The following is a 281693-nucleotide window of genomic DNA, read 5'->3' on the forward strand; positions in this document are numbered from 1 at the left end:
AATGTGCCTGCACATATGGGTGGTGCGTAGGTGTTAATTCCCTCTGCAGTGGCCACCAAAGCCAACTGGTCAAACCACCCCAGAATCTCTGGTTAGTCTGTCAGAGTCTCACCAGTGGTGTCCAGGTGGGTATGGTGGGGGTGAGGGCCCTGATTCACGAAGTCGGGAGGGGTCACTTTGTGAGGGACTTTGAAGGTCTCTTGGGAAAGGTTCACTCTGGAGGTAGCAGGGAGCCTAAAGGCATGTGAACAGGGCCACCATCTGTGTCGCGCATAGAACAGTGCTGAGGTTGGATAGGGATTTTAGAATCAGCTGATGCATAATAGTCTTCTAGAACTTTTATAGCTTTTAAAAGAGGCTTGGCGTGGCATTTGCTCCCTTCCCTACAGTTTGATAAGCACCGCATGCTGATGTGAATGGAGCTCTAGCCAGGTGACCACCCCTTGGCTTAGCCAGGTGCTACTGCTGACCTATGGGGTCTTATGCAAATCACTCCCCTGCTCTGACCCGTCTCCTCATCTGGAGAAAAATCACTCAGAGATAATCAGTCTGCCTCCAGCATGGCAGCGACTTTGGCTATTCCATCCTGGATGGGAAAGCCCTTTGTGAACTATGTGCGAAGGAGCATTAAAATCATAACTGCAAAAAAAAAATCATAACTGCATTACAACGAAAAGTAACAGGTCTCACCACTCTGCAGCCCTAATGACGGCAGTAAACCAGCAGCTGGTGATGCTGACAGCACAGGGCCTGCTAGTCCAAGGTGACTTGGCTCAAAGTGAGGGGAGCCATCCACTCCGGGTGGGACATGTAAGAAGTGCACACTTGGACTCTGGGAGGGACCCCTGGCCCTGCCTCCATCCCCAACACAGAGCTTCCCAAGACCCACTTCAGACGACTCGGCCAAATGTCCTCGGGGGGGCAAAATTGCCCTTGACTGGGAACCACTGCTTGAGATAAAAGTCTGAATTTATAGGAAATAAGGGTGGAGGGAGCTCATTGAATGCCACCAGCAGGCTGTAACCAGCCAAGTCCATTGTGCGGAAAATTCTACAGGACAAGCGATCCGGTGTCACCCACAAATACACAGCACAGGAAAAACGAAGGCAAGATCTATCTAGATTAGAAGAGAGTGTATGAGATCTTCCGAGCAGTTTGTGGCCTTTGGATCCTGATTTCAACACGATAAAAAGATATTTTTATTATTTTTTAATTTTGAAATTATTTATTTGTTTAAAAGATTTTATTTATTTATTCATGAGAGACACAGAGAGAAAGAGGCAGAAACTCAGGCAGAGGGAGAAGCAGACTCCATGCAGGGAGCCCGATGTGGTACTCGATCCTGGGACTCCAGGATCACGCCCTGGGCTGAAGGCAGATGCTCAACTGCTGAGTCACCCAGGAAATCCTATTTTAAAAATTTTTTTTTAATATTTCATTTATTCATGAGAGACAGAGAGTTGGGGGCCTGATGTGGGACTCGATCCCAGGGCCCCGGGATCATGACCTGATCCAAAGGCAGACAGTCAACCACTGAGCCACCCACGCGCCTTAAAAAGACCTTTTTAAAGATCATTAGAAATACTGAGGAATTCTTGTTAAATTGGTCAGGTATGCAGGCAGTATTGTACCTACACTTCAGGAAGGACTGACCGTGTCTGTGATGGGGGTGACACCGATGAGACCATCATGGTCCCCAAAGTGCTCTTTACCTCTTCACCGGCTTCAACCTTTGTCTGCTGGTAATCGAGACACATAAACGTGACAGGAAAAAGCTCAGGCGCTGGAGATGTGCACGAACTAGCTGTGATCTGAGCTATACTGGAAAGGGCTCAGGGGAAACCGGACACAGCAGCATGAGGCGGGGGCCGTGGGCCTAGGGGCTTCACTGTAACCTGCACCCTGCTTTGTACAGATTGGACTTTTTCCATCATTAAAATTGCTCGAAAGATGAAAACAAGTCTGTCAGAAGCAGGAAAAGTGGGGTTTTCGCTCAGCAGTGGAGCCCAAGGGGGGGTCAGAAGGGACCAATGTGGCCTCCTCCCCCCCACCCCTGCCCTAAGGTGAGCCCCCCTTCAGGTGAGGCCCCCCAGTCCGGCCCTCCTCTGGGAGCCACTGCGCTCCTCCTAGACGCAGATCCTGAGGGACAGGGAGCACCGCCGCCCCGCCCCGCCCGGTGGAGTCTGCAGTGGGGAGGGTGCTCCCGCAGCGCTCTCAAACAAAGGTCCCACTGCTTCGGGTGGGCCAAGCATAAAATGGGCATCCAGACCCTCCACGGGTTGCCCAAAGCCTTGCTGAGCTTCCCGCCAGGGCCAGGTTGATGTGGTGGAAACAGAGGGGCCTCCCAGCAGGCGTGCTATATGCACCGCCCCCATCGTCACTCAGGTGTAGTGAGCCGCACACCTGGGATGGGGCCCCCAGTCTCCTGGCTCTGAGCCTGGGCCTCTTTCCTCACCCTACTGGTCTCCCTGCCTAAGCCCCAGGGGCACTAGAGGGGCCCTCTTGGGCTTCTTCTATGTAGAAGAACATAGAAGAAGCTTATGTTCAGTTCAGACATCTGCTTGGAGCCCTGGTGGGGAGCTGAGGCAGGCTGGGTGGACTCTGTGTCCCTCAGAATACAGACTTGAGTCCATGTGCCCTGGAAGCACTCACTCACCTCATCTGAGTGCTGCTGCCTGTGTTCCCTCCTATACACCTCCCTGATCCCCCTCCAGCCCTCCTCTCTCCAGGGGCCCCATCTGCCCAAGTCCTCCCAGGAGCCCAAGGATGTAGCAACCCAGGGTCATCTCCGTTTTACAGGTGAACAAACCAAGGCTCAGAGAGGGGTGAGTGTTGTGTGGGTGTGCCCCCGACCCAGGGGCAGGAGGTGAGTTCACTCGATAATATGGTGGCCCAGAGCAGTGCTCTGGAGCTAGAGGGCCTAGGTTCAAATCCTGCCTGTGTACTTAGCTGCTGTGGGGCCTTGGGCTCGAAGGTCCCCCGGCCTGAGCCTCAGTTTCCTCTCTGTGACAAAGGCAGGTGCCAGGATGAAGGGAGTGGACATATTCCTGGTGCCGGGCTCAGTATGGCTTTGCCGTTTGCCCTCCTGGCTGTGGGACCTGGGGGACTGTACAGAGACCCTACAAGGCAAGAGTGTATCTGAGAGGGTGGCCTGGAGATGAGCACAGGTGTAAGCGGGGTGGGATGGTGTGGGCAGTACCTGGGGTAATGTCAGGAGCCACTCACTGGATGACCAGGAATTGGAGCAAGAAGGGAGTCGGGGGGGTTCTGGGTACAGGGCAGAGCAGGTGCAAAGGCTCATTTGTGAGGACAACCCCAGGTAGTTGTGTGAACCCGGAGAGCCCTCAGGCCCAATGACAGAGGCACATGTGTGGCCAGGAGGGGTGCCCCTCGGAGGATCATAGTGTGTGAGGAGGAGCTGCTCCTGCACTCTCCTCTTGCAGCATCCACATGGGACCTGACCCCGCAGCTTCCAAACCGGGCTGTGCTTTCTGATGGTGACAGCAGCAGGCAACTGGGTGATGTCTTTAAAAAAACAAGGCTATTTGGCTCAGTGGTTGAGCATCTGCCTCTGGTCAAGGCGTGATCTCCGGGGTCCTGGGATTGAGTCCCACATTGGGATCTCTGCAGGGAGTCTGCTTCTTCCTCTTCCTGTGTCTCTGCCTCTCTCTCTCTCTGTGTCTCTTATGAATAAATAAATAAAATCTTGGGATCCTTGGGTGGAGCAGCGGTTTGGCACCTGCTTTTGGCCCAGGGCGCGATCCTGGAGACCCGGGATCGAATCCCAGGTCGGGCTCCTGGTGCATGGAGCCTGCTTCTCCCTCTGCCTATATCTCTGCCTCTCTCTCTCTCTCTCTCTCTCTCTCTCTGTGTGACTATCATAAATAAATAAAAATTTAAAATAAATAAATAAATAAAATCTTTAAACAAAGCAAAAACACAAGACTACTTGGAAAATCCCACTGTGCTGTGCAGGAGTGTGGAGACTCACCCTGGCCACTGTTCCCTTCATACCTAGAAACTTCAAGACGTCTGGCCCTGGACACCTCGAAAGATTCACTAACCAGGAGCCCACAGGGGGTCTCCTGGGTCTCCCCCCTCGCCCCAGCAAGGCCATGCATTCCCTAATTTGCAGGGTCTCTTGGTTTCATTATAAGCTCACTTTTTCCCATAATTTCCATGAGATGCTCTGGGAATGAGTGACCTTTGATTTGGGGCCAGGTCCACCTGGGTTCACTGTTCCCAGTAAAACGGGGCAACAGTTCGGCATCATAGGGGTCACTAGGGTGGCTAGAGACGCTGTCACAGAGGGTGGGTCACACAGACCACAGTCACGTTGCTGTGTTGGGCTGTCTGGCTGTGCATGGTCTCCCTAACCTCTTGCAGCATGAGCGCTGAACAGGTCTTGCTTTGCTTATCTTGAGGCTTTGAGAAGAAGGGCCCTGGACACAGAGCCCTCATCTGATGGTTTACTGTGCTTCTCAAAGTCTGCTGGTTATCCAGCAGTGAGTATCTTAGTACATCATCATTAGATAGATAGATAGATAGATAGATAGATAGATAGATAGATAGATAGATAGATTTTATTTATTTATTCATGAGAGACACAGAGAAGGCAGAGGGAGAAGTAGGCCCCCTGCAGGGAACCTGACATGGGACTCGATCCCAGGACCCTGGGATCATGCCCTGAGCCAAAGGCAGATGCTCAACCACTGAGCCACCTAAACATCCCAGCATGTTGTCATTATAAACAGAGCATATACTTGTGGGGAAATCTAAAAGTTTCTAAATATATAGGGACAGAAGACAATCAGGTGTGTTCCAATATTCATATCAGTGTTTCTTTCTCTTCATGCCTGTAGATGATACATATTCCATATTCTTTCATTATACTTTATTTAAAATTCAGTATTACCCTAATAACTTAAGCATTTCTCCTGTGCTGTAATAAATTCTTTAAACATTTCTTAATGGCTGCATATAAGTCTCTCCATTTAATCTTCCCTCATGATCGGGCATTCATGTTATGTCCATTTCACTATTGCAAATAACACCAGTGAACATCTTTCTTAGAATAGTTTTTGCCTGAATTTTGGGGTAAGAATAGCTCCTTTCAAGTGTACCAATAGACCGGAGACATTCTGTGTGTTACACTTGTTTTCTTTCGCTTCCTCCTTGGCTGGAGCCATGCCTTCTCTTGTTCATGAAAGTGTTGCTACTAAAAGTTCTGCCTCCCTGCATTCACGGAGTTTAATTGACTGCAGGTAGGAAGCTTGTGAGTGCACCTGTTAAAACTGCCAAATACCAGTTGATGGCTCTGGTGGTGGGGATCTGAGTGCTGCTTCTTGCCCCCAAGTGCAGGGGCTTGTTGGTGGCTTCCCTGGTCCATTCTGACACCTTTCCATCTTTGTTTCCCTGGCTGTCTTCTCTGGGCCTGAGGGTGTGGGAAGGCTGACCTCCAGTGCTCCTGGGCATTCCCTGCCTTTTTTTTTTTTTTTTTTTTTGATATTTTATTTATTTATTCATGACAGACACAGTGAGAGAGAGAGAGAAAGAGAGAGAGAGAGAGAGAGAGAGAGAGGGGCAGAGACACAGGCAGAGGGAGAAGCAGGCTCCATGCAGGGAGCCTGATGTGGGACTCGATCCCGGGTCTCCAGGATCAGACCCTGGGCTGAAGGTGGTGCTAAACCGCCGAGCCACCCGGGCTGCCCTCTGCCTCTGTTTCTATTTATTTTAAATTTCTTATTATATGGCTCAGTTTCCAGAAGCATCAAAAGAACTGCAAATTCCAGGCATTGTTTTCCAAGAAGTGAATGCCCCACTTCTGCGGTGAAGGAGTTAACACTCCAAGGAGTAAAGGCAGAAAGGGTAAGCTTTCTGGTGGATTTCTGAAAACGCTTGGGCTGAGGAGAAACTCGTTTTTGGAATAAATGGAGGCTGTGCGATCTGCCTTTGACCTGTGGGGATGGTCTGGCCCTGGTGGCTCTGAACAGAGGCTGACGACAGGGAGGCAGGGAGGGAGGAGGGTGAGCGGGCAAGGCCTTCTGGACAGCGGAGAACAAGCAGCGAACCGTGGACTGAACAGCCTCCCTGCGCAGCGCTTGTCTCCTTACCTGCAAAATGCGAATCACTGTGCCAGCCTGGCAGGTTATGGGGCTCGACTGTGGTAATGGCATGCAACAGCCAGGACAGCACAGGGCACCTGGGATGGCTACAGGTACAGGTGCAGCTGTGAGCAGCATTTATGCATCCATTCAACAAATATTTATGGAGCTCACATTCAGGGGGCTGGGGAAGTCAGGAGCAAAACGTGTGTTTGGGAGACTTGATCCCTGTATCTCCTGAAAGAGATGCAAAGGGGTTTTACAGGACAAGAGGCCTCCGACCTCATCCTGTGCCCACCTCCTACCCCACCTACACTTTGGGCCCCAATTTTCGCCTCTGAAGGATGGGCTTGGGGACCTGTAGGGGTCCTGACACTGTGCTTGTGACCCTTCTGGGGTCTGCATCTGGTCAGTTCATTGTTTTCCTTGCAAGATGTGGCTGAATTTGTGAAGTGACATGTCCATCTGCCCCTCGGGACTGGGGACCTGTGAGGGCAGGAACTCTGGGCTGTCAATCACTCCTGTGTGGCCAGGGCCCAGCAGAGGGTGGTTTCCATGGATATCAGGCACCTGCTCCTGCTTTTGAGCCCAGGGAGGCTCAGAGGTCAGATGTGAGTCCCTCCGTGGGCTGTCTGGGAGGCTCATGTGCCCCCTCACCTTGGCCGGTTGACAACACACTTTGTGCACATTGTATGACAGGGGAGGTGCCAAGAGCTCCCCAAACGTGCCACAAACTTACAAAGCCAGGCAATTTTTTACATTTACCTGTCACTGCCACTTACTTTGTCTCTAATCCTCACACATCTTGGGTGGCGAAGGTGCCGTAAGCCTTGTAGATGGTGAAAGGCTTCTGGACACAGCCAAGGACCGGTCAGTCAGTGCTGGGCCTGGCACTGAGCAGAGGACCCTGACAGCCGGTGCTTGTCTACATCAAGCAACAGCTTGGCAGCCCTCAAAGGAGCAATGCTGCTGAGAATCCTTCTGTGGATCTCGGGGTTCAGTCTGCACGACTTTGCGAAGGCAGTCAGCAGTGAGGCAGCAGAGGGGGACACGGCACTGACCACCCTGCCACAGTTGTCTCTGTGTCACAGATGGGTGCTGGGAGGCGCCGAGGGTCTCACAGGTGACACAAGTGCAGATGCCCACACAGCTTATCTTGTTCCTTGTATTTTTAATTGTTTGGCACACTGAGGGTGTAAGTGTCTGATGGACCCCAGGGAGGGACTCTGTGCTGGGGCAGGGAGCAGGGCGCGGGCGGCAGGATGGGGAGAGGGTGAGGAAGAGGCAGACAGAGGGCGCCAAATGTAAATCTGTGGGCCATAATTTTTTTTTTTTTGGTTCTGGATTCAGAACAATGGTTCCCAGTCATTGTGGGGCTTTAAAACCCTAGGACTCAGAATGAGGGCAAGAAGGGATTTGGGGGAGGTGCAAGGAACACTGTAAACGCAGAGTTATTAATCCTATTTATTACACTGCTAATTAAGTCAGGCCTGAAGCAAGTCTGTACTTTCTTGTTAGTGTTTTCTAAAAATAAATGGAAATGGTGTTGGGGTTTGAAGGAGACCCAACATTTTTGCTGAAAACCACCCAGGAAAGTCAGCATTTGTAAAGCTTCTGTTACGCACCAGGCACCGTAAAGGGTGTTAATATATTCTCTTAAGAGACTGCCATTTAACAATTTCTCACCCCTCCTGCCATCATAACCAATAGTAGGCTCTAAGAGTTTTTACCCCTAGGACTAGCTCGCAGGCAGGAGAAACAAGGTTTATGGCCATGGCTGGAACAAATGCATCTTCCAGCACATGCTTCTAGATGCCTTCTGCAAAGGAGAGGCCATCCTCCGGCCCCTGACCGCTCTCCCAGTTCAAATCCTCCTTCCGATCCAGCTGATCCAGCTCTCTGCCAGTGACAGCCCTCAGGCTCCGGGGTCCCAGCCACTGAGGCTCGTCCTCTGCTCTTGCCGGCCCCGGAAGAGAACGCAACAATAAGTGCCGACCAGGTGCCAGGCCCAGACGATAAACCCGCCCTGGCGCCGGCAGCCTAGACCCTCGGGGGCTCCGCGCGGCGCTGGGAGGCGGTCGGGGAGGGCGGCTGGCTTCCGACCCTCGGCTCCGGTCCCGCCCTGGGGCCCGGGGCGTGACCTCATCGCCCACGCTGCACGGCTTTATCACAGACCCGGCCTCTGCTTCTGCACTACTGACCCCAGAGAGCGCACAGAAGCGTGAGGCCAGGGGTCCCCACACTGCACCCCACTGTCTCCGGAAGCCGTGATTTAACGCGCACCGGAGTCGGATTCCCCAAATCCTTCGGCAGCACCAAAGTGCAGCCAGGTGTGGGAACTCCGGCGCGAGGCACCATACAACAGCTGCTCCCGGGAGAACCGGCAGAAAGGCCCGCTTCACAGGCCGAGAGACTAAGGCCGGGCCGGGCGGCCGCCGAAGCCACGTCCCCCGGGCCGCACGTCCCGGGCCGGCCGGCCGCTCCGCACAGCTGCCCGGGGCCAGGGGCGCCCATCGATGCGCTCCGCCGCTCGGCTCCCCAGGCCTGGTCCCTGCCCGCTCGCGCCCCTTCCCCCTCCCGGCCGCTTCCCACTTCCAAGATGGCCGCGGGTGGAGCCGACCAGGTACGGAGGCCCCTGGCAGGTGTCCCCGGGGCCGGGCGGACCCGGAGTTGCCCTCCGGCCTCCCCTCGCGGCTCCACTGGGCCCTCGGGAGAGGAGAGGGGCGGCGACGGCGCTCCGGAACCCGCGGGCGGCGGGCGAGCGGCTGAGGAGTGGCAGGCAGCAGGGAGAACGTCGAGCGCGAGCAGCGGTGGCGGCGGCGCGGCGGGGGGCGGCGGCCGGGCGGAAGAGCGGCGGCCGCCGGCAGGGGGCGGGGCGGGGGCGGGGCGGCGGCCGGGCGGAAGAGCGGCGGCCGCCGGCAGGGGGCGGGGCGAGCCGAGGGCGAGGGGCGAGGGGCGGGGCGCGGGGCGCGGGGCGCGGAGCGGGGCGAGGGCGCGGGGCGGGGCGGGGGCGCGGGGCGGGGCGGGGGCGCGGGGCGGGGCGCGGGGCGGGGCGGGGCGGGGGGCGCGGGGCGGGGCGGGGCGGGGGCGCGGGGCGGGGCGAGGGCGCGCGCCGCTGTTGGCCGCGGGCGGCTCGCGCGCACCTGCCCGCCCGGCCCACCGCCTGCGGCGCGCCCCGCGTCCTCGTCGCGCAAGTTGCGGGTCCCGGGGTCTGGGCTGCGCGCCCGCCGGCCCCGGGGATGGCGTCGGAGCCGCGCTGACTCCGGTACTGGGGGCGTCTGGCGGGGGCCGGGAGGGAGGGAAGCAGGGGGGCCGGTGCCACCTGCTGCTGCGTCGGCGGGAGTGGGAGCGGGAGGCGGGCCGGGCCGGGCCGGGCCGGGCCGGGGCGCGCGGGCTCGGGGCCCGGCTGGGCGACCCTTCGCCGCGCGACCGCCGCTTCCCCGCCCCGCACCGGGGGAGCGCGTGGGGCCCGGTGACCTCGCGGGGCCCGGGGGCGCGTGGCTTGCCGGCCCTCGGAGAGGCGCGCGCGCTGACACGCTCCTTTTCCGGAACTTGACGGAAAGTTTTGTGCTGCGATGCACCGGGCTCCCGGCGGGAGAGGGGCTGGCCCGGCGCGCGCCGCCGCCCCGCCGGCCCCTCTACCCTCGAGGTCTCTGACCCCATCCTTGGGGGCCTAGAGCCCCCCCTCCCGGGAGACCCCTCCACTTTGGGACCCCTACCCCCGGGATCCTCTCCACCCCGCGATCCTGCCCAGCATCCCGGGGGGCCCCGACCCCCGGCCCCTCCCACCTCGGGAACCCTCCAGACCAGGGACCCCTGCGCTTGGGGGCAGCCGGCGTCTGGGGCCCTCGACTCCCCTCCCTCTCGGAGCGCCCGACCTCGGTTCTTGGAACCGCTGCCAGACCACAGAACCCCCAGGTTCTCAGACTCCCTGTCCCGGGGCCAGGGACTCCGCTGGCCTCAGAGACCCCCTCGCCCGGGCCGCAGATCCTCTCTGTGCAGGAGAGGCTGGAGAGACGGGGCCTGGGGATCCTTCCCGCAGGGCGGGGAACGGGGCGCTGAGCGGGTGTGTCGGGAGCTGGTGTGTCGGGGGTGCGCCACAGGCCGCCCTCCCTGGGCCCCGAGCTGCCAGGAGGAAGCTGCGGGGGTGAGGCCATGATGTGGAAGCCTCAGGAAGCAGGAGGCCTGGCCCCGCGGGCTCCGGACCCCGCTGGGGCAGTGGGCATTTAGGGGCTGGAGTCCTACCCGGCCAAAAATACCCCACTTTTTTTGCCTTGAAATTGTACAGCACCATTTCTCGGTAATGGAATTGAAAGCTTTGCTTTGGAAAGTTCTATGGCAGGAGGCTCCTGGGCATGACGTATTTTATGTACTGAGGCTAGTTGAGGAGGGTTGCATCTTTAGGACCCTGTCAGCAAGAAGGATATTAGCACCTTGCTGTTGTCTTGACTTCCTTTATTTTTTATTTTTTAAAAAAATTTATTTATTTGAGAGGGAGAGAGAGCACCAGAACATGAGCAGGGGAAGGGGTGGAGGGAAAGAGAATCTCAAGCAGGTTCCCTACTGAGCGTGGAGCCTCATGGGGCTTAATATAAGGACCGGGAGATTCTGACCTGAGCCAAAACTAAGAGTCAGGTGCTCAAACAGCTGAGCCACCCAGATCCCCTCCCTCTACAGGTGGGTTGCATCTGCACACCACTAGGTGCTTTGCCTGGACTTGGCTAGTCCTACAGCAGTCCTGGAACACTGCCTCTTGCCCAGTTTATGTGGCCAGTACCAGCCCCTGCCTCAGGTTTGGGTATGACTTCTTCCCACTTCTTAACCCCCTGCTGTGCCTGGTTTGCCCCTCACCCGCCCGCCCCCCCAGGCTGTCTTTGTTGTATATATTTGATCCCTGTAGACTGTGGGCTCCACCTGATGCCTAGCCCTAATGAGAACTTGTCTCATTAGCGTTACTGAGTGAATGAAACATTGGGAAACACTAAAGGAGGTAAAGTGACTGGTCCAGGGTTACCCGACTGGCGAGAGGCATGGGTGAGATTCAGACTGCACCAGGTCACTGGGTGAGGTTCAGCTCACCTTACTGCCCTCCGTGGTCCCAGCAGGTTCCTGCCCAGCGCTTTGCTTCATGCTGAGCTGGGCTGGCTTCCTGCTTGTGAAACAGTTTCCATAATGCGCCCCCAGCCCATCCTCTCACACCAGCATTGGCACTGCCTTGCCTGGCCTCTGGATCCAGCCATTCCTCTCCATCCCTCCATCAATCCCTCCCACCAGCTGCCCTACTCCCCTCTGTCCAGTGGGCGAAGTTCTTTCATGCCTACACATCCTCTCACCAGTGCTCTGCTGAAGTCCTCTCTGACAGAGAGGACCTGCCTATCAGAGTGGCTGGTTTTGGAATCTGTCTGCCCTGTCGGTCAAAGCTTCTGACCATCATGTCCTCAGCCTTAACACAGGAGATGCCTGCCCAGTATATTGTGGGTGCTCATGGCGCTTGGGACCTTGCAGAAGATTTGCCATCAAAATAGGCATTAAAAAAAATAGGCATTTATACATAATATGTAAAAGAAGATTTTAGGCAAATGGAGTGCATATTATCTGTTAATGTTTGTTTTAGGGTGGTTATGAAATCTCTAGGACCTGAATTGCTAAGAATTTCTAGACTGCCAAGCTGCCAGAACCTCAGGTAGATCAGCTGGGCTAATCACCTCATTTTACAGATGGGAAATTGAGGCCCCGAGCTTAGTGCCACAGAGCCTGTGTGAGGAGAGATGTTAGTGACAGGAAGAAACCATACAGTGAGGCTGGCAGACACGAAGTGGCTGAGTCTGGCTTTGTTTATGCAAATGAGTTGCTAAAATAGTGGGCCTGAGCTGGCTGGCCCTATCTAGGGCCCAGGAAGAAGTAACACCAGCCAACATCTTCCGAGGCTTAACTCATGCCAGGCATGATTCTAAAGACTTTATTTGCCTGAGGAGATAGGGTCTCCATTTTACTCCAGGGATATTTGGGCATATGAGTTAAACTAGTCCAAGGTCACACAACTTGTAAGTGGAGGAACTAGGATTTGAACCCAGTCTACCTCCAGAACCTCCATTATTTTTCCCCCCTTGTGTATCTCATTTTTAAAAACCTTTTCCCTGAACTCTAACTTACAGAGAAGTGTAAAAATTGTTAGACATTTAGCTTATTGATGATCATTTAGCTTATTGATGATTGATCACAAGTTAGACTCTATTCTTAAGCATTCCAGCAAGCTGATGCGGGCTTTGATGGTGTGAACTCAGTTCCTTGCTGTGTGACCTTAGGTGACTTACTTGGCCTCAGTTTCTTCAGTGAGCTTGTGATGAGTAGAGCTTGTGATAGCACGTAGCAGGTTTGGTGCATGGTGAATGTTTGACAAATGGTTTTCTCTTATTAATAATTAAGACTATAAGTTGTGCTGGTTTTGTTACATGGTCTGAGTACCTTCTTCATCTGTCAGTTGCCTGTCAGTTACTTTTTAGATACTTATGATGAATCACTTTGGTAGGTCACTATATGCAGCTGAAACATTATGGGTTTGTGCCCTCTCTTTCCTTCCCACCCCTGGGGCATTGAAAGTCCTTAATTTAAAATGTCCCAGCTGTGCCTTTTTTTTTTTTTTTTTTTAAACATAACCGCTCATGGGTGTGAAGGTCACATTTCCTCCTTAAGATTGTGAAGGAGCGGGGATCCCTGGGTGGCTCAGTGGGGGATCACTGGGTGGCTCAGCGGTTTGGCACCTGCCTTTGGCCTGGGGAGTGATCCTGGAGTCCCGGAATCGAGTCCTGCATCGGGCTTCCTGAATGGAGCCTGCTTCTCCCTCTGCCTATGTCTCTGCCTCTCTCTCTCTCTCTCATGAATAAATAAAATCTTTAAAAAAAATCAAATTACCTTTATGGTTGGCCTTTCCATTCTGCATAATGCAAATTGACCCATTCTTCTAAGCTTCTTGCTCATGCCGCAGTGGGAAGAGCAAGGACTTCTGAGTCCTCTCCAGGTTGGCCCTAGCGCAGCTGCTTCATTGCACACACCTTTTGGGCCTCGTTTCCTTGTCTGTGAGGTGGTAATGACGGTACCTTGAGCTCTGGGGGTTGTGAAGATTACAAAGATGATGCGTGTGAACTTTGAACACCATGCCCAACATATAATGCACACTCGGTGAGCAGAGGCAGCTGCCCACATTAATTGCTAATGCCGAGGTACCTGAGTTCCAGAACATCCTATGCCTTTCTTTTCAGGGTCCTTTTTGTCTAAGCCACCACATTAAACAGAGAAAGAGACTCAGAGTGGTTGGTGCTTGTGGGGGCCCTGTGTGGAGCAGGCTAATTCACTTGGGAGGTGCCACATAGATCAGGGTGTGTTCCTTGGTGGTAGAACCTCATATAGCTTGTTTTTTCTGACTGGTTCTGTCCTCACGGGTCAAGGTCAAGGCCTGGGAGGCCACCAGAATTCTCCCCAGGAAGCATGAGGGACCCCAAGGGCCCTTATGCAGAGTGACATGGGTGTTGGAGAGAGAACAGGTGGGGCCTTGCCCGTACAATTTGGGCAGGTCACTGCATCTGGCTCAGCCTGGGTTTGGTCCCATCTGGAAATGGCCGAAGACAGTCTGCTTTTTCACAGGAGGAAGGAGGATTTAGGGAGGTTCTGGATGTCTGCGTTGGGGCTACAAAGGAGCAGAGCTGACTGAGGGGCCTTGGGGTCAGGTAAAAGTGGAGCCCTTGGGTAAGCCATGGGCCTCAGTTTCCTTCTCTGTGCAATGGGGATAATACCTAGCACATAGGGCTGTGATGTCTATGAAGCAGAATGGCATGTCGGGAGCTTAGAACAGTGTTTGGTACTCATTAAATCGTAATTTTATGTTGATGCTCTGATGTTGTTAGGTGTTGCAGCCCTGGTCTGCCCTCTTGAAAATTTGGCTCTGTGACAGATGTGTTCTGAGGCCGTGGATGACAGAAAGGAGCAGTGTCTGTCTTCTTTTTTCTTTTATCTTTAATTAATTAATTAATTAATTTATTCATGAGAGACAAGAAGACAGAGACATACATGCAGTGAGAAGCGGGCTCCCTGTAGGGAGCCTGATGTGAGACTCGATTCCAGGATCCTGGGATCACAACCTGAGCCAAAGGCAGATGTTCAACTGCTGAGCCACCAAGGCATCCCAGGCATCCCCAGTGTCTGTCTTCTTTTAAGTTTAAGGGTCTAGTGGGGATGCCTGGGTGGCTCAGTCATTGAAGCATCCAACTCTTGGTTTTGGCTCAGGTCATGGTCTCAGGCCTGTGGAATCAAGCCTCACATTGGGTTCTAGGCTCAGTGGGGAGTCTGCATGAGATTCTCTCCCTGCATTTGCATGCACTTTCTGTCTCTCTCTCTCTAAAATAAATAAGTAAATCTATAAAAATAAAGATTAAGGGTATGGAAATCAGTGGGTGGAGCTGATGGCACGCTTGTCAGCAAAGGCAAGTGCACCCTCTGTGGAGGATCGGGAGAGCTTCGGTGTCCCTGGTGCTAACTGGGGTGTGACGAAGCAGCCCTCTGCAGCATCGAGAGGGGAGCCCACACAGGGAGGGCTATAGGGAACAGATGCCTGTGGACAGGAAGCAGCCACAGGAAGACGAGTGCCCACGGCTGTCTGCATGGATGGGCAGCATTATTGCTCCTTGAAGCCACCAATGAGTGAAGGTTTTCCTGCTGGGGACATAACTAAATCATTTGGGTTCGGCCTCATGAACTGTTTGTTTATGAAGACTTGATCAAGATCTCATCCCACTGCTTTTTAAAGAGAAGAAAATTAAGCTGTTGTTCAAGATGGAATTGTTTTCCATTGGCTCATTCAGAGTCGCTGGCAGAGCTGCTGTCGGCTTTGTGATTTATCTTGAAGTCCTAGCCCTGGTGGGGTGAGGGGTGTTCCAGTCTCTTGGGGCACTTACCCCCTTTATTTGCTGCAGAATGAGGTTTTGTGACTGGCAAGTAAAATGCAGATTGTCTTGCTGCCTGTAGTGAAAACAGCTTCCCTCATATCTGTACCTGATGTCTCCTATGTCTTTCCTTGTCTGGGAGGTGGTTGCTGGTCATCCTTACACTTGGATCGTGTGCCTTGAGTGGCTGGCTGCCTGGGCCTGGAGGTACTGGAGGGCCTGTGGGGGCTGCTGTGGCCACTGCTATGGGTGGTTGGCCTCAGCTTCGGGAGGCAAGTGTAGAGGGAGGAAGTCTCTTTTACTTTCCTGGACTGTTATGCATGGACCGTTCCCCACCGAGTACTGCAGTGGCCAACACGCCACAGGCTGGTCATCCTGGACTTGCTGCCAGGAACCTAATGGGAGGGAGTTTCTTCTTCTCATTACCCCCACTGCTCACCTTGTTCCTGAAGCATAATCCACCTGTAGCTAATGTGTCTTGAACGGACTGTCCCCGAAACCTGCCCTCTTAGAACATGGTTGTTAGTAATAATTAACTCAGCAAACCGATTTTTAAATCCTTAATCCACGCCAGGCATTTGGCCAGGCAGTGGTGTCTGGAACCTGTTAGCCTGGTGCCTGCCCGAAGCTTTGAAACCAGCAGAGAGACAGGGGAGCAGCTGCACAGTCATTTTAGGGGTGTGGCCAAAGGGAGCCCACGAGGAGGAGGACCCACACCTTCCTGGGAGCGTAGGGGAAGGCTTCTCAGAGGAGGTGGCCTCCGGGGTGTGCCCATGCTGCCAGACACCCAGGGGCGCTGATGTCCCAGCCTGGGGAGAGCACCCAGGCCGTGGGGTTTTGAGAGAGGCGAGGGTGGCAGCATGAGGCTGCTGAGGCTGGCGAGGCTGGGTCCGGGAGGGCCCTGTGCCAGCTTAGGGAATTTAGGCTGATCCTGTCTTTAGAAAACGTGTGACTTGGAAGCAGGCCATCTGCAGCTGGCCTCCTGGCAAGTTTCCAGAGTCCACCCTGCTGCCTCTCTGAGAAGCGAGTGCTTTGTGTGTTCAGCCTCCCCCTTCGGGGCACTGTCGAGGGCAGGTGCTCGGGAGTGTGGGTTCTGCTTTCATAGGACTGGTGGCCCCAGATGGAAGGGTTTGAGGACAGGTGGCTATGGGCCTTGCAGGCTTTGCTTTGAGAGTATGTTGCAAGCAGAAGTATGTTTTTGCTTTTAGTTTTTTTTCCCCTGAAGGCTCACACCTTGTTTGTGAGGCTTAAGGAACTTCCGTTGACTTAGAATGAGCAGAGACCTCAGAGGTCATTCATTTTCTCCCTAGAAGAGGCCCTTGTCCTGTTGTCCCGGCCCCCAGCACAGAGGAGAGAGGAATGGAGAAGAGGCCACCGCCCAGTGGCTTTCACCACCCGGTGGCGTTGGACTTTGTCAGACCTGCTTCACCGTCCTTGTGCTCTCATTGTGACGATGCTGAGAAAGGGTCCTTGGGTTCCCTCAACACTCATGTTTTGTGTTCCTGTGTCTTCTAGTATTGGAACTTCAGTTTATTATTTTTTTATTTACTTTTATTTATTTATTTTTTTAAAGAACTTCAGTTTAAATGCATTGTTTGCAGGTGCATCAGCTCTTTGTGTGGCTGAAGTAAAGGAAATTCACATTTATTGGGCACATACTATGGTCCGATGTGGGGTGTGCCAAGCCTTCTCATTTCATGTATCCTCAGACCAGCTGTGAGTTTTGTGGTGTTGCCCACTTGACTGCTGGCCAGGAGGGAAGTTGAGGCTCAGGAAGGTTAGACTTCTCCCCATGGTAAGTGGCAGAGCCAGAATGTCAGCTGGGCAGGTCACTTGGCTTTCAGCTCTGTTTGCTGTGAGGATTTCCTTTTGTGTTTCTGGCTTTTTGCCAGTTTGACCTGTCAGCCTATTGATGGTATTTTGATAATTTTTTTTTTAAGATTTTATTTATCCATTTGACAGAGCACAAGCAGGGGGAGCGGGAGAGGGAGAAGCAGGCTGTGTTGAGCAAGGAGCCCGATGTGGGGCTCCATCCCAGGACCCTGGGATCATGACCTGAGCCGAAGACAGATGCTTATTTGACTGAACCACCCAGGTGGCCCCGCCTCCCCCTTTTTAGAGTGTTTTGAGAATTCCAATAACTCTTGATATTGCAAAAGATTAGCTCTTCACTATGTGCTAGAAATGTTTCTTACTGTATTTTCCTTTCAATTAAAAAAAATGTAGAACTTTCAAGTGTGTGTACAGTTGAATCTCCCTGTGTCTTCCTGTTGTGAATCCTGTTTTTGCACAGTATGGTTGAGTTCAGGGACTTCCTAGGGCAGGGTCTTGGAAATAGTTGGCCATAGCTTTGCCTGGGGGAGCTTATGGCTAAGGACTCAGGATAGGGGCTCCAGCCCAGGAAATTGAGCACAGTGTGAACTGTGACACTGAAAACGTGTTCATGGGTGCTGAGGTGATGGCCAGACTCTTTCGGGGAAGTTTTTGCTCAGTAGGTTAGAAAAGTATTTGATGGAATACATTTATAATTTAGTTTTTGTATTAAATCATAATTTAAAAAAATACTAATTTTGTGTTTCATTTTGATGTACAATGTGGTTCTGCCCTCTAAGAAAAATTGATAATCAGTTAGTACATCATCATGATTAAATAATCCTTCCTTACTCTCTGGGTCATATTTCACGTTTTTATATATAGTTCTATTTCTGAATTCTACATTTTGATTTATTCATATTTTTATTTCTGCTCTACTGTTGCACTGTCTGGTTCGTTTCTTTGGTTTTTCCCTCCCCTGTTCTGCTTTTAATTAATTTGCTTTTGCTGTGTTGACGTATAGAAGGGCCAGGCTTCCTGAAGGGGAGCAGGAAGGCTCAGGGACACCCAAAAGGGAGTGGCTTTCATTGTTCCCACTGTGCTTCAAAACCTTCACCCACCATCTCTTTGATGATGGCAGCTACCAATAGACCACCTGCTGCGGGGGGGCCTGTGCCTTGGGGATGCTTTTCTCATGGTACGTGACTTAATTCACCTCAGCCAGTCAGCACAGTTGTGATTAGAGCCCAGGAAAAGGCCCATTAGCACCCAAGAAAGTGGAGCACCTGGGTGGCTCCGTGGGTTCAGCGTCCTACTCTTGATCTCGGCTCAGGTCTTGATCTCAGGGTCGTGAGATCAATCCCTACATTGGAGTCCATGCTGAGCGTGGAGCTTACTTAAAAAACAACCCAAGAAAGTACTGTTCTTTCTGTTGTTCTAAACCACAGATCAGAGTTCAGTAACCACACCGGGTTTCTTTAATTTTGACATTTTAAAGGATAAGGAGAGATGGTAGTGTAACCTATGTGAGGGTTCTCAGTCTGCTAGGGGTTGTGTTGCCCAGGCTTGTGCGCCTTCTATCCCATCCTTCGCACCCCAGTTTTTTTTTTTTTAAGATTTTATTCATTTATTTATGAGAGAGACACAGAGAGAGAGGCAGAGACACAGGCAGAGGGAGAAGCAGGCTCCATGCAGGGAGCCCGGTGTGGGACTCCATCCTGGGACTCCAGGATCACGCCCTGGGCTGAAGGCAGGTGCTAAACCGCTGAGCCACCCAGGGACCCCCACACCCAGTCATAGGCCAGAGAACCACTGGCAGATGTGTGTCACTGACAGCTTTGACTTTTGTCACTCAAGTCTTTATTGTAGGTTTATGGTTTTATTTTTCCTTGATTATCTGTTGTCCTCGAGCCAGCCTTCTACCTGGGTTTTTATAACTGTACATTAAGCTATTCATCCAGTAGGTATGGCCTGTTTTGGGCTCTGCCCCATAGATCCCAGCCCTGCTGCTAAATAATAATATGATTTGGGCCCATTTCTTAACCTCTCTGAGGCTTGGTTTCCTCCATGGTGATGGGGATGATATACCCTACCTTGTGGACGTGAGTCAGGTGATGAAAACACTGTGAGGGGCCATGGCTGACTTGGATGCAGTTGGGGTCATCTCATGGCACATGGCCTACACAGTCCTATTGTTCCCTGTTGTGGTGATGACATCTTGATTTTTCTGTCTTGGAACAAGTAGAACTTGATTTACGTATGGGTTATGAATTCATGTACTTTTTTTTTTTTTGAATTCATGTACTTTTGACAGAGGTACTCCGTCATTTATTTTGGGCATGGAGCCCAACTTGGGGCTCAAACTCACAACTATGAGATCAAGACGTGAGCTGAGATCTGAGATCTAGAATTGGCTGCTCCAACTGAGCCACCCAGGCGCCCCTTCTGTTTATCATTTTTCAAAAAACATGAAAAACAACCCTTTCTTGCCTGGCCCAGTCCTCACACCCCCTGTGCTGGCCTAGGAGTCAGATATGTGATTGGTGGGATGCTGGTGATAATGAGCAAGGGGACTGTTTAAGTATTTTTACCCTAGCTATAGCCTTCGTTTGGGTTATTGTCCTATTATTTTATATTATGGTAATATATGCTAAAATGCTAGGTTTTGGTCCTGAATTAAAACTTGGATATGTAGGACTTTTTTCAAGGATTCCTCCCTAAGAAGAGCTGTGTCAAATATCAGAATATTAGACCTGTGTCTTAGGCTTTTATAGATATTGTCTTAATTTCCATTTTTGTGTTTTTGCTTCCTAGTTCTTCCTTGGACCAAGATGACTGATGGAAACCTCTCCGCCTCTACAAATGGCGTAGCCTTGATGGGCATTCTGGATGGTCGGCCAGGAGACCACATTCAGAACCTGCAACACTTGAATCTCAAGGCACCCAGATCCCTCTCATTGCCAGAGTCTGGGCCCAAGTTGAAACTTGGTCCTTTGGAAGATCGGCACAGCCTTAAGTCTGTGGACTCGGGCATTCCTACCCTAGAGATCAGTAACCCAGAACCCGTTCCCTGCAGTGTGGTCCACGTGAAGAGGAAGCCATCGGAGTCGGAGATCGTCCCTGAGCGGGCTTGCCAGAGCGCATGCCCGCTACCATCCTACACACCACCGGCTCCCAGCAGCACCGAGTGGGAGCAGAGTGTGCGGAAGTCATCCACGTTCCCCAGGACAGGCTATGACTCGGTGAAGCTCTATAGCCCCACCTCGAAAGCCCTGAACCGCAGCGACGATGTCTCCGTCTGCAGTGTGTCTAGTCTTGGCACAGAGCTGTCAACCACGCTGTCTGTCAGCAATGAGGACATTTTGGACCTGGTGGTCACAAGCAGCTCCAGTGCCATCGTGACCCTGGAGAGTGATGATGACCCTCAGTTTACTGATGTCACCTTGAGCTCCAGCAAGGAAACCCGGGAGCTGTGCCAGCAGGACTGTGCTGATGGAACTGAGGATGGGAGTAAACTGAAAATTTTGGGGCCACTTAGTAGCTTCTTTACCAGGTAACACTGTCTTTGTCTCTACAAGAGCTAGGTTCTCCAGACCAGCTGCCTGTGCCCATCCAAAATGTGTGTGTGTCCTGGCTTGCTGAGCAGGCCCTGAGTCATCCAAGCTATTGGGTCTTCTTCCCATAGCCCAGAGTCCTGTGCGGTTGTGTGTAGGACTAGTCTGTCAGAGGTTCTGCTGTTTGAGCCCTTGCTGCCAGCTGTCCTCTCTGTGTCCTTCCCTGGCTGACTCTCACACTTTGTTGTCACTCCCAGGCCTCTGACCTGCTATGGCTGAGGGTGACCCACAGGTGGCCCGTGTTAACAGATCAGCAGCCTTACTTTGTCACCCTTGTCCTCTGAAGGGCCCTTTATGATAATCACTTGAGTTTCTTGGGCCAAGTGGAGGTTTAGTAACCCATGTTTCCACCTCTGGCCCCCACTGGCATAACCCAGGGCTAGTGTTTCCAGGCAGCCTTGGTCTCTGTGCCTCCACAGGGCTGGTGTCCCTGTTCTGGACCTGGTGCTGCTTCTGTCACTGCATGGCATCCTCTGCTTTCCCACCTGTGTTGGGACCAGGCCACTAAGGTGCCAGAGCAGGGCCTGTGGGGTCCCTGTGTCTCACCTCAAGTCCTTGGGGACAGCTCCCCTGGAACCTGCCTCTTAACTTGGGCTCCCATGTTTTTGTTCAGCATCTGTGTGTGTGTTCCCTGGTCTGCTCTTGGCAGGTAATATGGGAATATTAAGAGCAGAGAAGTGGTTATAGGTAATCACTCGGGGTGGGGCCAGGGGTTGGCGGTGGTGGCCAGGGACACATCAGTCAGTCATATAAGCCACTATGGCCCTGAAGCTGGGCAGTGCTGTGAGGAAGGGCACAGGGGCTGTGAGAGGATGGGTGGGAGAGTGGCAACCTGTTCCTAGCTACTCATTGGGGGGCCCATTTCTGTAGTTCACTCCAGCTGCCCCTTGCATGTGTGTGCTATAGCAAAGCCCATGTAGGTCTGCATGTTCCTTTTTTAAAAAGCATTTATTTATTTGAGAGCACATGAGTGAAGAGAGGGGCAGAGGGACAAGGAGAATCTCAAGCAGACTCCCTATTGAGCATGGATCCTGACCCGGGGCTTGAACCCACGACCCTGAGGTGAAATAAAGAGTCAGATGCTTAACTGACTGAGTGACCCAGGTGCCCCTGGGTGTCCCTTTGAAGTGGTGTGCTCTGCTGGCTGGGGTTGGCTGGAGACTTCTGTCACTGTGGGCATGAATGTGAACTCAACACTGCCCCAGCTGCTTCATCATTTGAATGTGGAGATCATGTTGAGTAAACCTAAGACCAGTCTTGAGGGAGAAGATCCCCAGTGCAGGCTCTGGTTTGGGGGGCACCTCTTCTCTCATGTGTGGACAGGCAAGCATCCAGCCACCACCCTAGTCCCAGAACTCCATCACCCAGGACCACTTCAGTGGGAGGAGCCCAGGAACTTTGGGGAGAGAGTCACTGTCCTGAGGCCAAGCCCTCAAATAGGCTGCTGTGGTTCCGATTTGTGTGGCTGAGCTGTTCTCTTGACTCAGATCAGTGTCTGCAGGTTTTCAGAACTACGTGGGGGTTCTTGGCAAATTTGGAAATGTGATTCAAAATGAGGGTGGCTGGGAAGCATCCTGGAGGTGAGGGCTGAGATTCATCTTGAACAGAGCTGCATCTGCATCCTAGCTGTGTGACCTTGAATACATTACTTCACTCTCTGAGTGAGTTCTCTCTAAAATCGCATGAGTAAGTGCCCAGCACAAGGTGCTTGTTATGTTATTGATAAAGGTCCTCTTATGAGCCCTACTTCATGTGGTGGTCACGGGGATGCAGTGGCTCACATGTGTGAAATGGGATCGACCCACCCAGAGTCAGCTCTCTGGGATCCGTCACTTGTGATCACCACGGCTGTGCTTTTCTTTGTCAGCTGCGCCTTTCTTTGTTGGCTGCCTTGTCTCACTGTGTTAGAGCTTTGATAGGAAACACCGTCAGTTACCGTGGATTGTTGCTAAAGCTACTGTTTTTTTCAGATTGAAGTGTTGCTGACATGCAGTATCATGCTAGTTTCAGGTCTTGCACAGAGTGACTGAACATTTACGTCTATGACTCAGTGATCCCAGAGATGAATCCAGTGCCGTCTGTCCCGTACAGAGGTGTTTCTGTCATTGACTACATTACATCCCTGTGTTGTCCACTGTATCCTTTGGTATTATTTATTTTTGTATCTGGAAGTTTGTGCCTTTTAATCCGCTTTGTTTGTTTTGTACCTCCTCCTCCTCTTCCTCACCAGATTGCTTTTTGTATCTGAGTCTGTTTCTGTGTTGTTTGGTTTTTTAGGGTCTGCATATAACTGAAATTATGTAGTACGGGAAAGCTGCTATTTCTTGAAAATCTTTCATAGCTTTGTGCTGCAGAAATGTCTCTTCTCTGTTTTATTCTTTGGTTCTTGTCTCCTTACCCCTTTTATAAAACATTTTTCAAACATGTATTTATTTATTTAAATAATCTCCATACCCAACTTGGGGCTCGAACTCCCGACCTCAAGATCAACAGCTGCATACCCCACCAACTGAGCCAGCCAGACACCCCCTCCCTTGCCCTTTTGATGGCTGTAACATTGTTGTGAACAACTATTAAGTATTTTGGGGAAGCAGGTGCAATATTAATGACAAATGCATCAAAATATATGATCTTATGGGCTGAACCTAGTGAGTTTTTCATCCTAGAGTCTTAAAGTGTGAAAGTTTCAATGTGAGAGGAGAGTTTTAATCTAGAATTCCTTTGAGGAGGAAAAGGGGTCTGTGCCAGAAATGTTTGGAACCCACTAAACATTTTACAGGAGAATTACAGAGGGGGCCTGGTATGTAGTAAGGATTGAGTTTTGTTGAGGGCAGGGTTGGGGCTAGAGCTGGGCCTTTGGGGTTTCCAGCCAGGGCTTCTGAGTCTTTCTGTTTCTCCATTTTATCTCCTGCACCCAGGTGACATTCTTTACCCTAGTGCCCATCTGTTCTCATTGTCCTCACAGAGCCAATTTCTAGGAAATTGTAGGAGGAAGTGTGGGTGGGACTGTGGAAAGCTCATCTCGGAGAACAGGGCTCAGAGGAAGGGGTCATGGAACTTGTGGCCTGAGGGGGCAGACTGGTTGGTGGCCATGACTGCTTGATGAAGGTGGCCTGGGTAAGACAGGCCCAGAGAAGTGACAGGGTGGCAGGCTGGGCCTGACCACTGCCTTGAGAAAGCTGCAGACTCAGCATTCTCTGTCCCTTTTCTCTCTTCATCCTGCAGGCTGTTGGAAGCCCCTGTGCTGCAGCTCCCACCTTGAGCTGAGACATAGTCCTGGTGGGGGAGATGGAGCAGACACGGGGGGTGGGGGTGGTGTGAGGGCTGTCCTAGAGGTGTGAGCATGTGAGGGTGCCAATGTTGAGTGCTGCTTCAGGAGTCATACTGGCTAGATTCAGTGTGAGCTCTCCCACTTACAAGCTGTGTAACCTCGGGCAAGTTAGTTCATTCTTCTCTGAGCCTTAAATGGAGCATAAGACTGCCTAAGGTTAGAGATCAAGTAGATAAAGAAAGCATCTAGCACATTGCCTGGTAAGTAGTAGCAATCTATGATTCTAATGTCAATGTCATTTCTGAGAAACACATTTTTGTGAAATTTTCTCTAGTTCTTCTAATATGGTACTGACTTTAATCAAAAGTTGTTGAAAAAGTTAAGTCAGGATTTCTGCACTGTTGATGTTTTGGGATGGATGAATCTTTGTCGTGGGGGCCGTCCTGTGCATTGAAGGCTGTCTAGCCGCCTCCCTGGCCTGTAGCCACTAGATGCCAGGACCACTTCCCAGTTATGCAGCAAGGCATCACCTTATGTCCTGGGAAGGGAGGGGTTGGAAGAGTGGACAAAATCACCCAGCCTTTGAGAACCATCCTGCTGGTAGGTTGTAAATGTTGGTGTTTGTTTCCTTGAAGAAAATTTACTAATGTAATTTGAGTAGGATCCTCTTCTTGTTTGGAGGGAGCGACTGTGTTTAAGGGATTCTATGCCTCCTGTGTAGTTTTATTTTATTATTTTATTTACTATTATTTTTAAAGATTAATTTATTTGTTTATTCATGAGACACAGAGAGGCAGAGGGAGAAGCAGACTCCCTGCAGGGAGCCTGATGTGGGACTTGATCTCAGGACCCTGGAATCACAACCTGAGCCAAAGGCAGACACTCAACTACTGAGCCACCCAGGTGCCCCTACTATTACTATTTTAATGATTTTATTTATTTATTAAAGGGAGAGAGCAGGAGCAGGGGGAGGGGCAGAGGGAGAAGGAGGAGCAGACTCCCCATCAGGGAACCCGATGCAGGGCTCCATCCCAGGACCCTGGGATCATGACCTGAGCGGAAGACGGGTGTTTCACCGACTGAGCCACCCAGGTGCCTCTCCCATGTAGTTTTAACAGTATTTGTGTAGATACCTGGACAGCAAAGACAAGGGGGATGCAGTAATACACATGTTTCTCATAGGATATAGATTGTTTCTGTGAAGGTGAGGATTTAAGGCCGCTAATCTGCACTGGCCTGGAAGGTAATAATCAGCTTTGACCACTTACCGCTGCTTTGGCGGCCCTTTATGCAGCTCTCAGCAGAGATGGTCTGGGTGTCCTTGCTGAGCAGCGATGCTTGCACTGCAGTGGAAGAATGAGAAGCGGCTTGTGGAGGGAAGCTGAGGGAAAGGGAGCAGCTTGCCGGAGGCTAGGAGGTGTGGTGCTCCTGTGTTCAAAGAGCTGTGATGATGCACTTTTCTGGTGTGCTTCCCCACCTGGTGGAGAGCCCCTTGGGTCACAGTCTGCATCTGGCTTACCCCAGCAGAGGTGACCTACATGTAACACAGGCGAGGAGTGTGCTGGGGGACCTGGAACTGCTCAGACCCAGGTTCAAACCATTTTTTACCTGTGTGACCTCAAGAACTCCCCCAACTTTTGTGATCCCCCGTGTACTGGGTGGTGGGGGCTCATTGTGCCTCTTGTAAAGAGTGGATAGAGTCTTTTTTTTTTTTTAAGATTTTATTTATTTATTCATGAGAGACACAGGCAGAGGGAGAAGTAGGCTCCATGCAGGGAGCCTGATGTGGGACTCGATCCTGGTACTCCAGGATCATGCCCTGGGCCAAAGGCAGGTGCTCAATCGCTGAGCCACCCAGGGATCCCCTGATAGAGTCTTAAATGAGACAGTATGTAGAAGAAGCTCTGGGCAGAGCATAACTCCTGTGTGCAGCTTAGGTTTCTGGCCCTGCTCTCTGCTTCTGTTGGGGATTCATATATGATCCCACTGTTTTTAGGGGTCTGCAATAAAGATGTGAAACCACTGGTTTAAGAATAGTAAACCTTTATGGTGTTTTGACTTGGTGTTAATGTGTTTGATTAAAATTTTAGCCCCTGTACCGTTCTAGGTTTTGGGGATTTGATAACTTGGAAAGTGACATGAACAGTGCTGAGGAAGAAATGTGTTCCTTGCTTGCCTTTTTTTTTTAAGAAACTATTTTTTTTCTTTTTTTTTGAGAGAGAGAGAGAGAGAAAGGTAGAGGTGGGACTCAGGCAGAGGGCAGTGAGAGAGAGAGAATCTTAGGCTCCAGACCCAACTCAGAGCCCAACACGGGTTTCCTTCCATCTTACAACCCTAAGATCATGACCTGAGCCGAAACCAAGAGTCAGACACGACCAGCTGAGCCCCCCAGGCATCCCCTCCTTGCTTTCTTTTTAGAGAGGTGAGTTTGTTTACTAACAGGGCAGATATACGTCAGGGACATTCTCTAGCTGGTGCCCCTGGCACAGGGAGTCACAGGCAGTGTCCCATGCTTGCCAGGTATCACTCTTAGCCCGTGGACATGGTTTCCTTGCTTGATCTTCAGTGACCTGACCATAGGAGAGAGTATGGTGTGGTAGGTAGATTCTGTGGGCTTGTTTCTCCTCCACGCCACCAGCCAAAGGGCACTTTCCTTCCCATGGTAGCTGGAGAATTAAAATTGTGTGTTTTCAGAGTCTCTTGGAGGTGGGGTTCTGGGTAGGAATTGGCTGCCATCAAATTCTCCCTTGATAAGAGGCTTGAGGCAGAACTAGAAGGAGACCGTGACGCTTCCCCCTTTATACTGATTTCTCCTGTCCAGCAATGGTGTGGCTCAGCCCCATGTTTATTCCCTGACTGTTGAGGGGCACCCACAGTGGAGGAGGAGGCCGTGGCAGTGGCTTCCCAATCCTGCCATGTTCTGGAATTCCCTAGTTCTAGTGGCAGCTCTGATGCAGCAGCTGCCTGGGTGTGTCAATGCTGTCTTGTGTGGGGAGCTGTGCTTGGGGCCCAGTTGAGAGCCAATGACTTCAACCCTTATAAAGATTTTGAAATCCTCTAAGTCCTTGAGTTATATCCTTTCTGCTTAAACATTTTTGAGTGGTTTCTGTAACCTGCACTGAAAGCTGATGGATTTGGGTAAGTTCTGTAATTTTTACTCATAGGTTTAGAGACTGAGGCAGGGGGCGAGAAGTAGCCTGTGGGGGATACAGCCATGGCACAGGGTGTAAGTCTGTGAACTTAGCTTTCTCATCTGGAAAATAGAAATAAGTTCACTGTCAAAGGGAGGAAGTGTATGTGGATGTGAAGCACCAAGCATGTAGGAGGCATACCAGTGTCTGTGTTATTTCTTTTTGCCTGACTCTGGTTTTCCATATGTGTGTATGCACATGAATACCCATGCACACATGTGTACGCACACTACCATACCCAGGAAGAGCCCTGGTTGGTGTTCACTGGATCTGGCTATTTGCTGGTATGTGGTCTTGGGTCAGCTTAGTGTCCTTGCTTGCAGAATGTGCTGAGGGCACCTTCCTTTCAGAGCTGTGAAAAGGAAAAGGAGCGGTGTGATCCAGGTGCTGAGCTACGAGTGCCAGGCAACGAGGGAAGGAGGAGATAGGAGGCCTCTGTGGAAGGCCCTGTGTGGTGTGATGACGGTCTGAAGAGAGACATGAACACAGCAGCAAGTCCCTGGGGAAGTCCAGAAAGAAATTCAGGGGCTGAGAGGACAATGGGCCTTTGTAAATGTCTTCCGTGTGCACAAGGTGGAGATAGTGACCTTAGGCAGAAGGATCAACATGTGTAAAGTCATAGGAGCAGGAAAAAGCTCAGCATTTCTGGGAAAGCGCCATGGCCTGAGGTCCTCAGGATGGAGAACAGGGGTAGGAGAGGTGACCAGACAGGTATGGAGAGTCCAGATTGGGCAGGGCTTGTAAGACCACGTTTAGACCTCCAAACTCAAAGCACGTAAGAGCCAGACAGTAACATAAAGTTCTGCACAGGTGTTCCCTGGGGAGGGGGGCTCTGTCATGCTCCTGGGGTGGCCAGTAGCTGCCTCATGGCTCCTGGGCACCATCTCCCCACTGGACATAGACTCATGTGCTCAACTCCAAAGTCCCCACTCCTTTTACAAAAGACACTACACTACCTCTTTTTAAACATTTATTCTTATTTTCAAATAATCTGTACTCCCAGTGTGGGCTCAGATTCACCTCCCTGAGATCAAGAGTTGCATGGTCTACCTATTGAGCCAACCAGGTTCCCCCTATGCTGCCTCTTGTGACATGTGTGCCGTCATCACATGTTGGTTGCAGGGGTACCTGGGACTGGGAGAGCAAGAGGAGCTGAGCTGCAGCCAGGTTCAGTGCAGGCTATGCGGGTGTGTCACTAGAAAGAGCAGGCAGGTTCACTGCACAGGGACAGGCAGCAGAGACCTATGCTGGGAGGTCAGCTCTGTGAGTCCCCTCAGGGCATGGAAGTTCCTTCATGGGAAAAGGGCATGGTGTATGAGCAGGATGAGGATGCTTTCCCTCTCACTGTGTGGGATTCCCGGAGTGAGCCTGGGTAAGGCCTTCCTGGGCTGGCTTTTGGGGAGGGCAGAGCAGAATCAGGGGCAGGCCTGGGTGGCCATGAGTGTGAGAGAAGCAGAGAAGATTTAATAAGGATACTAGGAGGGTGGTTGCTGTTATACTAACCACACATCCATGAGGTGTCTTGATTATTCAGAGTGTTGTCCTTTGTGTTTTGAATGTTTTTGTCGGCACTCGCATAGCCTGGGTCCTCTGGCCCTGTTTGGATCAGTGTACTCCCAGGGTTTCAGCTCCTCTTGGAGTGGAACTCCACTTGAAGTGGGACTTCATGCACCAGGTAGACTTGTAGCAACTCAATGCCTTGATTATGGAATGCGTGCCTTTCTTTTCCAACCACTGACAACCACCAAGCTGCTACCAACCATTGTCTCGGCACCTGGGAGGTCATGGGTGCTCTGGCTCCAGGTGAACCTCATTTTGATGTAGTTCTTCCAGTTTGGGGAGGGTGCAGTGAATGGTGTTGCCCTGCAGATGTACCGAGCAGGAGCCACAGGCGGCCAGCTGTCCACATGGGACACCTGCTGCTGCAGAAACTGTTGGGAGAGCCAGTCTGGCAGCAGGATGGCTGTGCTTAGAACCGCCAAGTTCAGGGGTATGCTGCACTGCCTGCCTGTGTTTTGCTGTGCTTCGCTTGTTTCCTTTTGGCAGCAAATCACAAACACAGGTTCTCAAGTGCCTGCAGTGTGCCAGGCATTGTGCTGGGCCCTTAAATATGTTTCTCATCATGCATTTTTTCAAGAAGTATTTCCTGAGCATCTGCCATTTGCCAAAGCATGGTTCTAGGTGTTTAGGATTTGTCTGTGGACAAGACAAAGGCCCTTGTCCTTGAGGACCATCTAGTCTAGTGGGAGGAGGCGGCTAATACCCATAGTAAGTAAATGGAGAACAGATGTTGGCAGATCAGCACCATGGGGAAAATGAGGCAGAGAGGCAGGAGGAGAGATTGGCTAGGCTGGGCTATACAACAGGCTGGTCAGCGGGGCCCCCAAAGCGGGGCCTGCCAGGTGCTGGAGCAAGAGAGACTGAAGCAGAGATGAAGGGCTGGGGAAGTTGACCCAGCAGACCCCTGGCAGAGACAGGCAGGGAAGGGCCCAGGTAGGCCTGCTGAGTAGAGGGCAGTGCAGAGGCCATGTGCCAGACCAAGTGAGCCATGTGCCGGGGGAGTGGAGATGAGGACACAGGAGCAGGTCCTGTGCTGGCCTGTGGGCCATGGTAGGGCTGCCTTTGGCTCACAGTGGGGAGAGCAGCTGCAGACCTGACCACAGGAGTCATACTAGTCATCTATGAGTTTATGTAGACAGTTTATGTAGTTTATGTAGATATGTATATCTATGTACGTGGTGCATGACAAGTAACCAAATAGTGGATTAAAACAACATCAGAGGCTTGTGGTCACACTGCTGGGTTCTCTCTTGAGCTCTTGCAAGGACGGAACCAAGGCACTGGCCAGCTAACGGGGTCTAGAGGCTTGAGTAAGGAGCTGTCAGCTTCCAGCTCAGTCGATTGATTGTTGGCAGAGGTTTGAGGACTGAGCCCTTGGTTCCTTGATGCCCGTCAGGTGGGGGCTGCTTGTAGCTCCTTCCTGTAGTGCCCCCTCAGTCTCCAGAGCCAGCAGTGGAGAGTTCCCCTTGTGTAGAGTCCTTCTCACACTTTGAGCCTCTTTTGCCAGGGAGGGCTCCAGTTGGCTTTTAAGGGCTCACTGATTAGGTAAGGCCAACCAAGAATAATCTCCCTTTCCTGAAGTGATCTGTGCCACACGACATAACCTGACATGGGAGCAACTGTCTCAATGTAGTCATAGTTTATACCCAAATTCAAGGGAGGCTGGAGAAGTAGGGGGCCAGGTTGGTATACTGGAAGCTGGAGAGGGGATGAGGTGGGGAATAGCATGGGGTTTGAGAAAGAGCAAGAGGAGGGAAGCTGCTAACAGCAAAGACAGATGTGGTGACAGCTGGAGGAAGAAGTGGCATGAGATTTTTTTTTTTTTGAAGACTGGAGAAATAGGTGTTTTGTTCACCTGGAAAATAATAGAAGCAAACATAACTAGAGAGAGGAGGACTTACGGAGCGTGTCCTTCAGTGGCATCTGAAGGCATGAGATCTGGTGCTCACGTGGACAAACTGGCTTTAGCTGTGTGGAATCCTCCAGACTAAGAAGCGGTAAAGCAGAGGATGTGGGTGCAGAGGCTGGAGGACAGATGTGGCCATGAGGTCTGTGGGAGTCCTCACTTTCTTTTATTTAGTGCAGGTGGACTGCTTTGTTATTTTTTAGTGCCATGTCATTATTTTTCTGTGTGTGCGAATATAGATTTTTAGTTTCAACATATTTCCCTTTTTAATAGACTTTTTAAGAGCAATTTTATATCACAGAGAAATTAAGCAGAAAGTGTAGGGTTGACGGCATGTGGCTGGCTAAGTTTGTAGGGCATGCAACTTCATCTCAGGGCCTCAGGGCCGTTAGTTCAAGCCCCATGCTGGGTGTGGAGCCTAAGTTGAAAAAAAAAAAAAAAGAGAGAGAAAGTGCAGAGTTCCCATAGAATCCCCAGCTGCCAGTAGAGGTACAGCCTCTCCCATATCAACATCCTTCCCAGAGACGTACCTCTTACAGTCACTGGACCTGCCCTGACACGTCATCATCACCCAGAGTCCACACTTCACATCTGGGTCACTCTCGGTGTTGTGTATTCCGTGCATAATGACACGGATCCATCGTTACAGTATCAAACAGAGGAGCCTCACTGCCCTGGACAGCCTCCCTGCTCTACTTGTTCCTCCCTCCCTCCCCACACACCCCTGGCAACCACTGATTTTCCTGCCTCCATAGTTTTGTCTTCTCCAGAATGTCATGTAGCTGGAATCCTAACAGCGCAGCCTTTTAGATTGGCTTCTTTCACTTAGTAATGTTCATTTAAGGTTTTTCCCTGTCTTTTCATGCCTTGATGTAGCTCATTTCTTCTTAGCACCAAATAATACTTCATTGTCTGGAACAGACCACTTATTTTTCCATTCATTTACTGAAGGACATCCTGGTTGCTTCCAAGATTTAGCAATTAGGAATAAAGTGGCTGTAAATACTCATGTGCAGGTTTTTGTGTCGACAAGTTTTCAACTCCTTTGGGTAAACACCAAGGAGCCTGATTGCTGGATCAAATCTAAGAGTGTGTTTAATTTCATAAGAAACTGCCAAACTGCTTGTAGAGCAGCCATCCTATTTTGCATTCCCACCCACAGTGAGTGAGAGTTCCTGCTGCTCCAGGAAGTGCGTTTTCTTGTGAAGTAGGGAGCAGGGTCCTCTGCTGACGGTGAGGCTGGGGATGGGCCCATGGGGTACAGGAGGGGAGGTGTGATGAAGGAAGAGATGTGAAAGTGGCTGTAGGGGGAATAGGATGGGGAAGTGTGATTGCAGGAGTGGAGGGGGGGCAGGATCTGGCTCTGTGGTTAGACAGCAGGCAGTGTGCCTGTTCGGGGTACCTGTGCTGGGCACAGGCATGTGGGGGGGGCATGGTGGTAATTGTGTTGAGTAGGGTGAAATGAGGGGAGGCAGTGTGAGGGAGTGTGTCAGAGTGTTACCTGGCCTGGGGGATGTCAGGGTGAGTGGCAGCAGAAGGAGGATGGACCAGTGGGGACCTTGGTGGGTGGAGGAATTGGAAGAACAAGTTGGGAAGATCCAGGCCTGAGGGTAGTAGGATGCCTTCATTGTGTGGATAAATGGGCTTAGGTCACACAGCTAGTTGGCAGTGGAGCTTGGAGGGTCAGCTGCCACCTTGGCCCCTGCCCTGGTCTGACAGCAAAGTTCTACCCTGGGCAGTCATGTGCTGTTCCCGCTGCATCTGGTGAATCCTCCAGGGAGGGTTGAAGAAAGGAGGCCTAAGCGCCTTCATTCTCCCCCTTTCTGGTGCTGGAGCAGGGGGAAGCACTGTTGTTAATGACGGGTGCTTCTTCCCATTTAGAACGGCACAGTGTCCTGAGGGAGAGTTTGGCATGGGGTGCCCTGCTGTGGGCACTGTGCCTTGGAGTGGACACAACCTCATGTGATCCTCTGGAGAGGCCCGGGCCAGGATGGCAAGAGGGGAAGGAAATGCCAACAGGAAATGTCCAGGAGGAACATGGACCATCATCATGTTGGGTGTGGGCCACCACTTCCTCTTCTTCAGCCCTTGGCCTTCTCCAGGGGCCTCTGTCCTCACTCCAGCTGGCCGCTCGGGTCGATGTTCCTTTGACATTCCCCACCTGGCACCAGCCCCGACAGCATCCCTGCCTCAGGCTTTGCCTGTAGACTAGTGAGGGGGCAGCTTTCCCATGCAGGACCACCTTCTCCATGCTCCTCTTAGGATCTGCATCCTTGTGTCATTTCTGCAGTTGCTTAACCATGGTCAGGTTCCCTCCAGCCTCTATGTGAGGACCAGCCTCACGTGCCTTCTGTGTGCCCCAATGTGCCCTGTTCACATCGGGAGGGGGTGAGGTGTGTCACAGAAACTGCACAGGTGCTGTGGCTTTGGCTGCTGTCCTTCTGTTGGGCCCGACCTCTGCTGCATTCACGCTTCCGGAGTGTCTGTTGGGGCCGGAGCCACTTGAGGTCAGCATGGAGTGCAGTGCAGGTGAAGACCCGGATGTTCAGGGAGGTCACAGCAGCTGCCATTTCCTGGCCCCGTGTGGGAAGGGCTGTGGAGGCCGCAGTGGAGCCTCATAGATGTCAGCAGGGGTGGGTGTTGCCCTTACTCTGCCACTTACTCCCCCTGCACTGGCAGCAAGTTGCTGTATCCCATGTGTCAAATGGGGACTCGGGCAGGTGGTCTTCTCCAGCCCCCGAATCTGCCCCCCAAGCTTGGGCCCCCCTCAAGGGCTGCATCTTACTCATCCTGTGCTGGCACCTAGTTGGAACTCAGTAAATATTTGTCAGATAGTTGAATTGAGATGCCCTATCTGTCCTCAGGGAACACCTCCCCGGTACCCAGTGCTGACAATGCAGCCACCAACAGCCCTGTCCCCCCAAATAAAAGGAACAGGTGCCACTTGTAGTTCACAGTGGGCACATGGTTGCAAGAGATGCTGCATGTATCAGGCTTTAGGTGGTAGGGAGAAATAATCGCAGGGTGTCAGAAGAGGAGTGAGGGATGGTAGGCCACGGGGGTCCCAGCCTCCTTGAGAAGCAGAAACCAGTGGGCTCGTGCCCCTGGCCCCTTGGTACCTTCTGTGCGCTTGGGCATCACCTGTTCCTTCATCTGGGGTCTTAGATTGGGGCATGATTGCTGCCTGTGCTGTCCAATGTGTTAGCTGCTAGCCATGCACGGCAATTTAGACTGGATTAAAGTTGGAAATCTCACTCCTCAGCCGCAGAAGCCACATTCTTGTGCCCAGGGGCCACCTCATTGAAGAGCTCAGATTTGTGCTTTTGCAACCTTGTGGGAAGTTCTGTTTGGTAGTAGTGGCCAGTCAGGGTGGCAATCTGCGATTTAATTTTTAGCCTTTGTTCTTGTGGGGATGTATTAAAGCAGCACACGGTGGTTGTGAAAGAAGCGAATCCGATATGAAGTACGTGAAGCCGAGGGAAGCCTGCAGAAAGAACCATCCGCTGGGACCCCTGGGAGAGGGCAGGAGGCTGAGGCAAGGTGGCATGTGAGTAAGGCAGGCCCAGTGGGGAGGGCCGACAGCTGCCTTGCAGGGTGTTGAGAATCCCACTCGAGGTCCTGTCTCACACTGCCTCTGAGCTCTAGGGCACATTTCAGTATCTGGGGAACTGCACACAGTGGAGGTGGAGGGGCTTGCACCCCTGAGGCGTCCTGTGGTGCCTCTAGCCTGGAGACCAAGGACTCGGAGGGCGTTCAGAGAGGGCAGTGATCTGTCTTGCCCTTCTGGCAGGTGGCTGGGCATGTGGCTCTATTTTCCTTGGTTTCTTAGCTCTGAAATGGCGATAACAAGGCAGAGCGTGCAGAGTGCTTGGCATGGTGATTGATGTGCTGCGACCTCACTAGAATTTATCAAGGATCTCTTTCCTGCTTTTTGCTTGAATGAGCAAAGGAGTTAGTGAATGCTAGTAATGCTCCTGTCCAGGAGCTGAGCAGCAGAAAAGGGAAAACCGATAAACTAAGGATTTAATCAGTCCTGAAGAGGGAACGAGATTGACTGACTTCCTTTTTGTGATTGATGACTCAAGTGAGAACTGGCTACCAGCTCGGCTTTCCTGTTCTGTACTGGATGTGAACCTAGGGGAACACGAAAATGTTCTGTGTCCCAGTTGGGTCTGATGACCTGTTGTCCTTCCCTTGGGTGGGTTAGAAGACTTCTCTCTGTTTGAGGAAAGAAACCTTTAAAGCTCAGCCACTTCTTGTTGGGTGCAGACATTGAAATTCCCATCTGTCTCAGATGGGGAGGGCAGACATCTTCACTGTGGGGTGTTAGGGGCGGTTTCTGTCAGAAGTGGCGTGACCTGGGACACCTGGGTGGCTCAGTGGTTGAGCATCTGCCTTCAGCCCAGGATGGATCCCGGGGTCCTGGGATCAAGTCCTGCATCGGGCTCCCTGCAGGGAGCCTGCTTCTCCCTCTGCCTGTGTCTCTGCCTCTCTCTCTGTGTCTCTTGTGAATAAATAAATAAAATCTTTTTTTTTTTTTTTAAAGGAGTGGCATGCACTGAACTGAGAAAACTTTTTCGGCCTGCACATCTGCTTATATCCTGTTGGAGAGCCAGATGGTGTTCCTGATAAACCTTGCAGGCTGCACTGGTTTCTCTGTAGCATTTCTGCCCTGATTTCTGGCAGGTGCTGGTGCTCATAGAAATTTCACGCCTGTGGGGCACAGCCAGTTAAGTGGGTGAGTCAGGTTGTGATCTCAGGGCTATGAGTTTGAGCCCCATGTCAGGCTCTATGCTTTGCTCTGAGTCTGCTTAAGTTTCTGTCTGCCTCCTCCCCTCTCCTACTGCACTCACTCTCCTTTTCTCTCTCTATCTAAAATAAATACGTCCTTAAATTTTTTTTTTTCCACACCTGTAAGCAAGGTAGTTTAGTTTTGGGGAGTGGGAGAAAGAAGAATGTATGTGTTTTGTGCAGGATTTCCGAGTTTATGCAGCACCCTCTGTGCTCTGGCATTATGGGGAAATCATATGCTGTGTCTTTATGGGAACTCCCAGATGTCTATGTTTAGGTGAGGTTCTTTTTGTCCTCGGTGAGGTTTTTTATGGTCAGGCTGACCCTGGGAGGGGTGATTCAGTAGGAAATCCCAGACACTTTGTGGGAGCACAACAGAACCCACAGGCAGCCCTGTTCCTGCAGAGCGGTTCTCCAGCCACCAGCTACTTCTGCTTACAAATTAATCTTTTGCCCAATTGGGCAAAAGTAAAATCTGTTCTACTTAAAAAATGTTCACAGAATAACAACAATGAAAGCTGTCTTGTTCTGTTTTTTACCTATTGGTGCCTGTTGTAAAGTGTTTGTATATTTATTTTGCTGGTGGGACACTAAATATTTGGCATAGGGAACATTAAATTCTCTTCTGCACTCTGTATTTTTCGTGTGCATACAGATCTTACTAGATTGCCACATCAAATCAGCTAGTTCCTGTTGATGGTAAGTGAGCAGAGTTTGTAACTGAGAGTTGTTTTGATTTCAGTTTTGCTGATTCTTTGTTGTGAGTAGTTGTGGTTTATCGCAGGATTCCTGTAAGGTTCTGTAAATGGAAGAGTCATGAGTCATCCAGATTTGCCTAAGAGGCGTTTGGGGCCTGCAATGGTCTGGTTTTCCTGTTAATTCCTCTTTGCTTCTAGCCAGAGGCTTTTCAAATCCAGGCTCTGTGCACACAGTGTTCGAGGAGTAGCACATGTCTGCAGGAGTTCGAAAATGATGGTTTGGGGATGCCTGGGTGACTCAGTGGTAGAGCGTCTGCCTTTGGCTCAGGACATGATCCTGGAGTTCCGGGGTCAACTCCCACATTGGGCTCCTGCATGGAGCCTGCTTCTCCCTCTGCCTGTGTCGCTGCCTCTCTCTGTGTCTCTCAAGAATAAATAATCCGAACCCTCGTTGTTTTTTTGTTTTTTTTTTTTTAAGATTTTTTTTTAAAAGATTTTATTTATTCATGATAGTCACACAGAGAGAGACAGAGAGGCAGAGACACAGGCAGAGGGAGAAGCAGGCTCCATGCACTGGGAGCCCGACATGGGATTCGATCCTGGGTCTCCAGGATCGCGCCCTGGGCCAAAGGCAGGTGCCAAACCGCTGCGCCACCCAGGGATCCCTTTTTTTAAGATTTTATTTAAGTCCTAACCTCCTTTAGGTTTCAGCTTTGGGTATGAGACCCATTTCCCTCCAGGAGGGGAGATACCGGAGAGTACTGCAGACATGGAGGGGGAGCCTGGCCTAGGGAGGGAGAAGCGACCAAAAGGCCAGGCAGACAAGGACATTGGCTATTGGGTGAGCCTTTGTCCTAGCGCCCGAGGAGTCCTTATCCCAGAATGAATGGGTTTTAGTCCTTTTAGAAGTTCCTTTGAAAATGGGTATTTTTAAAGCAGAAGAAATTGAGTAGTGGTCAGAGTTGGTGGAGAAAACATGTGGATGTGTATTTACTTGTGCAGTTGTCACTCCTATATAATAAACTAAAAATCTGTGTGGTGGCACAGGCATGATGGAAGTTCATCTGTGGCTCGTGCCCTCCCAGGGTCTTGCCATCTTGGGGCTCTGGTGGTTGTTCCCTAAGGTCTGTGGGTGCCTCTGCATCAAGCCCGGAAGGGGAGAGCTCAGGAAGGGGCCAGGTGGGGGATTTTTCTGAGCCAGGTACATGTGGCGCCGCTGGCAGTGTTTTGGGTGGAACTTGGTCACATGGCCAAGCCCACCTATCAGGGAGGTTGGGAAATGGGGCCAGTGCCCAGCACATGAGGAAGTGGGTTTGGTGAATAGCTGGGAGCATGGGCCATTTTTCAGGATCATTTTTCTTTACCACCTCCCCCTCCGCCTTCATGAGAATTAAATGCCTGGAGTTGATGAGTTGAATGCATTGTTATTCTCTTGCCTAAATGGTAGTTCCCACCCCATGCAGGAGAAACACCAAACTACTTGTTGCGGCATAAGGAGCATTCTGGGTGCACCCTTGCCTACCTCTTAGACCTCCAGCTTCCATTTCGTGCTGTAGCCATACTTAGAATTCTCTGAACCAGCTGTGTCTTGTCTCTGCACCTTGGCCCATTCTCCTCCTTCTGCCTGGCAAACTTCTGTTTGTCCTTTAGGGTTCCACTTATGTGACACCTCCTCTAGGAAGCCTTCTCCAATCACTGCAACCCCTTCCAGGGCCTTCATTTGGATCCCACAGTCCTTGGACTTCTGAGACAGCGTTGACAGCCTTGCCACTGCCTCGACTGTGAGCTTCTTGAAGGCAAGGGCCACATATTATTCCTTGTTTTCCTAGCTGGTACAGACACTTAGTATAAGTACAGTAAATAATCTGAAGTGAATGATAGTAGACTATAAATTTTAAAAAGTAAAAAATCTGATATACTTTTATTTTATTTAAAAAAATTTTAAAAGATTTTATTTATTCATGAAAGACAGAGAGAGAGAGAGAGAGAGAGAGAGAGTGAGGCAGAGACACAGGCAGAGGGAGAAGCAGGCTCCATGCAGGGAGCCCGACGTGGGACTTGATCCTGGGTCTTCAGGATCATGCCCTGGGCTGAAGGCGGTCCTAAACCCCTGAGCCACCGGGGCTGCCTTCTGATATACTTTTAAATCTAAAAATTTATTTTTTTTTTCAGTTTTATTATTGTCATAGATACAGGGAAAAGACTCTCCCCAACAGTTTAGTCTCCCATGTCAGGTCACACAGTTGTGTAGGTTTTGGATTATGTGTGCAGCATCCATACCTTTGGTGTCCACAAAGCTGGAATGTTCTGAGAGATTTTTGGTGTTTTTTGTTTTTTGGGTTTCTTTTTTTTTTTTTTTTTTTTTTTTTTTTTTAAGGATGATAAACTTTTTTTTTTAAACACATGTTTTCTTAAAGTTGCCCTTTGTTTAAAAATATACAGGAAAATTTTGGGTTTTTTATGTTCATCCTTCTATTTTTGCCCTTTCTACTTTATACCTACTACCAATTTTTCCTTCCTACCTTATTTCCTTAAAGACTTCTTATGAATTTTTTTTTTTTTTTAAGATTTGGTTTATTTATTCATGAGAGACACAGAGAGAGAGAGAGAGGCGGAGACACAAGCAGAGGGAGAAGCAGGCTCCATGCAGGGAGCCTGACATGGGACTTGATCCTGGGTCTCCAGGATCAGGCCCCGGGCTGAAGGCGGCACTAAACTGCTGAGCCACCTGGGCTGCCCCTCTTATGAATTTTAAACCTAAAAATGTATGCTGTTCTACAGTTTTGTATCCTCATTTTTACTTCTAGAAGACATTTCCCTGCATAATTAGAAAGTGTTCACATGTTTATTAACGTCCTTGTGGTATTTCATGCAGTGAATCATTTACTGATCCAACAATAAGGAAATGGATTTTGCACTTGACAGGATGAGCACTGGGTGTTATTCTGTATGTTGGCAAATTGAACACCAATAAAAAATAAATTTATTATTAAAAAAAAGAAAAAAAACGGAAATCGATTTTGTTCCTGCTTTTGGATGATAAAATGACTGATGTGCATGTCAGCTTGTGTTATCTGCTATTCCTATGATTTCCTAGGACAGATTCCCATAAGTGCTTCTTGTTTCTGTGACCGCTGTCCTGACTCCTGGGTCAGTTCTGACCTGCTATCCACTATCATGGATGTGAACACCCTGGTGCTCTCTGACCATGGTGTGACTTTACTGGCAGTGAAAAGCCAGCCTCTCTTTTATGAATGAAGATAGTCTCGATGAGGACTGATGGGCTGTTAGAATTTGTCATAGCTCTGGCCACAGGTTACTATGAATTGATGTTGGGAGGATTTGTCCTCCTGGGTACCGCGGTCTACAGAATGCAGAGATGCTTGTGGTTTTCTGTTCTCCTCCTGCTGGTCCCCTTGCTTGGACTCATGAAACTCACCCTGAGCCCAGCACTGCTGGCTCACACTTTCCTGCTTTTGCCTAAGATACCCGCCTCCCCTCTGCTGCATGTCACCTTGGTCCATTTCTGCACATCTTTGAGGCCCCGTCTCACTAACTCTTCTTCTCTGAAGCCTTCTTGGCATCCCCAGGACCAATGGGACCTTATCAGCCTGGAACATTAGCAGATGTGGCTTGGTTTTGTCCACTTGTGCAGTGTGGACTCCTGTTCCTAGAATTGCATATAAGAGTGGCTTTTTTTAATCTGCAGGGGTACAGCCTGCTTTGTGCCTTGCTCTAGGCCTGGCATTTTCCATATTTGAGAAGATAGGGATCGGCTGGCTGGCTGGCTTCCGGGAGCATGGCCTAGATTTGCTGCAGTGGAGGGAGAGGGCACATTCAGGTGAGCTCTGAAAGCCACCTGGGTTAGGAAAATTTCCCTACTTCCTGGATCAGTAGAAAGAAGAGCCTGGAATATCCTAGAAGAGCTCACTTTATAAGGCAGGTGTTTACAGTGTGGTTTTGCTTTTGTGACTTAACAATTGTTGAGGTAGTTTAAGACAAAATCTGAAAGATAGTAATTCACTTTTTTCAGAAGCTGCTGGAAAGAGGCTAATCTCAAATTCATATAGATTAAAGTATCAACTAAAGAAACAAGGAAGGGAAACATTTATTAGTTAAAGAGCAAAGTTCTCAGCACTTTTGCTGCACAAGAGAATTGTCCGGAAAACCAAGAAAAGAAATTAGTGTCCAGGCCCCACCTTCAGAGATAAGTTTTCATTTATTTGGGGTGAGACTTGGGCATTAGGAATTTTTAAAAGCTCCCTGGGTAGTTCGAGCATGCAGCCAGGATTGAGAACCACCAGTGAAAGGTATGCGTTTGAGGCCAAATCTGAGCCCTTCGGTTTATTGTGTGACCTTAGGCAAGGTGATAGCTCTGAACCTGGCCATCTTTAAGACAAGGAAAATCACACCTGAGCCTTGGGAGGTTGAGGGCCTGTGTCTGGTCATTAGTGATCACATTCAGTGTACTCTTGGCATCGTGCCCAGGACGTAGTGTGCTCCACATATATTTGTTGAATGAAAAAAAATAATGCGTATGCCTAGGATTAGGATTGAATGAGGTTGAACGAGGTGAGAACCTTGGCCCTGTGTGGTAAATAAATCACCCTGGGTTTGCTTAAAAAGCGTACTTTATGGTCCCATACCTGGTAACTGGAGGGTAGGGACTCCGTTCAGCAGGTGGGAAGACTGAGAGTGGTTCATTTCTTACTCAAAGTCAGACAGCTTTCCAGGAAGCTGGCATTTGAGCCCAGGTCTGCCTGACACTGAGTCTCATACATGCTCTCTGTGCCTTTGGTTGAATCTTATTTCTTAAGGTCCCTAAAATGGAAAGGATGGACTTGGGGCACCTGGGTGGCTCAGTGCTTGAGCGTCTGCCTTCGGCTCAGGTAGTGATCCCAGGGTCCTAGGATCGAGTCCCACATCGGGCTCCCCGCAGGGAGCCTGCTTCTCCCTCTGCCTATGTCTCTGCACCTCTCTCTGTGTCTCTCATGAGTAAGTAATATCTTTTAAAAAAGGGGGAAAGGATGGAGCCATTCACCCCATCTTTCAACTATCGCTATTCGTTAGGCAGCTCTTGCTCTGTGACACTTACAGGCAGCTCTTCTTTCCTTCTTTTCCCCACTTTTCAGTTGGATATTAAAAATCAATTGGTATTTTTCCCCTTAAGAAAATAGCATGGTGTGTGACATTGTACAGGCGTTTTCTCCCTGCCTTTTCTGGCCTGAGCTGATGTTAGAGAAAGAGTCCTGTGGAACTTCTGCCTCTGCGCTTAGCTGTTAAAGAGCGTTTGAAGGAGGCCTCAAGGAGCTTGTGGTGACACAGGAGAGCATTGGGTCTTGTTTTGGACTCAGTGACTTAGCAGTGAGAGGCACAAGGCTGGGGTGCCAGCCAGGGTTAGTTAATGAGTTACCTGTGGTGCCTCCTAGCCAGCAGATTTTCTGCCAGGCCCTGGGAATACAAGGGCCAAATAGGCTGTGCCTTGGCCTCCAGCACAGCCAGAAATGACCACTAAGATAGGATTCCCCAGCCCGCTGCTCAAGATGAGTGTGAGAGTGCTCTTGAGAGGTGTGATGGGGAGGAGGTGCATCAGCCAGAGAGGCTCTGGAAGACAGGGGTGGGAGTTGAGCTGGCGGTGACTGGAGGGGGGTGCAGGGTGACATGTACAAAGGAAGCACACTCACGCATCGGCCCTGTGGAGAGTATTACCTACACCCCTAGAAGTCTCCGTCCTATGCCTTCCCTGTCAGAATCTCACTCCCCAAGGGCATCTGCTGTTCCGACTTCTGTCACCATAGATTAGTGTGTGTTTGTTTTAACTTTAGATAACTGGAGTCATACAGCATATACTTTTGTGTCTGGCTTGCTTTGCCATTCATGTGTCATTCACCTGGCTTGTTGCTCTGCAGCAGCAGTATTCACTTACTTCATTATTTATAGTTTCAGATGTATAGATACACCACTGCATGTTCTCTACAGGTGGACATTGGGTTTGTTTAGAGTTTGAAAAATGGGGAGAACGCTTATCACAATACTCTGCATGTGTGTTGTGGTATATGGATCCCTGGGTGGGGGGATTGCTTAGTCTGCTTCAGTAGATGCTGCTGAGTGGTTTCCAATGTGTTTGTACTACAGGGTGATTGTTCATATTTCTAGCAACACGCAGGGATTCTGGGTGCTATATATCCTCTCCAAAATTTGGATTGTTTAGCCTTTTGTTTGCTTTTGCCATTCTGGTGATAGATAGGGTAAAGGTTACCTGATTTTCATTTTCATTTCCTTGATGACTGATGATTTGGTGCACCTCTTCAAATCTTATTGACCATTTGGAATCTTTGGCGAAGTATCTACAGTTGTCTCACTGACTTGTAGGCATACTTTATATATGCAAGAGAAGAGTCCTTTGTGAGATGGACGTATTGCGAATATATTTAACACTATGGCTTACTTTTTCATTGTCTTAATGTTTTTTGCTTTCTTAACAAAAGTTCTTTTTTAAAAAAAAAAAAAAGATTTTATTTATTTGTTCATGAGAGACACAGAGAGAGAGAGGCAGAGACACAAGGCAGAGGCAGAAGCAGGCTCCATGCAGGGAGCCCGATGCGAGACTCGATCCTGGGTCTCCAGGATCACACCTGGGGCTGAAGGCGGCGCTAAACCACTGAGCCACCCGGGCTGCCCTCAAAAGTTCTTAATTGTAATAAATTCTGGTTTTTAGGATCTTTTCTTTTTTATGATTAGTGCCTTTTGTATCCTGTTTAAGAAATTCTTTGTTCCCTTCCAGAAGTTTTGTTTTGCCACTGGATCCATGATCTATTGGAATTAATTTTGTGTATAGTATGAGGTAGTGCTTAATGTTTATTTACTGTAAAGATCATCCTGCTCACTGAACCTTTGAAATGAATCAGGTGACTATATATGTTCCGTTTTTCACTATTAATAGCTTATAATAGGTCTTGATATCTCATAGAGTAAGTCCTTCTACTTCTTTGTTCTTCTTTATTTTGACTCTTCTAGGTATTTTTCATTTCTGTATAAATTTTACAATCAACTTGGCAATTACTACAAAAAAATCTGTAGTTTTGTTTGTAATTACATTGAATTCATTGATTTTTTTTTTTTACTATATGAAGACTTCAGATCTTTGAATGTGGCATTTTCTTCTGTTTATTTAGGTTTTCTTTAATTTCTCCACAATATTTTATAGTTTTTTTTTATGTGAAGGTCTTTGTGTTTCTTTCATTACATTTATTCCAAGGTAATTGTTAATTTCTGATGGTTTTACAGATTCCATTTTATAAATGTTTGCTAGAAATTCAGTTAATTTTGTATATAGAACTTGAATCCTGTGGTCTTGCTAAATTCAATTATTCTAATAGTTTATCTTTGAATTCTTCTGGATTTTCTTTGTAGAAGATATGCTGTCATGTGGATGAGGTTTACCTCTTCCAGTTCTTATACTTTTCATTTTGTTTTCTTGCCTTATTGCATGGCCAGGAACTCCCAGGCAATGGTGAGTTGAAGTTGTGTTGGCAGAAATCCTTGTCTTGGTCTTGGGTCTCTTGGAAAGCTGTTACCATTTCCCCAATGAGTGTGCTGTTTGTTGTAGGGTCCCTCTTAGGAGACACCTTACTTATTATTAGATACTTTTTATCAGATTAAGAAAGTTCCTTTTGGTTCCTGGTTTTATGATTTTAAAAAATCATGAGTGTTGCATTTTATCAAATGCTTTTTTTTCTGTATCTGTTGATGATTATATGTCCTTTATTTTGTGTGGTAAATAACACTGTATTTTTCAGGACATCTAGGTGGCTCAGCAGTTGAGTGTCTGCCTTCGGGTCAGGGTGTGATCCCGGGGTCCTGGGATCAAGTATCGCGTTGGGCTCCTCGCAGGAGCCTGCTTCTCCCTCTGCCTATGTCATTGCCTCTCTCTCTGTCTCTCATGAATGGAAAAAAAAATCTTAAAAAAAAAAAAACAAAAACCCAAAACACTGTATTTTTCTAATGTTAAGTAAGCTAACTTTGTATTCTTAGAAAAAAATCCCAACTCATTTGTGATACATCATCCTTTTACACTTATTGTTGATTTGGTTTGCTAATCTTTTATGAGTTTTCTTTTCTTTTTTTTTTAAATGATTTTATTTATTTATTCATGAGAGACACACACACACACAGAGACAGAGAGAGAGACAGAGACATAGGCAGAGAGAGAGAAGCAGGGAGCCCGATGTGGGACCAGATCCCAGGACTCCAGATTCCATTTTATAAATGTTTGCTAGAAATTCAGTTAATTTCTACAGGGCAGGATTCAAGAATTTGTGTTTCTTGCCCCTTCCCAGGTGAGGCGGCCTCTAGCCCAGGTACCCTGCTTTGGGATCTGTGGTGCCAGAATATATTCATTAGTCAGCACCTGTCCAGCATCAGCTGTGCTGGGGCTGGGACTCTGACCCTGGGCCAAAGACAGGTGCTCAACCGCTGATCCACTCGGGTGTATTTTCTGTCTGTATTCATAAGTGTGTGACCTGTAACTTTCCTTTCCTCTAATGTCCTCCTCAGGATTATGCTGGGTTTCTAAAACAGGTTGCATGTTCTGCTTTCTATTTCTCCAAGTTTCTTTTTTTCTTTCTTTTTTTTTTTTTTTTTAAGATTTTATTTATTTATTCATGAGAGACACAGAGAGAGATTGAGGCAGAGACACAGGCAGAGGGAGAAGCAGGCTCCATGCAGGGAGCCCGATGTGGGACCCGATCCTGTGACTCCAGGATCACACCCTGGGCTGAAGGCAGGTGCTAAACTGCTGAGCCACCCAGGGATCCCTATTTCTCCAAGTTTCTATAAGATTTTTCTCTAGTGGTTGAATGAACCTACCAGTATGTTACAACTTACAGAAATCTATGCCAAAGGACTCAATTTTATTGTATATGAAATCTATGTATATATGTAGGCTCCCTGCCCAGCATGGAGCCCAATGTGGGGCTTGAAATCATGATCCTCAGATTAAGATCTGAGTTGAGCTAAGTCAGACGCTTAACCAACTGAGCCACTCTGGCGTCCCTATTGTATATGAACTTTTAAAAAAAAGTAATAAAAAGGCTTCACAAGGGAATTTTTAAAATACAGACAGACACACAATCTCACGTGATCCTCATAGGGGCCTCAGAAAGTCCTAGTTGAGTACATTTTTTTCTTGGCAAATAATGCCTGTAAATGTTTTTATTGAATGACTTAATAGATTTCCTTGCGGAGTCGAGGGGAAGAATAAGAGGCTTGTTCTCTGAAAGAGTCTGTGTTTTTCTTCCTTAAATATTTGGAAGAATTCACTAGTAAGGCCATTTGTACCTGTGTGTTCTTTGTGGGTTTTTAAAATATAGATCTTTTTGGATTTTTTTTTTTTGCTGAGGTATAATGGCTAAAACTTGAATGCTGTAAGTTGAAGAAGAATTTGGAGGGATGCAACATGAGGCTGCAGGTTGCCAGCATGGGAGAGCACTATGTGTCCCGAGAGAGGTGGAGGGGGAACAAGGTGTGGGAGGGCTTGCCTGCCCTGCAGCCACTGGATGAACCATCAGTAACTCTAGCCCTACCCAGAGCTGCAGGTGTGCTACAGCAGGAAATGGGGCCCTGACTTCTCCGGTAGGAGGAAGTGACAAGAAGTTTTAAGCAAGATAGCAGGAATTTTGAGGGCATAGATGTAGCCAGCACAGCCCTTCTCAAACTTGAGTGAGCATCAGAGCCCCTGGAGGACTCATTCAGTGCTTGCTGGCCTTGCCCCCTGGGTTGCTTCACTTGGCCTGGGCAGGATTCAAGAATTTGTGTTTTTTGCCCCTTCCCAGGTGAGGCGGCCTCTAGCCCAGGTACCTGCTTTGGGATCCGTGGTGCCAGAGTATATTCATTAGTCAGCACCTGTCCAGCATCAGTTGTGCTGGGGCCAGGATTCTGTTGACCAGTCCCAGAGCCCAGCTGACTAGGTGCCTGGTATTGTTCCCGTGCTGTGTTGTCACTTAGATATCATGATCTTCTTTTTTCTTTTGAATTGCAAAAGTAATACATGCTCTTTTTTTAAAGCAATACAGAAATTTGTAAAGCTGAAGTAGAATTTCTCTCTTCGGCCCTCACCAGCTCCTCTTGCCAGAGATGGCCACCTGTTGACTTTCTGTGGTCAGATGTGTCCTGTGCAGTTGTGAACACATACCCAGAGCTGATTGTTAGAGGACCCAGGCTGGGGTGTGTGGACGATTGTTTTGCCATGGGCCAGTTGTTGACACATGATTGAAAGATGCCGTAGTGACGCCCTAAGGGAGAGCCGACCTATAGGAACTTCTTGTGGGTTTACATTAGGTCATTTTTGTTGACCTTGAAGTTGTTAGTTAGATCTTGCCCTTTTTTCTATTTAACGGTATTTGAAGTCATGAAGGTGAGAGAATCCTCCAGTGATGGTTCTTTTTTTTTTTTTTTTAAGATTTATTTATTTTTATGCATGATAGACATAGAGAGAGAGAGGCAGAGACACATGCAGAGGGAGAAGCAGGCTCCATGCCCGGAGCCCGACGCAGGACTCAATCCCGGGACCCCAGGATCGCGCTCTGGGCCAAAGGCAGGCGCCAAACTGCTGAGCCACCCAGGGATCCCCTCCAGTGATGGTTGTAATGCAAGTTTTTGCCAGGGATTTATGTGACAGTGTCTGGACTCATAAATACTTGATTGCTTCTTCCCAAAGTGCCATGTCTGACATGTAGGAGACATTGCTCCAAATGGGATTTTGCTTCATTCTTCCGTCAGAAGTGCCTGTGGGTTTCGTGGCTAGTTAGCCCACCCAGACTGGCAAGGAGTGGCTCTGGGTCTGTGCGGAGATGCGGGGGAAGGGCCGTGCTGGGAACCCGGAACCGGGTCACACAGGCTGTGCTTCCCTGGCTGCCTGCCCTCCTCCCTCTGTGTGACTAGTTAGGAGTCAGAACCCTCCCTGCCCCGCCCCTTGCCTTTCCAGCTGGGCCGCCCCTCCTGCGTGCCCTAACCTTCGGGACTCTGTGGAGCAGGGCCTGTAGGGTGCCTGTGGTGCCTCCCCGGGCCTGTGGCTCCAGTGCCAAGAATGTGGCACAGGGAGAGCCCGTACTTCTGGGGCTGGCCTTTCAGAGCTGTGTGGCTACAGGAGACACCATGGCTGTCTCCCCTGCGCTCCTGTTAATGGACAGGTTTGTCAAATGATGGGCAGGTTTGTGGTTGCAGCCTTGCCTTTCTTGGTTTTGTAATTGGAGACCTCACTGGAGCTTGGTTTTTGCTATGTGTGTATGTTTTAGTATGGTTCAGCAATCTTCTGCCTCCTTGGGGTAGTGTTTTTTTGGATATTCCTCAGTTTACACTGGGAGGGTCCCGTGTCTCCAGCGAGGGTCTGCATGTGCCAGGAGCTCTTGGGGCCTGTGCTTTTATACATTTGGTATCTGATGCTCACTGTGCTCCCTTGTGTTGACTGTTTCCTCTATTTTTAGGGATCAGCTTTTTAGCATCAGTTGCTATTGGGTAATATCTGAAGGAAGGGAGACACCAAGTATTTCTAGCTCTTGGATACTTGTATTTTTAAGATTTTATTTATTAGAGAGTACCAGGGGCGGAGGGGCAGAGGCAGAGGGAGAAGCAGACCCCCTGCTAGCAAGGAGTCCGACCCCATCCCAGGACCCTGAGATCATGACCTGAGCCTAAGGCTGAGGCACCCAGACGTCCCTCTTGGGTACTTTTAATCGTGTGTAGAAGTAGGAATTTTGAGCCTGCTGTTTGCTCACAGTAATAACATCTCAGTGTGTGTCTTACTTGCTTCATGTTCCCTGTAGGAGAGGGGGTTTTGTCATGCAGGAGGCCGGCTTTGTAGAATGCGGTTTTGTGTTTTGTGTTTCTGTGACAGCTGAGTGGGCTAGCCTTTTCCTCTGGGGTTTTCAGAGCAGAGTCAGAAGCCTGGTGTCAATGTGTATGGCAGTGGAGTGTGCCACTTTCTGAGGGGTGGAGATCTGAAAAGAAATACCTAAGAAAATAGCCTTTAGAGAAATCATTCAAGATTTTTGCTTTCTCTTCCCCAGAGGAGTGCCAGGATTTAATGTCCCTTCAGGAGCAAAGGAGCAAATTCCTTAACCTCACCAAGACTCAGTTTCCCATCTGTGCAGTGTCGACTCTAACACCCTTTTGGTAGGGTTCAGGCCTGGGTGGTGCTTTTGTGTGATGACACAGCAGCAAGAACTCCTGTGCTAAGTTTCATCTCTTACATAGAACACATGGGAAGTGCCTGATGCAGTACAAGGCAGCTGGCAGGTGCTCTGTGAAAGGTGGCTTTGGCTCAGAGAACAGTGGAAAAGATGCCCATCTGTTCCACTCGGAACTGAATGCTACATGTTTTAGTGTATTTCTGATGACTTCGGAATGACTTTGGAATGTCTCGTTTGTTAATTAGACAAAGGAGGGTTAGAGCGAGAATCCCCAGGAAACTATTACTAAATTACAAGTAAGGGTTCCAATGTATGGTGTTGAAGGAGGAGGACTTTGGGGGTTTATATTCCAAGATTCCAAGAAGTTTTGAGAAATCCCCGATGAATGTCTGTGGCTTGTGGAACCTGCTCTACCGGGTCAGGGAGGATTGCGTCCTTCCACTCCAGCTGCCCTCTGCCTTCTGGGACGGTGCTCTCAGCTGCCAGGTAGCAGCAGCCCTGGGTCCTTGGGCCCAGGTCTTGGTTCTTTTTTGCTTACCTCTGTATCTCTGGGTGGGACACCCCAACCTCTCTGAATCCTGGCTTCCTCTTTTTTAAATGTACAGGAATAATTCTCATGTGATCTTTCTGAAAATTCCTCCAAAAAGCATGCATTAAATAAATGTGTTTTCCTTTAAATGCCAAGAACTGTTCTAAATGCTAGAGGCCCTGCAGTAAATAGAAGACAGGATTCACATACACATTACATTCTGGTGATGAAAGCACATAAAGTAACAAGTTGAAAATTCTTTTTTTTTTCTTTTAAGATTTATTTATTTATTCATGAGAGACGGACAGAGAGAAGCAGAGACACAGGCAGAGGGAGAAACAGGCTCCACACAGGGAGCTCGACGTGGGACTCGATCCCAGGTCTCCAGGACCAGGCCCTGGGCTGAATCAGGCGGCACTAAACCTCTGAGCCACCCGGGCTGCCCCAAGTTGATAATTCTTAATTTGAGATACATTGAAGTGCTAGCTCTATGTAGGGTGCTTGCTCTAAGTGCTACCCTCAGCACATACTTCAGGTGCTTTGAAATATCCTAGCATAGGGACCCAGATCCAGTACCTAATCTTTTGTTGTCAGCTAGAATTTTAGATTGCTCTTGGAATCACCTTATTTTGACTTTAGTAACGTCTGAGAGTTAAGTTAGTGGTGACGGGATGAAAGTAACAATCTCAGACCCACACCATTTTAAGAAGAAAGGGGGTCCATCCTTGGACTATACTGTCTCTTGTCAAAAAACGGAGAGCTGGAACTTTGGGTAGAAGTCCTTCCTGGAGTGTCATTGTGTGGAAGCACATGGTTTTAGTTTCAAAAGCCAAAACATCAATGTTGGAATTGTGCCTAACTTTGTTTTCATAATTAAACATCATTTTCATTTTTGAGGATTCCCCAAAGTGAATAAGCTTTAAGGCCCCCTAAAACGACTAGATCTGGCCCTGCAGACACTTGGGGGGCCTGCTGCAATGGCAGGTATACTGGAGTGTGAACAGTGGAGGGACCAGGTGGAGCATGGCCCCTGCACACACACCTGCCCTGATGGTTTCGGTGCTCTTTCATTGAATCTTCACAGTGGTTGCAGGTAGATTTGTCATCTCCGTTTACAGATGGAGAACATGAGGCTTCGGGCAGCTGCTGCTTCCATGATGGATAGAGGATAGGATGGGAAGCCCTAATTAGAACTGTAGTTCAGAATGGTTTGGGAGCCTCTCAGTGGGAAGGCTGCCGTTCTGCCTCTGCCTGTGGTTGCTGGAGCAAGGGTAGCTATGGTGATGTGATGGGACAGCAGGTCAGCCTGGGGCCACTTGATCATCACTGTCTTTTTACCATTCTTTCACATTCCTTCCCCCGTTCCCCAACCTTGTCCTTGCGGCTTTGCTTGCTTGTAGGCTTGGGAGTGGACAGGGACATGTTTGCACTGCCTTGTTAAACCACAGTGCTGGCTCTGTGCTCCTCTGGAGTGTGGGGCCCGCCATCCTCATTTGTATGGGAGGAGGTAGACCTGTGCTGGGGAGGCCTGGAAGGCCCAGGTTTGAGTCCCTGGTGGATGATCTTGGGAACTTGCCCAACTTGAAGGTCATTTATCTTGGGACACTGTCCCCAGTCTCACATGGCCACTGCTTCCAGCTCAGTGCCTGGGGCTCTGAAGCACAGTGTGGGCAGGCACTAACCCCAACAGAGCTGTTGTATAAGTCGTGTGGGCCGAGCAACCGGTTGCCTTCACAGGTGTGGCTCTCCATAGGTTTTCACTTCTCTCTCCCAAAAGGTTTAATTTTTTAATACCAGTAGAGCATCACTGAACATTTTCATTTTCTCTTCAGCTTTTTGCTTGTTAAGACATTTTCTACCCAACACAACAGGGGCTCCTGGAACTTGTCACCTGGTGTTGTTAGAGACTTTTAGAAAAACCAGGCGCTGTTTTGATGGTTTGATGAAGACTTACTGATTTGAAAGATGGGGGTAGGGGTGATGCTGAAGCACTTTATTTATTTAAGATTTGTTTGAGAGAGAGCAGGAGGAGGAACAGAGGCAGAGGGAAAGAGAATCTGAAACAGACACCACTCTGAGCATGGAGTCTGATGTGGGGCTTGATCTCATGACCCTGAGATCATGACCTGAGCTGAAGCCAAGAGTCAGATGCTCAACTGACTGCGCCACCTGGTACCTCAATTTATTTATATTTTTAAGGTAATCTCTATGCCCAATATGAGGCTTGCACTCACAACCCTAAGATCAAGTCGCACACCGCTGACTGAGCTGGTCAGGTATCCCTCACTTCATTTCTTATTGGCAGAAATTCCTAATTCAGCAATGGCTTTTATATTAAGTTTTTTCAATAGGTCATACATTTGCATGGTACAGAATCCAAAAAGTACAATGGAATATATGGTGAAAATTTTCCTTTGTGCCCTGTGCCACCCAGTAAACATTGCAGAAGCAGGAAATAACGTTTCTGTCTTCTCCCAGCAGTAGGTTGTGCCTGTACAGGCAGGCAGATGCTTGTCTTGCATGACATGCTCTACCTGGTATACACCTTGCTTTTCTCCTTTGATAACAGGTAGCTCCATAGTCTTTCAAAAAAGTGCCCCGACCCTTCTTAATGCTGCATATGGATGTGTCATGAACCCTTGGGTTTTTTTCAATCTTTTTGTGACTTTTTTTAAAAAAAATTATTTATTCATGAGAGACACAGAGAGAGAGGCAGAGACACAGGCAGAGGGAGAAGCAGGCTCCATGCAGGGAGCCCGATGCAGGACCCGATCTCAGGACTCCAGGATCATGCTCTGAGCCAAAGGCAGACGCTCAACTGCTGAGCCACCTAGGTTCCCCTTTTTGTGGCATTTTAAACAATTTGTTTTAGAGACACCTGGGTGGCTCAGTCGGTTAAGCGTCTGCCTTTGGCTCAGGTCACGGCAGGCTCCCTGCTTCTCCCTCTGCTGCTCCCCTGCTCTCTCTCGCTCTCTCTCTCTTTTTCTTTCTCTCTCGTACGCTCTCTCTCAAATAAATAAAATATTTTTAAAAAGCCCAAACCATTTTGTTCTAGTGGGCATATTTCAGCAAGGTGACTGGCATATTTTTCCTGTGTTCGGCAGCACATGTGGCTGGTGGCCCTGTCCTGGGCGGTGCAGGCCTGACCTTTTGTCAGGAGGCAAGGGGTGTTGAGGTTCCCTCACTCAGCCCTGCTTTGCCCCTTGTCCTTCCTGCCTCTAGGGGTGAACTGGACAAGCCTGTGTCTCACAGTGTGGAAGAGGTGGAAGCAAGGGAGCTGTGGCCAGGGTCTGTGCAAAAACCCTGCTCGACTGTTCTTGGTGAGGACCAGGTGCTGATAGGCCATTTTGTCCCATTAAACGCATGTAGTTGAATGCATCCATGCCTGATCTTACTGTGATTCTGATGATGCACTTTACCTGTGGCATGGTGCCCCACAGCTCACAAGAGAGCTGCTGGGCAGAAATGAACACACCATTATTTTTAGCATTACTTTGTCGTTTTTTCCCATAGCTCTTCCTCTGAGTTGTTACCTATTGAAAAGAATTATTTTGCAAGCCAGGGGTAAGGACCCCAGTGAAACCCTGACTCCTTTTTCCTGCCCAAGGGTCTTTGCCTCCCTCAGGCTCTGAGGATTATTCTTTATCCTTGACATTGGGTGTGGCTTAGTCATCAACCACCCCAAAGTGTGTTTCCCAAGGCCTCTTGAGCATTGATGTAAAATGCATCCGGATAGGCCTTATCATCAGATCCCTGGTGGGACCAGTGCCTACTGGGTCACCTTCCTTCAGCCCACCATTCCCATAAACCTGGCCTCTATCCCCAGGTCCCTCTGATGCCTTCAGGGTGCAGAGTGCTGGCTCAGCTGAAGGGGATTAGGTGGAGGATCAGGTGGTCAGTCCCCTAGTGGAGAAGCCCCCGCGTGGTGATGGGACAACAGTAACTGTTCCCGTGAACCGAGTGTGTGCATGAGGCAGCGGCCCAGGCCTGTGAGGTCCTTAGCCTTGTTTGACCCTTGAAACACATCTGTGAGGTCAGCACTCATGTCTCCTCTTTCAGGAGCCCATTGAGGGTAGGGGGATCAGCACTGGTGCCATAAACAGGTGGAAGCCGTGGAGGGGATTTGGGGGACAGGGCTGGTGCGATCCATCTGTGCTTTCAGAAGATGGTCCTGCCCCCTATATGGAGGAAAGATTTCTGGAGCATTGTGGCAGATGGAGTGGGAGTTCTTCAGGGGCCCAGGGCTTGATGGATCATGGTCCTATGCCTGAGAGACACCTGAAGAAAGGGAGGGATAAGCATATGTGGGGTGTGACCAGCTGTCTGCAGACCCAGAAAGACACAGGGAGGAGGGCTGGGCAGTGGGGCCAGACCCTTGCCAAATCAGGTGAGAGCTTTGGCGCTAACCTGAGGAGAGACGGTTTCTGAGCAAATAAGACTCCTTGTTTTGTTAAGTATAGTTGAGGCCCTGGATGAATGCACCTGGTGGGTTGTTGTGAGAGCTTCCTACCTGTGGGGTACTCCTGGGGCGAGGCTCATGAAGGATTGTAATGGGCTCAGGGCTGCTGGGCTCTCCCTGTGCCATCCATGCACTGGCCTCGGAAGTGGGGTTGGGGCACGGGATGGGCAGAGGCAGTTGCTTGACTCTACCTGGCCTCCTGGGCCCTGCAGCCAGCTTCATGTCAATCTTCCAGTGATCCACCAACCTGGAAGGGAAGCCAGAGGCTGGAGACTTTCTGTCCATTCAGGACTACTCTGCCTCTCATCCACAACAAATAGTACCACCATGGATACCTTTCACAAGCCTTTCCAAAGTCATGGCCTGTCCTGTGTCACGATCTTTAATGAGTGCTGTGCTTTTATGAGTGCTTTAATGTGTGCACTGTATCTGTACGGACTCACAAGTACTCAGCAGGGATGGAAATGCAAGGCTTCTGTTTCTCCTGCTGCTTCTCCCCCTGGCTGTTTCTGGGACTAGCACTGAGTTCCACTCTGTCTCCCGGCTCACAGATCACCCAGTCTCTTCTGTGCGCCTCTCTGTTCCATTCCTGACCCCTCTAGGCCCCCCACCCCGACACTCGTGGCTCTCCAGAACAGGGTAGGAGTTAAACAGGAGGTGTGCTCCTCACCCTGGGCCCCACCCCTTCCAGATGCAGCTGGGGTCCTCACCTCTTGTCCCGTAAGCCCAGTTGCCTTCCCCATAAGCAATGCATCTTTAGCCAACGTAGACTGTCAGTGAACTGAATTCTGGGTGCCCAAGCCCTTAGTACCCTTCTGGGCACATCTGGCTTTAGCTAGGGTTGAGCTGCATGACTTCCACCAATGGCTAAGTTGTAGATGTTAAGCAGGTTGGGCCTGGGCACAGCTCTAAGTTTACTTCTCACAAAGGTGCTTGTGAGGTGCTTGAATCGCCTTGGGTTCTGAAATGGATTCTCTTATAATCACAACAGAAGAGAAAGGAAAAATACAGTGAAACTGTTTCCCTTTTTGAAAGTTTTTATAACTTTATTTCGATAGGATTTCAAATGCATTGAAAAGTTGCAAGAAAAACACAAGGAACTTCTGTGTATTTTTTACCCAGTTTATGTCTCACTTTATGTGTTTTATCTGTTCTGTGACTGTGGTATGTATACCATGGAAGCAAATAAATATTTAAATATTTCTTTGAAGCATTAGAAGAGCCAGTGGGAAATATCAGTATATTTTTCCTAAGAACAAAGGCATTCCCTTACATAGTCACTGTTCAGTTACCAAGATCAGGATATTTAACATTAATCTCGTGTTCTTTCCAAGTCCATGGTCTGTGTTCACATTTCATCAGTTTTTCAGGAATCTTCTGTGACAGTCCATCTACCTGTAGCTGCCATGGATGTACTGTGCCAACTCTGAGGAAATAAGACTGACTGCCTGTTTTGAGCAGGGATAGAGAATCTCAACTCTGAGCACTTGCCTAAGGAGGTTTACCTTTGTAATAAGGAATTTGTGGGAGGTGCTTTCAAACTATGTGCAAATTCTCTTCCTCATCCAGCTGTCAGCTACTTGGTTGAGTGTCCACTGGTCTTTTCCTACCTCCATTTGTCTTTCAGGGCTTGTTAGGCTGCATTCTAAAGCTTTCCCTCTTCTGTTTATTTGTGTCTGCTCGTATCTGTATGGGCTCTTGGATTTTTGTTTCATTCAATGGATTATAATCCCTTGCCCTCCTTATTTCTTTTGATGGTTAGATTGTTCTAGATTTAGCCAGTGGGAGTCCTTGTTTCGAGCTGGCTACTGTTTCCTTTAAGCATGTCCTCATATTTTTTTGAGCACTTTCTTACTTTCTAGCAGAGGAGATGCTGTGGGTTCATTTTATACTTTCCAATGAGCCCTGGAAACCATTTGTTTTTAATGCAAGCACCAACACTTACATTCCAAAGTGTAGTTTATTTTGTTCTACCATTTGGCATTTATTTGTGTTATTTGGGACCTTTGTTTACGTGTTATTGGGAAGGAAGACCTCGTGACTTATGACTTATCTCCTGAGTAGCTTTCATTTCATGGTACGCGGAGACTCTTTATAAATAGCTTATGTAGATTTTTACTGTATAGATAACTTAAACTGAACTAGAGGTTATTAAAATAACTTTTTAAGATTTTATTTATTTATTTATTTAGAGAACAGCAGTGAGGGGAGAGAGGGAGAGAGAATCTCAAGCAGCCTCTGTGCTGAGTGTAGAGCCTAATATGGGGCTCAGGGCCAACGACCCTGAAATCATGACCTGAGCTGAAATCAAGAGTTGGATGCTCAAGGGACTGACCGCCCCCAGGCACCCCAGCAACTCTTATTTTTTAAACACTGATTGTGTATCTGTAATTTTAATTCCTACAAAGACCCTTATTAAACATAAACTAAGGCTCAGAAAAGTAAATGTACTGGTCAAAGTTACACAGCTAGTGAGTGGTTGGGTCAGAGTTTCAATTCAGTTCGGTCTGTCTTTAAAGCTCACTTTTCCTGAAATACTTTGTTGTAATATAAAGTATTTCCTTACTCTGAATTGTAGACTTTGTAGATGTTACAGCTGAACAACAAAAATTTTATTTGTGGTTTAGGGGCTTATCCTCTGTGTCTTTTTTTTTTTTTTTTTTTAATCCTCTGTGTCTTATATGAAAATCAGGTCTGAAGAATTAAAGCTTGTGGTTCATCACATTGTCCTCTCAGAGGAAAGTCCACTTGTTTTCATTAGAGAGTGACTCGGCAGTCCTGGTGCTTCTACGAATACCCAGAAGTTCCCTAACCCTCTTATTTTCTTCCTATAGGAATTTGCTTGCTAGAAAACAGAATGCAAGACTTGACAAACAAAATGACTTGGGATGGAAGTTATTTGGAAAAGTACCACTTCGAGAGAATGCTCAGAAAGATTCAAAGAAAATACAAAAGGTATACGAGATACAAAAACACAGAAATACGCTGTGCAGCATATATATGTGAACCTTGCAAAAATGACCTTTGTGGAGGCTTTGAGATTGGAAAACTGTGTTGATCTGCATGCCAAGTTCTTAAAATTTAAGCCTTCCTTGAGAAAATTGATGACTTTAACCTTTTCCGTTTCTTTTAGCTCACTGCATATGTACAGGAGAGAGCTGGCTTCAGATCTTTGTAACTTCACTTAATCAGTTTTTCCAATAATAGTTGCAAATGTGTTTATTGTCACATTTTTATTAATTGTGTTCCTTATTAAAGCACTCTCCCTCTCTGATACCATGGGTTTCCTGGAGCTTAATCCTTCCAGTGCTGATTTGGCCAGGAATGCAAGGGCCATTGTTCACCTTGGCTGTAGTATGTCTCCCTTCCCCTTGCGGTCTCAGAAGCTTCCCACTTGTCCATCGGGGGCAGGGCATGAGGTTCAGAGGTCAGGCAGCTCTGATGGTATCATCACCACTGGGTTGTCTCGCTCCCCATGCATGGAGTGATGCCAATAGCTGGAGGCATGTGCTCAGTTTTTCATAGAAGGCTCATGCATAGACTTAGTGAGGCCAGGGGCATCTGTGGCCTCGGAAGCCCAGTTCCCACCTGCATTCTCCCCTGGGCTCTGAGCCCCAGCCATCCTCACAGATTGCTCTTGACCCAGTGCCATGACAATGCCCTTCAGCAGGCTGATTCCTTCAGCCTCTGTTTTGTATTCATTGACAGTTGTTCAGTGAATACTTTTGAAGACCTACTAAGTGCCAGGCCTCCCGTGTGGTGCTGGGCTTAGAGAACCGACCACAGTACCTTGCTCCAGAGGGCCCCCCTGGTAAGGAGAGGATTCTAAGGCAGGTAGGGAAAGGAGCCCTACAGGTGTGTGTGGTTGGGGGCAGGGCCTGCTGGGCCAGGCTGCACGCAAGGTTGAGTTCACAGGTGTGGCAAAGATAATAACCACAGGGGATCATGAACTCAGTGATTACTCTGTGCCAGTTTCAAGTGAGTCAGCACTTGGGTTTCTAGTGCATTTAAAACTTGTAACAGCCTTCTAAAGAGGGTACTATTTTATCAAAGATGACACAGGCTGAGTGACTTGTGCACAGCTGGAACCTACCCCAGGGCCCTCACTGCTCCTCTGTCCCTGTGCAAGGAAGGGGCAGGAGAAAGTGATAGCCACCTGTGCTGAGGGGGCAGTGTGCAGCATGAGCCCAGGGAGCAGTGGGAGGGGCCATTCATGGGGCCTGGGTGATGTGCTGGGCCTGGAACCTGTCTCTGACCTGAAGGATTGGGGGAACTCCTGGAGAGTTTTACTTATGTAAGGATTGAGCAGTCCCCTTGGCAAGAATGTGACTGTTGGACTAGTCCAGAGGAGTAAAGTGGGGTCTGGCCAGGTGATACAGTTGCTGTGGGTTGCAGGGGATAGCCCCTTTGAGTTCTAGACATGTTGGATATGTGGGTGCAGTGTGTGTGGTGAGGCGGTGAGCACATGCTAGGGGTCTGGCTTGAACAGCATGGTGGATCTGTCCCATTTCATGTTTTTCTGCCTTGGCAAACTAATGGTGTTCTGAATGTTGTCCAACATTCCCCATAGCTGTTGTCTGGGCCCAGGAGACTCAAAAAGTACATTAGTGTTGGAATTTGTTTTTATAGATTGTTATATTTGAACCACTTATTGTGTAGGCTACTATTGCAGTAGCATACAAATAAAAGGTGATGAGTTTGTATACAAAGCTCAGCTATAAATTTCTTAAAAACTAAAGAGCCAAGCTGTTAAAGAATTTTTAAAGAAATCCACACTTTGAAAAAAGTAATCATTATACTAGATTTTCACATGACTCTTAATATCACTTGCATCGTGCTTGAATTTCTTTATTATCTTTGTCATACCTTTTTATTTTATAAAGGTGAACATGGATCATGTTCTTGAACCTAAAGGATTTTTGTGAACTGAAATGACTAGGTCCACTAATTATGTGGTAACACAATATTGCAGAGAAGAGGACCATCTGGCTTCAACCATCAATAATAAAGGATGTAATTGTACCTGCATGAGTCATATGATCTTGCCTGTGTCCTATTTGCTCATGCTTTGTGTCTCTGGCCCTCTGATCTCTCCCTGGTCTGCCAAGGCCCCTGAGGGATCCAGGGCCAGGGACCTGCCTCTGTGAGGCAGCTCCTGAGCATTAGGCTGGAGCTGGCTGCTGCCACAGATGTCAGCTCACACCCTTGAGAGAACTCAGAGCCATGGCTGACTGCCAGGGCCTGTGATCCCAAATGGTGATAACTTCAGTTAGAGCTGAAGCATAAGTAAGGGTTTAAGAAACTCTAGTTCCTTTTCCCGTTCCTTTGGAATGTTTTATTGCTTGAGAGAAGCAGCATCACATAGTGATTTAAGAGCATGGACTTTGGAGTCACACTGGCAGTTTGTATCCCAGCTCTGCCATGGCTCCTCTGTGTGGCCAAGTCACACAATCTTCTGAGCCTCATTTCCTTCCTCCCTAGAATCTGGAGAATAGCAGTGCCAGCCTTGGGGCAGAGGGCAGGGGTGGGCGGTGAGGGTTACATGTATGAACATATATCATGTGCTCAGAACAGTCCTGAATGTTGTAAATGCTGGAAAGCATTTGCTGTAATTATTGTGACAAGTCCACCTTGAACCACAGGAAGTGGAAAACAGTGTGAGAGAATGAGCCTGAGGCCTCCACAGATCCCTTCACCTGCATGTTCAACAAACACTGCACCTTGCTGTGGCCAGGTCTTGTGGTTGAATCGGCTTGCCTCAAGGAGCCCGTGGTGGAGCCGAGGGGACAGTTGTGCAAACCAGCCAAGATTGTTGGCCTTGCAGACTTGCACTGACTTTCCAGCTTCATTTCTCCTTATTTGTATGATTTTGGGCCAGTTTACTCCTTGGCAAAATGGGCATTAGGAGTCCTACTGTCTGAATTGTTATACGTTAAGAGATAATGTATGTGAAATATTTTCCTCCGATGTTTAACACAGCCTGTGGTCCAGAGTTAGTACTCAAGGAAGGAGCTATTATGACAATTAAGAAATCTGTCCAGCAAGTGGCAGATGCTACCTCCAGTTTGCCCAGGGGACTCCGGTGCACATCTGACTTCCTTGTCACTCGGCCAGTCTCTCCACTTGAGCCTTATATATACGTGGTTGCCATTTTTAGGAAATGTTGTGATGTTACTTTCAGTTATATTTTCAAATTTCATAGAAGTTTTGAAAAGTAAGTGATTTTCTCTCAGCTTACATTATTTCAGAGAGATTTTCTAAGTAGGGGGAAACAAAAATGACCAAGGATAGTTATGAGAATCACACTAAAGCAGTGGTCCTGGGAGTATGGTCCCTGGACTGATATCATTACCATGTGGGAGTTTGTTAGAGACACAGGTTCTTAGGCCTCACCCCAGACCTACTAAAGAAGCTGCACAGCTGGAGGCACAGCAGGCCGTGTTCTCGCAAATGCTCCAGGTATGGGTAATGTGCGCTCATGTTTCAGAAACGCTGCTACTGGAGAAGGGAATCTTGGATATTGGGGAGGAAATAGCCATCTTTGTCCAGAGTGGGTTAAATAAAAGGTCTGAAATACACCAGATACACATTGTAGTCATTGCTGGTGAACTGGAGAGGCCCTGGGAGTCAAGACTGGGAGAAGGTATTTGAAGACTGCTGCTTTCAGGTCTCCTATCATCCGGTTTGTATTGGTCCATCTGGGCAGTGTGCCTTTGCCTTGTGAATAAAGAGGACCCTTCCTTCTTGGATTCCACAGTCCTTTGTTCCACAAACTTGAGCCACTGTTGGGGTCCATCCTGGGATTACAATGAAGGGCAAGACTTACATGCCCTTCATTGGAACTTAACGGTAGATCAGGGAAAGACAGATTTAAGCAAAATAACTCTATAGCTAATTGCAGCTATGATAAGCCTTGTGAAGAAGAGTGGCATGCAGCCATCCTAGAGTTTCTGCACCACTGGGTTTTCAAGTGACAGCTGCTTCCTAGGTCTGAGTGTCATTCATCAGCCTTTGTCTTCTCAACCTCTCTTCTGCTCCTGGGGAGCCTTTCTGACCTTGACTTCCAGGTCACCACACACTCCCCTGCTGGGTGCCCTTTAGATTTTAGAGTGCCTCCCAGGTGCTTCTCTGTCTCAGGTCACCCTCTAGGAGACCTCAGCTAGACTGGAGGCTTTAAATACTGCACCCCCACATTTGTTCCCGGTGGGGGGCCCCACTGGATGTCTGACAGTGCTTCCTGTCTCACTCATGTTTTTTTCTGTTACGTTGGGCTGGTTCCCTTTGCACCTTTCCCCATTTTGGAAAGTGATAGACTTAGCCTTCTGTTTCAGGTCTCAAACTTGAGAGTTGTTCTTGACTTTTGTCTTCTCACATCCTCCTTCCAGTCTGACTGGCATTTTGTTTATGTTTGAGTTCTGTTGATGACTTTGAAGTGCAGCCAGGTTTGAGAAGCAGTGACTTGCTAGGGAATTTTGATGCTCCAGTGAAGTTGTGTGGGTGAAATCTTATTAAAAGATCTCACTACCATAGCCTGGCATGAGGTAGTTGTGGCTTACTGTCCCTAAATCGCTCGAATTATTGGAAATGGGGAGTGCACTTTATTGTAAAGATAAATTAGCAATACCTATTATCCTGGTTATATTAATTTGTAGAAGATGTAGAGGATGTTAGGAAATGAAGAAAAAGAAAATACGTGGTGTCTTATTGCCCCGAATAAATACTGTTTGCATTTTGGTATTTTTCCTTTCAATGATTTTCCCATGTACAATCTTATTATTTTTTGAAGAAAAGACCACTTAAAAGGTAAAAAAAATGGGTCTTTGTAATTTGTTTTTTTTTTTTTTTTTAATATTTTACTTACTTCTTTATGATAGAGAGAGAGAGAGAGAGGCAGAGACACAGGCAGAGGGAGAAGCAGGCTCCATGCACTGGGAGCCCGACGTGGGACTCAATCCCGGGTCTCCAGGATCGCGCCCCGGCCAAAGGCAGGCGCCAAACCGCTGCGCCACCCAGGGATCCCGGGTCTTTTTAATTTGAATAGATGTTGGAGGAGCTCAGGGCTGCACACATTTGGGGATGCTTTAGAGCAGAGTTTTTGAATCTTTTAGACATAACACTAGTACATAGACTCAAGGCATTCAGGAAGTGTCCTGTTTGGGCTCCAGGGTAGCTACTGATGGGCAAGGATCACCATAGGGAGTACAGGCTTGCAGGCATCAGTGTCTTAGATAAAACATGTTATGTGAGTAAAGGAATGTACATGTATTTGGGTTTCTTTTTTTTTTTTTTTTTAAGATTTTATTTATTTATTTATTCATGAGAGACACAGAGAGAGAGAGACATACAGGCAGAGGGAGAAGCAGACTCCATGCAGGGGGCCTGATGCGGGACTCGATGCCGGGTCTCCAGGATCACACCCTGGGCTGAAGGCGGCACTAAACTGCTGAGCCACCTGGGCTGCCCTGTATTTGGGTTTCTGTAACCTGGAATATCTTGGATGGCTTTCTGGAATTTCTAGTCAGAGAGCATCTCAGAAGAAGGCATATCCAGAACAGCTTAAAGTGATATTTATTCTCTTCACCTCTGGGTTCTGAGAAGTCTGGCTAGTCAGAAGAGTATAAATCATCATAAACTGCAGAAAAAACAAGCCCAGATGGTCAGTGCAGGTGACTGACTGGTGATGGGCCTGCAGGTAATCTAAAACCTGCAGGTAGGAATGAGAAAACTTTCTTCCTTTTCATCATCCCTTATACCTTTGGAAAATAGATTTGAACCGGTTTATAAACAGAACAAGTCCCAGTTCTGGGCCAGGAGTAGCATACTCTAACATGTCTCTCCCGATGAATACAGCTGTAAAACTGGAACCCAACACATAGAGTAGTGTTTTGAGCCTTCTGAAAAGCAAACAATAGCGGGTGGATTGGGGAAGAAACTGCAGTTCAACGTACTGCTGGACTGATTGACTTTACCATTTTTCTCCTCATATTCTCCAGCCCAAACTCGATGTAGCCTAAAACCTAGAGATGGGTATCAGTGTGGACTGAGCTCTAGGAAAGGTTTTCTAGTTCTGGATCAGGAGTGGGTGCTCTCACCCTCAGAGAGGATGCCAAAAGCCTACTTTTCATATTTTTCTTTTCTCTGTTTTCTCATGCCCCAGTCCTCATGCAGTCTCCTGGCAGCAGAAACAGGCCAGCAGGAGAAACTCTTCAGGAAGGGGAACTGATTAGAGGAGGTTTATTTCCAGGAAAGTGGGGCAGATCCCTGATGCCCTGTTCTCTCTCCTCCTGCCACTTGGCCTAAGGTTGTGGAAGGTGTGTGTCTGGGTAGAGGACCAGAAAAGGGGTGGCCCAGGGAAGCTGCAAGTTCTGGAGAATGTGGAGAGGACGAGCTCAGGAAAGTGACCTTTAAGGTTATTATGAACTCCCGGGCTGACTCCCAAGTTGTGGGTACACGGATGTGACCCTAACTAGCAACTGTAGACTTGAGAACTGAAATTCAGGAATAGACCAGCACCCGGATCCAACGTTGGCCCTGGGCGGTGCACATGGGGGGTATAGTCAATAGGTGCTGTGAAGGCTTTGAAATGTCAATTGGCTTTCGAGCCATAACCCACAGAAGGCTAGTTGGAACATGGGGCTGAAATCTAGCCAGGTCAATTGCCTATTAAAACAAAAATATCCTTCTCCAAAAGGTTTGAGCAAGACCCAGAGTCTTATAACACAATGGTCAAGATAGACTATAATGCCACTCAAACATACTAGGAAAATCGTAACTTCCATAGGAAACGACAATTAGCAGACACTGGTACCAAGATAACACAAATGTTAGAATTATCTAGCTAAGACTCTAAACCAGCCATTATAAAAATGCTCCAGTAAATAAGGGGTAGGGGGGAGTTCTTAACATAGGAAGGTAGAAAGTCTCAGCAAAGAATTAGAAAACTATAAGGAGGAACTACATGGATTTTTTTTTTTTTTTTTAAAGAGAGAGTGGGATAAGAGGGGCAGAGGGAGAGAGAGGATCTCAAGCAGGCTCCATGCCCAGCACAGGGCCTGATGCAGGGCTCTATCCCAGGACCCTGAGATCATGACCGAGCTGAAGTAGAGTCAGACAAATGACTGAGTCACTCAGGAGCCCCTACGAAGAACTTTTTAATGAAAAATAACAACAATAAAAAGCTAACTGGATAGGCTCAGGAGCAGAATGAAGATTATAGTGAAAAGAGTATATGAACATTGAGATAGATCCATAGAGGGACGCCTGGGTGGCTCGGTGGTTTAGCACCTGCCTTTGGCCCAGGGCGTGATCCTGGAGTCCTGGGATTGAGTCCCACATCGAGCTCTTTGCATGGAGCCTGCTCCTTCCTCTGCCTGTGTCTCTGCCTCTCTCTCTCTCTGACTCTCATGAATAAATAAATAAAATCTTTAAAAAAAAAAAAAAAGGAAAAGAGAAATCCATAGAAATGATTCCATCTGAAAATACAGAGCAAAAAGATTGGAGGAAAAAATTGGACAGAGCCTTAGGGGTGGGTGAGACAGTATTAACAGGTCTAACATTTGTGTTGTTGGGGTTTCAGAAGGAGAGGAGACGTGGTGCAGAAAAAAACATACTGGGCTAAATAGTGGCTGGATATGTCTTAAATCTGACAAAAGATATAAACCTACAGATTTGGAGAGGGGAGCTTAGTGAACTCCGCAGAAGGAATCCACAGATTCCTCCACATGAGGAATCCACAGAAGCCTATGCCCAGACACATCATAATCAAATTGCTGGAGAAATAAATACAAAAAATATCTTATAAGCAGGCAGAGGAAATGCATTAGTGGGGAGCAACAATTTGAGGGACTAATTTTTCATATCAGAATCCCATGTTTAAAATTCTGGAAGAAAAGAGTCACAAATACTGTGCAGGGGTGAATGTGCAATAAAGTGCTTTCAGATGAAGGAAAAGTGCGAAAATTTGTGGCTAGCAGATCTAAGTAAGTGAGTTGCTAAAGGAAGTTTTTCAGATGGAAGGATCGTTATACCCAAGGGAGACTTGGAATATTCAGAAGGAAAAACAGCAGAACAATGAGGGTCTAGGTAGATAAAGAAACTGCCCTTCTCCTAGTGAGCTCTTTACCACAGATTCCACTGAAAGCAAACACTAAAACATCGTCTGGGTTGTCAGGGTCTGTAGATGTCACATAAAGAGATGTGATGGTAAGATTGTAAAAAAATTAAATAGACATTATAATCCCTAGATCAACCTCCAAAGTATGTGAAGAAAGAATAAAAAACAAAACAATTCAAATGAAATTCGAAAAAGAGTTAAAAAATGAAATCAAGGCAGGAAAGAGGAAATAGGGGAAGGAAAACCATAAAACAGAGAAGATGGTAAACTGAAACATATCAATAATTATATTAATAGAAATGGTCTGAACACACGAATTCTGTCTGAATGCCTAAACCTGACAGATTGTCAGAACGGGTGAAAAAAATTAAGAAAACCCATATATGTGTTGTCTAAAAGAAACCCACTTTAAATGTCAAATATATAGGTTAAAATGAAAGGATGGGAAAAACTATACCATGGAAGCACTAATCAGAATGAGGATGGAGTATAGTAGCATAAAGAAAAGTAGACTTCAGGGGTACCTCAGGGGTTGGAGCTGGTTAAGCATCTGCCTTCAGCTCAGGTCATGATCTCAGGGTCCTGGGATCAAGTCCTGGATTGGGCTCCCTGCTCAGCAAAGAGCCTCCTTCTCCCTCTGCCTCTCCCTGCCACTCCTCCTGCTTGTATTCTTTCCCTCTTTCTGTCAAATAAAATCTTAAGGAAAAAAAAAAAAAGAAAAGAAAAAGTAGACTTTAGAGCAAGAGAAGTTCCCAAGGATGAGCCAAGACATTACCCAATGAAGACAGAATGACTTTGAATGCATGTATACCCATAACAGCTACAGAATGCATGAAGCTAAAGATGGCCGGTGTGAAACAAGTGCCCAAATCTACAGTTACTACGGAGTGTTGACTTTCTAGACAGTGATCCATAGACTGTGCCAGGACACAGAAGGACTGACCCATCAGTCAGCTAGACTGATGTTTGGAGAACCCTCCGGCCTCCCACAAGAGCACAGCACACGTTCTTGACAAGCATGCACACAACTTTCACCAAGATAGATCATTACCTGTGTTAGAAACTACAAAGTTGGAAGGATTAAAATTATACAAAATAGGTTCTCTAACCACAGTGGAATTAGATCATAAAACTGTGACACAAAGAAAGCAAGAATCTACCCCAAAAACTTGGAAATTAAATAAGCAACATACTTCTAAATAAATCATGGGACAATGAGGAGGTCACAGAGAAAGAAAATCTTTTGAACTGAATTAAAATAGAACATAATAAAATTCATGGAATAAAATGCTTAGAAGGAAATTTATAGCATTAAAGTGCTAATGTTGGAAAAGAACAAAGTTCTACAGTCAATAATCTGATTTTCTACTTTAAAAACCATAAAAGGAGCAAATAAACCCAAAGCAAGCAAAAGGAGGGAAATAATAAACATAAGAGCAGAGATCAATGAAACTGAAAGTGGAAAAATAATAGTGAAACCAAAAACTGGGTCTTTGAAATGATGAACAAAATTGATCAAACTCTATCTAGCAAAACTGATGAAAAGAGAAGTGAACCGAATTATCAGTAAGACAAGTGAAAAAGGCAATAGCACCACAGACCCTGCAGAAATTAAAACAATAATAAGAATGTCATGGATAACTCCACATTCATAAATTTGATAATTTAGATGAAATGGTCCATTTCTTTGAAAATCACAAGTCACCAAAACTCACCCAAGATGAATAGATGACCTGAATCATCCTCTAATTCTTAAAGAAATGGGAATTGTAGTGAAAAACCTTCCAAAAAAAGAAATCTCTAAGCCCAAGGAGTGTCACTGGTGAGTTCTACCAGTATTTAAAGAAAAATAGCACCAATTTTAGAGGAGGCACTATCTCCCGACACATTTTATGAGGCCTGTATCATCCTGATATCAAAGCTAGACAAGGGCAGTACAAAAAAAGCAGACTGCAGACCACTATCCCTAATGAAGACACACATAATCCTCAACGCAGTGTTAACAAGTTGAATCCATTAATACTTAAAAAGAAAAAAAAGGCAATACACCACAACTAAGTGGTGTTTTTGCCAGGAATGCAAGACTGATTTAGCATTTGAAAATCAGTTGGTGTAATCCATCATACTGACAACCTTGGATGAGTCTCAGGGGTATTATCTGAGTGTAGGAATCTATTCTCAAAAAGTTGACATGCTATACGATTCCATGTGTGTGACACACTTGAAAAGACAGTTGGTGCCAGGCTTGGTGTAGGGTGTGAGTGGCAGGGAGGTAGTTTTGGGGATGCTAGAATTGCTCTGCATCTTTGTGATGGTGGTGGCTGGAAGAAAGTTCTAGAACTATGTGCATCAAAAAAGCTAACTGTTTTAATTAGTTAATTAATTTTTAAGATTTATTTATTCATGAGAGACAGAGAGGCAGAGACACAGGCAGAGGGAGAAGCAGACTCCACGCAGGGAGCCCGATGTGGGACTTGATCCCGGGACTCCAGGATCACGCCCTGGGCCAAAGGCCGCTCTAAACCTCTGAGCCATCCGGGCTGCCCTAACTTTTAATTTAAAAAATAAGGAACAGTGGCTGAATCAATCAGGGCACCTTTGATCCACGTTTTCATTTCTAGGGATTCATCCTAGAGATGAATCAGTATGTAATTAAAATGATGGTTGCATAAGGGTATTTTTTTTTTTTTTTTTTTTTTATTGGTGTTCAATTTACTAACATACAGAATAACACCCAGTGCCCGTCACCCATTCACTCCCACCCCCCGCCCTCCTCCCCTTCTACCACCCCTAGTTCGTTTCCCAGAGGCATAAGGGTATTGATTGCAGCACAAGAGGTTGGAAGTAAGCCAAATGTCCGGCAGTAGGGAATTGGTTAAATCCTGAAGTGAGGTAAAGTGCAGATCTTAAAAAGCAAAGCAAATAACCATTATTATAGTGTGTTCTATATGAATAAAGATAAATACATATCTTTGTAGATGCAGAAACTCTATCTGGAAGGGATACTTAGGCTGATCATGATAGACTTGCTTAGGAGAGGGCAACGAACTAGGTTTGAACTAGATCGGGAGGAGGGTGACTTACTTTCTTTGTATGCTCTTTTGTACCTTGTGAATTTTGTTCTGTGTGCAGATCTACTCTAAAAAATATTTTTTTAAAATGTGTGCAGGGGGCACCTGACTGGCTCAGTTGGTAGAGCATGCAACTCTTGATCTTAAGGTTGTACCTTCAAACTCCATATCGGGTGTAGAGATTATGTAAAAAAATTAAAAATCTTTTAAAAGAAGAAACCGTTCAAAATATTAAAAATGTGTGCAGAATGATAGAGAATAAATTTGAGGAATTTTGGGGACAGTATGGCAAGATGAAGCCAAGGGTGAGTACGTGTCCCAAAATAGAACCCATGAGGTCTCCTGTAACTTCAGAGGCACACTACAGGTTTGACATTGAGCTTCCCAGTGGCCAGAGCAAAGGGGGATACATTCAACAGCTGTGGCATTCGAGTGTCGGAAGCTGAACTGTTCTGCAAGTTTGGGCTTGTGAAGGTGCTAGGTGGCATGTTGTATGCCACAGGGACATTTTGGTGGAGGGTAAGTCTCTTAGGAGATGATCTCGCAGACATTCAGTCCCCCTTCATTTGTGTTTTAGAGAAGCAGCAGGTTAATTATTTATCAAACTTGTATGCCTTTCTGGATGAGAGGGGAAAGTGGAAGTGATGGGAAGGTTCTGTAAGGGAAATGGCATGGTCATTTAATTGGACTTTTGTGTTTATTCTTCAGATATATTGTCTACCACTATTGTGGTAATGGTTAATTTATTCTGAGAAGTACAGCTCTTTTTACTTCAAGTGCCTTTCACCAATATAAACTGAAATGCCAGCACATAGTGCCTCTTACGGTTTGCTTACTTTTCCTAATGTGGAAGTGATAAATTCTCCGTCTGTCTACCCATGTGGCTCCAAGGAAGAGAGAGGGATTCGGGAAAAGGAACCCACGCGTTAGTTCTCCCACAGATCTTCATGGGGACCTCTGAGAGGCAGGGGTCAGAGGTCTGGGGTTTGGAAAGGCAGTGGGACCACAGAGAGAACTCTGACTGGGATGTGGGGGTCCTGAGTCTGGTCTCGGCTCTGTCATCCACAGTCAGGTGTGTGGCCCTGGGCCATTGACTTCTCCTCAATCTTTGGTTTCCTCCTTTGCAAAGGTCATGTACACCTTGCCTGTGCTTGTGAGGGTCAAGTAGGATGAAGTGTGGGGCACTCCTCAGACAGTGGCTGGCGTCCAGTGGGAGCTCAATAACGGTCAGTGGCTTCTCTTCTTCTGGTCTTCCCTCATGGTTACTATACCTTTGCTCTTGTGGGTGAATTAAAAAAAAAAAAAAAAAGAAAGAAAAAAGAAAAGCTTTGCTGCTGGAATGTTTGGTGTGGTTTGAAAATTGCATTTGGCAAAATCAGCCTTGGATTCCATCTGAAATGGCTTAAAAGATTTTTTTTCCAAATTATAAAAATAATTTATGAAAAACCCAAATGATCGATGGTAGAGTAAAACAGGAATGCCGTCTTCACCCCAAGACTTCTAGCCTCTCTTGGTGGGAGTCTCTGACAGGTAGTGCCCACCCTCCCAGACTACATACATACAAGTTTCACCTACATAAATACAGTTATTACAGAATCAGAGGCCATGTGAGTCGGTACGCACATACCAGGTACTCAGAAAATTGGAACAAGTAACCAACTCGAAGGTGCGGTAAGCTATTAGCTGGAGAGCACTGCCCATTTCCTGAAGCCAATTTCCCACTGACCTTGGGCTCTGGCAATAGTGTCTGTAGTCTGGTGCCTGTCATGTAACTGGAACCAGAAAGATGCCTTTCATGGTACCAGCTGAATGGAGGGTAGCTTCCTAGAAAGACCCAGATGGATGGATGGCCCTTGGGAGCTTTCAAATACTTCTGCCCTTCTTCAGGTAGTTTAATGTGTTGATATGAAAACAGTGATGACCAAAGAACGATGCTCTTTCATTGATCTAATTCCCAGTGGAATACTGAGTTTTTTGTTTTTGTTTTTGTTTATTTTTTTCAAGTATTTTGTAATCTCTCAAACTCTGTTGGAGCAGCAGGAGAGATACTTCCTCTAGCCTTTTGCAGAGGCTGATGGGCCCAGGTCTGAATGACTTGTTTTATTTTTATTTTTTTTTAAGATTTCGTTTATTTATTTGAGAGTGAGAGAGAGAGCATACAAGCAGGGCAAGGGGCAGAGGGAATGTGAGAACCAGATTCCCCACCAAACAGGGAGCCTGATGCTGGATTTGATCCCAGGACCCTGGAATCATGACCTGAGCCAAAGGCAGACACTTAACCAACTGACCCACCTTAGATGTCCTGACTTGTTTTAGGTGTCCAGTGTAGAATACAGAGCCCAGTGCACTGTGCTTCTTCATAGATGGCTGTGTAGGACTCAGAGACCTCAGATTGTGGAGGGGGCGAGGCAGTTTCCACATTCCTTGTGTGCGGCTTGTCTAGCTTGAACTCCGAGTGTTACTTTTTAAAAAACATCGGGATCCCTGGGTGGCGCAGCGGTTTGGCGCCTGCCTTTGGCCCAGGGTGTGATCCTGGAGACCCGGGATCGAATCCCACGTCGGGCTCCCGGTGCATGGAGCCTGCTTCTCCCTCTGCCTGTGTCTCTGCCTCCCTCTCTCTCTCTCTGTGTGACTATCATAAAAAAAATAAAATAAAATAAAAAACATCTTTGTCAGTGTGGAAGCACTTTGGATGGGGCCTTGGCATTGGCGCTAAAAACTACCCATGATGTTCCCGGAGGTCATAGGCAAGTGCTGCATTTGTTCCTTGGTCTTACACCTGTGTCCCATCGCTAATGTGGCCTAAGGCCCGTGAAAGGAGCACTGTTGTAGGAAATTGAAACCTTAGTTCAGAGGCAGCACATCAGAGAAGTTGGCAGTAAGAGGCTCTGGAGTCCAATGACCTGGGTTCAGATCCTGCCTTGCCATCTGCTGCCTACCCAAAGAGGCCACTCAGAGCTTCAGGGGCTGTGTCTGGTGACAAGGAGGCCGGGGAATGGATGATGCTGGCACTGCCTGAGTTAGTGTCATGGGGCTGCTATAACAAAGTGTCAGAGACTTGGCTTGAAACTGCACACATTTATTATCCTATAGCTTTGGAGGTAAGAAGTCTGAAATGCATCTTCCAGGCTAAAATCAAGGTGTTGGCAAGGCTAGTCTTTCTAGAAGCTCTAGGGGAGAGTCTCTTCTTTCCTTTCCAGCTTCTGGAGGCTGCTGGCATTCCTTGGCCTGTGGCTGCCTCACCAACGTCTGTCACTATGGACATGTGGTGTTCCCTTCCGTAGTCCCATCTCCCTCTGCATCCACACTTCAGGACGCATGTGGTCATTTTGATAATCCAGGATAATCTCCCCATCACCTTAATCACATCTGCAAGTCCCTTCTGTCATAGAAGGTAACATTCACAGGTCCTGGGGATTCTGACACGGCTTTATGTGGGAGCCATCACTCAGCCTAGCCCGGTCCCTACCTCTTGGCATCGTTAAGGCTAAATGGGACTCACAGGGTCTTAGCTTAGTGCTCCCTCTAAGATGGTGTTCTGAGCTGAGACATCTTCCCTGCCCTCCCTGCCTGAATGACCACCCACCACACCTGTATTGGTTCTTACTGTCACACTACTCTGGTATTTCCTGTCTTAAGTTCTTGCTCAGTTGTTTGTCACTGCCTGCCTCTCAATCCCTGCTAGACTACAGATTTACGAGAACAAGGTTTGGGGCTTGTTTGCTCGATGATTGCTTTATCTGTGGGGCCTGGAACAGTGCCAAGTTTTAGTGGGTGGTTAATACATGTTTGTTAAGTGGATGAATGAGTGTCAGAATTCAAAACATACTACTTTGTAGATGTTTTTCTTCCTGTTTTTATGAGAACATAGGCATTTTCCCATGTCCTTAAATATTCTTTCATGATCTCATTTTTTACTCACTAAGTCATGGTCTTCTGTATAGCATGATTTACTTAACCAGTCCCCAGGACTGGGAAGTTCTTTCTTCAGTGACCTTTTGATCCCCATGAGATCCAGTGATCTTGAGCAGGGTTGGGTTTGTCAGCATCTGCTAGAATGCTGCATTGAACAAATGAATTAGTCTTACCTCCTTGACCTCAGAGGATAAAGACAATGTTATAGATTAATCAAATAAGCAAATGCCCTGTGCTGGTAGAGATACAAGAAGCCTGGGAATGAACTCTGGTTAACTCCAAAAACTTCAGGAGGAAGGGCTCTTTACTGGTGGATGAGGTGGATATGAGCCACCTAAAGCCACACTGAGATGGAGAAAAGGCTCTGTTAACTTCTGATTTTTGCTTTAAGTTTCAAAATTTAGTAAAAGTCAACCTGTTATCACATGGTATAATATATAGTTAAAACTTTGTGAGTGGTCCTCAATTCTAAAATAATGCAAATGAAACCCGTTAAAGTCACTTGCAGGCTACAATCTGCCAGAAGAGATAAGCAGCGGGTTTTGGTAAGCATATTTTAATGCGTATTTAACACATGCTTAACGCATATCTCTCTGGTATTTAAATTTGGTGAGACTGTGGGCTGAGGTTGGCTGATTTCTAACTTGTGTGTGGCCTTAGGTGTTGTAGGAGGTGTGGAGAGCTGAGAACCCACTCATCTGTGAGAACAGAGCTATACAGGGTTAGCCCTCTATGGCTCCAGGAACTGCTTCCAGAAAGCCAGAGGTAACCCCACCGGCCGATCAACTGCCTCTGGGGGCTCTGGAAACCTGGGGGATTTCTTAAGCTCTCCTGTAGTAGAGCAGTTATCAGCTTGCTGGTTGTGAGTGATGCCAGGGCAGGGACTTTGTTCATCTTTATTCCCAGGGCCAAACACCAGAAGTGCTTGGGTGGGTGGATGGATAGGAGGGAAGAAAGGAGGTGGCATGTATTTCATTGGCCTTTGGTGGTGAAGAGACTACCGGAGTCCCCTCTCTGAGAGGTTTCATTGTCCCTTGAGGAAAATGCATCTTAATCATATAATCATGTAATTACAAATGTGATTAGTTCTGGAAGCAAATGGACACTGACACTGGGAGAGAATGACAGGGCCTTGTTCTGGCTCCAGTGGGCAGGGCAGGGGGGGCTTCTGAGCCGGTGGCCATTTATGACAAGATCTGAAGGACAGTCACCAGCCATCACATAGGCTCTTTTGCTTGTGAAGAAAAACTCTAAACCTACAGAAGCATTCCAGGAGGAATTCAGTAAACACTGTATCTGCTCCACTTAGATTGAACAATAGTTGACATTTAACATACTCATTTTAACATGCGTCTTTCTAATTTTATAAAATGGAATCATATGAAAGTAAGTTGCAGGTGTCATGACATCCCTAAATACGTCAGCATACGAGTCTTCAGGGTAGGCATCCTCCAATGTCAACATGTGTTGTTATCGCTCGTAGGAGAATGGTCAGTAATTCCATTTGACTGTGACCATGTCCATGACCGGACCACATGCTGCTTTTCCCCAGTTGCACCAAACTGTTGTTTATGAACCAGAAAGCAATCAGGCTTGTGCATTGCCCTTGGTTATCTGTCCCTTTATTCTCTTGGTATAAAACAATTATTCTGCCATTTTTTTCATGACATTTATCTTTTTCTTCCCTCCCTTCGTCCTTTTCTCCCCTTCTCTTCTCCTCTCCTCTCCTTTTTTCTTCTCTTTCTTTCTTTGACCATGGGTTAAAGATTCATTTAACACGTTGAGAAGATGAATGAGATGGTAAAATTGATTTTTTAAATAAAGATTTTATCTATTTATTCATGAGAGACACAGAAAGAGAGAGAAAGAGAGGCAGAGACACAGGCAGAGGGAGAAGCAGGCTCCATGCAGGGAGCCTGATGTGGGACTGGATCCGGGGACTCCAGGATCACACCCTGGGCCTAAGGTAGATGCTAAACCGCTAAGCCACCCAGGGATCCCTGGTAAAATTGATTCTAAGGACATTTGAAGAGTTAGGTACTTACTGGCATAAAAACAAGAAAAGAACCAGAGTAAGATTGTTAGGTTAGTTTTAAACCAACAGACTGGTGGGGGCAAGGAAATAGAACCTTTGGAGTTGTTTTTTCTATTGGACATAAATCTCCAAGTTAGTGTATCACTTCACATTTTCTAGGCTCTAATGAAGTTATAAATAGCTTGGGCACATTCTCCTGGAGGACTGAATAAACTTCTGGTGGTTGTGTAAAAAGTACCCAGGTACGAATTGAAAGGACACCTCACCCCCCAATGCTTTTATCTTACAAAATGTTTTTAAAAGATTTTATTCATGAGAGACACAGAGAGAGGTAGAAACATAGACAGAGGGAGAAGCAGGCTCCCTGCAAGGAGCCTGATGTGGGACTCGACTCTAGAACCCCAGGATCACGACCTGAGCCAAAGGTGAAGGCTCAACTACTGAGCCACTCAGGTGCCCCGTCTTCCAAATTTTGAGTTATTTCTCTTAAGGCTTTTCCTAATCTATCCAGAATCTCTCCCCTTTTATCCTTCTGTTATTTTTTTTTAAAAGATTTTATTTATTTATTTGTTTGAGAGAGAATGAGCATGTGAGAGAGAGAGAGAGAGAGAGAGAGAGAGAGCGCGCTGGGGGGAGCATGAGCAGGGGGAGGGGCAGAGGGAGTGGCAGACTCCCCGCTGAGCAGGGATTCCAGTAGAGGACTCCATCCCAGGACCCTGAGATCCTGACCTGAGCTGAAGGCAGCTGCTTAACTCACTGAGCCACCTAGGTGCCTGCTTCGATTACTTTCTGAAAACAGCTTTATTGAAGTGCAATTACCATAAAATTCCTCATTGTACATGTTCAGTGATTTTTAGGAAATTTATGCAGTTGTGCAGCTATCAGTGAATGCACTGCAGTATTAGGATGTTTTCCTCATTCCAGAAAGTTCCTTCATGGCTGCTGGCAGTGGGTCTCCACTCACTCCTCAAGCTCCAGGCAAACACTAATTTGCTTTCTCTCCAGAGATTTGCCTTTTCAAGAAACTTCATAGAAATGGAATCTTTAAGATTATCTTTGATGCGGCATCTTTCACTTTGGGTCATGTTTTGGGGTTCACCTGCATAGTAGCCTGTGTCCATGGTGCCTTCTGGTCCATTGGGTGTCCTCAGCTAATGCGTGCTCACATTATGAATATTTGCAATTAGTCTCTTTGTGGATGGATGCTTTCTTTTTCTTAGGCAGGTTCCCAGGAGTGTGGTGGGTGCACACAGAATTGTGAGGAACTGCCAGATTCTCTTCCAAAATGGCTATACCTGCCAGTGACCTATGGCAGTTCCCATTTCTGCGCGTACTTCCCAATACTCCTTCTCCATCTTTTTGAGTATAGTCTGGTAGATAGCATAGGCTTCTTCCAAGTGAAGTTTCTGGTGGCAATTTGGGAATGCTTTTCTCTGGAAAACCAGCTGGAGAAAGCCTGGTCCTCCTAGACCAGGGACGTGTGAATTTACATTCCAGGGGTCTTGAGTTCTCTCAGAGTTTTTCGGCCCTTGGACGGTGGACCCATGGGCGGCCCCGTAATAATTTTGGTGCTGAGCAGATTTTTAAAGATTTTTATAAATCGCGATATAATTTACACACAATGGGAAATGCACTCTCATATCTTGAGATGCACTCTCAGATCTTGGAGATGTCAGTGGTGTCACCCTGCACAGGTTCTAATGCCCCTTCCAGCCACCCGCCAGGAATAAATAGTCCTTGGGTCTTCATCAGGATGGGTTTTGTGTGCACCCTGACGTTTGGATTGAACGAGTCTCCTTGCAGAAAACAGATGAGCAACAATATAGAGAATAAGAATTGTTCATAGCCCAGTACCCAGAGCTTAGCGGTGTGAACATTTTATGTAGCTCCTTTTGGTAATAGGTTTATTTAAGGAATCGTGATGGAGCAGAGCTCTGCCGTGTGTTTGATGTTCCGCTGCGTCCTCAGGAGAGCACGCATTTCCCAGCGCGATGCTGCCTGCCGCGCCGAGGACACTGCGGAACGTCCCGGGGGTCCCTCGGGGCGGGGCTCCCCGGCGGCGGCGGCGGGCGTGCACCCGAGGGTGGGCCGTGCAGTGCAGCCCTGCAGTGCAGCCGCCGCGGCGAGGGAGCCGGGCCCGCCCCGCCCCGCCCCGCGCCCCGCCCCCCCCGCCCCCCGCGGGCCAGGCCTGACGCGCCGACACGGAGCGCGCGATCGGCGGCGAGGCATCTGCGCGCCACTGAGCGGCCTGCCGCCCCCGCCCCCGCCCGCGCCCCCGCCCGCGCCCGCGCCGCCGAGCCGCCGCCCGAGGCCCCCGGAGCTGCCCGCCGAGCCCGCCCGGGCATGGAGCCGCCGGCCGCGCGCCCCTGAGCCCCGCGGCGTTCATGGTGAGTGCGGCCAGCCCGCCCGCCGGCGGCGCCCGCGTGGGTGTGCCTTGCACACGGCTGCTTGCACGCGGCCACCGTGCTGCCTGCGCGCCTCCCTGCAGCCTTTGTGTGTGCCGCGGGGTCCCCCGCCCCGGGGTCGGCGGTAGCGGGGCGCCCGGGGGGCGAGGGGGCGAGGGGGCGGAGGGGGGAGCCGCACGGCCCGGTCCTGCTCGGTGTCCCGCTGCGGGCACTGCAGCCTGGTCTCGGATTCGGGCCCGGCCCGGCCCCCCTCCCACAGGCCAGGGTGGCCTTGCCCAGGGTCCTGGGGGAAGCCTTTGTGCTGGGGGCGGGCGGGGGCGGGGGAGGCCTGCGCCCTGCACCCTGCACCCTGCACCCTGTCAGCGGCCAGGCTTGCTGAAACCCACGGGTCGGTTTGGATGCATTGCATTCACCAGACCACATGATAACTTTTGTGTTCTACGTGCCTTGTAAGGAACCCAGCAATTACAAGAGGTTCCCGACAGTTGCTTTCCCAGACGCCCTTTCCGGTAAGGTGGAGCATGCTGTCTGAGAAGGTGCTGCAGGGTGAGCACACCCAGAGGTTCGCAGGGGCCTCCCTCCTGTGAGGTCAGGCCGCGGTGGTCACCCGGATGGTCTCCTGGAAGGCTGAGCACTGCTGAGACCTGTGCCCCCCTCCCCCCAGAACTACTTGTGACTGTGTGTGAAGCCAGCTGTGGCCCCCCAGGCACTTCACTGTCAGTTTTCCCCAGGGCCCTGCTGAGTACCCGTCCTAGTGGGAAATACGGAGAAGGGTGACTGTTGGGTAACACGACAATGGAAATAATTCCCAGCTGCTTTCTGGGCACCTGCGGTGGCTGTCTCACAGGAAGGGCGAAGGAACATGCTCAAGGTCATGCTGCTGGTGGTGGTAGTTGAGGAGGTGATGGTTGAGACCCTGGCCTGCTGCCATCCTGGCGCTTCCCCAGTGCTGCCTGGGTCCTGCGCCTGTGTAGGTGTGGCTGCTGGAGGGCCGTGGACGATGGGTCATGTGGGTCATGTGAGTACCCGGTGTGATGACCCCCCACGCTTTGTTGCCCTTGTACTTTAGCACTGTCTGTCTTACTGGAAAAGGCTAGTATTGCAACTGTATACAGTTAACTCAAGAACCAAAGCACGGGTTTGGACTGATGGCCCATTCTCTTTCCAGCTAGCGAAGATTTCCAGGCAGCCAGGGCTTCCATCGCTGGCTGCACTCATCCATCTAGTGCTGCAGGTGGCGTGGACGACCCCTCCTGCTGTCCTACCAGGAATATTTTCTTTTCATCCATTCAGAAGCTTTATTATTTTCTTGTTCTCTTAAAACAAATTGTCGAGGTCATCTTTTGTTTTTCCATTTTAATGGTGAGTTACACACTTCCTCAGGAGTCTGTCACCCTTGTCCTCACCCTCAGCACTGTTCACATCACACACAGGATGTGGATCCTGCCATGGGATGCATCTAGCAGGCTCAGCACGCCTCACACAGTCTACTTGCCAGCTCTGGACTGAGTCCAGCTCTTCTCTCTTGGGGCTTGTCCCACCAGCTCTAGGTAGCTTGTCGAGACCATAAAATCTAAAGCCAAGCACTTCTGACTCAGTGTCACTCCCCACGTAACATGCTCGTCCTAACCCACAAATCAGCCTGTTCACATGTGTCTCTTGGCGACTGCTTGTGCTCTCAGGGTGCCTCTCCCGTGTGGCTTTCAGCCCAGATCTTCCCTGTCCTGTGTCCACTCAAATGGCACCCTTTATGAGATGCTTTCCTTGATTCCCCCTGGCTTTGGGCATCCTGTCCTTGGGGCTTGCTGTCTTGTGGCATTTACAATTATCTGGTTTCATAGGCTCTGCAGCATCTTACTGTCCCTCCCAGAGCTCTTCAGGGCTGAGGTCTGAGTGTCCTCAAGGACCAGGCCACATGTGGTCCTTTCACTTACGAGGTCCCTTTTCCCTTTTTTCTCGTGCCTGTTAAATCTGTTTGGTTCATGGCTCCTGCATGGAGCTGGGGCCCTGCTCATCTGTCCTGGCTTTTTTCCTGCCCCTTTGCTAGGTCATCAAACCACACCCACAGCTCAGCCCCTGGTAAAGTGCAGCACATTTTGTTCGCTTCTCTCTCTGGTCTCGTCTTTCCAGCTGGATACATGGCAAACTACTCAGGGCAAGGACTGTGACCTGCTGTGCTCACACATTAGTGGTTTGTAAGCTTTTTTGACAACCCACTCATGCCTGAGACATTTGAGACTCCAGACTCAGGATAACTAGGTATAGAACTGAGACAGATCGTCCTTACTATGTGGGTTCTGCATTTTTTAATTGTTTGATTTTATTTTTTATTTTTATTTACTTATTTTTTTAAAGATTTTATTTATTCATGAGAGACACAGAGCAGCAGAGACATAGGCTGAGGGAGAAGCAGCCTCTCTGTGCGGAGCCTGATGTGGGACTCGATCCCAGGATTCCAGGATCACGACCTGAGCCAAAGGCAGACGCTCAATCACTGAGCCACCCAGGCACCCTCTTGGTTGATTTTAAAGAAAACATCATGACCACTTAAGCTGATTTATCACTGGAACTTTGAAGAACCCTCTTCTCAATTCCTTCTGGGGCTGGGCAGGGCGTTAGACTCTGTAACAGCCATTCGAAGGGTGGATTTATACTGAGCAGCCTGCAGGCTCATCAAAACTTGATCCCATAAAGGTCCCAAGAAGAGAAGAAACTTTGTATTGGTAAATTGGTTGGAGGCTGGGCCTGGCCAACAGTAGGGGTTCACGCTTTAGTGGCAGCCACGGAACATGTGTCCCTTCACCGCTCCAAGGAGCCTTCACCATTGATGCCTTTTCAGAGATGAGGAAGCAAAAGTGAGGAGCAAGAGGACTTGGCCTCAGGTTGAAGCCAGGCTCAGAACTCTCTTTTTGCTTCTAATGTCACCCCTAATGCTGATAATTCATAGCCAAAAGTTGTTGTTTCTCCAGGGATGTTTTACTTGCTGCCCTCTCCTCTCACCTCCCCAAGCACCAAAAGGATCCTTAGAGTGAATAGTGTCGTCGTCGTCATCTACTACTACTACTACTACTACCACCACTCCTTCTCCTTCTCCTTCTTCTCCTTCTCCCTCTCCCTCTCCCTCTTTTCGTTTAAACAAAGATTTTATTGCTTGAGTGCATAGACAAATTTATGCAACCAGGGCAGAGGCTGTGGGTGACTCAAATTTCCAACTTGGGGGAGGGAATTCGCTTGGTCTTAGGAATATTGAGCCAACCAGTAAATATGTCCCTGGGTCAGACTGAGTCAGAATTTTAGCATCCTGTCCTTTCTGTTCCTCTCAAGATGGTTTCAAACAGCAACAGCTTTCTTAAGTAAATGGTAGAGCTCCTCAGGAAGATCAGGGTGAGTCCTTTGGGCTTCAGAGTTTTCCAGGTTTGATTTGCCTGGCACAGAAGGCACTTGGCCAAGGCCCTGTGGACCTCTCAGAATCACACTGGTTCCTGAGGGAGTCAGGCTGTTCTCGAACAATGTGTCTATCTGCTCGTTCTTGCCCTTGGATGTCAGCCTCAACTGGGTGGGGAGGCTGGGTGGCAGGATGGGGCTGACTGGGACAGGCCCTTCTCAGGCACTGGCCACACAGCCTGTGGCAGTGGTGGTGGTAGTGGCGGTCCGGCAGCAGAAGAGAGCAGTCTGTATGTTAGTGTGTTGCGTTGGGAAAATGAACTAACTGTTGACACCTCCTCTTTGTGAACCTCTGGAAGAACTAGATGTGGAGCAAGACCTGTAACCGTTTCCAACGCCATTTATACCTGAAATACTGTGTAGAGTCTGGAAAGGCTTGGCCTGTGATTTCAAGTATGGGTAGGGCAGGCTGCCTCTTTTTTTTTCTTTCTTTCTTTTTAAAACCATGCAGTGCTCTACGTGCTTAAGACAAAAAGTATTTGCCCTGCATCTGCCCTTAGTTCAGTATTGCATGTTTCTATCATGGTTGAAAGCTGTCTTTAGACAAACTGTGAATGATTGAAATACTTCTGCATCACGTCTGTGAGTGGCTCACATGAATTCTAGGGAGTGCTGGCAAGTGTGGCTGCAGAGCTGGCTTCTTGGCTTCTTGGCTTCTTGGCTTCTGATCCCAGCTCCTCCGTTCCCCCGTGGGGCCAGTCATTGACATCTCTGGGCCTGCACCCTCCCCTCTGTGACATGGGGACAGAGGGTTGGCTGGAAGGTGAAGTTATGCTGACTTGCGTACATAAAAGTGTTTGGCTCCATAGAGCTGACTACTAACTGAAGAGGGCTGATACTTTTTTGGTTATGAATCAGTGCATTTGGTTAATTTTACTCCTTCTTGGGTTATCCCTGGGTGGCTCAGTGGTTTGGCGCCTGCCTTCGGCCCAGGGTGTGATCCTGGAGTCCCGGGATCGAGTCCCACATCAGGCTCCCTGTGTGGAGTTTGCTCTTCCCTCTTCCCTCTGCCTGTGTCTCTGCCTCTCTCTCTCTCTCTCTCATTCTCTCTCTCTCTCTCTCTCTCTCTGTCTCTCATGAATAAATAAAATCTTGTAAAAATTTTTTTTACTCCTTTTTGTATCTGGGCTGTTTGCAGACTTTGCAGGGCTCCTTGATTGGCCCTAGAGCTCTTTTTTTTCTTACTTTCATTCTTTTTTTTTTTTCCCCTTTATACACTCCTTTCAGGTCTAGGGGTAATGGTATTCAGCAACCAGGGCTATGCTTTATCAAGAACTTCCTGTGCACCAAGCCTCTCCCTTTTCCTTAGATAGTCCTCTCTGGTTGGTATGGCTTCCCTTCCCTTTCTGCACACGTGGACATGAGGCTCAGGGATTCTAAGTAAGTGCTTTGCTGGAGGTCACAGCTGGTTCTTGGTGGATCTGAATTTACTCCACGCCCATCTAGAGGCCACATTTAACCCATGTAGGGCTTTTCCCTCTAAAACTGCATACCTGTTAGAGTGTATTCACAAAGAGATTGGGCTGGTGTGGAGTGACAAGGTGGCCTCTGTATTTGGGCGGATGTCACTTTACCCTGTGCCTCAGTTACCGTGTCTACAGAATGGGGTGAGACTTGCTATAGAGATTGTTATAGAGATAGAGTGAGACAGGATGTATAAAGCACATGAAAGCAAATGGAAATGGGTGTCCACATTCTGGGACGTTGAACTTGGGAATTGTCATCTTTGGCCTTGGCATATAGTTCACTAGACCATGGTCAGCAGATAAGTAGACCTTACGGGTCATTCCTTACTCATTCTTGTTAAAATGCAACATGCCTCAGCATCTTTCTCAGCCCACAGCTTTTGGTAGATTGTCTATTAAATTGGAGACTTTGACATCCAGGTGCTAGATTTGAAGCTTCTAGTGGCTTGATGCCATGGTAAATCACAGCTGAGTGCCTGGAACAGTGTATGTTTAGATGGTGAATCAGTCAAAAAGTGAGTCTGTTTTCTCAGTTTTAGGTAGGTAAAAGTCATTTTAGTATTTTAGTGGAGCCATTTTAAGTCAAGGCAAATAGCGATGGGATCTAATCTGGCACATCCAGATGCATGGAAACTACCCCACCCACCACCTTCTTGATGAACCCCAGTTCACAGCCTGTGTATTTTGAGGAAATAAATGTGCCTTTCTATTTTTTAGAAGCCTCTATAGGCTCTCTGGATGAGAGAATAATTGCTTGCCAAATAAACCAGTAACACCCCCCATTGGCAGCTAGTGTCAATTTAATTCATTTAGCAATTAATTGCTTTCCACTCATGATATTGCTTCTGTTATTTGGAATGGTTATTTAAACCTTGGGTTAACTATTCCTTTGTCATGTCTTGCCAATTAGATGGTCTTCCCTTAAGGGAGTCCAGAAAGCCTCTTCTATAATGGGCAATAAGAAAATACTGGTTCTCTGTTTTTGGCAGAGAGGTAAGGGTGCACATGCACGTTCACACACACACACACACACACACACACACACACACAACACAGGCTGTTTCAGAAGCTAGACTCTTTGGTGCCAACTTGCTGGACTCTCTTGAACTCTTCTGCTTGTGTGTTTGGAATGTGGGTCACCAGGTGTGACTGAGCTTTTGTGGCTACAGCCCAGGGGACAAATGAGTTACCCAATGATAGTGAGGCTGCTCAAGGCACAAATATTTATGTAACAACTTGCAGTGATGGCTTCATACAAAGATGTTAAAGAATTTTTTTTATGTTTCTGCTTTTAAGAAAATGAAACCACATTTGCAACAATGTGGATGGACCTGGAGTGTGTTAGCTAAGTGAAATAAATCAGGCTGAGAAAGACAAAGACCATCTGATTAAACTCTTAATGTGGAATGTGAGAAATAAAACAAGTGAATAAACAGAATCAGACCTGTGAATACAGAGAACACACTGATGGTTGCCAGGGGTTGGGGTGGGGGGCGGATGGATTAAATGGGTGAAGGGGAGGGGGAGACATCAGGCTTCCTGTTATGGGATAAGGAAGTCACGAGGGTAAAAGGCAGAGCACAGGGAGCACAATCAAGGATACTATAATAGTTTATGTGGTGGCAGGTGGCAGCTGCACTTGGGGTGAGCACAGCCTATAGAGAAGCTGAATCCTATGTTGTACACCTGAAACCAAGGTAACATTGTGTCAAGTATACTTCAACAAAAAAGAGATATATGCATATATAAAGAAACAGTTTTAATTATCTCCTGTAAAAATTTTTAACCTTTTCCTCCTTCTGAAACCATTTGAAGGGCTAACAAAAATACGTTAAGATACCATGAGATGAAAGGAAATGGGCTTGAAATTTTAGTTGGGAGTGGGCATATGAGATGAAGCCAGTGGGTTGGATGAATGCTAGAGTTGGCTATTGCTCTGGCTCTGAGCTTCCCAGTGTCCCCTGCAATAATGGGTAGAAGTTGACATTGTCCAGAAGCCAGAAAGTATACCTCTTACCCAGGAGAAGCACAGGAAGCACAGGGTGCTGGGATGCTGGTCCTCAGTGACCTCCCCACCCCCAGCAGTGGGGAAGGCCGTAGTCCTCACGCAGAGCTATACTACCCCTTTAGTTGGCAGTGCTTCCTTCTGAAAAGGAAATATATTCCATGCACAATTCTCAAAAATGACTTAAAAGACTTAATTACGAAACAGCTTTTTTGTACTCAGAAGGACTTTGTAATATCAGAATTGGTCAGGCCCAGAGTTATCCCTTGTTTCTTTGTCCCAGGAATATGAAGACAAGGCTGGACGACCTAGCAAGCCACCCTCTCCAAAGCAGAATGTGAGGAAGAATCTTGATTTTGAGCCGCTATCTACCACCGCACTCATCCTGGAAGACAGACCAGCGTGAGTCTTAAAGAGAGTCTTTCGAATTTTTGCTCTAGTAGATAAGTACAATTTGCTAATTGCCTTTATGTTAGAAAAGAGCTAGAGTCACCAGAGGGAGGAAGAGTAAGCCCTAGTACATACTTAAAATGCTTAGTTCCTCTTTGTTCCTGATATTAACATGTGTTCTATAATAATAAAGAACTGATTTGCAAAACTGTCCTGTAACGCAGAAGTTTTGACCAAGGTTTTCCATTCAGGTGGTTTTTCATTTTAGTTTAGCATTTAAAAATACTTAGGTAGCCACCATAAACTATGGGCTGGCTTGTAACTGCAAGAAACCTGGGGAAGTGTCCTGCAAAGCAGGTGTTGCCGGAGCATCTCAGCATCATAGGACAATTCCTGGACTGGTCTGTCAGTTGTTTGGGGATCAGTGGCACATAGGCTGAGTGATCGTACCAGGCCCACTTCTCTCTGTGCCTCTAGTTCCCATCCGTGGACAAGGTGGATTCTGATGACTGGCTTATAGATCATGTTTGGAGGCATCAGTGAGGTAAAGGGACAACTCCACTGTACCAGCCACAGCTGGTCTCTTTTTAAAATAGAACATTGTGTTTGGGTAGAAAGATCGCACAGCTCTTTGAAAAGACAGAGAAAGAGAGATTGTAAAACAGTGGTCCCTTAGGTCCTTGCCCACCCTGAAATGTAAAACTGACGAAATCTAAAGAAGAAATGGGTTTTCCTTTGTTTTTTAAAGATTTTATTTATTTATTGAATGAGGGAGAGAGAGAGAGAATCCCAAGCAGACCTGTGCCAATCATGGAGCATGATGTGAGGCTTAATCTTAGGATCCCAAGATCACAACCCTGAACCAAAATCAAGAGTTGCCTGTGAAGCGCTGGGAAGTGGTCCTGATGGGCTCTTTCTGAGCCACCCAGAAATGGTTCTTCTGATATTAACTCTTTTCCTTAGAAATTGTGGACATGTGATAGATGAGGAGAGAGTCCCTACAGGGCAGGATTAGAAAGATGAGTAGGGACTCAGAAAGAGCCCATCAGGACCACTTCCTAGCGCTGTCAGAAACATGGCCTGTGGAAGAAGGTGCCACAGCCTCTGGCAGAAAGGCAGGGAGTCAGGGCGGGTAGTCGGGCAGTCAGGCAGTCGTTCAGAATATGCAAGAATGCAGGCTGCTCTGTGTGAGGAGCACAGTAGTGGGACCTTGCTGCCACCCAGTTGACAAGAGTCAGCAGATTCACCAGCACATTTCTGAGAGAGCCTATACATTTTAATTTTTTAAATTTATTTATTTATTCATGAGAGACAGAGAGAGGCACAGACATAGGCAAAGGGAGAAGCCGGATCCTCAAGGGGAGCCTGATGTGGGACTCGATCCCAGGACCCCAGGACTACTCCCTGAGCCAAAGGCAGATGCTCAACCAGTGAGCCACCCGGGCGTCCCTACATTTTAGTTTTTTACACAGGATTCGAAGTTTTTACACCCATTTAGATTCTCAGAACTGTGATGCACATTGGAATGTAAAAGAAATAGATGAGGGCAGCCCAAGTGGCTCAGCGGTTTAGCGCCGCCTTCAGCCTGGGGTGTGATCCTGGAGACCCGGGATCGAGTCCCACGTTGGGCTCCCTGCATGGAGCCTGCTTCTCTCTCTGCCTCTCTCTCTCTCTCTCTGCCTCTCTCTCTCTCTCTCTGTGTGTCTCTCATGAATAAATAAAATCTTAAAAAAAAAAAAAAAAAAAGAAATAGATGACCCAATAGCTCCTATGAAGCTCGCACCCTTGAGAAACTGGTCCGGGAGCGCATTTGGCTGTATGTGCCACACTTGCCGTTATGGTCCCTCCTTCACAGGAACTGTGACAAGTGTCAGTGTGTTGCAGTCAGCTCATAGTTGCTCTGGAGACTGGGGCAAAAAATATCAGAAGAATAAGCATTTAGGGGAACTATGGGCAGTTGTTCCTTTCTTTCTACTAATCTTTTTTTTTTTTTTATAATAATGAGCTTGTTTTACTTCCGTAAGTAAATATTTTTAGCTTATGAAATTGCTGTGTCTCGGTTATCTTAACAGATACAGTTTTTTGGATCTTGAATTTTTCTTTTAGTGAATAATTCTTCAAGTTTTGTTTTTCAAACACCTTTATTTGATATTTATAATGGTGAAAATCCTTTATTTTCTATTAAGAAATCTCCCAGCGAAGCCTGCTGAAGAAGCCCAGAAACACAGGCAGCAGTATGAAGAGATGGTGGTTCAGGCCAAAAAACGAGGTAATGGAATTTGCACATGTTGATTATGTAAGACTACACAGGGTTTCATATCTTTCTGGAGATATTCTTTTTACCTTCTGGAGCCTTAGATCCTGAACTTTGGTGAATGCCTTAATATTTTGAAATTTACAATTTTCCATCAAAAGTGTGTGTTTCTCCTGTCCATTTCTGGTAGCTTTCTTCAAGGCAGTAACACTTTGATTTTACAGAAGAAAAGAGACCCTGTTAAAAAAAAGAAAAAAGAAAAAAGAGACCCCCGTAGGACAGAAGTGCTGGGCCGGAGAAAGCTTTGGCTTGTGGTGATGAGCAAACTTCCTCCCTCTCTGGGCTCCACTTTCCTGATTTACAAGAAGATGTGATTAGATTTGATAAAAATCCCATGCAGGACTTGAAAACCCTAAGATGGCAGCATGCTTATAATGCATACGTAACAAACACAAGGTGGCCTATCCGCACAGCAAACATTAATTCAGCCATAAACAGGAAAGATATTTGGATACCTGGCACAGTGTGGACAAACCTTGAGGGCATTTGCTTAGTGAAATAAACTCACTAAAGGACACATACTGTACGATTTTATGTACAGGAAGCTTCAGAACAGTTGATTCTGGATGGAAAGTAGAGTGGTGGCTGCCAGGGATTGCGGGAGGGAAGGACAGAAGGGGGAGTTAGTGTGGAGCTTCAGTCTGAAAAGGTGAGAAAGTTTTGGAGGTGGATGGTGCTCACAGCTGCATAACCATGTGAACGTACTTAATGCCTCCAATTATACACCTAAAATGGTGAAAATGCTACATTTTGTGTTGGGTGTTTTACCACAGTAAAAAAACAAAACAAAACAAAAAACAAAAAACAAAACAAAAACCCCAAAACCAAACCACATATGTTTAGGTTAAGATGCATGGTATTTCTCAGAGTTGCTCCCTACACACTATGAGTTGTGCTTAGGCTGCTAGAGGCGAGGCTAGAGGTTCTGTTGGAAAGGGGATCAGCAAAAAAAAAAAAAAAAAAGAAAGGGGATCAGCAGGGGGCCTGGGGGGTGTCTCGTTCTCTGGCAGTGTTCTGGTTTTTGATTGGAGGGAGACTTTCATGGGTTTCTGTCTTGTGAGAGTTGAACTGTGTTCTTACTAGTGTCTTCTCCTGTGTGTGCGTTCTGCTTTGAAAGCTTACCAAGGGGTGGGTAAGGCCTGAACATTCTCAACTTGATGAGGCCTGAAACGGGTCTTGGGAGGGAAGCTTCATGGCCCTGCTTTGGGGCTGTTTTGTTGGTGGTTTCACCTGCTTGACTGAGCAAAGTCCCCTGGCAGGAGAGTGGTGGGTGCCAGTTAACAGGTGCTGTCTCCTTTGCTCGCCCCGTGGTTTGCAGAACTGAAGGAGGCCCAGCGGAGAAGAAGGCAACTGGAGGAGCGGTGCCGCCTGGAGGAGAGTATTGGCAACGCTGTCCTCACCTGGAACAACGAGATTTTGCCTAACTGGGAAACAATGTAAGCTGTGCTGGCGAGCACTGCTAGGTGCCTCCTCTAGACCCTGTCGCCAGCGGCAGAGTAACTGTAGCTTCTATCACAGCCTTTGGTGATTTTACCTCCTACTTTTATGTGGCGTGGTGTCTCCCTCCCTACCTTGGCTCAGCCTTGCTGTTCCTTGCCTAGGACCGTGACAGCCCCCATCTGACCCCTAGATTATCTTCTGCTCAGTAGCCCAAGGGATCTTGTGAAGCCCAGGTCTGTGTCCCTCCCAGTGTAGAATGTCCATGACTTCCTACTACTCTGTATGCAGTGTGAATTCCTTTGCTTAGCTGATGGGATCTTTTGTGAGATAACCTGCCCATTCCTCTCTCAGCTCACCTTCCAGCTCTCCTTCCTTGATGAGCCCTCTTCTTAGGGAGTCACAGGACCTTTGCATGTTCCATCCCCTCTCCTTAGAGTGCTCTTGTCCTGTAATGCCTCATCTAGCTAACTTTTCATTCTTTAAAGCTCAGACTTCCTTGGGGAAGACTTTCCTGTCCAGGTGACTGTAGAAGACCCCTGAGTACACTGCATCCATCTGCTCAAGCATCTGTTGTCCTCTGAGGATGAGGACCAGGTCTTTGATGACAGCCCCCAGTGGCCAGTATCCAGCATAGTCTGGCAGCTGCTGTCATCTTAACACCCAAGGGATAGCTATAGATCTTTTCTTCCTGCACATTCAGAATGGGCTTGTGGATGGGAGTCCCAGGGCCATGTGTAGAAGCCAGTGGCTCCTTTTGGGCCTCAGCCTGTTAGCAGGCACTGCTGGGGAACTTGGATGCGAGTTTCCCTTCAGCTTTTGTCCCTTCCACTTGAACCGTATGTCAGGATATTGGGGACTTGCTTCTGGCACTTGCCTGGGTGTTACTCTCATTATGGGGGTCAGACAGCTCTCTTGAGGATCTCTACCAGGAAAACAAGCTATTCCCAAAACCTGCTTTTCTAGGCAGTGTCTTTAGTAGGCTGGACACAGTCAGGAAATACTTTTTCTCAAATGAGACTCAGTAACAAAGTTGAGGTGCTCAGAACCTGTGGGCCATCTCCCTATGTGGCTGCAGAACTACCCACCCACCCCCCGCCCCCAGTCCATCCTATCCTGACCGACGGTCGAAGTGATGTAGATATATGCACTTACACAGCAGCTGTTGTTTAGTGCACCTGCTGGGTGCCAGGCGCTGTGCTTGGTGTCTTTGTGCTCTGTTCCACTTGATCTTCAAAACAGCCCTTCAGGGGGGGCTTTTGGCATCTTGAGGTCAGAGAGGATGTTAATGGGTCAGAGGAGAAGTAATTTGCTCTGGTAAGGGTGGACTCAGGATGCAGACCTGGTTTCTGTAGCACTAGCCTGTGCTCTTTCTCTTGTGCTGTGTTGAGAAGCACCAGGGGGAGCCATGGCACCTTTACCTCTGTCTGTGTGTTGGCTGTGTATGTCCATGGTAGCAGCAGACCTCAACAACTTTGTGCAGTTCAGAATGTTTTAAGTTAGCAGAGTCTCCTCTGCCATCGGAGTTTGGCAGCTCACTACCTGCATGACTGGCCTGTGTGCATGGTGATGCAGCCGCTACTGGGCTCTGCGGGCTCACCTCCACCGTGGCTCTGCAACAGTGCCCCCCTGGCACTCCCACACCATGCCCAGCTGTTTGCCGTTCCTGTAGCAGGCCAGGCTGTTTCTTCTGCTCAGAAAGCCCTTCCCATCCTTTACCTGCTTAAACTGCTGATGGTCATTCAGAACTCAGCTCCAGAACAGTGTCCCGGCCTGTTTGGGCTGTGGCACCCTCCCTGCTCATGCAGGGTCCTTGGCATACCTGTCACAGCCATTGCCCCATGGAAGCTAGTCGTTAATCTCTCAGCCTCCGAAACACTGAACTGCAGTTCGCTGAGGGTGGGGGCTATACATGTGACTGTATGTCTCTTACTCTTTTGGTCTGGGTTAGGCATACAGGCGATGTATCTTGATTGAGAACAAACTCATAAATTCCTGTTGGCGTTTTTGTCCAGGTGGTGCTCTAGAAAAGTTCGAGATTTATGGTGGCAGGGAATCCCTCCCAGTGTGAGAGGCAAAGTCTGGAGCTTAGCCATTGGCAACGAATTAAACATCACCCATGGTGAGTAACTTGCATGACCCTAGGCTTGGAAAATCATACCCTCTCCCCCTGCTACCTTCCACCCCTATCCCTGTGGCTTCTCCTGCCCCCTTTGCCCCGTTAGGAAGAAGGGCAGCCATTGCCATGAAGCCATGTCTCTTAAGAGGCCTAGCAACTGTGTCCTCCAGGAAGGAGAGACAGTGGGGAGGCTGGGGTCGCTCATAGATGCTTCAGTTACATTGTGGTTCAGAAGAAACACCTGCCTTCTTCCTGCTACCTGTCCTCTTCCCTGAATAGGCAGGGTGGCACATATAGATTCCAAAGCATCAGTGGGCTGGGTCATGTCAGGATCTCTTCTCTGAGTACTGTGGAAAGCAAGCCTTGACGGGGACATGACAGTGGAAGGGAGGTGGGTGTTTCTTTCTCTGGAAGTGTCCTATTTGGGGTACTGTTGGCTTTTTTTGCAGCATTTAACTCCAGGTGGCTTATATATAAGCACCTTAGAGGGATGGCTGCATGTCAGGCCTGAGGTCCCTGAGTTCCGGTAGCTTATGTCCAGAGGGGAGGATGAGATGTGCACTCAGCTTTCCTTGGGCCATTTGTCCTGCTGGATGCCCCATGCAGTGTTTATGCTCCAGCAGCTGCACACATGGGCTCGCTTCCCACTCCGTGCCTGGCTTCCTGCAAGGCTGCGCCCCCGGAGATGGGTGCCAGGAGCTCAGACATGTACCGTCAGGTGCTTCATAAATGGTGGCTGCTGCTTCTCCCTTTGCTCCCTGGCGGCAGGCTCAACTGCCAAGATACAAGCCTCTTCCTCGTTTTTGTTAGTGCTCAGCAAGTGCTTGTCACCCCATGGAAGGCACTCGAGTGGAAAACAGGTGGATTTATATCTTCTCTGTGTAGCTAAGGTCGTATCATTTATTACTGTGATTTTTTTCTATTTTACAAGACTTTGATCGTACCCCATGATGGTGGCTTGTCCAGGCAGCGTTCTCAGTCTTGAGTAATGTCGGCCACTTGTGTGGATGGTTACTGGTTGCTGCTTCTCATGACCTCCTCCAAGCTCCATTTCCAGCTAATTTTGACTTCTTTGTGTGAGAAGATGATATGTAATGTTTAACTTGTAGGAATCATCTGTAGATTTTGGGAGTCATCTGTAGATTGCTGAGTACTTATTTCAGTCCTTGTTCTTGAAAATTCTCTAAACTCTGTCACCAGCTGAACATAGTGCAGAATGCTGTGTATTTCTCATGATTTTATGTCAATTAGAATCTTCTGTGAACCATATCAGAGTAGATTGGGCTAAACAGCTAATCAATCAATTATAGATCTGGAAAGTTTGTCTAAATGCCGTTACTAGTTCATTTTATTTAAGTTGCATCTTTCTTGTATGATTAGCTGTCCGGTGTCTATTGTCCCTCCCCAGAGCTGGTGCTTAGGAAGCTGAGGTCCCACCTATCCTGCTCTGTCATTTGTGCCTGGCACAGCTCTCTGCACGTGGCAGGCTCTCAGGAAATATTTGTGGAATGAACACATGCTACCTTCTTGGGTTCTCTTTAATCTCAGTTTTACTGAGTATTTAAGGCAGTCTAAGAATACAGATAATCGTGAATTCCATTTGTTGAGGCAGGGTGTCACATTTGTGTTTTTAACACATCTTCTCTAACATTGACAGCCATCTTGAAAAGCTTAGGGACTGTGCCCCACACTGTAGTGTGTGGAATCAGGATTTTTTTCTACCCCTGGCTAAGTCAGAAGCTAGTGTTCCAATTTGGGAAGCCCTGGAGATTTGCTCTTAAAGCTGTGGCTGTGTGGGGCACCTGCATGCCTCAGTTGGTAAAGTGTCTGCGTTTGGCTCAGGTCGTGATCTCAGGGTCCTGGGATGGAGCCCCACATGGCTGAGTGGGGAGTCTGCTCCTCCCTCTGCCGCTCCCCTTGCTTATGCTCTCTCATGTATTCTCTCTCTCTCTTTCTCTGAAATAAATAAATAAAATCTTTAAAAAAAAAAGGTTGTGAAATGGAAACTTCTAGGAAGTCAGTATACTACTACTACTACTAAACCTTCACTCTTCGGCAAGTCCTTGTGCGTTAAAGTCAGGTCTGGGCGGAAGGTATGTTTGCTCTCCCCCTCATCCCTGTAAACACAGCAATAAAGCCACAGAAATACTTTTAAAATGCTGACGCTTTGACCCATTCTGCCCTGCGGCAGCCAACATCTGTGCTTGAACTGTGACATACCTCTTTGGGAAGTGGTTCTTGGCCACTGCAGTTACTTCCTTCCATCTTCTGTTAACGTGATGAAAGCCAAGCCAACCTCCAGGAGTGTGAGAGCAGGTGAAGGTTCCCCAGACCCTCTCGTTTAGTGATGATAATATGAGTTCTATTTCTTTTTTTTCTTTTTTCTTTTTTTTTTTAAATAATAATTTTTTTTTTTATTGGTGTTCAATTTGCCAACATACAGAATAACACCCAGTGCTCATCCTGTCAAGTGCCCACCTCAGTGCCCGTCACCCAGTCACCCCCACCCCCTGCCCTCCTCCCCTTCCACCACCCCTAGTTCGTTTCCCAGAGTTAGAAGTCTTCCATGTTTTGTCTCCCTTTCTGATATTTCCCACTTATTTTTTCTCCTTTCCCCTTTATTCCCTTTCACTATTATTTATATTCCCCAAATGAATGAGACCATATAATGTTTGTCCTTCTCCGATTGACTTATTTCACTCAGCATAATACCCTCCAGTTCCATCCACGTTGAAGCAAATGGTGGGTATTTGCCGTTTCTAATGGCTGAGTAATATTCCATTGTATACATAAACCGCATCTTCTTTATCCATTCATCTTTCGATGGACCCTGAGGCTCCTTCCACAGTTTGGCTATTGTGGACATTGCTGCTAGAAACATCGGGGTGCAGGTGTCCCGGCGTTTCACTGCATCTGTATCTTTGGGGTAAATCCCCAGCAGTGCAATTGCTGGGTCGTAGGGCAGGTCTATTTTTAACTCTTTGAGGAACCTCCACACAGTTTTCCAGAGTGGCTGCACCAGTTCCCATTCCCACCAACAGTGCAAGAGGGTTCCCTTTTCTCCGCATCCTCTCCAACATGTGTGGTTTCCTGCCTTGTTAATTTTCCCCATTCTCACTGGTGTGAGATGGTATCATTGTGGTTTTGATTTGTATTTCCCTGATGGCAAGTGATGCAGAGCATTTTCTCATGTGCTTGTTGGCCATGTCTGTGTCTTCCTATGAGTTATATTTCATAGTCGTACCCTCTTTTGCCCTGGCGACTAGCGTGTTGTGAGTCAGATCTTTAACAAGGCCGGAAAAAGGTCATCAATCAAGATTTTACTTGTTGGATCACAATACTGTTACTACAACTGGGCTTTTATTTTAATAAGACAGGATGCGTGGTCAGGAAGGCAGAGGTGCTCTGCTTTTTTTTCCAAAAGTAATGACAGAAATTCTCTGGGTGGCTATAATTAAACTCTCGGCAATCCATTGGTGTTCATTAGCAATATGGACATGGACGAGGGGCCCGGGACTGAGAGGTCTCTGAGAGTACAGTCCTCTCTGCTTCCTTCGAGAATGGGGTGTGGATATACCTACGGAGGGCTGTCTGTAAGAGCAAGATCTGTGAGCTGGAGACACCATTTCACTGGTCCTAAGCTGCTCAAGGAGAAGACTTACTGAAGGAGGAGGTTGTAAGTTTGGAGGAGATCTGGAGCCTTATGGGGACTCATCCTGGTGATTTGCTGCCAGCAAGACCCTAATGTTTTGAAGCCTCTGCCCATTGTGCTTGACCCCTACCCACTTCAGGTAGCAAGATTAGGAAGGCTGGGCCACGGGGTAGCAGTTTCATCTTGTCTTTATCTGAAACAAGATGAGTTCCTGCTGGTCTCGGCTTTCCTCCATCAGTCAGATATTCATTCATTATATGATCTGTATAAGTCCCAGCACCATCTTCTCTGGACACAGATGTGAGTCCTTTTATGGTCTCACCCCTGAGGAGCTCACAGTCTAGTAGAGGCGATAAACTCCAAAACAAGTCAGAACAGAAGCGTTGTATGGGCAGGTTGTGAAATTTAAGTAAATATACAGCATTGGGATAATATCTTGTGAATTATTTCTTAGTCTGTGGTGATGTCTTTAGGCAGCAGTTATACCTTTAGGCCGCGTTGGGGGGAATTGTTTATGTGGCCTAATAAGTGTTCAGCTAAGGTTGAACTGTAAGTATTTGAATGAGGTGGTAGTGTGCTCTCTGGTTCTTTTGAGGAAACATACTCCCATGTGCACATGATACTTACCCTGAAGCTTTTCTTCCAGAACTCTTTGACATCTGTCTTGCCCGAGCCAAGGAGAGGTGGCGGTCCTTTAGCGCTGGAGGCTCTGAAGCAGAGAATGAAGGTATACATGATACTAACCCCATCTACTAAACCCCATCAGCTACTGTGGTCAGTCATGTGTGTTGTTATTTATTACATAACAAAGTTTCCTTAGCTGAAATAGTGGTTGGTGGAATTTTATTAAAAAGTTCCATGGGAAAAGGGATTTTTTAGAGTGAACAAGTTGAAGAAAAAGCTTACGAGAAAGATCAGTTTGTTTTTTTTGTTTTTTTTTTTTTTGTTTTTGAGAAAGATCAGTTTGAGACGTGTTTGTGTGCAGCCATCTAGGAGAGCCAGTGGTAACCAGTGTGGTTTTACTATTCACACGATTTTAGCAGCCTGGCCCCTAGGACTGGTCAAGTGTTGGCTCACACAGGAGCATGTGAACGACTCCAGAGAGACAGGAACACTGCACAGTTGCTAGATGCTGCTTTTAGAACTCCCCGTGATGCTCAGGAGTGATCACTTCTGGTTAAGTAGCATCTTTTTTACTGATCTTTTTTTTAATACTGCCTATGTAATACTGGAATTCAAAAAAATACAGCACCAGTTATTTGTAAATATTTATCAGAAATAGCATGCAGGAGTGTTCCCCTGCAGTACCTGCCATACCTCTCAGTCCACACGGGTGATGCTTTAGAGCAGATGGAGACGTGTTTTGTGTATATTTCCCTATTTGTCCTTAACTTCCGCTGACTGTTGTTGGTACCAGGTTTGATTTCAGACTCTGGGAAATCCCTAATGATGATCTAGCATCCGCTGGTGCTCTGAGATTTTGCTCTTCAGTAAGGAACCCCACAAACTGCTGGAAGCCCATGGTGGACCATGTTGACTCCTGCTATGGGCAGGCCTCTGTCCTTGTGCCGAACCGTTTCCTGTGTTCGTTCCTGTAACACTTCTGAGCCTTGTAATCATTGCATGTGCTTGCCCCTGAGAGGTGTCAATGTTCTTCATGTTTTGATAGATGCTGGGTTTTCAGCAGCAGACAGAGAAGCCAGCTTGGAGCTTATTAAACTGGACATTTCTAGAACGTTTCCTAATCTCTGCATTTTCCAGCAAGTAGGTGGTGCTGATTTGTTGCTTTAAGTATGTTTTGTCTAAACATCATAGATGCCGAACCGCACTTACTTGTAATCAAGTTTGAAAAGTACTAGGGGTTTGGGGGATGGGGGTGGAGTTGGGGGAGAGCAGTCTCATGTCATCATATTTAGACTTTTACAGAGGAGGGTAACTAGTCCTTCCCAACAAACGTTTAGTATGGCCATGATTCTGCTTTTTAAAGGCAGTCTGGGCTCCTTGTACAGTGTACATACCTGAGCTGGGGTAGGTCTGGTCCAAGAAGGGCCCTGTGTGCTACTCCATCTGACAGAGCTTCCCTGGACACTACTTCGTTTTCAGGGCTGCCCACAGTAGCACTCCCTCAGAAGATGATCCCATGCCCTGGGGCCTGGGGTGCGGGCAGGAGTGCGAGGCAGTCCTTGGAAGTTATGGTTGTAGTAAGGGTGGGCTTTTGAGCAGATGACCCCAGGAAGTGGCACCTCTGGGTGCAGAAACCAGCCGTGGGAGACAAGATAGAGAACTCTCTTTTGGAGGGCAGTAAAGAGAAACGTGAGCTCTCTCATGGACCTCTGAGTCAGCACAGGTAGGGCTCAGGGCTGCCGGCAGTGGATTCTGGAGTCATTGGAACAGAGGCATTGTGAAGACCTCTTCTGACAGCAGACATTTCCCTGGGGGTCTCATTTGACCCCTCCTGTGTTCATTCATTCGGTTTTTTTTGCCAGTTCTGCTTCTGAAATATCCTTGACTCTGTCCTTGCTCCGTTCCTACTGCCCTTACTTGGCTCCTATTGCTGTCTTTTGTGGATAGCTGTGCCAGCCTCCGCACCCAGCCCCAGCCACCTGCATGTGCTCGCCTCAGCACCTGCTGAGCAACCTTGGAATCCCCGAACTGACTGTCAGGCCCATGTTTCTGATATCACGCCACACACACCCTGCATACCCAGTGAAGGATAGTGAATGAACCAGAACACAGTTCACTACCCACCTGGACTGAGCTAGGCATGCAGATGTAGATGTTAGACACACGTGGGCTCTACAGAAACATGGGTGTGCCTCAGCACAGAAGACCTAAGGTCGCTCTGCTGGGAGTCTGGCATGAGGATGGGGGGTGTTGGGAATGGGGTTGCTGAGGAAGGGGCCCTCGGGCTGTGCTTGGACTAGGTTTGAATGACAGTCTGGCCAGATGATGGGAAAGACATCCCAGGCAGAAGGTGGATTAGAACCAAAGCATCAAATAGTGGCTGCTGCAGGGGATCCCCGCTTCCCTCTGAAGGAATGAGCAGAGAGCATGCAGTTCAGTGCTGTGGCCCCCACTTACTGACTCCTGGCCATTGTAGCTGCACCAGGAGCTCACTGTGGGACAGCCATGCTCTGGAGGAAGGGGGCTGCCAGGGCAGTGCTTCCAGACACACGTGCAGTGTAGCCAAGAAGGGCAGTCGGGGAACTGGGGTGGGGCCCAAGAGGTTGAGTGTCTTTCCAACGTTGAGGACCAGTCCCCAGACCGGGGACCCAGAGTAATCTGTGCAGTATCTCTTGGGGACTCAGCCTCATTGACTTTGAGATTCACTGGGCAATTATCTTGGTGCAGGGAGGTATGTTCAGAAGATGAGGAGGAACTTTAGGGGTGTCTTTGACGTGAGGTTGGGGTCAGATGGCAGAGAAGTTAGCTTTTCTCTTTCCTTCTGGGTTCCTTTGGGTGTGTCCCTCAGCCTGCTGTCCTCTTGGCTCTGGGTGGTCCTAAAACCAAAGGACAGTGGAGGGAAGAGTGTGGGAGGGATGTCCAAAGCAAGGACATCTGAAATAAGGGGCTGCCATCTGCCGGCACCATCTTTTCTTTGGAGAGAGAACATAGAAGGGTGGAGAATCTTAAGTTAAAAGCTTATACCTTTAAGTAAAGTTCAGTGTAGCGCTCTTGTTTTTCTCACTTAATGATGGTCAGCAGTAGTGTTCAGGTGGGCATTTGGCGCTGCCAGAGAGCTCCCTCCCCGCCCCCCCTTCTCCTACCTTCTTGGCACTGGATGCCATCTTTTTTACCTTACTATTGGGGGTCTCCTCCCTCTGTCCTTCTGATTGAGAATTGTCATTTCTTCTACTTGACTTCTTGTATATACCAGAACGTGATGGCAGGGGCCATGGCGTTCTTGGTTAAGCCACATGCGGTCACCTGCAGAGTGACTCCTCACACATTTTATTCCTAAAGTTGACTGTAGCCTCGGGGTAGGTAGGGCAGGGAGTGGGGGATTCAGACCCAGTGGTCCCTTCATAGTGTCTTCAGACACTGACTTGGGCAGGGAGCACCATGTGCTTTCTCCTGTGTGCACTTAGGAAACCCAAAATCCTAGCAAAGCCTCAGGGATGAGAGAACCGGGAGAGTGTTTAGACTAAAAGGGTCACCAGCAGGACTTAATACTTCGAGGGTATTTCTCAAACCTGCCAGGCAGAAAAATATAGAAGAAACAAAGATGATAATGGGGGGTTGGGGGGAGACCAGCAGGTCCCCTGCTCCGAAGAACCCTGAGGGAGCTGGCTTGCCTGTTGAACTTCGAAGGGGAAGCACGGTTACGCAACAGGAGCCAGGCTAAGTCTGTTTTCCTAGCGAGGTGTTCAGGCCTGACCCAGCAGCTTTTCTCCAAGCAGCCTTGTAGGTTGAGCTGTAGCCTCTCTCGCTCGTTAACTTGTTGAACTCTGCAGCACGCGCAGAGCTGTGAGCATAACGCTTGGCACCCAGCTCGTCCTCTGTGAGCAGCTGGTGTGACCAGCAGCACAGTGTCAAATGTTCTGAGTACTAACCAGACTTACGCACGTGTTTTGGTGTGTTGATCCTTTTAGGGTGGTCCATATCATGACATGTTGCACAGTATTTTGGGCGCTTATACTTGTTACCGACCGGATGTGGGTTATGTAAGTGAACCTTTTCAATATTTTATAATGTTACCATTTAAAAAGAGTCAGAATATGGCCCAGCACAACTTAGCTGCCAATGTCAGGCTGAGTGCCTTCATTTTTTTGTTGTTGTTGAGAGGGATGGAGAGTTTAGTGGTAAAGGAGTTGCCTCCATTTTCTTGTAAAGGATTGAGCCAATTCGGCCGCTCTGTGACATTAATCACATTGTAATTGGCTTTATAATTTCTTGCATGTGATTTTTTTTTATAATTTAATCAGAAAAGCCTTTAAGCAGTAACCATTGACTGTGCTGCTGCTGTTTCTTTGGCTTAGCAGATGTGTGTGTGCATGATTTTAGATTTAATGCATCAGGTAAGAGTCGCATTTCCATGGCAGCGGGGCACTGTCTGTGCTGGAGGGCAGGCTCTCAAATGCCAAATGCGTTTATGGGTTTCCATGTGGATGGCGGCAGGGCAGAGGGAGTGCAGGCACTGTGGCCCATGTGGCAGAGCAGTCTGAGGGAGGATAGGCCAGAGCTGCTGAGGTCTCAGGTCAGTGATGGGCAGGTGGCGGTGGGGGTGGGGGTTGGCTACATGGGCCCTCCTAGCATGAGGGTGTTCTGGTTCCACTTTTATTAGTCACGTAAAAGAGCTGTTTTGGCAGCAGTGGCTACTGTGAGTTTAATACCCTCTTCTCTCCTTCTTTAGGTCCAGGGCATGTCCTTTATAGCGGCAGTGTTGATCTTGAACCTAGATACTGCAGATGCCTTCATTGCTTTTTCTAATCTTTTGAATAAACCCTGTCAAATGGCATTTTTCCGAGTGGACCATGGCCTTGTGAGTATCCCTGGTATATTTGTCTCCACACAGCCTGAGTGGCTAATTATTCTGTCTTTTCAGAGGGAGAAGGAATATGTTTTCCAAACACACAGTTAATAGCCATTTCTTAATACCTTCTTCCTTCAGAAGTATTTCTGAAAACACGTCCTTTAAATGAGGGAGGAGGGGCATCTCCTGCCCGAATATGCACACGTTGTGTCAAGGCAGAGGCTCAGGAGTGCTTTGCACAGAACAGTGTGTAATACACCTCTGTTGCCACTCACTGTCACATGGGGGCTCTGCTTCACGTAGTACGCTCCTACGGGGAAAGAGATGTGGTTAGGACCAGCTCCTTTTTCTGACAAAGATAGTGTGTTCAGTTTAGTGCTGTAGACACAGAACAGGAAGGAGCTGACAGGAGTTGCCCTGGGAGGCCCCTGACTTGTTCTTGGAGGTGGGTCTTCTTTGTGGCACAGATGAAGAACCAAGGCTCAGAAATGACATGACCCATAAGGTACATCACTGGTGAGTAGAAGAGCTGGGAGCCCAACCCATTCTGCTTCCTAAGCCTGTCAGCTTTCTCCAGCCCAGGAGGGTCGCCCATTCTACAGGCTCATTGGCTGGATTTGCTGATGATTTGCTGATAATTGTCACCAGTATTTCAAGACAATCTCAGGAGTATTTCTTCCTTAATATTCTAAGGACTCTTGAGTATTTCTTGGTCAGGCAGTACATACATTTTTTAAAAAGTAGCATTTCAACAGTGCTGTGAAAATGGTGGCTGTTAGGGAAATATAAATTAGCAGAGGCCTTTTGGAAGACAGTTTGGTTTTAAGTATCAGTGGTAAATGGCACGGGTATTCAATTCTGCTTGTGCGAATCAGTTCTAAGAAAGTCACAAGTATGGACAAAGCATAATGCACAAAGATGGTTGTTACATAATTATAACTGTTATAATTTAAAATTATCTTTCATGGTGAAAATGAAAACATTTTAAAATGGGGGTTTAGAGGGAGGCAGATGGTTCTTTAAAATCTGGCAGTAGAAACAACAGGTGTTGGTGAGGATGTAGGAAGAAAGGGAACCCTTTTACACTACTGGTGGGAATGCAAGCTGTGCAGCCACTCTGGAAAACAGTATGGAGTTTCCTCAAGGTACTAAAAGTAGAACTACCATATGATCCAGTAATCACACCACTGGATATTTACCCAAAGAATGGGAAAGTACTAATTCAAAAGGCATATGCGCCTGATATTTATAGCATTATTATCAATAATTGCTAAAAGATGGAAGCAGCCCAAGGGTCCATCAGCTGATGAATGGATGAAGAAAATGTGTGTATATCCAACGGAATATTACTCAGCCATAAAAAAGAATGAAATATTGCCATTTGCCACGACATGGATGGAGTTAGAGGGTATTAGGCTAAGTGAAATAAGTCAGTCAGAGAAAGACAAATATCATATGATTTCTCTCATGTGGAATTTAAGAAACAAATGAAGGGAGGAGACAAAATACAGACTCTTAACTGGAGAACAAGCTGGTCGTTACTCTGGGGAGATGGGTGGGGGAATAGGGAAATTGGTGATGGGGGTTAAGGAGAGCACTTAGTACCGAGCAATGTGTGGAACTGTTGGATCATTCACTGTATTGTACTTTTGAAAATAAGATATTGCTGTATGTTAAGGTACTAGAATTAAAAAATAATGAAATCTGGTGCCACATCCAGTGAGGTACTGATATTTGTAAAGCATTATATTGTGGGAAAATATGTACAATGAAAAAGCTAATTTTTTTCCAAAAGTATCTGAACTAGAACAGGTGCTACCATTTTTAACAATAAAAGGAAACGAACAATGTTAATAGTATTTGTGGATGGTTGTCTTTGCTTCTGTAATTCTGAAGTTTTTTTTTCACAGGGAATATTTACAGATTTTCAGTCAGGAAAATGCTTATTTTATATAATAAAATGATTTTTATGTTAACATCTCCTAATTGTAAAGATAAGACCCCACCTTTCTCTTTCAAAACATATGATAAAAACCATGCTTATGAATTTTCACATGTATTTTTAAGGAAAGATCAGAGTCATAGTAGCATTGAGTGGGACCTTCTTTACAGCAAGGTCTCCCGACAGTAGCACTATGGAGGGCTGTCCTAGGCCCCGGAGGAGGCTCGCAGCATCCTTGGCCTCTATCCACTGGCTGCCGAGTGGAGCCTTGCATATCCATCAAAAATGTCCTCATTGTCAGATGTCCCCCTGGGAGGCAAAGTCCTCCCCGCACCCCTGCTGGGACCCACTGGTTTATAGTCCATCCCTTCACTGAGTCCAAGAGTCGCCATTTGCCCACATGCATCCAGGTGGTAAATGGGCTGGCGCTCCAGTGTGTGTCATTCCTAATCCCATTGTAGCTGTTCTTTCTCTTTCAGCAGCACTCCCCTGCTCAGTGTGTTTTATTTTCCTACAAACCCTCTAGGAGTTGAAAAGCTTGTGGCGGTAAAATACAGGCTCTGAATGCTTTTCCTTAATGCTTTCTCCCTTACCTGAATTAAAAGAGCTGCGTTTTGAGGCCAGAGTAGCTTAGCCTATGCCATACGTGCCAGTATGATACTCCCTCTGGATATGCCATGGTTGTGTGCCAGGGATGCCTGCTTTCTCGGGTTATGTAGGCAGTTGGTCATTCTTAGAGAAGAGCAGGCCCACCAAGACCCAGCCTTTGCTGTGGGACAGGCATTGTTCAAATCCCAGCCTTGCTGCACACCAGTGGCAAGTTACTAACTGCTCTGGACCTCACTTGTCTTATGTGTAAGTTGAGGAAACACTGCGATGTAGCTAGTGACATTGTTGTGAAGAGTAGGAAAGGGGCTTAGGTAGAAACTGCCTGAGCCCAGTGAGGAGTTCTAATCAAGACATGTTAGCAGCTGCAGGAGACAATTGTTCTGTTCCAAAAGTGTCTATATGTGGCCTTTATTCTGTAAAATGGAAACCTGTGATCATTGGTTTATTGGTATGTCTCACATTATCTCCCCAGATGTTGACATATTTTGCTGCATTTGAGGTATTCTTTGAAGAAAATTTGCCGAAATTATTTGCTCATTTCAAGAAAAACAACCTAACTCCAGACATCTACCTAATTGATTGGTAAGATCGAATTTTCTATGTGTTTTCTCATCTCCCTGTTTTTCATGTCCTCACTGCCAGCTTTCTGGGCTCAGCTTAACTCCCTCCCACATCCTGTTTTAGAGTCTTCCCCACTGCCCTGCATTTGCAGTGCCCTCAGCTCTTCAAGCTCCTGCACAGTTAGTCATCTGGGCCCTATTAGGCCTGTTTTATTATCATCTGTGACTGTCCCTAGCCTTCTTACTCCCTCAAGGAGAGAAACAGTGTCCTGGACCTATTTGTTTTCTGAGTGCCATTAATCCCTTAATTGAGATGCCACTACATACCGGGTCTGTGCTGGGCCCTCTGCTAGGATCTAGTGATGAGTGGGAAGCAGGACATGGTGCTTGCCTGTCAGGAGCTCTGTCTGCAGGGAAGACGGACAGAGCCCTGGACCCCAGCTAAGGGGTTAGAGTACACAGAGGTGACCCAGGAATTTGAGCCGAGGCATGATGTGAACATATGGTGGTCCAGAGTTAGCATGGCTGTAGCAGTCAGTTTGGTGATGCTGGAGCCTAATGTAAAGGGTGAGAAAGGCGGGTGGGAGGCCAGGGGGCCAAATCGTATGTGACTTAGGTCCCATGCCAGGGAGCTTGGGCAAGATTGCAGGGGCCGAAGGAATGGTTGCAGGCTTTTGCTCAGGGTGAGGATGGAGGCAGGTTGTATCTAGAAGTGAGCTTTAGGTTACTTGGGAGCCAGGGGAGCCTAGAGACCGGGACAAGTGAAGGCCAGAAGAGCAGGGCTTGAACTGAGGCTTAGGAGCAGGTGGATGGTGGGGAGCAGAGAGGGGAGCTGTGGGACCTGGAGAGACTTTGCAGTCGTGTGAGGGAAGGCCGAGAATCATCTGCGCTCGAGTGTCCGGCTGGTAAGGGGCTTGCAGGTTTGGCAGCATTGTTCATGGATCTGATTTGGGACACAGTGATTTTGAGGTACCTGCTGGACATCTAAGTAGACTAACAGGTAGGAGGCTTTAGAGAGTTCTGGGCAGAACAGTAGGCCAGGCACATCTTCATGCTGAGGAAGGGGTGGGCTGTCACTGCAGAGAATACTGGTGTTTAGGGGCAGACTTGTGGAGGGATAGTGGGAGGACATGGTTCTGGAACCCTTAGGCCTGGTCTAGCCTCTCCTCCTACTTGCCTCGTGGCCTTAGTGGTGGGCTTTAATCCTTTCTGAGCACGTTTGCTCCCCTGTCCCCTGCAGTGATTATGATTAACCTTGTAGGGCTTTATAAGGTGACACCCCCAGTCCTTGTCGCCTGGCTTATGGAGGGGCTCTGCAGGAAAAAAGATGCCACTTGGCTAAAAGGCCCATTTGGGCTTCAACACTTCTGTGTACAGTGAATCTAAAACTGCTAGGAACACATTTGGAGGTTCTTTGATCTTTGATCATCTGAAACGAGGCCCAGTCCCTAAATAAAGCAGACTTGACTGCAACCTTAGGAATGAACCTTCAGGATTCTTGTCATTTGTTGCTTTTCTCCTAAACCTTGAGACTGTTATAGGTCTACTGAAGACCTCCCGGGAGTGAGGGTTTGGAGCTTGGAGCTGCAGCCACAGGAATTGATGCCACTCAGGAGTAGTGAACGGCAGGCCGTGAGGTGGCCACTGCCAAAGATGCTGGGCTGAGCTGTCTTCAGTGCCCCGTGGAGGTGTTTGGGGCCTGTCCCAGAGGGCACTCCAGGCAGTGGCGAGGAAGCCAGGGACAGAACAGGGCGTGCTCAGGACCTGCCCTGGAAGCTGACGTTGCAGAGACACTCGTTGCTGGTTTTGTCTTCACAGTGTCTGCAGCAGGTGTAAATACCTCTTAGCACAGAGGAGGCTGCTGATTCAGTGGGACCCTGCCCAGTCACACCCGGAGTGAGCAGGCCAGGTTGGTCAGATGCCAGAGCCTTTGCTTTTTCACTCTGTTCCACCACCTTCCCCAGAGCCTCATCCTCACCTTTAGCAGGGATCTGCGTTGGAATTGCTTGCGCCGGGTGGACCTGCACAGTGCATGGGTTCCTTAAGACAAGGTAGGGCTTAGGCTTCCATTTACCAACTGCCTGAGGACGAAGCCTCTCGTTCCTACCCAGTGTCAGAGGGTTGAGCCTCTTGCACCCACCCTGTGTGCCTTGGCTGGCTGAGTGTCCTGAGTGAGCTGTGAGGGCACGAAGATGACAAAATCTCCTTTCCTGCCTCCTTTCCACCCACCAGAGGCCAGCTGGGAATCACTCCAGCTTCATTCGCAGGACAGTTTCTCTGCCCCATGGATTATTGCTTTATAGCTTTATTGGCCATTACCCAGCACAGCTGGAGAGTTACTCCTCCAGAATGCTCTGGTCTCTCCCCACCACTGCTGTGCCTTCTGCTTACCTCTATCACAACACTGACCTCTGAGGGCAGCTTCTGTTTCTTGCCCTTCTGGTCATGGGCTGAACTTTTGTCAGTGTCCTCTGGGTCACCTGTCTCTGGCCCCGTGTGCAGCTCCAAGTCCTAGATCAGGGAATGCATCTGTTCCCAAGGGGCGCCTTCCTGGGTTTAAATTACACAGAATCCAGCCAAAGGTGTGCTCAGGTGCTGGGGAACATTGGCGCAGAGATCTCCCGGCTGAGAATGAATTTTCCTGCCAGTGCTGCCTTTCTGGAAAAAGGGGTCTTCCCCTTGCTGTAGAAGGGCAGAATTATCTGGTGGTGCAAACGGGTTTTGGAGTAAATGATCTTGTATTAGTAAAAGAATCCAGCAGTACCTTCCATGTCATTATTAGTGTCGGGGGAGGGGGGGTCATAGGAGATCCCAGCATTAACACTGAATCTCTGCATTGAAGGAAGGGTTCAGGGTGAGGTATGGTTAGCAGATTGCAGTTTCTGTGGCATCTTGTACTCATTTCATTTGTAGGTTTTGAGTTTGAGGTGACAGGTCCACCCATGAGCTCCTCAAGAGCAGGGGCCTGAGTCTGGTGCACACCAGGGCCTTGGTGTATGTGTGCGTGGAAGGACGAGGCGGACTGTGAGCCCGTGGTGGAAAGCCTCTTGCAAGAAGGGCCTGCGTTGTGGTGCGGGAGCTCCTGTGCTGGGCCTGCTGGGGGTGGGGTGGGGGTGCCCACCAGAGGGTGCTCTGGGGGCACAGAGGTGGATCTCACTGCTTCTAGGGTGGGGATGGGGGCTGGACTTAATAACTGAGTTGAGACTGAGTCTTTAATGAATGTAGTTCCTATTTGGAATTTAAAGGTCTTCATCCTCAGAAACTCTAATCATCTTACTTGGCGGTGTCTAGTGTAACTGCTTGTCTCTGTTAGGAACACAGGAGCACACAGGCAGGGAAGGGGCTCAGGAGCACTTCCTAGACCAACTCTGGGGGCAGAGGCTTATAACCTGGGAAACGGTGGGCACGGCTGGGAATCTGCGTCAATCTGTGGCTTCTCCACAGGGAAGGCTGCTGGATGGTGCCTCCATCTCAGGCTCAAATCCACTTCCCACAGCCTCCCTTTATTTGCAGTTTCCTCGTCTGTAAAGTGGAGATGATTAGATGCCCTCGTGGAGATGCTGTGAGGAGAAATTGGATAAGCCTAGTAGATTGTATAAAAATAGCGCTCAGCATGGATGCCGGTGCCCCCATCAGCTGTTACCTGCTCAGGGAGTAGATCAGGGGAGGGCTGGTTTCTGAGAATGAGCCTTGGCCTCCGTGAAGGCTTTGGGAGTAGTGGAGCCCCCTGCTCCCCCTCCTGAACCCCCTCACACTTTCGTGCAGGCTCAAACAAGCAGTTAGAACAGACATCCAGATAAAGATGTTTTCTGGAAGTTGGGAGGGCTTGGCAGGAAGAATCCAACCTGTGCTCCCACACACGTCATGGGGGAAACAGATGCACGCAAGCCATGTTTGGTATCTTTTGTAAGCCCGTAGCCACTTCTTTCATTCCTCAACGTAGAAATACATTATTTTGCATTAGTTGAATTTGTACCTGAAGTTACCATTTTTGTTGTAAAGTGCAAAAACGCACAGTGGTCCAGGGAAGAAGCAGCCTTGAATTCTCTCTTGCTTCCAGGAGGAGAACCCGCAGACTCCTGGGCAGGCCCCTGGGCCCTGCTCTCCCGCACTCATGAGTCTGACAGGAGGAAGCCAAGTGCACCGGCTGCAGTGAGGGCACTCAAAGGGCTGGAAATGGGAAGGGCTAGGGGCCCCTGTGCAGAGGGCAGCCCTCTTGTTCCTGCTGCCCTGGTGGGAGCCATCCCCATCCCAGTCCCAGGGCTGCTTCGGGACCAGGGCAGAGCCTGGTGGCAGGGTTGCTGAGGGCCCTCTTCAGCTGTGTGCGTGGTGCCTGCATAAACAACTGGAGGAGAGCAGAGGATGAGCGGTCCAGTGTCCTCTTCACAGTGGAGGTTAATCTAAGGGGGTTTAAAATGCAGGCAAGTATCTGAAAGTGTGGGCTCAGAAGTGGTCTCCAGTGAAGGGGGAGGTGAGGAGCGGCAGGAGGCCCTTCTCTGTGTGAGCAGTGCTGCTGGGAGGAGGGTTGGAGGAGGGGGAGGTGCCAGAGATGTCTGTCTCAGAGCAGGAGGGGACAGAGTGGTGTGACCCTTGGCTCCCGAGGGGGCAAGGGGTGAGCCCTGGTTGCTGAAAGCCTGCAGAATCTACGGGCTCAGAGGGAGCAGTGAGGAGGCAGATGGCAGGGTCCGGGTGGCAATCACAGGGCTAGGTGTGGAGGAGCTGCCTGGTGCCAGGACTGTGCTATCTTAGGGACACTGTGGGCCCGCCAGTGACTGCTGGGAAAGATGAAGGCACAGTGCCAGCACCGAGTGGGAAGCCCACTGAGCCCAAGGTCCAGGAAATGGCCTTCCAGGAGTGGGAGGGCCTTTAAAAAAATGTTCTATTTTCTTTACTTACTTGTTTTTTAATTTATTTATTTGACAGAGAGCACATGCACATGTGAGCTGGGGGAGGGGCAGAGGGACAAGCAGGCTCCTCGCTGAGTAGGGAACCCTGTGTAGGGCTGGTTCCCAGGACCCTGAGATCATGCCCTGAGCTGAGGTCAAACGCTTAACCTATGGAGCCACCCAGGTGCCCCCCAAAATGTTTTCTTTAAAAGGCATATTTTAGGGGTGGCTGGGTGGCTCCATAGGTTAAACATCTGCCTTCTGCTCAGGCCAGGATCCCGGGGTCCTGGGATCTAGCCTTATATCTGGCTCCCCGCTCAGAGGGGTGCCTGCTTCTCCCTCTCCCTTTGCCCCCCACCCCACTATGTGAATATACTCTCTTTCTCTCTCTCTTTCTCTCTCAGATAGGTAAATTAAATCTTAAAAAGTAAATAAATAAAAGGCACATTTTATTTAAGAGGTAACATTCGAGGCCTTACAATTCCACGTTGGTCCATGAAACGGTAGATAATAGAAGTGTGGTCAAGCTTACTTTGTAATGAAGTACATACCGGTGATCCGTTCAGCGATTGCCATTCTTCCCTCTCTGATCTTGGGGTACTGCCTCTGGTACCATCGACACAGACTGTTACCAGCCCAGAGCCCTCCCCGATCTCCAGGTCATAAACAGATGATGGGTTCATGTAGCCACTTGGATGTCTGACTTTTAGACACCATGATGACTCTTGCATTTCCCCTGAGATTAGTCCACCTTGGAGTCCAGCGTCCCTCTGCTCTGGCCACGTCTGGGGTGGCTGTCCTATGAAGTGGATGGGACCTTACAGCAGTCTATGAGGCCCATGCGTGCTGGGCCTGGTCTCCACAGGCATCCTCGTGTATTCTGTCCTCCGCTCTTTTTGCCTTTAGCCCAGTGGGTTCATGTTCTTTCTTGGCTGTGCCAGGTTTACTGCTGCCTCGGGGTTTGGGAGCTCCCTGCTTCCTGTGGCTGGACGCTGTCTCGACCTCTGCCCTTGGCTTGCAGCCTCTTTTTCAGGGCCTTATGGAAATGTCACTTCACAGTGACACAGTCTTCCTAGACCATCCTCTTTCGAAGAGTGTGTGTGTGTGCGTGTGTGCACACTTGCATGCACATCCAGGCTGGCAGCCCTGCCTCTCCCTGCTTGTGCCTGTCACCATCTGACCTATCGTGCACTTTATCCCCTCTGCTCTGGAGGGCAGGAGCTTGGTCCATTTCGTTGGATGCCACGTACGCTTGTCCCCTCAGAACAGTGATGAGCATGTGGCAGTAGGCTTCAGAAGGTATTTTGATGGGTGCATTGGCTGGCTGCTTGGCATCAGAAGGGCTCAGGTCTGGGCACTTGCCTCATGGAGAAACAGTAGGTGCCTCGGATGGATGTGAGGATGGAGCAGGGGTGCGTGGTAGGCATTGACTGGTGTTTTTAACTTTACAGAGTTCAGGACGTCTGAAGTAATTTGTGGAGATGCATACGTGAAACTGAACCCGAGAGTTTCACATCACCGCCATTTCTCTTGTTGTTTCTCTCTTCTTTGCTCTATAGCTTTGTCTGTTTTCTGATTGTTTTTTACGTGAGACTCTGCTTTTAAGAGGTTAAGGGTTTGCTTTCCATGGATGAGCTGGCAGGTGGGAGACAGCATCATGGGCTGGTTAGTTCTTTTTCATGTTTTATATATTGTCAGTAATGTATGGGTGGCAGCACCGGGGACTCCGTTCCCTCAGGTAAGGTGAGCGAAGAGAACTCGCCTCCCAAAGTGGTCCTAGCTATTGAATTAGGTGTGCTCCTGGTGTGCCCCATGTGGTACGCAGCACATAGTGGGGCCTCAGTTTAAGGTCAGCTGTTGTTTTTATGACGTAGGGGTTTTGGCATTTGTCTCGCTACTTCATCACCTGAGTTGAATGAAATCTAAACTGGTTTGCCTTCCTTAAGTGTCTTACTGGAGTTTGATAGCCTTGCATGTCTTGGGGTCTTAACTAGCATGCTGTGTTGAACATGTGCTTTTGACCGTGTTAAATGTCCCTCTGGGTCCTGGCGGAAAGGCCGCAATGGAGAATCCCCACTTCTAGTGAGCACTGCCGCTAGTGAGGACATGGTGAGATCCACTAACATCTAGGACACCTAGAGCCAAGTGGCAGCGTGTCCACCCATCTACTTCCTCGGCAGAGATACCAGGTATTGTGCTGGATGCTGTGGTGGAGGGAGTTGGCCAGGGTCCCTGCTCTGGAGCATCTCCATGGGGAGGACCAGAGCAAACACACGTTATGATCAGCACCAGGGGCAGAGGGAGCATCTGGCGGGTCCGGGGGTCAGCAGACACCCTGAGGACGGCACCCAGGCTGTGCTTCACAGTCGAGGAAGGAGCATGGGTTCACAGAGAATTAGTTTGGCCTTTGTCCCAGCCTGGCTTTGCCTCACTTTGTGACACAGGCACATTCCAGATTAGAAATGCTTAAACCTGGAGATGCCTGGGTGGCTCAGCAGTTAGGCATCTGCCTTTGGCTCAGAATGTGATCCTGGAGTCCCTGGATCAAGTCCCACATCGGGCTCCCTGCATGGAGCCTGCTTCTCCCTCTCCCTGTGTCTCTGCCTCTTTTTCTCTGTGTCTCTCATGAATAAATAAATAAAATTAAAAAAAATGCTTAAACCTGCTGATACACTCGATCACCCAGGATTGTGTTTGGTAGTTTGGATGCTGATTATCACATTTTAAGATAGTGCATATCCGCATTTCATTTTTTCATCTGATTGTTTGCATTGTTAAATAGAAGATCAGTTTCTTGTAATCTACATTCACATTTATTTGGACAGTTTTGCTTTGTTCCTTTGCAGACCCGTTGTGGGAGAAAAGTATGCTGTACTCTTTAGAAGTGAGGTGTACCTACGTACACTGAGTACATTCCGTTGACTGTTTTTATTCCTCTCAGACTCTAAGGTCTGTCCGCCTTATTTTAATTTAATTTAATTTAATTTAATTTAATTTAATTTAATTTAATTTTTTTATTTATTTAATTTTATTTTTTATTTTATTTATTTATTTATTGTTTTCTTTTATTTTTTATTATTTATTTTATTTATTTATTTTATTTATTTATTTATTTATTTATTTATTTTATTATTTTTTTTGTCTGCCTTATTAACCTTGTGTCCCACACCTACTACAGCGTAAGCACATGGTAGAGTCTCGGTAAATATTTGTTGCATATGGATGTAAACAGAATCAGCAATTCAGAAATTGCACAGTGTTTGGGATTCTGCGTGAAAGCTGAGAATGTCTTTTTATAAAATTGGCCTTCCGAACGAATGCAGGCCTCCTGCCTGCCCACCTCACCCCACCCCCCAACCTGTGTGTCTTAAGTATGAAAGTAACTAAGAGCATTTTTCTGGATTACACCTGAATTCAGAGCTCTTTGTGCCATCCCAGACCTGAAAAACTCAAACTTTTTTTCCAGGATTTTTACCTTGTATAGTAAGTCTTTGCCCCTTGATCTGGCCTGTCGCATATGGGATGTGTTCTGTCGTGATGGGGAAGGGTTTCTGTTCCGGACGGCCCTGGGCATCCTGAAGCTGTTTGAGGACATCCTGACCAAGATGGACTTCATTCACATAGCCCAGTTCCTGACAAGGCTCCCAGAGGACCTGCCTGCAGAGGAGGTGTTTGCTTCCATAGCAACCATTCAGATGCAGAGTCGAAACCGGAAGTGGGCTCAGGTAAATGGATCTTTTGTTCCCTCTTTCCCTGTAGAGTGGCCTGGCTCTGTAGCATGACGGAGAATTAGTTCTCCAAGTGCCTTTTGAGAAAAGAGCCCTCTCTAAATAAAATCCTTCTTGGACTGGGAGCCAGGAGCCTGGGTTTGAGGCTTGGCTCCGGCACGCAGTCTTGGGCAGTCCTTCCTTCTCTGAGTGTCCCTTAGATGGAGGGAGGGTAACAGAAGCCTCCCCACCCATCCTGCAGTGGCATTGGGAGGTCAGGGTTTCTCACTTGCCATCCCTGTGCTATCCACAGGTCAGAAGGCGTTTTGTAGACCAAGCACCCCTCCCTGCCCCCTGCTTGCCCTGGGGCAGGGTGGCGAGATTGTCCCCCATCACTGATAAAGAAGACCCACGGAGGGAGGTCGCTGGAGGGCTGGAGGAAGGCTTCCCTGGGGGGAAATGTTGGGCTGGCCCTCTGCTGGCTAAAGTCAGGGGAGCTGCAGCCCAGCTGATGGTGTGGGAGCAAGTCTAGCCTGGGCCTGCTTCTTCTAGATTCTTTTCATCTCCTCTGGATGTCCTGCCTAGGCTTTGTCTCCTGTGGGATTGGCCAGTGTTTCTGGTTCCAAGTCTTTGTGGTACAAAAAAAAAAAAAAACAAAACAAAACAAAAATCAAGGCTTGCTTTGTGACCCCGTTTAGGCTCAGAGCTTGTCTGGCATCAGGTCGTGGTTGGAGACCATGGAGGCTTGTACTCTCCTGTGTATGCTAAACAGCTTATCCCTTGCTGACCTTTTTTTATTAGTGGGAGAGTTTAAATCATACTAATATAGAGTAAAACAGATAACAGACCCCATGCCCTTGTCAAATATGCAGGTGGTTTCAAACTTCTGTCTCAAGTGTCAGTGGCTTTATAGTTTGTTTGAATCAAGATCCAAATAAGGTTCACACTGTCGTTAATGGAAAGATCCTTTTAGTCTCTTTTAAATATATAGATCACTTGATCTCTCCTTGTATCGCTTGTTCTCTATTTATTGAAGACCCAGTTCTTTGTCCTACAGCGTCTCCTGAGTCTGGATCTTGTGGTTGTATCCTGGTGGTGGTGTTAATGTGGTCTCCAAAACTTTGTTTCCCGTAAGGTGACTGTTAGATATGAGAACTTCATAGGCCATTAGGCTGTATGTCTCTAGCAGCCTCTCCATTTTTATAACAGTAGCAGCTTTATTGAGATGTAATTTACATAGCATGTCCAGTTCAGTGCATTCATGAACCAGAGAGTCCTCACTCACCTGGGCCCTTTTATCCTGGCCCTGGGGCTGGCCCTTCCTGTCCTGTTCCATGGTGCTCTCTCTGGCTGGCTGACTCCCTCCCTGTTTGGGTCTTTGGGGAAGAAGCACGGCTGCTGACCTTGGGTAATACTAGGATAGGGAGAGGAGGCACTGTTTTGTGCTTGGGCGATAGGATTTGCATTTCTGAAATATTAAAAATACATTCTGTTGATAAAAGGGAATGACATCCCAACACATACTACAACACAGATGACCCTTGGGAACACCCTGTGAAGTAACAAAGCCAGACACTAAAGACCATGTGCTCTGTGATTCCATCTGTAGGCAAGTCCAGAACAGGGTCATCTTTTGAGACAGGAGGTCAGCAAATGGTTGTCAGGCGGTGGGCGAGATGGGGCCAGCAGGGAGGGTGGAGCTCTACAGGTTACAGGGTTCTTCTCGAAGCGTGAAGGTGCTCTGAAACAGACCATGGTAATTTAGCTCACATCGATGCATACACTAAAATCCACTGAACTGTACACTCTAAATGGACAAATTATATGGTAAGGAGTTCTATCTTAATAAAACTTAAAAAATTCAGTCAGTTCATATGTGAATAGGAATGGCTATATAACTATTAGAGATCTGGCAAGAGGGAGAAAGAGCCTTTCTGTGGTTGAGAAACCAATGGACAATACAAGATGAAAATCTGGGACCCATTGTCCAGAATTACTAAGAGTTTCAAGAAGGTGACTGCCTGGGGTGGCATGCCTCTGAAGTTTGCCTGTGCGTGAGGGCATGCTGTGGGCTCCATGATTCACTTGCTTAGGGGGGATTTTCTGAAGTTGCTGCAGGGCCACGGCCTTTCCTGACAGCCTTTGTTCCACATGTAGCTTGGTTACCACCATGATTTCATGTGTGGTCTCCTGTCCGCTGACCTGCCTCTCCTTGTCCCTGGTCTTCCCACCCCACATGTCCCCCACACAGGCACTCAGAGAGGGCAGGGGTAAACCCAGGCCTGTTGTTTCCCTTGTGTTTTAGGAACAAGATAAAAGGTTTGGTTAAAACCAGCTCAGAGGGACGCCTGGGTTGCTCAGCGGTTAAGCATGTGTCTTTGACACAGGGCTTGATCCTAGAGTTCCAGGATCGAGTCCCATGATTGAGTCCCACATCGGGCTTCCTGCATGGAGGCTGCTTCTCCCTCTGCCTAGGTTTCTGCCTCTCTCTATCTTTCATGAATAAATAAATAAAATATTTAATAATTAATTAATTAATTAATTTAAAAAACCAGCTCAGCGGTTATTGGATCGAAGGGCATTTTCTGATCACAGGATCATGATGGGAGTCAGCCTGAGGGTGGGGGTGGAGGTGGGGGCGAGGGTGGGCTTCAAGGAGTTTATACGGTGCTAGGCTCCATGAGACTTGTGGTCTGTACACATTCCCCTTAAATGCTCCGCTTTAGGTCAGAGCTAAAGCTTTACAAGGTAAGTAAGTGTGTATGTTTGCCTAGCAGTCCCGTTGACTTAGGGGTAGAGAGGGGACTTCCCTTCTGTGCGATTTATCTGAAACCTACATAAAGTGTTTTCTCTTCACCCTTTGTAATTTGTAATTCAGTTAAAGTGACATAGTGGTAACCTGGTAGGTTACTGCTTGGTTTTGTGTTCTAACCAGCCTAGGTCTGAATGCATCCAGGCTGTTAGAGCAGCCACTCCTGTAAATGTCCGTGGCTTAGGTGCCTAACTGTGAGGTGTTAACCATCCTCAGCTTGTGTGCGCTGACAGGTGCTGTGCATGAGGTCCCTGGAGAGGTGCCCCTCTTGTGTGTTCAGTAAACAGAGCCCGTGTTAGCACCATTCCTGTTCTTAAGTGGTCAGAGGAGGATGTGTCTTGAAAGTAAAACTGTTAGCCAGGAGCTGGGAAAGCAGAGTTGGGAACTCAGTCACTCTTGGAAGGCCCAGGAGGGCTCGAGAAGAGCCCACGTTTGTTAGTCTTAAAAGTACACATGGTTGGCTGGTGAAGAGGAGAGGCAGGCAGGGGAGCAGCTGTGTGGAAAGGCCCAGGGGCACTTGTCAGCGTCTGTCTGGGAGTGGGTAGCCTGGCTTGGGTGGTGGTGAGCACAGGGGCTGGAGCCAGATTGTGGAAGGAGAGCCTTGCAGCCGTGTGCTGATGTCTCTGCAGCAGCCAGTGGGACATGGTTGTGGGACATTGGGCCACAGATGGCACGGTTGGATTTCCACGTTAAGAGGAGGGCTCTGGCTGTGGGTGTGGGAGGTGGAACGGGGGAACAGCAGAAGTGTGGGGTGGGGGGGCAGAGACCAGCCAGGAGGCTGCGCATCCTGTCACCACGCCTGGCAAGGCCTGTGTTCAGTGTGTTTGCAGATCACCCACGGACGTCTCCTCTATGATCCCCAGGTATTGACCGCACTGCAGAAAGACAGTCGGGACACGGAGAAAGGAAGCCCGTCTCTCCGACACTGAGACGGCCGGCAGACTCGCACTCGGCCCCAAAGCAAGCAGATCTCCGGGTGGCACCTGCGTCGTTTCAGGCAGGCACACGGACCGTGGAGAGGAATGGGCTCTTTTCATGTTTGATCCGGACACTGGAGTTGGCCTTAAAACAAACAACTTTAAAGAATTAAACCAAGGCTTAGCCTTAAGAAGCTCAGTGGAACAATGAGCTGGTGTTGACCACGGCCAACACTGCGTAGTCTGCATGGTGTAAAACGAAGGCCGTGGCTAATCCTCCTCCCCCCTTCACAAAAGTTAATTAAATTGTCATGCTTTTATGTCAACTGATGAAAAGTACATTACAGTCTTCCTTAGCCAGGGTGCGTGAGAAATGCTACCTAGGAGGCCTTGGAGGCGTACTGGCCCATTGACATACTTGAGTGAGGAAGGAGTGCTTGATTTAGTTACCGAGAGAATCTTCCCGGGGCCGGAGGTCCCGTGTTTAAAGCCCACCTACCAAAGATAGCATGAACGGGAGATGGGCTCCCACCGGGCGGTCACTCAGAGTGCTCGGGGCTCCTTGGGATTCCACGCGACCTTCAGTGGGCCTTTCTCATGGTCTCCTTGACAGAATCACAGCACGAGGGCTGTGAATGGCCATGTAGGTTCCGGGGGACCCCTGCTCTGCCCCCTGAGATTGCTCCCTCTGTCTCCTGAACAGGAAAAGCTGCTTGCACCCGAGGCCCGAGACAGGAGACGGGTTCAGACCCCTGCACGTCCTGTCTGCCGAGGCCGGGGCGGCGGGGACAGCCTGCGCCCTTGCTCTCACCGAATGCTGCTCTCCCCTCTGTCACCCGAATGGCAGGACCAGTCCTGAGAACCAGTGCTTCCCTCCTCACGCATCCGGTTTACAGGCAGACTGTCGTGAGGGCTGAGGAGCGGGCCGCACAGTCCAGCGCACAGACGGCCTTGTCGGCCCCCACTGTTTGTCCTGTCGGCCTCTCCCTGTTTTAGCTGGTTTTCCCCCAGGTTCAACAACCTTCTTGTTCAAACTTTTCCTTGACTAACTTTAACAATTGTGTTGTAAGTGCTTTGGTCATGTGGATTTGGAGACATGAATAGGTTTCACAGCTGAGAGCCCCCAGGACAGGCGACTCTGGAAACCTGCTTGCACGCGCCGCTCTGTCCGTGTGTGGGTCTCCGTGAGTGCTTGGGAGACCCCTTGGCTGCACCCTCCCCGGGGGTGGGGGGTCCCCCGGACACTCACTCTGGGTGCTGACGTGTGGATTGCCCGCAGGGTGGGGCCGGGGCCTGTCTGTGGGCTTGCTCTTCTAGGTTTTCTCTGTCCACCACGGCCGTGCATCCTGTTTTCTGGAGTGGCCTTTTGTGTGTCGTCACCCCGCCCCTGCCCCCACCCGGTCTTCTCCACTGAGTTTTCCAGGGAGGTTGCAGAGCATCTCAGATCCACGTTCTGCCTCAGCCCGTAAGCGCCGACCCTCCTGGCTTCTCGGAGGAGGCATCCCGTCTTCACCGAGGGCTGGTGCATCCAGGCGCTGCCATGCAGCCACCACATGCCGAATGTCACCCCGCCGAGCCCGGGCATGGCCCTTCCTCCCACGCGTGCCGAGCGTCCTTCCGGACGTAGGCTTTCTGTTCTGAAAGGTGTATATATTTTCTTACTGTACATACAGATGTTCTTAAGTCGGGACAGGAAGCAACGCCGCCAGGGCCACGTTCGTGGCACGTCACGCACGTTCAAAACCCAGCCCTTAACACTTCTGTCGGACAGTTTGACATAAGTCTCTGGGGATTTACGTCACCACGTATGCATTAAAGTTTTAAACAGGATTCCGTGCCAATCTGGAACACTTACCAAATCTCTGGTTCACAAGAGGTTCGCGTGACCTGATGTTCAGGGAACGCATGGGGTCCTGCCGGTTTGCTGTGTCCGCCTCAGCGGTCGGGCGTTGGGGTCGTGTGGCCCCTTTCCGTGGGGGGGCTACCAAGGGCACAGGGTAGTGCTGCTCTGTTACGACCTCTGTTGGGCTCGACCTCTTTTGGGCTCGTGCTATCATTTAGGAAAATGGGGGAGCAAACCGAAAGCCCGTGCCCCCTGAAGTCTGCACTTTCCGCCCCCTGTCCCACGCCACCGACTGTCAGACTCCGGGACTTCGGGGTCGGGACCTTGTGCATCGGCACTTTAGTCGAAGGCGTGTCCCCACCAGCCCCTGAAAGCCCATCTAGAAACAATGTTCACTTTCAAAGGTACTTTTTAACTGCTCAGTTTTTGACTATTTTGAATAGTTTGCTGATAGAAACTTCCTGGTAATACTTGCTACATATCATGTTTTAATTGCTTGTACAGTTAACCTTTAATTTTATTTAGTAAAGTCTATCCGATTAGGACTTTTTGAATTGTAAATACGTGATTTTATTAAATAAAAGTCATGTAAAATTGTTACCTATGTTCACTGCAGTTTGGTTTGAAATTGACGTTCTCACCTTCTGAGTATGGCAAATGTGACTTTGAGTGTCGCGTTATTTTAAAACCCACTGGTTTTGCCCAGTTAAATAAAAAAGGTGGTTATGTTAATTTGGTGGAGGGATTTGGGAGTTGAGCGTGCCCCTTGCAAGCTGAAGGGACCTCCCACTTGGGGACCCTGTGTCTGCTAGGCTGGCCGCCACCCATCCCGCTGCCCAGCCCCCCGAGCCACTGGGCTGTTCACTCTCCTGGGAACCTGCTCCAGGCCTGGGCAGCCCCCCAGCACCCGTGATGACCGTGGGCTCCTGGGCCGTGTGCCCCCCACCCCAGCTCTGCTGCCCCACAATGGTGGCTGTGAGCGCAGAGTGGTTCGAGGGGTCACGTGTCTCACCGGTGCCTGTTGTGCCAGCTGTTGGGGCTGAGTGCTGGAGGCCCAGGAAGAAGCCTGCTGAGTCCCAGCCCGAAGGTTCCACGTGGAGCCCTGAGGGCTGCTGCCACCTCTTCTGTCCCCTGGTCCCCCTGGGGAGTCCCTGTTCCTCCACTGTGCGCCCAAGCGTTGCTGCCCCTCCTGCATCAGGAGGCCTAGGCCCATGCTGGGGAACTCAGTACCCTCCGCTCCGTGACGGGTCTCCCGGCCTACCCTCCCCAGAGACCACACAGCTCCGGTCAGGGTGTTGGCACCCAGGTCTTGGGCCCCTGGCACAGGGCTCCCATCTTTCTCACAAGGGGATCCCCTGGCAGCCCTGGTCTACTGCGAGAGGCTGTGGCCCATGAGGGTGGCCGTGCTGGACAGCAGCCGTGTCCTGGGACTTGGCTGCCCCACCCGCACCAGGCCTGGCTCAGATGTGCGACTGGCCTCATTTCTCTCCACAGCAGCTCCGACACTGTCCCTGTTCAGAGGTGTGACGCGGACAGCTGATCTGCTAGGGTTCCGGCCGCCACAGAGCCGCAGGGCTGGGGTTCAGACTCAGGCCTGCTGGCTCCTGAGCCCTTCCCGACCTCTCCCCAGGGAGCGGGTTTACTCTGGGGCCTTTAGAAGCCTTCCTCCTCTCTCCCTGGCCTCAACTCCCAAGGGTGGTGTTTGGGGCGAGGCCTGGATTCATTCACCTGAACCCCTTCTGAGTGCAGGGCGCCAGCCTGCTGAGAAGGCCGCAGCCACGCATGACTGCAGCGCGGGGAGGGCCTTGGGGATGCACCTGCTGTGGGAGTAGAGGTTGTGGACTGTCTTCCCAAGAGAAACCAGGGGGGCCGGCAGTTAAGAGACCACCACCTGAAGTGTGGAGCCTGCCACAAAGGCCCAGGGAGGGAACAGGGTTCTGCCCCAGTCCAGGGCAGGGACCAAGCTGGACCTTGAGATGAGCCAGTGGTCGGCAGAGGGAAGCCTCAGAGCCAAGGCGGGACCCAGGCAGGAGCTCGCTGCCACTGAAAGTCCCCAGGTGCTTCCAAGAGACCTGCAGCCCCTCCGTGAGCACCACCTCACCTGCAGCCAGCTTGCTCTAGAAGGTTGCTGCTCCCCTGGGCCCGGCCACACCAGGCCCCTTCTCCCAGAATGCCTGAGCCCGTGGAGGGAGGGGCAGTGGCCAACTGCCCCCCTGGCCTGACCCGAGTCTCTCCATTCCTCTTAGACACCATTCCTGCGGCTTCTTGGCACCACTCTGGAGCTCCTGGTAGAAGCTGCTCCAGTCAAAAACGACTGTTGCAGGTCTCATTCAGTTTGAGGTCAGAACAGGAATATTAAAATTCTCTAACCCTCTTGTTTCTTTTCTGTAACCAGAGGTAAAAAGGGTACCAGCACCCATCCACTGGCTGGTGAGGATTAGAGTAAGGTGTTGAATTAGGGACGCCTGGGTGGCCCAGTGATTGAGCATCTGCCTTTGACTCAGGACATGGTCCTGAGGTCCTGGGATCGAGTCCCACATCGGGCTCCCTGCATGGAGACTGCTCCTCTCTCTGCCTGTGTCTCTGCCTCTCTGTGTCTCTTATGAATAAAAATATTTTTAAAAAAATGAATTGTGTCGTTAAGAGAAACCCATCACCATAGGTGGCTAGAATCATGCTTTTGACAGGTCAACTTTTGGTATCTGAACTCTTGAACTTAGGAATTTTAAAAATTGTTATTTTCCCCCTAATTATTAAAAATGCACGATCATTGTATTTAATTTGGAAATACAGAGAATGAAAATGGTAATTTCACCACCTGGGGAAGAGCTACTTTTTTTCACATACTGATTCTTATAAATTTTTACCCATTTTTTACAAGGGACATGTTGAGGTTTGGAAAGGTGAAGTGTTTGGCCCAGGTCACAATCGGAGGAGATGAGAAGCCAGGTCAGCCTGATTCCAAAGGCCTTATTTGCAAGTGCTACCCTGTCTTCTTCCTGGAGGCACCTCTGTACTCATCGTTGGCATCCTTTGGGTGAAATATTAGAAGCCTGCATCAGTTAAAGAGTTGGGGGAGGGGGATGCCTGGGTGCCTTAGTGGTTGAGCGTCTGCTTTTGGTTCAGGGCGTGATCCCGGGGTCTGGGATCCACATAGGGCTCCCTGCAAGGAGCCTGCTTCTCTGCCTGTGTCTCTGCCTCTCTTTGCGTATCTCTCATGAATAAATAAAATCTTTAAAAAAAAATAAAATAGAAGTTCCAAAATGAGGTGTGTTAACTCTGCTGTGATTTTATCAGACAGGCATCCCCAATCAGTGGCAAAAATCTAAATTATGGCTTCAGACCAACTTATAGAAAAAGCAGGTTTCTCCACTTAGGTAATTTTAAAATCTCAAACGTGGTAAGTCACCAGAAACAACTTTCACCTACCAATGAAAGCGGTTTCCTTTTCAGATGCCTTCGCAAATTGTACATAGGTTGTGATTCCCTTCCTGCCCTTGCTGTGACAGCTGCCCGTGACACCGAGGGGAACACTTCCAACTCAGACCAATTTTAAAAAGAAGTCATGAGGGCAGCCTGGGTGGCTCAGTGGATTAGCGCTGCCTTCAGCCCAGGTCATGATCCTGGAGACCTGGGATCGAGTCCCACATCGGGCTCCCTGCATGGAGCCTTCTTCTCCCTCTGCCTGTGTCTCTGCCTCTGTGTCTCTCATGAATAAAATCTTAAAAAAAAAAAAAAAAAAAAACACAGTCGTTTCACGTAACGCCTCAGATTTTATTGTGCCTCTATTTTGCAGGCCCTCTCTATTGGCAAGGAGATGACAAAAATCTTTAGCCTTTGATTTCAGAGATTTCTAGTCCAGCTGCCCCATCTTATCTTTCTAGAGGGAGGGAGGCTACCTGCTAGAATGGACTGTTTCCTCATTGGTTCTACTTCTGGAGAGCTCCTCTTTCTACCTGTGATTATTTTGTCTCATATAGGACTTAGCAGCAGCTGCCTACCCTAGGCATTCAAACAACACTTAGGGCTAGAAAATGAGAATGCCATGACGTTGGCGTGTTCATAAGCCAACAAACTATTGAGCATTGATTATGATTACGTGCTAGGCATCGTGCTGGCTCCGAGGGAGAATGGAAGTCCTTACTTCCCGGGCCTCTGTCTCACTGGGGCCCAGTGGGTGAAGCACACAGTCACAAAGCAGTGGGTCGGAGACTGGGATGGGGCACGCCAGTAAGACTTGGGGCAGCAGGGGTGGTGTCTGTGGCATCCTTCCTCAGAGGCGAGGTAAAGAAACACTTCATGAATGGGTTGCTATTTCGTGATCAGGAGCTTTCCTGTAATTTAATTAGAGGGAGCCTCATTATGAAGTAATCGACAGAAGATTATTTATCTTCTAATTAATTGTAACATCTCTAGCATGAGATAATGTGGTAATTTGAGAGAACACTGGTAATGTTGCAGCTGAAAGCAATGCCAGCTTCATCTGTCGCTGTATCTTGTGCTCTCAAGAGGCCTGTCTGTTCCGGGTTCGAGGTTGGTGAGGGAGTGCTTGGTTCAGGCTGGGTAATGGCCAGTGGGGCAAGGTCAGCTGAAAATACCTGCTCTCCCCCTAGTGAACCAAAGGGACAGATGGTCTTGCAATGACAGCTGCTTGCTTGGGGAAGGCCTCAAACACATTGTCAGGTTCACTTTGAAGCCTTCCCGGCCACAAGAACCCCCTGGGCCTGTGCAGCTTTTGGCAGGAGGCATAATAGAGCTGTATTTGGGGGTGGTTTCCTACTTTCCTTTGGACTTGATGAACAGGGTGGAGGGAAGATGACAATTGTAGAGGAGAAAGATGATGGGAGCGGGAAGTAGATGCGTTTTACACCCCTCATTGTTACGTCTGTGTGGTTGGTAAGTGTGATCCTATAAATGAGTGTAGTGTATCCAAGCTATGAAAGTCAGAAAAGGAATTTAGTCGTTTATTGGCTTCAAAGGGAACACACATTTTATGAAACAATCGCATCACTAAAAGAGAAAGTAATTGTGTCATTCTCCCGAGGAACTGACCCATCTGCCTAGAGGGGGCTTCCTACCATTCTTTACAGGTGTTCAGCACCAAAAACTAGATCACCCTTCTTAGGACCTACTTAAGCTTAGGGATGGGAGAATGCTTCTGAACCCAAATCTGCACGTCCTAAAGTTCAATTTAAAATGAAAAAGAGGGATCCCTGGGTGGCGCAGTGGTTTGGCGCCTGCCTTTGGCCCAGGGCGTGATCCTGGAGACCCGGGATTGAATCCCATGTCGGGCTCCCGGTGCATGGAGCCTGCTTCTCCCTCTGCCTGTGTCTCTGCCTCTCTCTCTCTCTGTGTGACTATCATAAATAAATAAAAATTAAAAAAAAAAAAACAATAAAACTTCCTTTAAAAAAAAATAAAAAATAAAATGAAAAAGAAATGAAAACAGGCCCCTAGCTCCAAGAGCATCAAGGAAAACTGGAAATGTAATCACTGATTCTGGATTAAAGAGGTAGACCTATCAGGTATTTCCTACACTGACACAAGGAATAACAGACATTTTAATATTTGATACAGAGTAAAATCATGTGCGGAGTGCGGTCCTGTTGCCAAGGTCCAAAAAAATCTTGCCCGGAACAAAAGGCTTACAGTCAACAGTCACTACTCTGCATATTTTGCACCTGACCAAACACTATACAATTATCATTTTGTCTTCATTGGAAAACAAAATGTCATGTTTTTGTATAGATAAATGCGTCTCTTTAGAAGATCCAAGAAAACGTTTCATTAGAATCGCAGATGGTCGTCGAGCCAGAAACAAACGTTTACGGTCAAGCCGACCGAGCCTCCTCTCCTGGAAAAGGAAAGATGAACCTCAGCTCCTTTTCCTAGTTATCATTTCTCCTGTCTGCCTCATCCTGTTCATTACCTCAAAGCTGGTGCTGCTTACATACGTTAGATTCATCTGAGGAAATTAGCGAGCTTTGAGTTGAGGATGCGACTCAGGACTACATTAATGAATTCAAAGGGGCTTTAATAATTCACTTAATGCACAGGAACTTTCTTGGTCCCCTGCCCATTTGTAGAACCCTCTGACATATGGAAGAGGAACAATTTTCCTCAGGATCAGGTCCTTGAGATTATGGAATTGCTCAGATACAAAAAGGCTTCTGATAGCTTTTTATGAGCAGCCAGGTCCATGAAGTCATCCCTGTTGTTTCTCTGGACCTATTTTACATTTTACTCAACCCCACGTAAAACCGATTACTAACCCAGTTTTGTTCGGGACTCAGTTAGAGGTTGAAAATGATGAGATTAATGCAAAATATAGCTCCAGTCCCAGGATCACAGGCCTTTTAAAGAAGGGCCATACATGGAGAATAAAAGTTAACTCAGGATAAAAGTTGCTGAGATCAAAGATGTTCTGGGGACTCTCCCATCGTCAGTGTTAAGATGGGAGAAAGGCTTTGGCTTCCCTGATCTTCTGCTTCACGCCCCTGCAGGACATAGTAAGCCCTGCGTGACGGCGTTTCAGGGACTCTAAACGCTGCTTGAGCAGTTCCGTCTTGTCCACCTTCTCTTCCATGTCCCGAAGGAGCAGCTCCTTGCCCAGAAGCCCACATTTCTGGTTCAGCTTGGTGTTGTCAACCCGCAGGCAGTCCCGGGCTTGCTTGGTCCTGGTCAGGATGTCCCTCCTCAGGGCCACCCGGGCCTCAATTTCCAAAAGCTGTGTCTTCTTGCATGCGTTTTCTACATCCACAAAATGTAACTTCTCCTTCACGTGGGTTATTATTTGCACATTGTTGGTCACCTTGTTGTGCAGTTTTAAAAGTTCCTCATTTCGCTCCTCGACTTTTTCATTGAAGGTCTGGTTCTCAATCTTAAGCTGCTCAAAATCAATGAGGAGCAGACCCTCCGTCAAGTCCTCCTGGGCCCTCATCCGGGTTTCAAAATGCATCAGGCTCTGCTTCAGCTGCACGTTCTCTAGTCGCACAGCACTCATCTCCTTCTCCTTCTTATCCTCCAGCGCCTGGATCTGCTCCACCTCCCGCAGAGCCGCCTGGCGACCGCCACGCATCCGACAGCTGCCCATGGCCTGCATCACCACCTGCTTCTTGAGCGCCTGGAAGCCTCGCCACTCCTTCTCCACCCTGGAGAGCTCCTCCCTGCACTGCTCCTTCAGCTGGCTCAGCTCCTGGTGATACCAGTCCAGGTCGTCTGTGCCCTGCTTCTTCAGCTCCTCCAGCATGGCCAGATGGTGGAGGTAGGCTTGCTCTTTCTCTGGGGCCTCTGGCTCCGGGCCCTTGTCGGGCACCTCGGCTGCTTCCAGACCCTTCTTCTTGCGCAGCGCCTCAGAGATCTTGTGCTGCAGGTACAGGTTGTAGCGCTGGTAGCTGCTGCGCTCCATCAGCAGCGTCTGGTACTGCTCCAGGAGCTCAGCGCGCAGCTGCTCTTCCTGCAGCCTCTGCATGTCCTCGGTCCACCCATCATCCTCGTCCACAGCCTCACCGCTCTGCTTTTCCTTGTCTTTCTCCGGGCTTCCTCGCTCGCCCCTCTCCTCGATTTCCTGGCTCTCCTCCCCCTCCTCCTCCCCGTCTCGCTCAGCCTCTTCCCGGCCGGCGGTGGACAGCGGCGGAGACACGGCCCAGGTGGCTTCCTTCCTCCTCCCCTCCACCGCCGGTGCTGCCGCCTCCTCCCCCTCCTCCACGTCCTCCCCCGCCTCCCCCTCCCCCTCCGCCTCCTCCTCCCCCTCCGCCGTGTCCTCCGCCTCCGCCGCCCGCTCCTCGGGCTCCGCGGGCCCGCCTTCGGGCCCCGGCTGGGCTGTGTCCTCAGGCCCGGTGTCGGCCGGCTCCCCGGGCTCCCCCGGCTCCGGTTCGGCCTCAGCCTCGGCCGGCTCCCCCGACTCCCCGGGCCCCGCCTCGCCCGCAGCCTCGGTGGCAGCCGGCGGCTCCCGGGGCTCGGCGGGCTCGGCGGGCTCGGCGGACTCGTGCTCGGCGGCGCCTCCTTCGGAAACCTCTACGGTCCCCGGCTCCGGCTCCGGCTGCGGCCCCGGCTCCGGCTGCGGCTGTGGCTCCGGCTGCGGCCCCGGCTCCGGCCGCGGCTCCGGCTCCGGCTCCGGCTGCGGCCGCGGCCCCGGCGGTTCGGCCGGGGAATGGGGGCCAGAGATGGCCTTGGTCCCGGACGGCCCCGAGGACAGGCTCCCCACATCTCCGCCTTCGCCCCTGGGGTCCCGGGGCTGCTCGCGGCCGCCGTCCATCTCCCAGCCCCTCGGCCGGCCCGGCGGATCCCCGACGCCAGCTGTTGGGTTTCCAGGGGCAACCAGGGGCGCGCGCGGTGGGCCCGCCGATTGGCCAAAGGGCAGGCCGACGCCCGGCCCCTTCGCCCCGCCTCCGGAGGGAGCGGGCCAATGGGAGACCGCGAGCGGGCGGCGGGAGGCGTTGATTGGAGGAGGGCGCGGGCTCGCGCCGCGCGGCCTTCCCGCCCATTTCCCAGCGCCCCGCCTGGGGCCGGGAGGCCGAGAGGCGCGGGGAGGGGCGGGCGGCCGGCGGCGAGGGGCGCGCAGGCGCAGGCGGCGGGCCGGGTCCCCGCGAGGTGGCGCGCGCGGGGCGCCTGCGCGGTGCGGCGGCGGCGGCGGCGGCGGCGGCGGCGGCGGCGGCCGGGCGCGAGGGCGCCTGCGTGCTGAGGCGGGACGCGGCCCGGCGGGCCGGCTCCGGCGGCGCCTGGGCGGGGCGGCGCGGTGGCGGCGGGCGCGGGTGGCGGTTGCTCGAGCGCGGCGGCGGGCGCGGGCGGCGGCGCGCTGACGGCGGCGGGCGCGGGCGCGGGCGCGGGCGCGGGCGGCGGGCGGGGGAAGATGGCGGAGCTCGGTAAGAAGTACTGCGTGTACTGCCTGGCCGAGGTGAGCCCGCTGCGCTTCCGCTGCACCGAGTGCCAGGACATCGAGCTGTGCCCCGAGTGCTTCTCGGCCGGCGCCGAGATCGGCCACCACCGGCGCTACCACGGCTACCAGCTGGTGGACGGCGGGCGCTTCACGCTGTGGGGGCCCGAGGCCGAGGGCGGCTGGACCAGCCGCGAGGAGCAGCTGCTGCTGGATGCCATCGAGCAGTTCGGCTTCGGAAACTGGGTGAGCGGCGACGGCACCTGCTCGCGCCGGGCTCGGCCGGGGGCGGGGGCTCGGCGGGCGGGAGGCGCGCCGGGGCCGGGGTGGCGCCCGCGGGAGGGCCGGTCCTGCCCGGAGCTGCCGGGTCCCGCCCGGAGGGGGCCCTGCGCGCCCTCGCGCCCCGGCTGCCCCTGCCCGGCTGTCAGGGCGGGTGCCCGGCGCCGCAGGTCCCCGGTTGTGCCGGGCTCCCCGCCGGGCCGGGCCGTCCCGGAGGAGCGCTCGGAAGCCCTGAACAAAGGAGCACGGAGCTCGGGCGTTGGTCCCGGGCTTCGCCCCCGCCGCGGGGGCTGTGCGGAGGCCGGGCCGGGCGTGGAGGGCGAGGGGGCTCCTGTAGGCCAGCGGGGCAGCGAGCTGGGCCCCGCGGGAGACGCGGAGGCAGCCCCCCCGCCCACGGGACAGGAGGCTGCGGGCCTCGCGGCCAAGAGGGTGTCCACCTGCAGGCACCCGCGGAAGCAGGGAGGGGACACAGGACCCCGGACCCTTCCTCCCGAGGTCCTCCTGCTTCCCTGAATCAGGACTCACTTGGTTTGGCTGCCGTGTCTCCAGCAGCCCGCCCCTCCTCCTGGGCTCCCTGTGGAAGACTTTCCACACTTCTTCCCTCATGCCCAAGCCTGGCCTGCTTTCCTTTCCATAAAGTGAGCCAGCCTTCGGGGGCAAACCCCCCCCTTCTGCGGCCCAGGAATCCTTGCTCTTCTCTCAACTCTGCAGAGATGCACTGCTCCGCGGATCCGCACCTGAGCGCCCACATGGTGACCGCCATCCTCTGAAATCCTCTTTTTGTCTAGAAGTGCCTTGGTGCACCTCGGGCCTCAGCTCTGTGCTCATTGTACAAGGGCTCTGTGGAAAGAAGGGCAAGGGGCTCGTCTCGTCTTCAAGGGGCTTACAGTGTCAGAACCGTTTGAGTTCCAGCCTTCCACAGAGAGCTGCTGGCGGACCTCCTCGCTGCTGAGCCCAGACCCAAATCTCCCACCACCTCACGCAGTTACGCAGACTGCAGACTCACGGCCATCCCTCCTCAGGTCCTCCTTCCAGGCTGCTGCGCCTTCGCCAGCGTATGTCCAGAATCTAACCAGAGCTCACGACCTTAGTCCAGGCTGGTGTTTATCTCTTGACCACTTCTGGGGCCTCCCAACTGGTCTTCCTGCTTCATCCCAGTGCCCTCCAGCCCATTCCGAAAGCCATAATCAGAGTGATCTTTGAAGACATGTCGCATCACATCAGCCTTCAGTGGCTTCCAGGCCTCCTTAGGTTAAATTTCAGGGCCCACGATGATCTCAGCTGTTACTCCCTTGATCATTTTTTATTTCGTCTGCTTAGAGTGCCCTTCTTCCAGATCGTGGCTCGTGACAGGCCTTTCTGCTTCTGTCTCAGTGCCTCCAAGAGGCTTCCTCTCTCCACTCCATTCTCACAGCCCTTATCTCTACAGCCCTTGCTAAAAATAGCTGAGGTGGCCTGAGAGCTTCGCTGAGTGCCAGGCACTGTGCTGGGCAGCACGTGTCTTGTGACCTCTTCCCGGCGGCCCCGTGCAGCAGGCTTTGAACCGAATAGTTTGACGTCAGAGTCTGCTCCCTGCAGCTCGTCTACCCTGCCTTCTCTGCGACTCTGTGGGCACACAAGGGAGGACCAAGCCTCTTCAAGTGTGTTGGAGGAAGCGTGGGGCAGGAAGGGGGGCATTCTCTAAAGCAGTGGTTTCGGAACTGGCCTGTCCATAGGAATCACCTGGGGAGCCTGTTAAAATGCAGATTCCTACTCCAAGCTAGCAGCAATCTCAGCCATTGCAGGAGACAGAGCTGGAGGAGAGGGACTTGGGCCTGGGTGCTGAGGGTCCTCTCTGCTGAACCCACAGTGGGTGCTGGAGAACCCATGGTGGGTGCTGGGGGAGGCCGGAGATTCTGCATGCTAACCGCGCCTGGAGCGCTGCCAGGCTGCGGGCTCTAGAATCTAGCTGTGCTCTCTTGGGCCACCTGCTTTCGCCGCTAGACTCCATTGTGCTTCACCCGAGGCGCTCCGCAGCTCTGAGATGTGCAGTGCCCTTCCAAGCAGATTCCCAGATGTGTGCCCCTAAGGGGTATGCCCCATGGACACCCTGTGTAGCCTGTGCCAGTCCTGAGTGACAAGTTAAAATACTTGTCTAGGATGCCCTGGCTTTACCATGAGAAAAGGTATCAGTTGCAGGCCTGATTCCCAAGTCTGGGCCTTAACCTCTTGGTGTAAGACCATTAACTACAGTGGGGCAGAGGCTGGGAGCTTACTGGTGCAGCTAAAGGTATGGCTAGCCTGGAAGGACTCCTCAGGGGAGCAGAGTGTTGACCTGGTTCAGTGGGTGGTCCACGTATGGGATGAGAAGCGGGGAGGTGACCCGGGGGCGGGGTGCAGTGTGGAGAGAGAGCACACAGGTCAGTGGCAGTGATGTAGAGGAAGGTGAGCCCGTCCGCTCTCATTTTTCAGTTGGCACATGTGACCTGCCCCCTTCGGGTGGCACTGCTTTGTGTGGGATTCATGGGGGTGGGGCGGTTTCAGCAGGCCTGGGGGAGAGGCTGCAGCTGAAGGCTGGGGCCATTTGCTCACATTCTTCCTGGGGCTGAAGTATGGGGTCCTCCAGGTGTGGGTGTGGCTGAGGGATGCTCGCTGTGAGCCCAGAAAGCTCTGACACCAAGCCCATGCCTTTGAGGGTGGGTATGGAGATGCCTGTGAATAGGACAGTGGGAAAGGGTTGGCAGGTGGACAATGAGCCAGTCACATAACCGGGGGTATTGAGAGCCTCGACGCAGCCGGTTTTGTGGTGGGTGCTACTTACGTTCAGAGTTAGAAGTTCCAGATCTCGCTGGAGAGTGCTGTGGTTGCTGAAGGAACGTGGCAGAGCCAGAAGTTGATGCAGGTCCTCTGACTCCATGCCCATAACCATCTTTTTCACTGGTTCACTGAGTGTGGGCAGACTCCCCTGAGGTGTCTCAGATTCCTGGGGGCCTCCTGGATCTCCTGAACTGGCATCTGTGTGCGTGAGGTCTGGAAACGTTTATAGAACGACACCCCCCGCCCCCACCCCACGCAGTTCCGATGGGGCCCTTGGAGCCCTGTTGGGGAAGCATGGAGACCTTCACTTCTCCCCGAGGCAGGAGGCCCTTCCGAGTATTGGTGGGAATGGCCCATCACAGGCCCATCCTGCCAGCCTCCCGACCCAGGGTTCTTAGTTGCTGTTAAGGAGGGGGGGGGGCGGTAAAGGAGGAGCCTGAGTGGAGAAAGTAGCTAGAAGCGATAGGGTTATGCAGGGCAGTGGTTTTCAAACTGCAGCATGCTTCACAACACCCTGGAGGGCTTGTGGAAACACAGGTCGTGCCCAGCCCCCCTCCCAGCTCTGCGTTGGTAGATCTGGTCTGTCTGGGGTCCACATGAGAATTTGCCTTTCTAACAACTTCTTCCGGTCATGCTGGTCCAGGGACCCTACTTTCAGGCCATCGATGTGGAATAAGGCATGCCACTTTTTTGTTGTAAAATATACATAACATTATTTTACCCATTTGTCTTAAGTGAGCTCTATGCCCATCGTGGGGCTCGAACTCACAACCCTGAGATCAAGAGCCTCAGGCTCTACCAACTGAGCCAGCCAGATGCTCCTTGTTTTAACCATTTTTAAGTGTCTGGTTCAGTGACATTAAGTACATTCACACTCTTGGGGCCCCATCACCACCATCTGTCTCCAGAACTTTCTCATCATCACAGACAGACCTGTTCCTGTTCTGCAACTCCTCCCGCTCCCCCCCCCCCCCCGACCATCCTTGGGGGCACCTACCACCCTGCCTTGGGTCTGTTTGAATTGACTGCTCTGGAGACCTCACATAGAGGAATTCTAGAATATTTGTCCTTTTGTGATTAGTTTGTTTTGCTCAGCCTAACACCCTCAAGGTTCACCCATGCAGTGGGTGTCACAGTGTCCTGGTTGTCAATGGTTGAACAACACTGCACTGTTTTTCCATCCATCTGGCTGCCGTGCATGTGGCTGCTCCGGCCTCTGACTGTGGGCGTCTGCTGGGCAAGCATAGGTGCGCACAGGTCTGCTGGAGCCCGTGATTGCCATTCCTGTGGCTCAGTATCTGGATGTGGCCTGGCAGGGCCACCTGTTTACCATCTTGAGGCCCCATTCTGCTCTTAGGCATGTCGTGAGGCTCTCTCTTGGGTTTATCTGACCAGAAAGGCTTCTGTCTCTTGGAGGGCCAGTCACAGTTGTGGGAGCTGGTGTATTCTCAGAGGTTAGAGAGGAGGTCAGGGAACCTGGCAGTGAGGCCTGCGGGACTCTCCAGGTAAACAGATCCAGTGAACAGGAGCCGTGGCCAAGGTAAGGAGGGTCCTTGGAATGGCTGGTGACCTGTAAGGACAGAGGACAGCCACTGTTCAGAGGACAAGCCACTCTTCGTCATCATCTGATGTGGGGCGTGGCACCGACCACCCGTGTGTGTGTGTGTGTGTGTGTGTGTGTTCGTTCGTTCACACCCCCCCCCCCCCCCAGTGAGGCAGGTGGCTGTCCTCTTCCCTCTGAGGATGACCAGACTGCATCTAGAGCAACATAGGGGTCAGCCAGGAGAGGAGGGCAAGGTTGGTGACTGGTCAGGTGACACTGGGCCCCGCGGGTGCTTGTCCCCCAGCCCAGGAGGAACAGGCGGGTGCCCCGCTGAGCTCCCTGCACAGACACTGCCCAGGAGGGAGGCCACAGGGCTCTGGGCTGCTGCTGGATCTCCTGCTGCCACGGAGGCCGGCCCCTCCTCTTCCCTCTGGGCCTGAGCAGTCCCTCCTTGTCCCCTCCTTGTCCTTTAGGACAGAGCACCTCCCCCTGCTTCTCGTTCTTCCCGGTGCAGGCCTTGCTCCCTCCTGCTGCCTTGGGCTGCCACCTTGCCCAAGCTGCCCCCAGCTGTCCCTAAAGTCCCTGCTCACAGGCCCACTCTGTCTACAGACACTTCCCCCCCGCCTCCACCCCAGAAGCCGCAGGTTGGGGTGCTGGGCCTTTTGGAAGCTTATGTCCCTTTGGAGCTTCTCGCTTTGAAGAAGAAGGAAGCCCCAACTCCAAGTGCAGCTCCCAAGCAGTGGGGAGGAGAGGTGGCCCAAGAGGGGGCCACAGTGGCCCTCGATGCTCCTACATGGCAAGGGCACTCTGAGAAGCTAAAGGTAGCTGGCATTTTGGTGAAGGAGGCGGTTTGTACGTGAAGACTGAATGTCACTCTGTGCCTGGGAGGAGGCAGCTAGTGCAGGGCCCCTGCCCTGTGCCCCAGACGACAGAGGTGGAGTGGCTGAGCAAGAAACATGGCATGGTGGTTCTGGGAGTGTGCCAGCCGGGTGTCTGGCCTTGCTCTGCCTTTTTAAAGGATCAGGAGGCATTTGATCACTGAGGTCTCCCTGTGGTGTGCACTGTGTCACCACCGTGTGAGAGACCCCGCGGCGACAGGGCCAAGTGCTCTGGAGCGGGACTTCTATGGAAACCCTGGGGGCAGTGTCACCTGAGGTGGCTGTTCAGCTGAGCAGTGGGGCGGGGGCCACTGATCCGGCCCATGGGGCTGCTGGGGGCCTGAGCTAGATGCTGCATGCAGCAGCACACACCTGCTCACTGTGACAGGTTTTATTTCCTCCTTATGAGGCCGTGTAATGGGAGAGATCGCAGGCCAGAGTGCTGGAGCCAGAACCTGCACCCAGCCCAGGGCAGGGGGGTTAGCAAGGCTCCCAGAGGGGATGACTCGGGTGTAGGGGAGGCCTGCATCCAGCCCTGGGGTAGAGGGGTCTAGCACAGGCTCTCAGAGGGGATGACCCGGGCGTGGGGGGGCCTGCACCCAGCCTTGGGGTAGGGGCTGCTACACAGGCTCCTGGAGGGGAAGACTTGGGCATGGGAGGTCTGCTCATGGCTTCCCAGTAGCAGCGTTAGAATGTGTGCATCACTTCTTCTACTGTAACCATCACTGGGCGGGTAGCAGTGGTGCTTCTGTGATTCAGATGAGGAGACGGAGGTATAGAGGTTAAGTCAGTTGTCAGGGGTCCTCAGCCGCTAGAAGCAGAGCTAGGACTGGAACCCAAGCCTGCGCACACAGAGAAAGGGTGCTTCCAGCAGGGGTTCCAGAGTGTGTGGGGTCTGGCTCAGGCCCTCAGAAAGCACACCACGCAGACCTACCTCACAGGGCAGGGCGGCCTGCACCCTCAGACTTCAGGGACTTCGTCCTGCTGAACAAACATTTCTGGGGCTAACATAGAGTTACGGACTCAAAGTCTGCCAAGTAAAGCTGTTAAAAGATTGAAAAGATGCAGTTAATAATCTGTCACCATTTCACAGGAAGAAAGATGATCTTAGTACTGCCCACATAGGAGCGATGCATCTGGGAATGAAGGACTGTCCTTTGAATGGAAAAGTTTAGCTCTAAGGGAAACCCTGGTGGCGTCCCTGGGTTTTTAAAATCTCCCCTTGACCGTGGGCTTGCCCAGTGTGAGAGGTGGTGGGTGCACTGATGGGAGCCTCTAAAGGTTGGTCATCAAGGAGTGACTCTGTGGGGTTTGCACTCGTGGGGAGGGTGTGCAGGCACAGCAGCAGCAGACATCTGGGCGCAAAGCGGGAGGCGGCGGCGGGTGTGTGCAGGCCGCGGCACCCGGGCAGGGAGCATAGCAGCTCCGGTGCGGCCCACACGTTTCCTGGACTGTCCTTCCTGTCTCTGCTCAGGTGCTGGCGGCCAGCTCCCGTGAGCCATGAAAAGGCCGGAAGGAGACCAGACCGGCCAGAGAAGCCAGGGGAGTCCTGACTTGCCGGGATGCTCACTTCCTGTCGTGGGGAGCCAGCATCCTGGTGGGGGTCGGGTGACCTCAGGGAGTAGTCGATGGCCCGTTCAGTATCCTACAGTGTATTTGCCTTCATTTCCCAAAGGGCTCTAGGGAAGCAGCATACTTCTCTTTATCTTTCTACAAGGGTGTTTGTTTTGTTTTGTTTTGTTTTGTAATTTTATGCTTTTGTGAGCACAAAGGAACAGAACCTGTGATTCGGTTTCTGTGGACTGTGGGCTACTTAGCCGTGTGCTGCTGTGTGTTGGGGAAAGCCAGCTGTAGGATACAGTTGTGTTCCTTGTTTAATTTTAGTTGTACTTGACTCAAACTTGTCTCACTAAATCTGTTATCCCCAAGCCCACTTTGGTGCTCCTGCCTGCCCATCTGTCTGCTTATCCATCTGCCTGCCTGTCATCCCCACCATCTGTCTGTCCATCCGTCTGTCATCTAGAGTAAGTGGAAACTGTGACCTTGAGCACGTGATGGGGAGGCCTGCCCTCCCAGTGCTCTGCTGCTGTCATATGTGACACGAGTACAGTGATGGGACCTTCGTGCCCCTCGCAGGAGGTGGGCAGATCTCGTGTGACTACTGCCACATGAGGATGGGAGAAGACACAGAGTGTGGTGGGCAGCCTGCAGGCCTGGGGTTGGGTGCTGTAGCTCCTGCTATTTATAATCATCTTTGAGAGTATGTGTCTCACTGTAATTTAGCTCCATCAAACCTGTCGGTCCTCTGGATTCTTGTTGGAACCAGAGCTGTGTATTGCTCTCATTTAGACTGTTCCATGGTGATCTTACTCTGTTTCAAAGTGATTGAAAAATTAGGGTTTTGTGTGTTTTGCTGGGCCTTTCTCAGTGGTCATGAAACTGACATGGTGGCTCCTGGGGGCGAGTCGCCTCAGCGGCAGTTCATGGCCAGTGTCCGTGCTGGCCTCGGCCTTTCAGCTGTTGTTGGGCAGCAAGTAAGCTTGACTGATGATGGCGATTCCTAGGCTCCTGGTGACGAGGCGCTAGCCACTTTGATCTGTGGCTTCATACATACTTATAACCAGGGCCCATCCGAGAGCCAGAGTCCTCCTGTTTATGCAGAGAGGGTCTGGGCCACCGAAGTGCCGGTGTACTCGTGCAGCTAGCTGGCCTGCCCACTGGCCGGGTGTGGGGCCCAGGCTGCGGGCGTGAAGTGGGAGAGATGCCTTGTGTTCCCAGCTGCTGTTGCCAGTCACCCTGCGTCCCTGTGGCCCTAGAAGGTGAATGTTCGCAGAACAAGACATGGCTGTGGTACCTGCCTGTGGCCGTAGTAGAGCAACCCGTCCCACCATGGCCAGGGGAGCTTTTCCACACAGCAGGAGAGTCATCACTTGAGTACTCTGTTTTCGTTTCTAATATTTAGATGTAAATCTCAGACTTCTAAACAGATAAGTATAAGGAAGAATTTAACTTTACTTTTTTAGGGGCACCTAGGTGGCTCAGTCGGTCAAGTGTCCAGCCCTTGATTTTGGGTCAGGTGGTGATCTTAGGGTTGTGAGGTTGAGCCCTGAGTTAGGCTCTGTGCTCATTGTGGAGTCGGCTTGAGATTCTCTCTCTCCTTCTGCCCCTCCTCTACCTTACTTTTTCTCTTTCTCTACAAAAATAAAAATTTAACTTTATTTTTAAAACAATTTCTTTTTTATTATTTTTTAGAACAATTTTTATTTTAGATTTACTCAAAATGAAAAAGTGGTATGCAGAGTTCCTGTATATATTCATCCTATAAGCCTCCTGAAATATTAGCATCTTGCACAGGTACTGTGTGGTTCCAGAGAGTAGGATGCTGACGCTGACTCAGAGCCATTCACTTCTGCACAGACTGGCCTGGGGTCCCACCCAGGAGCCCGCAGTGATGTCGCTGACTTGTCTCCTCCAGTCCCAGTGGTTGTCTCTTGTGACTGTGACACGTTTGAGGAGTGCTGGCTGGTATTTTGTAGAATGTTCCGTAATTCAGGTTTGGCTACTGTGTGCTGGTGCTGAGGTGCCTGGTTCTGGGCCTGCAGCCGTGAGTAGAGTGGGACAGGGTCACTCTTCAAACACTCCTCCCATTGGGGGATTTCTCCTTACAGTTTAGAATTGGACACAATATAAAGATGAAAACAGGCCATAAGCAGGTGCTTAAGCACAGTGGAGTGGCTCCTTCCCAGCTCAGCCCTGCTGTGCTAGGTGGCCTCTATAGTGTCTGGTGGCACAAGCACATAGCATCTTGTCTTCCAGACCTTTTGCACAACAGCAGTGATGAGTACACCCTCTTTTGTGGTGTGTTTCCAGCTGCCTTGCGTGTGAGAGGGACCAGTTGCTGGGGAAGGGCAGTGTGTCCCGTGTGTCCTGTGTGTCCCTACTTGGCTCACTGTTCTGAGGCTGCCTTGCGGTTTCCATTCTCTGCTCTTGTTCCCACAGTGTCAAAGTTGATGGGAAGAACCTCCGACAAATTACATACTTTGGTTTGGTCAGTTATGATTTAACTTTACTAGTAAGAATCCTTCTGTTTTTCAGGATTTAAGTTTTATCTGAAATGTGCTCTGAGCATCCAGTGATTTTTGACAGGCAGATGGCTGAGATTCAGGGTGAGCATTTTGTTGGGAGGGCAGCTGGTGGTTCTATATCCTCATTGGGCAGCCCGCTCTACAGGTCTTCTCATGGGGCCAGGGGTGGGGGCAAGGCCTGGGGCCCAACCGCCTACCCAGGCAAGCCTGGACTTGCAGCCTAGGCACCCCCACCCCAGCCTCTGGTGAAGGGGCACCCCAGGTATCGCACCCAGGAGGCTCCCTGGACACTTGATTCTGAATCTGTAGTGGCTGCAGGCTTGTACAGAAGCTACAGTGAGGAGTGGAGAAGTCCGTTGGCAAGGCTAGGCCATACCTCTGACTGCACAGTCAGGCACTGGAAGCTCAGACCAAGCACTTGGGCATTTCCACTCTCTGGACACCATCATGAGAAAGTCCTTTCCTCCTGAAAGAGCAGGTGTCAGGGATGGTATTTTTCCAGCAGAGCTCATCAGGGTGGAAGGATGCCCACCAGCCTTCTGGCCACTCTAAGTGGGACCTGAGCTGGGTCCCTCACTTGTGCAGAGTCCACTCCAGTGCACCAAGCCTCTACACCTTCTCAGTTGATGGTGCTTGGAGCAAGGGTAGGGCTGACTCCTGCCTCCTTTACTGGTACTAACTGGAGGCCCACAGATGGGAAGTGACCAGCTTGGGTCACACAGTGGCAGTGGATGCTGGGGACAGTTGTGACTTGGTTTTTTTTTTTGGTGATTTTTTTGTTTTTTGTAGGGTGGGGGGAGGCAAGTGTTCCCTGGGAAAATATAATGAACAGATTTGATGCAAGTAGTAATGTTTTAAAGAAGTTAACCTCGTACACAGTTCTTCCCCATAAGACCAGAATCTGGTGTGTACTCACCTTCCTTTTCTCCGATTCTCAGAAAGGGTTGTCCCCCCACTAGGTCCCAACACTGCCTGGGCCCCTGCCCTGGAGCCCTACCCTCAGCACTCCGCATCTGGGGGAAGAGTGCCAGGCACTCCGTGTGCCTGAGGCCAGACCCAGGAACGCTTCCCTCCCATAGCACCCAGTGAGTCATCTGTTGTCAGCCCGAGTTGATTGGCCGGTTTCTTGGAGTCCAGTTTAGCCTTTAGGGGTGCAGAGACCAACCTGATCTTGTGGGGGGTGAGAGTGTTGTGGCGCAGAGTGGCTCGTGTGGGGCCCCAGTGGCGGCCAGAGCCACAGAGCAGAGTGCAGGGTGAGCAGGGCTGGGGGCAGGGGGCTGAGTGGCTGCTGGTGAATGAGTGCGCATTTTGGGCAGCTACTTTGTGAAGTGGCTTTAGCGGTTGACTAAGGAAGAGGCCTCTTGGCAGAAGGAAAAGATTGGGGGAGTTGTATAATTTCCTCTCGTTAATAACCCTGGTGTTCATGGGTCACCTTCTGTAGGAGTGAGCAGCACTCGCAGTGTGTGGCAGGTTTCAGCTAGGGAACTATGGAGGCTGTCGTCAGTGACGGTCCCCACCCCTGCAAAAGGCATTTACCTGGTCCTCTGCTGCACCACCAGCCAGGAAAGGGACAGGCTGCCACCCCCTGCTCCCCTGGGGCCGTGTCCATTTTGGTTCCTAGAGGCAGGCAGCACTGCAGAACAGGTCTGTCCTGTGTTGGGAGCCACGGGTGGGGAGCCCTGGTGGCACCAAGAGAAGGCGGGGCACCTTGGGAGCTTGGGGGTCCCCCCCCCCTCCAGTGCAGGGTGGGGCCGCGGCCAATATATGTGAGCTCTGCTAGTCCTTTGTAAGAAGGACCCAGGAGAGATGTGGGTTCCAGAGTCAGTGCCCCTCCCGATCAGGCGGGGAGCCTCCCGGGCGGGATCTTCCCAGAGCACTAGCCCACCCCCGTGGCTCCTTCTAGGGTCTACAACCCTGTGGTGTGTCTGGCTCCAAAGAATGCGCCATCAAATACCCTTTGGGAGGGAGGATGACACGGACTGGAAGGGGTCCAGGACGGACCCTGGCGTTACCCTGACACTCGGAATAACCTGTAACCCCTGTCCTTATAGGAAGACATGGCTGCTCATGTGGGAGCTTCCCGCACGCCGCAGGAGGTGATGGAGCATTACGTAAGCATGTACATCCACGGAAACCTGGGGAGAGCCTGCATCCCTGACACCATTCCCAACCGGGTGACCGACCACACGTGCCCTGGCGGAGGCCCCCTGTCCCCCAGCCTCACCACCCCCTTGCCTCCCCTAGACATCTCGGTGGCCGAGCAGCAGCAGCTGGGCTACATGCCCCTGCGTGACGACTACGAGATCGAGTACGACCAGGACGCTGAGACGCTCATCAGCGGGCTCTCAGTCAACTACGACGATGAGGATGTGGAGATCGAGCTGAAGCGCGCGCACGTGGACATGTACGTGCGCAAACTCAGGGAGAGGCAGCGGCGCAAGAACATCGCCCGTGACTACAACCTGGTGCCCGCCTTCCTGGGCAAGGACAAGAAGGACAAGGAGCGGCCGGCCAAGCGCAAGGTCACCAAGGAGGAGAAGGAGCTGCGGCTGAAGCTGCGGCCGCTATACCAATTCATGTCGTGCAAGGAGTTCGATGACCTGTTTGAGGGCATGCACAAGGAGAAGATGCTGCGGGCCAAGATCCGAGAGCTGCAGCGCTACCGGCGCAACGGCATCACCAAGCTGGAGGAGTCCGCTGAGTATGAGGCGGCCCGGCACAAGCGCGAGAAGAGGAAGGAGAACAAGAGCGCCGCCGGTGCCAAGAGGGGCAAGGAGGATGGCAAGGACGGTGAGTTTGCAGCCATCGAGAACCTGCCAGGCTTTGAGCTCCTGTCGGACCGCGAGAAGGTGCTCTGCAGCTCCTTGAACCTGAGCCCCGCGCGCTATGTCACCGTCAAGACCATCATTATCAAGGACCACCTCCAGAAGCGACAGGGGATCCCCTCCAAGAGCCGCCTCCCAAGCTATTTGGACAAAGTCCTAAAGAAAAGGATTTTAAACTTCCTCACAGAGAGTGGGTGGATATCCAGGGATGCGTCCTGAAAGTGTGGGTTTGTGGGCAGCCACCAGGCGCTCTGAGCCCAAGGGACCCGGGCGAGGGAGGGAACATGCTTCCCCCCACTGTTGCTCCTTTTTTAAACAAAGCGAGTTCCTTTCTTTTAGGCTATAAATTCTTTTCCTGGTTCTCTGAAAGAAGCAATAGTAACGATTTTATGTCGGATCATGGGGGAAGCCGACATATGTATGTTTTAACTTAGTCCAAAAGTCATACCTTAAGATGACGATTTGCCTTTACATGTTCAGTTTGGGGACTATTATGAGATTGGGTCATTTCGTGTCTTCCCTTTGGTACGCAACTCTTGGGCTGCGGGTAAAAGGGGCAGCTTTCCGCCGGCCCCGGTAGCCAGCTTGACCCTGTGACATGATCTTTGGCTGGCTGCCGGGGGCACCCCTGGGCCCCTCCCCCCCCCCCCCCCCCGGACACCCCAGCACAGCCCCAGCACGCCGCACTTTAGGTGGGGGCCAGGGTGGGGCAGGTGGGAGGTGAGGCTGGAGAACCACAGGATGCACAGGATGTTTCCTTGGGAGCCTTAGAGGAAGAGTCAGGTTGAAGTGTCCACGTGAGCTTCCCCCTGACTCTTGGCATTGAGAAGCTGGAGCTTGTCCTTTGGAGCCCCAAACTGCCCCTTGCCTCCTTTGCAGGGGGTAGAGCCTGCAGGCTCACCTCAGGCAAGCACCCAGCCTCTGGGCAGGCTCCCTAGTATGTGGAAGGGGCTCCAGAACTCTGAGCCAGCTTTCCAGGGGGCTGCTGCTTGCTGCTCCTAATACTTACAGGACTAAGTACCCCACTTACTTGGGAGAACTCATTTTAGAAAGTGGAATGCTGAGTTCTGGAGTCCACTTCCTCCAGGATTTTCACTGTGGTTGCAATAACCTTTTTCACCGAAGCTCTAGCCTTCTCCCTGCAAGCCTGGCTGAGCGTTGTATTTCAGGGGGTGTGCAGTGCTCTCTGCAGCCCAGCCAGGCTGGACTGGGCTACCCCACAGCAGGCTCTGGCCAAGCAGGAAGGGAGCCTTCAGGGTGAGGCACTGTGTGTGGCTTCTCCGGTCTCGGTGTTGGATCCCTCAGCTTCCACTCCGCTTCCGCCCAGCCCTACTGTTTCTGCAGGGGCCCTCTTCTGTCGGGGGACACGGTACCTTCCTTCTAGAACTTGAGTCAGTTCTTTGCCTTCCTGCTGCTCAGGGTTGGTTCTCATGGTGAAGATCCCACTTTAGTTGGGGTGACTACAGACCCCCAGCACTCCCATTCTTCGGGGAGCTCATCCTGCAGCTCCTGCCCCATAGCGACCAAGAGACTGTTTACCTCCCAGAATGTTTGGGCTTGAAATTAAAGTGAAGTTATTTGAAAGACAAAAAGACCCTCATCATTTCCAAGGACTTAATTAAGGTGCCTTTTCCTTTCTTTTTACATCCTCCTGTCCCCCAGGGTAAATTTTTCAGCATTAAATAAAACATTTCAAATACCTTGTCTGTGGCTTTAGTTGTAAAGTATACTGCATGCTGGCAGGAAGTGTTCCTGGTTAGCTCAGCCCAGGAGTTTGACAGAAGAAACAGCGAGCAGAGGTAGGACTCCTGAGGCCCCTCCATGTGTCCCCCTGCAGGGTAGCTGCTGTCCCCAGAGTGCCGGTTGGGTCTGCCACTGAGTGGTGATGGCGACGGGACTTCGTTTTTACAGGGTCTTAGCCAGTGGTTCTCACTTGGGCTTCCTAGACCAGCAGCGTCTCTGCCCTGGGAACCCGCTCGCAAACCTTAGTGGGGGGCCTTTGAGCCGCTGGGATGCTGGCTGGTTGAGCAGCGCTAGCTGTAGCTCCTCCGGGGCTTGTCACTCACCTATTTCCTCCATCAGGTTCCTGGTTTGGTGAGGTTCTCAATTTGGTATTTTATTATGAAATGGTTGCCCAACTTAAGCTTGAGAAGCACAAGGTCCCTGTAAACGAGTGGCCCAGGCTGACACAGGCTGTCCAATGGGAAATTCTGTGCTTAAACAGGTTTTCAGTATGTTATCTTTTTGGGGGTATGAAGAATTTCTTTAGGTTTGACAGTCTTAAAATTCCATGAATGTTTAACTTAAAGTATTAGCAAGCTGTCACATGGAAAAGGTCACTTTGTCATTGGCTATCTCTTACCCCCTTCCCTCCAGCTCTGTGGGCCACATCAGGCCTTCTCATGGCCCTTAAACCTCCATATTTAAAATGTGTCCCCTTAATTCCCAGAAATTAGGGTTTTTCAAAATTTAAACTGTCTTGGAGTCCAAAAACCTAGATAATTCAGCCACTCAAAAGAATGCTCTCTGGATGGCCCACATTCCAAGGATATGTAAAAACGCTAACTACGATTTTTATCATTCTTTACACATTCAACAAGTTGGGAACAAAGCAGTGTCATTGCTGCATGTTGGCGTGAGCCAGCTTGCAGGGTTAGGACGGGGACAGCATGTGACAGATTTTAGCTCAGCACTTCTGTGTCAAACCAGTTTTTCCTCCAAAGTAGGAGTTAAATTTGCCATTAGGCAGAAATCCCTTCACACCTGCCCTCCTTCCCTGCAAGCAGCAGTTCAGCTGGGAAAGGGCAAGTCTTGCACAGATCCCGGTGGTGAAGGCCCAGTTGTCTGCACCAGATGTTGACGTCTGGGCTGAGGCCCGGCAAACCCTAGGCCCTGGACGGGAATGCGGTCACCAGGTCTGACCCCCCCAGTGGAGGCAAAGCACATCCCCATCTGCCTCTGCAGCCTCCCAGTGATGGTGGTTCCAGCTGGACAAGGGAAGGGCTGCACACACTCAGAGAAATTCACTTGAAAATTACTTTATATAGTTTCAGTTTCAAGGAGTTGCAGGAAGGTGAAAGGAGAGCCTCACAGCTACACAGATGAAAAGTGGAGCTCTGACCCCAGTTGGGTTTTCTCAGTGCACCACACTGCCTGCAGTTCTGGGGCAAGTTTTTGACCAAGAACTTGAGATTGCTTAAAGGAAAAGAAAAGAATATTTTGAAACGGTATAAATTAAAATTTTAATTTTAGGAATACTATCTATATCTGAAAATTACGAGTAAACTGCCCCACCTTCTTTATGCAGTGAATGAATTTAATAGCATTAACCTTCAATTGCAGAAGTACCTATTAGCAGAGACTAGAAGGTGGTATTTTCTCTGCTTTATGACAGATTGCTCATTTGACTCTGTGTGAATGAGGAATGGCAGGGCCTACGGTGCGGTGTAGACCCATGGGTAATCTTGCCCAGCTTCTGAGTGTGGGCAGGCCCTTGCCTGGTCGCCAACCCGAGGCGCTGTGGGACATCTGCCCCCAGCAGAGGCCAGGTCCTGGGCCAGCCTGTGGCAGGAGGGAAGCTAACATCTGAGCGCGCATCTAGTGTCAAGCACTTCGCTTCAAGATGTGAGTGTAGAATGGAAAAGCTAAGTCACGCTTAGTGGAGGTGGGTCTCCTCCACCCAAGGACACAAAATAGCTTCTAGAAAGTAGGAAAATAAACATAGTAGGGCTTTAATCCTCTTAAATAAAATTTAAAAATTAAACATTAACATTTAAAGTATACCAAGCGAGCAGTCCTCGGATTTTGAGAAAGTCCATCTTATAAGGGAAAATACCTTCAGGTCTCCAGTAAGTAGCTAATAGAGATCTGAAAATTTCTACAAATGGATGAACAACAGGGCAAAAAAGATTTTCTCAAATTCAGTAACCAGCAAAATAAGGCGGTTGAGACCTGTTGAGATGCATGTGCTCACTCCCGGTCTCCTGGGGGAGCTGGGGCTTGGGCATTTCAGCAGCTGGAACAGTAATGAACTATAACTGAACTAACACGTGTTCTTCAGCAGGGGCATCAAGAAGCTTTTCTGGGCGGGAAGGAACGTGCTTAGGGTCTCACCTTCCCTTCAATGAACGAAGGTATGGGCTGAGCACCCAGGACCCTGTGTGCCAGGGTGCCGGAGGGCCTGGTGAGGCTGGGTGGCCGGCCAGCCAAACAGCAGGGTTCCCGAAGGTGTTTTATTTGTTCATGGGATTTGGACACCACCAGGCTTTAAGCAGCTGGAGCTTTATCCTTGACACCCACAGTCCAGTAGTGACCCGCCGGCCTGTTCTCTAAGCGTGCGCAGCTATTAAAGGTGTATTAGAAATCAATGAACAGACTCCCAAATTAAAGTTCATGAACACATCTGCGCAACCGGCTTAATTTTCTGTTTAGCCACTGGTTACTAAAGCTTTCCAACAAGGTTTGGGAAAGGGTCAAAAGTACTCATAGAGAAAATGAACCAGGCTTTCAAGAGTGACAGCAAGTGATTACAAAAACCCCATGGAAGCCCTTCAGAGGCAGCTAAGCCTCCTTCACCACCCCCACCAGGGCAGGTCTTAGAGTGCGCCCATGCAGCTTGTACCCCACTTTGCTGACCAGTGCCACCGTGCCTGGCTCCTTCCCTTCCACCGGTGTGTGGAACAGGGCCTCGTGCTCGTAGGGATCGAACCTGGCCCCTACGGGGTTCAGCCGGAGTAAGCCATGCTTTGTGAACACCTTCTGGATCTGGACCTCGGTCATTACGAGCCCCTCGTAGAGGTTCTTCAGGTGAGGATTGTCGTCTTTAACCTCTTCCTTTGGGACACTCTGTGTTGCTTTCTCCAAGATGTCCGCGACCTCCAGCAAGTCCTTGCAGAAGCCCTGGATGCCTAAACAAAGTGAAGATACCATCATTCGCATTCCCTATCACCGTCAGGGGGACTAGAAAGCTCTAACACCCTGCCGACCTCATGCACAAACTATTGAAAAATAACATTTCAAACTATTCATCTGTCCTCAAATTTCAAAGGTTTAAAAAAAAAAAAAAAAAAACCTACCATAAAGCCCAAAAAAGAGATCTTTTCTGGGTTTAGACAACAGCTAATTAAGAACGAAGACAAACAGCTCCCAAAGGGCAGAACCATCTCGCCATCAATCCTGGCCCAGGTGAGGACACAACACCTTAGCCACAGGACACCTCACCCCCAAGGACATGATGCCGAGGGAGGGGCAGCTGCCCTGCCAGCACTGTGGGGTCCAAGTTCCCAGGACACACCGAAGCCTTAACCCTAACCTAACCGGAAATCATTTATGAGAAGTCAAACTTCAAGGCAGTGTATTGTATCAAATTGCTTGTGGTTTCAAGAAAAGGCTATAAGGGATGTCTGAGTGGCTCAGTGGCTGAGAGTCTACCTTTGGCTCAGGGCGTGATCCCGGGTCGGGGGATGGAGTCCCACATCGGGCTCCCTATGGGGAGCCTGCTTCTCCCTCTCCTTCATGTCTCTCATGAATAAATAAAAAAAAATTTAAAGACTACAGATGCTAAATGGAAATCAGGGGTGACCGGGGGCTCCAAGTGGGCATCTGCTTCAGCCAGGCCAAGACCGGGCACAACTGCATCACCTCACACTCAACTCTGCAGGAGGCAATGCCAGTGTACAACTTTCTTGTCACAATACTTTCCCCTCCTGCTTTAAAATGAAACCGGAAAATGTCTGCTTATCTGATAAAATCATGGGCGTCTATCATGGATCAAGCGTGTACCAGTTCTCAGGATGGTCTGCCCTCATGGAATGTATGGTCTGAGATAGGCATCAAATAATCACACGAATAGACGCAATTACAAATCCCACCTCCACGAAGGAGCATTCCTCAGGGCTGAGGAAAGATTATACCAAGGAACTTAATCATTTAGACTTAGAGACTCAGAGAAGTCTGTGAACCAAGGCCTGAAGAGTTATCGAAACATTCAAGGACTAAAGGACAGTCAGTGCACAGGAAGAGGCAGACTCAGAGTAGCTGAAGGTTCCAGGTGGAGTAGCAGAATGTGTGGACGTGGTGTGGTCACACTGTGCGGGCATACCTCACAAACACTGCAGTTCTAGCTGCAGACACCCCAACACAACAAGTATCTCATAGAGGGAGTCAAATGAATTTTTTGGTTTCTCAGTACATACAGAAGTTATGTTTATGCCATAGACTATTAAGTGTGCGGTAGGTAGTATGATGTATAAAAAAATCACACATACCTTAAAAATATCTTTTTGCTTAAAAAATGTTGATTATCATTTGAGCTCTCAGTGAGGTATGACCACAGAACATAACAAATATGGTAATAATGAAAAGCTAAACTACTGTGAGAATCACCAAAATGTGACACAGAGACACGAAATGAGCAGACATTAGTGGAAAAAATGCTTGGTCAACACAGGGTTGCAACAAACCTTTGATCTGTAAAAACTGCATTATCCATGAAGCACAGTAAAGTGAGGTAAGGCTGTATTCCAAAATCACTTTGGCTTGGAGTGTGGCAGGGTGAGTACTGACGCCGCCTGGGATCAGAGTAATGGCAGTGGAGGAAGTGGACAAATGGGGGGCCAGCCACTCAGGGCTTGTGGGATTGGGGAAATACGAGGATGAGGGACAGGAACTGGTCACCTCAGATTCCTGCCCTAAGTAAGCTCCAGGAAAGAGGACACTATCCTCTACTAAAATAAGGAAGAAAAGCAGACAGAGGGAAAGTTAAAATACCCACAAGACATCCAGGGGAAGACAATGGGTAAACGACAGGACACATGGGACTAGAACTCACTAGAAATGTCGGAGCCTCAACCTGTGTGTGGGTCTGATAGAGGGCAGGCTGGGAGCATGTCGAGAGGAAGGGAGGCCTGGCCCCGCTCCCCAAAGGACCCAGACATCTAGAGGCCAAGCCAACAGGAAGCCAACGAATGGCATTTCCAGAAAGAGGAATAAGAAGTATTTCCAGAAGAAACTCATTACATGCTAAATGTGGCAGCACGAGACTGGATCTTGGTTCTCATGTGTCTGTACTTGTGCGTCTGTCCTTGGGCAAGTCTGTGACATGTTGCTGTGAGCCTGAGGGGCTTCTTCAATAACGTGGGAGAATGGTGCCTGCCGGTTCGAGCAGACGGTTCCATGAGGACTCAGACTGCACCTTTACATTTAACTGACACACCACAGGCGTGGTGTCGAGAGCCCTGGCCTCAGCATGGCTACCGCCACTCCCCAGCTTTGTGATGAGCGGCAAGTCATTTAAGCCTCAATGGTCTCAAACGTAGAATGGGAAGGACGGTGACAAAAGTGTCCAAATACTGACATTGCTGACAGCATCTTAGATCTTTTTAACATGTTACTGCTAAGTGAGCTACGGAAATGACCATCAGTGAGGCTGACCTGCTGAGATGATCTGCAGCCTCAGATACCCTCAGATTAACCCAGGTCTTCACGTGGAAGAGCGACACACACTCTTCACTGAAGGAATTACACTTATAATTCTAGAGGCAGGTCACAGCTGTAAAGACCCACCTTGACTGGAGGGAACACACCCAGTAGCCTCCCCACCTTCCCACCTGGCTGATTCTGTGGTTCCACATCCACAGAGGTACCCCGCCCACGTTCCCTGCCCCTATTTTTCTAGGATCAATATCAGATAGTGTGTCTAAAGTTACCATATAATTTTGCCTCCTCCACTAATTTTTGGCTCCTCTGCCTCAGGTTTTCAGTGTCTGCCAAAGCTCGCTTGTATTTCTCCTAAAAAAGGGGCAAAGAAGAAATTTACATGAATAAAGCATGGCACAAAGAAAGCAAATGTGAGAGGAACAAATTCCAAGTCCAAGTAACATCCGTTATGATATATGACATCTTAGTCTTCAGGCAGCACAGCTTACTGAGAAGCAAGCAGTTTTGCTGTGTCGCTATTTCCAATGAGGGGGGAGTAGGGGTTGAGGGGTCACTTCCTTGTGTAGCCTGCAGTGACCAGCTGGGTAGGGATATCATGGTTCTGACAGTCTCACTGGCCCGTGGATGGACCACTTACTCCCACAGAATTTTCAAGTTCAGGGAATCCGAGAATGCTGGTCGGGGTGGCTGCACCCAGATCCCACGCCTCCAGGAGAGGTTCAGGAGAACCACCAGCCCACAGAAGACATAAAACCCCATCTGTGAGCCGCTGGTATTCTGACTGTTGCCCAAAGGCTGCGTCCCAACACTGAGTGGGTAACAATCACCCAATGCTGGCACCGTCTCCACTTCTCACCAGTTTTCCTGTCATGCTGCTCACCTCCTGAGCACTTCTATCAGAATGCAGACCCACTGCTCCACGTCTCTGCCCTTCACCCGTCCTCCATCTGCAGGTGATTCTAGTGCAGTGGTGAAGAACAACGGTCCTGAGGCTCAAACCTGGGTTCTGCCACTCGGTAGCTAAACAACCTGGGGAATGTTACCTAACCTTTCTGTGCCTCAGTTTCCTTGTCTATAACCAGGGCTCTAACAGTTGACTCACAGTGAGGATTAATATCAATAAGGTGGTTAGAATAGGGCCAGCATAGTGTTTGATATGATCACTTTCAAATATTTAACTTGATTTGTGCCACCTATGCCTTTTCACGTAAAGTAATAACGCATCCTTCTAACTAGTTCACAAATCTCCTCCCCTCATGAGGGCACCACATAACCACACCTCTGGCCCCAATCCATCTTCCCCTAAGACCCAGCTTAAGTGCTGCAGTGCTCTTCACTTGTAAAGACTGTCTCAAGTCTCAATTCAATATTATCTAGGCAGCACGTGAAGACTCTCATGACAGAACCAAAGCCACATAGTTCTTAGAAAAATGACCAAACTCATCTGGCCAGAGGTCGTCTGAAGAACCTCCCCTGGAGTTCAAAAGATCACACTTCCCCACAAGAACCTGCGTGACCTTACCACGGTCTCCTTCAGCTGCTCTTCTAGCTTGACCTTCTCGTCCATGAGTGTCTTCTCTGTAGAGGGAGTATCTGTCTTCTGTTCATTTTGACCCACATCCTCTTCCAAGTTCCGGCCATTCTTCTGTTTTGTAGCTGTGCACAACAGCCGAGGAGATGGCCTAAACCAAGTCCACAACACTATGAATCAAGACTATGGGTTTTTTGCTAAAAAGTCAGATGTTTAATTTCAGGAATTTGAGATAATTTAAAACTACATGCTACTGACCTACGGGGGAGAATTTATCTTAGATCTAATAAAAGTAAATGGTACATTATGTACACAAGCAGCTAACTTACATAAAATCTTCTGTAATGTGTCTAAACTAGTATGTCAGTGTACCAAGGCCATAGTACTAACCTCTTCTTTCCATTCCACATACCTCCTCCTGAGAGATGGTCATGCAGAACCATCACATATTGATGGAGTAGCTACTATTAGAGATGAGGCCCAGTGCTGATGTTGATGACAAAGATGGGCTGGGCAGAGATCTCGCCCCTAGGGTACTTACTGTCAAAAAAGACATCTACAAAGTACTATAATTTTGGGTTTTAAAGTGATAAAAGAGGAACCATGCTTTGGGAGGCTCAGAGTAGCACGAAAGGCTTTGTACAGAGGTCCTCTGAAAGATGTGTATAAGGAGTCAGCTTTGGAGGCTGGAAAGCTGGGGGATGTACAGAGGGAAACAAAGAGCACTAAACCTAATACTGGAAGTGACTCAAGATGTTATCCAATCTGATCCCCACATGAAAAAGGTTACGTGGTTAAGTCCAAGGTCACAAAGTTATTAACGTATGACAGAATGGTTTTAAAACTCAGATTTCTTCTAAAAGTTCTTCTCAATTGCACATTTCAATCTGAAAACAAACTACAGTCGATTTTCTTCCCAGATTAAAGGAAACTGCCTCAAAGACTAGGAGAGCTATCAGTACAGAAAACGTGTACAAAGACATTTCTGGCAGCACTGGGCAGCAACAAGCTGGGGGCACCGGACTGCACTGTGCTTCCACAGTCTGGAATGCAGTGCGGCTGCCAAAGTGGGCGTCAAGCTATCGTCTCTGTGATTCGCTCCAGGTGTGCTGTGCAGTCAACAATGCGATTCAGGAAAAGGGACAAAACACGAAGCCACTTCTGAAAGGGCGAACCAGAAGTCCTGTGTATGCAGACCCGTGTCTTGGGCCTGGAGAAGAACCCAAGGATCCACCAGTCGGTCACTACCGGGCTGGAACGCAGGAACCTCTCTACCATATTCTGTGATTTAAAAAAGCTAATAACTTGACCGTGGTGCGATGCGGGGTGTGGCGTCACAGCCGGCACAGCCATCCCGCCCGCGGAGGCGCCGGGAGCAGTGGGGTAGGGACGCAGCAGGGCGGGCTCGGACAGGGAGACTGAGTCAGAGAGCCCGCCAGCCCCTCCTGGGAGCTCACTCCCCGACGTGAGCCCCTTGCCACAGTACTCGCTGTCAAGGCCAGAAACTAACCCTACCTCGGCGACGCTTTCCTGGCGATTAGCTCAGATAACAAAACCACGAGTTACGTGGCCAAAAATAAAAGCCTCTCCCCCAGGCACCCGGGCGGTCACGGCCCTCCGGGTTACCGCGTCTCACCCCCCGCCGGGTGTCCCGCCCACGCGGGTGCGCTCCCCCGGCCCAGGGTGCCGAAGCCCCGCCGCACACCTCACGGGGCAGGCAGGAGGGCACCGGCCGCCGAGCCTCCGCGGCGCAGGGGAACGAGCCCGAGCGCCCCCCGCGGCCCCCGCGCGCGACCTGGCCTTGGAGGGTCGAGCGGGGTGCGAGGGGCCGCCACGCGGGCGGGTGGGCGCCGGAGGCCCCGGCCGAGGGGCAGGCGCCGGGGGGGGGCGGCTCGCTCGTGCCGACGACGCCCGCTCCCGGGCCCACGCGGCGCAGGGCCCCGCCCGAGGAGGAGCCGCCCTGGGGACCGCGCCTCTCCTGGGTCACAGGCAGCCGGGCGCCCCTCACCTGAGACACAGCGCCAAAGCCGGGACGCCGTGCCGCGCCAGCCTCACGCACCGAGCCGCCATGACTGTCGTCGCCGCCGTCGGCACTGCGCACGCACCGGGCATGCGCGGAGGCCTCTGGCTCGCCCCCTCGAGGGCCTGGCCACTCGCGCAGACCCGTGTCTCCTTCCCCGCCCAACCGCGTGTCTCCAGCCATTCCGGAGCCGCTTCCCCTTTGATGGACAGACGGTGCTACCCAATAATTGTGGGTCACTGCACAGCTCTCCCTCGCCCCGCCCCCTCGCCGCCCTGGTGGGCGGGGCCTGGGGCTTCCGGAGCCCCAGAAGGTGAGGAGGTGAAAGGTCAAGGGAACTGTGGGAGGAGACGCTCGCGGGCGGGGCGCGGTCAGGGTGCGACCAATGGGGGAGAAGCGTGGGGGGGCGGGGCGCCGGAAGTGCGGCGCTGGGCGCGCGAGACTCGGTTTGCGCGACTCCTCGGCATTTCCGCCGCCTGCGCTGCGGGAGCGGGCCGGGGCGGGGGCGGCGGGGGGGGCGCGGGGGCGCAGCGGGGTGCCCTGGGTCCTGACGTTTTCATTCATCTGGCGACGCCATCTCCACAGGAGCCGCCCCTGGGCTGCTGCCCCGCCGAGGGGTCCCGGGCGCTCCGACTTGGCTCCTGCTCCAGCGCTGCCGGCCCGAAGTCCCGTCCGCCGGCGGGAGGGACGGCGGGAGCCCCTGCCGCGCACCCCGGGTCGGAGGGTCGGAGGGTCGGACGGAGGAACGGAGGGACGGAGGGACGGAGCCGTGGCCTCCCCCACTCCCGCAGGGTGGAAAGCTGGAGCCCGTGGTCCCGCCCAGGCGGAGGATCACATTCCCGAGGACCAAGCCTCTGCTCTTTGCCCGGCTCTCATTAAAATCCTTGAAAATGTCGAGCCAACACCTACTCTGTGCCGAGTCTGTGCCCGCTGCAGGGACAGGCGAGCAGCCAGATCCAGGAGGTGGGCTGCTGTGTGGAACGATGACCCGGCTTGTGGATTGATTAAGGGGCTGGAGGAGAAGGAAGGAAGTGAGCCGGTGGACAATAGACGCTTGAAGACATGATTAAATGGGTGCCTGGACCTTATTTGGATCATGATAGAGCAAACCAACGGTACAAAAGATATTTGTGACAAAGTGAGATGCGAACACGAACAGTATTAGTAAGGAGTCACGTTAAGGAGAGAGGGTGGCCCGGTGGTTTAGAGATGCAAACAGGAGTATTTGTACTATATTGCCACCGTGTTTAGGATTGGCTTGATAAATACTCTCGTAAAAACAAAAACAGGGTAGGAGAAACTCAGCGGCAAAATGTTGATAGTTGAGGCTGGATGGTGAATACCATCTGAGTCATAACTCTTCTTTCGTATATTGGAAATTTCCTCTAATAAAATGTAACAATGATGTCATATTTCTCACTGGCTGTGACATTGGGCAAGCCACTTAATTGCCCTTGGCCTCAGTCCTGGATCCGCTCACCTGTAGAACGGTGATCATATTTATTGTGAAGTTTAATTTTTTAGAAGATTTTGCGTATTCATGAGAGACACAGAGAAAGAGAGGCAGAGACCGGCCGCGGGAGAAGCAGGCTCCCTCTTGGGAGCCCAGTGCAGGACTCGGGCCCCAGGACCCCGGGATCACGCCCTGAGCTGAAGGCGGACGCTCGATCACTGAGCCACCCAGGCGTCCTATGTTGTGAAGTTTAAAAGAGACAAATATTCATTTCCTAACCTCTTTGGGCTCAGAGGGAATCAGATGGGCATCCCAAATAGCTTACAGTGCAGCATGAGGGCAATCAACAGAGAGTTATAGCCACTTGGTCCCGAGACAGAGACAAGCACGGGTCGTGGCAGTGTGATGCCACCCTGGGGACAGTTGGTGCAGGCCTGCCGGGAAGCCAAGCCCGGAGTCTGGGTCCTGCCCCTCGGAATCTCCCTCCACAGGGGCTGCCTGTGCTGCCACCTGGTGGCCATGTTTGGAACTGCTCCAAGAGGGAGCTGGGGTATTACATACAAAGATGGCCTTTTGCTACTGCTCTAGGGACCCAGCTCAGGTAGTTCCCTGAGGCCTTCATCAACTCAGTGCAGGTCCTCTCCACATGGCGAGGAGGCCGCTTCTCTGGGAAGAATCCTGGATCAGCCCACAGAACACACTTTCAGCAAAGGGCACAGGTGATCCGGGTGGGGATGTGGGAAAAACAAGCTAAATGGTGTATGGTGCCCCCAACAAGGAGGGGGTGACATTTAAGAAGGCGTCCTCAGGTGAGAGTTGTGCAGACAGATGGCTCAACAGCATGTGGCTGTGAGTGTGATCCTCACAATAGACGAGAGCTGGTGGGTGCCAGGCTCTGGGCAGAGGTCCTTTCAGATCAGCATACAATATGGTGATGAGGGGACAAAGCCCAGCCAGGTTAGGTGACTTCTTCAAGGTCATGAAGGCAGAAAAAGGCAGAGTTTTTTTTTTTTAAAGATATTTATTTATTTATTTATTTGAGACACAGAGAGAGAGAGAGAGAGAGGCAGAGACACAGGCAGAAGGAGAAGCAGGCTCCATGCAGGAAGCCCAACGCGGACTCCATCCCGGGACTCCAGGATCATGCCCTGAGCCAATGGCAGGCGCTAAACCGCTGAGCCACCCAGGGATCCCCAAGGCAGAGCTTTTGTATATTTCCCTCGACCAATCTCAACTTCCGTGTGGCCGTCAGATGTGAAGCCAGATCCTGCATCTGTCCACCCAGAGTGTTGGCTCCTGCCACAAACCGCATTATTACCATTGTCCCTGAGCAGGGACATGGATTTTCATCCTTTTGTCCAACTCTGAAATAAACCAATAAAAAGCATGGTCGGGGCATCTGAGTGGCTCAGTTGGTTGAACGTCTGACTCCTGATTTCTGCTCAGGTCATGATCTCACCGTCCTGAGATCAAGTTCTGCATTGGGTTCCATGCTGGTCATGGAGTCTGCTTGAGAGTCTCTCCCTCTCCGTCTGCCCTTCTCCCACTTTCTTTTTCCATCTCTAAAACGAAAATGGGCATAACAGGTGTGGTAGCCATCTAAAGATGGGCCCCAAGATACCCATCCTCTGGTTATCCCATCCAACACAAATTCTGATGCTGCTCTGAAGGCACTTTGCAGATGTAACAAAAGGTTCAAGCCAGTTGGCCTTCCTGGAGATTATCCAATGGGGTTGACCTTGGGGAGTCCTTTAAAAGTGGAGAGGTTCCTCCAGCAGGGGATGTCAGAGAGCTTCAGAGCGTGAGAACATGTTGGATGGCCTCTCCCACTTGGGAGCTGGAAGGGCTGTGTGAAAGTGAAGGCAGTGTGCAGCCTTGGGGGCAGAGGGTGGCCCTCGGCTGACTGTCAGCAAGGAACTGAAGATCTGCTGTTGCCCGGAGCTGGACTCCATGGGCAACCTGAAGGAACCCCCTGGGAGCCCTGCCTGCCGGCTCTTGATTCTGTGAGGCCTGGGGTGCACTAGGCCACCAAATAATCATGCAGGGTGGGCATTACCTTTATAGTCTGGGCTTTATTGGATTGTGTTTTGGATCTCAGCATGTGGAGTGGATCAGTCATAAGCCTTGCTCCCTTTTTCATCACCCAGGCTCATTCTTGGCCCACTTTTGATTGTTCCTTTGTTTTGGTGGCCAAATCCTTCGCCCCAAGGAAACCAGGGTTGGGAGACCTGTCAGGACGAGGGACCTGATTTCTGGAAGCAAATTGTCCACCACTTGTCCCTAGTATGCTGGATCCGAGTGGAAAGGATGTTCTGGGTAAGAAAATGCCACCAGAAGGGGCCACAGAGGTTCCCATTGAAATAACTGGGCACTTGGATGGCTCAGTGGTTGAGCATCTGCCTTTAGCTCAGGGCGTGATCCTGGGATCCTGGGATCGAGTCCCACATCAGGCTCCCTGCATGGAGCCTGCTTCTCCCTCTGCCGGTGTCTCTGCCTCTCTCTCTGTTTCTCATGAATAAATAAATAAATAATCTGAAAAAAGAAAAAAAAAAAAAAGCTTTCTGCAAAAAGCCGTAGCAGTTGCACAGAGAAGAAAGCTAATGCAACAGTAACTCAGCATGTTTTCTGAGAACATTGGACAGACAGCAGTTAGAACCAGCTGCTCCAGGTGTGGTCAGGGGCCCGCTGTGGGTGCAGGCTTCTCTTCCCCAGAGGTGGGGAGAGGGTGGCTTTGGCTTACCTGAAGGAAGGAGGGAGGAGGCAGCAAGCCCTTCAAATCCCAGGGAGAGCTTCTTACAAAGTCTGTGGACATGAGAGATTGTTTGAATCTAAGGCTGATTGAATTGTTCACCACAAGCCCCCTGCATTTGGAACCCTCCTGTGTGTTGGTTGAATTTATCATCAGCCAGAAAGAAATCAGAGCCACGAAAAGCACTGTGGGTGAGGATTGGCAGGACGGATGGTTTCTCATTAGAAAAATAACGGGGATTATTATAGAGGCAATGGAAGATGCAAATGGTGGGGTCACCTCGGTGCAGCAGCCTTCCCCCACCTTCTGCAGCTCTCTCGCATCCCTGGGAGGAAGCTGAGGGCCTGTGTTCTTTGTTTCCCCCCTGACCCTGAGCTAGGATTGATCACAAGCCCATGGGGTCTGTTCTCTCCGTGGTGGATCTCAGCAGCCTGTGGTTATAGGGCCTGGTGCTCAGTGTGACCCCACTGAGTGGATGTAAGCCCCAGGGCCCCTGGGAAATCTGAGCAGAAAAAGCTCACTGGTGACTAGATCAGAATGTCATCCCTTGTCATGAAATTAGAGCTGTGTCGTCACGCATTGGACCGCTTTTCCCTGAGGTGTGAAAACTCAGAAAACACCTTCTCCAAAGGGAGTTTGCAAAACTAAAGATCTTTTCCAGAAACAAAGCCAGTGATGCAAGGCCACAGGAAAGCAAACTGGGGCTTGGCCAGGCCTGTGACCCTGGGGAGAAGCCTATCCTCCTGCCAGTCCTCCGCCTGTCTGCCCACGCCATGAGCCACAAACAGCATCCTGAGAGCCCCACGTGGTGCCACAGACGGCCAGTGCTGAGCTTTGTTTCTGGAACAAGCAGCCTCTGGGTAGGAAGCAAACACACTTTGGTCCAGAACCTGCTTCTCAAAAATTGGGTTTCAAAAACACACATAATGTTTTATTTTTTTAAAGATTTATTCATGAGAGACACACAGAGAGAGAGAGGCAGAGACACAGGCAGAGGGAGAAGCAGGCTCCCTGCGGGGAGCCCGATGTGGGACTCCATCCCAGGACCCCGGGATCATGCCCTGAGCAGAAGGCAAATGTTCAACCCCTGAGCCACCCAGATGACCCACATGTAAAATGTTTTAAGGAGGTTTTGCAGGATGATTCTCTTTTGCTGCTGGTGGTGATGGTGGTGGTGTTGATGGCTGCGGGAAGGGAGCATCATTTGCCTGTTCTTTCCGAGGACCCACTATGTGCCAGGGTCCCCACGCGAGGAGACGGGTGTCTGGAGCCCCATGATCCTGCCCACCAGGCCTCGGGGGAAGGAAGGCGGGAGACCCTGGTCTGAGGGTCCGAGTCCCCGTTCCAGAGCCAAAATCCTGGAAGTCCTTTCTTCATTCATGAGGCATGTCCACACCTGTCCCCGCCGGAAGAGCCACGTACAGATAGGCCCCATGTGCCTAATTTGCTTTGAGCCGGGCTTCTGTCGCTTACCACTGACGGTTGTCCCCATAGTGCCTCCTGATGGTCACATCAGGGGCAGGCGCGGCTGTAACCCCCGTGGACAGAGGAGGGACCATGCCGAGTCCAGGGTGCAAGTGCCACCCTCTGGTGCTCTGGGCCTCATGCTCTTTCTAGCACCCACTGTTCCCTGTCTTGGTAAGTGCATCGAGGTCCCACAGTGTGGCTGCTTCACCATGATCTCGATGACAAGGCTAGAACCCAGGGCCAGAGCTTGAGCTGGAGCCGTGTCTGTGTATCTGTCTCTGTGTGTGTGCGCGCGTGTACATGCATGTGTGCTCTGGCTCTGGGAACCTCAGTCCCCGTGTTATTTCACTTTTCAGACCCAATGGACGTCTGACTCCCACTGTGACTTTTGCTGCTACTTTCCCCCTGTTTCCCCATCTGGGGGTTCATCCCAGCTGCGTCCAGACAGTGTGAGCGAGTCCTAACATCCGTTCAATGACAAGACTGTGCGCCTGCTGCAGGGAAACCCTCCAGCCTGCCCCCAAGCATGACGCTTGCTTGCATCAGGGGCTCTGGTCCCCCACCTCTGGGCAGGTCGGTGGGGTGGAGGCAGAGTGAGTGGGGCCGAGTAGAGAAGCCCAGGAAGGAGGCCAGATGCCAGGCCTCACCCTGCCCTCCAGAGAACTGTTGAGTTTCCACAGTTTCCATCTAGAAATCCATGGAGAGATGTTTTGGTTTCTACCAACTTATCAGACAATCAGGTAAGATCCAAGTGCCTAGGCCTAAAGACTTTTTTTAAAAATTTTTATTTATTTATGATAGTCACAGAGAGAGAGAGAGAGAGAGGCAGAGACACAGGCAGAGGGAGAAGCAGGCTCCATGCACCGGGAGCCCGATGTGGGACTCAATCCCGGGTCTCCAGGATCGCGCCCTGGGCCAAAGGCAGGCGCCAAACCACTGCGCCACCCAGGGATCCCCGCCTAAAGACTTTTGAACATTAAAGGTATCTGGGATGAGAAATTGCACTCCTAGGTGTTCACCTGAAGGCACTGAGAGTAGGAACTCAGAGACATTTGTCATGTTTGTGACAGTACTGTTCCCAGTAGCTGAGAGGTGGAAGAGGCACCAGGCCCTTGGATGGAGGTACAGAAACGCAGTGTGGCCCATCCGTGCGATGCGATGTTATTTAGCCTTAATGAGGAAGAAGATTCCGACACCTGCCATAACATAGTTGAAACTGGACAACATTGTGCTCAGCGAAAGCAAGCCAGGCAATAAAAGGACTAATATTATGTGATTCCACTTGTAGGGAATACCCCGAATAGGCAAGTCTGTAGAGACAGGAGTAGCGGTTACGAGGGGCTCAGGAGGGGACGGGGGAGCGAGTGTGTCATGGGGACAGAGTTTCTGTTTGGAAAGTTCTGGAGATGGATGGGGTGATGGCTACACAACAAAGTAAATGTACGTAAAGTAACTGAGCTGTACTCTAAAAAGTGGCTAAAATGGCTAATTTTAAGTTGTATAAATTTTGCCGCAATTTAAAAAATAATGTAAAAAAAATAAAAAACCTGATACGGGTTTGGAAACATTTTGCCAGAAGTGGGAATGGACATGCTTAGGGAAACCCTGACAGAGAATCAGGAATGGAAGGGCGTCGCACCTGCTCGAAGCCTCTTGCTTTGGGCAGGTCCTCTGCATCGTCATCGTCAAACATGCAAGACCAATAAATTACCTACTTCTCACAAAAACAAGATTGATCCATGTTATGGCCCATTTACATTGTAAATCTACAATGGATGAGAAAATACAAACAAAACTACCAGGTCCAGAACCTTATAAATTGTGCCCTCTCAAAATTTAAATGTTGAGGTCTTAACCCCCAGGACCTCAGAATGTGACCTGATTTGGAGACAAGGTCTTTGCGGGGTCATCAAGTTAAAATGAGGCCACCAGGCTGGGCCCCAGTCCAACACAGTAGGTGTCCTTATAGAAAGGGGACATGTGGGGGCACCTGGGTGGCTCAGTGGTTGAGCGTCTGTCTTTGGCCCAGGGCATGATCCCGGAGTCCTGGGATTGAGTCCTGCATCAGGCTCCCTGTAGGGAGCCTGCTTCTCTCTCTGTCTGTGTCTCTGCCTCTCTCTCTGGGTCTCTCATGAGTAAATAAATAAATAAAATCTTAGGGAAAAAAAAAAAAAGAAAGGGGACATGTGGACACAGGGAGAGCACTGTGTGAGGATGGATGCGGAGATGGGCAGCATGTCTGTGGCCAGGGAGAGTGAAGGAGGCCCGCAAACCCCAGAAGCAGAGTGGTGGAGAGGCCGGGAACAGATCCTCCCTCAAGGCCCCAGGAGGAGCCAAGCCTGCCCACCTTCAGCCTCCAGCATTGTGAGACCAGGAGATCCTATGGTTAGAGCCAGCCAGTTTGTGGTCCTTTGTCACCTTCCTAGGAAACTCAGATGCTCGGCTTCAAACAACAGAAATTATTTCTTGCTGCTACGTCTGCATCCAGATTTCCCATTTCTTTTAAGGCACCAGTCATATCAGAGTAGAGCCCGCTTGACTCCACTGGGGCTTTGTCCTATCTAATTACACCTGCAAAGTCTTCTTTCCCAAAAGGTCACATTGACAGGCACTGGGGCTTAGGACTTCAAAGTGTCTGTCGAGGGGATACCATGTAACCCACCACAATCTGCCCACCAAATGCATGCCCTTCTCATATGCAAAGTACATCTCCATCTCTATCCCACAGCCCCCCATCTCAACCCTTCTGGCACCTAAGTACCGTCAGATCAGACTCAGACCTTTACTCCTTTCGGTGTCTTGAGGTCTGGGCGGAGGACACGCTCAGGGAATGTTTGGTGGAGAATACAGAATTCCTGCTCCCATTCCAAGAGCCAACTTCTGTGCCACGCTCTGCCCCAGGGCAAAGTAGAACAGCCGCCACCACCACAAGCATTTACTGGCTCTTTCACCGGTCCCCGCCCACCTACGGGGACTGCTCTTGGGATCCTGCCTTGTGTCAATCAGAGGGAATCCTGAGGCTGGAAGGAAGTACTTGGCTTCTTCCATCAAGATGCTTATCTCACTGTTTTGTGATTGTTTACCTAAAACAACCTGAAAAATGTGCAAGGTTGCATTTTGTAAAACTGAAACTGTTTCTGCTGACTTTTGTTTCTTCTTGCAGAGACTTCATGTCGCTAGACAGAACTGAAGTGTTTTTCAGTCCAAGTCTGGGGTTTGGATACAAACTGAGCAAAAATTAAAAAAAAAAAAATCTGTAGGATCTGTAATGATGTCATCTTTCAGTCCTGGTAATTAGCACTTTCTCTCTTTTTTTTCCTGATCTGTTTAACTAGAGTCTGTAAATTCCATCCACCTTCTCAAAAGACTGGGTTTCGATTTTACAGATTTTTCTCTATATTGTTTTTTCTATGTCTATTTCATTGATTTCTGCTCTCATTATTATTTCTTTTCTGCTATTTACTTGGAGTTTCATTGGTTCTTCTATTTCCATTTAAGGGAGAAGATGAGGTCAATAATTTACCTTACCTTTTTCCTTAACTATATTTTCTTAGGCAGCTTTATTGAGATATGATTCACACACCACAACTCACTTTTTTAAGGTGTATCCTTCAGTGGTTTTCAGTATATTTACAGACGTGTACAACTATCACCACAATTAGTTCTAGAACATTTTTGTCACCACCAGAAGAAACCCTGTGCCCATTAGCGGTCACCCCCCTCCTTTCCACCCCTAGCTCCCGGCTACCTCCTATATAGATTTTCCTCTCTAGGACATTTCATATAAATGGAGTCATATACTATGCAGTCTTTTGCGACTGGTTTCCTTTATTTGGCAGAATGTTTTAAAGGTTCATCCATATGGTAGCACATGTCAGTACCTCATTCCTCTTTTTTTTTTTTTTAGTTTTTTATTTTTTATTTTTTATTTTAGAGGCAGAGAGAAAGAGCACAAGCAGGAGGGGCAGAGGGAGAGGAAGAGAGAGAATCTCAAGCATCCTCCCCTTGAGCGCAGAGCCCCATGTGGGGCTAAATTCTGTGACCCCAAGATCATGACCCGAGCTGAAACCAAGATTCAGATGCTTAACTGACTTCATCACCCAGGCACCCCAGCACTTCATTCTTTTTTTATGGCTGGGAATATTCCACTATATTCCATTGTATGGATCTAGTCCATTTGTTTATGCATTCACCACTCAGTGGACCTTTGGATTGTTTCTATGTTTTGCTACTATGAATCATGGTGCTATAAACATTCATGTACATATTTTTATGTGGACATATTTCCATTTTTATGGGGCACATCCCCGGGAGTGGAATTGCTGGGTCATATGGTAACTCTGTTTAACCATTGAGGCAGCACCAGATGACTTTCCAGAGCAGCTGTACCATTTTCCGTGCCCACCAGCAGTGCGGGAGGTTGCCCATTTCTCCACAGCCACGCCAACACTTGCCGCTACCTGACGTTTAGACTGCAGTCATTCTGGAGCTGCTCAGGTGCTGCCCAGGATGACAGTTTCAACAGCTGTTGATAAGCATCCACAGGCGAATGCTGTCTTTTTAGAGCTTATGGCATTGTCTCTTCCTGCTGGGCCTCCTCCTCTCTCTTCTCCCCATGACTGGTCTCACGGGGGTTCTTCCCCCTGCCCACCCTCGAGGATGCACTCACATCTCTTATCCTTTATCATGCGCTGTGAATGCCAACACGAGGCCAGGCCACTGTCTTTGGGGAACAGCTAAGGGAACAGGTGGTTCAAGTGCAGACTACCATCCCAGATGGTGGAAAGGGAGGAAACAGAAAGAGAAGGTTCTGGAAGGCGGAGCATGGAATGCATGCAGGGCAGCTGTTGGGGGAGCCAGTGAGAAGAGGGGCTTGGAGGGTAGATGTTAGCTTCTGCCTCTGCAGGATATTCTCTCAGAAGGGGCAACGTTCTGGGTGGGAGGAAGCATGGCTTCCAGTGTCTCCTCTGCCACTGGTTTGCAGGGTGACACTCTCTTGACTCTCTGGGACCCAGTCCCTGTCTGTGAAAAGGGATGAGGACAGCCTGCTGAGACTTCACACAGTTGCTGTGGTTCATTCATTTGCTCATGTACTGAGCCATTTCGGGACCCGGGGGTGGGGTGGGGTGGGTGTCAGACAGGAGGAGGGATGCCAGGTCTCAGTCTGTGGTAAGTAGCTATAGTTATTGGTTGATGTAGGGCCTTTCAAGTCAAGCTTGCACCATGAAGGACCTGTGGGTAGAAGGGAGGGGTTTGGGACCCACATAAAGAACGTGATCACCAGAGGTAGTGAGCTTGCTGTCAGTGGAGGAAATCAGGCAACTGCTGGCTGACCTAGCAATTACAATGAAAGGTGATGCGTAATGTGGTGAGGATGCGGAGGAAAGGCCCAGAGGGTGAGGGCAAAGTGACAAGGAGGTCACTCAGATCAGACTTTAATCCTAGCCCAAAGTAATGGGGATCTGGGAAGCCACTTGGGTAGAACTTCCGAGTCATCAGGATGGCAGGTGGATTTTGCAGGTGTGGCAGCAGCTGTCTGCAGGCCCCTGGAGGGAGAGGAGCCTGCCTTCAGGCTGAAGGGAACCCCAGGTGGACCACTGATGCCTGCTGTGGTGGCGGGAGGGGGCGCGACAGCTCTCGTGCCACAGGCCGGCTGACCCTGGTACATTGTCCCCAGAGGGAAGGACTAATCTGTGTGTTCCCTGGACCATGGGGTCCTTGAAGGGAGGGAAGGGATCTTTTATTTTCATTTCTGGATTCCCCAACACCCAGCAAACAGAGGGCCAGGTACACCTTAGGTCTTCGGAAACAGGGGGTGGGTGGCTGGCTGTCTCGGGGGCACACGGTGTTTTGTGATCAAATCAGAGCCAGGACCTTGCAATGGTCAAGCTTATGCGTCAGCTTGGCTGGCCTCAGTCAGGGATGCTGGATAGATGGTGGCACGTTATTTCTGGGTACGTCTGTCTCTGGAAGAGATGAGCACTCCCCAACACGGGGGGCTCTCTCCACTCCACCGAGGGCCCCAGGAGAAGGCACAGGTGGAGGAAGGGCAAATTTGCTCACCGTGCTTGAGCTGAGACGTCCCCCTCTCCTGCCCTCAGACGCTGGTGCTCTGGATGCTCCGGCCTGACAACCTGCCAGCTTGCCTGGGCCTCTAGCAGGTGGCAGATCGTGGGACTTCCCGGCCTCCGTGAGCTCCTGAGCCGATCCTGCAGTACATCTCTGAGATGTGTATCTCCACACATCCCACTGCTTCTGTTTCTCTGGGAAGCCCGACTCGTACACACCTGCACCTCTGCTCCCGGCCTGGCCTCTGCTCCCGGGCTGGCTGTTCTGCGCAGCGGCGGCTCTGAGCCAAAGCAGGCCTGGCTGGGAAGCCTTGGGCCTGCTTCCCAGGGCATCCCGGCTGCGTATGCAATTCAGGGAGCAGGGATTTCCTTTGGGCTGAGGATCGCAGGTCAGGCTGCTTGACTGGTCCTCAGTGTCCTGGTTACGTGGTGGCTGGAGCCCATTGTGTCTCCTGACAACACATGAGTGCCGGGCATGGTGGGACAGACCCTGCCCCTACTTCCCTGGGAGGCTCCGGGCCTCTATCCTCAGGCAGTCCGCTCTGCCAGGACTCAGCAGCTGATGCCGTCCCCTTCCTGATGTGTCCTGCTCTTAGGGAGGGGACTCCAGCATACCTTGGCCAGCCTCCCTCTTCCTGTTAAGGGGAAGGGAGCCCACGTAGGAGGTCTGCTAGCAGGGACCCCATTTTCTTCTCTGGGCCCCATGGTGAAAGCCTGCCCACACTGAGGAGGCTCAGGCCTCAGTGTTTGGAGACCCCCTGGCCAGCAGATAGAAACCACATTCTCCAAAATCAACTTGCTAGGCAATAAAGGGAATATTCTGGTTTCCCATCTGCCAAGTGGTTTTCCTGATTTCACCCCTTGTTCAGAACAGAAAGGAGCCATTGGTGGGGCAGCAGGAGGTTGGTGGGGTTGGGGGGGCTGCGCTGCAAACTTCTGATTAGGTAGTTCCTTTTCACTGCCTCCAGGTGGCTCCCTGCTGCTGCCAGGATGCAGCTCACATCCTAGGAAGGCTGGCCCCAGGGACCCCTGCCTCCATCAGCACACTGAGCATCTTGCAGACCCTAGGTTCTCTCTAGAGTCTCAGCCTGGAACATTCCTTGCCCCCCCCCCCCCAAGTTCCTTTGCCTGGCTAGTAAATGTCTTTTGACCCAGATATCTTTTGCCTGGCTGTCATCTCCTCCAGGAAGCATTTCTGGATTGCCCAAGCTACTTCAGGTAGCTTCATGCCTCCATCCATCAGGGCGCTGGCCACACTGGGAGGTCTTTGCTCTTGTCTGGGCTGAGAATGAGAGCTGGGCTCGACTCCTCTGGGGGCTGTTGGCCAGAGCTAGCAGCTGCCCTGGGAGGTCTGAAGGCACTGTGTTTCCCTCCATCCTTCCTCCATCACTGCTCCCTCCTTTTTTTTTTTTTTTTAAGATTTTATTTATTTATTCATGAGATACACACAGAGAGAGCGAGAGGCAGAGACACAGGCAGAGGGAGAAGTAGGCTCCATGCGGGGAGCCTGCTCTGGGACTTGATCCCTGGACTCCAGGATCACAGCCTAAGCCAAAGGCAGGCGCTAAACCACTGAGCCACCCTGGGATCCCCCACTGCTCCCTCCTTGTCCCTTCCTTCCTCCCTGGGTTCCTTTCATCTTCCCTCATGTGCTGGGATCAGGAGAGCACTCCCAGGAGGTCTTCTTTGGGGCCCCTGACACCCCCTCTTGGAGGCCAGCCTTGTGTCTGGGCCGCCCCCACGCCTTCGGTTCCCTATGTCAGCCTTGATTTACTAGACATGCTGGGCCTGCTTGCTGGGTGTCTGGCCCCGTCTGGAAGTAAGCATTTGCTTCAAGGTGATAAACAGGGCTCACCGGGGCTGGGCCCCCAGCCAGCGCTTCCAGGCCAGTCCCCCGCCACCCTGCTGTTTTCCCCAACTCCGTTGAGTTCAGCCAAGAGAGGTGATTTAAATAAGTTGTCCCCAATTTTTCTTTGTTCCTTCCAGGAAATATCTTGCACACACTATTTGTGTTTTGAAAAATCAATGCAATAAATGGCATTCAACATGCTCCGTAGCTGGGAAGGATGGAATCCTTTCCGTCCCTCTATTTCTATTCCTGCCAATAGGGAAGGCACCTGTGGCAGATAAATCCCCACATGAGAATGCTGGAGGGGGTTGGGATTTGTCTTCAGGAAGCTGGGGAGGAGCAGGAGCTCCAATTGCCTTGCATGATGGGAGGGGAAAGCAGGGGGGCAGGGGTGGATATTCATGCCCCTGACCTCATGAGTGAAAAAATGTGAGTATGTAAAAAAAAATTAAAAAAAAATTTTTTTTTTAAATGTGAGCATGTGCCCCTAGAGGCCCCCTCTTCTGGGCCCCAAGCTCAGGTGGGGGCCAGGACATCCCTGTACCCCGAATCCATCTGAGCAGGGATGCCCACCGTAGCAGACACACAACAAACACCACAGAACACCTGCACACGAGGCTCGGGAAGGCACTAAGCACATCCTGCAGCCCTGGGTGGCTGGGTGGGGAGCACATTCTACATCAGACGGGTCACACTGTGGGTTACAGTTTTCGAAAAGGCAAAACGTAGGATTATTTAGCAGAACTCTAACTTTGTGGACACTCGTTTGGTGAGCTTCGCAAGCTGTCTGGGACACGGAGCAGAGGGCTCCCCCTGGATGTCCCGGGGCCTCTGGCCGGGCCTCCCAGGGCCAGCCTGACTTCCAGCTGCCTGCACCTGCGCCTCCTTGCCCGGCCCACCCTCGGGCTTCTGGACCCAGCTGTCTCTGTGCACAGGGGCTGCCTGCGAGTGTCTGGGGATCAGCCCATCCCGGGGTGCGGGGGGCTCTGAACCAGAGGCAACACCCACTCAGCAGACGTGTGACCTGCACGGTGCTGACACTGTGGGTGCTGGAGGTCAGCTCCTGCCTTCAAAGTACTGACCGTCTATGGGTGAGACCGTTAGAAAGGGGATTTATAAGTGAGAAATTTTCCCCCACAGACCTCCTCTACAGGGTCCTCCATTGTGGGCAGGGCCAGCCCCCCTTGGAGGCTCATTCCCCAGCCCCACACAACCATCCTCTCCACCCTCTCCTTCCACCTCCAGTCCCCCGCAGACCCACCTCCAGTCTCTCCACAGCTTAGAGCACTCTGGGTTTGCTGTCAGTGGGAAATACCCATTTCTTTTGCTTGGGTGCCTTACTCATCCTTTAAGAATTGGCTCTGGCACTACCCCCTCCAGGAAGCCTTCCTGGATAGCCCCTATGGGGGTCACATGCCTCTTGGGCCTCCACAGACCACAGTACTTCTCTGGCACAGCCCCATCAATCTTCATCAATATTGTCTTGTTGCATTTCTGTTTTTCTGGCCTGAGCTTCTTGAGGATGGCTCTCTACACAGAGGAGGTGCTTAGTAGTAAGTTCTCATGGAGACAGTGGATGGTGGGTGGACGATGGTGGATGGATGGACGGATGGACAGTGAATGGATACATGTACAGATGTGTGGGTGGATGAATGGATGGGTGGGCGGATGGGTGGACACACAGAGGATGCATGGATCGATGCTTGGCTGTATGGATGAGTGGATGGAAGGATGCTCGAAGCCAGCACATTTCCAAGCGAATATGCCCTCTTCAATCTCAAGTTTGCATCCTGTCTAGCTGAGCCATCCCATACTCCCCCTATGTCAGCCTCCCTCTTCCTTCACACATCCAAGTCATGGTTTCCTGGGGGCTTTACTGGATGGTGCAAGTTCTCTTTGCTGGCTGTCCCAGGAGGCCTGCGGCTCTGTAGCCCTGGACTTAGCAGGGTGGGCGTGCAGGTGTGCTGCTGGATTCCTACTGCACTGCCATCTCCCACACTGGGTGACCCACTGAGTCTGGGGCGGGGGTGGTAGAGACGGTGAGAAGGTTGGCTCCACTCATCTTATTTGAAATATGCTCTGTTTCCTCCTAATGGCAGCCTTGGTCTCTGGACAGGAACCTGAGTGGCATGGTCATCGCATCTGAGGGGCGGAGGAACCTAGAAGGAGGAAAGAAGGAAGCAGCGGGACCCAGGGCTGAGGAGCAGGGGCAGTCATCCAGCACCCCTTCCTGCGGGCTTGGCTATTAGGCACACAGGGCAGTGGGTAGGGGTGTATCACTGGGTCTGAGCAGACCCTTATCAGGTGTGTTAGGAATGTGTTTAGCTGCAACTGAAAACCTGGCCTCTAGTGACCCGAGCCTAGAGGAGTTCCGTCCCTCCTGTAACCAGAGGTCTGGAGGGAGCAGCAGGGAGCACCCCCATCATGATGCCATCAGTGCGGAGGCTGCCACGTATCTGGACATCACATCTGCATCCCAGGCAGGGGGGTGGAGGCAGTGGAAAGGCCTTCCTTCTTCCTCATATGGTCTTAGCATTTGTGGTCCAGAAAGGAAGCTGCTCCCCACTCCACACACCCCCCTGACTTTCCTTCACATCTCATTGGTCACCAGTGGGGCATCTGTCCACCCTTTGATCACAGGCCAGAGGGATGGGGTGGCACAGCTAACGTGAACCAATCATGACTCACCCTTTTCCCAGCATCCGGAAAGCTCAGGTAGTTGGGGTGTGGGGTGGTGGCTGGGATGGGGTGGTGGTGGATGGTGGTGGCTTGGAGAAGGTAGTGCGACATCTGTGCACACGTGACCGTACCAGGTAAGAGCGGGCCACGTCCCCCTGTAGTGGTGGAGAAAGGAGGGTGAGGTGATTAATTCCACACCCAGAGTCACACCTGGCTGAGATCTCCTGAGCTTGCCTGGTCTGTGCCTCCTCCCAGATGCTTGAGTTGAGCCTGGCAGGGAGAGTCCCTCTTGAGGACACCTGACCTTCTCCACGGGTGGCATTTCTGCTTTACAGGCCTCCTGTGATGGGGAGCTCTCTACCTGTCCAGGCCTGGAAGCTCTAGCCAGGCACCGTGGGCATAGAGAGGACGTGTCTGTCCCTGGGGAGATGGACACTGGACCCTGGGCCAGGAAAGTCCTCTGCATCATCCATACCTGCTCATGGTGTGTAGAGAAAGAGCCTAGGGAAGTGTAGCCTGTGACCCTGCCCTGCTGCCCAGAGGGCAAGAGGTCGAATTGTCCAGTCGCAGCTTTCAAGAGGTTACAGAGAACACCTCTGCCATCCCCTGTGCCCTCCGCTGCCCTCCGCTGCCAGGCTTGTCCTTGACTCACGGCTGTGGGGGTTGAATCAGATCTAAGACGGTCTTCAGGACACTTCCCTCCCTCCCTCTCTCCTCAGCCACCCTCTTTAAAGCTATGGGGGATACTTAAAAAGCGCCTTGAGAATTTCCAGAGCCTGCAGGGAGTTGCCAAGAAACCTGTTGAGACTGGAAAACAGACAGATGGCAATGATCCTTCAGCCCAACCAAGGAGGGTCTGAGGACGATTCACCCTCAGCCTCCTCCTTGACTCCCCACCAGAGATAGAACCCGGCCTCCAGGAAGGTCCCACAGTGGGGACCACGCTGTCCTCAGCGGGGTGCTTGTGTGCTGAGGCTGCTGGCACCCCCTGGCCTCCTGCCTTCCCTCCTCCCTGTGGCACAGAGTGGGTGGTGGCTCCAGGGTGGCCACTCAGCTACCTGAGCCTCCTGTCCTCTTCTCCAACCAGATTAATTATGTTCCCAGCTTGGTGGAATTATGCCGCTGTTATGCCCATGCCCCGGGGGCCTGGAGCAGAGGCTAACGTCTGTTCAAATCCCACACTCCTCCCAGGCCAGCTGATGGCTCAGGTCGGGTCCCCCAAAAGTCGGCCTTGAGATAAAGCTTTGACCTTGGCAGTCACCTGCCCAAACGCTTCCAGGCCTCTGCCCTCCCGCTCCCTCGACGTCGGGTCCCGGAGACATGGACATGGGGTCTGGACCCCACCTGGAGACCTGTGTCTGTCCCAGCAGCCCCTCCCCGCGTCCTCCCCGCCGGGCGGTCAGGCCCCTCTGTGCATGGCTCTGGGCAGCCTGCACGCCCAGGAGTGGTGGTGTGGTGCCACGTGGCTGCGGGGGGCCTCTGGAGCTGGGCTGCCGGCCTCCGGATCCGGTCATGCTGTGACTTGTCTGCTCCCATGGTGTCGCCAGACCCCAGGAAGTGTGTGCAGAAGGAGCAGGGGGACTGTTGTCCACACGGCCGCCTCACTGCACGGCTGTCGCTGGAGGGTAGGATCCCCCGTGTGACTGCACTGGGTTCATTTCCACTCTCCTGCCACAGCCACCGACTAATACTTTATTTTATTTAAATTCAATTAGCCAACATGTAACACCCAGTGTTCATCACATCATGTGCCCTCCTTAATGACAAACTAATACTTTTGATGATGACTCTATTTTGCCCCGAAGGACTAGCAATTAGTGGTATATGTGCTAAGCCCCTGTTAGGGTTCCCTGGCCCGGTCTCTCCTGGGTCAGTACCATGCCGAAAATTGTCCCCCCAATCTCATCCTCTCCCTCCTGCTTTGTCCCCACTTCTCCACCCCTCTTTCCTGTCCACATTTATTTAAGCCTTGGTTTTGGTGTTGGGTGATTGGGGGTCCAGAGGTGGAGGAGCCACCGCCCTGCCCCTGTGCTATGATCTTCTGGGACGACTAGTCATAGAGAGATGATCCCCACTGGTTTCCAACCCAGGCGTCAGAGCTGGAGAGAGTAGGAGAGAGCCCCGTGATGGTGTAGGCGGGGCCTGGGAAGGTTGGGGGGATAGAGGGATGAAGGGGAGAGGCCCGGCTACCCAAATTAGGAAGCGCAGGTGTACAGCAGGTTCCAGGCTCTGCTGAAAGTGCATGGCGGGCTCTGGGTTGTGCCAAATGTCACATTCTGGGTGGATGGTGACCTAAGTCTTATCTGTGCCTCTTTTCTGGTCTCTTGTGTGCCTCCCAGGGTCATTCTGAAGGTCAAATAAAACAGTGGCCGTGTAAAGGTCTCTCTAAATACAAAGGCCTGTACATAGTTTTGATTTTAAGAATCCTACCTTCCCATGTGAACGAAATTTTCTTGTTTAAACTTGTTTTCAAGTTGTGAAACTAAACTATGCGATTGAAAGAAGTTGAACCGTAAAATAAGATGAAATCAGAGAGGGAGACAAACTGTAAGAGACTCTCTAAGATACAAACTGAGGGTTACTGGAGGGGAGGGGGTGGGGGGACGAGGTGAAGGGGGGCACGTGCTATGATGAGCACTGGGTGTTATATAGACCGATGAGGGGACGCCTGGGTTGCTCAGCAGTTGAGAATCTGCCTTTGGCCCAGGGCATGATCCTGGGGTCCCGGGATCGAATCCCACGTCGGGCTCCCATCATGGAGCCTGCTTCTTTTTGCCTATGTCTCTGCCTCTCTCTCTCTGTGTGTGTCTCTCATGAATAAATAAGTAAAATCTTAAAAAAAAAAAAGCCTGTTGAGTCAGTGACCTCTACCTCTGAAACCAATAATACGCTATATGTTAATTAATTGCATTTAAATTTGAAAAACTTTTTAAAAAAGCTGAGCCACAAGCTGATAAAATGTGGAATGTGGAATATGAAGAGTTTCCCTTGATTCCCAAATTCACCACTGTGAACACTGCATATGCTGTAAAGACAGAAACATCTAGAAGGTTGAGAAAGCTCCAGCCAGACAGGCTGGGCTTGGCTCTGCCCACCACCCCTCGCTGGCCGTGTGCTCCTGGCGGGGCCCAGAGCTCTTGGAACCGTGGTTTTGCCAAGTTCACGTTGGGCTGAGAATCGTCTGTACCTCGCTGTGTTTGTGCGGGGATTAAATGGTCTTTACCGGGCCCAGCCTGACTGCAGGCAGTGTCAGCCAGGCCCGTGGCCGCCGTCCAGAGCCAGGGCGAGCATGTAGCGGAGCAGGCGTGAGTTGTGACTAGTCTTGGAAATGCCAAAAAAAATCATGACTCCTGTCATGATTCCAAGAGCGATTTCCGTGGCTTGTGAACAAGCTGTGCTGTTGGGCTTCCCCACTTTGCTTGCTGAAGCCATCTAACGTGTCCCGTTCGGCTTATTTCAAGTCACACTTTCCAGGTTTTAAAAAACACTGTGGTAAAATCCACATAACCTAAAACCATCGAGCCAGTGTCGAGCGGCCCATTGGGTGGCATGAGTACATTCAGAGCGTCGTGCAGCTGTCCTCACCCTCCACGTCCAGAGCGTCTCCAGATTTCCAAACTGAAACTCCGGCCCCGGCAAACAGTGACTCCCAGAGCCCTCCTCCCGAGTCCTGGCAACCCCTCACCTACCCATCCTACTTCCCATATCTATGAATTTACCCCCTGCGGGACTCCGTATTTGTCCTTGCAAAGGGCTTATTTCACCAAGCTGGATGGCTCAGCCACGTGGCACCGTGTGTCAGGATTTCCTTCCTTTCTAAGGCTGCACAATATTCTGTTGTCAGGAGGGACCACGTTGCACTTAGCCACCCATCCACATCGACAGGCACCGGGGCTGCTCCCACTGTTGGCTCTCAGTGAGCGCGGCTGCGGATGCAGGTGCTCATAGGCCTGTCCAGGCCCTGCTCTTCCTTCTGTCGGATGCCTGCCATTCGGGTACATCAGGCCCCTCTAGGTGCCAGTCCTGGCGTCAGGTGTGTGTGGGGGGAGGTGAGAGGGTGGATGGTGATTGTGACGCAGGCACCAGGCTTCAGGTCTGTGGAGGCCTGTCCACCAGGCTGCTCCCAAGACATTCTTGTCTGCACTTGAAGATGGCAGGAGCCCAGTGCCCACTAGCTCCAGCAAGGAGGGAGCTGGGAGCTGGGAGCTGGGAGCTGGGAGCTGGGAGGTCCTGTACCTGGGAAGGCAGGAGCTGCTGGCTCTGGGCCCTGCTGCATCTGGGGGTGGGGCTCTCTCTGCTTATCTCCCCACTTCCTGGGGAAGAAGTTCCTGGCTTTCTTTTCATCCTTGGGCTTCACTCTGCGGTCCTTCCAGGCAGCTGGGAAGCTGAGTGCCCAAGATCCAGGCTTCTGTATCCTCAGAACTTGGGGTCCCAGGGCAAGAGAGAGCTCCCTACACCCCTGGGTCCAGGCAGGCAATCCTAGGAATTTCTCAGGTCCAGTGCTGGGCCAGGAAGACAGAGGTTGGGCCAGCAGGCTCAGCCTCCTGCTGGACAGACAGACAGATAGCCCAGAGGCCCCAGGAGCAAAGAGGGAGAAGCAGGCGGGCAGGAAAAGCTTGGATGTCCTCATAAGGCACGTACAGCTTTGATGGCAGAGCCCAGACAAAATGAAAATGAAACACAAAACACAAAAATCTGCTGTGGGCTGCAGAGGCCCATAGGCTTTCATCTGGGGCAAACCCAAACCCACCGCGGTGAAGGGCTGGAGTGGAGGGAGCGCCTTCCCGAGGGCCTCCCTAAAGTTGATCATCCACAGGGATTTCTGTATGAAAACCTTTCCTGTTTTGGGTACAATATTTTCACTTTGGTTTGGCGGTGTGCAGACGCGGACTTCTGCCAACATCTCTCTGAGCAGAAGGGCCTCCCACTTCCTTTGCGAGCGTCCCCACAGGCTGTGCCCACCACGGTCGCCCTGGCCAGATTGTGGCCTGGGGCCCGGCTGGAGTCCAGATCTGACCAGGGCCTGGTGCCGGCTCTGTGCCCGGACTGCTGGTCTGCCTCTGAGGTGGAGGTCCTGGTGCGCGGCTCCCCGGGTGAGGGTCGAGTCCAAGGCCAACGAGAACGCTTGACAACCACAGGGCCATGACGAGGATCTGGAGTCCGATGATCGCTCCTTTCCCAGCAGGAGCTCCTCTGCCCCTCCTGGGGCTCTGGTTTCTGCAAACACACAGTCATCGGAGGAGCGAGGACAGGAGTTGGGGTGGTGGCAGCAGCGACGGGGGCGTGGATGGAGGGCGGTCTCATCCGGGGACTGTGTTAGGGTTACTCTGGTTTAGAAGGAAGGGTGAGGCAGGACCTGGGGGCGGTGGTGCCTCGGCTGAGCCACCAGAGGCCTCGCCCTCTGGGTGAAACAGGGACCATGGATGGCATCTTTAAAAAAACTAACAGCATTGTTGAGATATAATTCTCACGCTGTAACCCACTCATTGTCTAGGCAGTTAAATGGATTTTATTCACAGAGCTGTGCACCCACAACCACGGTCCATTTTCGAACATTTTCATCTGGTCAAAAGGAACCTGGTGCTTTCAGCTGTCACCCTTGTCTCTCCCATTCCCCCTCTGTGGCCCTAAGCGGCCACTCGTCTCCTTTCCGTGTCTCTGGATTTCCATTCTGGACGTCACGCACCAACGGAATCCCCAGTACATGGCCTTCTGGGGCTCCTTCCACCGAGCGTTGTGTTGTTGGGGCTCACCCGTGTGTGCTGTGGCTTGGTTGCTCCCCGTGGCTGCGCATCGTGCCCCAGTGTGGATACACCACATGCGGCTCGTGCCTTCAGGTGTTTGGCTATTGTAAGCGGCGCTGCTAGGAACACGCATACGCAGATCGCCACGTGGTCGACGTTGCTCCGACTGGAGGAGGGACAGGTCAGTGGTTCTCGTTAAAGTTTGTGCTTTCATCACGTTGGTGCAGGAGCAAGGGGGTGTGGGCCTTAAACTCACGAGCGGAGGCCAGGGGGCTGGCCTGGTGGGCCTGGTGAGGGTGGGGAGCTGTCGACCCCTGCGGAACTCTCTGCTTTAACGTTGAAATAGTTTCAGGAGAGCTGAAGGTCAGCTTCCCCTAATGTTAACATCAAGCCTCATTTTTCAGAATAATTAGTTTAGAAATTTAATAAGTAACTTGTGTACATAGCTCAAAATTCAGAATGCGCAAAAGGCGTGCCCTGAGAGGCCAGCCTCCCTCCCAGCCTGCCTCTCTTGGGGCTCTTCCCGGGAGGCGGGCATGGCCGGCCCCAGTTTCAGGTCTCCCGCTGACCCTGGCAGTCTTGCCCTTGCCTGGGAGTAGGGTTGCCAGGTAGGACACAGCGCTCCAAGTTACATCTGAATCCCAGATAAACAGTGAATAAATACTTTTTTTTTAAAGTATATCTCAAATAATGTATGGGACATACTTACACTAAAAAAAATTATTTGTTGTTTAATCTGAAATCCAAATTTAACTGGGTGTCCTACATTTTCGTGTGCTAACACTGGCAAGCCTGCCAAGGAGAGAAAGAGGCCCATGAGAGATTCGGCTTCAAGAATAAAACAAGTGACTCACAGGCAAAGCTGCTTCTGGGCAGTATTTGTGTTCCTGCGGATTTTTGTTTGGGTTATTTTATCCACATCTAGCAAATTGTTTCTACATATCTCATCTTATTTTCCATGTGTTCATTCCTTTATTCAGCCCAAGAAGCCTCCCGTGTTCCAGCCTGGGGAAAGGCGAGACAGCGAGCCCCATGCCACGGCTCTTCCTCAGGTGCTGAGAGGGCCCCCCACCAGCAGGGCGGCCCCCCCCCCCCCCCCCCCGACCCCGCACACCCTCTCTTGCTGCCCCTGAAAGCGTCAGCCCCTGAGACCCGGCCCCGCGTGCCCAGGCGCTGCCTGATCGCTGCTGCGCAGAGCAAGGTCTAGGACACAGCAAGCTTTCCACTGATATTGTTAAGTGAGTCGGAGAATGTGCACCAGGAGTTAACAGTGTCATGTGACACTCAGCGTGGCGATGGGCGAATGCCCCACCCCCCCATGCAAAGCACCCCTTTCTTGGGTAATTTCGTGCGATACCTTTGCCGGGAGATGTGTTTCTGCCAGCTTGCATCTCTCAGGGATATGACAACAGCTCGGGTTCTCTTGTCATTTTGTTGTGAACACGTCTGCTGTGCCGGCGGATTCCGGAATCTCACCCAGGCAAACGTGTCCTTGTGGGGGCCCTGGAGGCGTCATGCCCTCCTGGGTCGTCCCCTCCTCTCCCCTCCTGGGGTGCCAGAATGACCCTTCTCTGCACATGCACGGAGTGTGTGACTTTGCTGGGGACATGGACTGTGCCTTGGGCATGACATGAGGTGGCCTGGGGGAGTGGCCCACGCTGCCCCTCGCCTGAGACCAGCACCAGGTCACCCCGATTCTCCCTGGCAGGGTGCCCTTCCGCGTGTCGAGTGCTTGGTCAGCCGCTGTGTTCTCAGCTGGAACTTGGCAGACGTCACCTTGACGTGTGTGTGTGTGTGTGTGTGTGTGTGTGTGTGTTTGTGTGCGCGCGCTTGTGCGGAGCTTTTGGGGGAAATGAGAATCTGGCAGTGATGCGGCCAAGTAGGATTTTTATGGGGTGTGTCCCGTGTGGGGCCCTGGCTGTACCTCCTGCAGGCCAGCAAGCTCCATCCAGGCCCCTTTCCCTCCACCTGGTCCGCACTGCTGGCCACACCCGGGGTCCGAAACCAGGCTCTCTGTAGATTAAGTGAAAACCAGGACGTGTGGAGCTGGCAGCCAGCCTGGGGACATGGGAAGGGCTTTTATTTGGGAGGGGGTGACTGCTGCTCTCTCAGTAAAGTGGACGAGCTAAATGGCGTCCATAGTCCTGCAGGCAGAAAGTCCTGCAGGATCATGACCTGTTGTCCCCGTGGTCCCCATTCCAGGGAGACAGGGACTCTTTAGCTCCTTTTTTTATCTGTCCAGTGTCCCTGACTTTTGGGGACTCCTGCGCCCTTCCCCGTGACCCAGTGGGGCTGCCAGTGGAGGGGGCATGGCTTTTCTGCTACAGGGTGGGCACAAGTCCCCACAGGCAGCTCCAAGCGTCCGTAGCCGTGCATGCGGTGGTTGGGCCAGGGCTGAGCGCAGGACCGAACAGGGCAGTATCTCTGTCCTGAGATGTGGATATTGAGGCTCAGAGAGGTTAAGCGACCTGCCTTAAGGCACACAGCTAGAGCAGAAGCAGGTGGCCCCCGGGGCTGCGGCACCTGCAGGGGAAGAGCAGGAGGTGCAAGCCTGGCCTCAGCAGGGTGGGAGCAGTGGTGGGATTCTGACTCCGACCTAAGGCCCTGAAAGTGGGAGATGTGGGGGTGGCACGTGGGACCTCCAGACACAACCAGAACCTTCTGTTAGAGACAGAGGCGTCCTGGCAGCTCCCAGGGACTGAGGAGGGTTTGGGCTGTGGGTGAGGGTTGTTGGAGGCTGCTGGAGTCACTGGCCCAGATCCCGGTGGCTCCCAGGGACCACGGGAGGTGGCTGAGCGGGAGAGGAGAGGCCAGCCCTGCCTTGCCCAGCCCTGCCTGCGTGATGACACGGGAGAGAAACTGGCCGCTGGGCCGGTTCCCGGGGCCACAGCCAGGCCGCCCTGGTGGGGTGGAGATGGGCATGGGAACGTGTAGGGGAGAGGGTGTGTGAGCGTGTGCAGTGTGCGTGTCCATGTGCGCACGTGTGTGAGCTGTGTGCAAACTGGGCATGCAGGGGGAGTGAACACAGAGGCGCTGACCCGGCAGGGCTGCAGGGGAGATCCTGGAGGGGTAATGGCAGGACAGCAGGAGAAACTGAGGCAGGCTTCAGGCAAGTACCGTGTTAGGATCTCTCTGATGGTGGCCTGGGAGGGGGATGAGGGGGAGCGGGGACAGGGCTCTGGACGGAGAAGACCGCCCAGTTCTGTCTACCCGTGGGCAAAGGCCCCTCCAGCCGCCCAGGGAAGACGGTGGGGGCAGGAGCACCTTCGGGGGGAGGGCTGAGAATCTCCCAAACGGGGAGCCTCCTGAGGCAGAGGCCTTGGCACAGGCCTGCCCGGAATTTAAACTTGGGAGTAGATCAGACAATCGGGCCTCGGGCCTGAGGCTGCTCTAAACCCTGCCCGCAGCCAGGGGAGCCGGTGGGGGGATTTCTGCCCAAGGAATGTTCCCGGCCCGACCACAGGGCCGCTCGGCCAGGCCGTCCTGCTCAGCCCTCCCCACCGGGCCCCTCCTCCACCCGGGCCTGGGCTGGGCACCAGGACAAGGGTGCCTGGGGACAAGCCGGGGAGGCTGAGGCAGAGACAGAGGACGGAGGGTGGCCGGGGAGGGGCTGCCGTGGAAGCCCAGGCGGCCTGTTTCACCATGTCCGGGGCTTTGGGGCGCCAGACTCCCCGCCGGGGCCGGGGCTTTGTTCAGCTCACTCCTTGCATGGCCCAGGAGGTTGGTGGCCTTGCTGTGCAGTATGCTGGCCTCTCCTCCCGCCCCCCTCCCCCGAGCTTTCTCAGCCCTCCCCCACCACTGCCCAGCCCCCGCCACGGCCACACAGCTGGAAGGGGATGGGTTGTCTACCCAATATTCCCTCTGCACTTTACATCAGCCAGAACCCCGTTTTTATGTTGGGTGGCAGTGTGCCCTGATAAAGGACAGACTCCCAGGCTCTCATGCAGTGTGGGTGGCCATGTGGTGCACTGCTGCCCTTGAGAGCTGAGTGGATTTCTGGGACACACTCAGACTTTGCTCTCCTGCCTGGAATGGTGATGTGATGCCTGGTGTCCTGGCAGCCCTCTTGTGAATGCAAGGAGGGAAACTATGTGCTGAGGATCCTAGAGCAAGAAGATAGGAAAAGCCTCGGTCCCTGAACAAATTCTGGAAGTTCCTAATGAGCCCTGGACTGCCACTATCTAGCCTGCTTGTCCAAAAGGTGGTGGGAGAGTCTTCTAGAGCCTTCCAGTGGATGGAACAGCCCGTGAAAAGGAATGGAGATTAGAACATAGCTGGAGAGTCTGGGGGATGGGATGCATCCCCTTATTCTTTCTGGCTCTTTGCCTGAGTCATTCTGCTCTGTTCCCTCTGGCCCTTGCTCTCCCTGACGGAGGCCTGTCTCTGTGCCAACCCCTCTCCTCCTCTCCCTCCATGCACTGCCAGGCTTGCATGTAGCCTGCCTGTACCCTTGGCCCTGGGACCTATCCCTCCTGGTCAGATCTGGTCCCTGACTGCTTCTGGTCCCTTGTGTGGCCCTGGGACTTCTTCCTGAGTCTGTGTAGAGCCTCGTTCCCCAAAGTGCTCACAACAGACAGCTTCCACCACATTCCTTGGGGTGCAAGTGATACATCTTGGTGCCCCAGGCTGGGCTTCCCTGGGAGCCAACTCCAAGGTGGAGAGTTGCGTGCCAGTGGGGGGTGGTTTAGGGAGTGCCCTTGGGACCCAGGTCCTGGAAACAGAGGGGAAGGAAGCAGATTCAGCAGAGGAGGGCGTCCAGCTGAGATGCAGGTCCAAGGCAGCCCTACTCGGCCCTATGGAGAGCTTCAGAGCCAAAAGGCCCTTCCGAGTTGTGAAGTGTTGGGTCAAAATGGTGGGGTCCTCCCACCCCAACCTGATTCATGTCAGATGCAGCTGCCCCTGGAAGGATGTGGTCCAGGTGTAGAGCCTCCCAGCTGAGGCCTCCTGAAGGGGTGGGAGTTGAAGTCCCACAGGAGAGCTGTGAACTGAGGACCCAACCCATCTCTGAGGACACAGAGGGAGAGGCCTGGCTGGTGGTGATGGCGACCAAGCATCCTACCTCCAGGGTCTCCCCAGCGCTGGGAGGGCCAGTGCTTTTTACCCCACGCTGACACGGAAGTGAACAGCCATGTGGGGCTGATGCCCACTCCTTCTCCATGCCTCTTGAGAGAAGCTGCCAGTCACAATCCACTTGGGGAGGTGTTTCTCTCTGGAGCTTGGTGTCTTGAATTATCTCAGGACAAAGGTGACCAGGCCAGGGCCAGGGCAGTGGCGAGCCGCAGGGCAGGAGACTCTGAGTCTTCAGGCTTTGAGCCCAAGCTTAGACAAGAATGTGGATGGTGGACACATGCACATGAAATGGACTTGAGGGTAGCCTGGGTGGCTCAGCGGTTTGGCACCACCTTCAGCCCAGGGCGTGATCCTGGAGACCCGGGATCGAGTCCCACGTTGGGCTCCCCCCATGGAGCCTGCTTCTCCCTCTGCCTGTGTCTCTGCCTCTCTCTCTGTCTCTCATAAATAAATAAAATCCTTAAAAAAAAAAACAAAACCTAGACATTAAAAAAAGAAAAAAAGAAATGGACTTGAAGGTTTCTAGGTTTTTGAGGGAATTAGATTGCCGAGAGGCCCTGAACCTGTCTGTTCTACCCCCAAGGCTGTCCCTAGCTCCTCAGCTGCGCCAGGAGGAGGTGGGCGGTGAAGGGGGTTAGCCCCCGGAATGAACAGCCTTCTCTTCAATGCCCTACTCAGAGGTCAACATGGAGATTTGTGGGCCAGCAGATCCCCTCTCCATTGTACACTGGACCTGGGCCGTGGAGAACAATTGAAGATGGCATGTTTCCCGGGGGCAGGATGGGGGTGGCCAGATGGCCAACCAAGGAAGCCGACTGCTCGGGCTTGACAGTTGCCATGAACCGTGTGGGTTTCCTGTTTGGGGTGCTGTAACTGGGGCTGCTCCTGTGACCACAAACCCCACAGCATGTCCTGGTGACACCAAGCGTCTTGCAGTGCAGCTGCCCTTCCAAGCCAGTGCTCATCCCTGCCTCGGTTCCTCTCCTGTGGTTACTCCATCTTCCTGGAACATCACCTGACTTTCTCTCATACTTGTCATTCAAGGTTCCACATGTCACCTCCTCCCAGAAGCCCTCTCTAACTGCTTACGATTTCCTCTGAGCTCCAAGTATACCTCCAACCAAGCCATTGTTGTACCATGGTGCCATTATGTGTCAGTCAGCTAATGCTGCAATGATGGTGTGTAACAAATTACCCCCGTGTTTGGTGGCGTACTACAAGAAATCCTGATTTTGTTGCTCATGGACCTTCAGGATGGCTACAGCAAGTCTGGGCCAGCAGGGTTTGACTCCAGGCCTTGGGTTGGTTTCAGGTCTCCTCTGTATGTCTTGTGCTGGGTACCAGGCTCATGATGGATCACCAGAGCACAAGAGGCCAGGTCTCACAATGCAAGTGCATTTAAGGCCTCTGCTTGCATGACATCTCTGACACACCGTTGCCCCCAGCTAGGTCCGTGGGGCAGGCAGTGTCCTCCAGCTTGTGCTGTGTCTGTGTCATTTCCACTGGACTGTGGGCTTCTTGAGGCCTGTGTCTGAGTCTTGTGCCGTCTGGGTGCCAGTGAAGAGTGGGTGCGCTCCGAGTCTGTGAAGAACAGAGCCCGCCGCCTGGGGCCGCCTGCTGCCCTCACCAGTGCTGTGGCAGGCCACACAAGACCCTGTCCCCTGGGGGCGTCTTTAATGAAGTCCTGTCCCCTCTTCCCCACACATCTGATTGCTCTAAGTCCCTCTGGTGGACTACCCCTCTGATCTAAGGAAGGAAATCCGTCCTCCTGCTGGGGAAAGGAGTCAGAGGTTTACTTTCTCTGACCAGCACATAGTGGGGTCGTGCACGCAGCAGGTGCTTTGTCAGCACTGGCCCCTGAAAGGCGGACTGGGGGATGGAGTGTCATGTAGTCCAGGCAGGCCACCAGCGGGCAGTGCGGCAGTGCCCAGCATGTGTGCACCTAGCTGGCACTCAGGGCACCACTCTCCATCCCTCTGATGGCACACCTCAGAGCAGAACCCCTCCCAGGCCCCTGCCCCCCCTCTTTCCCTGCTCCCACCCTGCTGGCTCACCCCCACCCTGGCCTCCTTCCCTGCTTGGTGGCTGCGCGCCTTCCTTCTGAGCGCATTGCTTCTCCTGAATGCCGAGAGTCAGGGAACATCCTTGCCAAGAATGCAGGCTGGAAACCAGAGGGTTTTTTTTTTTTTTTTAAGATTTTATTTATTTATTCATGAGAGACACACAGAGAGAGAGAGAGAGAGAGAGAGAGAGAGAGAGGCAGAGACACAGGCAGAGGGAGAAGCAGGCTCCCCATAGGGAACCCAATACAGGACTCCATCCCAGGACCTCAGGATCACAACCTGAACCAAAGACAGACATTCCACCACTGAGCCACCCAAGTGTCCCGAGATGTTTCTTTCAAGAGAGAAGAGGATTTAAAAATCTTGGCCCGAGGGGTACTTAGGTAGCTCAGTGGAGGAGTGTCTGCTATTGGCTTAGGGTGTGATCCCTGGGTCCTGGGATTGAGTCCTGCACTGGGCTGCCTGCGAAGAGCCTGCTTCTCTCTCTGCCCTCTCTCTGTGTCTCTTATGAATAAATAAATTAAAAAATCTAAAAAAAACCAAAACCAAAAAAAAACTCTTGGCCCGAGAGTTTTGTGAATAGCAAATCTTTCCTTGCAAGTTAGTTTCTTTCTAGTTCCCCAATTTGAGATGAGTTTAAAAGGGAGATTTGTTGGGGGCTTGAAGGGGTCTTTCTTTTGACCTGCGGCTTTGCCCTCACCTCTGAGCCATGGTGGGCTTTTCCCCTTTTAGGGAAAGACCTTTCCCTACTCTAAATGCCCGTGGCTCCTACTCCCGCTTTGGTGTGCTGTGTAAATGTCTCCTTCTCCGTGAAGCCTCCCGGATCACTTCAGCCTCTCTCTGCCCTCACTGCTCACTGGTGAGGGCAAGTGAGTGCACTTAGAATCAGACAGCACCGGGTTTAAGTCCAGGCCCTGCCAGCACTGTGAGCTTCAGCAAGTCCCCCAGCATCCTTGGGCCTCAGTTCCCTCTGATGATGGTGATGGTGATGGTGAGAGCAGCCCTTCCCTCAGGGGGTCACTGAAAGAATCCAACCACACCTATCTCCAGAGCATCAGGCCATGGCAGGTGGCAAAAACTGTTGCTTCTCCATCGTGTCCCTGGGTTTCTGCAAAAGTCTCATGCCTTCCACACCCAGAGCAGCTTGCTCAGGCTGAGGAGATGTTCGCAGTGAGCCAAGCACAGGGTGTCCCGGCAGCCTCCCTCTGCTGCAGCCACCTGTGGAAGCAGAGGTTTTTGGACTCTGCCTCCCCGGCCAGGGTTTGGGATCTCTCCCGTGGTTTTTGAGACCCTAGCAAAGTTTGATCTTTCCCTCTCCCTGCTCCCGCAGAGCTGTAAAGTTTCTTCAGCTTTCTGTATTGCACATGGACAGAGATTGTCTTCTGGCAAAGGCTTTATTTAAATTAATGTACCATAAAAAGATGGAATGTCACTTATCTGCCGTGGCAGCTGTGAGATGAGACAGCTTTAAAGCTAGTGACCTGGTCACTGGGTTTTAAGAATCGCAGAAACATTTTGCTGGTCCGTGTAGGGGTCTGTCCCTTCCTGGAGCAGCGTGGGTGAGTCTGGCAGGATCATACCTGGGTGCTAACTCACTCCTAACTTGGGGCGGTGGGACACGGGGAAACAGTCCGGGTTTGGTCCCTCTGAATTCCTGCTGTGCTCCTGACCAGCTGGGGGCTGTGACAGTCACTTCCCTGATTCGTGCTCCAGGCCTCATCTGGAAAACAGAGCACCCTCTCCCTGGGAGATGCTGAGATGGCACCAGCCCTGGCCGGCTTGAGGTAGAAGCTTGGAGGATGCCAGGCCCTTCTCTGGGACCTCTAACTACCTCATCCAGATAAACTCCCTAAAGTGACAGTTTCATCAGATGACTCTTTTGGTCAAAATGTTGTGACTTTATTTTTTTTTAAGTAGGCTCCATGAGCAGTGCGGAGCCCAACATGGGGCTTGAACTCATGACCCTGAGATAAAGACCTGAGCTGAGATCAAGAGTCAGATGCTCAACCCACTGAATCACCCAGGTGACCCCAAATCTCATGACTTAAAAATACAGTCAACATTCTTCCGCTTGGCATTCAAGTCGCCTGGGATCTGAGCCCCGTTGTGCCCTGTGTTCCCACCCATGTAGGGGTGCTTATCTCTTGGAGGCCCAGCCTCTGTTTCACCTTCTCTCTCATTTCTGTCTCCAAATACTCCTTCATTCCTGTCTTGAGGCCCTTGCTCATTGGCAGGCAGGCCTGAGCAATGACCCTCCTCTCTATTATTAGGGATCTAAGCTGCAAGTAACCGAGACCAGCTGTGGCTGGTTGTTGGTTTTTATTGTGTGTGTGTGTGCTTTTTTTTTTTTTTTTAGATTTTTATTAATGTATTTGAGAGAGAGCTCGTGAGGAAGCACAAGTAGGGGGAGGAACAGAGGGAGAGGGAGAAGCTGACTCCTTGCTGAGCAGGGAACCCCACGTGGAGCTCGATCCCAGGACTCCAGGATCACCACCTGAGCCGAAGGCAGATGCTTAACCCACTGAGCTACCCAGGGGCCCCTCAACTCTGGTTGTTTTAAGCAGAAAATGAGTTTGCTAAAAAAGGAGAGTGAACAGCCATGGGATTCCTGGAGAACAAGTCTGCGAGGCAGTCGGCGGGGCACCTTTGGCTGAAAGCAACAGCAAATCCGACTCAGAGTGATTAAGACCACAAGGAAATTCACAGTTCCCTGCAACACGCTGCATCCGAGGGCAGGGCAGCCCCGGGATGGTTCAATCAGGGGCTCTGCGATGGACGCCCAGGGCCCAGGCTTTCCATCTCTCTGCTCCGCCCGGCCTCCTGGTGGGCGCAGGGGGCTGCGGTGCCATGTGCAGATGCAGAGTGGAGCCAATGAGTAGGGGTTGAGGTAGGGGTAGGGGTAGGGGGTAGAGGCAGGCATTAAGCATAGGGCGTAGGGGTAGAGGGTAGGGGGTAGGGCTGGAGCTAGTCGGTCCTGGGGTGTAGAGGAACTGACAGCAGCCCCTGGGCAGCTCCCTTATTCTCATTGGCCAGACGGGCATCAGGTGCCTGTGCGTCCACCACTCATCGGCGGGCTGTGGGCCAATCGGACTTTTGTGTGCAGCAGGTGCGCTTGCAGGCAGGTGCCGCACCTCCGGAAGCAGGTTGGGCAAGACCTCGTGAAGGTGCGTGTGCAGGGGTCTCACCCTGCAGCAGGAGCCTCGGGCTGGGTGTCCTAGCAGCTCCTGGGCGCCACCCCGGGGCCCCTTACTTACACGCCGGAGCTGGTGACTTCAATGACGTGGTATTAAGAGACGGGATAGGTTGGAAAGGCCATGAAGTACTGAAGGATGTTTACTGCTTCAAATCAAAAAACATAAAATACGTAGGTTTTGGCGGTGCCTGCGGACGACAGCAGTCCGCCTGGGAAGGAGAGCCGGGGAGGTTGCAGCCCGGGCTGCAGTGGGGCAGACCCTCCCTGCTGGGCTCTCATTTCCACCTGCCCCACATGGGTGGGTGTGAGGATCCAGATCCAGGGAGGCAGGCACAGTGAGTCTGCAGGTGCGACCTCTGTCCCCCCGCCCCTGCCAGGGTGGGACTCTCAGAGCTCCCCTCCCAGGTGGCTCCACCAGGCTCCACCTCCAGGCCTTTTGAGGGGTGGTCACTCCTGCTTCTCGCCTCTCCTGGGTGTGAAGCACCATCCGATGTCCAATCCCTCCCTGAAAGGGCCTCCCTCCAGGGACCAAACCTTTCTCATCCTTCAAGACCTAGTTCAAAGATCATATTCTCTGTGACATTGTCACCAACTGAACAAAGCCCTGAAGGAGGTGGGAGCCAGCCCTGCTGTGCCAGCGGGAGCGGATTCCTGGTAGAGGGACAGCAGGTGCAAAGGCCCTAAGGCAGAGGAGTGTCAGCGGTGTTTCTGGAACAGTGAGCAGAACAGTGTAGCTGGAGCAGAGAGGGGAATGGGGGGAGAAGGGCTCACGAGATGGGGTCAGGGTAGTAACGGTTGTGGGGTCTGGTAAGGACCTGGCTTGCATGCTGCTGCGATGAGAGAGACTGGTCTGACCTTGGGATTCAAGGGATCACTTCGGCTGCTGAGTTGACAACAGATTGTAAGAAGCAGTTAGGAGGTGAGGATGGAGCCAAGCCCTTGGCTGGCATGCATGGCTTTGCAGCTGCAGGGCCCCAGGCTCCTCTCCAGCATCATGTCCCGCCTGTCCTCTGTCCCTCAGCATCTTCGTGCATGTGGTGACTGTGCCTCGGTGAGAGCCACTCAGGGGATCACCGTGTGTCACCGTCCTTCCTGGCCTTAGGACCTGGTGAACTTCGGCCTTTGAGGTGGGGTGGACGCCCCTTCCCTGATGAAGTCTCAGCTTCTGTGCCTCGGATGGCACACTCACCATTCCCTACTCTTAGTGTTCCAGAACTTTCCGTGTCTCTCTGCCACTGTGTACCATAATAGCAGTGACCCTTGACCGAGCATTTCCCACGATCGGGTCCTATTTGACTCTGAAACAGTCACACAGGGTAGGTCCCACCACTGTCCCCATTTCACATACAGGAGAACTGAGGCTCAGACCACCTGTGGAGGGGCACACAGCCCACAGGTGGCCAAAGCCTCAGACACCGTGTGTGTGCTTCCTCTGCAAGGCTAGGGGCTTCAGGGGCAGAGGCCTGGCCCCATTCATCTCTGGGGCCCTCTGTGGCCTGGTGGATGTGGATGTCAAGTGGGCAGCCTGTCTTTGGGTGTCAGGGCTAGAAGCATTCCCCGCTGAGCCTTGTTCTTGCTGCGCTGGGGCAGATGGAGCTGTGTTCTTGCTTCTTTGTGTGACCTCTATCACATAGCACCTTCTAGCAATCTATTGGCTTTACTTATCTTGTTTACCATCTCTCCCTTAGAATAGGGCTTCTCCACCCTGGTGCTCCTGGCATTTGGGGCGGGATAACTCTCTGCTTGGGGCCATCCTGTGCATTAAAGATTTTAGTGGCATCTCTGCTGTCCACTCAGTGGGTGCCAGTAGCACCCTGACCCCCAGGGTTATGAAAATAAAAAATGTCTCCAGACACTGCCAGGTGTCCTTGGGGGCATGAAACTGCTCCTGGTAGAGAACCATGACCTTAAAACATCAGCTCCATGGGGAACAGGGAATCTGGCCTGTTTTGTTCACTGTGGTGTTTGTTCATTCTGCCCTGCGCACCCCACTCCCCCCCGCCCAAGGGCAGGGCCTGGAACATGGAGGGTGCTAAATGCTTGTCGAGTGTTGCTGAGAGAGTGGAATGCTTCCTCGATCCTGTGCAGGGACAGTGGGTGCTGAGGTCCCATTTCCCAGGTGAGGGGAATGAGGCTTGGGAGGGTGGAGCCTGCTGCAGGTAAGAGTGTGGGAAGGAGGTGCTAGGAGCAGGTCCCAGGGGCCCAGTACAGGGAGAGCCTTCAGTGACCCGATGCCGGGAACAGAGGGACCACGGGAGAAGGTGAATGTAGGAGTCTCATCCTAGTTCTTGTATAGATGGTGTAGCTGGGCAGAGTGTGCAGAGTTATCAGGAAAGGGGCCCCGTCGCAGGACTACTCAGCCACCTGCAGCATCACGGGGGACCCCGGGGCACGATGCTAGGTGACATCAGCCAGAGAAAGACAAACCCTGCACGGTATCACTTGTACATGGAATTGAAAACAAAGACAAACTCCTAGAAACAGAAGGGTGGTTGGCGGGGTTAGGGGTGGGGGAAGGGGGTTGGTCAAAGGCACGACTTCTGGGCTGTCAGGTGAACAAGGCCTGAAGACCTCATGTAAAAACTGGTGACTGGAGCTGCTAACTCCGTACTGTGACTCTACACTGTACGATTGATCTTTGCTGGGAGTAGAGCTTCAGTGTTCTTGCACACGGAAAGATAGGTGAGGTGATGATGTGCTAGTCGGTCAGGCGGGGGAGTGGGGAGCCCTTCCGGCGTGAGTCTGTGTATCCCATCAGCGCAGCACACTCTTTAAATATCTTGTCCGTTCTGCCTCGACAAAGCTGAACAAACCCCCCACATCGAGTGGAGGTTTCGGGGGGATGCTGGTGTGTGCAGCCTGGGATGGGTTTGCACCTGCCTGGTTGGTACAAAGCCCCCCTGCGCCCTGGCTGGAGGTGCAGGGCCCTCAGAGAGAGCCACCTGGCTGCCTGAAGGGCTGGTTGGCCACAGGGGCCCCACGCTGATGGACGAGTTCAGGGAGACAGGCTGTAGTCAATCCGAAGCAACTTGGGGCCTGATTTGAAATTCAAATCCTGGCTAAACAGAAAATTAATATGAATTTCGTATTCTGTGATTCTCACAGACTGAGCTGCGTGTGTGCCAGGCCGGCCTGGGGCGCTGCGGGCTTCATGGCGTGGGACCTCCGGCTGCCTCTCCGCCCCGCCCCACCGCAGCCCCACGCCCCAGAACCGAGGGTGCTGGAGGAGAACAGCTGCTCTCTCCAGATGTTTCTCCTGCAGGGAAATGACAAAACAGAACAGAGAAATGACTGGGGCCAGCCTCCCCTGGCAGAGGTAAAATGGGACTTCTGGAATGGGGGGTCCCGGGTGGTGTTGCCAATACTGCTGGCATTTCAGAGCTGCCTGGAGGTCTGCCTTTGAACCCGGGCAGGGGCTCTGGGGCACAGGGAGGAAGAGGCACGGGTGGTACAGTGGGCCCAGGGGCCACCTGTACTCTGAAGATGGGGGAGGCTCTTGGAGCCCTGCCCCCGCATCTCATGAATGGCATGTCCGCCACCATCACGGCAGGAGCCCGAGTATAGCCTGGCTCTGCAGTCCCTGTGCTGCTCCTTCCTGCAGTGGGACCAGGCTGTGCCCAGGACTCCACCCCCAGCCTCGTCCTCCACCCCTTTCCACCAACCCCACATGGAGCACCAGCCACTTTTACACTCCATAACCATCGATGGCTCACTATTGCCCTAGAGGCATTAAGGCCTGGGCTTGTTGGGGGTGGTGGGGTGGGATGGGGGTGTCAAAGCCTGGCTCAATCAGCATATTAATCTAGTGGCCTTGGACAAGTTTCTTTGTCTCTTTGTGCCTCAGTTTCTCCATCTGTGCTGGATGATAAGATCACTCACCTCCTAGGTTTGTTGGCGAGTCAGGTGCACAGGTGTGTGAGGCACCAGGATACTGCTGGGCCTGAGCTGGGGTCCGTCCACCTCCTCTGTGTCCTCCCGTGGCCCGCCTCTGCACACTCTGCGCAGGGCCTGGGACCTCTGGCCTGCTCTTTCCTGTGAGCAGCTCTGTGCAGCCTTCACACCTGCTCCCCCCTCTGCCTGCCTTCCCCAGTGAGCCTGAGCCTCATGCATCCTTCCAGCTCCTGTCCCAGGAAGCACCTGGCCCTGCAGGCGGCCAGGCGTCTCCTATCCCTGCACCAGCCGTCCTGGTGCGTGGCTCTCATCAAACGGCCGGCACTCTGCCTTCTGTGCCCATCAGACTGTGGGCTCCGTGGGGGCTGGGCTGGCCCAAGTTTGTCTTTCCCATCACTGCTCCTCGCCTGGCCCTCCACTGTTTGGCAGGTCTCTCTACTTGTCCCCTCCAGCCTGGCTCAGCCCTGCTGATCTTCAGAGGGCACCCACCAAGGGTGGAGTGCTTCTGAGCCTCCTGGAAGCCCACAGTGTTGCCAGGCCCACAGCTGGGGGATTTTGGCTGGGAACCTCTGACTAGGGCTCCTCAACGTTGGCCTTGCTCCCTGGGCCCAGCGACAGAGGGTTGGGTGTCCCCTCGGGTCCAGGTGTGGCTCTGGGCTCTGTCTTGGGCTCCGGGTGGGAGCTGCAGCCTTCTAATGGACCGTGGTCACCTTCGTTACTGCGATGAGGCCATGTTGGTGCACGTGAGGTGCTGCTTCTGAAACAGGGTTGTCAAGATGCTCTGTGAAGCAGGGTCCCGAGCCCAGTGCTGCTTCCCCACCATCTGTCCCCACCAGCACCCTCCAGTGCCAGACATGTAGCAGGTGCTCACTGACGGATGGGTGGAGAGGTCAATGGGCTTTCCCCAGAAGCTGTCCTTGCTGAGTCTTACCCTGCCCAAGTGCCCCCCAGGTGGCATCTGGGCGCAGGGGGTGGGCACAGTTGGCACTGGCTGCCTTCTGAGCTGAAGTGGCTGGACCCTGGCACGTGGGAATAGAGCTGACTCTGTTGGGGCACGGCCCCCTCTCCCCTCCGGTGTGTCTCTGGGCCGGGGGCCCCTGGGGCTGCTGACCGGCCTGCAGCCCTGCCTCTCACGGGGGTGACCATGGGAACTGCCAGCTGGCCAGTACTGGGTGTGTGGCCACAGGGAGGGTGGGGGGGCGCTGGCCATGTGTCGCTCATTTGTCTCTGCCCTGGCACCCCTCCCCGGCCTCCAGTACTGTATTTACGGCCTACTTGAGAGGCTTACTAAATTCTTCCTGGATCAGGCTCCATTTATCAGCCTTGTCCTCTCCTGTCCCGGCTTCCTCCTCCCCAGCCCTTTCAGGGAGTGGAAGGAAAATCTTTTTTTTTTTTTAATTTTTTATTTATTTATGATAGAGAGAGAGAGAGAGAGAGAGAGAGAGGCAGAGACACAGGCAGAGGGAGAAGCAGGCTCCATGCACCGGGAGCCCGACGTGGGATTCGATCCCGGGTCTCCAGGATCGCGCCCCTGGGCCAAAGGCAGGCGCCAAACCGCTGTGCCACCCAGGGATCCCCAGGAAAGTCATTTTTATTAACGGTCGTAATAGCAGTGACTTCTTGAGGCTCCCCTGTGCACCTTCTCTGCATCATCTGTTGCCATCCCCGACAGTCCTACAGGGCAGTCAAGAAGCCTGGTCATCCTGTTCACAGCACAGAAACAGAGAGGGTGTGGGCTCACACGATCTCACACAGCAAGGAGTCAGGGGCTCTGAGATTTAGACCCAGGTGTCCTGGTCCACCATCTGTGCTCTTCAGCCTCTGCGTCCCTGCTCTGCAACTGCGTTATTACCAGACAGAGGCCATGGCAAGGTGACGGAGCGCAAAGTCTCTCTCCCGAGGGAGTCACTCAGCAGGTGTCTCTGAGACCCTGGGCACTGGGGGCACAGGGATGATACCTGTCAAAAACACTTCATTTATCCATTCCATGTAAGGAAGGCGCTGTTACTAGTCCCATTTTACAAATGGGGACCCAGGCACAGGGGCATTCAGACACTTGATTAAGGTCACACCGCAAGGAAGCAGGGAAGACAAGGTTCGAGCCCAGCTGCTCCTGGTCTTGGAGACGTTTGCCATCTAGTTGGGAAGAGAAAGGAGTCTGGCCGTCACCCATGTGGTGCTGTAGGATCCCGAGGGAGCACTGAGGAATCTGAACATAGGGCCTGACAGGCCGCCCTAGGGAGGGATGGCCATCCCAGGAGGCGACGGTAGAAAGTTCTCCGTGTGGAGCCTGTGGCTGCCCAGTCGCCAGCAGTGATGCACGTACCCTGCAGACATGCCCCACTGCTACCTCGCTGGCCGCCGGGGACACAGTGTGAGTGGGCTTGGCCCTTGACCTCCAGGGCTCTTCTGGGGCCAGGGCAGTGGGAAGGGCAGGCCTGGCTGCCGACGACCTGTGCTGAGTCCCTGTGCGGAGCACTGGGCATAGAGTCCTCCAGTCCCCTGAGGACTGCCTGGTTCCTGGGTGGAGTGGGCTGGGAACCAGGTACTCCTGCTGTTGGGGATGAGGATGCTTTGGTGGCAGAGCCTGGGACTGAGGCCAAGAGGTGGCTGGGTCTTTGATGCTCCCGTCCCAGCACCTCCTCCATGCCCCAGGCGGTCCCGTGGTTCCCCTTTCCGCCCACTCCAGCCACCGCAGATTCGCTCCCCTATATTATCGTGTCTGATAGGATTCAGATGTGCCCTTTTAAAGTCATTCTTCAGGGCTCACGTGATTTCACCGCCCCCCCCTCCCCCCATTACCCTCTGTACACATCCAGGGCTCCGGGCTGAAGAGAAGGATAGGGAAGAAGAGTTCATGGTGGGGAGAAGGTGTTTGCGGAGGGGCAAAGAGTTTAGCACTTTTGTCACTCATGCACTATGTGATTCTGGACACATGACTTGACCACTGTGCATCGGGGCTCTGGGTTGGTGAAACCTACGGGTGTGGGGAATGTTGTTGGCTCCACTGTACAAAAATGTCCCAACTTGGGGTGCCTGGGTGGCTCAGTGGGTTAAGCGTCTGTCTTCAGCTCAGCTCATGATCCTGGGGTCCTGGGATCAAGCCCTGTGTCAGGCTCCCCGCTCAGTGAGGAGTCTGGTTCTCCCTCTCCTTCTCCCCCTGCCCCCTGCTCATGCTCTCTCTATCTCAAATAAATAAATAGAATCTTAAAAAAAAAAAGTCTAAACTTCTCTGTGTCTGAGAACCTGTGTTTGTGTTTATTCAATAGGGTCATATTAGTACATTAGTGGAACATCTCTCCTCTATCCTGGCGTCTGTGACCACTGCCCCTGCCCCCCGCTCAGCCCTTGGTATGGGATAGTGTTCTCCTGAATATCATACACATTCCGCGAGGTGCACATGATGCTGGGCTCAAGATGACAGCTTCGGGGAACAAGGGAGCTGCTTGGGCTGATGGAAATGCTCTCTTGACTGTGGAGATGGTTCCATGACCGCATGTATTTGTTAAAATTTATACAACTGTACACTAAAAAGAGTGAGTTTAACTGTATGTGCATTATGCCTCAGTTAAAAATATTCTTCCGCGGGGCAGCCCCGGTGGCTCAGGGGTTTAGCGCTGCCTTTGGCCCAGGGCCTGATTCTGGAGACCCGGGATCGAGTCCCACGTCACGGAGCCTCCCTGCATGGAGCCTGCTTCTCCCTCTGCCTGTGTCTCTGCCTCTCTCTCTCTCTCTGTGTCTCTCGTGAATAAATAAATAAAATCTTAAAAAAAATTTTTTTCCGTGAAAGTCTTGTGCATATTTATTAGAGTTACTCCTAGATAGTTCGTATTTTTTTGTTGATATTATGCACGGTATCTTTTTAAAGTTACATTTTCTGTTTGTTGCTGGTGTTTATTTTATTTTAAAGGTTTTATTTATTTACTCATGAGGGACAGATAGAGAGAGAGAGAGAGAGAGAGGCAGAGACACAGGCCGAGGAAGAAGCAAGGCTCTATGCAGGGAGCCCGACGCGGACTCGATCCCAGGACCCCAGGATCCACCCTCGGCCGAAGGCAGGTGCTAAACCGCTGAGCCACCCAGGGATCCCCATTGCTGGTGTTTAGAAATGTAATTGATTTTTCTATATAGAGCTTACCTCCAAAAATAGTTTTGAATTCTCTTAATACTTTCAATAATTTGATTGTAGATTTCCTTTGGGTTTTCCGTGTAGATATGTTATTTGTGAGTAGAGGGAGTTTATGAATGTCTACTTTATTTCTTTTTCTCTCCTCATTGCACTGGCTAGGATGGCTAGGACAATGTAACAGGAGCAGGGAGTAGTGATTTCTTATTTTTGATGCTTTTTAGAGGGAAGATTTCTAGAGTTTTCACCCAGGAAGATTTACAATTGTTGTAGGCTTTTGGTAGATATACTTTTTCGAGTTAAGAAACTGTCTTTCTGTTTCTAGTTTACTAACATTTTTTAGTTTGTTTTGTTTCAATTAATCTTGTTGAGTTTCATCAAATTTTCTTCTGCATTACTGAGATGACCATGTTTCCTTCAACCTGACGGCATGCTTGCTGATGCACACTTAGGATTTCTATCATCAAATCATCTGTGCATTCCCGGGATAAACCACATCCATGATGTGGTTACATTTCACTTTTCCACTTACTTTGTACAGAGGCTGAGTTCTGATGCGAATATTTTGTTTAGCATTTTTCCATCTTTGTTCACGAGTGCAATTAGCTACATTTTCCTCCCTCATACAGTTTGTCTCTGTTTTTGGCATCAGTGTTGTACTGGTCTCAGAGATGGGAGATCTGGATAAGACTGGAGTGGTCTAGGCTCAGAGCCTTCTAGATGAGAAAGGATGGATTCTTACATCATGTTTTTAAATTGCAGGGCTCTTCAAATGTTAATTTCTTCCTCTGCAAGTTCAGTACGGAGTTTGTCTATTTTGTTTTATATTTATATTGTCATTGAGATTTATTTTATTAGCATTTTAGTCTCTCACATCATCACACCCGTTCTTTATTCCAAATATTGTTTGTAGGCTCGCTCTGTTTTTCTTGATAATTCCTGTTGGAGATTAGTAGATATCAGCTTAGTTGAGTATTTTCATCATTTATTTGTTTTCTGTTTCATTCATTCATCCTTCTTCCTTCTGCATCCTTTGGCTTTATTCAGTTGTGATTTTTGTATCTTAAGTTGGATGCTCATATTATTAGTTTACCAGCCCCTCTTTCCAAGGGAAAATGTTGAGATTACAAATTTCCCTCTAAGAACAACTTTTGCTGTACTTTGCAAATTTTCATGTGTGGCATTTTCATTACCACGTGATTCTAGGAATTAAGAGCATCCAGACTTTTTCCTGGCCCCAGGAGGAAGTCTGTTTTCTGGAAGACAGAAAGTAGAAGAATGGTGTTCTCAGTGCAGGCGATGAGGGCCCTGTCGGGGCTTTCCAGAGACCCCAGAGGAGGTGTGGTGGTGTTGTGTTTTGTGTTTTAATTTGGTTTAATGCAACGGTTAGGAAGGAGCAAGTTGCAGAATTATGCTTTACATCATTCATATGCATTTTGAAAACACAAAACATTGTGAAAACACATTGTGTTTGAAAACAAAATTCTCTATTTTTTTTTAATGTGCATACAAGCAGGGAGAGTGAGAACATGGGGTGGGTGTGTACCAGCTTCTCCATCACCACCACCTGGCACAGGAGGGAGGACAGGTCCTGGGAGGAGTGCGAGGGAGCCTCGGGTCCGGGGTCTTTTCTTTCTTATAACAAGAAGATCTCAAGCCATAACAACGACAGCTATAAGAAACTGTAAGAATGTGAGAATAAGGAGAACCTTCCAAAACTATAACATAAAACAACCATTTTGAAATTTGGAATGACAAGAACTGGGTGGGTACCACCTGGCTCTGCCTATGACCTCAAGCTTTAACAACCGCGTCTCAGTGGGAGCCAGAGTGGAGGCAAAACAAAGACCATAGCTGGAGACCAGCACTGAAAGTGACCCCCTACAGTACACCCGGTGGGCTCCCTGGTGGTGGTGGCTGTGGGCGCCGCCAGCACCCAGCTTCAGGCTGCAGAGTTACAGCAAGATTTTGGGAAGTGACTTGTCCTTGTTTGTCAAGAGCCTTCCCAATTGGCTTAGGGATTCCACTTTGGGGAATGGAAGCAAGAAAAAGAGTTTGGGCAAAGAGATAAGTAGATGAGAAGATGTTTATCCGAATCGTTTACAAGAAAAAACATTTGGAGATCGAGGACAATGAGTAAGTTCTGTGTTTACGTGTTAGAAGATCTTGTATCGTCGTAACAAAAGTGATGGTGATGAAAAAGTCTAAAGACAGAGTAAAATGCTTATGGTGACATTTTAAGTGAAAAGAGCAAAAGACAACATTATGCGTACCGCATGGTGTGCGTGTATGGAAAAGATATGAATGAAAAACATCCAGAAGAAATAGACCAGGACGTTATCAGGCGAGTCTCCCCTGCTGGTCTTACTGCCGTGTACTTCCCCAAATAGAATATTTTAGGTCTAATTTAGGAAAAGGAGAACTGTGTCACGGGCAGCCTGGTGGTGCAGCAGGAGAGGCCACTCATTTCCAGCGAGGTGAGTTCTCGGTGCTGGGGTGCGTGGACCTTGTTTGAACTATAGGCCACGGTCGCTGGCTAGCACTGTTACGGTCCCATTTACAGATGAGGACGCTGAGGCCCAGAGCAGCTCAATGATTTGTCTGACGTCTCACACCTAGTAAGTGGCGGTGCTGGGGTCTAAACCCAGTGTCAGGGAGAGAGAGCCAGCACGCCCCAGCCCGGCTTCTCCTGGCCTGGCCTTTCCCTGCTGGTGCCCGGGTCTGCCTGCTGGGCCGGACTTTCTCCCCGGCCCTGGAGCCCACCTGTCCCGAAGGGTCTCTCCTCTGCAAGCCCCAACCTTCCTATTCCTGCCTCTGCTGTACTCTGAGTACCCATCTCCTGCTGGAGGTCCTTCTGGCTCCCTGCCACCCCCAACACAGCCCCGGCCCAGCAGTGGCGGAGGGAGGTTTCCCCACGTTCCCGTCATCCTCCATCACCGGGCGGTTTCTGCAGCATGAAGACCGAGGCAGGTGGTGGCCATCCCTGAGCTCCCCACAGGCAGGCTCATGCCTTGCTCCCATGTTACAGGAGAGGAAACTGAGGATCAGCCATAGCATGCACGAAGGTCTGCCAGGTCTCTAGCCCAGCCCCTCTGCTGTCTGGGCCCTCTGGTCCTCCAGGGTTCAGCACACCGACTCCGATGTCACTTCCCGTGGGAGCCCCCTCTGATCCAATCCTCCTTACTGAGGAGTAGTATGTAGGGTTGGGGCTGAGCGCCATCAGCCTATGTCCTGATTCTGGCCACTCTACTGCTGCGACCTGGCAACTCACTTAGCCTCTCTACCTTGGTTTACTTACATGGGAAATGGGTGTTATATTGCTGAGAGCATTCAGTGAGCTGTGTGTATGGGACTTAGGATGGTGCCCAGGATGCAGTGTCTCCTGTTTGTGCTCTTTAGGATCTGTATGCATGGAGATTGAGAGAGAGAAAGAGAGAGAGAGAGAGAGAGCACTTTGGACCATGGCCAGCTGCCTGGGGTGGGGTGTGTGTGGGGGTCCTGTGCTTGTTCAGGTCTCTGGAGGCTCTGGTAAGAGTTTCATTCTGAGGTTTCATGATGGCTTTGTTGTGATAAAGCCCACATTTCAGCAAGGTGTGCCTAAACCCTGTATCTGGCTCTTGTTTGGTCGGGGGCAAGGGCTGCCTGCTGTTCCATGTCTCCCATCCTGTCAGGGACTCTGAGGGGGCGGTATCAGGGACTGTGTTCTCTGCCACCATGTCTCCTTACCCAGGGCCGGGCACACAGGAGACCCGAAGAACAAACGTGCACTGATTGGGACCCGGTGATGGTTAATATTATACGTTAACCTAGCTGGGCTGAGGCACCCAGGTATTTGGTCAAACACCAGTCTAGATATTGCTGTGATGATATTTTAAAAATGAATTAACATACATTTATTTATTTATTTATGTATGTATGTATGTATGTATGTATAATTTTTAAAAAAGATTTTATTTATTTATTCATGAGAGACACACACACACACACACACAGAGGCAGAGACACAGGCAGAGAGAGGAGCAGTTTCCATGTAGGGAGCCGGATGTGGGACTCGATCCCGGGTCTCCAGGATCACGCCCTGGGCCAAAGGCAGGCACTAAACCCATGAATTAACATTTAAATCAGCAGACTTTCTGGGCAGCCTGGGAGGCTCAACAGTTTAGGGCTGCCTTCGGCCCAGGGCCTGATCCTGGAGTCCTGGGATGGAGTCCCACATCAGGCTCCCTGCTGGAAGCCTGCTTCTCCCTCTGCCTGTGTCTCTGCCTCTCTCTGTCTCTCATGAATAAATAAATAAAATCTTTAAAAAAAATCAGTAGACTTTCAGTAAAGTAGATAGTGTAGGTGGGCCTCACCCAATCCATTGAAGGTTTTAACAAAAAAGAGATGGATGTCCCAGGAGGAAGACGAAACTCTGCCAGCAGATGGCCTTGGGGCTCAAACTGCAACATTCACTCTTCTCTGGGTCTCTGGGCTGCCCTGCAGACTTTGGACTTGCCAGCCCCCATCATCTCCTGAGCCAATTCCTAGAATAAATCTTTCTCTTTCCATATGCACACCTGCATAAGTGCGCCCTACTGGCTCTGTTTCTCTGGAGAACCCTGACTGCTACAGGCCTCTCTGAGGGCCGGGTCACAGAGCCACCTGCACCTCCATTAGGACCCGTGTCTTCTGTCCCCCCCTGGACACATTTTGGGCTTCTCCCACCAGGAAAGTGCACAGCCGGTCCTTGTGTTGATGGGCGTGCAGCGCGTGGGCCACTGTCTCTGGCAGGAAAGCCCATCTCTGTGTCAGAAAGCTTCTTCTTACTTTCAAACCACACATTCATTTGTCAACTTTTCTCCTGGTTTCGGCCCAGAGATCAGCCCCCAGAGGTGCTTCTGGGCCTAGTGTTCCTCTTGCCACATGTCTCAGTTCTGACACTCTCATCCTTCTGGCTCTTCAGATTTTTTTTTTTTTTTTTAGTCTTTCATCATAAATCAGAACCCCCAGCTGTTGATCACATCTGTCTCTCAGAGCAGTCCTCCTACCTTTCTCGTATGGGTAATGCCAACCCCTGTTCCCACCCCAAATAGAGATGGATTATCTCCATTTGCGCGCAGGGAGGTGAGAGCCGCCGTGCTGCATGCTCAGGCGGGGCTGTGTGGGACTTGGTGCATGTCTGGCTTCCGTGTCCATGGCCAGTAGTGACCTCGTACATCAGAGCTGAGCGCTCTCCCAGGACAAGGCTGTGCCTCCAGACACTATGGGTGGTGAAGGATGGCGTCAACACGTCCACTTGCCCTTGGCCTCACTGTGCCCACCTTAGCAGGTGCCAGTTCTGTTTCTCTTGGATGGCTCTTGTCTCCACAGCATCCTCCCCCCGGGCCTGCTGGGCCCAGGTACCCACGAGCTTATACCTAGGTCCTCAGAGCCTCTGCCTTCCTCGTCGGCCTCTTACCTCTCACATCCCACTATGCCCTTCACACTTTAGCGAGAGCGACTCCCCTCATAGGCAAATCTGACTGTCGCCTCTGTTCAAAACTCCATTGCACTCAAAAGGGCCTCATCCTCTCTTGACTCTGAAGGACTGTCTTTGTCACACTTGTGCACCCCTGCTCCATGGATCCAACTCCGTGGTCTTGAGGGTGCTACCCTTCTCTCTCATCTCTGGGCCTTTGCACCTGATGCTCCTTATTTAGTTCAAGTTTCTACTTATAATAGAATAACAGCAGTGATGACAGTGATGGCCAAGACTCACTGCCCTCTTCCCTGGGGCCAGGAGCTGTGCCTAATAAGCACTTTATAGTCATTTCCTCTGACTCTCACATCACCCTGTGACTTTGGAGTGACTTTGGGCCCCATTTTACAGGTGAGGAAACCGAGGCTCAGAGTGTTTAATGAATTGACCTGGGTCTCGTAGCTGGTATAAAGAGACCTGAGGTTTCAGACCAGGTCTGCGTGGATCTGGAGTCTGCCTTCTTGACCAGCACCTTTGGGGAAGCTCCCCTGATGCCAGGGCCAGGTGTGGGTTCTTCCCAACCTTCCCTCTGCCACGGGAACCACACCTTGTGCACTTGCCTGTTCACTTCTCCTGTTGGCCGATCTGTGAGCTCCCTCAGCTGCAGAGCCTGGCCTGTCGCTGGCACTCAGACGTCATTTGTCTGGAGAAGCAGAGGAGATGCAGCCCGGCTGATGGGTGGCTATGCACGAGGTCTGTGGTGTTGGAACCCTGCACGGTCACTGAGTGAGTGTCTGGTCTGTGGGAGTGTAGGACAGCATCAGGGGCAGCAATGCAAGAACGTCCTGCCATAACAAACCCCAAGTCTCAGTGGGTTCAGTAAATAAGATCCAGTGCAGGGGTTCCTGGCTGGGCAGCTCTCCAGGCAGTGACCCAGCATCTGGGCTCTGTCCACCACTGAGTTCCACCATCGTCCACGGGCTGAGGATGGAGGGGATGGAGAGGGTGGATGCCGCTGGGGCAATCTTTGGCCAGGTGAGTGGTGCCTGTCACATCTCCCCACGGTCCGCTGGCCAGAACCCGGTCACGCAGCCCGGCCCAGCTGCAGGGAGCACTGGGGGATATCCTTCCCGAAGGGGAGAGGAGGTACCAATGAGCACAAGCCTTCTCTGCCTCAAGGAGATATTGGGGGCTAATGGCCACACACTTCTGTCATAGGGCGCCCTGTTCTGTCCCCACCCTGCTGAGTGAATTGAGATGCTCAGTGTTATGAGCTGAATTATGTCTCCTCCTAAAATTTGTATGTGGAAGCCCTCACCCCCAGGACCTCAGGTGTGACCGTGTTTGGAGATGGGGTCTTTGCAGAGGTGATTGCGATCAAATGAGGTCACTAGGGTGACCCTGATCCAATCTGACTGGTGTCTTTATAAGAAGAGCTCAGGACACAGACACACACAGAGGGACGGCCACAGGAGGACCCGAGAGAAGACAGCGATTCCACGCAAGGAGAGAGGCCTCAGAAGGAACTGAGTCGGCCTCCACCTTTACCGTGGCGTCTCAGCCTCCAGGATGACGAGGGCTGCTTATGCCCTAGTCTGCGGTACTTTGGTCAGGCAGCCTGAGCAAACCAACACACTCTGTCTGTGAGGAAGGAACTGGAACTCTTGCCTCATCCCTGGGCGCCCCCTTCCACATGACCCAGACCAGCTCCTGGGTTTGGGAGATGCAGTCCCTCTCCCTTGAAAGGTATACACAGTTTCCACTGAGGGCCCAGGCGCACTGATTTGCACTGGCCATATGTGTCCACAGTGGCTTGTGGGGCCAGCAGGTGTTCTGCACGGAGTGGCTCTGAGAGGCTGAGCCAACCACTCAGGCACACACACAGTCGTGTGAGCAAAGCCCCGATACAGATCCTGGACGCGCTTAGCAGGGGCATACAGGCCCAGGGCTGGCTCTGAATCTGCCCCCTCACCAGCTCCCAGCCTTAACATGCATTCCCTGGGTTGGGGAACAAGGCCACCGAGGTAGTTCTCAGCATCACCCGCTGTTGTGGGAACCCGACGCAGTGTGGCAGTAGACACAACCTGTCCCTGTTGCAAAGGCTCTGCTGCTGCCCTTGGAGGCGTTCTGGGCCTTTCTGGAGCCAGTCAAGATTTCTGGCTGTGGTGTGGAGGGCGGCTTCTCCAGGTGAGGGAAGAGCCTTGGAATAACAGGCAGCCTCTGTTGGGGGAGAGGCAAGGTCAGCATGGGGGGGTTTGATGTCTGTGTTCAGGGACCTCCATGCACCCCAGTCCATGGGCCACATGGCACGCTCAGCCTGGCTCTCTGTACTCACTGGGTCCTCCCCGGCCCCTATTGCACACACCACCCAAGCACCAGTGTGCACTGCCCTGGGCTGCAGTGTCAGCCACTCAGTTCAAGTTTAAGAGTATTTGCTGGGGGATGGAAGCACACAGGAGGACAGGAGTTTGTGGAAGGAACAGAGGTGTGGGTGACTGTGGTTTAGGCTTTGGATGAGCGGAAATGGCAGGAACATTCGGCTGAACCTTGGAGACCCCATGTGTGCTGGGGGAAGGCCAGTGTCAGAGATGGAGTGGACACTAGGTAGAGGGGTGAGCCAAATTTTAATCAGTAATGATGACCGCGATAGAGATGAGTCCAGCGTGTCCCGCTGGCAATTTGGATCAGTGCAGGGGTAACTGACCCAGCTTTAAAGGGAGTGTGCAGGCATGGGGGCTTGGCAGTGAGGAAGGGAAAATGAGCAACATGCAAGAAGGGGCTTGGTCCAGGTGGTGCCCATCTGGGCAGCTCACCGTGTGGTGGGAGTTAGGCTCTTCCCCTCCTGTGGGGTTCACCTTGGGTCAGTTCTTCCTGTAGCTTGAGCTCGCTCAGGCAGGCTCTTTAAGGGGTGGGGGTCATCCTTGGGCCGTTAGAAATCATGTTAGTGTTTGTTCAAATCTTAATGGGCCAGGGTTGATGCCTAGAATAGTTGGGCAGACGCCTAGTCCAGTTGGGCACTTTGTCACCAACCTGGTTAGCCTTTGGGGTGCTCTGGAGATGGGGCTCCATTCTGGGGGTGGGGTGAGGGCGGGGGAGGGCTTCTGCTGGCAGTAGGGCCCCTCTGCTTTCACCCCCAGGACCTGCTGTGCCCTCGACCAAATGCAAAAGATGAAATCCCAAAAGGCCTTGGGATTCACTAAACACACGGAGGATAAAAGCTCCTGCTGTGGGCTGATGTGTCCCCCAATTTCTGTGTTCGAGCCCCAACCCCCAGTGTGGCTGCATGTGGAGACGGAGCCTTTACAGAGGTGGTTAAGGTTAGAGGAAATGGGGGGGGCTGATGGGAAGAGACACCAGAGCTCGCTTGCCCTCCACCGTGTGAGCACCAGCAGGCAGGCAGCCGTGCCGGCTTGCAGCAGGCTCCCCCCGGAAACGGGCCCCCGACACCCTGATCTCAGACTCCAGCCTCAGAGCTGTGAGAGGGGAGAGTCTGTTGTTTGAGCTGCCCGCCTGTGGCCCTGGCTACCAGGGGCTGAGCTGAACAGGACGGATCAAAGGGCAGAGTGATGGAAGGGGAGAAAGCCGGGCTGAATCTGGTGCAGCCGGGGCCAGGCGTGAGTTCTCGGGGCAGAACAGAGCCTTGCCAAATTTCGATGTGTGTCTCCAGACACACTTGGTGCTGTTCTGAGCCGCTGTAGACGGCGGGACATGGAGGTGGAGGTCCTGGCTCGAGCTGGAGCCTCCTGTCTCTGGCTTCTGGCCACAACCAGCTGCTTGGAGCCTGGTCGGTGGGGCAGCAGGTGGCTGGGCGGGCCCGGCCTTGGCCGTGAGGCTCTGTGGGGCTCCCCAAGGCGGCTGGAGCAGGGCTGTGGCCAATGAGGTGGGCTCGTCACCCCCATGTGGAGTATGGACGTCTTCAGGGACCCTGAGAGAGACCCTCGGATCTCCTTGCTGCTCCACCTCTGTGGCAGCTCCCTGCTCTGGAGAGACAGGGTCCTCTGAGCTGTGTGTCTGTCCTCCATCATGCCTTAAATTCATCTCGAAGTTCCTAACCCAATCACATCTGCAAAGACCCTATTTCTAAGCAGGTCACATCCCAGGGTCCAGGGGTTAGGCTGTGGGCATACCTCTGGGCATAGGCACCTGACCCACTCTAGAGAGGTGGGATGGGAAAAGCGTTAAGGAGGCCCTGTTTATGGAGCCGGGTGGGGACCCACAGGGCAGGTGAGGTGCAGGGGAGCAGCAGGAAGGGCTCCTGCCTGCAGGGGCCGAGGGCAGGAGGCTGGGACCTGAGCAAGCGGCCACAGAAGAGGGGCCAACACCTGCTGGGTTGGAGCTGAGGTCACGGAGTGGAGCGCAGTGACCCCAGTCCATGGCATGTTGGGGTGGTGGCGGGGAGCCCCCTACTCAGCTTTCCTCCCTCCTGTCTCCTATTGGGTGAGCCTACCTGGAAGCCAGAGGGCAGGGGAGGTGGGGATGGAGTCCTTGGGTGGGAGTCCAGTCCTGTGTGCAGGACAGTCTGGGGAGTTGGGGCAACGAGTGACTGACCAGGAGGAGCTCCGAGTGAAGCAGGAGGGTTCAACCCGGGCAGACGGGGCACAGGGCCACCCGTGTTACCTGCCAGGTGACGTCCCCCTCCCCTTCCCCCTTCAGTTCTCCCTCCTCTCCCCTCCTCTCTCCCCCCTCTTCTCCTCCCCCTCCCCTTCTAGCTCTCCCTCCTCTCCCCGTTCTCCCTCCCCCTTTCCCTCCTTTCCTTCAATAACCACAACTGAGCACTAATGTAGCCAGATGAGCTAAGCATCTGGGCACCACCCTGACCGGTAGGTATAACAGGTAAGTGACCCAGTTTTGACCCAGACACGTAAGGGCTGGGGGTGAGAGTGCTTTGGGGGTGCTGGCAGGCTCTGCACCCACCGTAGTGCTGTCTGTGCTGAGTTCTGACGGTGAGGAGGGGTCAGATAGGCAAGGAGGGGCAGAAGAGAGGGGCAGGGTGTGACCTAGGCCTAGAAGAGCTGCCCGGCCAGGGCCAGAAGCAGGAAACCAAAGAGCCAGTTGCTCTGGGCTTGTCGCAGGTGAGTTGACCCCAGCACCCCTCACCCTCACTGTTCCCCCAGCAGGCAGGTGTGCAGGTGCAGCCTCAGGCCTCTGTGATGCTGGACCTCCGGGGCTGGAGGGCAGGCTGTGGGGGGCGGCAGTGGTGAGCTGGGGGTGGCCGCAGAGGGGGAGTCGCTGGAAATGACATTCTGCTCTCAGAACAGCACCTGCAGGCAAGCCTGGGGACCAGGGGCTGTGGGTGGGGGGCGTGGCTGGGTCAGGTTCACCCAAGGGGAGGAGGAACCCACCCCCCTGCTTCTGGCCTGCTGTGTCTCCTCTGAACAAAACCGAGGGTCATGAGTTTAAGTTTATTCTGTTCCCTCTCAGGACCAGGAATCGAACTGTCACATTCAACTAGCCCTGTCCCCACAGGTGTTAGCCGTATGGGAAACCTTTGACACCCAGATTTCATTTATGCTTAACTGGCTGAGCCATCCAGGTGCCCCTTGAGTAAAGTTTATAAGAATAAAAGGTACATGTAAAATATGTATAGCAAAATACACAGATGGTAAATATAGAGCAAGAGGATTTTCATAATATTTACTATCCTGTGTCATCAGCACCAGATCACAAAATGTGTCTGGCACCCCAAAATCCTCCCTTTCCCCTTCATGTTCTATAGCGGGTAGTACGTGGGTTGTTTCTGTTTTAGGGTTATTAGTATAGTACTGCTCTGGCTTTTGGTGAATATGTGTGTGCGTGTCTAAGTTCTTTGTAACGGGGTTGTGGCAAACGGCTCATATGGTTTTCACTAAGTTCTGTGTTTTTAACGCATTGTCCCTATTATTCCAAACATTGTGGAAGTAAGCAAAGATCCCCCTAAATGAGAAAGGCAAAGCTGTGTTCCCGGTGCTGGCTGTGGAGGGGGTCGGCCACCCTCACTCAGCAGAGAACCAGAGGCAGGCAGAGCTTTGGGGAAGCTTTCCAGGGGAGGAGGGGACGCTTGGGAGAGCCTGACGGGGGCTGGGGGCCTGGGGAGGCTGGAAGGGGGCGTCCCACGTGGCTGGTGAGGGGAGTGGGTTGGCTTTCTTGGGTCGGTGCTGAGTCCAAAGCAGGACAGAAATGAGGGCAGGTGTCCGTTATCGATCAGGTCCTGGCCCATTGTCATAGGGGTTGTTGTTGGGTTCCTGGATTGTCCTGAGAGACGGCAGTCTGACTTCCTGCAGATCTGACTTACAGCAGGCAGGTTCCTTGGGCGGGTGGCTGCGGTAAGGGGCCTGGATCACTGTAGGTAAGGGGGCTGGATCACTGTGGGTAAGGGGCCAGGTCGCTGTGGGTAAGGGGCCTGGATCACTGTGGGTAGGGGCCAGGTTGCTGCGGGTAAGGGGACTGGATCACTGTGGGTAAGGGGCCAGTTCCCTGGGCAGGTGGCCATGAGCTGTGGGTCAGAGTTCTGTTTTTATATGTGTCCAGGCCACTGTCTTATCTCTCAGCATCTACTCTGCTGCTTCTCACTGCTCCTGTCTCCCTGCTCTAACCCACTGTGGACCCCAGATTTGTCCCCAGGTTGCCCCCAGCTCCCACTACCCAGAAGGTGCTGAAGGGAGCAGGCGCACAGTGTCCCCTCCTGGCCCAGTGTGAGTTTCTTTGGCCTGTACCACCAGGAAGGGATTCCCAATCACAGAGCAGCCCCGTCGGCCGCTTGGAACCACACAGAGGTTCCGGTGTTCTCTTCCATGGGGAGCCCTCCTGGGTGTCCCTGTGCTGGGCTTTCTACAGCTGGGGCCCAGCCCCAGCACAGGCAGGGAACGGGGTGGCTCCCACTCACTGGTGCAGAGTCAGAGCTGCAGCTCCAAATGGTCAGACACCGTAGGAATGAGAGGGAGCATCTGCAACGGGGCAGACACGTAGGATACCCTGGGTCTTGTCTTCACGTAGGGAGCGCTCCTGCAGCAGGTGTGTTGATTTGGCCCTCATATGAGTTTTATGCTCTGGTTTATTTATAACCTTATCATAGCTCAATCTAGCTGCATCCATGCATCTAGCATGACCTTCATGCTCATTTTAGCTGGCATTGTGGGATGAAGGGGATATGCTTTGCCAAAGGTGGTGAGTTTCTGTGGCCAAGTGGACACCCTGGAGGGTGGCTGGGCTTGATCCGCCTTGCAGGTTCCCTTCCCAAGAGAGTTGTCTACCAGGCAGGAGCACCACAAACAGTGATGGGGAGCTACCAGAGGGAAGCACCACCATGCAGAGGGGTTCACAGCCCCCGAGAGCTGCAAGTGGAGGAGAGGAGCCTCAGTGGTTAAGGAGGGAGGCCGCGGCGGGTCTGGGCCTCTGGGGAGCCTGGGAAGGAGCAGACCAGAAAGCAAGGGTGGGCGCAGTTATGTCATGGGGACAGGGGTCTTCCGGGGGCGAACCCACACCCTGCCTTGTCCCGGGCTCTTCCCTAGAGGTGGAGGGATGCCCTGAGAGTGGACTGCCTCTCTGTGGTCCACACTTCTTGGGATGGAATCTCCGGGGCTGGGGAGTCATGGGGCTGCTCTCCTTCCCACCTGCCTGGAGCCACCACCCCGGAAGGCAGAGCTACTCAGCGGACTCCAGCTTTTCCTGCACTGGCTGTTCCAGCAGGGCACCTGTGTGGCCCTCACTGTGCTTCCTCCCAATGTCAGCATCAGCAGTGATGGGCGATGGAGCGGATATTTGTTCCCATCTGCCGACTCCATCGTCTTCTCGGGTGGCTCAGAACCAGGGCGGAGAACTGGGGTGCTGCTTACTGGACACTCCAGCACCCCGTGGCCTCCCAGAATGTGCTCTGAGGCTTGCCTTGACCCAGAGGTAGTGGGAAGCCATCCAAAGATCCCCCCTCCTTGCCCTGTGTTTTTATTCTGAAACAAAACTTGTAGAAAAATGAAAAGAATAAGAAAAAATGTAAATCTGAGTCCTTTACCCTAGATTCAGGGTTTGCTAACAGTCCGTCACGGCTCTGTCTTTCCCCACCCCCCCTCTCTCATGTACACGTACATCTCCAACATAGGACATACATACATAGAACACATGTAGAATATATCACATGCGCACACACACATCCCACATGGTGTTTTGCTGGCTGAGACATTGAGAGTAAGTTGCAGACATCATGCTATTCACTCCAAAATACTCCAGCTGCGTCTCCTGGGAACAAGGCTGTTCTCCTGCATAACTATGACATCATTGTATCTGTCCTCTTCCCCAGGGGAACAGAATCAGTCAGGTGGGTGTATATTACATGTACTTAATGCATAAACATTCTTTATATAATATATATAGAACATAAACCATGTATTCTATAGAACATATGCAATATTTACAATATATATTCTATGAGTTATATCGAATTTATATATATGATGTATTATAAAGAATTGACTAAAAAAAAAAAAAAGAATTGACTTACATGATTGTGAAAGCTGACAAGTCCAGAATCTGCAGCGTAGGTCACCATGCTGGGAGTCGGTGGTGTGGATGAAGTGTGAAGGCTCCTTACTGGAGAATTCCCTCTTCCTCAGGGAGACCAGTCCTTTTGTTCTATCCATTCCTTTACCTGATTGGACACGGCCCACCCATGTTATGAAGGGCAATCTACTTTGCCCAGGGTTCGCCGATTTAAGTGTTAATCTTATCTGAAAACATCCTCTAAGTTGATACATAAACTTAACCATCGCAACAGTGATCACCTGAAGAAGTTGAACACTCATACAATATTATCATCTGAAATACATGTACATTCAGTATCACTGATCATCTCAATAGAGCCAGGATCCAATCAAGGATCATATACTGTACCTAATTGTCATCCCCCAGCCCTATAACCTAGAATAGCTTCTAGTGCCCCCCTTTAAGAATTTATTTATGAGAGAGAGAGAGAGAGAGAGAGAGAGAGAGAGAGAGAGAGAGAGAGAACAAGCAAGAGAGCATGAAGGGGGTGAGGGGCAGAGGGAGAGGGAAGAGCAGACTCCTCACTGAGCAGGGAGCCTGATGTGGGGCTCGACTCCAGGACTTTGGCATCACGACCTGAGCCGAAGGCAGACACTTAACTGATTGAGCCACCTCGGTGCCCCAACCAGCCCCCCTTTCAAAAAACCTTTATGATATTGGCACTTGAGAAGAGCTCCATTTTTTTTTTTTGCTGTGTCTCACTTGGGATTTGCCGATCACTTCCTCATTGGTGGATCCAGTTAAACATTCGCTGTGTCTTTCTTGGCACATCATGCCAGGAAGCACGTGAAGTTGTTTGTCCCTGTAGGTGAAGCTGGGTTTGCTCCCGTGACCCCCGCTCCCTGTGATTGGCTGTCAGCCAGGCTGGGCTCCCGAGCTGTCGGGAGTGGCCTGCCCCTATCAGTCTTCCCCCCTGGGGGATTTGGGACCCATCCAACCCTGGGGCTTGCTTGAGGCAGTGAGTACACTGATGGTTGTCAAATATCGATTTCCTAATGAGATTATCCCACCTCCGGTTAATACTTCTAAAGAGAGCCCCCCCCCCCCCACACACAATGTATGGATTCCTTTCCAACCCCAACGTGCCATCATCCATCATTGTCACTGTCCATATTAATGATAAAATTATCCCAGGTTTGGCCAGGAGGAGCCCCTCCTGCTTTTCTGACATCTCCTCATCATTTAAAGACATTCTCCATCCATTACTCCTCATCACCCATGAGATGTTGCAGATCCCACTCTGCACTGTATTTGCCCTGGATCTGGAGTCGGCCTTTACCCCAGAGCAGCTTCATTCCTTTCAGGGGATGGTTTTTTGAAGCCAGGGTCTTGGTGTTAGGTGAGCTCATCTATCAAAAGCTGTGAAACTACAGTGATTGATCTGTTATTGACCGATTCTTCCTTTCTCACTGCAAAGCACCAGAATGCGAGCCCATGGGGGTCCTTCCCAACAGCTATTTCTAGCAGGCTCAGGCTCCCCGGCAAATATTCCTCCTCTCCCCAGGGATTCTTTCTAAAAGCAGGTCCCCCTTGTCCTGGCAGCAACGTTGCTGGATTAAAGCTGCCTGTTTTTGGTTTGGTTTCCCATCTGCTCCTTCTGGCATCCCCAGCAAGTAGAGAGACGGTCCTTGGTTAAGGCTACAGCCATGTCAGGGCTCCTAGATAGAGTCTGGAGTCTTCTGGGACTCCCTGACCACACAAGGTGGCTCCGCCTGGTCTCTGTCCCTGGGCAGGTCACCTCCTCCTCACTTGGGGAAGGAGGGGGTTTGTGGAAGCAGGTGTCTGGGAACTCTTGGAAGGAAGAGTTCTCTCTCAGGTGGGTGGAATCCGTCCTGTTTCTGTGTTCTGACTCACCTGGACCAGGGTAAGCTGTGACACAGGGAGGGGCAGGATCTGAAGTGGGGTAGCCTGGCTCCCCTCATACTCACTGGGACGCCTCGCCCAAGCCTCATGTGTGCGTGTGCTCCAGGCATAGGATCAGGACACATGAAGCTTTTAGAGTCATAAATGTTTGTGTTCAAAGGGTCACTTTGCTGCTTGCTGGCTCTGCAACCCCAGGGCAGGCTGTCCACACTTGGGGCCTCAGTTTCTTCATCTCACAGTGACAACAGTGGTCCTCACACTTCAGGGTTAGTGGGAGCATTAGAAGTGAGAAAATCGGAAAGGGGCTTGCCCAGAATCTCGTGCGCAGTTTGTAAGTAAGAACTAGTGGCCATAACTATTATCAAATGGAATCCTTCACAAATCCTAAAGTGCTCTATAATCAGGAACAGTTTAAAATTTTAAAATAAAGGGTCAGGGGTCTATAGGAGTCTGCTATGAATATTGGCACCTGGAGAGCATGGCTCCCAGCCCTTAGGAGGATCTCCCTTGGGGCCTGACCCCCGCCCCCATGTCCATCATAAAAAGGATATGATGAACTTCTGTTCTGTGGGCGGTGGAATGAACCCTTTCACAAGGACAATTAGGGACACAATGGTAATAGCAGTGCTTGAGGTTTTAGAGATGTAACAAGGCAATCAGGGAATGCTGGGCGAGATTTCCGAGCGGGGCGGGCGGTGGGTGGTGGACAGAGGCTCAAACAGCAGAGTGCAGCATTTGGGGCCATTGTCATCTTGGAGCATGCTTTCCAAGATACCGATCAGTGCCTTGGCAGGTCCATATGGTCAGGGGACAAGAGTCCAGGGCTGTGGTCAGTTGAACAGTGGCCTCCAAGGATATCAAGTGCTAATCCTTGGAACCTGTATTACCTTCATCGCAAAAGGATGTGGCAGGTATGATTAAGGATCTTAAGATGGGGAGATGATCCTGGATTATCTAGCTGGGCCCTAAATGTAATCACAGAGGGAGGTTTGACACAGAAAATGAAGGCCATGAGACCACTGAGGTATGATGCTGGGCTTTGAAGGAGTCACAAGTCAAGGAACAGGGGTCCCTCTAGAAGCTGGAAAAATTTAGAGAACAGATTCTCCCCTAGAGCCTCCAGATTCCAGAGGGAGGGCAGCCCTGTGGACAACTAGGACAACTTGACTTTGTCCCAGTAAAACTAATTTCAGGTTTCTGGTCCCCAGAACCATAGGAAAATGAATGTGTATTGTTTTCAGCCACCAAATTTGTGTTTGTTTTTTTTTTTTCTTTTTGGTAGCAATTTGTTATTGGGCAGCCACAGGGAACTCATCTGAGGACCCGCCTAGGCAACCTGTCCTGGCAAACCTGCCTTGTTTTCAGTTAGGACTACAAAGGGCTGATCCTGGACGTGATGGCGAGCCAGAAGCAAACCCTGTGGATACTGCACATCACCTTCACATAATCTGAACCCCTGAAACTATGGGGAGGCCGTTTGGGACTCCCAGTACCCTGGACAGCCGGCAGACACAGATGTGAATCCTTTCTGGACAGAGGTAACATCATCCTAAACTTCTAGGTTATAAATCCGGTGTTTATGCACAAGAACAGATTACTAGGCACACAAGGAGTCAGGGTAACATGAAAGCTCTGCTGGAACCACAGGCCATGGACACAGCCACCCAGGACACCCAGCCACGGAGCTAAGAGATGAGAATTTTGAGGTGACTGTTTTCCGTGCTCAATGGGATTAGAAGCCAGGATGGAGAGTTTCACTGAAGAACTGGGAGCTGTGAAAAGCAGTGAATTGGAAATCATGGAACTCAGAAGTACAATAAGTAAAATTAGGAGCCCATTGGGTGGGTCTGTCAGCAGGTGGATGCAGCCAAAGAGAGAATTGGTGACTTGGAAGAAGGATCCAAAGAAAAGAATCAGAGGGAAGTGCAGGGTCAAAGGATAGAAAACACCGGAAAGAAGGTAAGAAGCATAGAAGGTGGGATACAGTTGGACCTCTAGTGCACAGGCGATTGGGGTTCTAGGAGAAAAGGCAGGGAGATGGGCCAGAAACAATATTGAAGAAATAATGGCTGGGATCTGTGGCGAGACTGCCTTCGTTTGCTGGGCCCATTGTAACAAAATTCCACAGCTGGCTTGGCGTAAACAACCGAAATCTACTTTATCGTGGCTCTGGAGCCAGAAGTCTGAGATCAAGTCTGTTGGCGGGTTTGGTCTCTCCTGGGGCCCTCCTCCTTGGCTTGCAGGGGGTGGCTTCTCGCTGTGTCCTCACATGGCCTCTGTGCATACACATCTCCTCTGAGAGGGACATCAGATTGGGGCACCTGAGGGAGTCAGTGGGTGAAGCATCTGTCTTTGGCTCAGGTCATGATCCCAGGGTCCTGGAATTGAGCCCCGTCAGGCTCCCTGCTCCCTGGAGAGCCTGCTTGTCCCTCCCCTCTCTGTCTCTTATGAATAAATAAATGAAATCTTAAAAAATAATAATTAAAAAAGGGACATTAGAATGGATAGGGCCTACCCCAAAGCATCAATTTAACCTAATCACCTGTTTAAAGATACCACCTCTGAATAGTCACATCCAGAGGTGCTGGGAGTTAGAGCTTCAACACATACGTTTTTGGGGAAGTGGAGTAGGGGAGGGACACCGTTCAGGGCATAGCAAAGATAGTAAGCCATAGATTCAGGAATCTCCGGGGACCCAGAGCAGGACAAATAAAACCACATCTCTCTACCCCACACCAAAACGGCCAAATAAAGATACAGGGCACCCCTCAAGCCAGCCAGAAATAAAAGATGGTTTGCCTTCAGGGGAGCAACCCCTGGAGCATGAACTGACCTCTCAGCAGAAACGATGGAAGCCAGGAGAAAGTGAACACTCGTTCCTTAACGAGCAGGAAGAAGGAAATGCCAGCCTGGACTCCTCCATCAAGGATGTCTTTCCAATTTCAGGCCGAAGTCTGTATAGCAGCCTGGATCCTGGAGGGTTCGACAGGATGTGTGACGTGAAGGACCTACAAACCCCGGTGAGTGACTGTGATGTGTAAGGGCTCCACGTGGTACCTGAGGGCTGGGAGAGAAAAGGCAAGCAAGAGCGAGCTTGGAGAGGACCTCCAGGTGGGGTTCGGACCTTAGTGCAGAAGGTACGGTCCAGCCCTCTGGACAGTGGAGAAGCTTGCTGGGTTTCCCAGACGGGAGCTGGTCTACAGTCCTCGGGCAGGCGGCCACCCTCCAGTGTGCAGTCAGGGCACAGTGATCGGCAGTAGGGGGGTGGGTGGCGGTCCAGAGAGGGTATGTGTGTGTGTGTGTAGGGGGGTCTGGGGTGCAGGTGTGCCACACGGGGGCTTGTAGAGGATCCACAGTGGCCTGGTGGGAACCCTTGGAAGAAAACAGGTCAGCGGCTTCCAGGGAGAAGAGGGGATGGGGAGGAGGGAGAGACCCGTATACAGGGTCAGGACTTATCACATTTTTTTTTAAAGATTTTATTTATTTATTCATGAGAGAGACAGAGAGAGGCAGAGACACAGGCAGAGGGAGAAGCAGGCTCCTCACAGGGAGCCTGATGTGGGACTCGATCCCCAGACCAGGATCATGTCCTGAGCCAAAGGCAGAAGCTCAACCGCTGAGCCACCCAGGCGTCCCGGGACTTATCACATTTTATGCCTTAAATTAGTACGATTCGTTGCCTGTCATTGATGTTGCAATAATGCCGGTTAAGGACAGCACTGTGTTTAAGGAGGCAGGCCTAGTGGCAACTCTCTACAGAAGAGGACGTGTTTCACTTAAGAGTTAGGATAGCATGTCACCTTTGGGGGAAAGGTTGGGTCGGGATGGGGGCCTGGCTTGGGGAGGGGAGCTTCTGGAGCCCTTGGTAATGCCCTATTTCTTGACCTGGGTTGTGGTTCTTACTTTGTGATGAATTTTTGATCTTCGGAACAAGGACAAAGCAGCGCCTGGTGTTGCAGGAGAGACATCTGTGCTTGGCTCCCTTCGCAGCTTTCCCCGAACGCAGACCCTTCCCCTTCGCCGCAGCAGGACAGGCATGGGGAGAGTGTGAGAACAGAAGGGGGACAGTGTGGACTGGCCTCTCCCACACTGAAGGGTGGGTGCAAAGGGGAAGCTAGGATCTCACGGCCGAGGAGGGTCACATGCAGCAGGGCATCAGTAGTCCCCAGAGAAGGGTCATAGGCAAACAGGCAGGGATGTCTCAGGTCAGGGGTGAGGGTTGCCCGCTCATATGGGGCACTTAGTGGCTGAGGATGACGAGGAGGGGCACTTGAGAAGGAAGGTGACCACCCACTGGTCCCCGCTGACACTTGTGCTCATAGCTTAGTTACTGATGGTGCTTGCTTTCATCTCAACAGTATCCCGGTTTGGTTTGGACAGTGAAGGTCCCAGGCATTCTAGTCACAGGGATGTCGTGACAATCAGCAATGTGATGTATGCCAAGTGCCTCACTCACTACCCAGTGCACGGGTTGTGCTCAAGTAATGTGGGCTCTGAACCAGCTGCCTCCAAGTCTGTCCCCTGGGAGCAATGAGGCTGCCCAATGACCTTCCCTGGAAATTTGCATCTTAAGAACTTAGAGCATCTTAAAACTTCTGAGAGGAGCCACCCACTCGTCCTTTCTTGTGTATCCAACAGACATTCACATATCCGGGAAGTATCTACTTAGCCCAACTTCCAGTCAACCAACAGCCATTAATGTTCACACCTGTCCATTCAACCATCCATCCATCCATCCATCCATCCATCCATCCAACTATATCCATCCATTATGACACTTGTGTGTTCATCTATCTGTCCATGTGTCCATCTATCCAACAAATATCCATCCATTCTAGTGTCTGTCTTTCCATCCGCCCACCTGCCCACTCAGCCATCCGTCTATCCCACACATGTCCACCTGCTTTAACATCCATCCACCTGTTCCTTGGAAATGCCACCAGTTCAGTCGCAGTGGATGGCCTTACCTTTTATTTTGTTGCTAAATAAAAGCAGTCAGCAGTCCTCTTCATTCTTTGGACGGCACTTCTGTGCACTTACCAGCATCTGTTCCCATCACTCCCCCTTCCCTCTTCTTAAGAGGCTGAACTCTCTCTTCTCTCCGAAGTGGTGACTGGCCCTCAGCTCCTGCCCCATCCCATCCCTCCAGCCCGCCCTCCGCCTGTGCCTCCCTCCTGGAGCATTCCAGTAGCAGGCAAACTGTTTATTCCCGCCATCGTCAGCTATCTTCATATAAAACTCTCCTTGTCCTGGTTCTGCGGCACCAGCCCTTCTCCCAGTCTCCGGGTATTCTTTTTTTAACATTTTATTTATTTATTCATGGAGACAGAGAGAGAGACAGAGACTCAGGCAGAGGGAGAAGCAGGCTCCCCTTGGGGGAGCTTGATGCGAGACTCGATCCCAGGACCCCAGGATCACACCCCCAGCCAAGGCAGACACTCAACTGCTGAGCCACTGTGGTGTCTCCCGGTCTCTGGGTCTTACGGAAGCTCTTTGAAAGTATTGCCTGTGCTCGGCTCTTTCTCTCTGGGTGCCCCCCCACCCCACTGCCCCAGGGAAGCTGGTGCCTCAGGCTCAGCAGTGGTGTCCACGTTGTTCACTCCCTGAATATGTTGCCTTTTTTTTCTTTTAAGATTTTATTTATTTATTCACAAGAGACCCAGAGAGAGAGAGGCAGAGAAACAGGCAGAGGGAGAAACAGGCTCCATGCAGGGAGCCCGATATGGGACTCGATCCCCAGACGGCAGGATCACACTCTGAGCCAAAGGCAGATGCTCAACCACTGAGCCACCCAGGCATCCCAATATGTTGCCTTTGACTTTGTCCTTTGAAATAGTCTTTTCTGGCTTCCAGGCCATCATGTGCCCCCTGCCCCTGCCCCCCATTTACTGATCCTTTGCAGTTTCTTGTCTTTCCCATGCTCCCTACTCGTGGACTCTGAGGGGCTCAGGAGGAGGTCCCCAGACTCTCCCCTCATTATGCAGGACTTGGCGTCTTATGGTCTTGTCCAGTTTCAAGGCATTCAGTGCTATCCAGGAGCACGGACGTCCCCACGTCCCTCTGTGTCCTGGGTCGCCCCCCTTGGCCACAGCCTTGTGTGCCCTCCCCCTGGGGTGTATGATGGACACTCAAACTCAACATGTGTGAGCACAAGCTTTTGTCCTTCGCCACACTTCTCTGCTCTCTTCCCATCTTGTCGATGGCGACCCCATCTCTCTAGTTGCTCAGGCCAAGAGTCTTGGAGTCACCCTTGAATCTGCCCCCTGCCCCCTGCCGCTCCCTGCCCCCCACCTTCAGGATGGCAGCACAGTCTGCTCGCCTCCCATCCAAATCTGTCCAGAATCCCCCTTCTAACCTCTCCTTTTCTGCCGTGTCCACCGTGGCTCAAGCCAGCACCTGCTGAGCTTGGATTATAGAAACAGCCTCCTGTCCGGCCTCCCTGCCTCCATTCTTGCTTCTTGCAGTCTGTCAACTTAGTGACCAGAGGCAGACTGTGTCACGCCCTGTCAGAGACCTCCAATGGCTCCCGGTTCACTCAGACTTCACCCTCCTCACCGCGCCCTTCCTCCCTGGTGGCATACCCCACTCTTCCTTGCTGGCCTATTCCCGCCCCACTAGCCTATTTGCTGTTCTTAGAAACCGCCAGCAGCGCTCCTGCCTCATGGTCTTTGCACTTGGCTGTTTCCTCTGCCTGGAATGCTCTTTCCCCAAATATCCACAGGGCTTCTCTCACTTCCTTGGGGTTTTTGTCATGTGGCCTCTTGAAGTGAGGATAGTGCCATGTGGTGTGTTTAAGATCGCATCTTGTCTGAGGTCTGGTCCTCTGGAAAGCGGAGCCCGAGGCTGGGATTGGGGTGTGAACACATGTCTGTGAGCTGTGAGTCCGGGTGGTGAGCACGAAGGGGGAGGGAGGCCTCTCGGTGCCAGCTTTTCAGTGACCTGGGGTGATGTCCAGCAGGCTGCTCGGCTCCCCGCGGCTCTCCAGAAAGCGTGCAGGGTGGGGCTGTGATTTGGGGGAGTCTGCAGGCAATGGCACGGGGAAGGCAGGTGTCTGCTCAGCTGTCACCTCCTGCTTCTCTCTGGTTGAGGTCCACGCCCGGAGCTAATTCACTCACAGGTCTGGCGTCTTCCCAGCCACTGGGCCCTGGCTGGCCATCCCATTACCAGAGGCCCGGCTCAGGATGTGCGGCTTCTTGTCTGGAAGGGCAGGGCCTGGACACAGGTGGGCACTGCTGGGAGGGAGGGGCCAGAGTGGCTGCGGGCACACGCCCCACCCCTGCTGCGGGCACATGCCTCACCCCTGCTGAGGGCCCACCCCCACCCCTGCTGTGGGACACACCCCACCCCTGCTGTAGGCACATGCCTCACCCCTGCTGGGGGCACCTGTCCCACCCCTGCCGCGGGCACACACCTCATCTCTGCTGGGGGCACACGCCTCACCCCTGCTGAGGGTACACACCCCACCCCTGCTGGGGGCACACACCTCACCCCTGCTATGGGCACACGCCTCACCCCTGCTGGGGGCACACGCCTCACCCCTGCTGCGGGCACACGCCTCACCCCTGCCCTAGCACCTCCTTGCATTCTTTCCTGTCTCATTTTGTCCCTTGGACTGTAGTGTCTCACATACCCAAGTTTTATTTATTTCTGTGTTTAGTGTCTCCCTCTCTCCACTTGAAAAGAAACTCAAGAAGGCAGGAATTATCGCTGTGTTCCCTGCTTCTTCCTGTCGGTTAGAGCAGCGCCTGCTCCGTCGTAGGTACTCTGTAAATATTTGTTGAATGAAGGAATGAAAGAAGAGTCTATTTCATCGACCCAAAGAAGATTCTCTTTTGAGTAGTAGGTTTAATGCCACAGAATTACATTTTTTTTCTGAGTCTTATATATTTCTTGACTCTGTACAGTGGATAATATTTATTTAGCCACATCGTTACGAATGTGGAGTATTAGATTCTATGTTATAGAGTCTACCTCTACAGACAAAGCACACAAGACTTCGCTGGGGCCAGGCAACAGGATGTCAGTGTTTAAACCCTGCCACTGTAAAATAAATAAGTGTGCACATGTGGTGGGGGCAAGTATCTGGAAGGATCAATGCCCACTTCATAGCGCTGGGCTGGAGGCAGGCAGGACTTCCATGTTTACTTTATGTACTTCTTTTATGCCTCTTTTTCTAAAACAAGCATGCATTACTTCTATATTAAACATTTTGTTTCTAAATTTAAAAAAATGTCCAATTGAGGATTTGGAAAAATGACCTTCAGTCCGGAGTCCAGATGAGGCCCCTGGGGTCAGAGGCTGCAGAAGAGCCCTGGGCAGAGCGGCCACTCCCACCTCTCTCAGACCCTGGGTGTCCCTGGAGATGTCCTCTCTCTGGGTGTCCCAGGGGAGGCTGCCTGGGGCCAGAGCCCTGGTTCCTTCTGGAGGGGGCATCTCAGAGGCCGGCTTATTTTCCTGTTCGTGTGGCTGATCGCTGGCAGCCTCCCCACTCTGCTGGTTGCTCCTGCTGTTAACACAAGGCCTGACTATTGATGCAGACAGTCAGGATGCCTGCTCAGGTGGAGCAGGTGCTACCTTGGACAGGTAACTTCACTCATTCATCATTCCCTGCAGGTCTGTTTTGCCCTGAGCCTTGTGCGTGATGAATAAGACACGGGCATGGGCCTTAGGGAGCTCATAGGCTAGTGGGGGAGACAGCCACACAGCCAGGTTCACTCCATGCTCATCTCCCACAGGGTAGACAACGTGTAGGCACTGTTCTAGATGGGAGGGTCTAGAGTCCCACAGGTGGGCCTCCTGGAGGAGGTGGAACCTGAGCTGGGGCATAGCTGGGGAGAAGGGTAGTGGAGCCAGAGGCAGATGACAGGCAGTGAATAGGGGGCCACTTTGTCACCACCTTGGTGGAAACAGGGAGGATTCAGGGTAAATAGAAACATGGAAAGGAGGCCCAAGGTAAGGCTCAGTATATGGTATCCCATCCTCCTCTGGGAGAGTTGGGGCTGAGGCAGGGCCTCTATCCCTTGATGAGGTAGGCCAGACACCTTTATCCTTTGGAACACCTGGCACTGGTCATGGATCATAACCAGCTGCCCCTTAGATTGTGCCACGTGCATCACCAAACCCTGCAAGGCAGCATTATGTGTCCTTGGACCCTTAGGACCGCATCATGCCCAGTGTGCTGCTCTCAGGGAGATCCAGGACTCGGATGCCCTAGAAGGAGGGTGAGGGCAGGAGGGGGGCCACATGAGTGGGGTGAGGGGCAGCAGAGGGAGACATGGCGGCTGGACCATCTGGATGAAGAGCTGGAGTGGCCCTTGTCGATAGAGTGGCAAAGACAAGGCCAGGAGACACATGGAGATTTTCTCAGTTTAGTCAAAATCCTTGGATGTTATTTTTCTTTATTTATTTTTAAAGATTTTATTTATTTATTCACGAGAGACAGATAGAGAGAGAGAGAGAGGCAGAGACACAGGCAGGGGGAGAAGCAGACTCCATGCAGGGAGCCCGATGCGGGACTTGATCCTAGGACCCCGGGATCACGCCCTGAGCCAAAGGCAGAGGCCCAACCACTGAGCCACCCAGGTGTCCCCCAAATCCTTGGATTTTAAATGTCAGTCCCACATATCAGAACCAATTTAAAAGATTTTAAAAATACTTAAAACATGCAGAAAATTTTGGAAAATAACTAAGAAGCTTCCATGTTCCCACCATTGACACTATGGTTTTAGATTTCTTTCCAAAGCAGGAGACTTGATGTTGCTGATGCAGAGTGGGTGCTAGACCATCCCCCCCCAGGCCAGGAAGAGACAGGCGCCTCCAAGTGGATGACAACTATCCCCATGACGCCTTGTACTTCCACCATGTCGTGATGGTACACGCTGTAACCCGCGTCTACACAGAGGGCTGCCCGGTTTATTCCTCTAGCAATGTGCTCAGCTCATAGCACAGGATGCTGCTGGAGACTTACCTAGGTGGGTGCATGAGGACCTAGCTAATTCATTCCAGATGTGTTCTCCTGCATGCATGAGCCATGTGAAGGGGCTGGGGGGTTGCTTTCACCATCATTTTGTTCCTCACTGTGTTAGTTTACTATCACTGTGTCACAAATGAGCACCCCTGGAGCAGCTTGAGACACTGCTATGCCACGTCTCACTGCCCCTTCATTGCCTATTATCCTGTGGGTCAGGGGTCTGTTCAAGGAGCTAAGTGGGTCCCAGTGACCACACTCTCTAGTAACCACACCCCAGACCTCTTACCTGGTGAGGACAGAACCTTTTCTTTACTGTTTAAGCCATTCTGAGTTGAGATTTAAGTATTTGCTGTCAAAGGCAATCTTAACTCACAAAGACTCGGAGAGATCCAGGGCCGGGCAGTGGGCTGGCAATGGCTGATGTTTGCACCTGAACATAAAGCTCTTGCACATAACCGCTGAGCAAGGGGCAGTGTGGTAGTTTCCTGGGGCTGCTGTTACAATGTACACAAATAGGGGGTCAGGGGCTCACACTCTGGGAATGTGTTCTCTTATAGGTTCTGGGGCCAGCAGCTCAGAATCAAGGTGTCAGCAGGGCTGGTTCCTGCTGTGGCCGTGAGGGACAACTGGTCCCAGGCCTCTGCTGGCTTCTGGGGTTTGCTGGCATCCTTGCTGCTCATGGACTTGTAGGAGCATCACCCCCATCTCTGCCTTCATCTTCACATGTTGCGCTCCTTGTGTGCCTGTCTGGGTCTAAATGTCCCCCTCCTCTTTTTTATTTGATTTATTATTATTATTATTATTATTATTATTAATTATTTTTGGCTGGGTACAATATACTTTATTGATGGTACATGACAAGGTAGGGCTCCCCAAGCCCCTCCCCTTCCTTGGGGTCTAGGATGTAAATTGGATGTCAGGAGATTCTCAGTGTGTTGGGGGATTAAGTTGGGGCAGGGACTCCCCAGCAGCTGAGGGCCTCTCTCTTCCTCTTGTTCTTGCTGGGGCTGGTGGTCCAGGAGGCTCTTACTCCTTGGAGGCCATGTGGACCATGACGTCCACCACCTGGTTGCTGTAGCCGAATTCATTGTCATACCAGGAAATGAGCTTGACGAAGTGGTCATTGAGGGCAATGCCAGCCCCGGCGTTGAAGGTGGAAGAGTGGGTGTCACTGTTGAAGTCACAGGAGACCACCTGGTCCTCAGTGTAGCCCAGGATGCCCTTGAGGGGGTCCCTCCGATGCCTGCTTCACTACCTTCTTGATGTCGTCATATTTGGCAGCTTTCTCCAGGCAGCAGGTCAGATTCACAACTGACACGTTGGGGGTGGGGACACGGAAGGCCATGCCAGTGAGCTTCCCGTTCAGCTCAGGGATGACCTTGCCCACAGCCTTGGCGGCGCCAGTGGAAGCAGGGATGATGTTCTGGGCAGCCCCTCGGTCGTCATGCCACAGCTTTCCAGAGGGGCCATCCACGGCTTTCTGGGTGGCAGTGATGGCATGGACAGTGGTCATGAGGCCCTCCACAATGCCGAAGTGGTCATGGATGACTTTGGCTAGAGGAGCCAAGCAGTTGGTGGTGCAGGAGGCATTGCTGACAATCTTGAGGGAGTTGTCATACTTCTCGTGGTTCTCGCTCATCACAAACATGGGGGCATCAGCAGAAGGAGCAGAGATGATGACCCTCTTGGCCCCGCCTCCCAAGTGAGCCCCAGCCTTCTTCATGGTGGTAAAGACCCCGGTGGACTCCATAACATACTTAGCACCAGCATCACCCCATTTGATGTTGGTGGGATCTCGCTCCTGGAAGATGGAGATGGACTTCCCATTGATGACAAGTTTCCCGTTCTCAGCCTTGACGGTGCCGTGGAATTTGCCATGGGTAGAATCATCCTGGAACATGTACACCATGTAGTTGAGATCAATGAAGGGGTCATTGATGGCGACAATATCCACTTTGCCAGAGTTAAAAGCAGCCCTGGTGACCAGGCGCCCAATACGGCCACATCTATTCACTCTGACCTTCACCATCATGTTTTGGGGATGCGGCTGGCCCTGCACCAGAAGACACGGCTGTCTGTCAAACGGGGAGGAGCAGAGAGCCCCCCTCCCCCTTTTAAAAGATTTTATTTATTCATGAGAGATATAGAGAGAGGCAAAGACACAGACAAAGAGAGGCAGAGGGAGAAGCAGGCTCCCTGTGGGGAGCCTGCTGCAGGACTCGATCCCAGGACCCCAGATCCCCTCGGACCTGAGCCGAAGGCAGATGCTCAACCACTTAGCCACCCAGGCATCCCTAAATGTCCCTTTTTCGTAAGGACACCAGTCATGTGGGAATACAGCCTTCCTGCTCCAGTATGATCTCAGCTTAATTAATTACTTCTATGATGGCTATTTCCAAATAAGGTCATGTTCTGAGGTCTTGGGGTTAGGACTTCAATCTATAGTTTTTGAGAGAACCCAAGTCAACTCATTGTGGCCAGTTATTACTGTTACTAACCTTACGGTTTCATTGAATTCCTTCTGCATCACCCCCTCCCCTCACTACACACACACGCAGACTGGAAACTGTGGTGTCCTTGGTCCTGTGGCCAGAACGCTGCTGGGACAAGTGCAGGAGAGGTGGGGCTCCGGCTCTGGCCCCGTGTTCACTCTGTTCCTGGGGTGGCTTGGCTTGACACTCTGTTTTCTCATCCAGTATGACAGAGCCAAGCCCCCTCCTCTCCCCTGGGTGGCCCTGTGTTTCCCCTCACTGTGAATGGGCTTTGTAACCATGAGGTGCTGGCCATGGGTCACTCATCCTGGCTTGGGTGCTGGCTGTGGGTCACTCACCAGAGCCTTGGTCACTGAGGACAGGAGGCCTGCAAGGACAGGGACAGATTGGGGTGGCCGAAGGCCGGAGCCAAAGATGGATCTCGGGGGGATTGTTTCAGATTAACCATGGGCACTGGTCGCCACTCTGTATGGATCTGAAATGACTGTGGGACTAATGATCAGGAAGGCAGAGAACAAAGCCCACCTTCTTCCCAGGAATGAACTCTCTGAGATTTCTCCGGTGAGAGCAGCTCCTCAAAGGTTTCCAGGAGAGCAAGGAGTGGTCCACTTGTTAAGTAGACCAGAAATAACGTGCATCGCTGCTGCTCTATTAACATGCTTGCGTGGCTGTCAGACCAGGCTCTCTTAGGGGCCTCATCTATAAGTCATGAAACACAAAACACAATTAAATTGCCCTGAGGTTTTAACACATCCAAGGCAGCTTGTTGGAGTCAGAACACGGATTCCCTGATGTCCAGGAGCTAATAGAGGGAGGGATCCGGGCCGGGGAGAATTAAGTGATCTCTTGCCTGCTCCGAGCCAGCCTGTGCTGTGCTGCCCTGCGTGATTGACCCTGGAATGAGGCTGTTGGATTTAGAAACCTCCTGTTCACCGGCCTGCATTTCCCTCACATTTAAACGTGCACAGGGTCTAGAGGGGAACAGGCCAGGGTTCCAGTCTCAGATCTGTGTGTGGCCTTGGACATGTCACTTAACCCCTTCACCTGTCACCTGTGAAGCATCTCACCTGTGAAGAGGGCAGCCTGACAAGCACCTTTCAGGGTGGTTAGGAGATGATCCTCGGTGACGTTTTTAACTGCCTGGCTCAGAGCTGGCGTCCAGAAACGGCCAGCCCTCCGGGGGAGCACTGGAAGCCGGGCTCTTGAGAACAGAAGAGCTACTTCTTCTGGATGTTCTTTTCAGTCCTACCTGAGATTTGCTTCCAATCGGTGCCAACACTCAGGAAAACAGGGTGCTATTCCCCAGGAAAGTCAAAGATCCATGTCGCTGCTGCTCCAGAAGTCCACCCTGACATCCCTGCTCCCGGTGGGCAGGGAGGCATGCACAGGCCGGTCCTGGCAGCCTGTCTGCAGTGGCCCACATGGGGACAGCCCGAAGGACAGTGCTGTGTCCACATGGTGGAAACGGATGTAAGCACCACCGTGTCCACACCATTGGGCCCTCTGGCAGTCCGTTGTGATGGGAAGCTGGGCTTGACAACTGGGGTGAGCCTTATAAATATGGTGTTGACTGCAAGAAGCCAGACTCCAGAGTCTGATTCCATTGATGTGATGTTCAGATAACAGGCCCAGATGGGCTCTGGGTTTGGAGGTGTAGTGGTTGCACACTACACAGTGCAAGAAGGCCACTGTGACATCAGCAGCAGGATCCTGGTGACCCCTGGGGGTTATTGTCAGGAAGGGCCCAGGGGCCCCTGGGAGTCCACTGTGTTCTATTTCTTGACGTTGGAAGTGATCCCCTGGGCTATAATCACCGTGAAGTTAGATGCTTCTGTTTCACATACTTTGGATTTGGTTGTGTCCGTCGCTGATTCACCTGATGGAGTCCTAACCCCCAAGACCTCAGAATGTGACCTTATTTAGAGACAGGGTCTTTGCGGACATTCAAGTTAAAGAGAGGTCATTTGGGTGAGCCCAGCTCCACCCTGACTGGTGTCCTCACAGAAGGGAAAAGTGTGGCCTGGAGACACGCACGCACGGGGAGTAGACCTTGTGCAGATGAAGGCAGGGGTCTCCTGGCCCAGGAAGGCACCTGGGAGGGAAGCCTGGAGCACATCCCCCCACAGGCTGTGGAAGCAACCACCCTGCTGATGCCGTGATCCGGGACCTCTAGCCTCTAGGGTGCAGGACAGTACGCTCCTGTTGTTTAAGACTCTCGGTTGGTGGTACCTTGAGAGGGAAGCCCTAGGAAATGAATAAACGTAGAGAGAAGGGGAAAAATGCAGCTTGCATTCAAGTGTTGGGCTGAAGTACTTCTGATTAGGTCGCGGTGGACAAGGGGACCAGTGCCCCCAGCCCGAATCCCTTGCATCATCTGTCTGCCCCATGTTTTGGTCAGTGAAACCCTGAAGAGACCTTGGTTCTTCACGAAAGGGCCAGGCTGGGTTTAGAGAGGAACCCTCGGGTGACTCCGGGGTCGGTGTCACCACAAATTCTGATCTAGGGGACTAGAAGCAGCTATCTCCCCCTCCCCCACTACAATAAGGGGTGTCTGCTTTGGGTTAACTACATCGTAAGCAGATTAGACGTCGTTCCTAATAAGGGCCTCTTGAAAAAAAAAAATAAGGGCCTCTTGGAGCAGTAATGAGACCTCAGGCTCTGGCAGGAAGTAAGTACATCAGGCCCTTGACATAGGCAGTGGTGGTGGCAGGCACCCATGTGTGCCATTTCTTTTTTTTTTTTTTTTTTTTTTTTTTTAAATTTTTATTTATTTATGATAGTCACAGAGAGAGAGAGAGGCAGAGACACAGGCAGAGGGAGAAGCAGGCTCCATGCACCGGGAGCCCGACGTGGGATTCGATCCCGGGTCTCCAGGATCGCGCCCTGGGCCAAAGGCAGGCGCCAAACCGCTGCGCCACCCAGGGATCCCTACCATTTCTGACCATCTGCTCTGTGCAGGGGCTGGGGGCTGTGCTGGCTCAGCCTGGACATCCTTCGGCCCCTTTGCAAGCTTCTGGGGGCAGGGAGACGCTGCAGTCCCGGACCACTTCCTGGCTGTGCTAGTTTTGGAACGTTCCTCTGTCTTCTTTCCTGGGACTGCCGTAGCAGAGCACCCCAGGCGGGGGCTTCGACAAAAGATGTTTCTTGTCTCCCCTTCTGGAGGCTGGAAGACTGAGACCAAGGTGTGGGCAGGTCATCTGTGTCCCATTCTCCTCCTCTCTCTAGGGCACCTGCCATAGTGGATCAGGACTCACCCAGCTGACATCATGGTAACTTAATCACCTCTTGAAAAATTCTCCCTCCGAATACAGTCACATTCAGAGCTATTGGGGCCTAGGGAATCAATATAGGACTTTTAGGGGGAACACACCTCAGCCCATAACCCCTGTAAGCTGTAGCTCGTGCAGCTGTAAAAGACAGTAGGAATGATGTCCATGCCCAGAAGGGTGTCATGAGGACCACGTGCTTGTGCTTCTGGGTACCCAAGAAACGGTGCAGGCCAGGCTTGTTTGCCACCTGCAGACCCCTGCACTGCCCTTCCCCTACGCCCGGTTCTGGCCCCCAAGGGTCCCCCTGTGGGTGAGCTCACCCAGGCTGGCCTCAGACTTGCTGTGGGGCTCAGCCAGCGGGAGGCACCAGGAGGGCGTGCCCAGAGAGGCCAGGCTGCGTCTCCTTCACTCCTGTCTGCCTGGCTCCTGTTCTGGAAGTGGCTGTGCTCTCCCCCAGCCCACAGCTCCTGTCTGGCGGTCCCTCCCTCCGCCGTGGACTTCAGCTTTCCCTAGGAGTCAGCTCACTTCTCGCTTTTGACCTTGGAGAGAAACACCTTCCCTCTTGTGTTCCCAAACTTAGCCCAGACCTGTGCAAAAGCTCTTTCCCCAACCCTCATCATTCTCCGCCGAGCAAGGCACCCATGCACCTTGCAGCCCCTTCCCGATTGCCCATGATTCTGGAACGGCACATGCCCAGCGTGGAGAGGAGGTGTTTAGGGAATGTTCCCTGAATCAGATTCATGATTTTCAAAGGGCTCAAAGCCCTTGGATTAAAGCATTTTAAAAATGCAAAGTTATATGATTATTCATATATTATTCATCCAGGGAGTCTTAGAATTGCTGCCAGCGAGAGCTCCCCAGCTTTCTGGGGCCTGGCTTGTTTTCCTTAATGAAAGTGAATGTCCTTTCGTGTCCTGGCCTGGCTTTCCTTTACGTGGGTTTTCTGTATCACTCAAGTGAATGAGGAGGGCAGGATAGAGTCTGTCTGAGGGTAAGGGCCCTACAAGCCCAAGGGAAGGCGAGGGAGTCCAGGTTTGGTTGTGGTGGGGGTGACCATGGTGACTCCATGGAGAGAAGAAGCACCAGCTAGTAATTCAAACAGTAAAGGCACAGAACCACCCACCTGTCTGCCTGCTGAGCAGCCTCTGGTGAGAGCTTTCTAAGGGCAGTAGGGCCAGAGCCCCCTCTGTCTCAGAACCCCACGATGACCCCCCTCTTGCCGGTAGAATAAGATGTGAGGCCTTCAAAACCGTGCCCCAGCTCACCCCAGCCTCATGCCCATCGTGCTCCTCCTCTGCCAGCTGCATAGCAGACCCCTCTCTGAGTTATTTATGGCTTCCTAAATGTGTTTCGCCAGTTCACACCTCTGCACCTGTGCCCGTGCTGTGCTCTCAACCTGGGATGCTGTCGTCTGCAATCAAAATATTCTCAACATGAACAAAATGTCAAGGATGGAAAGAAAGAAATGCTTACTGCTTTGTGAGTGAGTGAGAGCTGCTGCAGGGAAGGCTCTGTTCCCGGGACCCGAGCTCCAGAACAACAGACGGTGCCTGACTCTCTCTGGCCGTGGGCCCATCTCTCTTCCCACTGACCCAGCTGCCTCTGTGGTGGCCCAGACTCTAGGTGAAAACCTCTGGCTTTACACTCAGAGGGACATGGGATCCAGTCCCAGCCCTGCCCTGCCCCTTGCTAGCCATAGGGCCCTAGGCAGGTCCCTCTTGGGGCCTCAGTTTATTCCTCTATGAAATGGGGTGAGGATGTTTGTTATACAGGCTAAAGGAGGTGACCCAGGGGAAGAGCTGGCCCGCAGGTGGCCCACAGGACTCACTTCAGAAATGGCCGTGGCTGTGATTTTAGGGCTGATGTTCAAGGGTGGAGCTGGACTCCGATATCTGTGTTGGGATGGGAACTGTTTTACAAATTGTGATAGTGGGATTCTTGAATTGGACGCTGGGCTGTGAGTGATAGTGAGCCATCGACTATGAATTTCAGGCTCCTCAGCCTTCCCAGATTCGGGGGACGATCTGTTCCCATCTGTTTCCAGGGCCTGTGATGGGGTTTGGCTTGCAGGTGGTGAGCAGCGAGCCCCACACGAACTCTCTTCCGTTCCGGATGCCCAGACACAGCGGGGTAACTTGCAGGCTCTGCCCTGGACAGCTTGCCCTCCAATGGGGGAAGCTAACGTGCATATGGACAGTGACAACACAGAGAGCTTGGGGGGTGCTGTGGGAGGATGGGGATCGTCACTCTCCTGAAGAGATGGGTGGGCAGGGCAGGCTTCTTGGAGGAGGTGGTGGGGAATGAGCTTCAGTTCAACAGCTGGGTAGGAATGTTTAGCCAGGACAGGGGGGCCGGGGAGTGTAAATTAAAGAGTCACCTAGAGACTCAGGCAGGAAGTATGGGGGTGCTGGGAGAGGGGTGCTGGGAACTTCCAGCAGCTTGGTGTCGGGCAAATCCTTTCCTTTGACACATGCCACTTCCTGATGGGCAAACCAGAAAGGGTGATGCTCGCCAGTCAAGAGGGGAAGCGTCCCGAGGCCACCGTGTCAGCGCAGGACAGAGACTGGGAGCCATCCTTCCAGGCTGAGCAAGCCTCCAGATTCAAACTGGAAGGAAGGCTTAATGAAGGGCATTTGCTGCTGCCAGCGCTCCAGGCTGGGAAGTCCCAGGTCACAGCCCCAGGGTCTGGAGAGCACTCTTCCTGGCTTTGCAGGTGGCCACCTTCTTGCTGCACCCTCACATGGAAGAGAGAGGGGGCTCCGGTGTCCCCCCCCCCTTATAAGGGGCACAGATCTCATCCCCCATGACCTCATGACCTAGTCACCTGCCAAAGGCCCTCCTTGCTGATACCACCACACCGCAGGTATGGCTTCTGCATATGATAGGGCGGGGGGTGGGGGTGGGGACACAACTCCATTCTGGACAGAGGGAAAGGCCTGACTTCTGGCCCGTTTGTCTCTGGGCTTCTCAGAGCACCATGAGACCCACTTTCTCATGTATCTGAAATTTGATTTTACCAAATGTGATCAGCCGCTGGGAAATTCATGGTCGTCCCTGCTCCCCCTCTTCCCTTGCCCGTCAGTCTGCTGGTCCGCAGCAGAGATGAGGAGAATTGTTCACCACGGAAGTCCTGTGCTTCTAGAGGATAAAATATCCTCTAAATGCACATTATTGTTATTTTTATTACAGGCATCAGAGCAAAACCACCAGTTCAAAAGAGCTAATTTAGTTAGATCAGGCGTAAGTGCTACTCGAGTTGAAAACTCATTCTCCTTTGCGGTATTTTCTTTTGGGTATAAATCAACAGAAAGGCTTTAAAAATATTTTTAGTACTAATGTATTTCAATCATCTGGTCGGTCACCTCTGAGCACACTTACCTCCTGGGACCTCCGTGTGATTACCCCAACTGACTTGCCCGACAGCCATGCAATCCTGCCTCCGTTCAAACCATATTTGATTTCATGGGTTCCAATAGGGAGCAAGGGGTAGGGTGGGAGGAAGTACCCACAGCTGTGACTGTGTGGGGCAATGGGCGGTTCCCCCGCAGACCTCCTGGACGTGGACTTGGGGAATACTTTCTTAGTTTTGCGTCAGGGCTCCAGGAACCTTCCCTCTCTCCTTGCAGGTGCCTCTCCAGAATGGCTCCCCTGGTCAACATGAAACTTAAAGTCGTCCTGTGGAAGTTAAATACCCCGGGATACAGAACACCATCCAGGAGGACTGGTGCACAAGCCTGAGCCCTGGGCAGGCAGATATTACTCGTCCATCGGGCTCCACCTCCCACTAAAGCCTGATCTTCGGCAGGTCCAGGCAGACGCCCCCTCCCCCACCAGAGTCAGGATGGTCATGGGTGAAAGTTGGTAGCCACCCCAGCCTCAGCCCCTGATGGGCTTGATCCCAGGACCCTAAGGTCATGACCTAAGCCCAAATCAAGAATGGACGCCCAACTGAATGAGCCATCCAGGTGCCTTTTCAAGGCTGAATAGTATTCCATTGTGTGGATTTTCAATGTTTTGTTTGTCCATCCATCCTTCGATGGACACATGGTTCATTATGGTTTTACACATTAGCTGTATTTCTTATGAAGTCTCTTATGCCTCCCTCAGTCCCACAACAGCCTAGTGGGTAGGCATTGGGAATAACAGGTTTGAGGCTGTTGAGTGATGAGGGACCCAGAACGCACAACTCCAGACTTGCCAAGCCCTCTCCTCCTCTTGGGGCTCCCGAGGAAACTGTGCCAACTTCATAGTCGTGACATGAATGCTCAGTGCCGGGATGTGGGATTCTTGTCAATGCAGGGGTGTCATGTGTGTCTCAGATTTAAGGCTCCCGTGGGGCCCTCTTCCTCTTGAATCCAAGTCTTAAGCTTAGTCTTGAGCTTGCAGGTGGCCCCTGGAGGAAAATGTGGATCTGGGAAAGCCAAGTCATGAGCCATCTGCCCATGCATCACCCAGACAGCAGAAGCCACAGGCAGATTTTCATGGCTTTTGGTGTCTGTGGCTCATCTGTCCACATGGCCCAGTCACTTGCCTGTACCCTGACTAACTGGAGGGCGGTGTCTAAGAAGGTGGACAGAATTGTCTCTCTTCCACAGTAGACAATGCAAGGAGCATGAGGCTCATTGTAAAAAGAATGGAGTAGAGTTTCTGAGACATTCAGTGCCTCCTTCAAAGCCCCCCAGCCAATAAGAGATTGGTCAGCAGTTTGGATCTTTCCCTTGTAAACTTGGATAGCTTGTCCCTGGCCAGAATGCAGAGCTGCTGGGCATGCATGGGTGGGTGGCCAGAGGAGGGAAGAAGAGTGTCCTGATGGATGTCAGCGGGCTCTAGGAAGTTAGGGGAGAGCAAGGAGCAAGGGGTGGCCAGGTTGGGGAGTAAAGGTATCTGTGCAGAGCAGAATAATGCCCTCCTCAAGATCTCCTTGCCTGAGTCCCCAGAATCTGTGAACTTGTTGTCTCACATGGCAAGAAGCTTTGTAGAAGTGAAAAAGTTAGGGATCTTGAGATGGAGAGTCTCTCCTGGATTATCCAGGTGGGGCTAGTGTAATCACAAGCATCCTCAAGAGAGAGAGGCAGGAGACCCAAGAGAGAGACATGAGGTCACAAGCAGAGGTCAGAGACAGATGGGAAGATGCTGTCCTGATAGCGAAGATGAATGAGGAAGGCCACGCCATGGAAGCTGGCACCCTTACAAGTGGGAGAAGATGAGAGCTCTCTTCGAGAGGGGACCGCCCCACCAACCCCTTAATTTTGGACTTCTGGCCTCCAGAAGTGAGAGGGAATGAATGTGTTAAGCCCCCCTCCCTTGCCCCAGGGGACTCCGTTAGGGCTCCCTGGGGGTCTAGTATGACTGACCACACGCAGGGTGGTCCCTAACCACCACCATCCTGTCTGAATGTGGGGGCCTTTCTCATTTGTCATGTCTGAGTTGGCCAGTGTTTCCCAGATGGCAGGACTCTTCCCAAATCAGGCAAAAATGACGTAGACAGATAGCCAGGGAAGCTGTGACTCCCAGCAAAGGGGCAGAACTTTGCAACGTTTGGCAGGTGGAGCCAGAGAGCTATTGGGTTCACAGACAGTTGGCCAGGGAGGCATGTGGTGTCAGACAAGAAGCAGGTGGGGAACAGGGAATCAGCAAGGTGAGCCTGAGGCAGGATCCCCAAGAGAATTATCAAATATGGTTGAGAAAGAACCTTCTGTGATGGTTTATTAGCCAGGGTTCTCAAGAAAAACAGTCAGTGGGGAAACACATGTTCAAAAATAATATGTGAGCCAAGTCCTTATAATAAATCTCACTCTAGATGTTGGCTCAAAATGATGTGAAGACCCAGGGAGGCAGGTGATGTGGCTTAGGGTGAAATAAGTTGATATTCATAATTCTTGGCTCCTCTTGTAAAACTTTTTGTGGTGCTAACACATACACACTCAGAAGGCACGTATTGTATGGACCCTGTGTGAGGTGTCTTCGTTTTTTGTTGTTGTTGTTGTCATTTTTGAGAGAGAGAGAGAGAGAGAGAGAGAATCAAAAGTAGGCTCCATGCTCAGTGCGGACCCTGAGATCATGACCTGAGCTGAAATCAAGAGTTGGACGCCCCATGGACTGAGCCATCCAGGTGTCCCCCACCCCTGCCTCATGTGAGTTTTCTGTGGTTGCCATAAAAAATGACCACAAATAGGAAATTATGCTCTCAGAGTTTTGGAGACCATTAGTCCAAAATCAAGGTGTTGGCATGGCTGCCTCCTTTGGGAGGCTCTGAAGGGGGAATCTGTCCAGGCATATGTCTCTCCCAGCTTCTAGCGGTTTCTGGAAATCCTTGGTGTTTCTTGGCTTATAGACATGTCACCTGATCTCTGCCTTCATGTTCACATGGTCTTCCCCTCTGTGTCTTCTTTTCTGTCTCTTATAAGATTAGTCATTGGATTTAGTGCCCATCCTAAATCCAGGAAGACTTCATCTCGAGATCCTCAGCTAAGTCCATCTGTGAAGACCTTCTTTTTTGGTAAGTTATATTCACAGGTTCTGAGAGTTAAGACTTGGACATGTCTTTTGTGGAACATGAGTCAGCCCATTACAGACTCCACCCCTTAGACCAGTCCTCAAAGTCACAGGCATCCTAAGAATCAGGCCAAGGCATGAAGGTGTGCCCTCTGAGAGGGAGCTGTGCTGTAGGGAGGGAGGAAGCTCAGGGAGGGAGGCTGTGGGAGTGGAGATCCTGCTCCACACACCTGGTGAGGGAGCATGTGAACAAAGGCACAGGGAGCAAGGGGGGTCTGTCACCCAGTGTTGGTGGGTAGGGAGTGCCCACGGTGAAGGCTTTTAGGCTGGCTCTGCAGCGATAAGCTAGGCCCAAGCAGGAGGAGAAGGGGGAAAGATGGTGAGCTTCTTGAGGGCAGAACTGAGGGGGTGGGGGTGTATGCTGAGCTTAATCCTGTTTCCCCATTACTTTATAATAGGTACAACCTCTCTGAGCCTCACACAGAGAAAAAGGCAGAGACACAGGCAGCGGGAGAAGCAGGCTCCCTGTGGGGAGCCTGATATGGGACTTGATCCCAGGACCCTGGGATCATGACCTAAGCTGAAGACAGATGCTCAACCATTGAGCCCCACAGGTGCCCCCCCCCTTTTTTGTTTATTTTGTTGTTGTCTTGTTCTTCTGATTCTCCTTTGCTGCTTTACTTTGTGCTACATAAATGTTTTTAGTGTCCCCTTTTAATTCCTTTTGTTAAAAACCATATGCTGTGGATGATTTTCTCAGTGGTTGTTCTAGGGACTGCAAAAATACATTTGAGCTTGTCTCGGTCCACTTCAGATTAACACCAGCTTCTTTCTGGTCAAATGTGGAAAGTGTGCTCCATTCTTCCTCGCTCTGTGCTATCATTGGCATACATCTCATGTCTTTTAATGCTTATAAACTCAGCAGTACAGTCTTATAATTACTGCTCATGTCCTTTAAAGAATTGAAGAGAAAAAAATAAGAAAAATGTATTTATAGAGTATTTTATATTGACTCTCATATTTACCATTTCTGCTGCTTTTTATTTCTTCTTGTGGATTTAAGTTATCATCTGGTGCCAGTTCCTTTCAGCCTAATGGACTTCCCTTTAGAATTTCTCACAAGTTTGCTAACAATAAATTTCTTATCTTTATTTATCTGGGAATGTTTTTATTTCACCTTTAGTTTTGGAGGGTAGTTTTGCTGGATACGGAATTTTTTGTTCACTTTTTTTTTTTTTTTTTTAGCATTTTGAATGTATCATTCCACTGCTTTCTGCTGTGTGTGTGTGTGTGTGTGTGTGTGTGTTTTCTGATGAAAAGCCATCTGTTAATCATGTTGTTCTACAATACATGAAGAGTTGGTTTTCTTCTGCTTCTTTCATGGTTTTCTCTGTCTTTCAACAGTTTGATTATGATATATGTAGGTATATGTCTCTTTGGATTTAACCTACTTGGGATTTGTTTAGTTTCTTGGATGTTTGAAGTTTTTCATCAATATGGAAACATATTGGCCATTATTCTTCATGGTTGTTTAATTCTGTGTGTGTGTGTATATGTGTATGTGTGTATAAAACAGCTGTTTTAAAGTCTTTCACTACCAAATCCAACTTCTGCGGACCCCTGAAGGCTGAAGAATGTTTTTCTTGGTCCCCTGATTATAGCTCATATTTCCCTGTTTCTTTGCACTTCTCACTTTTTTTTTTTGGTTAAAAATTGGACATTTTATCAATATATCACATCAACTCTGGATTTTTATTTTCTTCCAGAGGTTATTTCTGATTTTTCCTTGTTCATTTGTTTGTTTTTTGAAGTAACTTACCTGGGCTAAATCTTTGAAATCTATCTCCCTTGCTGTGCGTAGCTCCTGGTACTTTTTATTTTAATTTTTAATTTTAATTTTTAATTTATGGCTTTTGTATCCCTGTGTCTGCCTAGGTTAGAGATCAGCCAGTATTTGATCAGAAGTATTCTCAAATACCATGAGTTAGTAAACCTATCCTCTATCAAAGACTTTTGTGTGGGTAAAGGAGCACATTCAAAATTTAGGCATTTTCAAGTTTCCCTGACTTTTGCTTTTCATTGGGTTGCTCATGTTTCCTATGTGAGTACACATGGCCTTAGGATCAACTAGGAATCTGTGGCTAGTTTGGGCCATTTCCAGAGGCACACAGTCCCAGCCATTCTATACAACCTCCAAGACAATAATTTCCACTGTCACTGATGCTAGGCATGGATGTCACCCATACAGGGAAGGTGCTATGGGAACATCCTGGGAGAGTGCCATGGGAGCAGTCTGGGGTCAGTATGCTGCAGACTCACTGTTTCTACCTGAAGTGTAGCACTTTTCAAGTGTGAACACTTCTTAGGTGGTTGCACGCTCTTGGATGATTTCCAGCATGTGGAAATGGCTGCTTTTGTCAATTTGTGCAGTTTTAGAATTGGTTTTTGGAAAGAGCATTTGCCAACCTCTTCACTTGGCCACAAGTCAAAGTTCTGCCTCCCCAGAGTGCATTTGCAATTGGGAATATGCAACAGAGCTGAGGGTGCTTGGAGGGATAGAGGAAGGGGAGAAGTGGCTGTATATGAGGCTGTAAAGGTTGGTTGGGGTAGATAAGACTTCATTTAGCAGAGGAGAAAAATGGCAGTGCCCATAGGGAAAGAGGTTTTTTCCCAAGTTATTGAAGCTCAGTCACTAGAGAGCTAACACTGGAACCTGGCCCTCCTGACTCCCAATCCAGTGCTCTTTCCTTTATGCCATATTGCTTTAGCAATTGTTGTTTAGAAGTCTGAGTCTCCAGGATTTTCAATATGTCAGATCCATCCATCCATCCATCCATCCATCCATCCATCCATCCATCCAGAACAAAAACTGACATGGCCTTAGTGTTATGACCCTCATAGTCTCAGAGTGGGACACTAGCCTCAGGAAAGGGCCTTGCAAGATCCATTTTGAAGAAGTAGTATCCCATGCTTCTCTGTTAGTCTTAGTTAAGGTAATAGCCCTTTCAAGGGAAAACAATGAGTTTTAATTAACCTCCAAGCTGAAATCCCTCAAAACATGATTTCAATCAAATATAATTATGGAAAATTTGATTTGTGAAAAAAATTTAAGTGTGTAAAGCATGTAAATAAAAAACAAATTGTCATAGTCCATAGTTTGGGAGCAAAAATTTTGATTTCTGAAATGAATCTCAAAGGCTAGAATACTGTGAGTTCTCTTTCAAAATATTTATTAAAATGGGAGCCTCTGAAAACTCCTTCTCCAGACAAATCTATAACCCTGAGTCCCTTGGCCTTACACAGAGGGAATGCTGTGAAGCGGCATGGTACTTAGACACTTGCCAGTTGCTTGCGGCTGCCTATGCTATGCCAAGGAACCATATGGAAACTGAAAAATTCAGGAAAGAATCTGGATGCTTTGTCCACATGACAACAAATAATTGGGTATTTGGAAAGGAGATTTGGGGCTATATCTTGAGTCATCCTCTGGGAATTCCTAAATACCACTTCAGAGGGATTAATGGAATTTTATATTTCATCTTTCTCTCTTCCTTCTCTGTCCCTTTCCACCCTTCCCCACCCCTAGGGGTCTTATTCAATAGTCACATCCAAATCTATGTCTCAAACCCTGATTCTGTCCTGGACACCATTTCCAAAGGCCTCTGGGGCCTCCCTGCCAGTGTACCCGTGATGGGTAGGGCTCACCAAATGTCTCCATGCTCCTGTGTCTGCCAGCTGCCCTTGTAGGTAGGTCAGGCCATGAACCCAGGCTCTGGCCAATGGGATATGAATGATAGTGAGTGACTCCCAAGTCGAACCCCACAAAATATCCTGTGTCGTTCTCTGGCTTTCTCTTCTGCCGCAGTGACCTTGCAGGCTAGCTGTTCCAGATGGCAGAGCTACAAGCTGGAGAGGGGAGGCGCCTGACCTGTACTTTGTAAATGAGTGCAATGCACCTTTCTTAGGTTATCCCACTGAGATTTGGGGTTCATTTTTACTGCAACCCAGCCTAGCCTAGCTTAAGAGCTCCAGGATGTTTCACAGACACCTTGGAGGCAACACATCCAAAGCGGAGCATCTACCTTCTTCAGATTTGTTCCCTAACTGTGTGGTGGCATCACTATTGTCCTAGATGCTTCTGAATCTCTGTAGACTCGGATTCTCACCTTGCATGGGAGGTGCCCACCTCCATCTCCCCCTCCCCTGTGCTTACTCACATCTCGTCATCTCTCACCTGGACCAATGCCCTGTGCCCTGCTGGCCTCTCTGTCTCTTTTCCAAGTTCTGGCTTTAAGGTGTTGCCAGAATTATTGTTCTGAAACACAAATCTGATCATGTCATCCTGTTCTTGAAAGCCCTCAAACATTCTCATTCACCTTGGAAGAAGGCACAAGCCTGGAGTGTCTGGGCTGGCTTCTCCTCAAGTCATATGGTTTCCTCTGCAAGTTGTATGGTTTGTCCTGCATGGTCAGGCCGCTTGCCCCTCCGTTTACGGGCGGTGGACCTTTGTCCTTTGTCCCTTGTAGGTGCTGCGCTCTGTGTTTTAACTTCATCTGGGTCCTGGTTCATCTTTCAAGACCTGCTCAAGTGTATTTTTCTCTTTGCCAACACCTCAGGCAGAATAAATCCTCCCTTCTTCCTTCCACCATACTCAGCACATATTTCCATAATAGCCTGTGTTCTCCAGGGTGCTCATGCTGGTAAGCGGGAGGAAAGGACAACAGGGTTGAAAAGTTGGGGAGAAAATTGAATTGGTCAAAGTCACATAGATTGTTAAATCGCAGAACCTTTCCATCCTTCATGCACCTTCCACGGGAGTCTGTGAGAGGGACAGCGAGGCAGCCATGTGTCTTAAACCATGAATGTGCTTCTGGGGAGCACCTCATGGGGCTGCTGTCCTGGGGAAGTACTAAAGTTGTCCTTTCTCTTGTTTTACAGATGGGGAAACTGAGGCCCAGAGCACACAGCTGCCAGAGATGGAGGAGGTGTGTGCTTGCTGGGTCCTTGGTGCTGCTGGCAGAGGGTGGCACCTCCCGTCGGGCCACGGACATGCTGGCAATCTGTGGGACTTAGCCCTCAGGACCCCCGCCCTTGCCCTACAATTGAAGACATACCACACCCCAGCCAGGGCAGCTGAGAGGTTGGCAGAGGACTTCTGAGGGGATAGTAATGGATGAGATATGTGTCACACAGGCCGAATGTGGGCTGTTCTATCATTGTCGTACCTGAAGACCTGTCGGCGGTCCAGGTGCTCTCCTGAGCATTGTCTCGCTTGCATGGCAGCCTGTGACTCAGGTGCAGTGACCGTTCTCAGGGGATGTGGGGAGACTGAGACATGAAGACAGTGACTCACCTAGGGACCTGCAGGGCTGGGACCAGGTTAGGGCCCCAGCCTTGCTCCCGGCCCCTCGCTGGGAGCTCCTCACCCACCAGCAAGCACCCTGTGACACACTGTGGCGGCTGCTGGCACACATCATCCCACAGCCACTTCTGAAACATCAGTGGCTCCCTGTCCTGCAGATCCACTACTCCCTAGCTGTGTGCTCCAGGGTGGCTGTCTTAGCCACTCTGGGCCTCAGATGCCTTGCTTCTAAAATCAGAATAACTGTGCACCAAAACACCTGGCCCATGGAAGCTAGTTGGCAAATATTGCCCTCCTGCCACCAGTTCCAGTGAACCCTGGTGTATGGTGTACAGGGTGGGGTGGGGGCGCTTGCCTTTAGCTGTGACAGCAAGTCTGAGGAGGAGCAGGGCCCACCAGAACTGACTGTATGCTTCCTCCCCCCTTCCCTTGCAGATGTTTATTGGGCTCCTACTGGGCCAGGGCCTACGCATTTTTTTAAAAAGATTTTAATTATTTATTCATGAGAGACACACAGAGAGAGGCAGAGACACAAGCAGAGGGAGAAGCAGGCTCTATGCAGGGAGCCTGATGTGGGACTCGATCCCAGAACCCCGGGATCACGACCTGAGCCAAAGGCAGATGCTCAACTGCTGAGCCATCCAAGTGTCCCCAGAGCCTGTGCTATTTGGCTTCCATGGAGACTTCTGGTGGCTGCCATCTCCCCTGCTCCTGGGAATCCCCAGGGGTGGTTTCTGCCTAGGTGTATGTCCGTCCTAAGTCCAGCCCTCTCTCCTCTGCCCTGCCTGCTGGAGTGACCACAGTGGGCTCTGGTCCTCGCAGACTGATGGGGAGTCCCTCTTACCAGGGCCCATAGGGGTTACTTTCCAGGGCCTTCCTTGCTGTGTATCAGATGACCAAGTACCAAGGCTCCAAGAAGCTGAGGGCTTACTTCTAAACCACAGTGCATCCCAGTAAGAAGGGGTGGTGCCTGCACTGGTCAGAGCTGGTCACTGCTCACTCCCCATCCCCATAGTGATTTATGCGTGTACACAAGTGGGGAGCAGTGGGGCTCGGGATAGGCCCCATAGCCTCTGCCTACCTGCCACAGGGGTTGGGTGGGTCATGGGCATGCTGGGAGCCCCAATCTCAGTGGATATCAGTGGAGTTGATAATCATTCCAGCCCTGTCCCAGCTTCATGGGGTGTGGGGGGATCAATGCCTGTGGAAGCCTGGGCAGAGGGGTCTGGTAGAGAGGAGGGCACCCCAGGCCTACCCGGACAGGCCTTGCTGGTGCATGGGGAAGCACAGGTTCTTTAGCCACATGCCGCTGCCACCCCTTGCTGTGGGTGGAAACTTGGCGAGCCCCTCTGCCTTTTTGCGCTGTGCCTCTCTTTCTGCTTCTGGGAAAAGGGGATGATGATGAAGCCCAGCCCCCAGCCCATGCAGAGGCCAGCAGAGTAACACTGCAAAGTGCCCGGGCAGAGCTGGTGTGGTCAGTCGGCGGTGGGGAAGCATCTCCAACTCTGCGACCACCCTGTGGTGTCATTGACCTGCCTGCCCCCAGCATACGGCTGACCTCCCTGAGGCTGGTCCCTCGTTCTGGTCACCACCTGGACCCTAACACCACCCAGATGCTCGAGGGACCAGGAGGCCTCAACTGTCATGCCCTACCCACCCTGCCCTGTACTCTTTTGCCCTGCAGCCCTGCCCAGGTCCTCAGATGTCCCCCACATGGCCATCCTCCAGGTCATTACCCACGCTGGTCCCTGTGCCAGGAGCCCTCTTCTACTCTTTCCACCTGTTTATCCTTCCAAGGATTGATTTGTTTCCTGCTGTCTCTCTGGGGCCAAGAGCCAGGAACATAATAGGTGCTCCGTAAACAGCTGATGAACAGAAGCAGGAAACCGACCTGTCCCACTGCATTAGCTGTGCAGCGTCTATGATTTATTATTATTATTATTTAAGATTTTATTTATTTATGCATGAGAGACACAGGGGCGGGGGCAGGGACACAGGCAGAGGGAGAAGCAGGCTCCATGCAGGGAGCCCGATGTGGGATCTATCCCGGGTCTCCGGGATCATGCCCCGGGCTGAAGGCGGCGCTAAACCACTGGGCCACTGGGGCTGCCCCGTGCCTACAATTTAAAGGAAGTGGTTGCCATCCTGGTCCCTGCCCGGTTCCGGGCTCCAGCTTGGTGGGCCTCTCACACCTCTGGCATCTGGCAGGCCCGCGGCTGTGGTGCTCAAGGACGATGAAATCCCTGCCTCCACCAAAAAGTGACCACGACCACTGCCCCCATCACCCTTTCAGAATGTGCCATCCAAAGATCTGCCACCGCCTTCTGCCCTGTCGCCTCCCACTTCGGATTGGAGCAGCCAGACCCATGTCTCACGGTGGGGCCTTCTTGTCCTTCTCCACCTAGACATAGTTCCCTTCCGTCTCCAGATCAGACTTCTGCTTCCGGCCCGAGTTAATGTCCTGACCAGCCTTCCCTGCAGCTTTGCTCCTTTCCCTTGACAACCTGATAACGAGATCCCTGTGCTTGATCTTTCTCCTGAAAGCCTCCCCTGCAACCCCGTGTCATTTGCTGAAAGTCATTAGGAGACTTCTCTGCAAGGCACTGCAGCCCCCCACCCGCACCTGGCAGCTTCCCTATCCCACCCCCCAACACCTGGCAGCTCCCTCCCACCCTGGCAGCTCCCCCACCCTGCAGCCTACCCTGCTGCTGCAGCTTCCTCTCCTCACCTGGCAGCCCCCCTGCACCTGGCACCTTCTTCCACACCTAGCACACCCGCTCCTCCCCCCACCCCACCTGGCAGTTGCCTACAGGTGCAGGCTTCTTAGTCTGGTTGGAGATGTACTGGGGGTGGAAGGAGTGGGAGAGTGGGACTAGTGCTGAGGGCACAGTGCAGGGGAGAGGCTCCCCTCTGTAGAGTCTGGCACCCAAACAGCCTGTCCCCTCCGTCTCCCTCCTGCTGAGTCCCCAAGCATCCCTGAGAGCATTGCTCATGGATTCCTTGGCCGCCTCTGAATCAGGCCCATGTGGGCAATTGTGCAAGCTGAGCTTTGTCACATTTATAGAGATAAATTAAAATATTATCACTGGAGACCTTCGATAACTTAAAAGAGCCTGAGACTTTTAATGAGTAAGTGGTCTGATTAAAAGTTGGAGAGATGGAAGTATTTCTCCTCCTTCTTGGATGGGGAGCATTGCCGTGGAATAAGGAAGCCAGCCTGGATCTTGAAGCTAAAAGGTCTGGATTGGGGCTCAGTGGGGCCCCTACTCACCTCTCAGGAAACGCTCCATCTAGTGGGTCCAACCACATGCCAGGTGTTTGGCATCTACTCTTTCAAGGCTCCTTGTAAAAGCTGTGCCAGGTCAGCGGCTCACGCTGGCTGTACACGGAGTCACCTGGCCAGTTCAGAGAGGACTGAATAGCGGGCTCTCCCTATGGAGGTCAGGAGGGTCCCCTCTGTGGTTCTCACATGGAGCCCAGGCCTAAAACCACTGGGTTAGCACAGGGGCTCTCAAACTTGGGGGCACATTAAAACACAGATCCCGGGGCCCCATCTGGGAGTTTCTGGTTCAGTGGGTCTGGGATGGGGTACAGGCATTGGAATTTCTAACCAGTTCCCATTAATGCCGATGCTGCTGATCCAAGATGACTCTCAGAGGGCCACTGAGTCCAGGGAGTCCTGGTGGGACCATTACAGAAACTGAGAGGGGACATGCTTCTCATAGGACACCCAGGTGGCACACGGGAACATGTCGCTTTGAATCCCTCAGATAAATTACTGAATCCTAGTGTGCCTTCACCTTTACCTTCAAAGTGGGGAAAATAGTGCCCTTTCTGTGTTGGTGCTATATAGGTATTATTTGGATGTGAGGTTCAATTAGGTTTTCCTTCTGGAACAATCTCTGGCCAGAGTAGGCTCAACAAGTTGTAATGCTGATTATTTTCCTTACTGCTTTCTGAAGGATTCGTTGAAGGGTGTCCCCCTCTGAGCAGCCTTCTTCCCTTGGCCCCAGACGGCAGCAGCTCCCCCTGCCATAGGGAGCCAAGCTCCCCCTGCCATAGGGAGCCAAGCAGCTCCCTCTGAGTACCTGCTTCCCCAACGTCGCGATTGATCATGTGTCTCCCCCATCACAGTGTGCACTCCCCATGAGCAGGGGCCAGGGGGGATGGGTCTGGAGCCCAGTGCCCCACGTGGAGCCTGGAATAAGGAGGCAGTGTGGGAGGTGGCTGGGGCTGCTTCCCCTGTCTTAGGGTGCTCCTGTGGCAAATAATCAGGGATTGCAAATAGGTAGTGTGTTTGTATCACCCCACACACCCGGAGCATGGGTGCCAGACCCATGCATCCGCACATATGGTACCTCCGCCAGCATTCACACCCATGCCTGCTGAGCCAGCGGCTGCCCCTGTGGTCTCCCCAGACTTCTCTCCATCAGGACACCAGGACAGCATGCCTGACTGCCACCTATTCACCTTCGTTTCTGCATGGGAGTCTCTTGAGTCTCTGACTTGGTCACTAGTGAGGGTGAGGCCAGTGGGGGTGCAGCAGGTGCTGGGAGTGGGCTTCCTTCCGGCTCCCCGAGTCCCTTGGTGCCTTCCCTGGGCCCAGCCACCAAGGTCTATCTCAACCTGGACAGGAGCCTCCTAAGTGGTTTCCTGCACTGGTCCTTGCTCTGACAAGTCACTGGTCTCACTGCCCCGCCCCCAATCCCCAGCCCGCTTAAAATCCTCCAGAGACTTTGCACCAGGCTGTGAATACAAATCAAGCCCGCTGCGTGCCTGCCTCGTGCCTCCCTCCTCGGGTTGAGGGTGAGCTTGGGCTGGGATGGTGGCTCTTGTGCTCCAACCCCTGCTGGGATAGCTCTTCCCACTTTGCCCACCATTAGCTCCTCTTCCCCTGCTTCTCATTGTCAGCTCAAAGCTACCAGGCCTTTTAGTGACCCCTTCATCTCCGTGGGGTGACTACCTTATGTGTCCCTGGGTCCTTACTACTGTCTGAGATGAGCTTTCCTTGGGATCTCTCCTCACAGAGGTCAAAAGGGTACCCCCTGTGGTTCTCACATGGAGCCCACAGGGATGAACAGGAGCGCAGCGGCACCGGGAGCCCATCTGCCTCCTTCATCACCGTGTCCCTGTGTCTAGTGATGTTTGAGAGCTGAGTGACCTCGGGGAGTCCCCACGTCTCTGAGCTTCGGAGTCAGACAAGGGATGAATCAGTCCTGCTCTTTTGAAAGCCCTTCAGCCTTATCAGGGCAGAGGGAGCCAGATGACTGTTGTGGAAAAGGCACAGGTGAGGCATTTGCCACTCCACCTGCTTTCCAGATCTGGACACTCCTCCGCTCATTTGTGGATCTTCACCAAGTCATCAATAATGTGAGCCTCAGTTTGAGCCAGGGGTGGTGGCGGTGATGTGTGATGTGCCCATGGCTGAGGCTCTGTCTGAGCCTCCGAGAGGTGGAGTGCTGGCGAGCCCAGCACACAGGCCACAGGTAATGTGGGGTGGTGGGAGGAATGGCACCTTGGGGCTGGAATCTGGTCTCTGACTCTCTCTGGCTTGGGGAATGTGGGCAGTCACCACCCAGAGTGTTTCCTCAACTGTGAAAAGACCATCACACATACCCCACGTACCCCACAGCCTGGTTGTGAGAGTTACATACAATAACCTGCGACGTTGCCCCTGCCCCTGAGAGCAGCTGCCCCTGGGACAGTCCAGCACAGAGTAGGTGCTCAGCCATCTGTCACGGTCATATTTTTTTAAAAAAATATTTTATTTATTTATTCATGAGAGACCCAGAGAGAGGCAGGGACACAGGCAGAGGGAGAAGCAGGCTCCTTGTGGGAAGCCCGATGCAGGACTTGATCCCAGGACTCAGGACACCCTGAGCTGAAGGCAGAGCTCAACCACTGAACCACCCCGGTGCCAGTGCCGGACAGTAGGCTTTTCTTGAGGACAATGCTACGGGCTCTCTTTTATTGAAACAAACAAACAAACAAACAAACAAACAAGGCAGGGGGAGAGAGTGCAGAGCCCATGCGGCCATCACTTTATGGCTGGGGGTGGACATGGGGAGTTGGGAAGGCCCAGGGGGCACTGGGTCTAAGCTGGGGCATGACCCACCTCTTTTCTGACCACTGGCCCTGCTTTCCCCCCCAGCCCCGGTCTGCCCTGTGCTGTGTTTGTCAGCTTCTTCCTGGGCCCTGGGTTGCCTGGCTTGCCCCCCTCCCCCCGGCACTGGCCAGGTTCTGTTCCTCTCTGCTCCCTGTGCCAGACCACAGGCTCCTGCAGCTCTCGGCTCTTGCTTCCCTTCCCAACCCAGGGCCTGAGCTGAAGACTTAGAATCTGACAGCTTGGGAATTTACACCATGGAGGGGGAGGGAGGGCTAGGGCACATTCCAGGGGAGGAGACTTCTCAGACATCTGGCCACCCCCAAGCCCGCCCCCCAAGGCTGGGCACAGACAGCAGGGGCCCCAGGGACTATCTGTTATCAGATCTGACTTCCAACTTCCTGTTGAGCCTGGGGGGTGGGGTGAGCCTACAGAAGAAGACTGGGCACTGGGTGCTTCTACTCCTGGAGGTGGGAGAGAACCTGCACTCTCTACCTTTCCCAAATGTTTGAGGCTTTGCTCCTCTGACTCATTTGGCTTTCTCTCTCTCTCCCTCTCCCTCTCCCTCTCTCCCTCTCTCCCTGGAGCAGATATCCAGCTGGGAGGCAGGTGTGACAGAGCCTGGGAGCCCGGGATCTTTACCTAATGCAGAGGCCTCTAGGGGAAGGATGGAGGCAGGCTGGCCCCCACCTGGCAGAGGATGCAAAACTGTCCTCACCTAAGTGGGGCTCCAGCCCCCTCCTCCTGTTTTCCCACAGGCCAATACAGAGCACAGGGTGGACGCTCAAGAAAGTTATGAAATCCACCTAAAGCAGCCCATGGCCTCTGGCAGGGACTTGGTGGATTGTGAGCCTGTTGTCCCGTTCTTTGCTGTGGCCTGTCACGCTGTGCCCTGGTTGGGACCTCGCCCCCCTCCTTCTAGATGCTTCTGCACCCAGGTCTCTGTCCTCCTGTTTGGAGGCTGCTGGGTTGGTGGCTCCTGGGGCTGGAACATAGACGTGCACCGCATGCAAGTCGGGAAGTCTAAGGCACCTGTGTGGCTGCCCAGAAGTAGGCCGTGCAGGGGCAGCCTCAGGGCCTTGGCAGTGCCGGGAGAGTCCCCCAGGTGCTGTCTTCGGAGGCCCCTGCAGGAGAGCCCCTCCCCACTTCCACTGTCCCAGTGCTGGCTCTCTGGGGTTATTTGGTCTGTGAAGGTGTGCACGTGGGTGCCGTCTGCCTGCTGGGTCCGGGTGTCCGCTCCAGGGCCGGCACCGGCTGCGCTCACCCCCGTGAACTGTGCCGCCCCAGGTGGTGCTGAGCAAGCACAGGCAGCAGGGGAGTGGGAAGGGCAGAGGGCAGAGGGCAGAGGGCAGGGGGGGGCTCGGCTGGCTGGGCGCGCGCTCTCGGACCCCTGCCCGGGCCCCGGCGGCGGCGGCGCTCGTCGGCGGGCCCGGGCGCGGCCGGCAGGTGGCGGTGCGCCCTCGGCTGCGCGGCGGCGGCGGCGGCGGCGGCGGAGCGCCGAGTCCCCTCCTCCCGCCGGCTCCCTCCCCTCGCCGGCTCCTTTCTCTGCGCTGTCGCTCGCGCTCCCCGGCGCCCTCCCGCTCGCCCGCCGAGGTCTCCCTCGCCCGCGCCGCCCCGCCGCCGCCCCCCGGCGACCATGGCGCCCCGGGGGCCCCCGCGCGCCCCGAAGGGCCCCGGCCCCGCCGCCCGAGCCCCGAGCCCCGGGGCGCCGCCGCCGCCGCGCTCGCCGCGCTCGCGGCCGCTCCTGCTGCTGCTGCTGCTGCTGGCCGCCTGCGGGGCGGCGGGGCGCTCCCCCGAGCCCGGGCGCCCGGGTCCCCGCGCGCTGCTCACCCGGGCGCCGCCGAGCCCGCCCGCGGGGCGCGCGCTGCCGGGCGGCGGCGGGGACGGGGTCGGGGTCGGGGACGGGGACGGGGACGGGGACGGGGACCGGCAGGCGCGCGCGGAGCCCGGCGCCCCGGGGCTGGGTCCCGCTGCCGCCCCGGGTCCCGGCGAGGATGGCGCCCCCGCCGCGCACCAGGGGCGCCGGGCGCGGGCGGCGCCGGTGGCCGGAGCGGCTTCGCGGGCGCAGGTCTCGCTCATCAGCACGTCGTTCGTGCTCAAGGGGGACGCGACGCACAACCAGGCGATGGTGCACTGGACGGGCGAGAACAGCAGCGTAAGTCCCCCGCGGCCCCCGCCCCGCGGCCCCCGAGCCCCCGAGCCCCCATTCCCGACCGCCCTGCTCGGCCCGGCCGTTCCCGGAGACTTGGGGACGCGAGGCACCTCGGCGGCGCCCTGCTGGGCTCCGAGCACCGGTTTCTTGGGGAGTGGTCCCCAGATGTGGGAGCGCCCTGCCTCGCAGGTTTCTGGGACCCCCAGCCACCTCGGAGGCGCCCCCGCCCCGCCCCCGCCTCCAGATTCCAGGTGACGCGGAGGGGCATCTCCCGAGGCTCCGGGACCCCGGTCGCCGGGTGCCTCCAGGTCCTTCAGGACCACCCCAACTCGGTGTCGCGCCCCGACCGCTCCCAGACTCCACCCGGTCTGCGTTCTGGGATTTCGGCTGCGGGGACCCCCCACCCCGGGACCTCGCTCCGCGGGCTCCAGGAGCCCCGGTCGGCTCAGCCTGGGGTTCGGGGACCCCCTCTCCGGGTTCCCCGAGTGCGACCCGGCTGCACCTGGCCGCGCAGGAATCCGCGGACCCACGGAGTTGGGCGCCCGCCGCGCTCTCAAACTCCCTGCCCGCCCTCCCCTTCCCGCTGCTCTGGAAGTTGGGCTCCCCCGCCCTCGCCTCCTCCTCCTCCGTTAGGGTCCTGGGCGCCTCCTTCCTCCGGCGCCCCGCGATGGCTCCTGTCCTTCCGGGTTCCCACCCGTCCTTATTTTGTGTGTGTGGTGCATCACGGGGTTTGGGGATGCCCTCATATCCTTCCCCCGGGGCTGCCCCAGCCTCGTTCTTCCCCTGGGCAGATGGTCAGTGGTCGTACCTGGTCGCCTCCCAGCAGCCCTAGCGGGTCATCTCCAGTTTTGGAAGAGTCGGGGGAGGTGGCAGCTGGTTGTGTGGGGAGTAGAGCTGGGACTCTCCGCTTACTCCCTTCTATGGCTGTTCGCTGGGGTCTCCCCCAGGGGCTCCCCCACCGCCAGCGCTTCTCTCTGACAAAGTTCTGAGGCGGCAGCAGGGGCAGTACCCCCGCGTGCTTTGGGAGTGGAAGGGTGGGGATCTATGCACTCCCCTAGCCTGGAAAGGGGCTGTAACGTGGGCTAGCGGGGGAATTTAACCCGCCTCAGCCCTCCTGGGTTGATGGGGGTGGTTTGGTGAGGTGGATTCTGGGGGATGGTACTCCATCCCCTCTCCAGCCGAATCCAGGGGCAGCACACAACGGGCAGCACTGGGCACACTTGATTGGTCCAGAGCCCAGGGCCCTGCCATTCCCCCTCCTTAGCCAGCTGGGAGCTGCAGGCACAGACACCAGGTCTCTGGTCTTCGGTCATTTGTGCCTCTCTAGTCACTAGAAAGCTGGGGTGGAGGGTGGGGGGCGGTTGCATTGGCTGCCCGGAGGCCAGCAGGGGGCGCTCAGGGTGCCAACGGAGTGGGAGTGGGAGTGGGGGGTGGAAGGTGCCTGACTCCAGGTAGCAGGCACCCCTCCCTAGAAGAGCCCTAGGCAACCGTCCCCATCTGCATCATGAGAGAGGGGGCAGACCCCGCGTGACAGTTGGGCTCAGCTTTTCATCACTCCCCATACTGGTGAACAAGCCCTGTGCCATAAGCTGTAACCCCGGAGACCCACGGCTCAAGGAACACTGAGCATTTGAGGTCATCCTGCGGCGCCAGACTACCTCCACCGAGCCCCTACCCCCACCTGCTCAGGTGGTTGAAGCAGTTGTTAATCCAGTGCCTCAGTCATTTTTGATTCATGGGGTGGCAGGGGGCCGTGTGGCAGAAGGGAGAGAGGGGCACTGAGGATGGAGGCCAGCCTCCCAGGTAGGACCCACTGGCACCCAGCACCCACCCTGTTGTGAGCACAGAGCCAGAGGGCTGGGCAGCCTCCTTGGAGAGAGTGAGGAGGGGGCTTGGGCCAACGGGGAGAGTGCAAGGTGGGGTAGGGTCAGGGCGAGGTGGGGGAGCTTCAGAGGAGCTTCCCCAGCTTTGCCCCCCGGGGCACATTGGCTGAATCAGGGACTGCTTTGTAACTAGGTGGCTTGTTTCCTGGGTACTGGCAGGTGAATTCCTGGAGAGGGGCTTGGGAGGGGAGGGGGTTGGACTTCTCTTTGGTCAAGGGCAGGAGGTCCAGAACAGGAGCTTGAAAGGGTGCATCTCTCCCCTGGCCCCCTGCAAAGGGGAGGGCAGGGGTAGCATGTGCAAAGCAGGGCAGAGCCTGGCACTTAGCACACACTTAGGAGGCGGAAGCTAGAAGTGCTTTATTATCATCAGTGAGTGTTGTTGTCAGTGGGGTAAAGAGAAGGCGAGCAGCAGCATTGAAATTCTTTTTTTTAAAGATTTTATTTATTTATTCATGAGAGACACACACACAGAGGCAGAGACACAGGCAGAGGGAGAAGCAGGCTCCATGCAGGGAGCCTGATGTGGGACTCGATCCGGGGTCCCCAGGATCAGGCCCTGGACTGAAGGCGGCGCTAAACCGCTGAGCCACCTGGGCTGCCCAGCATCGAAACGTTGACCCAGGCTTTCGGCTTGGGTGCCTTCTCACTCCTGCCTCCCTCTTCCCACTCACCCATCCTCTGGAGTGCGATGTTGAGGCCCATTGTGCTCTCTGCAAAAGCAGGTCATCTTCTGGCCTGGGGAGCAGATGGTGCCTTAAGAGTACCTTGGTGCCTGGGGAATGCTCAGGGTGGGAGGGAAGGCGAACCAAGCGCTAAATGCAAATGTGTTTCTAATTGTTACTGTCTCAGTGCACAGGTGCATATGCAGTGCTAGCATGGCTTTGTTTTCTGGGCACAGGAGCTCTTAGAACCAGCTTTGACTCCCTCTGTCCTCAACTGGCAGCCACCGGTCCAAAGATATTAGCCGGGATCCTGCACTGGATTTAGCCTCCGTTTGAAGGCACCATCTTTTAAGGCCACGGTGGGGAAGAAAGGAACCTGCAGCCACTTTGCTGAGGGAAATCTTTAAAAAATTTTATTTCACTTAATTTGTCCAGGTCAGGAGACCCGAGAAACTGTTCTTTGCAGACATGGTCCACAGGAGCAGAGAAAGCGTTTGCTTTACCGTAGCAGGTGTTTTTCAAAATTAAAAAAAAAATAAATAAAAAGCATTTGCTGAGAGGGACAGACTTTTTGAGGTAATATTTTCGAGCATCTGCAAGAAGGAGTCACAGGAGGCAAGAGGCGAGCCCTTGTGGCCGAGCACTGGGAACATGTGTGCATATTCCTTCCCACGGCCCGATTTCTTCCTGCTCCCATGGAGATAGGGAAGTGGACTTGCTTGAAAGTTCAAACACTGCCTTTCTGTCTGTTGAGCTGTAGAAACAAATTGTTATGTGTGAAATTAATGTTTCATCGAAACCGCTGGGCATTACCTTTGAGGGATCCAAAATGGGCTTTGCACGGACGCTCCAGGTTTTGCTTCTCTTGAGCTGCCCTCAGAGACAGAGGTAGGATTGGAAGGTGGAAATCATGCGCTTGCTTATTTTGCTTATTTTAAGTATATAGCTCACCTGTGCGCCTCCCTCTTGGCACTTGAACTTCAATTTTGGTTCGTCAGCTCCCTTGGACTTGAGCTTGTTTGACCAGACCTCGTTGATTCGGCATTGTTGCCGCTATCCATGGATGAGCACCTCTTCCCCTCCCCTGGCATCCTCCCCCACCCCATTTTCCACATTTGTTCCGTGCTGTGCCTAGAGGATTGGGGATGTCTAGGGGAATTGTATACAGTGGTGATTCCGAGCTGGTTAACCACGTTCTCTGCTCCAGGGTCTTGAGGAACCTGGTACTTGTGTATATTTTATACCCAGGGAGGCAGGGCTTCAGAGCAGACGTATGGAGCTTTCGAGGGTGTGCATTGGGTCATGACAACTTGCCAGATGTCGAGTTCCTTGAGAGCAGGTGCATTAGTGCTAGGGATGCCGTGTTAAAGCACCACAGACCGGGCAGCTTGAATGATAGAAGCGTATGTCCTTGCAGGGCTGGAGGCTGGGAGTCTGAGATCCAGGCGCGGGCAGGGTTGGCTCCCTCTGAGGCCTCCTTCCTTGGTGTGTAGATGGCTGCCTTCTCCTGTGTCCTCATGTGGTCATCCTCTGTGCGTGTCTGTGTCCTGATCTCTTCTTTTTATAAGGACACCCATCGGATTGGATCAGGGCCCACCTGACTGGCCTCATTTTAATGTAATTTTAACCTCTGTAAGGACCCTACCTCCAAAATGCAGTCATAGTCAGAGGTACTAGGGGTTAGGATTTCCGCATAAGGATTTTTTGGAAGGGGGCACAATTCAGCTCATAGTGGCAGGGACGGGGTCTCTGTTACCCTTTCCCTCTCTGAATGTAATGTGGTGTAACCCAGACTGGTCCAGTGGGATAGAAGGGAGGGACACCAAAGCTAAGATACGAGGGGCAAGTGCCATCTTCCCTGGTGGGGAAATCCGGGGAGGTGGCATGGAGGAGGTGGTATCAGAGTGGGCTTAATGAATGAGTGGGAGAAGCATATGGGAGATGGAGGAGAACACTCAGTGGAGAGGAACAGCTTGGGCCAGCTCTGAGAGGTGGGCATTTACAGGTGTGCAGATGTGGTCTAAAGAGACGGTGAAGGCATGGTGCATGGAGACAGAGGGAAGAAGTTTGGAAAACACAGGTGGAAGTCAGCTCCTAGTGGAACCTAACAGGAGGCAGGAGAGCCCAGGATGGCAGTACGATGTGGTGTTGGTTTTTTTTTTTTTTTTCAGTTTTGACTTTATTTATTTATTCATGAGAGACACAGAGAGAGGCAGAGACACAGGCAGAGGGAGAAGCAGGCTCCTTGTGGGGAGCCCGATGCAGGACTTGATCCCAGGACCCCAGGATCACGTCCTGGGCCAAAGGCAGACACTCAACCACTGAGCCATCCAGGTGTCCCTGTTTTGGTTTTTCTTGAAGGTTAAAGGCTTTTACTTAGAAAGGCTGAAGTGATTATATGCTAATTGCACCAGCGAGATCGTACAAGAAATGACTTGAAAACCCCCTTTTGATACCCCTGGGGACTTGGATTCTGTCCTTTGTGCTTTATTCTTTCTATAGACCTCTGAGCTTAGGTGCAATTGAGCAGAAACAGGGCTTAGACTCCTGCCCATCATTGCTGAGCTCCAGACACGCCGCGGGGCCTCTGAGTAAGCAGGCCGGGTCGTGGTGCTGCTGCCCAGGGCAAGTCCGAGCTGTTGGCCGTCCTGTTTCCTTCCACGCAGTTCCCTCCACTCCTGTCTTCTTGCCTCTCGGGCATCCACCTGCCTTCCCGCGTGGTCACAGTGAGCCGCTTGCTCAGAACCTGCTGGCCTGGGGTGTGCCTGGCCTGATCCTTCCTAGCCTGGAGATCTTGGGCACGCTCATGAAATTGGGGCTTGCTGTCTCGGAGCTGGGCTGTGGAGGCTGGCAGGCTTGCTCTGCAGGGTAGGGAGGTGATCCATCTTGTGCTCAGACAAGGGCCTGGCCCACAGCAGGTGCTCAGGAAAGGATGTTAGGGTCCCGTCTGAGTTTCTCCCAGCACCCCGGAGTGGGGGGCAGAGTGCCAAGGGGGCTGGTGAGGCACCTTGGAGATGAGGCTTCCAGACAGAGGCTCAGAGGGGAGGCAGCCGTGACACCTAGGCCTGGGCTGACCCTGGAGGGGCCGTGGGAGGGAGTGGGTGTGGGAGAGGTTTCCAGGTGAGGGATGTGGCTGCCCTGGCTCTGCAGGCCTCTGTCTTTCCCAGGGTGGCACCGGCTTTCCGGGTCCTGGCCAGCCTCCAGTGTACAGAGACCATAAAGGCCTTCTCATAAACTTTAGGTTCTTGAATGAACAGATCCAGATCTGGTGACAGAGCTGACTTGCAGCCTTATATCTGATGGCTGTGGTTTCTTGGGAGGCGAGCTTGGTGGCTCCAGGACATAGGGTCTTACGGTCAAGGCTGCTGAACGTTCCATGTGGTATTTTGGAATTCCAGGCCACCACGGGGCGAGCTTCCTGGCACGTTGATGTAGGGGCTGGATTGGAGAGAGAAGTCTGGCTCACAGGAGGCTGAGCTGTGGCTGATATGCGTGGAGATGGTGGGCATCCACCCAGATGAAGAGCATCTGTCGTGGAGGCCTTCACCAAGGGTGACCAGTGGCCGCCTAGGCAGGGGCAGAGGCAGAGAGTGTCAAGGGATGCGGTGACCAGGGCTGAGTACCTGTCACACATTTGCTATCAGGATGAGGGCCGTGGAAGTCCCCCAGGGACCCTGGGCCTTGTGGCTGGGCGGAGAACAGTGAGAAAATGGGGGAAATGTGTGTTAGGACAGTAAATGGAGATGTGCATGGGGTACGCAGAGTCTCAGGAAGTGCCATACTTAGAGAGACGCCTGCCCTTTGCCTGGGGTGACCCAGGGTGACCCTAGGATCTTGTGTACTCTCCCTGTGCTGGGAGAGACCCCATGAGTTTGAGAGCCCCAGGTGAAAAGAGGCTGCACATTAGCTCTTAAATCGGCTGCTTTCTCTGGAGGGTTAGGTTCTGGGGAGACAGTGATGAGCAAGATCAAACACAGCCCCTGTCCTGGTACCATGTTTGGGCTGGACAGGAATTCACAGAGCATCTTGGTGTCGTGAGAACCTGCTCTGGGGAGGTCAGGGAGGACTTTCTGGAGGAGGTGGTAATGAAGCGGCTCTGAGGGACCAGTAGAGTGAGTGTTGCCTGGGCTGAGGAGCAGATTAGGATGGAGAGTATGAAGGCCATGGGAGAGGCACAGAGGCCTGAAAAGCCTGGACCACTAGGACAGAGAAAGGACATCCATCAGTCAAGAAGCTTGGCTTGAAGGCAGAAAAACGGCCCTATTAATACAGTTCCTGAACACGGTGCACAAATCTACTTTTACTTGAATAAAGTGGCTATTTAATTTGTAGTTGCATGAGAGTTCCTGAGAGTATTTTAAAGAGGTCATAAATTAACTCCATCCTTTACACGCCCCTTCAGAGTAGAGTGTGGCTTAGTGCAGGGGCCTTCCAAAGGGTTGTGGTTGTTTTTCATTTTCATTTTATTATTATTTGTCGGAGGCAGGCTCGGGCCCTGGAGGACGCCAGCAGGGAGTACATGGTTGAAGCAGTCAGAAAACACGCTGGGATGATGCTGAGCATCTCTGTGCCTTTGGGGGTCTAGGAAGATGCTGAGGTGGAGCTTGTACGTTGGCCTTGTGTATGGGGGCATCCTCTTATTGCTTCAGCCTCCAAAGATGGAGTTATTTATAGATTCTGACAAATGGCGCATTTCACCCTCACCCCTCTTAAAGGCCAGCATTTCTGTGGGTGCTTTGTGGAGTGGACAGGGATGCTGATGACCTGAGATGCCAGGCTGTCGTCACAGTTCCCAACCACTGTTCCCAATGGGTTTGGAAGCCCTGGGAGCAGGGAAGCCTGGGTTTCGGGGCTGGGACCACCAGGCCTCCATCCACAGCATTTAAAGGGTTGAAGGCATGCCTGCTGATCTGTTCACAGCCTGCTCTTGCTGTGGGAATCCTGGGAAAGCCTTGTGCAGGGTGGGAGCTTGGATTCTGTGCGTGGAAAAAAGTGCCATAAAACATGAAATGTGCCCGAGGCTGGGTCCCCCTCAGTAAGACATGCTGGCTGGCAGGCTGTGACTTCCTAGACCCTAGGCACTCCTGGTGCTGGGTCCTGGCTCAGAGGAAAGCGGACTGTGGGGACTGGGGATGCCCCGCACTCACCGGGCCCTGGAGGGTTGCATGCCCCTGACCTGCTCCGACTTCTGCAGAAGGCAGCAGCAAAATCTTTGTGACTTAAGCCCTGTGTTTCAGACACGATGTGTCTTGTGCTCATCATCTTTATCCCAATTAAGTTCCTTTGTCGCCTTAAAAAAATTAATAGGGATACTCGAACGTCAGCTCTCACAAGGATGAGTGAAGGAAAAATGAAAACCCGGGTGTTCTTTTGAGGTGAAGAAGTTCTCCTCATTTTGCATTTCTGTAGCAGTCACTTACGGTGTTTGCACAGCACATTACAATCTTTTAATTAGTTTCTTCTCACACTACCTCGACGATCTTAAAATAACCCCACTCTCCTTCCTCGGTAATTTTCTTGCAAAAGCAGATAATTTCCTTGCAGCGTGGAGCTCGCCTGGACTCCAGCAGGGCACATCTCTTGCATGGCGCCATTTCCCGATGCTCAGAGATAAATTCCGTTCGAATCAAAGTAAGAAAAGACCCAGGCCGAGTGTGGCTGCTTCTATTCAGATCAATTCTAATTCAGAACGGGTTCTTTATGAGGCTTGTGCAGCGCACGTACTTCCAAGGCATCAGAAGCAGAGATAGCATCGCGCAGGCCTCAGCCGGCATCCCTTGGCTAGGATCAGCTGGAAGCTTCTGTGTCTGATGTCACTTTATCTTATAAAAACAATTCCTCATCATTTACATCGTGCTCCTGATGAGTAAGAAGGACGTTAATCGTCATGGTTGCCGGGTTCTCAAGGATGTGCCCAGGGCTGTGCCAGGTACCTCACTTGCATTGCCTCGGTTAAGTCCTGGAACAGTTATCAGACCCACTTTACAGGTAAGAAGAGTAAGGTTCCCTGGAGCCCAGATGCTCGTCTGAAACCACACAGCTAATAAGGGTCTGAGTCGAGGTTTGAATTCTTTCCCTCTGAAGCCCAAGTGTTTTTTATTTTAGTGTAAGAAACGTCTTGTCTTCTCTTTCTTTATTTCTTTCTTAGATTTTTTTATGTATTTGTGAGAGACACACAGAAAGAGGCAGAGACACAGGCAGAGGGAGAAGTAGGCTCCTTGCAGGGAGCTTGATACGGGCCTCAATCCCGGATCCCGGGATCACGACCTGAGCCGAAGGCAGGTGCCCAACCACTGAGCCACCCAGGCATCCCTGGATCACATCTTCTTTACCCATGCATCCATCCATGCATCCATCCATGCATGGGGCTGTTCCTACCTTCTGGGTGCTGTGAATCATGCTGCTGAGAGCATGGGTGTACAGATACCTGTTCAGGTCCCCGTGTCCACTGCTTTTGGGTGTGTACCAGAAGCCAGGCTGCTGAGTCATGTGGGAATCCCGGGTTGATTGTTTGGAGGAGCCCAAGGTCTTAACTCCAGCAGAAATTGCTCTCGTGTCTGCCTTGAGTTTTGCTGGCTTGCCCATTAGTTGCACGATTGCAATCCCCAAAGAAGTCCACCACCCCGTGTTTTTTGGAGGAGAAATATCGACAGTGATAGAGGCGATCCCGCGTCTAGAGAGGACCTGGCGGTGAGACTGTGCGTGGGAGTGGCTTTTGTGTCTGTTTTCTTCCAATAACCCTGATTCTGCCAGCGTGACCCAAGGGAGGGGCTGTTGCTCAGAGCCCAGGAAAACCAGCTCTGTCTGCGTCGCAAAGTCAGGATGCTGGTTGGTCTGCTGCCCGGCCAGGGGGCGGGGGCGGCGGGAAGAGGAAGGCAACTGTCTGATGGAGACGCAGTCTTGGAGCTGTTGCTTCCCTAAGGTTGGTGGTGTGCATTTCAAGTTCAAGCTCATTTCACTTCCCCCCTGCCTTTAGGAGCTTTCCCCTATTGACTACCTCATTGACCAGTTAAATAATTCAATTTTCCCTCAGTAAAAATAAAGCACTCGATAAAAAATCTCATGTTTTTCTCAATTTATGCCCATCGATACCACTTAACCCCATCCAAGTTTATTTTCTGATTTATCTTTTGACCATTGGATGGGGCTTCTGGGTGTTTTATTCCTGCAGCAAACTTCCTTCTGTGATTTGGGGTGGCTGCTCTGTGCCTTGGCTCGGTGTCGCCCCAGGACGCACACTGGGGGGCTTCCTGGCTCCAGGGACCTCCCCCCCAATCCTGGCATGGGGGTTCTTAACCCTCTCTGTACCATGGACTCCCTCACCCCAAGTCTGGAGAAGCCCATGGAACTTTGTCAGGAGGTCGTTTTTAGAATGAGCATAAAATAAAATATACAGATAACAGGATTAAAAGGAAACAGATCCTATGGCAATGAAGTTATTGAAATACTGGAACGAATTTCTTTACCAACGCATCAACGGGAGCCAGCAGAAGGCAGGTTCTGTGTGCGTGCAGAAGTAGCAGTGATGCCGGTAGGCCGTGGCCCAGGGAAGAGAGGGGACAGACAGATCCCGTGGGAATGATTTCTCTCCCGCCACCCCTCTCTTCCCCAGCCCTGCTCCCCATGTACTGCGGCCCCGGGGCTCTAGCCACTCCCTGGCCTCGCAGGTGCCTGAGACTTTGGGCTTGGAGGGAGGGGGCTTTGTCTGCTTGTTTCTGGCTGTCCCCCAGTACCTGGCTCCTAGTAGATGCTCAGTAAGCATGTGAGTAGGACACGAGTGACCACTGGTCCTGGAGGGCTGCCCAGGGCTCAGAGGCCTAGCCTGCTGCCCTGTCTCCTGTGGGTCTGGGAGAGGTCAGAGCAGGCCCCTGCTGGCGGTCACTTGGCTGGGGAGACACAGAGCCGAAGCTCCCTGTCTGCTCTCTGCTCTTTGAAGCACTGACTACTCCCCAGCCTGGCACAGAGAGGGTCATATTGGCTTCCCGGAGAGATGGAGAGATCGGTTTCCTGCTTGAGACGAGGCTGAGTAGAGAGCCATCCAGAAGCTTCTGACTCATGGCCGTGGCTGTGTGGCCAGGCCTCGGTGCCCTTGCCACACCTCCTACCTTTGCCCTTTGCCCTCCAGCCAGGACCCAGGGCACTCTGTGAGAGGTGAGAGGTGAGAGGCACCTGCTGCAGAATTAGGGGCTTTAAATAGTGCCCCTGGTTCCAGCCTCATTTCACACACACGAGACAAAATGCCCAGGACAGGGCTGCACTCAGCTTCTGGACCGAGGCAAACGACTGGGTAGGCTGGGCTGCTGTCTCCGGCAGAGCTGTCCTTAGCACCGGCTCTGGAGCGGAGGGAGCATCGGCTTCTGCTGGTCTGAGGGCCCTCTCTGGTCCCTGCAGTCTAGCCATCCATCTGCCAGCAGCCCTGCACTGCGGGGTCCCTTGGGCTGGCCTCTCAGAGGCGTGTCTTCTTTCCGTGTCACCTTCCTGCATCATGTGTCCCCTTCAAGAAGGTCCTGCCTTTGGAGGCTGGGGTGCTAGCAGCACCCCCTTGCAGCATCCTCCATGCCCCCTGACATGCTGCAGACAGAGCTGCGGGAGCATGCACCAGCCCCTCCGGGACCTGCTGGGATCTGCCAGGACCTGCCCCCATCCCTGCCCTGGGGGTGCAGGAGGAGAGTGCTGGTGTGTGCGGAAGCTGCACCACTGAGCAGCCAGCTCCAGGGCTGCGGGTGGCGGGGGTGCCAGTCAGGGCCGGGGGATGGGGGGCAGGGGGGTTGGTGTGTTTTCATTTTCTTGAACCATTTGCTCAATTACAGCGAAGCAAAGCCCAGCCGTATTCGTGAAACATTCGGCTCCAAGTGTCAGCTCGTACAGGGAGTGTTTCTTGTTGATGGCTGGGTTTTCACAAGCTTCTTGATGTGAATTATTGCCTGGAATGCTCTCCTCTTAAGATCCAGTCAGACTTTCTTTCCATCCAGTCCCAGGCGAGCAGAGGCCTGAGTCGGCAAGAGGAAATCCGAAACCCTTGGCCCTCAGGACTGGTCTAACTGAAGGGAGCATTGGAGCCAGCTTCCCTAAGATCCCCCCCACTTCCTGAGATCCCCCCCCCCGCTTCTCTGAGGTCCCCCCTGCTTCCCTAAGATCTGCACCCCTGCTTCCCTGAGGTCCCCCCACTTCCCTGAGATCCCCCCGGCATCCCCCACCCCTCTGCCCCCCAGTCCTGGACCATCACCAGTGCCTTCTCTGGCTCAGAAAAGCAAGGACGAGCCCTAGACATCAAGGCGGCCTTGTCCCTGCCTGGCCACCCCTAGGGTGTGGAGGAGGGGGGTCTTGGGACAGTTTGGAGCTGGCCACCTTGGCCCCTGAGCTGGGAGAAGGAGGGGGCAAGGGTGCTGTCCGTGTGGTGTGGCAGGGAAGGAAGCAAACTGCTTGCAGTCCTGTAGGCCACAGGACAGTCCTGCCTTCTGGAGCAGTTTCCAAATGGCCTCTCAGTGGACACTGTCCATCGAAAAGTTCAGGGAATTACTGTCAAGGCAGGATCTTGGCAGAATGGGGCTGAGGCAGGGCTGGTCCCTCGGCCCTCTCCTGTGGATGCATTTCCTGGGGCCTCTCCCTGTGGACCAGGCTTCAGTCTAGGCTCCATGGCCCAGAGAAAAAGCAGCCTCCTGACTGCTGGGGCTTCAGCCTCACGGGGAGATGGGCAAGGATGCCACACTCCTGACCCAGCCATCAGAGGCTGATCGCTGGCCTTGGGGCCCTGCTGGCTCCATGGCCCTGGAATCCAGCTTGGCAGGCTCCTCCTCCAGGCTGAAGCCGAGAGGGGAGCCATCCAGAAGCTTCTGACTCACAGCAAGTGGCTGTGTGGCCAGACCCGGGAAGCCTCAGGGAGCCCAGGCTCCTCCTCCAGGGAGCCCCAGAAGCCCCAGTGCACTGCCTGTGCTGATTGAGGCACCTGTCCCAGGACAGGGGCAGGAGCCCTTCCTGCTGCGTGCCTGTGGCTCCTAATCATTCCTGGTGTGCGCCCAGCCTAAGAGCAGGGCTCACATGGCTGGTATAGGGATGAGAGGCCGCAGCTCCGTCGCCTCTGCCTTTGTCTGGGGCCCAGGGAGCCCCTGGGGCTGGGCTTGATCTCCTGCTGTGTCTCCCCCAGCGTACCCCAGATTCCTGTGGGGATGAAGCCCCTTGTCGCCTTGCTTATTGGTGGCCTCTCCCTAGTCCCATAGATGAGCTTGTGGCCGTGCTCTGGTCTAGGGTCTTGGGAACCCCAAGAAGGCTGATGGGCTGTGTGAGCCTGCCTGGCCCGCCTGCCCTGACTGCCCTGGCTTGGGACGGGCAGAGAGGAGGGTGGCCCCATCTGCCTCCCCATCATTCCCCCAGCACAGATAGCGTGGCTCCCACCTGCCCCATGGCCCCCACCTGCCCCTGACCACACTCAGGCCCTCTTCACAGCTGTCATCCTCCACTGGGGTGTCTCCTCTGCTCTGTTGCCCCTTGGCTGTGAGTGGCCCTGGCCAGAGGCTAACCTCATGGAATTTTGTCTTTCTCATCCTTAAGGGGTAATGAGACTGTCCTTGACCTTGCTGTGGACAGAAAGCCAGCGTGTGTAAGGGCTGGGCTGTGTGCTGGGCCACCAGCTTCTGTTCACCCCTGGGTGAGGCAGGGATACCCCTCCTCACCCCTGCCACACTGCCCCATCCTTTGGGGACATGTTCCCTCACCCTGCACCTCACTGACCTCCTTCTCTGGGGATCCTAACACCTTCCCACCTTGCGCCTTGGCTGGTCCATCCTCCATCCTGGGGTGTTCTCCGGGGTGGGCGTGTCTGGTGAGCCTGGATGGAGCATCGGGCCAGAGGCCCCCCTGCAGGAAGGGAGCCTGCCAGACCGTCAGAGAGGGGTCAGCTGTGAGGTCGGCTTGTAGTGCTGAGACTGGCCCAGGCTTGGCCCAGATCAGTCATATGTTTGGAGGCGTGGAGGGAAGAGCCCCCCAAGAGGGCAGCAGAGCCTTACCCCTGGCTGGCATGTGGGCACCGATCTGTGGGTTTGGGATCATTTCCAGTCTGGGGTTTGCTGGATTCCCACGCTCACCCCAAGGCTGGCAGACCTTGTTTTCAGTGTGATGGGAGGAAGGTAGAGTCCCAGGATGACCTCCCGCGTGTCAACAACTCCAAGAATCTCACTGACACCCTTGGGGTTTGGCCTGAAATTGTACTTCCCTTACAGGGTGTTTGAGAGAGTGGGTTTGGTTTGCTCATTGGACAGTGAGTAATGGAGAGCCTGTTCCAGGCTGCACCTGCCTCCAGGTGAAGGGGTGACATGGCTGAAGGAAGCAGGGTCCCTGCCCAGGGAGAGGCAGTTGATGAGCTGGGGACACAGGGCAGGAGCGGGTGGGAGGGTTGCTGTGCTGGATGCACAGGTGTGTGTGTGGGTCTCTGACTGGGGTGGGGGAAAGCAAGGGTCTGTGTGAGTCACTGGCCAGGGAGGGTGGAGGGGGTGGCATTTCCCTGGAGGTCTGCTGGGGTCCTTAGCAGTGCTGTGCAGGGCTGCGTGTGGCCAGGGAGTGCTCAGGGCAAGTGCCTCGGCTGGCCCGTCCTCCTGGGTGCTTATCCACCCACATCTTCTGTTGCTGGGGACCCGTGTCCTGCTGTGGACCTCAGAGGGTGCCGGGGATGGTGGCTGTGCTGCTCATGGCTGCTTGTCCTCTCCCAGGCAGGTTCCCCTATAAAATGGGGGTACACAGTGCCCGGCTATCACACTGTCATGGCTCCAAGGCGAGAGAATTCTAGTAAATGCCAATCACCAAGCCCAACACCCGGTGTCTATCAACTCTTTTTATTTTGGGAAAAGGGCCTAAAGACCCGCCACCTGCTGACCAGGTCCGTCATTCCTGGGCCTACAATGAGAAAGGTATTTGGGGGAGGTCAGGGGGCAGTGGCCAGCTAGCTGCCAACAGCTCAGGGTCCACAGGAGGAGCTCCTGCTGCTCCTCAGACGCCCGGGAGTTCATAGCAAGGCTGAGTCAGGGCTGCAGACTCACCTGTGTAAGAAATTTCTCGTGTCTGCACTTTTCCCCTGAAGTCAGTAAATTCTGTGTCCCCGTCCTACAGCAGGGAGCAGAACTTGCCCCTGAGCCTCCCTACCTGGAGAAATTTGGGAAGGCTTCCCAGAGGTGGTGTCCGCGGGGAAAGGCAGGGGAGACGGAGGGCGGGCATCCAGGTGGTGGGAACAGCAGGGCAAAGACTCTGCTGGGCAGAAGAGCCTAGAAGGGAGGGCCCACGGGAGGAGCTGGGAGGGGCTTTCAGCTCAGGTGCTTCCCTGACCTTTTTGTGGCGCCTTCCTAAAGGCGTGGCTCTGTGGATGTCCCCTGGAAATTCCGCCAAGTGCATGCGCGTCCCACCCACCAGGCCATTAAGAAGGAAGCAGTGTGAGCACGGAGGGGAGGGGTGAGTGGCTAAGACTCCGTTGGCTAATCCGTAATCCCTTTTCTTCTCGTTCTACCTGGAAGAAAGTACAATGGCATTTTTTTTCAGAGCGGGGCCAGAGATAATGGATAGTGTCTGTTTCTGCATATTTCTGTCACGAGTGTTCCCGGGCTCGGTCTCGTGTGTGGCCCGAATCTCCACGGCTTCCCTGCCTGGAGGCCCCGCCGGCCTGTGTCCCCGTACGTCTGCCTGGAGGCAAAGGCCTGTGCCTCCTAGCCCTTGCCCACCTCGCCTGGGCTTCTCTTCCTAGCCCCGACTGGGACATGCTGTCCACACCATATGGTCCCACCTGATGGTGTCCTGGCCGACTGGTCAGGCCTTCCGCTCAGGCTTAAGGTGGGGTGTGTGTTCCCATGTCCTGGCTTTCCCATAGCTCCTGTAAAGCTGCACACGGAAGGGAGTATGTTAAGCAGGAGTCTTGATTACAAGTCATAGAAACCTGACTCCAAGTAGCTTAAGTGAAAAGTAGACTCGTGGGCTCACAGATCCAGGCAGCCCAGGGGGCTGACTTCAGGCCTGGCTGACTGCAGGGGCCGTAATTCGAGTCTCTCTATCTCTGGGCTCTGCCTCCTGTGTGTTTGCCTCCTCCTCTAAATGCCCACTCAGGTTGTGGCTTTGTGAGAAACTGAGGCTAGCCTGCCGGTGCTTCCCAATGAAATCCGGAACCCACATGCCTGCCCTGCACCCATCACCCCTGCCAGAGGGCTGATGTGCTCTGAGCGCCAGGCCCCGACCCCAGAGGGGGCCAGGCTGCAACCATAGACCTTGACTGGCTTTGTTGGTGGCACGGTGGGCGGGTGGGGAGGGTGGGGGTGGGTGGGGTGGGGGGGAGGAGGTGGTTATCCTCCCACCTTGGGGGAGCACCCAACACTATCACATGATGTCCCTTTCCCTCTCCCAAAGTCCCTGGAGTCCCAGAGGGGTCAGTGTGATTTCCACTGGAAAATGTGGCAGGACCACCTCTGTTCACGTGGGCAGGGCCAAGACAGGCTCTATCACCTCGCTTTCTTGTGGTTTTCTGTCTGTTGAAGCCCCAAACCTGGTTGGTCGGGGCCACTTGGCTCTGGTTGGGGCCATGTCTACCTCCACAGGGCTCCTGAGTAGAAGAGGCCCTTGCTATGACATCTGCCCCCAGGATGCCTGTGCCCCGTGGGCTCACTGGGACAAGGCTGGTGGGTAAAGCTTTGCAGCTACAGGTCGCAGGGCAGGGAGAGGTGGCACCACCTAGCAGTGGCCTTTGAGTCCCGGGCATGGGTCACAGGGTGGCCTGAGCAGGGCTGGAGACGGTCCCATCTGATGGTGACTGAGACTGGGATGCCCTGGGTAATAGCACCGTCGTCCTGGCCTGGAGACCAAGGTGCCAGTGGTTTCATCCCTTAGGGGGTTACTTTAGTCTTTGAGTGTCCCTCCAAAACCTTTTTAACTCAAGGAGACCACGGCCTGGGGAGGTTCAGTGGCTGGCACAGAGTCCAACGCCATGTGTGGAAGTGGGGTCCAGCCCCGTCTGCGTGTTCTCAGGCTGGAGAGCCTAGTGCTGGGCCCTGGGAGAGGCTCACAGATGCCCCCTCGAGCCCTGGCTGCAGTCTCAGGAGTTGGGGTGGCTGGCGCAGGCTTCTGGGGCGTTTATGTCACATCCCACCCCTGAGCTGTGACATTCCCTCTGGGGAGTGAGCTGAGGGCCCCCTGAGCATGGACTCCCTCTCCTGGGGACTTGGCTGCGAGTCTTTGTTGCCATGATTTCGCCTCCAGCCCGGGTGTCTGACAGGAGCCGCGGGAGAAGGTGAGTCACAGCCGGTCTCCTCTGGTCTTCCGAGAAGGAAGCCAGCCCCTGCTCACGGCTCCTCTGCCAAGAGGACAGCTGTGGGGTGGGAAGGCTCTCGTGTGTTCATTCATTCATTCATTCATTCACATGGGTGCCTACTGTGTGCAGGATGGTGGCTGAGGACCAGGATAGACTCCCAGGGTCTCAGCATGACCAGGGTGCTTGGGATCCCTCCAGTGATGGGAGGCTCACCCCTTGCTGAGACAGCACATTCCAGGGTGTCTGGTCTCTGCCGAGACTGGCTGAGGTCAGCAGTGCACTGGGGTTGCAGTACGAAGACGCTGCCCCAGGCAGATCAGGTCATCTGGATGGATGTAGGATGCCTGTCTTTGCTGGTTGGGTTTCTGGGCTGCGAGTCTGTTCGGCTCAGAGTGGGGGGTGGCGCCAAGCCCTGTCGAGGGGCCCAGCATTGCCTTCATGTGACGGCAAACACTGGAAGGCAAAGGCTAGGGAGTCTTCAAGAATGTGGAGTGCCGCCACCCTGTGGAAACCCCCCAGCCCAGGATGGGGCTACCTGGTGGCCAGTGGTGGGTGGCGGGTGGGGGGGTCGGGGGCCAGGGTCTACGGCCATGTCTCCCTGTATGAGCTCCCCGGCTGCTGTTAACAAACGACCACCCACTTTGGTGGCTGAGAACACAGACGTTTTCTCTTAGGGTTCCGGGGGTCAGAAGTCCGAGGTCAGTATCACTGGGGGACAGTCAGGGTGTTAGAAGGGAGGATCTAATCTCCTGTGTTTTTCAGCTTCTGGAGCTGCCCTCCTTTGTTGGCTGGTGACCCCTTCCTTGCCCCTGCTGGCCTCTGCTCTGTGGTCACATCTCCAGACTCTGACTCCATTTGGGGTTGCCTGGGCTGTCCTTCCCCCCGCCCCTGCCGAAGCTCTGCTTCTATCACATGGCCTTCCATGTCACATCTCTCTCTGCCTCTTCTTTGTAAGGACCCGTGATGACACAGGACCCATGCCCATCGTCCAGGGTAACCTCTCCTCTTAAGAGTTTCGAAACCATCTGCCAAGTCCCTTGCAAGGTAACGTGTGCACAGCTTCTAGGTTCAAGGGCATCTCTTGGGGCTGGTACCAGCTCCTGCTGCCCTCCTCTCCCGCCAGCCCCCCCTGGCCCTTATGTGGCGCTCTGACCAACTGTTCTCAGGTCCTCCTTCCCCATCTGTCTCTGGATTTTGCAAATGGGTCCATCTCTATGTGGCCTGGAACCTTCCAGCAAGGCCTTCTAAACACAGGCCTCCCCTGCTTTGGCCCCACTGTGGCCAGTGCCGGAGACCATAATACTCTGCCCTCCATCATCTTCCTGGGACATTGTGCCCCACCTCAGGACCTGGAGGAGCCCGCAGCCCTGTGCATGCCATGGCCCTCAGATAGAGCGAGTGTCAGTGAGTGTTTGTAGAATGAGTGGAAGTGTCCACATTCAACTTGCAGATAAGTGAGAGGACATGTAAAGCACATGTAACCAGTCCGCCTGATGCTGGACCTCTTGGCCCATCCTTCTATCCATAGACCTGTTTGGGTGTCCCATGTGGCTGAGTCTGCATGTTTTACTTAAGACAAGGATTTTAAATCCAGTTGGAGGCAAAATTTGGCCAACTTCGAATGATACCAAATCAGCAAATATTTATTGAGCAGGTGCAGACGAAGGCAGCTCCCCAGGCGCGGTGGAGAGGTGTGGTCTGCACACCCACGACAAAATTGCCCAAGGGGCCTGTGGCTTCTGCTAGCAGGTGGCTTATTATTTAGTTGTGGGTGTGTGTATGAATGAACGAGAAGGGAAAAATACCCAACGGTTGAGTCCTGTGCAGGGAAGGAAGCCCTGAGGAAGGTTTGTTGGGTGGGTTGTTCCTGCCTGTGGGAGCCCGAGAACTTTGGCAGAGCTCATGGAGGGGCCAGGGTTTTCAACGGTTGCCTGTTGTTTCTAGGTGATGAAGGTTGAGGGATTTGGGGAGAGCCAAGAGCCCTGCAGAGGAGACAGCTAAGCTGGGGTTGGGGTGAACGGGGTCCCCAGCCTGCCCATCCCTGCCCAGCCTGCTTAGCTGGGTGATGGTGGCAGACCAGGGCATCCCTCGGAAGCCTGTCTTCCCTGCACCTTGGACGTGAATGGCCAAGCCCCTAGACCAGCCAGGAGTCAGGAAAGCCCCTCCAGAAGCAGACGTTCATCCTAGGAGGTTTGTGAGCCATTGCACTTGGCCAAAGCAGAAGGTCAGATCAAACAAGTATGGAAATCCAAACAAGGAGATCCCATGCTCCTAATGGTGCTTGGCCGGCTCACCTCCCGCTCGGCCTGGCCTCGCCTGATATTTGTGCTCCGTAAATGGATTCTAATAGCTTTCTTCTCCTCCATCCCTCAAAGAATGGCCTCAGTAGCCAGAAAGGAAATTAGTTTCAGGTGGAGGCCTATTTTTACCGAGGTGGAGACCAAACTGTTAATTACTTAGAAATCACATGAGGATTTTTAGCCTAAAAAGTTTTTTTTTTTTTCCTTGGGTTCAACTTTTCATGGATATTAATTATAGATATCAGCTTTGGCCCACTGAAATAATTCATCTCTCAAGGGATCGGAAGACTTTTCAAGTGCTATCCCCTTGTTAAACACAATGCATATTCTTTTCTGTTTCTGCTCAGGGCCTGGGAGGGAACTATGAGATCAGGGAGTTTAAAAATGATTTGATGACTTTTCCGTATTTAACCAAAGGTTGATTCTGTACTCGGTGTGTGTTTCCAAATCTCCGAGGCCAGTGGAGACTCAATGAGAAAGGTTGAGAAGGCAACCCTTTAATGTCGTGAATATTAATCCTGATAGAAATGTCATGGCTTCTCTCTGATACGGATGCGTCTGCCCATGTTCACATCCAGGAGGCACCATCCTGGGGCCTCCCGGTGCACATGGTGGGGAGCATTTTCCAGGCAGGTCGAGACTCAGGGGTCCTTTCAAATCGATTTTCTGGAAATATCTACTCCAGCCATTGAGACTTTGTATGAACTGCCCGCCCACTGTTCCAGAGTGGGCCATGGGCCAAGCATGTGTCCTCCAAAAAATCCTTCCCAAGCCCAGCCCTTCCTAGGAAGGGACCGGAAGTGATCGAATCCTGCAAAGGGGTGGGCTGCTGTCTAGCTCAGGGCAAGAAGGATCAGTGGAGCTCCCCTACCCCCAGTCTGGGGCATCCCAATGCAGACACCCCGGTGACATGCTCCGTGGTCCTGCCTCCAGCGCTATTTCTGTGCACGGCAGAGTGGCCTCCCGGGTGCCCGGACGTGGCTCTGTTTTCAGGCTCCTTCCCAAGTGCACGTTTGGATGCTGTGCTGTGGGAAGTGATTTAGGGGTGGGTTGGCGTGAAGTTTCCGACAAACCGTTTCAGCACACTGCACATTTAATTTCTTTTATGTTTCCAAGTTGCTATAGAAAGTAAATGATTAATTAAGCGGCACCCACACTTTTTTTAAAGGAATGATTTTTCAAAACAGAGTAATGCCCCAGTGATTTGTCAGAGGGAGAGAAGGCTCTAATAAGCAGAATGCTGTTCAATAAATCATAATTACTTACGTGGGCAAACGTGTCTGCTCGATGGGGGCGCCCAGTTACACATCTGATCACACTGACTTTCTCTTTCATGCTGCAGAGCTGGTTGTGCCCCTGGGGTCGCTCAGATGTTCCCATCCCTTGTGGGCAGACATTAACACCTTTTTCTGTTTTGTTTTGTTTTCCCCTTGGGTTGTTGAACTAATGTCCTTGAAGAGTTACTCTTGAACCTTAGTGTGTCTCGGACTCCCCTGGGGGAGCTTGGTAGGAAGACAGGCTGGAGCCCCCGTCAGGTGTGGTGTGTGGGCGTTGGTGGGTGGGCCTGGCATCTGTGTCTTGAGTGAGCTCTCTGGGTGTGTGATCCGCACCTCCGTGGGTGACCAGGGGTGTCAGAGAGCTCCACAGTGACCTCCCGTGGCTGGGGCTACCCCCACCCCCTTCCATTTCAAGGTGTGCAGGAGTGCGAATTGTATTCGGGATGAGCAAGAATCACCTGACTCTGAATGTGCGTGGACAGTGAGAAGGTGGGGCAATGTCAAAGGGGCTAGTCATAGGCAAACTCACTGGGCATCTACTATGTACCAGGCCCACGTGGGGACGCAGAGAGAGACACAAGCCCTGCCCTCCAGAAGCCCCCTATCAAGGGAGCAGACTGATAGGTAAATACCCACCAGGGCTGCTGGAGCAGAGGGGTGGCAGCTCATTCCGGACAAGGATCAGGGTAGGCTTCCTGGAAGAAGAGGCATTTCACTGAGACTTGAGGAATTAAATCAAATTTAATGAAGCACATTTATATTAAGCATCCTCTCAGCGTCCGGCCCTGTGCTAAGTGGTGGTGATTCAGTAATAATCATGCCAGCCAGATGCCTGCTTTCATGGAGCTTATATTTTAGCAAGAGAGAGGGACACAAAACTTAAAAAAAAAAAAAAACAGCTAAATAAATTCAGAGGGTGCTAAGTGCCATGGAGGCCATCAAACAAGTGCAGGTGATGGCAGAGGGGGTGGTGGGGGAGGTCAGGGATGCTTAGGAAATTGCCACGCAAGACCTGGTGGAAGTATTGTGGGTCTGAGCTGTGTGTGGGGGGGGGCTAGGGGGAAGAAAGGGCAGTGCTATATGACCCAGTCCTCTCACTTCTGGGCTCTGTGTACCCCAGAGAAGGGACCACCTCTGTCCGCACACACACTTGTACATGAATGTTTATAGCAGCATTATTCTTGATTTCCCCAAGTGAAACTGTCCAAATGCCTATCAACTAGTGAATCAATCAACATATGGTATATGTCCACACAGTGGACCATACGGTTCAACGTGGGTGAGCTTGGAGGACAGGGTGCGCAGGGAGAGAAGCCAGACACAAAAGACCCACGTGCTCTGATTCATGTCACCCATGCTTGTTTTTGACCTTGCAAGAAGAAAAGTCTAAGGAAAAAGAAACCAAAATTACCTCATAATCCCATACCTCAGAGGCAAGTGTCCAGCCTTTGGGCCATTCCCTCCCCGTGTTTCTTCTGTGTGAGTGTGAGAACCCTGTTACGAAGTTTGGGTTTCTTCATGCACCTAACATCATGTCGAGAGCATTTTCCTATACCGGCCAAACTCCTCCAAGAGCTGGAGGCAACCATGTCATCACTGCTGTCCCGTTTCCCTGCTGTCTCCCTGGAAGGATGCTCGTGTTTTATTATAAACAATTGTATTGATCACATTAACCAAATCAGCACCCTCTATCCATGCATCTAATGCTTTTCTAGGACAAATTTGCTGAAAGGGAATCACCAGGTCAAAGGTCATGAACCTCAAACAGACCAGCTGTGTGGATGTTTTCCAGAAAGATCCACCGTGCATCCCAGATTTGCAGTGTGTCGTGTGTGTGTGTGATTAAGTGACAAGTATGGGCATCACCTGGGCCCTCCCAGTCCCCTCCCAGTAAGGACTGGGCTTGGGAGGGCTTTTTGGAGGATGTGTGCTTGCCCCCTGCTCTGGCCTGGTTGGGGTATTGGTGGGGGGTGGGCAGCTAGTGCAAAGTCTCGATGCCTGGAAGTAGACACCTTTGTCTGGGTGAGGTGGAGGAGAGTCCAAAGCTTTGGGGTCCCCCAGGGGATGGATGGAGTGGGGAGCCTCATGCTGGTTCCTGCCGGCCTCCGATCTGCTCGGATCTGCACACTTCCACTTGTGGGTGAAGCTGTTCAGCTGCGGCCTGCGTTTGTCAGAGTCCATTCTTTTGGGAAGCTAAGCAGCCCAGAGTGGTTTTCTGTGATCTCACAGTGACTGCGGTTACCTGACTCCCACCCGCATCATTGCCAAAGTTTTATGGAAAGATTTAAAAAAGAAATCCAGGAATCTTTGCTTAATTAAGACTTTTATTGCTTGTCTAGCTGAGCTTTCACACTGTTCGCTCTGGTATAAAGAGCTCTGAGCGTTCTGGTCAGTGAGGCGATGGGGTGACCCACGTGTGACTTGTTTTTCAGGGTCATTCGTTGGTCAGTCAGTCCTGGTCCAGCGAGTGTCCTCATCACGGGAGGATGCAGCGTTATTGCCAGGGGGCTAGGTCCCCTCTGTGTGCACAGGCTCAGGCAGGCTGCGGGCATGCCAGTGTCCTGGGAGGACTGTGTTTCTGTGGGACCCAAGGCTTCCCGTGCAGGGCTCCCCGGTTTCTGTGGACAAATCAACTCAATTTGACAGTTGGTAAGAGGTGGGCATGAACGCAGGCACCCATGCTCTAGCCCCTACTGCTGTGTGCCTGCCGGGGGGGAGCAGGGAGGCAGTGGTGGCCTGGCCGGTGGGCTGGGCTTCCCTGTGCCAGACTCCAGGTGGGACCTCTGGCAGGATGAGCTCTTTGACCACAGACTTGCTACAGAGGAGGGTTAGCAGATCCTCCCAGAAGGGCCTTTGAGCAAGGAGCAGAGGGTGCTGGAAGGTGGGGTGTCTATAGGTGGAGGGATGTAGGGGAGTGCCCAGATCTGTGTGAGGGTCCTCAGGGCAGGAGGCGGAGCAGGGTTCTAGGGCTGTGGGGTGGCATGGGAGAGCAGGGGCCTCTCTTCCTTCACCCCCAACATACACTCAGGCAGTGCTTTGCTGCCCCATAGGCCTGTGTGAGGGCTTTCCGTGGACCAACTCATTTCATCCTCACGACGACCCTATGAGGCAACTGTTGCTGGCATACCAGTTGCAGATGGGACAGCCAAGGCACAGAGGGGTTAGGTAACTTGCAGCAGGTCACACAGCTCAGTGGCCACCCTCCACCTTACTCTGGAGACCACATTCTTATACAGCATGTGAGGGGGGGAACTTCCCTCCCTGGGCCTTTGTTTCCTCATCTGTTCAATGGGATTACGGAGGCCTACTAAGCAGAGTAGGAACTCAGTGTCTGTTTGATGTTGTTATGAATTGTTCCAGCAAACAGAGAGATGTGTAAAGAGAGTGCGGATGCTGTAGGGGGCTGGTCGGGGTGGGCTGCCGTGGCCCCCAGGCTCTGCCAGCAGGAAGCTGGTCCAGCCCCACTTGCTGGGAGGCCAGAAGCTCCTGCGAAGCCAGGCTCTGGCCAGGGGGCCCCTCACCTTGCAGCGCTCGGCCCCAGAGGAGGCCCTGGGAGCCTGGCTAATCCGGCTGGGAAGGCAGGTCTGACGATGTTGAATTTTCTCCTCTACGTCTGCGTCCTCCAGCCTCGTCGAGTCTGAAGGCAAATGCTCCATTAAGGCGCCAAACGGGAATGTGGAATTACTTTTAATAATTTGTGATGAGTGGGATCGGGTAAGTGGGTTGGGCCATGAGGAGAGAAGTTTCCCCCATCCCCTTCAGGGCAGTCCCACAGCTGTGATCCTGTCCCGCCAGCTTGCTGGGAGCCAGGGGCCAGATCCCAGGACCCCGTGCTTCATTGAGTGTTGACTTCATCAATGGCATGGCCATCTCGGGCAAGACATTTGGCCTCTTTGCTTTGAGGTTTTCTCCAAATGATGGTGAACAGACCAGTCTTCCCTCCACCTTATGGGGAGTGAGTGATATTCGAGTGCTCTTTGAATCATAAAGTGATTCAAAGAGAGGGATAGGGAGAGAGGAGGAATGTGCTCCAATTATGCAATCGATGGTGGCAGATGCCTGTTCATTCTTTAAAACCCTAATAAGGCATTGCCTCCTCCATGAAGCCCTCCCTGATAGTTCTGGACAGAGCTGCTCATACCAACTGCTCACACTGGTACTTTCCTGTGCCCACATTTTCCTCACAGGTGGGCCCTACCCAACCGTTGCGATGGCTCCATGGCCTGAGTCTAGCCCGTCAGACTAGGGAACCCTGGGTGGTGGGACCAAGGCCTCTTCATCCTCACGTGCCCCACACCTGGCGCTCAGAATGGGCCATGGCGCTGTCTGCTGAACTGCAAGGAGCACTGACCCCAGCACTGGGCCCCACACAGGGCGTGGCATTGTGTGTCCTTGAGCCACTCTCTGCTTCTCCTCTTTCGGTTGTTTGAACCAGCATGGTCCGGCCAGCATGGGAGGTGTTGGGGCAGGACCTTGCGTGTGCTAGGTCTGGTCCTGGGAGGTGGTGGAGACAGGGCACAGTCCCCACCACACCCCATTGTGGTCCAGGGACCCCGTAGTGGGGCAGCCAGTTGGCAGCAGGAGCTGGGCCGCTGGGCGCCATGCAGATGTGATATTCTCTCTGGCTTGTCCGGTGTTCTTTCCCCCTGGGACTGGTCGATCCCCTCCCGGCATGGTGCCCTCTGAGCGTTGGGACTGCTTACAAGACCGGCCTGGGCTCCAGCGTGGGTTCCTGCAGGGGAGTGGTGTCCTTTCAGGACAGTCTTGGAAGTCACGCTGAGTCATTTGTGCCAACGACCTGTCAGCAGCCACCCCAGTGGGATGTTTTGGGGCTGTGTTTTAAAACCATCGTAGTGAGAAGTCAAGGCTGTGGCAGGTCTGAACCCCCAGAGCAACCTGCACTGCCCTGAGCCTCTAGGTCTTCAGTCAGTGGCTCCCAGTGGTTCTGGGAGGGTTAGAAGCTGTAATGTCACTGCTTCCGGAGTGTGGACTGAAGCAGGTGCTATGCACATATGGCCGTCTCTGCTCCTCAGCCCTGAGAGACAGGCAGCCTTTGCCTCCTTATGGGAGAGACATGGGGAGGTCGTGTGGCTGAGCTTGCAAAGCCCCAGGGGCAGAGTCGATTTGAACAGGGTCCGTTTGGCCCCAGGTCTGGCTTTGCTCGGCTTCCTTATGTCCCTCCTGCAGAGGGTCGGGGAAGGAGTGTGGGGGGCCGTGTTGAATGCAGCACGCTCCCCATGTCTCCGACCAGTGGTGTCCTGTTTGCTGGAGGGTTAGATCTGACTTCGAGGGGCCCAGTTCGGGGAAGCGTACAAGGGGATTGATTCCTAACAGGTGGAGTGTGCGGGGCATGGGTCTGCAGGCACAGTGACAGCCTGCTAGATGCCATGCATGATGAAGAGAAGCTGTGGCCCTTCCCCAGAGACCCACTAATCCACACCACCATCTGTCCCCACTGGCATGGACCATCTCCTGCCTGGAGGCACTGCTCAGGCTGAGATGTAGCAGAGCCGCTGCAGGAGGGGGTCTCACCAGTCAATAGTTCAAAACCAGGCCTTGCTCTCTTTCCTGGGGGGGCCAGACCTGCTCTGCACCTTTGAGGAACTCCAGGAGGTGCCAGAGCCAGAGCTCATCCTGTTTCTGTTTTCTCACTTCTGGGCCTCCCCTGGCCAAGATCACAAAGCATCCGCGTTGGGCAATACGCTCTTTGTTTGCTAGCAGGTTAGTTCACCACCTCGCGGGCTGTGGCTAACAAGGAGCCGCGCCTCGTGGATGGCGCCATGGTGGCGGCTGGCTGGGATGAGCATGCCCTTGCATTGTGCACACACAACCCACTGCCTGTGCACTTGCATGCGTGCACACACACGCACACATGCACACACACCCAGGCCTCTGTATCAGTGAGCGCAATCCTGAGACAAGGGCTGGGGTCCACCTGGGGCTTCCCACCTCCTGGCACCTAGGTAAGATGGGCTCAAGCTGCTGATCCCACCGCCTGGCAGCCTGAAGACCTGCTTGGGATCTCTGGGCATGTACAGGGCCCTGGTCGCCTGGTCACCACAGGCACTGGGATCCCCCTTCTGTGTGCTCTGGCTTTGCTCTTCTCTGCGCAAGCTGGGACAAAAAGCCCCACTTGGTTCTCGATTGCTCTGGAAACGCACACGTTGGGGTGAAGTGGCCACTGACGGGGCTGTGGCAGAGTGCACTCTGTGTCACCCCTGCAGACGTGCTTTGGCCAGGTGCCCGGTGTCCTTCTTGTCAGCATGGCCACAGGTGCAGGATTTGCGCTGCCACCCGCTCCCCCCTGGCAGCTGGTTCCATCCTCCCCTCCCTGCTCCACCTCCCCTGCCTTCTCCTCTGCCCTGAGTCTCCCAGGGCCTCCGCTGTGGATATCAAACCTGCTCATGTCCTGGTGCAGAGGGCCTTAACCACCACCCTCTTGTCGCCATGGTGTCTTGCTCAATCTTCCAGAACCTGCTGGTCCAGGGATTTGCTCAGGCTCCTGGAGGGAGCTCATTGGGCAGGGCGTGTTGATGAGGCTGTGACAGCTTAGTTTTCTCTTTCTCTGGGGCCCCTTGTCCTGTGGGGAAGCAGGGTGACAGGGGGCATTGGAGATTGTCAGAAGGCGGGCAGGCAGGGTGTTCGTTGGTTGATATTTATTAGCTAGCTGGGGCCACTGCAATGCGGTGCTGTGACCTGGGGCCTTGGCTGCCGTATGCATCCTCCCGGTCTTGGAGGCCGGAGTCTGAGATCCCGGGATGGGCAGGGGGGTTCTCCTGAGGCTTCCCTCCTCCGTGGTGTGTAGGCGGCATCTTCTCCCCGTGTCCTCTGTGTATCTGTGTCCTATTCCCTTCTTCCTGCGGGACACCAGTTAGGTTGGGGTAGAACCACTACCATGACCTCGTTGACCTTTATCACCACTTTAAAGGCCCCGTCTCCAAATACAGTCACGATCTGAGGTGGTGCTGAGGTTATGGCTTCAACACATGAATTTAGGGGGGACACGTTTACATTGGTCACCTGCAGGGTGCAGGTGTGGTAGGGAGGCCCTCATGGCAGTGACTGCCTGGAACCAGCTCAGATTCTCTCTCTACCACATACTGGTTCTGTAACTGGGGCCTGTGGTTTGCCTTCTCCCTCCTCTCGTCTTTGGGATGGGGTGAGGGGACTGCCAAGAGAGCTCTACATGAAGACACATTGAAAGCACTGCCATGCGTAGTGCAAGGCATTGCGGCCACCGTGACATCTGGGTCCAGGGGAGGGCTGAGAGCTTCCATTGATCTCAAGCCCAGGCTGCTGCTACTCTAGGGCTTGTGGCTTGGGGCCTGGGGTTGTCCAGCCACACCATTTCCACTGTGGCCGTAGTCATTTGGCTGCGTGGCTGGGTGCATGCTCTGTCACTGTGACCCAGGACCACCATCAGAACAAGGGAGGGTCCTATGGTGACCCTTGCACAAACCTGACAGCCAGCTGGTGCTCTTCATGGACCCCATTGGCCAGGTCAGGGCTAGAAAGACCTGTGCCCGCAGTCCAGGCTGCCTGCCCCTGTCACTGAGTGGACTCTGAGGTGAGGCCTGCCTCATGTTGCTCTCAGTATGGGCTTGTCGTCAGAGGTCCTTAGGCCCTATGGCTCCCATGCTTTTGTTACTTTTGACTTCTGGGCCCCATGCCAGGTCTGCACCTGGTACATCTCTTCTGCTTTCTAGGTGTAGGCAGTGTTTCATCCTGCTCAGAGGCCCTCCTCCCAGAATGGTGCTGTTTTCTTCATGCACTAGTTTCTCTCTCGAGAGCGTGCCTTTCTCATACAGCAGAATCCTTCCCATCCTACAGTGCATGCCTCCTTTATGATTTCCCTGACACCCAACTGAAAGGGGCCCTCCCCAGAGCTGGAAGGTTACTGATTTGCTAACTTCTTGCCACCAGGGCAGACCTTGAGGCATCCATCCTCTTACTTTGTCCAAGTGACCCTAGAGCTTTTCTAGAAAGAGAGCTGCCATCTTGTTAGAATTGACCTTTCTTCTGGGGAAATTTCCTGGTGAGGAGAGTCATCACCTCCCAGCACTGATGCCTAGAAGTTCCCTTTCTGATAGCTTGCCCAGAATCCCTCCTGTCATAATCCAAACCAAACTTCACATAGTTCATCTTCAGGGCACAGAGGGCAGCTGCTGGTCACTCAAAGGCTGAGACATGTACTAAGCTTCTGTCAAGCCTGCAGGCATTAAATTTACATGGTCAAGTCCTCATGGTCAAGTGTGTAAGGGCTCAAGGCAGAGCAGTGTCATCATGCTCATGTAGGAAGGAAACAGATACCTGGTTCATTCAACTATCCCAATATCCGCCCATCTACTCCTCCCTCCCTCCCTCCCTCCCTCCCTCCATCTATCCAACATCCATCCATCCATCCATCCATCCATCCATCCATCCATCCATCCTCTATCCAACATCCATCCAACCATCCCTCCATCCATCCATCCTCTATCCAACATCCATCCAACCATCCCTCCATCCATCCATCGTCTATCCAACATCTGTCCATCCACCTATCCATTCATCCATCCATCCATCTGCCCAGCATCCATCCACCTGTCCATCCATCATCCACCCATCCATCCATCTAGCCAACATCCATCCATACTCTATCCTCTATCTAACATCCATCCATCCATCTATTCTCTATATTCTATCCAATATCTATCCATCCATCCATTCATCCAACATTTGTCCATCTGCCTATTTCTCATATGTCCATTAATCATCCATCTGTCCATCATCCATCTGTTTATCCATCCATTCATCCATCCCTCTGCTATTCATCCATCCATTTGTCCATCTATTCATGCACGTGTCCATCTATTCTCCTGTCATCTGTCCTCATGTTCATTCATTTATGCATCTATTCACTCCTTTGTTCACTCACTCAGGAAACATTCCTGGAGCCCCTGTATTGTGCACTGGGAATATCCAAGTGACCAGGACAGCCTAATGAAGGAGAAAGGCCCAAAGTAACAATGCAGATAGTGGACTGTCCTGCAAAAATGGCCAGCCAGTACCTTGTGGGGACACAGAGGAGGGAGAGCACCATTCCTTATATTGGGAGAAGATCTGAAGGCTTCATGGTGGAGGTGGCTTTTGTACTTTAAGAGTGAGCATGATTCCCATAGTTTGGGTGGTGAGCAGAGAAGGTGCTTCAGGCTGCGGGTACAGCATGGGCAACAGTGAGGGGGCACGTGTGGTGCACTGGGGAAGGGGAGAGACCCAGGCTGGGAGAGTATGGGCATGCAGGGCTTTTTTGGGTGGGGGCGTGAGACTAGGGGGGGCTTGGGCTGGATTGTGGCAGGTGGAGGCATATGGGTCTGGTTTTGTGCAGCCCTGCTGCTCACAGGATGTCTGCGTTAGCCAAGCACTGTTAGAGATGCTGATGCTTGGCCCACCCCAGACCTGCACCTGACAAAGCCCGTGGGATTGGTAGGCATGTTGGTTTGGGAAGCAGTGTTTAGGGCGGCCTCTGGAGAGGGTGATGGGAGCATTCCCTGCATTGCCCGGCCCTGGAGCATGGTGTGGATAGGGGTGGCATAGCAGAAGCTGCAGATTTGGGGGAACCTGTGGGGGCTGAGGCCTGGGGGGCAGGGAGGAGGGGGGGACAGGTGGGGACGCGGCTCTCCCATGGGGGGAGGCTGCTGAGGCCTGAGCCAGCGCCCCATCTGTTCCCAGGTAAGCCCCTCTCCAGGTGCCGCCCAGGTCCCTGGGGCCCCGTGGTCTGGCGCCGGGACACCTGAGAGCACTAGTTAGGGAGCGAGGCCTGGTGTGCCGGCCTCATTATGTCACTCCCCATGGCAGCCCAGGATGGCGGATTTATTCTTTTCATCATCTCTACAGCCCCCCAGGGGTCTGGTCCCGAGCTCTTAATTTGCTTCCCTGCCAAGCCTCGTGGTCCGTGACCTTTAGACTCCTGCTCAGCTCCGACATTTCAATCGGAGCGGAGCCCTGAGCCGTGGGGCTTTGCATAATGGGAGGGGGGCTGCCCGCACCAGCTGCTGCTGCTTTTCTGGGAGGCCCCGTGTTGTGCAGAAGCCTGCCTTTCCTTTATCCTGCCAGGGGGTCACCCTAGATCCCCCATCTGTGGGCAGGGACACTCTGGATGAAACCAGGGCACTCAGTTCAATTCCATTTAATGGAGGACCATTGGCACCAGTTTGGAGCTGGGCACGGGTCAGGTCAGGGCTGGGCCAGGCTCTCCACATCCCTGTCCCCAGGGAGCACGGGTCCCAGGTGAGACATGGTGGGGCAGTCGATGGGTGTTGCAGAGTGGCGAGTGTCACCGGAGTGGCCACTGCCCTGCCAGATCAGAGCATCTGAATGATTGCCCTATGAGATGGGCACTGTGGTTGTGGTCACCTGTGTACTCGCGGGGACCTGGGAGGGTCCATCTTGGCCTGAGGCTGCACATCTGGAGAACAGCAGGGCTGGGATTGGATTCAGGAATCTGATGTCAGAATTGGATGTATCTGCTGCTTCCTGGTGGAGGTGGCCAGAGTCAGGTGTGGTCCCCGCCCCAGGGAGGTGAGGTTGGACTTCCCCAGCACCTGCCAGGGGCAGTGTACCCCAGGACAGTAGGTACAGCATGGGGAAGGCCTGAAATGTGCTGGAGCAGAGAGAGGGCTGCCCAGAGAGCTGAAGGGATGGGCCCGGGGGCCTGCCACCCACTGAGGACTTGAGCTGCAGAAGCTACAAGGGGACAAAGGGGACAGGAGCCCTGTGAGCATGTTTGGGGTGACCGTGACCGTGTCTCCTGGCTGGTACTGAGCACTTACTCTATGGCAGCCAGAAGCCTTAACTGTATCCCCTGTAACCCCCACAGCAGGCCTGCCAGGTTGTTGGTCATATCACACCTACAGGCCAGGACTCCGGGCATAGACGAGGAGCACACTTGCTGGCTCAGGGCAGGGGCAGGTGCTGGCTGCTGTGGGGGTGGGGGCACAGGAGAGACGCCAGGGCTGTGACCCAGGATGGGGTGGATGGCAACTCCTCACTGGGAAGATTAGAGGGAGTGTTTGGGTAGCCAGGCCCAAGAGAGCACAGCTTCCAGGGATGGTGGTGACAAACACTGGCTGTGCCCCCAATGCCACTGAGGTCCATTTTGACTGCTTGAGTGGCGTTGCGAGGCCAGACCCTGGTTGGGCACAGGGGAGACGGTGCCTCTGGGGTGTGGTAGGGCCATGTTCCTGAGCACTCAGCAGGCGGAGACTCTGGGGTTTGCTGCAGAGGTGAGAGATGCCTCTGTCTGGATTGCAAGCGCAGCTTCTCCTGGCAGTGGGCCCCATGCCGTCATGTGGCTGTGCTGGGGTGTGACTTGCAGGCAGGCGTGAGCCCCTGTGAAGCATCGGCTGTAAGTGTTGCCAAGCCCTGAAAGAGCCTGCATGCATTCCCAACTGTTTACCGGGCATTTTTGTGTGCAGGCACCCTTCTGGGTGCTGGTAATAAAAGCAGGGAACGAAGTAGGTGAAAGCCCCTTCTCCCCGGCATCCTAGTGGAGAAGGGGCTGGCTAAATACACAGATGAGCAAACACATACCTGTGTATGTTCACATACGTCCACCCGTGGGACCGGTGTCCACCTGTGTCCACTCCGTGTGCTGTGGAGACAAATGGGTGGTAGAGGACAAAATATCTGGAGATGGAGGCGGTTGACATTTTAGGGGCGTGACCAGAGGACAGAGGTGACTTTTGAGAAGTTCTGTGAGGGAATGGAGGGAGTGAGCCATGTGGGCATCTGAGCTCTGAGCAGCCCAAGTAGGGAGCAAGTGCAAGGGCCCTGAGGCAGGAGTCTGTCGGTCTGTGTGAGGCCCAGCAGGGTCTGTTGGTGGGAGAAGAGGCCGGGAGACGGTGGGGCGGAGCGGGTGTTGGAGCCCACATCCTCAGAACAGTTGGTTCACTTGGTCTCACTTCTCCCTGCAGAGAGAGGCAGGGGTGTTTTCTAGATGGAGGCCCCATACCTGGGGTGGGGTTGGGGTTGGATGGCTCCCCCGGGACGAATGAACGGGCTTCGGTCCAGCCGTCCTGACCACGCCAGCCTCTGCGGCCATCCCCTAGGTTGTGATGGTCATTCGTTGTCACTGGCAGGGGCGCAGGAGGAGCCGGGGCCTTGAATCCAGCCGAGAGTGCAAGCGGCGCGTGGAGTTTCTGACAAGCAGCAGGTCATGTGGGCAGTTTTCATCTACTCTGGGAAACCCAACGTTAACAAAATTGATTGCAATAAAAATAGATGGCCTTTTCAGCATGCCCGGTGAAACTCATCATCCAGAGGGATTCCTGCTTACAACAGTTTTTATCTTGTTATTGGAAAAAGTCCGCGTTCTTCCCATGGCTTCCCAGCCGTGTGTATGGAACTCCCCTGCAGGAGGGGCGGCTCTCGACTCTGAGGTATCAGCAGCGACCCCCTGGACGTTACCGGTGAGGAACCCCCCCCCCGCCACCCCTGCCGCCTGATCTGTCTCAACAGAGTCGCAGCCAGGGAGCAAATAGCATGAGCCCCGCATGCCCAGGCCCCAGTCTGACTCAGGCTTTTAAGAGTTTACTCTTTTCGCATATTCACTTGTTTATTCAGCCTTTTTATTGAGTGCCTACTGTATACCAGGGGTGGTGCTTGGCTGCAAAGAGAGCCGGCATGACTCTGTGTCCTGGAGTGTTCGGTCTTGTGTCTCATTCTCTCCCAGCCTCTGTTGTCCCGTCTGTAAAGTGGGAGTAATAGTACACGACTCGTGGCTGGGGGTGTGTTGCAAGAGTCCACATCAGATCCTGCGTGAGACAGCTCTTTGGACCCAGGAGAACGCTGGGCCCGAGGAAGGAGACCTCTTTTCTCTTTTTCCTTTATGGGCTGCACTGTCGATGTTTTGTGGAGCTGGGTTTCTCTGATTTACACCATGATCCATCTGAAATGTGATTTCTTTTCTTCCTTCTTTTTTTTTTTTTGGTTTCTTTTGCTTCTCAATTGGAGAAGTACCAAAGTGAAAGAATGCTGTGCGGAAACGTTCAGAAGTTTTAAAGATACTAATGGATCGTGGACCACGGATATTGTTGAATGTCTGTCATCTGAAACGTGAAGTGCATTTTCTTTTGGAAACAATGGTCTTTTGGATACATTGGCAATAGAGAGACAAGGTTGTATTGCACCTGTGATGGGAACGAGGAGGCTGTGTCTTGTGGGCAGAGGCAGAATGAAATTACTGTAATATGACTGTTCGGTGAGCCAGACATGCTCAAAAGAATAAACAACAATTTTATCAATTTTGGAAGCTGGTGCTTGAGGAAAAAATCCAGATTTAATTAGAAGAGGCTGTGAGGCTAGAAGGAGGCTTTGTGAGGGGTTTGAAGGGGACCCCTGGGTGCCATAGAAGGCTTTAGATGTTGCCAGTGGTGTTCTTTGCTGTGGATAAAACCAAATCCAGACGGAGTCTGTCCTGCTTAAAAGTGTAGGTATATGGCCCATGCTGCTGTCAGATTTCTCAGGCCCCTGGGTGGGAGACAGCTGGGCTCAGAGAGGCAGCGCGGTGCACAGCCCTTCTGCTGGGCAGTGAGACATACTGTCGGTTCCACACAGCTTGGTTGCTCTCAGGAGTGAGCGTGTGTGTGCGTGTGTGCATATGGGTGGGTGTGAGTGCGTGCATGCATGCACACACACAGGAGGTGGAGGATGCTGAAAGCCAGGCCTATGCATTGTCATGTTTGTGCGATGACGAGTGTGAATCTGTGTTTGAATCCAGCTCCTCCTTTCCCGACACCAGCTTGGTTGCTTTCATCTCTGCTGGGTCCATTCTGGTTCAGTCCTGGCCGTGTGGCCGTGTTTCCTCCTCCAGCTCCGTGGGCTCTCGCTGCACACTGTGTCTCTCGGGCCTTCGTGGGCCAGGCACCTGCCACCACAACCTCCAGTGCTCAGAACCTCACACCCTACTGTATCCGTGCTGGGCTCACCGTGTCCCTTCCTCTGCAGGATCTTTTTGTCACCCTCTGCACTTTGGCAGCCCTTTCTCTCGCTTACTGGAGAGTCTCTTGACCTTGTGTCCCTCCTTTCCTCCTTCCTGCTCTGGTCCTTGGAGCCCCACTCTCTGGGGGGTGTTTCTTTGTGCTCTACCTGCTGTGGTCAGTTAAGGGGACCCTTCTCTGTCCCATGTCGGGGGCCCAGGGACACATGGGCAGCTCCTGGGCTTCTGCTGGGGTGTAGAGGGCAGTGACACAGGACCAGGGCAGGGCTGTGGCCACCAGATGTTCCGGCCTCCTTTTGGCAAGGACAGCTGCCCTGCAGAGGTGACATGCCTAATTGGAGCCTTCAGCCTATAGTGGGCCACCCCCCGGTGACTGGCACAAAATAGTACCTCTCTTTCTGTCTCTTTCCTGATTGTTTTCCTGGAGGGTTTCGGTTTTTCATTTTGAATATTCCTGACCTCTGTGCCCTTCTGCAAATGCAAGCTGGCCCCAGGCTGCTGTCCTCCTGTGGGCTGTCCTTAGTGACTTTCTTCTGACTCTGAGTGTCGGTTCTGGTCAAGGGATCTTTTAAAGGGGACAAATGTGGCCATGAGCAGAGCCTTCCAGGGGCCGGGCCCTGCCTGACGCGTCTGTGGGCATGACCTGAACTTGGGAGCAGGTGAAGCCCTCTGTGTGCCGCGTCCTTCCTGTGAAGTAGAAAGCAGAGGTTCTGGATGAGAAGTCTTCAAAAGACCACTTTGCCCTTTCGGATGTTAGCAAAGGGAATAAAAAAGAAAAGAAACAACTCTTTGATTTCTTTGTCTTTGAAGATAAAAGCCTAAGAGTTTGTCAAAGAGGGTTAAGGGCCCGACGCGGCCTTAATCCATCTTGCCGCACTGCTTTGGGAAGATGACTGCTCTGCCTGGGATCGTTGGACCCAAGGGCCGCCACGTTGGTTTCCTCATTCGTGGGCAGGATGGGTGTTGAGAAAGGAGCCTGGTCTCCACACCGTGGAAGTGGGTCCTGATGTCAACTCCAGCTTCCCTGGGGTGTGGGGACTGGACATGTGGGCTGTGATAAGGATCCCAGTGCCATAGGTTGTCATGAGTGCTGCGGAATGTGATGTCATGGTGAGCTCATGTAAAGCCAAGAGCAAAGTGCCAGGTGTGCCGACTGGGCGCATTTAGGTGTCCATGCATCGTCGTCCTTGGCGGGCCAGGAGGCTTCCGTGTCCCTGTCTCTGGACCCAGGTCCTCAGTACGAGGCCCGTAACAGTAGCACTAACACTTCACGTGCTCTGGAGGAAGGCAGAGGAAGAGAACACCGGAGAGCATCCTTCTAATCGGGTTTTACTTCTGCAAAAATGTTTTACCAGCAAATTACTGTGAGGAGCCCTTCCTGGGGATTCATAATTTGTTTGATGCCTAATGTGATGCCATCGAAGGTGTCAGCTGGAATGAAAGATATACTCTAATTTGCCGGGGAGCACAGAGGCTGGAGTGATGGTAATTAGAAGCGATTATCTGCTCCTGATCTGCCAAATCTCTGCTCCCTTCCTGGTTCTCGAGGTCAGAGTGGAGCAGAGGTTGGAAGCACTGTGCTCTGCACTGAGGCTTTGCCACCTGACGAGCTCTGTCCTGTTGCTTTTTCTGGGGCTGGGGCATGCTGCATCACGAAGGCGCTGCCTTCTTAAGTGGCCTTACCTTCTCAGCTCTGGGTCCTCTTAGAATCTAGAAGCCATGACTGATCAGCTTCTCATGAAGAGGCAGTGAGAATGACCAGGACAGTAACCGTGTGAGGCTCTGCCCATGGGGCTGCTATTTGGTAGGAGCCTCTATGGACAGCGGGTGACAGTGGGAGGCATGGCCGTTAGAGCCAGCTTGACCCTCAGTTGGGGTTCCTAGATAAAATACAGGATCCTCAGCTAAATTTTAATTTCAAATAAACTGAATAATTTTTTAATATAAGTGTGTCCCATGTAACATTTGAGATATACTTACACTAAAATTATTTGTTGTGCATTTGAACTTCAAATTCAACCATTGCTTGGGACATGCTTATACTAAGAAAGTATCCAAATAATCTATTGTTTATCCAAAATCTAAATTTAACTGTGGGTCCTGTATTCTCATTTGCTAAACCTACAGCCTGAGACTTTGGCTTTTTGTATAACAGCCCCAGGCCTGCACTCTTGTGTGATGTGGTGGGAATGACAGTTCTGGCTGTGCTTATTCCCCAATGTGTCTGGAAGTAGGGGTGCAGAGTGACCCCACATGTATATCTAAATGCCCACTCTGCTCCTCCTGGTCCTCATGGGCCCTTGTCACCTTCAAAGATCTTTCCAGAGGTCCCCATTTCATGCCATGAGGTAGGTTGAGGGGGCCCATGGACTAAAGGCACCCACTTTCGTAAGGTCCTAGCTTCTCCCCTCTGTCCTCTGTCTAGGTCTTCCTGTTCCCCATATTTCCTCTTGGACCTTGGCCAGTGCCATGGGCCACAGAGAAGGCACTAGACAGTGGCCCAGGAGTCAGGCCCAGATTGTCATCTGGTCTACCATGAGCTCTCTGAGTGGTTCTGGACAGACCATGTTCATACTCACTCTCCTCACCTGAACACGAAAGTGAAAGGCTGGCCCCTGTACCTCTCATGCACTCAGTATTGCAGTCAACACCTATTTTATGGGCCACTCTTCTATGTCAGGCACCATGACAGGCTCTGGTGCTGTGATGGTGACCATCCAGACACCTCCTTCCCTGCCCTGCTGGTGTGAATGGTCTGATCAGAGGAGATGATTTGACATGGGAATATGCCAGAGACTCTGAAAGTCACAGCTCTTGGTACTACTCGTTAGTCTTCCCCTCCATCCTGGGGTCTTATTTTGTCTTCCATTCACCATTTGGATGCATCTGTCTGAGTATTACAAAGCCCCTTGCCAAAAGTGCTATGGGTGGTGGAGAATGGATGGAAATCCTTCTGAGCACGTGGGCCACATTGGTTAGTTTGGGATGCTCAGCCTTGGCTGTTTGGGCCTTCAGTTGACCTCCATGTTGGTTCTCTCATGCAGGGCTCTCCACCTACCCTCTGTGGGGAGCCAGTCAGGCTCATCCTTGTGGAAGTGGCTGAATGAGAGTTGTATGGATGCTCTATTGCCTTCTGAATCAACCCGTGAATCTTTAGCACAAAGTGCATTGTCTATACCTGATGTCCTTGACCAGGCTTTCCTCTCCATCTTGGCCAGCCAACTGGGCTTTCACATCCTTTGTTCTCTGTCTCTGGAATGAATTTCTCCACCTCCATCCTGATTTCCAAAGCCTACTCATACTTCAAGACCCAGTGCAAATGTCTATTCTTGTGAAAAGCTTTTCCTAGCTCCCCAGACAAAATGCCTCCCCCTCACCCCAGATTCCACTGCTCATTATTTCCCCCAGAAGTTGAGCTGGCATTTGGTCCACCTAGTACCAGTCTTAGCTGTGAATGTGTCTGTATGCCTGGCCAATTGTTACTCTCAACATCATGGTGTCTGGAAAATGTTGGCCAAGTGGGATGCTCCCAGGGACCCCAAGAGCAGGTGGGCTGCAGCTCATGATGATAGTTTCAGAGGGTTGTTGGCCCTGGTCCTCTTTGGGGTTCCCAACTTTGAGTTTGGAGCTCTGGCTCTGCTCCCTAGGGATGTGTGTGTGTGTGTGTGTGTGTGTGTGTGTGTGTGTGTATGTGCTTCCAGGCCCCATCAGCTTACTCGCCCTCCTGCACAAATTCTGGGTAATTGCACTCTTGGTCATCATGTAGAATGTTCTGGTCTCACCAGCAGCACTCAGGCAAGCTATAGAAATAGGCAGGAGCTAGATTTTGGATTTGGTCTTGGACTTTGGGCAAAGGTGGGTCTAGGAATAAAGAAACCCTAGCCAACCTCTTCTCTGCTAGGTCTAGCTGGAGAAGTGGTGTTCAGAGAAAGGCCATCTCCAAATTTAGTGGCTCCTTGGATGACTTACAGGCCTAGGCATATGGTCCTGCTCAGCATTTACTACAATGAAGGACACAAAGCAGAGGGAAGAGGTATGTGGCGTAGAGTCTAGAGAAGAGCAGATATGAGCTCCCAAGGGCCATCTCCTGGTATAGTCACATTTGGTCATGACAACACGCAGAGTCTACCAGGCAAGCCCACTGAGACTTGGTGCCCCAGGTTTTTACTGGGGGCTGGTCTCATGGGTACCCTCTGCCTGGCATTTCAGAATTTCAAACTCCCAGGAAGAAAGCAGATGCCAACTCAGAGCACACTGTCCACACAAAGAACCGAGGCCCCATTGAGCTGCTTTTATCAGTTGGGGTGGTGGGAACACTCTCGACATCCATGTTCACAGAGGCTGTCCGGCAGGTGTGCCTCTTGATGTAAGGCCAGCAGGCAGCCTGCTGTGTTAGCACCCCCGAAGTAGCAGAGCCAGCCCTCCCACCTGCTCTTCCCTCTTCTGATGCACTCCCCTTTCATGGGCACACAGGAGGCAGACCGGGTAATGGGATTCTGGGGGACTGGGGTGGATTGACTGGGTGGGAGGCCCACAACCAGGAGGAAAACACTCGTCTTTCTTCAGGGCCGGGTTGTCCCCTTCCTGCCCTGCTGAGTCACCTGTCCTCTTTGCTTCTATCCCTGATGGGCTCCTGCCTTTCCTGCAGGGGGCAGTAAGGGGAGATCACATTTTTGAAGCCCTTGGGAAGAGGGCGGCTCTGCCAGGAACAGGGGCTACCACCCTCCCTGACCTCCAGCACTCAGCACCCCCCACCTCCTGCTGACTCTCCACTGGGGCTGGGCGCACCCCAGCTTGGCTGAGACTCCCAGCTCCACCGCAGAGGCTCTTCCACTTGGAACAAGTTTGGGGGGATGAGTGTTTGTCTAAAGTCAGGCACTTAACCCACATGCTGTGGGTTAGCTCCAAGATCATTCTCAAGGTGGAGGTGTGAGGGCTATAGGGCTATAGGGCTATAGGGGCGGCCTTGTCGTTCCCTGCTGACACCCACAGGCTCTAACATGAGCTGCTCCTCTGGGAGGTGATGACATTCCATATGTGGCCTGCTGTCCCCACTGGTCTCTGCCTGCCACCTTGGGCCACCTGCTGCTGCCTGTGAAGTGCAGGGTGCCTGGCGGGCCTGCCAAGGCCCCTTTCACGGGTCATGTGTTCTTGGGGGGGATGGAGGGCACGAAGCAGGCATGGCATGGGTTAGGCCTCGGCATGGCATCCCTGGTTCTGAGCACCCAGGGCCCCAGTGAACGCCCCCACCACCAGTGGACCAGCCCACTCCCGGCTGGCTCATTCCCACCCGACCCAGCCGGCTCATTCCCACCCGACCCAGCCGGCTCATTCCCACCCGACCCGGCCCTAGCTGCCTCCCAAAACTCTTGTTAAAACATTAGGGGAAATCCTTTTTGGACAATTAGGAAATGCAGGAGCAGCCCAAACAGGCTCCTTCAACTGTTTTTGTTCTGCCAAGCAGACGGTTTCCATAATGTTGCTGAGGGAACCCGTGTGCCTTAATATGCAAGTCAGCAAGGCTGGGGATGCCAAGCCCAGCCAGGCCCTTGGCCTCCTCCTTGGCCGACTGGGTGGGAAGTTGGGGAGGGGAGAGAGCAGCCCTGGGAACACACGGTGGCAGCTGCTCTGGGCCCCAGGGGACTCAGGCTCCCGAAGGTGTGGACAGGAACACAGGCTCAGCCCCCCCCCCCCCTCACCCGCTGCCCCACCATGTGCTGGAGCATCCAAGGGGGTGTGGACAGTGGGAGTCAGGGGAGGAGGCTGGGTCTCCTCTGCCCCTTCCTGCTGTAATTCTGCAGGAACCTGGAATCAAGTCACTTATGGTCCCTTATTACATTGGAATAAGAATAACAAGGGCACCTGGGGTCCTGGGGTTCCTCTGGGTACCTGATCAGGACTAATGTGAGATTTTTGGTGTAGGATGGTCATTATCTCTGTTTGATTTCAGTTCCCTTTGAAATAATTCAGGCTTTGGACTCAGAAAGACCCAGATTTAGCTCTGGCTCTCACCACATACATGGCTTTTGTTTTTTCATCTATAGAGTGGGAGTGATGTTAGCACCTCCCCGCAGTGGTGGTGACCATTTCACATGAGGACATTCTGCTTGAGTACCTGGCGGGTCAGCAGTGAGGATCTGAATTGTTGTTGTGGTTGGTGGTGTTATTTGCCTGGCTACTCAGGGTCCAGAGTAAGGCCTGGTGTGGGGCAGGTGCTTGGGGCTATGGGGCTGGCCTGTGCTGGGTGGAGATGTATGTCCTGGCCAGGGAGCTCGGGGCAGGGCCACTTGGCTTTGCAGATGAGGAAACAAGTATTCAGAAGCAGCGAGGAGCTAATTTAGGGTCACAGCCCTGGGTTCCCCATGCTGAGGACTGAGAGGGTGTGCATGCAGTGGGGCTGGCTGCATTTGGCACCCAGACTGTGTGCTTGGCCGATAGTCCATAAATAATGAGCTGGCTGTTATTATCAGTTAGTGCCACCCTGGCCGTGTGACAGCTCCCAATTTAGCTATCACAGGGGATATGTATGAAGTCACTTTGTTCAGATCCCCAAAAGGCACTTACTCAGACCACTCAGGTTTTCCCATCTCAAGCTGCACTAAGGGCGGCCCAGGATGGCCTCTCCTGCCCTTTTGGAAACCATGTGTGGCCCCTGTGAGTTCAACAGGAACCAGTAGCCTGTGTCTGGCCTGCACGTAGCCTCGAGCATTTTCTGTGCCCAGGAGGGTGTGGGATGGTGGTCTCACAGGTGGGAGAGTCTGGGCTCCAGCCTGTGGTGTAGAGAGACACCGTTGGTGCTGCATGGAGGCTGGAGGGCTGGCTCTGACCCAGGCAGCCATGTGAGGGTCCTTGGAAGGGCAGGGGAGGAGGCCACAGGCCAGGCCTGGGGCTAAGATTCAGAAGCGACCCAGCTTTGATATAGAGGATCCTTTAGGGCCCTGTAGGAGCTCAGGGAGCTTTGGGGTGACCTCACCATCTGCCTGCAGCCCAGCAGACCCTGTGGTTCCCCAAAGTCCCAGACACTTGTAAGCCCTCAGCCTCCTGCGATGGTGTCTCCTGTGGATATTTTCCTTCAGTGGCCACAGAAGATGCATCCAAAGGCCACTGGGTTAAAGGTTTGGCAGCAAAAAAGATGAGACTCTGGCTTTCGCTGCCTCTGGGGGATCCCTGGAGCTTGGTGGGCCAAGGGGTTGGAGACAGGTGGCCTGGAGAAGGTGCCATCTCTGGAGGGCAAGCTCCAGAAATGCACGGCTAATTCTGGAAGGAACAGAGCCAGAGCGGCATCCACTGAGCTCCCCGGCACACAGCCCATCTGCATGAGGAACCCACTACAGGGACCCAGGATGACTACAATTGGGGGGAATAATGAGTTCCAGAGACTCTGATGTGTTTTGGGCTTGAGACCTTGAACGGGGTGGCAGGAAGTGGATCGGATACTTCTGTAGGATGGGCTGTTGCACCTGGGAGAACCCTGGCTCCTGGTCCCCACCTAATACCCAGGGCAGGAACCGGGCCGGGCAGATGCTGAGCAAGGGCTCCGACCCAGCCTTGACCTCAGGCCCTGCTGTTCCCTGCCAGGTGTGGTCGAGCCTCTGGCTTTGGCCAAGACCAAGGACCTCACTGAGAGGTTCATGGGGAGCCATGGGGGCTCAAAGGAGGGTTGCAGGGGGCTTTAGGCCCTCCTTGTAAGCAGACGTTTTTAAGAAGAGAAAATCAGCCAGGAAATGTGCTCCCTCCCTGGTTGTATGCACAGCACAGACCAGTAAACATTGACACAGGGTCTCATTTAGTCCTTGGGGTGCTACAGGAAAAGAGGTGTCACCACCTACTGATGACGAAGCTGAGGCCTTGAGAAGTGAGGTCCCAAGT

General features: G+C 51.9%; 5 protein-coding genes, 2 long non-coding RNA genes and 1 pseudogene across 18 annotated transcripts in view; 4 read left to right on the top strand and 4 right to left on the bottom strand.

Moving 5' to 3' along the window:
- Positions 1–8573: 8573 nt before the first annotated feature.
- Positions 8574–115774, top strand: TBC1D14 (TBC1 domain family member 14). Of its 12 annotated transcripts, XR_012019348.1 has the most exons (15): positions 9236–9369; positions 19667–20405; positions 55894–56014; positions 82797–82915; positions 85090–85172; positions 86536–86653; positions 88670–88776; positions 93072–93152; positions 94095–94189; positions 97018–97089; positions 97779–97907; positions 100922–101031; positions 102828–102918; positions 109362–109620; positions 113278–113487. XR_012019348.1 is itself a non-coding variant. In XM_072802817.1 (14 exons), exons 2-14 carry the CDS (start codon positions 19684–19686, stop codon positions 113341–113343), a joined length of 2082 nt encoding a protein of 693 aa, XP_072658918.1. In that variant the 5' UTR covers positions 8574–8727; positions 19667–19683; the 3' UTR covers positions 113344–115774. The 12 variants fall into 12 exon arrangements, 11 of the variants coding, with proteins under 11 accessions (XP_072658918.1, XP_072658909.1, XP_072658954.1 ...); XM_072802817.1 differs by lacking the exons at positions 9236–9369; positions 102828–102918 and adding an exon at positions 8574–8727 and having other exon boundaries at positions 113278–115774; XM_072802853.1 differs by lacking the exon at positions 102828–102918 and having other exon boundaries at positions 9224–9369; positions 113278–115774.
- A 3153-nt stretch (positions 115775–118927) lies between these two features.
- On the bottom strand, positions 118928–123557 carry CFAP184 (cilia and flagella associated protein 184). Its single transcript, XM_072784771.1, has 2 exons — positions 122931–123557; positions 118928–122882 (listed from the first exon to the last, which is right to left on the bottom strand). The coding sequence occupies exons 1-2, from the start codon at positions 123429–123431 to the stop codon at positions 121623–121625; spliced, it is 1761 nt and encodes a 586-aa protein (XP_072640872.1). The 5' UTR covers positions 123432–123557; the 3' UTR covers positions 118928–121622.
- Positions 123558–123986: 429 nt separating this feature from the next.
- TADA2B (transcriptional adaptor 2B) lies at positions 123987–138159 on the top strand. The gene is made up of 2 exons (XM_072802885.1): positions 123987–124295; positions 135682–138159. The coding sequence occupies exons 1-2, from the start codon at positions 124026–124028 to the stop codon at positions 136672–136674; spliced, it is 1263 nt and encodes a 420-aa protein (XP_072658986.1). The 5' UTR covers positions 123987–124025; the 3' UTR covers positions 136675–138159.
- Positions 138160–140162: 2003 nt separating this feature from the next.
- On the bottom strand, positions 140163–147589 carry GRPEL1 (GrpE like 1, mitochondrial). The gene is made up of 4 exons (XM_072802899.1): positions 147432–147589; positions 145415–145574; positions 144162–144243; positions 140163–141362 (listed from the first exon to the last, which is right to left on the bottom strand). Exons 1-4 carry the CDS (start codon positions 147533–147535, stop codon positions 141016–141018), a joined length of 693 nt encoding a protein of 230 aa, XP_072659000.1. The 5' UTR covers positions 147536–147589; the 3' UTR covers positions 140163–141015.
- A 12977-nt stretch (positions 147590–160566) lies between these two features.
- On the bottom strand, positions 160567–171197 carry LOC140610332 (uncharacterized). Its single transcript, XR_012012032.1, has 3 exons — positions 170810–171197; positions 163718–163863; positions 160567–163188 (listed from the first exon to the last, which is right to left on the bottom strand). It is a non-coding gene; the product is annotated as an uncharacterized lncRNA (long non-coding RNA).
- A 43224-nt stretch (positions 171198–214421) lies between these two features.
- LOC140610333 (glyceraldehyde-3-phosphate dehydrogenase-like) lies at positions 214422–215605 on the bottom strand (annotated as a pseudogene).
- A 7341-nt stretch (positions 215606–222946) lies between these two features.
- On the top strand, positions 222947–234279 carry LOC140619473 (uncharacterized). Its single transcript, XR_012019358.1, has 3 exons — positions 222947–225836; positions 226291–226446; positions 230771–234279. It is a non-coding gene; the product is annotated as an uncharacterized lncRNA (long non-coding RNA).
- Positions 234280–238933: 4654 nt separating this feature from the next.
- Positions 238934–281693, top strand: part of SORCS2 (sortilin related VPS10 domain containing receptor 2) — a 458407-nt gene continuing 415647 nt past the window's right edge. The window contains exon 1 of the mRNA XM_072802937.1: positions 238934–239452. Coding sequence (XP_072659038.1) covers positions 238934–239452 — 519 coding nt within the window. The remainder of the gene's footprint in view (positions 239453–281693) is intronic.

This window comes from Canis lupus, chromosome 2 (genome assembly GCF_048164855.1).
Source record: "Canis lupus baileyi chromosome 2, mCanLup2.hap1, whole genome shotgun sequence".
NCBI lineage: Eukaryota > Metazoa > Chordata > Mammalia > Carnivora > Canidae > Canis > Canis lupus.

Coding starts and splice junctions, on each gene's coding strand:
- TBC1D14 (XM_072802817.1), top strand. CDS start 19,684: ATGACTGATGGAAACCTCTCCGCCTCTACAAATGGCGTAGCCTTGATG. Junction 86,654..88,669: donor TTGCCTAACTGGGAAACAAT/GTAAGCTGTGCT, acceptor GTTTTTGTCCAG/GTGGTGCTCTAGAAAAGTTC. Junction 97,090..97,778: donor ACCGACCGGATGTGGGTTAT/GTAAGTGAACCT, acceptor CTCCTTCTTTAG/GTCCAGGGCATGTCCTTTAT.
- CFAP184 (XM_072784771.1), bottom strand. CDS start 123,431: ATGGACGGCGGCCGCGAGCAGCCCCGGGACCCCAGGGGCGAAGGCGGA. Junction 122,883..122,930: donor CGGCGGAGGCGGAGGACACG/GCGGAGGGGGAG, acceptor GCGGGGGAGGAC/GTGGAGGAGGGGGAGGAGGC.
- TADA2B (XM_072802885.1), top strand. CDS start 124,026: ATGGCGGAGCTCGGTAAGAAGTACTGCGTGTACTGCCTGGCCGAGGTG. Junction 124,296..135,681: donor AGTTCGGCTTCGGAAACTGG/GTGAGCGGCGAC, acceptor CTGTCCTTATAG/GAAGACATGGCTGCTCATGT.
- GRPEL1 (XM_072802899.1), bottom strand. CDS start 147,535: ATGCCCGGTGCGTGCGCAGTGCCGACGGCGGCGACGACAGTCATGGCG. Junction 145,575..147,431: donor GCTTTGGCGCTGTGTCTCAG/GTGAGGGGCGCC, acceptor GACTTGGTTTAG/GCCATCTCCTCGGCTGTTGT. Junction 141,363..144,161: donor GGAGGAGGCAAAATTATATG/GTAACTTTAGAC, acceptor CACTTTGTTTAG/GCATCCAGGGCTTCTGCAAG.